Genomic DNA, 256,830 nt, shown 5'->3' on the forward strand with positions numbered 1-256,830 from the left:
CACTAAAAAAGGAGTTTATATGCGCATTGGAGTAGAGTGCAAGAAATAAGGCCCCTGGTCTTGATGGGGAGGGCCAGTTGATCTGTTCTTGGACAATCTTGATCTATGGGCACCACTACTTATGAATATTTTGGAGAGTGCTGTTCTTGATGGTCCGCCAAAATCATGGTCAAACTCTATTATAGTACCTAGATTCAAACGGGGCGATGGAGAAGACCCCCGCTGCTATCGCCTGATTTCTTTAATTGATACAACAAGTAAACTTATGGGAAGAATTCTATTGAATCGGTTGGAAACCTGGGTGGTAGAAGAGGGTAGTTTCTCTGACATGCAATATGGATTTAGACATTGCCTTAGCACCATGGAGCAGTGTCTTAATCTTCACATGGTCATTAGTAAATATTTGATGGCAAAGAGTGATAGTCTCCACCTAGCGTTCATGGATTCAACCTTAGCTTTTGATTGGGTGGATAGAGGGAAACTGTGGCATGGAATGCTAGAAATGGCCATAGACATGGCACTGGTTTTTTTTCTAGCGCAGTTGCACGAAGATGTGACAGAATGCATAAGGCATGGGGTGAGCTGAGAAATAACTGTTCCAATTAAAATGAAGCGTAGGGTGAGGCAAGGGTGCATATTGGCACCATTTGTATTCTGCCTATATAGATAGGATCTCGACAAATGCCTTAATCGTGGTGAGACAGATACACTGAGGGTGGGCTCTAGGATGCTCCCTGCCCTACTCGAAGCGGATGACTGTGTCCTAATGTCAAGAATTGGCAGGAGATTACAAAATTGCTAAAGAGTTGTGTCCTATTTATGAGTGATTTGGACCTAAAGAAAAACACTACTAACTTGCACGTTATGGTAGTAGGGAATACTGTACCAACTTGAGGCCACACCATATTAAAAGTGATAAACGTCTCTAAGTTCAATGTTTAACCTATTTAGGCAAACCATTTGACCATAAAGGCACATGGACACACTCAATCAAGGTCAGCAAGTTATGTTTTTGCCAAACCATTGAGTCCCTTTTTAGATCTGCAGGGAACATGGGCACTAAACCATTGGATGCTATCATTAATATTTATACTGCTCGCTGTTCTGCTGTCATATATGGAGCTGGGGCCTGGAGATACTGTGATGTTCACAGTCTACAGGTTGATGAAAATGTATTTTTGAGAAGACTTTTGTCTGTGCCTATCAGCCTTCCCATATTTCTCTGCCATACAGAGTTAGGTATACTGACTTCGGAAGATCATATTAAGGTAGAGCCTCACAAGATATGGCGCTCAATCTGGCCTAAACACGAAACCCTTCTCAATCAAGATCTAATCAGTGACCGTCTATGTCTTGATAATGCACTCAGTATCGGGCTGAGAAATGTAAAAGAGCAAGTTGTCATGCTAGGAGGTGCTGACTGCTATTATAATCCGCAGTATATTGCTGCTACCTCCAAACACAATTGAAACAAGACTTCCTAGCTGCAGGCAAAAGGCAAAGAGAACATTCAGTGATGGGAAAGAAGAGGGTGCCTGGTCACACTGGTAACCACAGATTCAATAGAACCCTATCTTTTGTTCCCATTCCGGCACTCACAAAGATTTTATCTGATCCGGTTCAGGTTTAACATAGCCCATCGTCTAGTTTCATATCCTAGCAATATGTATCGTGATTTTGTACTTGAACCATGCCTTTGTGATTCGCGTTCAAGTCTGAATATGCTACACTTTCTCTTTATTTGTCAATTAAATGCTGCACCTAGGATTTTCTTTTTTTATCTTGTTGTTGAGTTCCTTGAATATTAGTAGACCTAGGCCAGCCCTGTTTTATCCACAGCTTTTACAGACAGAACATATCTACATGATGATTTATAAATGTATCTCTGCAGCTTGGAGACTGAGGAGCGTAGTGGGGAAATGAGTATCCCACTGTAACTTGCGACAAGGAATCTTAGCAAACCTGTCATATCAAAATGTTACTTTTGTACAAGGCACTTTATGATTTTAGTTAAAGAAATCGGGTGCTTGACTGGGCATATGATGATTATGAATACTCTGATTATATTAGCTGTTTTTATATGTACCGAGCAGTGATTTTAACTGGAGAGACGGATCGATTTGATCAAGTCTGTGATAAGTCTGAGTACTCTGGTCATGTTCTTTGTCCACATTTGCACATGACACTTTGCGGTTGCAAATACTGAAATGAGCTGGTTGGGTTGATTAAATTGCTGAACTATGGACCTCATTAAAATGGCGGTGGAACTGCCACCACCAGGCCGTCGGTGGTGGTCCCAGAGAGACCGACCTCCACGGATCCGAAGGGCTCCTTTCATCGGAGGGACTTGTATCCCTACAACAGTGGTGGTGCCTGCTCAGGCACACCCGTAGAGATTACACTGTCCCGTTCCGCCGGCCATTTCATGATGGTTACCCGGCCATGAAAAAGCAGGCAGAAAGGGACTTTGGGGGCCCCTAGTGGTCCCCATTTCCCCCCTTGCTCTTGGCCTTGGTTCTGGGGGCCCCCCTACATATCCCTGCGCCATGTGGCAGTCACTGCATGGTGCCTGCCACATAGTGCAGGGATATGCAAAATGTGTATTTCTTTTACCGTGGCATGTGCTTGCAGCCCACAGCACACACTGCAATACTAAGCATTCGCGCATTGTAATCCCTATGGCGAGACCGCTGACATCTTGTCGGACGGTCCCATCCCGATAGGATGGCAGTCGGACGATGGACCGATCGCCATCATGATCAGACCCTATGTGAGTGTCCTATGTGTACACATGCATTATAAATCCCTAAAGAGGATCTTATGACAGAATCACTGTATGGAATTTTTATTTTCACAGAAAATAACTGATGTGATATAATGTAATGCTGATTTTAGATGCAAGATCTTTTTATGGTTTTAACCAAATAAAGATTGGATCCAATAAAGATTGGATAACTTCTGCAGTCCCAGGGTGGTGATGAGCCAGACGTGGGTGGCCAAGCAAGTTTCATGCTGCCCCGGCCGCAGCCTACTGAGTTGTTCCCCGACGCCCCTCGCCTCAGCTTCCGTGCTGCTGCAGTTGCCCATGGTGAGTAGACACGCCACCTTACCCATCCCGGCTGCTGGTGACAGCAGCTCATCCCTATGCTGCTCGGTGTTGCTGCTGGACCAGATGGACATTAGTGTGGACTTGCAAGTGAGAGCCCCCCAGCCCAGGACTCATTCAACAGTTTAGACTGGGAAGAAAGGTAAGTTTCGCTTTCTCAACAGTCGGACGCTGGCAGGTACAGCAGTGTCCCCACCCAGCACTCGCCCGCCTGTAGGCTCCTCTCAAAACTTCCCATACTCACGCCTTCTCTCTCTGTATTCTCAGCCTTCTTTTCTCCAATATCGATACGTGCTCCCTTCGCGTTTCCTTTTTGGCACTTTCCTCACAATCAATACATATCATATTTTTCATCTTATTCTGCCTCTTAGCTTTTACCCTTTTATTGCTTTAACAAATGCATGGACCACAACTTTCCCTTACGTGACTGATGAGCTCCAAACCGGTTCACTTACTTGTGTCTACATTTCTTTTTTCCTACCACCCCCAGTTCTTTAATTCTCTTTTCCCTTTCTTTGATATTACTCTGTCTTCACTTTTTAGGTCGAGCCCTGCAAGACCTGTTGTAATCTCTTCTGTGTGCTTTTGGCACACCCACCAATTGCCATTGGTTGGTGTCTGTGGCATTTAAAAATGCTAGCCTGTTCAATTCAATTCAATTCAATAGTTCTTTATTCGATGGTTAAAAATCATCATAAAAGATTACACAATTATACATTTAAAACAATATTAAATCAATTTATAGAACATTGAATGATACTATATATGTACAAATAATCATTGGTCACATACAATCCTCAGAAGTGGGTTGCCTAAAACGAACACATTGCCAATTCTACCGTCTTCCTGATTGGAGCTACCCTCTAGAGACTCTAAGTCTAAATGCAAATTTTAAGAAACTTATCACTGCACATAAAGTCAATGGATCACTAGCCCTTTGTAGAAAAGTCAAGGCCTCCTTGGCCCGAGTAAATCTTTCCTTTTTCAAAATGCCTATCAGAAATCTACGTCTAGGGAGGCTATACATAGGACATAAAAGTACAAAATGAAGGGTGTCCTGCGGAGACCTATTGTCGCAGCCGCAGGGACCCTTCTGCTCAATAGACCTGTTAAAACCAGCTGGTTCAGCTAATAAATAAGATAAAAAATTGAGCCTAAAACGTGCCATTAAAAACCTCTCTTGGGCATTATAAAGGACACACAGGTACGGTTCCAACCCACTAGTCGTTGTAAGCATGCTATGGGCACTCACCGAGGGTTTGGTCCCTTCTAGTGTGCTCCTATCCGCTGCTCTAAGTTCCAGGAAACTTCTCTTTAATTTTAACTTATCCTGTACTGTAATCGATGAAGGGTTAAGAAACATCTCTAGATAACCCATATTTTCCAAAGTGTTCTTAATATAGCTGATCCATGGGATTTTCAAATATTTGTCTCTTCCCCAGCAATCTTGCATGATCATCCTACTCAGTGCTGCTTCAGGATTCGTCCATAATTTAAGCCAGGCCAAAATTGGTCTGAACTTGATCAAATCCTCTATTTAGGGTCTTCCAAGTTCTTTATGGGCAATAACAGCTGGCGTGCAATTGGGAACGTTCAATATTGAACGAAATATTTTGTTTTCTTCCCTTTGTATGCCATCCAAGTTTATAAAACCCCATACTTCTGAACCATACATAGTTTTTGGGCAACACATTGAACCATACTTTTCTCCCATAACCGGAGATTGCACCAAAAGATGCCACCAGTTTTCCACGTCTTTCTTGTGCAAGGGATGTGAATTTTAAGGATTCATCAAATAGCACCCTAGAATGTTTGCACCCTTTCAAGAGTATGGGTACCAATCCTTTAAGTGAAACCGGTCAATGGCCTGTGGACTGCTGTCATTACATATGATTTTTTTAGATTGACAGACAGGTCAATTGTCTCCATGAATTTAACAAACCCATCGATAAGGATCTGCAGACTATTGGGGGTCCGTGCCAACAGGACCGCGTCATCTGCATACAGCAGCACTGGGATGTTACGAGTCCCGACCCTTGGGCAATCTACTTTTAAATTATTGAGGTATTGTTCAAGATTATTGATGTACAGCGAAAACAAAAAAGGGGCTAAGATGCATCCCTGCCTCACTCCACTTGTGCATCCAAAAGATTCTGTCAGACCCCCATCTTTGTTGTACCGTACCCTAGCTGAGGTTTCGCTATGTAATTCCCTCAATATGTGGATTAACCCAGGGTCAATTCCAAGCTGACTCATCATGGCCCATAACTTATTCCTGTTGACATGGTCAAATGCAGCGGCCAAGTCCATGAACCCCAGGTACATAGCTTCGTTGCTGGTCTTGGTATATTTTGCTACCAGCATGTATAGGTTCAGGCATTGATCGCTGGTTGACCTGCCAGTCCGGAATCCGTACTGGACATCTGAGATTATATTATTGTCCTCAGCCCACTCGGTCAATCGGGTCAAGATTACCCTACCCAAAATTTTGGCAGTAACGTCTATCAGAGAGATAGGCCGATAACATTGAGGGTCATCCTTGCTCCCTTTCTTGAAAATAGGGACTATAATGGCCGTTGACCATGATCGTGGCAAAACGGTCATTATAGCAGCGTTAAGCACTCTAGTTACAATAGGGGCCCAAAGATCCACTTGACTCAAAAATAAATCTGGGGGGATCCCATCTGGGCCAGGGGCTTTGTTCTTGGTGAGTCCCTCGATACCCAATCTAATCTCTTCCAAAGAGAATACCACTTGATTACTCGTGATGTTCGTCCCCTTCTCCTTTAATGAAGTATCTTTCCCATGGTTGTATAGCCCCTCAAAATGGGCAATCCATTGTTCGGGGAGGATATTTGAGGCAATCTCCGGAGCATTATTATCTTGAAAACTAGGGGAGTTTATTAATCTCCAAAATTCGGTGATGTCCCTGTTTTCAGATGCCTCCCTCAGGGCCGCCCAAGCTTCCACCTGGAGCGTGACTTTCCGTCTTTTTAGCTCCTTCCTATAAGCTAGCCTGCAGGTTTTAACTACAGCCTGGTTCCTCGGATTGCCGCTCAAGGCCATTTTTAGGTTCTTCAATGCTCGTGTGCAACCCCTGTCAAACCATTTTGGTGAATCTGGATAAGGTTTCTTAGGGGCCTTGGCCAACAATAATTAGTTCACCAGACACGTTATTTGGTCGAACGCTTTTATAAGGCAAGCCCCAGCCACCAGCGGATCTAAACACTCGTCAATGAGAGACTTGCCTTTTTCCATCAGGGTTTTATAAAATCTGGGCCCATCTATTTTTGCCCACTTAAGCCTTCTACCCTGTGCCGTCACAGATTCCATGATAGTGCCATCCACTGGCTTAGTTTTTTGCTTTCCTTGGAGCAAGAGCTCCATTACCAAAGGATTGTGATCACTAAAAGGGCTCCACTCGATGTCTACCTTAGTAATGCGACTTTTTAAGCCTCTCGAAGCGAGTATGTAATCTATATAGGACGAGCACCCTCTCCCCTTAAAAGTAGGGGGGAGAGTGCCGTCCGGTCCCAGGGTGATCCTGTCGACTGTATGCTCAAGGTCAAAGGAGTGAATCAACTTACCCCATTCCATGCCACTTGAAGAGTGGCTAAAATGGGGACCCTTTTCTATGGGGCATTTGGACCAGTTAGCACTAAAGGGGAACAGGCCAGAACATAAATGGCAATTCAGGTCTCCCATAACTAATAACAGAGGGGCCAAAGCACTCTGTGCAATGGCAAGTTCATGTTTCAACCTGGCATCCAACTCCTTCAGAGTAGAAAGATCACTTTCCGAGGCAGTGGCATTGTACACGTTGAACAAAACAAGGCCCAACCCTTTGTTTCTAAACCTAAGGGCCTGTATGTTCCATGTGAACCAATCCACCTTGGACCATTTGCCTTCAATATTTAGGTCAATATATGTTAGCAGGCCTCCCTTGGCCCTGCCAGATGGGGTTTTCTGGGCGGGTACAAAAAAGCATTTGTAACCGGTTATATGGTAATGAGTATTATCCGTGGCCCAGGTTTCCTGCAGACAGATGATATGGAAAGGCGTCATAAACTGCTGCCATTCCTTGTTGTTAAATTTTCCTGCAATACCTGCAATATTCCACGAGATAATTCTCAAGCCCTCTTTTTCGATGGTAACGGGCCCTACCACTACCAATTCTTGACTAATAATAAGTCGCCCCCCGTTTTCCTTTCCAAGGGGTTGTATCTGTGTGTCACTAGCCTGTTTTCTTCGCTTGGTCGCTATAGTGACTGACTCAGGGGGTATTTGTGCGCAACCCACACCAGGAGTATCTAATGCTCCTTGGGTTTTAGCTAAAGTCCTGGACCTCTCCCCCCCAAGTACTGGTTGCCCTTCTTCCGTGGGTAAGCCATATCCCGAGGAAACTTCATCTATCAGGCCTATATGATCCATGTCAGCCTGTACTAAAGAAGAATGAGAATTGTATAGTCAATCAATCTCCTCTAGTGACCTTAATGGGGCAAACCTGTTTACCCAGGACGGGTGTCCTTCATCCCATACCCCCGTAGCTTGGTGGGAAAAATTCCGACCTCTGTTTAAGCCAAGGTGTCGTCCCTCCGCGTGTCTCCACACATGATGCTGTCCCTCATTTAGTACCTGTTGCTTTGAATAAAAGAAACTAAGTGGCAGGGGCCTTATACTTGTCATACTTCCCGGGGGTCCCAGACTTAGGATATGCTCGACCACCCTGCTGTCCCTAAAATTAGCGATGATGCAGTTTCCCTCAATATTTTTCGGGCTCCTCCCTATCCAGTTCACTCGTCTGACCAAAAGGATTTCCCCAACCTGGTTGTTGGCAAGAGGTTTGTTCTGATTAAGCCAGAAGATGAGTTTATTTTTTAACTCCTCATGGGATTCTTTCTGTGCTTCTTTAAGTTCTGGAACCCCTGCAAACACAACAACCAACGGGCAAGCCTCGGGGGGAAGGTTTATCGTGGGGAGTTGCTTATGTATAGGGAAGGGCCTCTTTACGTGGGTATCTACATCATTTAAGGGACCGGCCAAGGGCTGAGACTGTGCATCTACGTTCTGTTTTCCTGGTCCTTTATCCGAGCACCGTTTACTCTCACTAGCAGTGTCTTTACTAGCCACTTGTCCGTGAGAGATTGGAGGCTCATGAATTTGTGCTAAAATTGTATGTGTGTTCCTACTCTCATTGGCATTAGTCACCTTTTTAGTAACTGGGTGGGTCACTCGGGGGCTAGTGTGAATACTTGGGGCACCTACCAGGGGGTCTTTAGACACTCTATTTTTTATCTCACTTAATATTTTGTCTAGTCTACTTGTGACCGGCTTTAATTGATTAATAATCAATAATTCGACCTGGGCCTGGAGATCAGACATGATCTTGTTTAACCAGATTGGAGCATCTGTCTGGGGACTTGTCTGGGTGGCACGCTCGATCCCGCAGGAGTTTCTGTTAATTGGGTTAGTAGGCGGGGCTACACTATTAGTGATCTTACGCTTTTTAGGGGCGCATTTCTTTTTTATGCGTGTGGTAGTGCGTTTAGTGTGACCTACCTCCTTCTTATTACTGGTGAACATAGGTTGGGCACACGGGATGTCCCTCTCACTAGTATCTAGAGTGCTGGGGGGTGAGATGAATAAGATCTCCTGCTCCTGGTCACGTGTTCTTTCGACAAGGTCAGGGTCAGGGTCAGGGGTTAAAGAGAGACGCCTCTCGGTTCGCTCGATTTCACTAGATACAGCCCCTAGCGCTCTTTTTAACATACGGTCAATAGCCGTGGGCTGCATTATGACTGGAAAAACCGATCTATTGGCTTCTTTCTGTGCCTGGGGAGCGTTGACAATACAACGCTTAGGTCTTAATAATCGTGTCTGAGATTTACCGGCCATACTTCCCCCAACTACAGGTCAGTCTCTTATACGAGTATTGTAGATAGTTTTAATCACCCGCCTTTTGCAACACAAACTCAATGCCTCACTTAAAATTAACAAGCCCAACTTCCACACCCCGGGCGCTGAAAGAATCACAGTAATAGAGGTTATATCATAACCAGCGATGTTCACAATGTCTCAATTGGCGTTACTCACAATAAGATGTCCAGGGCGAATAGTCAATAGGGTGGCCCAGCCCAGCCTCCTGCAGCCCCTGACGGCCACAGACGGCCCGCCCTCTGCCCGGGCTCTGCCCGGCGCCGCCCGCGCGCATCCCGCGACGCGGAGGGAGCCTCTGTATTTGTAGCGCCTCCGGGCGCGCTGCTGTCCGGAAGGAAGGCGGGTAGAGCGCAGAGGATGACGGGAGCTGTAGTTCCCCCCCACTGCGGCCAACGAGGAAGTGGCGGCGAGGGGAACAACAGCGTCAGCGTCCCGCAAACGTCCTGGTGGTCCAGTGGTCTGCCCCCGATATATGCGCCTGGTAAGTCCGCCGCCTGACAGGATAAGTGCCCCCCGCTCCACCGAGGGAGCCTCTGTATTTGTAGCGCCTCCGGGCGCGCTGCTGTCCGGAAGGAAGGCGGGTAGAGCGCAGAGGATGACGGGAGCTGTAGATCCCCCCCACTGTGGCCAACGAGGAAGTGGCGGCGAGGGGAACAACAGCGTCAGCGTCCCGCAAACGTCCTGGTGGTCCAGTGGTCTGCCCCCGATATATGCGCCTGGTAATTCCGCCGCCTGACAGGATAAGTGCCCCCCGCTCCACCGAGGGAGCCTCTGTATTTGTAGCACCTCCGGGCGCGCTGCTGTCCGGAAGGAAGGCGGGTAGAGCGCAGAGGATGACGGGAGCTGTAGTTCCCCCCCACTGCGGCCAACGAGGAAGTGGCGGCGAGGGGAACAACAGCGTCAGCGTCCCGCAAACGTCCTGGTGGTCCAGTGGTCTGCCCCCGATTTATGCGCCTGGTAAGTCCGCCGCCTGACAGGATAAGTGCCCCCCGCTCCACCGAGGGAGCCTCTGTATTTGTAGCGCCTCCGGGCGCGCTGCTGTCCGGAAGGAAGGCGGGTAGAGCGCAGAGGATGACGGGAGCTGTAGTTCCCCCCCACTGCGGCCAACGAGGAAGTGGCGGCGAGGGGAACAACAGCGTCAGCGTCCCGCAAACGTCCTGGTGGTCCAGTGGTCTGCCCCCGATATATGCGCCTGGTAAGTCCGCCGCCTGACAGGATAAGTGCTAGCCTGTTATTTGTGTTTGTTGTGTTGGTCCCTCCTTACTGTGTGTGTTCCCACCTCATGGAGATTTCACTAATGGTTTGTTTTGGTTATCCAGCGCTCCTTCACAGCACACAATGTCCCCCACCTTCCTGTCTGTTTGTATGTTTTAAAAAATGTAAATATATAAAATACAAATGTATAGAGCTGGTAGTTTCACGCATGTCCTTGTTGCAGCCGCACCACACTAGCCCAGCTCACGCTTTTGCTCTGACTTGTGCTCTCTCTGTCTCAAATTGCTTGCGTGAAGGAGGAGGCTCACATAGCGCCAAAACATGCGCCTATGGGCGCTCGCTGTCCGAAGAGCTGGAGGTAGGAAGTTGGTGCAGGCTCAGAGTGCAGTCTCAGCCATTCTTCTCGACTGCTATAAACTGCCTTTTCCAAGGATCTCCGTTTCTCTTCGCCAAGCTCTTCTGTCCGTTCGGTGCCTCCTTGTTAGGTTGAGCCTGAGCCAGCCCGCAAGTGCTGCTCTGCGATACTTCTTGTAAGCGCTCTAAACTACTCCGTGTGGGTCTGACTCCAACCACGCATAGGATTGGCTTTTGTATGTGTCTTTCTAAAATGAAAGCACGCAAATGGGTAAAGGCGGGTGCATGACCCACCTCTTTTTGTAATGTTGACTCCCACAGCGTTTTGCTCTTGGGAGCGAGCAGCGGTGCGCAGGGCGGCAGCTGCATTCCGGTGCCCACCCCCACCACTCCTCTTGAGCTGCTTGTTTTTATTTGCAGCCTGCACTCCATGTTTGCACCCCCTCCCACTCTTCCTTGTTTGTTATTATTTGTAGCGCGGTCTGCTTTCACTTTGGGGACCGCGCTTGCTTATTTAATTAATTTGCAGCACAATTTTCTTTCACTTTTGCGGCCATAACCGTTCTGGTTTTCTTTCTACTTTCATACCCGTCTTAGCTTTTTTTTGTTTTTTGTGTTTCGGGCAGACTTTTATAGACCTAACTTGCCAGCACGTATTGTAGCTCTTTACATGAGCACCGGTAATGTTGAGCCAATGCTGAAACTAGCACCTAGTTCTCCTGTTTCCCAAGTCAGCAGCTCTCACCAACACGGTACACCCGATCCCTTTCCATGTTTCGATGGCTTGCCATACCTTAAACATTACGAACGGGCCCTGGTACTGGGGGACCGGTTCCCAGAAATAAATGCAGATTAGGCAACTCATTGAGCACCCCCGATTCCCCCTCTCCGTCTCCTATTTCCAATGCTCAGAGGAGCGGAAGAGAAGGGACAGAGGGAAGGGGAGACAGCAACCCACAGGCTGCACTGCACCTAGCCTCACCATTAAAAACAAGCATTGGGAAAGCCAATAAGCCTCGCTTATACGAGAGCTATTGGGTTTGTCAATGTTTTTCTCCAAGTTGCCCAGTGGCCGCAATGCTGTGCAACACTGCAACATGGTGAAAACATGTTGACAAAGCCTATAGATTTTATGTTGGCAAGACCTATTGGCTTTGCCAATGCTTGTTTTTACATCTTGTGATGTCGCTGGAACATGCTCCTTTGCCTGGGCACTACACTGCTGGCTGTGTTCTTTTGCCATCCCCACAAATTCGGTTTATCTCCCACGCATGTTAGGACTATTGTAAATTAACTCAGAAACGTGAGGTCTGAGAATATCTGATGATTTACATCACGTTGCAGGAACAATGGGCTGGTTTTCAATATCCTTTGTTATACTTAGGCAGAAAGGTAGGCAAACTAATTTTGCTTTGTCTCACCTATTTAATTTTCAGGTTTCTTTGCAGGAGTTCGGTATCTTCTTTTAGTGCCGCCTCTTTGCTTGATCTCTTTTTTTCCCAAACTGCTGTGATACCTCCTATTCGCCTCTTCGTCTCTTTTTCCTTCACTCCTAAGGGAACACCGCACATGCTTTATCCGTCCCTGAAACACGAACACTAACGAGACAGGAGCGCCCTCAAGTGCCTTTCATCCCTTGACCAAATAGTTGTATTTTCTTCCCATTCAAACAAATGTATGACACCAAGTCCCTTCCCTCACCTTTCTTATCCTTCTTTCACCCTTTCACCACCCTCCTATAGTTTCCTTCTCGTTTCTCGTTTTACAATTAATGAGTCAATTAGCTTGCGCATTAGGGAGTACAATTTGTGCAACGTTTATTAATCATACAGAAAGCCATGGTATTTCCATAGCTTGCCAAAAGGTTGTATCTTGTAACACCCTCACGTGCATTATTCCAAGTTCCGATCAAATCAGCCTTAACGAGAGATTACATCGTAAAGTGTCATTAAAATATGTAGCGTTCTTACCTTGAAACAGCTCAAACCAAATATGTTCATTCCTATAACCTGTCTCTACTAAGCTTTACAAAACAGGTGGAGTAAAAGAAAACGCATTTCACATGTATACCATAATTGTTTTGCGTAGACGGGCATTTTCTAATTTTTTGACAAAATTCAAGCGAATAGTTATGTGGAAGGCCGGTAAACAAATGAACTAGCCTAAACATGTCTTGATCTTTACAAACGGCGTCCCCCCCCCCCCCCCCCCCCCAAAAAAAAAAAACCTCTGTAATGTGAGTGTTTTGCTCACCAGGCCTCTCTAATCTTCACGTAAAAACTATTGCATTCTGAGCAGTGAGTGTAGTCAGTGCAGTAACTAGTTAAGTGAACTATGTACATAACAGATGTCATAGAGAGACTTGTAGAGCTACTAAAAAATACCAGCTTACTAAAGACCATAATCTGTGCACATCTTTCAAACTTCTTCATTCAGAACGCTGCTAAGCACTGCATCACATTTCACGATAATCAAACCTCGGTGGTTATCATGCACCACATGGAAACACATCCCACATACGATCAAAACAAACAGAACAGCCTTCTACCCACACATAGTGTAGCGTGCTATCCATGTAGGCAGGCACTTCAGTGCCCCACATAGGGGAAGCAAGTGCTATATAAATATTACAATACAATATTTAGCTCCCTTGCCCACTAGCCCCTCCCAGTATAAAACACATTTATTTGTAAACAGCAGTCTCTATACCAAGATACCTGCATTTTACCACTATCTTCACTGTTTAACGAAATGTCAAGATCGAAAGCAAATCAAGAGTTCTTTACGTTTCAGAAATTGGAGTGCTTGCAAACCCAGAAAAGCGAGTACTCCGGAATTACTGAGTGCTCCATCTTTAGAAAAACAAGCTACTGCATCAGATCAAAAGCATCAAATGTTTAAATAAAGGTAGGTCGAGATAAATGGTAACATATTGCATTATGATTGGATTTAAATAGCAAAAGGCTTTGAAACACTTTAGGGCAAATCAATGGCAACTCTGGCGACTTTCCATACCACATAATGCTACTCCACTCAGTACCACTCTACTCAATGCTGCTCCACTCCAAACCACACCACTCCACCCCACTCACACTCCTCAATGCCACTCCACTCATTTCACGCAACTCCACTCAACAACACTTCTTTTTAACTCAGCTCCACTCTACAACACTCCACTCTAATCAAAGCCACTCCACTCAATGCCACTCCACGCCACTCCACTCTACTCTATTGCACTCAGTGCCACTCCATTCAATGCCACTCAACTAAACTTCATGCCACTCCACTCAATACCACTCCACTCTATTCAAAGTTACTCCACTACACGCAGTGCCACTCCACTTCACTCAATATCACTCCACTACATTCAGTGCCACTCCACTCAGTGTCACTGAACTCAACTCAATGCCTCTCTGTTCAATGCTGCTCAACTCATTGCCACTTTATTCAATGCCACTCCACTCAATGCCAGTTCATTCAATGCCACTTCACTCAATGCCATTTCACTCAATGCCACTTTACTCATTGCCACTCTGCTCAGTTCCACTCCACTCAGTGCCACTCCAATCCGTACTACTACACTCTGCCACTCTACTCCACTCAATGATACTCCACTCAAATCCACTCCACTCACTGCCACTCCTCTCCACTCAATGCCAATCCACTCTCTGCCACTTCTCTCAATACCACTCCAGCCCTCTCCAACAAAGCCTGTAGATCTTACAAAGGTGAGACCTTTCGGCTTTGCCAATGCTTGTGTTACTTGCTGCAGCATTTTCCCTTAAATGCCAATGCTTTTCCCTTCTTTCCTCGCAGGTGTACCCGAAGTGTCTGCTGTGTGTGTTTGACATTCGTGTCAAACTCTGTTGTGTGTGCTCTATACTTGGTTGGAGAATGATTTTTAAAACCTGTTGGGGGTATTCGTGCATTGGCGTCTCCTGTATGTTTGTGTCAGACGATGAAGGTCAGTCTGGCACCCTCCCTGTCTCCAGTTTCGGGTACAGTAGTAAATCATAAAGTGTGACGCTTCCTTCTCCCTATTGGATATGCAGATTTAAGAATGCTGCTCCTATACACCAAAGGAAGCATTTACTTTATGTATGTCTGTGGCCCATCTTGGATGTCCCCCTTTCAGTGTTTACCGGGGAAATGTAGCGTTGGAGAGAGCTTTGGGAAAACCAGATTAGTCTGGCTTGAGAGAGTAAGGAAGGCACACAAATCCAGGTGCATTTCAGCAAATTTTATGGTTTTCTTCCACCCTTAGTGCACAGAAAGCCACGGATGTGGTGCACACACCTTGAAAACAATGTGGACTCAGTTGTGCTGCAGGGATATATTTCCTGGCTTCATCACCATAGCTCCTGCTGTGCAAGTAGCCTGAGACATAGGGGAAGTATTGTGGGAGCTGAGTCAACACCGAGGAAGAGCTGTACCTTTAAAAACAGAGGTGGGACCCTGGGAAAACTACGGTATGCTGAAATTGTGTGGGAGTAATTTCTGTGTCGGTAGCTCCTGCACGAAACAGGCAGTGGTTCAACAGGCAGGCCATGGGCCGTGGTACAAAGAAGAAAAATTGACCTCCTGTTAAATACATGGGTAGTAAAACATAACCATAACTTGGGATCATTGGCCCGGTACCCCTGCTGCACTACCGGTAACTAACCCCCTAGAGTCTGCTCAGTCTTGCATGACAACTTTACTTAATTTTGTTAGCAGGTTTCGGTGCACAAACCTACATCAGTTCTCCCCCTCTTGCCACTCTACAACCTGCTCTCTTGATTAGGCACAGTGGCGAGGTTTGTGCTTGCAGTCTACCTGAGTAAAGGCAGGCCTCTGTTTATGTAAGTCTGCCAATCCCATGTGTATACACTGCCTCCCTTGCACTGCATCTCAAACACACTAATGCATAAACCATAAGTTATCTGACCACTCCCACATCACAGTGTGTGAAAGCACAGTCCTGCTACACAACAGAGCATGCCAGAGTGCTGCTATTCCAGTACACAGGGGCGATTACGATGCGGTCGAAAAAGGCTCTGAACATCGGTCGGAGCCTTTCCGACTGCATCATAATATGCCAGTCGGATTCCTTTCTGACCGCCTCATTACGATGGAGGCGGTCGGAAAGGAATCCGAAGGGTCATTCCGACTGGGTTCCCGTGGGCTCGGAGAGCCCGTCCACCAGTCGGAATGTGGCCAGTTATCCTAAGGGCGACTCTTTCTGCCCTTGAGATTACGAAGTCGGGTTTTGACAGCCTTTTCGTGCCGGCCTTTCAGACACAGAAAGGCCATCGGAACTCAACATTGGGGACCCCCAGCAGGACCCATTAGGGTGCACGGTCTCCGGTTGGAGGCCGAGGTGATCCCTGCACCCCGTTGCAGGCACCTTGAGGTGCTTGACATGGGGTGCAGGGATCTACTACACCTCCTATTTTACAATGGGAGCATGCATTCCAGCCGGTTTATGGCCGGAACGCATGCTCCCATTGTAAAGTATAGGAATGCGACCGAACAGTGTTCGGTCGCCTCCTAATTAGTCGTCCGGGACCTTTGACCGCGGTGTCGTCCGATCCCATGTCCGAGACGATGTTGGGCGGAGTAAACTCCGCCCGACATCGTAATCAGTCCCACAGATGGATCGTTGAGGAGTAAGCTCGAAATGCCTTCTGGTTAATTAAATGTGAGAGACAGGTGTTTAGTGATGTTTAATTCGCGTGACATGCTTTTTGTCGCAGTTGGTGAGTGGGTATTATTTGGATGACAGCAGGAGATTTACACTCCAGATTTGCACAGAGGTTTATTTACTTTAATTGTGTGATGAATATCCACGCAAGCAGATCCAACTGCAATTATTCACAAAATTCCACAACAGGGATTTTTCTACATGCGCTTTTAAAATACCCACTTTTATTATTTTAACTGTGCTTTTAAAACACCCGCTTTCTTTTTCTTGCAAGTCATTTCCAAATACCTGCTGCTAATTCCTTGCGAGATGCTCGCTGTCTTTTGGGACTGCTATCCTGCCTCCATTCCTCGTCGGCCCACCACAGCAGCTGTTGCTGCTTGAGTGGAGGGAGGTCTGGTTAGGTTTGCACCCACTTCCACTGTGCGATTCCCGGACGCCATCTTGGGAGTCTAGTCTCCCTCCTGAGCCCTTTGTCTCCGTTCATGAAAACAGAGGATGGCGCCAACGCGCATCTGACACGCACCGCTGGCGTGGCAAAGGCAAGCCGTCTGCACCTGTACGTGCCTGGGCTGCACACAGCGCCCAACCCCCTGGCTGTTGCCTTGTGACTCAGTGGAGATCATCAGGTCCTCTCGGCAGGCTCTATTGGCACTAAGACCCTATGGTAAAGGTCCCCCTGAATTCAGCCCTAATATTCCCTCACGGACCCCACCCCACTTTTCTCCCCCTAACCAAACCAGGTGCCTTAGACCCAACTCTGTAATTAACTCAAAAACTCTTTTTCTAATTATAAAAAAAACTGGTGGTACCTGCCTGCCCCAACACTGTAGTAATAAATCAAAATTTTTGTGATGCTCTGGCCAGCTTCTTTCAGGAAAAGGTTGCCAACATCTTCAACAAACTTACTGCAGGAAGGACAGCCATTCAACCGGATGAACAATCTCCAAATCCCACATCAGGTCAAGACAGTTTTCCAGCTTTAAGGCCCCTTCGGAAGAACAACTTACAAAGTTCATTCCATCAATTAAATCTGGCGCCCCGCAAGACCCCTGTCCTCCAAAAATAATGCACTTTATTCCGGCACAAGTGGCACAAAACTTGGTGCAAATCTTTAACAATATTTCACTGGGGGAATCTTCCCTGCCCACTGGAAACTTGCCTCTGTTCTGCCCTTGCTAAAAAAGGACAATCTGAACACTCTGGATCTAAATAACCATCGCCCCAAAACAATACTCCCCTTCGCAGCCAAGGTAGCGGAGAAAGTAGTAAATGAACAACTCTCAGAGTACATAGAGGAAAACTCTCTCCTGGACGATACACAGCATGGATTCGGGAAAAACCATAGCACAGAATCTGCCTTCGTGGTAGCCACTGAAGATATCCCAGAAACGCTGGATAAGGGGGAGATGGCGGCTCTTATCCTGCTGGATCTCTCAGAGGCATTTGATACAGTCAATCATAAGATTCTGGTTGACCATATGCAGAGTTTGGGGATCTAGGATACAGAACTAGATCTCCTTCAATCCTTCTTGGCCAAAAGACAACAAAGTGTGGCATTGGGTAACTTCACATTTAGGCCTTTTTCCCGGCTTTTTGGAGTCCCCCAGGGCTCGGCATTGAGCTCAACACTATTCAATCTTTTAGTCACGCTGCTGGTGACTCTTATAAAAAATTCTGGCTTCTCCCTGGCATCGTATGCTGACAACACCCAAATTGTGTTGTCACTAGCAAAATCCGAAATCAATTCTGGCTCTGCCTTTAGGACCAGCATGAGCAATGTGAGCAAGTGGATGGCCAACAATTGTCTTAAACTGAATGCCGCAAAGACTGAGGTCATCATTTTGGGCAATAACTCCTCATTTTGGATGCTAGCATGGTGACTGCCTGAGTTGGGCCTACTTCCTGAACCCAAAAATAAAGCAAAAAATCTTGGCCTTCTGTTAGATAATGAACTGAAGCTCAAAGACCAAGTGAACAAAATTACATCCCCCTCATATTGCTCTCTGAGGCTTGTAAAAAAGATTGAAAAATTCCTACCTCCTGAGCTTTTGAAAACTGTGATCATTGCACTGGTACTTTCAAGGATCGACTACTGCAACAGCCTCTATCTCAACCTTACATCAAGGTCTCTGAAGAGGCTTCAGACTCTGCAGAAAGCAGCTGCACGTTTCCTCTTCAAAATTCCAAAATATGAATCTGCTAGAGGAGCCATCAGGAACCTCCACTGGCTACCCATCAGACAATGTTGCAGGTTCAAGGCCCTTTGTCTGGCCTATAAATCACTGCACCATCTGGGACCAGTCCGTTTCATGGAGAAACTCAAATGGTATGTCCTAAGGAGGACTCTTCGCTCAGGTTCTGCAATGAATCTGATTGTCCCCCCCCCCCCCATTCAGGAGGACCACCTGGGGTGGGAAGAGCTTTTTCAGAACCACAGCTGTGCTCTGGAATAGCCTACCACTGACACTAAAAGCTGCTCCCTCCTGTCTCGTCTTCAGGAAGGCCTTGAAGACCTGGCTCTTTTCACAGGACTAGCAGGCACACGACCATCTGCAAGAGATCTTCTTCTAAAGGCTCTGCATCTATACCCGCCCTCTATAGCACCAAGACGCCCTCTGGCATGAGTTTGCGCTTTACAAATCATATTCATTCATTCACAGGGATGCGACAGACAGACTTGTGAAGCGAAAATACCCATGTCCAGAAGTTGCCTTTGCCACCCAAATGGGCTTAGGTGTTTATAGTTAAAGGACTGCCCCCACCATGAACTGCTTATCACCTCACAAATGCTATCACTTATGTGCTATGACACCTTTAGTGACATCACTGATGATATCTCAAATGACACTTAACTATACCATTACTTTAACCTTTGGTGTTTTTTTTCTGTGAATATATATATTTGTGTAGTTCATTCTATCTCAATCCATGGCTGTAAATTTGGCACATAGCACTTTATAGAACTCGGTTGTTGGTACCCTCCATTTCAGTATTGGAAAATAACAATGGTTGGTGCATTGTTCCTTGTAACATGTTGAGGCTTATGCGAGGCAGAATGGTGAAGCATTGATTTGTTGAATCTATGATTATCTTCAGATTTCCCTGGTATAAGATAAATGTATATACCTTCCTTTTGCTGGCTCTGATAAAAACGCACTTTAATAAGCCTCAGGAAGCTCCTGTGGAATTTTCCTCCCTACTACTTTATGGGTTAGAAAACTGTATTACACCACAGGTTCATGAATTCCAACTTATGGCTTGTATATTGGGTATGGTCACTTATCGATATATAAGCAAAGTGCAACAATCTTTGATTGAGGCGTGTTTGTTTAGATTAACCCCAGGCATTACAAATGGGAATTGCCCCTATCGCGAACAAGTTCAACGAGTTATTATGGAAACGTAAGAGCAGCTTTTATGTAGAAGAATGTGTGTATTTGTTAGATTTGTGGGTCTCTAGGTGGCATAGATAGGTACATGTGACAAATAGGGACCCTTGCGTCTAGTCAGGGTAACAGGCTACACTCCTAAAATAACCCCTGCTCACCCTCTTGGTAGCTTGGCACGAGCAGGCAGGCTTATCTCAGAGGCAGTGTGTATAGCATTTGTGAACACATACAGTAATACAGTGACAACACTACAAATGGACACCACACAGGTTGTATTATAAAAATACGTATTTTTATATAGACTTAACACAAGACCAGACGACAAAAATCCACAATACTGTAATCAAAAATAGTCTCTTAAATGTTATAAAATAGCTCAGTTCTCTCAAGTTGTAAATGCGACACTTTACTCTGAATGTACCTTAGATGCGTTGCGTAAAGAAACAAAAGGGTTGCAGGAAAGGTAATGCGTCGGTTCCTTACACGCAGGGGAGTGGATGCGTCGGTTCCTTACTGCTGTGCAGGGGAGTTGCTGCTCGCTTCCTTACTGTGTGGGGAGTTGATGCGTCGGTTTCTTATGGCTCTCCGGTGCGATGCGACACGCTGGCACCTCGATGCGATACTCTTTTCCGGTGCGATGCGACAAAATGGCGTCTTGGTTGCGATGCAACAACGTTGGTGTGATGCGACATGCCCGACGGCCGTGCGGCGACTCGATGATCTTTGGAGCCGCGACAGGCCCTGCGACACGCTTCTCCGGTGATGCAACGATGACCTCTGTGGCAGCGTCCCGCTTCTCCGGCGATGGGCCGCGCTTCGGCGATGCGATGATGACAGCGGCAGCGGCGGCTCGCTTCCTCGGCGATGCGATGATAGCGGCTGCGGCGACGACACGCTTCTCGTTGCGTCACGCTTCCAGCTCCCAGCGACACGCAGTCTCTTAAAAGGCCCAGCACAACAGCAGGCACTTCAGTTCCCAGCAAGGGAATTCAGGGGGGAGCTGGTTGGTGAAGTCTTGTATCCCTGAGACTTCAGGCAGGAGGCAAGCTCTAGTTCAAGCCCTTGGAGATTCTTCTTCAAGTTGATAGAAAGCACACTCAGTCCTTTTCTGCTCTCTTTGGCAATGAAGCAACCACTGCAGGCCAATCCCCAAAACACACAGCACAGGGGTAGTCTCCTCCTTCAGCTTCCTGGTTCTTCTCCTCAGCCAAGGTTCGTCTTGATTCCCAAAAGTGATCTAAAGTTCTTGGGTCTTGGTCCTAATATTTATACTCCTTTTCCCTTTGTTTTCTAAAGGCAGAGAGGCCTTTGCCTAGTCCAAACCAGTTCTGGTCAGTCCTGGAGCACTTTGTTGACATGTCTCCTTCTTTCCTTTCATAGTGCAGGGCAGGGACATCAGACACACCACAGGAGGTGGAGCCAGCATTGTGGAGGGAAGGCCCAGCCCTATTCAGGTCCCAGGTGCAGCTCCTCCCTCCCACCTGGATACAGATCTCTCTATTCACCACTGGGCCACCTCACCCTGTCTCCTGGAATTCCCCAGCCCTGTCACTCAAGCTCCAGATAAGGAATACACAACCTAGCAGAGGCAGGTTTGCAGGGTTAGACAAGAAAATGCCTACTCTCTAAAAGTGGCATTTTCAAACACAGAATGTAAAAACCAACTTCACTAAAAGATGTATTTTATCACTCTTGAGTTCAGGCATACTAAACTCGAATTTCTACCATGTTCCCTGAGTCAGTTAGGATGATAAAATGTAATACCCAAACTTCCCATTCTGGCCTATGGAGAACAGGTAGCCTTGCAAAAGTGAAAAACGAAAAATGGCTGTAATTCACTATTAGGACATGCCACTCACACCAGGGCATGTCCTACCTTTTATCTACAATGCACCTTGCCCTTGGGCCTACCATAGGGGTGACTAATATGTATAAAAGGGAAGGTTTAGGGACTGGCAAGTGGGTGCACCTGCCCAGTCAGCATGGCAGTACCAGACTGCACACAGGCTCTGCAATGGCAGACCTGAGACACACTTTACAAGCTACTCCGGTGGGTGGCACAACCAGTGCTGCAAGCCCACCAGCAGCATTGGTTACAGCACCCACAGTGCACTGTACTAGGGTCTGACAAGTAAACCAATCAAGCCAACCATGGAGTCACTAATCCATATATCAATTTACTATAGGGAGCACTTGCACTGTGGCACTGAACAGCAGTGGCACAGTGCCCAAAGCATCTATAACCAGTAAAAACAGATGAGGCAGCAGCGAAAAATGGACGGGAGACCCACGCCATTGGTGCCAGGTCTAACACGTGTCCCCTCCAGCTGAAATGTGGGGAGAACTACTCTACCTCCTGGGAGTTCTCATCACTAAGGCGGAAAAATCTGGACAGACCATCAGAATTGGCGTGTTCTGTACCAGGGCGGTGTTCCACCGTGAAATCCATCCCCTGTAGGGAAATGGACCACCTCAACAGCTTTGGATTCTCACCCCTCATCTGCATCAACCATCTGAGGGGCCTGTGGTCTGTCTGAACCCGGAAGTGAGTCCCAAACAAGTATGGTCTCAACTTCTTCAGTGCCCAGACCACATCAAATGCCTCATGCTCAATTGCACTCCACCTCTGTTCCAGTGGAAGTAACCTCCTACTGATGAAGGCTACAGGTTGATCTAGGCCCTCTTCATTAATCTGTGATACACACCATGCTCTGAAGCATCTGATTGCACAATAAACTCTTTTGTGAAGTTGGGTGCCAGGAGCACGGGCGCCATGCACATGGCAGTCTTCAGGGCATCAAAAGCTCTCTGACAGGTGTCACTCCAAATCACTCTCTTCGGCTGCTTCCTGGAAGTCAGCTCCGTCAAGGGTGCAACAATGCTGCCATACCCCTTGACAAACCTCCTGTAATACCCAGTGAGTCCTAAAACGGCTCTCACCTCTGTCTGGGTCTTGGAGGGTTCCCAAGCCAGGATGGTTTCAATCTTGGGCTGTAGGGGCGCCACCTGGCTGCTCCCAACCTGGTGTCCCACGTACACCTTGGAACCCTGCCCGATCTGGCACTTACTCACCTTGATCATGAGGCCTGCTCTCTGCAGCGCCATCAACACTTCCCAGAGGTGGCGCAGATGTTCTTCCCAACTGGCGCTGAACACTGCGATGTCATCCAGGTAGGCGGCACTGAACTCTTCCAGCCCAACCAACACCTGGTTGACCAACCTCTGAAAGGTGGCAGGGGCATTCTTCATCCCAAAGGGCCCAACCCGGAAAAGATAGTGCCCATCTGGTGTGGAGAATGCTGACCTCTCTCTTGCCCCATCAGTCAAGGCGATCTGCCAGTACCCAGATGTTAGGTCAAACGTGCTGAGTTACCGGGCAGCCCCTAACCGATCAATTAGCTCATCAGCTCTGGGGATGGGGTGCGTGTCAGTCCTGGTGACTGAATTGAGCCCTCGGTAGTCCACACAGAACCGCAGTTCTGGCACGACACCCGGTGCGGCAGCCTTTGGTACCAAGACCACTGGGCTAGCCCAAGGACTGTTAGAGGACTCAGTCACCCCCAACGCAAGCATCTTGGAGACCTCCTCCTTGATGCAAGCTCTCACCCTGTCAGTCACTCTGTAAGTTTTGTGCTTGACAGGGGGACTGTCCCCGGTGTCTACATCATGGTCGCACCAATCAGTGACACTGGGAATTAGGGAGAACAGGTCAGAAAACTGTCCCAGCAACTGGTGACATTCATTCTGTTGCTCGGGGGTCAGGTTGGCAGAGAGGTTTACTCCATCCACTGACCCATCTTGCTCTGTTGCAGACTGGAGGTCAGGAACAGGCTCAGTCTCCTCCTCCATTCCAGCATCTGTTGCTAGGAGCATGCCCACTTTGGACCTTTCTAAGTGGGGCTTCAGGCGGTTGACATGCAGGACCCTCAAGGGGTTCCTGGGAGACCGCAAGTCCACCAAGTAGGTAACCGGACTCTTGCGCTCCACCACCTCAAATGGTCCGGTCCACTTATCCTGGAGTGCATAGGGCTCCATGGGGCCATGACCCACACTCTCTGACCAGGCTGAAGCTCTACCAGAGTGGCATTCTGGTCGTACCACCGCTTCATCTCCTCCTGGCTGGCTTCCAGATTTGCCTCAGCGAGTTTTCTGAAACGCCTAGTTTGGTTCCTGAAGGCCAGCATGTAGCTTCATACATCCTGGGGAGGTTTCCTGGGAGATTGCTCCCAGCCTTCCTTGACCAAACTCGAAGGTCCTCTCACTGGGTGTCCATAGAGAAGCTCAAAGGGACTGAACCCTAGAGATTTCTGTGGCACCTCACGGTATGCAAAGAGAAGGCATGGTGAGAGGACGTCCCATTTACGCCTCATAGGTTCCTCAAGACCCATTATCATGCCTTTTAGGGTTCGGTTGAACCTTTCAACCAACCCATTTCCTTCGGGTGGTAAGGAGTGGTGAATTTGTAGGTTACACCACACTCCTGCCACAGGGACTTCATATACTTAGAAATGAAGTTGGTACCTCGGTCAGACACCACCTCTCTAGGGAATCCTACTTGTGAGAAAATTCCCATCAGTGCCTGTCCCACCACGGGGGCCGTCACTATCCTCAGAGGTATGGCTTCCGGGTACCGGGTGGCATGGTCCACCAAGACCAGGATGAACCTGTTGCCCATGGCTGTCTTGGGGTCCAGTGGCCCCACAATGTCAATACCCACCCGCTCAAAGGGGGTGCTGACCACAGGGAATGGCTGGAGAGGAGCCTTTTGCTTCCTCCTGCTCTTTCCACTTGCCTGGCAAGTCTGACAGGTCCTGCAATGAGTGCCTGAACTCTTGTGCATTTGGGGCCAATAAAAATGGATGACAAGCCTTTCAAAGGTCTTGTCCTGCCCCAAATGTCCTGCTAAAGGCACATCATGAGCCAGCCCCGGATGGAAGGCTCTGAAGCGCTGGGGTACCACCAGCACACGAGCTGACCCAGGCTCAGCAACCTTAGACTCACTATACAGGAGACCATTCTCCCAGTAGATCCAATGTGATCCAGACTGATCACCTGCTGCCTGGTTTGCAGCCTGCTGCCGCAAACCCACAAGAGAAGGGCACTTGTTCTGCTCCTCACAGAACTCCTCCCTGGAGGGGCCTCCTTCCTGCTGCCAATGGGTCAGCTCAGGTAGGTCTCCCAGCTCAGCAATCTCTTCCCGGGTAGGCTCCAGGGCATCCCCCTCAGGGTCCGCCTCCTCCTGGGCCGTGGGAACCTCAGGGGCCGGTTTCTCGCACCACCACCTCTTCTCTTAAAGGCAGGCACCTGGGCCATTTTCTCAGGCTCAAGGTCCTCTTGAATACCCTTACCGGCTGCCATAGACCGAGTGGTCACGCATGCCCACTCAGGCAAACCCAACATCTCTAAATGAGCTTTCCGCTCCACCTTAGCCCAAGGGGAGCTCTCCAGATCGTCACCTAACAGACATTCAACAGGCATGGCTGGCCTCACAGCTACTTGAAGAGTCCCTGAGACCCCCCCCCCAACTCAAAGGGAACCTGTGCCACCTTGCAGTGGCTCTCTGTGTTGTCAGCGGCAACAACGGGGTAGAATGCATTTGGGACTACCTGCTCTTCAGACACCAGCCGACAACTGACAGCTGTCACACTGGCTCTGGTGTCTCTAAGAGCTTTCACCCTCTTGCCATTTATGGTCACCCACTGCCTGTATTTCTTAGTGTTATCAGGCAGCTGGGTCCTGGGGACCACTTCACAGTCTCCTAAAGAGACAAGGGACATCTCTGCGGGACCCCACCCACCTTGGGCACCCATCTCTTCCCCAGGGCTACACTAGCCAACTGCTGGGGTGATGCACCAATGGGTGCTGTCTTCCTATACAAGGGACATCTAGCATCATAAGAAAAGTGGCCTACCTGACCACACTTAAAACAGGTCTTGAGCCCCTTGTGAACAGGTTTATCTGTCTGGGCCACTGCCTTCTTCTCGGGGGGAGGCTGGGAACCTTTCCCTTGGTCCCCTTGGGGATTACTTTGGGACCCTTTCTGGAACTCCCTCTGTTTACCCTTGCCCCCCCACTCTTCTGCTGGGGACCCTGCCCACCTTTGGCGAAGTCTCCCATATGACCCTTCTGGACCCGTGTGCTCACCCAGTGGGCCGCCTCCTCAGCAAGCTTCCTAGGGTTAGTCAGCTTGCTATCAATAAGATGCTGGCTTAGCTCTGGAAAACAGTTATTAGATAAGTGCTCCCATGCTAACAAATCATAGAGCGCTTCAAACGTATCCACTTTGCTACCCTTCACCCAACCATCCAATGCTCTGCAAAAGAAAGACACATATTCCACCCAAGTGGTAGACTCCAGTTTTCTGCAATTTCTAAACATTTGCCTGTATAACTCTGGGGTCAAACCAAATCTGGACATTAGGACTCCCTTCATGTGGGTATAGGACATCTGCTCCTCTGTAGGCAAATCCAACAAAGTGTCCCTCCCATCACTAACAAAGCGGTCCCACAACCCCGCTCCCCAATCCTTCTCAGGGACCTGGTGGGCCAACATTGCAGCTTCATAAGCCCAAAACCATTGACCAATATCCTCATTCTTGTGGAAATCTTTCACTACATCTTTGGGGATGTAAGCTCTTGCTTCTACCTGCACTGGTGGTATGCTGCCACCAGAGGGAGGAACCTCTAAACATTTGGCCTTGAGTTCCAATTCCCTCAATCCTCTCTCATGCTCAAAATGCATCCTCTTTTCCTCTAAGGCTAACTTCTTCAGTTGTAATTCCATCTCAAACTCTATTTTCTTGCTCTCTAGGGGCCTCATGTAGGTAAATAAATTTTACCGGTTCATAAATACCGAGCCGTACCGAATCGGTAAATTAGAACCGGTAAGTTATATGTAGGTAAAAATTCGGTAACAGTTACCGATTCGGTAACATTCGGTAAATACGAATCGGAAGTCACCGAATCGGTAAATACCGAGGTGGTATCCACCGAATCGGTAAATACCGAGGTGGTATTTAGCGAATCGGAAAATACCGAGGACACTACCACCTTCCCTTAACTAAGTAGCCAATATCACAATCATGTCATTATAGAAGGTCTCTCAGGCTTGAATAGGGGACCCCATACCTCAAAGATCAGCTTAGTGAAATCACATCACAGGAGCATCAGGAGTCTCCTCGCAGGAAGGCTCGTCTTCCGTCTGAATAAGAAACATGACGTCTGAGATATGAAAAGCACCAACTGTCAGGTATGTGCAGCTGCGCGTGTGCCATGGCTAAATCGTGGGTCGAACAACCTAGAGTGGAAAACATGCATTGTGTAAAATTCCAGACTGTGTGTCACAGCATGTACAGACCAAGGTCGCTGCGCAGAGCTTGGGATGGGAACAACAGAATGCACTCGTCTGAAGGAAGTCTCGAGTCAGCAGTTTATTCAAGAAAGAACATGTAAACGCAGTGTCGTGTGCAAAGACACAAATATGGCTACATAACATTCAACGTGGTAATGCCAACTGAACAATGCATGTACGTATTCAGGGAGAACTCACTACACGCCCCCTTGAGCGAAGCAATATGTAATAGGCAAGAAAAGAGAGAACGCAGAGTTCAGTTTCGTCAGAGCAGAACAGGGCGTAACCAATGCAGCGCCAAAGTCCTACAGTCCAATTAATTGCAGCATACAATTCCAAAAACACAATGCAAGTATAGTAAAAAACTCAAGCAGACCATCAGGAAGAGAAAAACGAGAACTAAAAGAAATAAATGTTGCGCCAGGGTGCTGTCCAGTAGCACAGGCGCAATGGACGACAATCCAGTTAATCCATGAATGTATAGGCAGCATATGTGGCCACGGCTTACAACAAGCAATCGTTTTCAGGGCCACTAAAAGTCTCAGCCATCCAATTGAGTAAAGAAAAGGAACATACGTGTTCTCCAACCAACGGAGCCTCTAGCACAATCAGAGGGCACCCGGAATGTTCCTCCAAATAGCTCATGGACAAGAAGTCGTAGGCTGCCGCTGAGATGTCCCAATTACCCAGGATACCATGCGCCGCTCCACACGCCATGATCCGGACACCAGAACAGGACAACTCGTGAGACACTAAGGGCCTCATCAGTCGATCGAAATCCGGCACCGGAGACACCATGTTGGTCAAGCACAAATCCAGAGGCCATTCAAAGGGACAATCCAGGCAGTGCAATACAGGTTGTACGCAGGTGAAGTAGGAATACCTGAAGGATAATCCATAAGCCAGGCTCAAAGTCGCCAATGGCAAAGTACCATAGAAGTCAAGCATCCTATCACGAAGAAGATGCAGACGGGACAGGTGCTCGTGTGGCACAGAAGGAGCAGCCATTCCGTAGTATGAAAAGTAAAAGCAGCACACCTGCCACCAGCGCCAGAAGCAGCGGAACACCTCCAAAGATGCTCGAGAACAGTGAATGAACAAATGCCGGAATTACACCACAAATTGTTTGGAAAGAGGTCACGAGACCCGAGCCCCACATGTTAGAAAAAATTGAGCCAGGCCGGTCGTGGACGAGGCATTGATAATACTTTGGATCAAAGAGCCGAAATGCAGGGGGAGGTCAGTATTCAGAGGCGCCTGTTCCTCAGTGCGCGTAGTAGCAACGTGAAGGACAAATATTTTAACGAGAGAAAGTCAAAGGCACCTCTTTGTGGGACAATGGCGCTCTATTCTGCTCAACTTGTTGGACTCTGCTTTCAAGGTTGGAATCGAAGGCCAGATGGAAACATCCCGCCGCCCATGCGGGGGTGGAAAAAGAACAGTATTGCAGCAGACAACTTCATGCGAGACAGTTATGTACGGGATTACCACTCACATCCCGCAGCAAACTTCATTAATCATTATTAAATGAATACCGTTTGCAAGCACAGTGAAAGAAGGTGTAATCACAGGCACTGGGATACCTCGTAGGACGCACGCCAAAATCGGGGCTTGTACATTGCATGCGCCGTGTACTTGCATGTGCCTATTGTCTCATGTATGAATCCTAGAAGTGAGAGTGCTAGAGCTAATATCTATAACGGCTTAGGCCTTCTCCATGTTTGCTTGGTCAATAGCTCTCAGTCTGGAAGCCGCATCACTGTGCGGCAACTTGCAGACCTCGTTGTAAATAGCATACGCGCACCTTTTGGTTCTGCCACCCACGGGACCATTCACAATATCATTCCATTCGGTATGCACATTGATGGAGTGGGTGGACTTCCTGATCCTGTAGATGTGCTCTGTGTCAGCTGGTGGACAGAGTGGGATGTGTGTCCCATCAATGCAGCCAATATAATGGGGGAAGTAATTCCTGAAGGAACGGGACAGGCAACTCTGGGATACACCACCCACCGCAGCTGTCACCACCTGAGAAATGCCGGATGCCAGCAGATGTGGGCTGCAGAGCACCTGCACATGTGGGGGTATGGCGTGCGCCCTTCTCATTGGCTGGTCCAGGAGTGGGTGCGGGTCCCTGATTGAGTCCATGATGGTTTCGGGGTGTAGCCTGTACCTCTCATGTATCTCTGCATCAGTCAGCTGGAATTGTGTGATGCGCTGTCTGTGGATGCGTTCCTTCCGTCGCCAAACCCTCAGTCCTGCTGCCTCTAGACGTAGGCACATTGCAATGACGTACATAGCTGCCAGGGTGTCCACGCTGTTGCATTTTGGGATTGCTTAGCTGCACTGTTGTTGGTTACCACCTGCTTTCAATCCGTGTTAATTACCGACTCTTATTTACCGATTTTCTTGGATTTCTTAATTACCGAGTGCTCCTACATGTCATTTTAACTTTTTACCACTTCATATTTACCACTTCATATTTACCGATTCGTTAATTATGTATTCGGTATATATGAATCGGTATTTACCGCCTCATATTTACCGAAAAGTGGTTTTTGGTCTCCTACATCTCACTTGTCTGAATACCGGTCGGTAACGGAATATTTACCGAAATTGGGCCGTTACCGACCGGTATTTCGCTACCTACATGAGGCCCTATGTCTTTCTGCCCATTCATTTTGAGCCTAGCCAGCTCCAACTTATGCATCCTCTCCTTTGCTCTGTCCTCCAGCTCTCCTGGGGACATTCCTTTGGAAGAAACACTGCTGTCCGCCCCTGAAGGTGCTTTCCCTCCATCTAGGCCCACTGGCATCTCAAGCTGCTCATTTAAATCCTCTGCCTCCACTGTTGGCTCTTCAGGATGCTCAGGGGCATTCCTAGATTCCATCCAGGCCCTCAGCGCCTTTAGGAATTCCTCCCTCCTGGTGAGGCCTTTCACATAGATTTTAAATTTCTTGCACAAAGCTTTGAGATTAGGCACAGTGTAAGCATCAATTCTCTCTTCTTCCAACACAATGTCTACCGATACTATGGATGCTGGCTTGCTCATGGTAGCAAAAAGACTGGCAGTTCTCAGGAATCAAAAATAGAAAAGAAATTCCAAGGAAAAATTCTCTCAAAGTATGTGGTTGCGTTATGGTCTGCACTCACTATTAATGTACACCAATCACTGTATATGAATCACAAATGCAAGTCCAAATCCTCACCACTGACCACCAATGTTAGATTTGGGGGTCTCTGGGTGGCATAGGTAGGTACCTGTGACAAATAGGGACCCTTGCGTCTAGTCAGGGTAAGGGGCTACACTCCTAAAATAACCCCTGCTCACCCCCTTGGTAGCTTGGCACGAGCAGGCAGGCTTATCTCAGAGGCAGTGTGTAAAGCATTTGTGAACACATACAGTAATACAGTGACAACACTACAAATGGACACCACACAGGTTGTATTATAAAAATAAGTATTTTTATATAGACTTAACACAAGACCAGATGACCAAAATCCACAATACTGTAATCAAAAATAGTCTCTTAAATGTTATAAAATAGCTCAGTTCTCTCAAGTTGTAAATGCGACACTTTACTCTGAATGTACCTTAGATGCGTAGTGCAAAGAAACAAATGGGTTGCAGAGAAGGTGATGCGTCGGTTCCTTACACGCAGGGGAGTGGATGCGTCGGTTCCTTACTGCTGCGCCGGGGAGTTGATGCTCGCTTCCTTACTGTGTGGGAAGTTGATGCGTCGGTTTCTTAATGCTCTCCGGTGCGATGCGACACGCTGGCACCTCGATGTGATACTCTTCACCGGTGCGATGCGACAAAATGGCGTCTTGGTTGCGATGCGACAACGTTGGTGTGATGCGACACGCCCGATGGCCGTGCGGCGACTCGATGATCTTTGCAGCCGCGACTGGCCCTGCGATCCACTTCTCCGGTGATGCGATGATGACCTCTGTGGCAGCGTCCCACTTCTCCGGCGATGCGCCGTGCTTCGGCGATGCGATGATGACAGCGGCAGCGGCGGCTCGCTTCATCGGCGATGCGATGATAGCGGCTGCGGCGACACCACTCCTCTCTGCATTACCCAGATTGCAGACATAAACCCTGCGGCTGCGTTTGTCAATGACGAGCCTCTCTTGTTCGTATCTGGGGCACACTGTGCCCCCTCAACCCCCGTGAGAGGGTGGATCACGCTTCTTGCCAGGCACTGTGACTGGCTGCAGGAACACCTCAACAGCCGCAGGTGGCCCCTGTCACCTGCCACTCACCATAGGCCATGAAGTAGGCCGATGCGGTGCTCCCGGGGGGGGGCCTCCAGGGTGTAGGGCAGTGAAGGGGGTGCACTACGTCGACCATTAAGGCTTCCGGTGACAATCACTCGGCCCATAGAAAGTTGTTAATCGTCTCCCGCATTCAATGGCCTTCCAAGCAAGTTAATGGTAAGGCGGAGGGCATGCTCTCATGAAGGGGGCGGGTGGGGGCTTCTACAGAGAGCAGCACGTACGGAGAAAGAGAGGCCGACTGAGGTCAAGGAGGGGATAGAAAGATGGGAAATATCGGAAGACCAGACTGTGTTAAATAGTTGTTGCTCAGGAGAAAGTCGGAAAGAACAGCCGAGGCATACGATCGGGGGTGGAAGGGGTGGGGGCTGTGCCAGTCAATCTTGAATTCATCACCCAGTATTCAAAATTGCTGACTGTGTCTTATATTGCCGCTACCTCATATGACGCAGTTCATTTGAAATTTTTAAAACAGGGAACGATGAGCTTGCACTGTGTAACATTGCCGCTGAAATGGCCTACATCCTGATCATCAATGACATTGTTATTTTGTTAGCTTGCAAACACAATGCTCGTTCAGCTCCGTGCTCGGAGAGCAGACTGTTTTTGCAATGGAAAAGTGCTTGCCAACACCTGGTGCGCCATTCTTTATCTCATTTTTAGGTCTCGCATAGGCAGCGCATGCGCTGCCTCTACAAGGGATCAAGTAATCTCAATGTGTTGGGGGAAACTCCGCCATTGCCGGTAGTTTCTCCTGCTGCTTGCCATTTGATTAACGTTGGCATAGCTTCTGTTAGCTGTGTTTTTACTGGTTCTTGATTTCATACTGACTTCCATTTAGTCCGGAAGCAGCTGCGCCTAACTACTGTTTTCGTCCGCGAGGAACTTTCTTTAACATGCTTATTTTCATACTTTTTCAGCGCGGCGCTCGTCACGAGCGCCGCAATGCTAATTGTTTATTTGTTTGCTCCACCCCCTACAGCCGGCCTGATCGTCTCTTTTGCTGGCTACGTGCTCACTCTGCACGCTCACTGTCTGTAGTTGCTCCGGTGCTCTGTGCGTGTTCACACGACTCCAGCTGCTCACAGCCCACCTTGCAGCAGTTCCCCAGCACCAACATGCTTCACGCCTTTCTCCTCCCATGTTGTGCCCTTTGGTATGCGTGGAGAAGCGGCTGGCATAAATACAACTTGCGGTGGCCTCGATCAAATTCTGGCTGGACCTCCTCCACCTCTTTCTCCCCCTGCCACTCTCTACTTTGCCAATAACTGATGTGTTTAAAATTGCACCAGCATTGGTAAAGGCAAAAGTAGGATCCAGCCATCTTTAAAAATGAATGTATAGAAAGTTTTATTTTCTATACTTCCAAAATGGCTGCTGCATTGCGCCTACATGATGTCAACCACTTTTGCAATGCAACACGTCTCACATTTGCGAGAGTTTTACCTATTGGCATTGTAAATGATAATGTCTTTTATTTATCTCTTTTGAAAATCAACACATAACTAAAAGGCATTGCCATTTACAATGTCAATGGCTCAAACTCTCGCAAATACGAGACCTATTGCATTGCAAATGCTTGTTGTTTAATTGAAGTCCAACTCTTCTGTTATTTGCACTACATGTTCTACAAAAATAGGCAAACTATCTCTGCTCTGTTTTACTTTGTACAGAAAAAAAGGCCCTGGTATGTTAAGGCAGCTAAATTCAGGGTGAAATGCAATCACCACACAATCAGTCTCTACTACCGGATGAAGCAATGGCCCGGGCCAATATGGTCGTTCCTGCTGGCACGCACATATACCATCACATAGCAGTTGTATAGATAGAAAGTTTGGGCCCCAAGTAGTTTACAATAAATCATCCAGCGCTTGGGAACTCAGGCACATACGAGCGCGCTCAGGAGAAGGTGAACTCAGGATGACACACACTAGCACCTATCCAGCATGGCAGCCATAGCGCGGTGATAAATTTATAATAATTACTATGACTCAAAAAATTAATTGGATTTTGTTCTGTGGATGGCTGAATGTGTTGAACTGCTAGCAGGTGGCTCTGCCCGAGTTAAAAAGTCAATACAACTGCAGTGGTTTAAGCAATAGTACAGGCCCCACTTATTCAGCATGAAAGTAATGAAAGTGCAGTATGTTGTTGGTGCATTTGGGCCACACTGTTCCAAATATTGTACCAATTGATGGTTCAGAAGCATAGGGCACTGTCATTTACATATAAGACATTTCCACAGCAATCACCCCTACATTTGCACAGACAATCGTGCAGTAACTTCTATGCCATTATCACATGAAATCTCTTTATTGATGTCAACTTCACTTTCACAATTGTTTTATTAACGTTTTATGTTTCACAAATTGGCATGAAAAAGCACCATTTGTCCACTCTCTTTTCAACTCCCCCCTCCCCCCCCCCACGCAAAAAAAAAAACCTCTTTTGACAGCCGGGCTCGCTCGCAAAAGGGGACTCATTGCAAACTTTTACGCCAACCACTTTCAAATGTCAGCAGCTGCCACTGATCATGCACTTTAGTAACAAATTGTGTAATGTACGGTACAAACTTCAACGGCAGCTGCATATTTAATTGGCAGCAATGATCAGCCAGGTAATTAAACAGAACAACTTTTGTCTGGGGGCTGTGATAGAAAATGTTTGTCTGAGATATATATTTGATGATGTTTCAGGATAGGAGAGAGGGAATCTTTTGCTTTCCTCGGGGTATGTAGTCTAGATTCAAATGAAAAAAACTCTGGATGCAAACATAAATGCAAATCCAATCGAATAAGAAAAATTGATCTTGTGGAAAATAATAGTAGAAATTTTGGACTAGAACACTCCCCGAGAGTCTGCATAAAAAGAGGGTACTGTACCATTTATTCATTTTTTTCTCTTCTTCTCATATCATTTTTCCATTTATACCATGTATTCCTTTCTCTTCTTTCCTCTCTCTAAATTTTCTCTTCTCTCTCCTGATATAAAGTTCATATATAAGGTGATACTAAGAAAAAGCATGAATAATTTTTTTGTTGCATATACCCATGTGGATGGTGTTTCTATATGTAACTGGCTTGTGTCCCATTTTTGATAACGTTTTTGGGTGGTGGAGTCTTTCCCTTTAAAAGGTACACTCTATACAATGTCTCTGTGGCCCTGTCGAAGGCTACGGCTAAAACGCATAGGACATTTCACCTTGGTACTATGTAATGCTTAAAATAATATGAATGAAATTCCTTGAAGAATTACCTCTTTGGTGGTGCCGTGTCCTTTGTGCTTGACGAGATGGATGCTGTGTGAGGACGCTCCGACCGCTGCAGAAAAGAACAGTTTCATCTCGGTAAAGGTTGGTCAAAATGGAGGGGGTTGATCAGTGTTCTGTTGTTAGCCCATGATGAAGAGGCGTATTTGCCTCGAAACGCGTTGGCAGAGGCAGATTGTGAATTTTGGGAATTGAAAAGCAAGCTGCAGCGAGGCTTCAAAACATGATGGTGAAAGCACCGTGGTGTGGTCTCGCTCTGCTTTTGGGCAATTTGTTTTACATGGAATGTCACGGCTGCTTATGCCGTGGAGAGGAGCTCCACTTCGATAATTTGGAAGGCTGTGGGATGGAACAATTCCGAACCCGTACAGCACGGTGCTTTACTGCTAAAGAGCTCGTTTTTCTAAATTCCCTTTCCTACCAACGGTATCATAATGGACTGCAAATATGGCAAAATTACACTGAACCTACCAGAGGATATTAATTTTAATCGCACCTCCAAGGGACTACATCTCCCAGCACTCTGCTGAGCAAACAAACTGTGGCACGCTGAGGGATTTGTACTACATAAAGGTTGGTCAAAATGGAGGGGGTTGATCAGTGTTCTGTTGTTAGCCCACGATGAAGAGGCGTATTGGCCTCGAAACATGTCGGCAGAGGCAGATTGTGAAGTTTGGGAATCGAAAAGCGAGCTGCAGCGAGGCTTTAAAACCTGATGGTGAAAGCACCATGGTGTGCCCTCTCGCTGCTTTTGGGCAATTTGTTTTACATATATGTAGATATATATATATATATATATAGTTCCTGCCGCGCTTGTAAACACCACCAGTTATACTACTGCGTTTTCTGCAAAAAGTTATCCAATAAAAGGGCACTTTACCTGCCGAACTGAATACGCAGTCTACATGTTGCAATGCACATGTGGACTGAGATACATTGGTAGCACTAAGCTACCTGTGCATATGCGCATTCTACAGCACTTACGGGCCATAGTTAACTCCGATCCCTCATATCAGGTGGTGGTGGTGGTGTTCCTTTAAATTCACTGCTATACACGTAACGCGGTCATGTGAGCAAGGGCCGAGAGGCTCGAAACGCGTCATGAACTGTGCACATATCGTTGATTAAATAAAGAAGGTTATTTCAACATTGGCGATTGAAGTTGTCCGTTCCTGTTGTTGTGCGCCACTGCACATTTGGAGAGTTCTTTTGAATATATATATATATATATATATATATCCATCAAACCAAGTTTGCCCATGAAGGAGAGCCACCACAGGAAGATAAATTTTCGTTTTTATTCACAGAGGAACAGCATGTCACAAGGAAGTCTTCTGTATTTCAAATGCCTGCCTGACGCGTTTCATGCTACCTTGCATTTCTTCAGAGGCAGTTCTGGCAAAAAAGAGGCGTGATGCAGAGGCACTACTTGTACTGTTGATTCAGACCACCTGTCCTAGTGGGCGGCGACTCGCACTGAGCCTGCTGGTCTATGTAGTGCAAAATTAAAACTTCAGTGAGTTGCAACAGCGCTTTAAATATTCTGCTAGTAAAACCCCAGTGGGTGTAAAGAGTCCCAAGTTCAATATGCTGTTCTGTTTCTCACCATGAAACGACCTCCTGCCCTTCGCGCTGATCGTCGGTTGACTCCAGCAGGGCCACTTTGCAGCAGCAGGGCTTCTCCCACGACCGGGACCAGCCGTTAAACATCCATCAAACCAAGTTTGCCCATGAAGGAGAGCCACCACAGGAAGATAAATTTTCGTTTTTATTCACAGAGGAACAGCATGTCACAAGGAAGTCTTCTGTATTTCAAATGCCTGCCTGACGCGTTTCATGCTACCTTGCATTTCTTCAGAGGCAGTTCTGGCAAAAAAGAGGCGTGATGCAGAGGCACTACTTGTACTGTTGATTCAGACCACCTGTCCTAGTGGGCGGCGACTCGCACTGAGCCTGCTGGTCTATGTAGTGCAAAATTAAAACTTCAGTGAGTTGCAACAGCGCTTTAAATATTCTGCTAGTAAAACCCCAGTGGGTGTAAAGAGTCCCAAGTTCAATATGCTGTTCTGTTTCTCACCATGAAACGACCTCCTGCCCTTCGCGCTGATCGTCGGTTGACTCCAGCAGGGCCACTTTGCAGCAGCAGGGCTTCTCCCACGACCGGGACCAGCCGTTAAACATCCATCAAACCAAGTTTGCCCATGAAGGAGAGCCACCACAGGAAGATAAATTTTCGTTTTTATTCACAGAGGAACAGCATGTCACAAGGAAGTCTTCTGTATTTCAAATGCCTGCCTGACGCGTTTCATGCTACCTTGCATTTCTTCAGAGGCAGTTCTGGCAAAAAAGAGGCGTGATGCAGAGGCACTACTTGTACTGTTGATTCAGACCACCTGTCCTAGTGGGCGGCGACTCGCACTGAGCCTGCTGGTCTATGTAGTGCAAAATTAAAACTTCAGTGAGTTGCAACAGCGCTTTAAATATTCTGCTAGTAAAACCCCAGTGGGTGTAAAGAGTCCCAAGTTCAATATGCTGTTCTGTTTCTCACCATGAAACGACCTCCTGCCCTTCGCGCTGATCGTCGGTTGACTCCAGCAGGGCCACTTTGCAGCAGCAGGGCTTCTCCCACGACCGGGACCAGCCGTTAAACATCCATCAAACCAAGTTTGCCCATGAAGGAGAGCCACCACAGGAAGATAAATTTTCGTTTTTATTCACAGAGGAACAGCATGTCACAAGGAAGTCTTCTGTATTTCAAATGCCTGCCTGACGCGTTTCATGCTACCTTGCATTTCTTCAGAGGCAGTTCTGGCAAAAAAGAGGCGTGATGCAGAGGCACTACTTGTACTGTTGATTCAGACCACCTGTCCTAGTGGGCGGCGACTCGCACTGAGCCTGCTGGTCTATGTAGTGCAAAATTAAAACTTCAGTGAGTTGCAACAGCGCTTTAAATATTCTGCTAGTAAAACCCCAGTGGGTGTAAAGAGTCCCAAGTTCAATATGCTGTTCTGTTTCTCACCATGAAACGACCTCCTGCCCTTCGCGCTGATCGTCGGTTGACTCCAGCAGGGCCACTTTGCAGCAGCAGGGCTTCTCCCACGACCGGGACCAGCCGTTAAACATCCATCAAACCAAGTTTGCCCATGAAGGAGAGCCACCACAGGAAGATAAATTTTCGTTTTTATTCACAGAGGAACAGCATGTCACAAGGAAGTCTTCTGTATTTCAAATGCCTGCCTGACGCGTTTCATGCTACCTTGCATTTCTTCAGAGGCAGTTCTGGCAAAAAAGAGGCGTGATGCAGAGGCACTACTTGTACTGTTGATTCAGACCACCTGTCCTAGTGGGCGGCGACTCGCACTGAGCCTGCTGGTCTATGTAGTGCAAAATTAAAACTTCAGTGAGTTGCAACAGCACCCCACGAGTCACTCACTGGAGTAACACTGCTCAGCACCACAAAGGCCAGCAGGCAGCTCGGGCTGCCAAGCCCACTGAGGCGAATGCGAAGAAATACAGGTGCTAGCAATTGACCTTGGACTGCCTATAAGAACTCAGCCCGTGAACAAGTGCTCAGGAAGCACGAAACGCGTCGGGCATTTTGCTTAAGGAGAACACTGCTCTGTCTATTTCAGCTGCTGCTTTCTTCATTATTAAAGCGCTTATTTGGAACCTCTGGCTGAGCGGCTTCATTCAAATGGGCAACCTTGTTTGTGGATTTGTGGCGGCTGGTCCGGTCGCGAACGAAGCCCCGCCGCGCATGCGGATCTTTGCTGACGCTTACAACGACAGCAGTACAAGGGCAGGAGGAGCGTGGAAGTAAGCGTCATAAGCGGCTTTAAGTTCAGAACTTTTGTTTTTCCACCCACTTGGGATTTATTTTCTTTCACTGTGCACCCCACGAGTCACTCACTGGAGTAACACTGCTCAGCACCACAAAGACCAGCAGGCAGCTCGGGCTGCCAAGCCCACTGAGGCGAATGCGAAGAAATACAGGTGCTAGCAATTGACCTTGGACTGCCTATAAGAACTCAGCCCGTGAACAAGTGCTCAGGAAGCACGAAACGCGTCGGGCATTTTGCTTAAGGAGAACACTGCTCTGTCTATTTCAGCTGCTGCTTTCTTCATTATTAAAGCGCTTATTTGGAACCTCTGGCTGAGCGGCTTCATTCAAATGGGCAACCTTGTTTGTGGATATATATATATATATATATATATATATATATATATATATATATATATATATATTTTTTTTTTTCCAACCAAACTCCTCACCAATCCACCATTCGGCAAGAGTCTCCACTGCACCAGAGAGTCCACAGGTATTTCAATCCAAAAAGTGCTTTATTTAGTACACCATAAGTGCGAGCATGGACGGTCAACACGTTTCGGTGACTGCCTTCAACTGGACCATAGAGTCCTGCCGTCTAAAACATCTGTTTAAAGTGACATAGTGCAAACGGTCCTTTGTTTGTTTCAATTAAAAACAGACTAGTCTGTTAACCCCCGTTCTTGTTGCAGACTTTGGCTATCAGTGTTTGCCAGTTTTCCTCGCAACACTAATGGTAAAGTACCATGGCAGTTAAAAAAGGTTCTCACAATCTAATTCATGATTATTAAAAGGTGACAGTTTTCTTACAAAAGGAAAGAGAATTGTATAAATAATTTAAATACAAAAACAGATCTTCCATTCCTATTTCTGGCTTTAAGAGATTAAAAGGTTTAAAAGGATTAAAAAGGGAGGGAAAGAGAGGAAGAGAAGAAGAGAGATGTGTGTGTAGTAGTGTAGACAAAGGCGTAGGAGAGGGTTATGTACCCTTGAGAGTAAAAGGAACATAGAGGAGTAAACTATACGTTTCTAAAATAGCAAAAAGAATTTGATGATCATTATATGTCTGTAAAGTACATAAAAAATAACATTTTATAAAAAATTCTATTAAAATCTTGTTCACTACGGTGCTATATGAGACAGATCGGATCAATATAATTATTCTAAAATTATAAAAAAGTGTTTAATCGTCCATATCACCCAAAGTTTGTATGTAGCGGGTCAATTAAAAGAAAGTGCTCAGTGCATTGTGCAAATATGATCTCATATATCTTTTCTTTTTTAAAACCTTCTGTAGTAGGATTTCATTTCACTCAATCACTACTAAATTATGGGTCCATGGAGATCTGTAAAAGTACTTCAATTAATTTGATCCAAACCATGTCTCATTGTTCACATACTATGTTACATTATATCCTCCTTTCTTTTACCATATTTTCATCTCTCTTCTTTTGTTTTTCATGTTTTACCACTCCATATTTAATTTCCTACCTTTGCTACCCTTCAATTCTTATCTCACCAGACTAATAGAATGTTCTTTTGTACTATGAGAGTCCACCACATGATTCATTGTTTTTTATTTCTCAATTTATTCTTTCTTTTGTTCCTATATGTTCTTTCATTATTATAGATGTACGTGTAACTCAGCATCCCGATTGTGCCCAAATGGATTCTCTGTCCCAAGTGCTAGAATGAGTCTTGATTCTGCTCTTCTTAGGTCCAGGGTTCTATCCCCTCCTCTTTCATATTGCTTCACCATTCTTGCACCAAAATATATTAGTTCTTGGTTATCTCCTGAATGTTTTTATCAGAAAATGTTTTGCCATTGGGTAAGAAAGATCTCTATTCTTTATCGCTCTCAGGTGCTGGAGTATTCGTAGTTTTAATTTGTTGATGGTACTCCCAACGTAAAGTTTCATACAAGGACATTCTAGAATGTATATCACATACTTAGATTCGCATGTGATATGGTCTGTGATCCATTCCATCTTTCCATTTTGTAATCGATATGATTGTGTATTCCGGCCATGTTCACAGGCTTTACATTTGGAACAGTTCCAAAATCCGGGTGTAGTTAGCCATGATATTTTCTCTGCTTTTCGTATTTCAAGGTGACTGTGTGTTAGGAGATCACCTAATGAATCTGTTTTCCTGTATGTGATTTTAGGTGTTGCTGGTAGTTTCCTCCTTAATGATTAATCGAGCATTAGAATACTCCAGTGTTTTTTTAAGATGGTTCTTAGATTTTTAATTTCAACATTGAAATCCATGATTATGCGAGTTATGTCATCTTCTTCAAGTTTCTCATGATCTTCCATTAATTCAAGTCTTGGTTTTTGAATTACCTTAGTTTTAGCACTTTCAATTACTTTGGATGGGTAGCCCCTTGCCAAAAATCGTGTTCTTATTTCATCTAGGTTCCGCTCGATGTCTATAGTTTCAGAGCAGTTCCTTTTTACGCGGAGCATCTCTCCATAAGGAATACTCCACTTCAAATGTTGTGGATGTCCGCTGTTCGCAAGGAGGATGCTATTGTATGTATATATATATGAAAAGCCCAGATCCCGAAGGGTACAAAGAAATTAAATATTCATGAAGGTAGGAAAGCAGAAGCTGAAATATTGTGGTGGAATTATATTTATACATATATGTATATATATGTATATATATATATATATATATATATCTCAAGAGCACTCCACCCACCGCTTGCAGATCCTCCACAACGACTGGAGTACGACCATCAGATAAGTGCTAGCAAAATTCTTTATTATTCCATTTAACAGTTGTCTACCATTACTCGTTTCAGCCCCGGAGGTCCTTGATCACATGATGCGCACCACAGCTTCAATTTGCCTTTTCTACCATTTTTTTTAAAGTGACAGGTGCGATAACTTAGCGGTCATAGACCTAAGCAATATACTTCATGTCATTGGCACAACTTCCATACACTATAAGTTGTTTCAGTCATAGAGAAATGTGTGTTGTACGTGCCTATTTGCTAGTGGTCCTGTGGCTTTAGCTAGAAACCTGTACATGCAAATATCAGTATCTCTTGGTGCTAATGGTATACCATCTGAACCAAACAATGTTATATTGTAGGCTCCATTCTGACTATGTAATTCAAATCATTATCAGTAATGTTTTTTTCCATTTTGAATGTGCGGAATGTGTCACATTGATTTTGCAACTGGTGTTTTTAAATCTGAAAAGGAAGCGAATCTTATGCAGGTCTGCTGACAGTCTTATTTAAAAATATCATTTATCTAGGACTCAGATATAGCCTGTTCCCTGAATTTGGCAAAATCTAATTTCCCAAATACTTTTTTCATTAACATTTTCTTTCCAATATGTGTAACCTTGTTCTACAAATGAATCAATAGACCGTGGTGAATATATCACTCTTTGGTGGGTAATCCAAAGCTTTTTACGTTTTTCCGTGTCTTGGAAATATAAAGTAGATCGATGTGAACTGCCGTTACTGATAAAATGAAAAAATATTTTCTAAACGTTTTTAGGACTTTTAGCGCGAAGGGTCCCACAATACTTCCACTGTGTAAAATTGTACACTTGCATAGGGCACTTGGATCGCTGAATGTAGAGATATCCTTAATAATTGAAACAGAACAGCTCCTGACGATTTTCCTGTATAGAGAAACGGATCTCCATTGTCCTGTGAAGCATATGAACTCAAGTTAGTCATCAGTTGCTTAATAGCATTCATGAGCCATGAACTAGCAAAAGGACCTGAAGTGACAATGTCTTCCAGTGAGGTTCTCAAAACATAAGGAATCTGAATCATTTTTGCGGGGCTCAACAACTGATAAGGCACTCTTTGCCATGGAACACCATCAAACAAAGAGTATGCAGTGATGTTGATAGCATGGTAGTCTCTTTTAGGTCTGTGAGAAGAAGAAGTTGTCACATCCTGAACCACAGGAGATGGTGATAAAGTATCAGGAAGGTAGTACCCATGCATCCATCAGTAGGATGATGGCATTGTAAGCCACAAAAGAAACAACGACTTTGCAGTAAAGTTTCAAAAGTAGGAAAATGGCAGGGTGATATAGCTGTCATAGCCCCATCAATAGGAAATAATTCATCTGTTGTGTAGGCTATTTGTAGAAGAGGACTTTTCTTGTGTTTTTTTGAGAAATGGACTCAAGAGAGTTGGACAGTTGAGAGTTGGAAAACTGCTCATGTTTCAGGCTCATTTGCAGATAGCACAATTTCTTGAATAGGTATCATTTTAATTGATGTAGATTCTTTCAGTTGAGGACATAAGATTGCAGTTAATGAAGTGGCAATCTTAAAGTTTGCAGTGGGTTCATTTATTGAAGTTGATGCTTGCATCATGTGTGAATCAGCACTTGAAGATGTGTGTAAAGCTGGAGAGAAACCAGTCCCCTAATGGAATCAATGATATTAACTCAGATGTAGTCTTCCTTAAGAAATTCCAGACTAAGTAGATGATGTACTACACTAAACTGGAGGCACTTTGGTATCTGTGATGAACCTCAGAATCGTTCACTTCGTGCTTTTTAATGTGATCGATCAATACCTGTTTTTCTTCGCACCAGGAAGTGGTGGTCAAAATAAAGTGTGTGTGCCTTTTGCTTCAAGAACTGGAACATGTAGGAGGCGTGGCCAAGCGTCGGCAAAGATGGACGCTAGTTAGAGCAGCTCCGCTCATCTCTAGTGCCCACCGACAATTAATCCGTCCAACAAATCCGAATCTGCCAGAGGGGATCGCGGCCCAGGACTACGGCCAGCCAGAGGGGTGAGCGGTAACGATTCCACCGCTCCAGAGGACACAGAAACACCGCACCCCATGCTGGGGCCTAGCATCCACTGTAGAGCCATGGACTTGTGTAGTGAGACTAGCGGCGCAGAAGTAGTGCAATGCTGTAAATTCAAACACCGGGGGACACCGAAGATTTTTCCCAGCCCATTGGCAATCCAGCCGGCAGACCAAAAGATGCGGGTCCTGTGTTGACAAACAAGGCAGGAAACCAGCACCGGCACGCCACACTGAGACCCCCCCACGAACACGGCACAGTGACGCAACTGCAGGTGGAGAAGAGGGAACCGCGTCTGGCCCGAAATGTGCGTCAACCGAGGAACCAGCTGACAGGCTCCCGGTCACCCCGATGCATGATCCATATGGGACACGAATGGCAGAGGCGTTGCACGCTTCTACTTGCAGCCCTACGACAAGGTGGGGAGGTTCGATTATAAAGGGCATTAATGTGGTGCAACGCTCACTAAGGGCCGCTTCAGTGAACCAGTTCAGAGTGGGCCTTATCACTCCATTCCCAATTCCCGGCCTGCTATTGTAATGGTGACTTGCACTTCGGTGGAAGTGCGAAATGGGTGGAATTTGAGTGAGGACAGCGAGGCAAAGCTGAGCGACGGGGCAGTAGTGGGAGAGTGATCGAGAACCGCCCCAAAAAAGAAAAAGAAAATCAAGCACTAACTTCTAGGCCCAAAATAACCAATCATAACACCTCTGCAACCCACACAGCTCAGGACCACACGGAGCCACGGTGGGGACCTAGCTAGCAGCAAGTGGAGGAAAGGACATAGAACCCACCCTGACTAGAGCTAGCTCCACTAAGTGCGGACATATAAGCAGAAGTGGTTGAATATTATCGAGGGGAGACTATAATCCCATTCAACAGCAGACATAAAACTTGGGGAGTGTGCCCCCCCCCCCAGTGAAAAGATCTCCCACCCCTGTGACCTGGCAAAAAGTCTGTCAGATAAATCCTTAGGTATGTGCTCGTCTGAGGAGGGCCAGCAACATACTAAGGTCTCGCAACAACAGAAGTCCCCACCATCCCCTGGGCGATCCCCGAAAGTCCGCTTGGGGCACGCATTGATTGCGCTCCTCAGGCGGGCAGCGAGCAGTAGCCCGGGGGTACAGGGCATCATGCGAGCAGACAGGGACTTCCTCTGTTGCTCCTCTTTACTGGATTCGTATCCAACTATGTCCGGTAAAAAAGGCGCCAAAAACACTCATCAAACAAAACTTTGCTGCAACAAGGCACAGAGGACCCCTCGCTGAAAGACATCATGGAAGCCATTTCCGGAGTGCGCACATCACTCGAGAACAGAATGGACTCAATAACGATTGAAGTCATGCTGATCCGGGCGGATCTCCAAAAAATTAAGGACCTGGTCAAGACAATAGAAGTCACTACAACTAATCTAAGCCAAGACTCCAGAACAATGCAACAACAGACTAAACAACTGCAGGAGGTGAGCAAAACACTGGAAAGGAAGCTGGACAAATATGAAGGCAGATCACGCTGAAATAAGATCAGAATAATTGGAGTACCAGAACGGGCGGAGGGTCTCACCCCAGACCTTTTCATTGAGGAACTAATCACTAAGTATCTCCAGCCCAAAAATCTATCCAACTTCTTCTCGGTGGAGTGGGCACATCGAGTCCCAGGAGGAAGGCCAAGACCGGGAGCCCCACACGACCACTGCTGGCGAGACTCTTTAATTTTAGAGATCGAGATATAGTTTTGCAAACTGCCCGCATAGCTCCACTGATCAAATTCGAGAACAGTGTTGTAACATTCTTCCCCTACTATATATTCAATGTGTAAAGAATGAGATGCTCGTTCCAAGGGGCCATAGCCATACTCAGAGAAAAGGGTCTGAAATACTCAAGGTTGTTTCCCGCCAAACTCCGAGTGGAAGCAGAGGGCAAGATATGGTTCTTCAACACCCCTGAGACGACGCAAGAATGGATAGATGGGTGGAGACCGTCAATAGAAATGGCACCAAATCGCAATGGGAGACATCGCACAGGACCAGACGGGCCACAGAGGCCACCTGCCAATGACAACGACCCAGATGGGTAATGGCCCTAAGTGGACAGCAGTGGACCACGGACTGTATACTCACGGTCAAAGAACTTGAATTGATGCAATGAATAGCGCTTCCTCCAGAACATTCTAATTATGAGCTAAGTGACTCTCAGTTTTGACCATTTATTATTGTCTAAGCATGTTATTTTCTATGGTGCAGAAGCTGCAGGCATGGGCGTAGAGTGGGCACCCCCCACCACTTCTAACTTAGTTCTCAATGGGGAGACAGGTGCTCTGCATAGTTGGGTATAGGGGCACTTTTAAGCTCAGATTGCAGGGAAGCAGGGAGGGGGCAAGGGTAGTTTGTTTTGTTTTATGAGAAGTTTAGAGGACAGTAAATCAGAACATAAATGGATGCTTCACATTCTCACACCACCTTACAGGAGCTGGCTTACGCATCCCTCTCAGAAGGATCTTCATAAACGAAGGGAGACGCGTATTATCTCTACCCAACTGAATAGATTGCTGAAGACCACAGACCTAGAAGGGAATAGTCATGGTTAACGAAAAGGGAATCAAATTGCAGTCCTGGAACATAAATGGTTTGGGTGACAAGCTTAAAAGGGGGCTAGTGCCTCAGTATATAAAAAGACACGCCCCTGACATAGTCCTTCTACAAGAGACACACTTAATAGGAAACACTTGTGGAGCCTTAACTAGATGGGATATAAATTAGTGGCTCACTCAGTGTTCACCACTGGATCCAGGGATGTTGGAATAATGATAAGGAAGAATTTCCTGATGACTGTAGCTGAGGTCTGGACCGACAATCATGGCTCGTAATAGAAGGAGACTTTAACTCCATAGTTTCAGGACAAATAGACCGCTGTCCCCCGAGAGAGGTACCTTCCACTCTAATGCAGATTCACAGCTTCCTGGGAGCTATCGGGCTGGCTGATGCATGGCGTACATTGAACTCCGCTGAGAGGCAGTTTACTTTTCACTCTGGAGCCCACAACTCACTATCCAGAATTGACTACATCATTGTGCCGGCAGGACAGATGGGACAGATTAAAGGGGTGTGCCACTTGGCAAGGGGTATTTCGGACCATTCCCCAATATGGGCCCTAATAGGGGTAGGCGAATCGAAAGTAGGTGGAATTCCTCTAATAAATCCCTGGCATTTGAAAAACCCCTCAATTAAGACTAAAATGACTCTAGAAATTGAACAGTACTTTCAGGAAAATGAAGACTCGTATACTCCGCCTTGACGCTCTGGGAGGCATTTAAAACGGTAGCTAGGGGACAGGCAGTTTCCCTGATGGCCAGGACCCGAAAGGAGAAAAACGCACCACTCACCAGGCTTGAAACTAATATCCGTGAACTCAAAGAAGGGGCGGAGGAGGAACGATCAGGGGAGGACAAGCATTTACTGAAAATGAAGAGGAAAGAATATAAAGATCTAGCCATGGAGGCTTTGCAGTCCCAATACAGAGCTACGCACTGCAAAATCTATGAGGCCGGAGATAAAGCAGGGAAATTATTAGCTTGGTTGCACTGTAGAGAGCAAACTAACAGGCTGGTTAGTGAATTAATTGACGACTCTAATAGGCAGATCAGAGACCCCCAGGAGATAGGGGACGAGTTTGCGAGCCACTTTCAACAAATTTATAAGTCCCATGTAAGATCCACAGAGGAAGAGTCACAGTCCCTTTTATCGGATATGCCAATACCAACCCTCTCACCAGACGATCTTGAGGCACTAGACAGTGATCTCACCACCAAGGAAGTTGAAAAAGCCATAGGAGACCTACAAGCCGGAAAGGTGATGGGCCCAAATGGCTTGCCCATTGAGCTATTCAAACTTGCCCCTAGCAAAATAGCACCCCACCTCACCAAGATTGTTCTGGAAAGCCATGAGCAGGGATTGCTCCCGCAGACCAGAGACTAGCTACCATTGTGGTCATCCACAAGAGAGGCAAACCCAAAAATAAATGTTCCTCCTATAGACCAATATTGATACTCAATGCCAATGCCATATATAGGTAAATTACATTTACCGATTCTTAAATACCGAATTTTACCGATTCGGTATTTATGAATCGGTAAATGTAATGTAGGTAAATAAATACCGATTCGGTGTCTGTCGGTATTTTAGAATCGGTATTTACCGATTCGGTAATGGCAACTGGCTTCCCATTGATTCCTATGGGCCTGGAGGCCCATAGGAATGAATGGGAAGCTAGTTGCCATTACCGAATCGGTAAATACCGAATCGGTAATGGGGAAGGTATCATCATGGGTGGCAGGGTGTCACATTGACACCCTGTTGCACCCCCGATTCGTCCATGTGTGCACATGTGGCGCACATACATGCCCTAAGGGCATGTATGTCTGCCACATTGCACACTTCAAATAGCAAAAAAATGCCTTTTTACAGGTATTCGTCATTTACCACCAACTTTTAGTTGGTGGTAAATAACGATTCCCCACACCAACGACACACTCCCCCTACATCTCATTTCAGGATTCGGTATTTACCGAATCGGTAAAATTACCAAATCGGTAATTTTACCGATTCGGTAAATTACCGAATCCTGAAATGATCCCCCTACATAGCAAAAGCCTAAATACCGGTCGGTAACGGGATATTTACCGAAAATCGGCCGTTACCGACCGGTATTAGGCTTCCTACATATGGCCCTTAATCTCTACATAGAGTACTGAGCAGAACAAATACCTTACAAGAAGACGCGGTGGTGGTGTATTTAGACGCCACCATGGCTTTTGAAACTATTGAGTGGCCATATATGTATGCTGTACTAAAAAAAAATGGGATTTGGCCCGAAATGTTTAAGCTGGATCCATCTTCTATATGGCAAGCCACTTGCGCAAGTGGCGGTGAGCAACCGAAAATCATCAACATTTACCCTTGAGAGGGGAACTAGGCAGGAATGACCACTGTCCCCACTGCTCTTTGCTCTGATGCTCGAGCCACTGGCATGGTGGATACAAAAAGATCCCATCATGAAGGGCCTACGATTGGCGGAGGGCTGGGAAGATCGCATGTCATTGTATTCTGATGACATACTGTTATACCCAGCCTCGCCAATGGCCTCGATACACAGAGCACTACACATATTTACCAATTTTGGGAAATATTCCGGGTATACCATAAACTGGAGTACATCAGTCATATGTATGCTGAGATGTATATTCCCCTCCCTACCCCACAATTATCTGATAGAAGAGGCGCAGGAAGGCTTCAAGTACCTGGGTATATATGTCACCAAAGACTCGGCACTATATTATGAATGTAACCTATTCCCCCCATGCAGCGACTAAGAAGCGACGTCAAACACTCTGAAACTCTTCCACTGTCCCTACTGGGCCGAGCCGCCTTATTCAAAATGATGTCTCTGCTGCGTTTCCTGTATATTTTGCCAAATTCGCCACATTAGATTAGCACCAATTATTTCAGAGCCATTGAAGGGGCACAGAGAGAACTCCTGTGGGATGGGAACCCCCCCCCCCCCGTATAGCGACATAAAAGTTGATAAAGGGATGGTACAACGGTGGCATAGGACTACCAGATGTGCGATGGTACTATTGGGCAGCACATCTAGCAGCCATAAATCAAGGCTTATATAGACCTTTTGATGACCCTGGATAGAACATGGATCGATGGCTCCTCCCTGAAGGTGATTATAGTAGAGTACTATATTCAAACTCAGCAAAATTGTGCTTGACGGGCCCCACTGATTATGCTGTTTGAATATGGCATACTGCAAACAAAAGTCTGGGGGGGACAGGGAAAATCACACGGATAACCCCACTGTGGGACTCTGACAGACTTGGCAATTTGAGAAACACCAGGGGCTTTGCCAAATGGAATATGATTGGAATCTCAAGGAAGGGAGACCTATGGAAAAAGGAAGATGTGGTCCCCTTTGCGCAGCTACAGAAAGAATTCGAACTGGTGGACACAGAATACTTCAGATACTTACAAATTAGACATAGCCTGCAAGCAGTCATTCCAAAAAGGGAATCTATTTCAGAATCCACCCTGCTGGATGATAGAATTCTTGATGGACACATGCCCAGAAAGCCATTTCACTGACCTACCAGAAGTTAATCAATAATATGACTGATCCCCTCCTGCGGCTGCGTGGGCATTGGGAAACGGATGTTGGAAGAATGGAAGACGAGGAATGGCAGGAAGCCTTAGCATCCCCCCGAGAAGTGGCGTTCTCTTCCAGACTAAAGCTTGTGCAACTCAAAGTTCAGCATAGGGTATATCTATGTGCCCAACTCTTGTAAAAATGGGATATAGAGAAGATTCTAACTGTGGCAGAAAATGTGGCAGGGAGGGCAAATTCATACATATTATTTGGGAATGTGTATACATTCAGCGATACTGGTCTGCGGTGACCCGATGTATGGGAGAAGTCCTTGGAACCCAGGTAGAACACAAGGTAGGATTATGTCTCCTAAATGTGTGGGAACTCACAGACCAAGGTAGTAAAGAAAGGACCTGGGTAACATTGGGGATGATAGTAGACAAGCGCAACATTGCTAAGCTATGGGGCACACAGGAGGCACCAATACTTATTGCATGGAAGAAAGATCTAGACTGGTGTATGTGGATGGAACAAACAGTATATGAATCAAGGGGTTGTCCCAGGAAATGGTCACAAATATGGGGTAAATGGAATGAGTACCGAGGAAACATCTGTGAGCCACGACAGGTGACCCATCCCCCGGCCCCAGTTATAGAATAAGTGAGACACTGCAAAATTGCGAGCTCAAAGTGGGAATGCTAGAATTGGGTGGGAAGCAAGATATACCTCTGATTAATGTAATGGTCTGTATGAAGATGTATTATTCTGTTTGTATAATATTAGTTTTTTCTTTAATAAAGAAATATAAAAAAAAAAGAACTGGAACATGTAGTCTGTATGGAGATGCACTCCTGAACTAGATCTCCCATTACTGGAAACTACCCGTCAACAGCTTTAGCTTCAGTGACGGAGTCTTGTCTAGTGGAGAGGATCTTTCTAACTTCTTGAATATTCTGTGACAAATCCAATCCTGAAACAGGGTCAGGTGATTTCATTTTTGAATCCGCCATTCTCCCAGGGGGCAGATATCCGGTACATACATCAGAACACCAAACAGAATATGCTAAGGTGTTAAGCCACCTAATAATCTAGGCAACTTATTTAGTGCTCCCTGGAACCTATACAGGTTGTTGTACCACAAATATTTATAGCCCAATACCAGTCGAGCCTTAGTTTAGCAGACCATTGGCTCGCTCCACCACACCATTTGATTCCAAAAGGAAAAGGTGTGAATATAGCAATCATACTCCCAGAACAGACATAGCATCCACGAACACCTTAGTGATTAATTTTCCTCCTATTTGTACTCGGCACTGCAAGCCTTTAGAACCACTTGAGCAGTGATAGTCTTTTGTTGCCACATCTAAAAAAAATCTAGAGTATGAGTTGACCACAACAAATGTGTACTTTTATTGATCGACTATTAGCAAAACGCCAATATGATCGCAGAAAACTTCACCAACAGTGTTATCGAATACCATGAGTGAAATAGGCACTGGTCTTACAGTGGTTGATTGCTTCATCTTTTGAGAAACATTACATTGCTGTACTTACTTCTTCCCTTACTTTGATAAATATTGTCAACAGTATAATTGCTGTAGGATTGATATAGTAGTACTGATGCCGGTATTGGCCAAAGCTAATCCTTTATGAGTTCCCCTAATTAGATCTAATTTGGCTCATTCGTTAGGTATATGGCTGTCCCACACCCCAAATATAAAAACTATACAGAGATTATGTTTGGTGATGCAATAAGAATATTTGGTAAGAAACCACAGGAGGCTTTTCTTCTTTCAGCGTTGCCCTATTGCCACCATAATTTCTGCAAGTCTGAGATTAAGTCACAGCAGCTACGTTAAAGGTTTTCACCGCTGTTGTGTATCAACATCAGCCACACATTATGCTTTAGCTTGAATTCCTTCACTTCTATGCACCATGAAGTGTTTTACATGAACCAAATGACGCTTGTCCTGTAAAACAGCTACGTTTACTGGCCTAATAGACTGTGACTATTATGCTACAGGGCCTTCGACACAGCTAGATCCACCAACAATCCAGGAAGTCACTAAGGCACTCAGCCTAACAAACAGAAAAATAAGGCAGCAAATCCTTATGGCTTACCAGACGATCTCTTCCTGCCAAAACCGGACTTATGGCTCCCCATTTTAACTAATATTCTAAGCTGCGTCGCAGTTACAGGTCCGACCAGAATCCTGGTCAATCGTAATAATTGTCCCTATTTTCAAAAAAGGAGGTAGGTTCAACTCTAAATGCAATCACCCTATATCTGTGATTGATATTACATGTAAGCTGATGGGCAGGGTTCTTCTAGACCGCTTTGACACATAGATAGCCAAAAACTGTCAATTTTCAGACATTCAATATGGTTTTAGAAGAGGTTTGGGTAATGTGGAGCAGTGCCTAAACCTCCACCTGGTAATAAGTAAATATACCCTGGCAAAAAACAGTCATTTATATTTGGGCTTCACCAATATGATATCGGCCTTTGACTGTGTGGTGAGAGGGATACTTTGGCAAAAGATGTTAGGAATGGGTATTGATGCCCCCCCCCCCGGTTCACTTTTAAGCACAGATGCACCGCAATGTGACGGGCAGAGTGAGATATGGGGCGGGTGGAGAACTGTCATCTCTGCTAAAAATGAAGAGTGGCGTCCTAAAGGGGTGTGTGCTAGCCCCTTTCCTCTTCATTCTGTACATAAATGATCTGGAGAGTTTTCTGAATGAAGGGTTGATCGATGTGCCAAGGGTGGGGGAGAGAAATCTTCCTGTGCTATTATATGCGGATGACTGTGTATGAATTGCAAGAACAGGTGTGGGGCTGCAATCCCTTGTCACCAGATTTAGGGACAGATGTACGACCATTTAATTTTGCAACTTGCAGAATTCAATGTACAACAGTGTCTCAGACACTGCGATTCCCAATGGGGTCGCAAATTGCATGCCTCATGTATATTAATGAGGCTGTCGCAATTTGAGACCCCATTGGGAATGGCTGGCAATTCCAGGGATGGTGGCCTGCTGGGGTCAGCAGACCACCATGTCTGGGACTGCTTTGTCAATAAAGCATTTTTTTCCTTTTTTAAATGCAGCCGTTTTCCTTAGAAGAAAACGGGATGCAATTAAAAAAGAAAAATGAAGCCTTCCAGTATTATTTTTTAAGGGCAAGCAGTGGTCCCTGGGACTACTGCCTGCTCTTAAAAAATATTTTCACACCCATTCACAAAGGGGAAGGGGTCCCCTGGGGAACCCTTACTGTTTGCAAATGGTTTACCACCTACTTGAAGTAGGTGGTAAACTACGAATGTGTTGTACGATGCAAATGCGGTCATAAAACAATGGTACATACCATTTGGACTCGCTATTAAGAAGGGACGCCCTCGGCACGCCCCTTCCTAATAGCGAGTCGCAAATGCTATTTTGCGAGTCTATGACTCACAAAATCTCGTTGGTACATACCACAACCGTTTTTCGTGGTCACAAAGGGGTTGAATATCCTTTTGCGACTGCAAAAAACGGTCGTACGTCTGCCCCCTAATGAATTCATGAGTAAGCTGGGTCTTAAGACTAAAACTGCCCATTCACCTGTCATGTTGGTGGGAAAAGTACATTATAAAAAAATACCTTTTTCTATTCACAATGAAAAATTATCTCAAATCTCAAATTTCTCCTACCTAGGCATTCCTTTCGACCAAAAAGGCTCATGGGCCCATCTTGTAGATGTCAGGAGAAGGAGCTTTCAAAAAACGCTCTAAGCCCTATCCAGGTTCAGTAGGAAGTTTGGGTCTAAACCAATTAAGACCCTTTTTAACATTTATAACGCCCGGTGTTGTGCTGTGACTCTGTAGGGGGCTGTGGTTTGGGGTTTCTGTAACCTATCAGTGTTACAAACTATTGAAAAGTCTTCCTCAGAAAATTAATGTCTGCACCCCCCCGGCTGCCCTCCATTATCTGTTATACGGAATTGGGGCAAATCCCTCTGGCAGATCGAATACAAATTGCCCTAATCATGTTATGGCGCGCGATCTGGGCAGATTAAGAACCGGCCCTTAATTGAGCAATAATTCAGGATTGCTTAAAGTGTGACCATGTACATAAAATACAATGGCTTGGCTATGTTAAGATCCAATTGGCCCTCGTGGGAGGCAGGACTGTTTTACTAACCCTCATCTTATGAAACGCCAATTAAAGAGAGAATTTTCAAATATGTTAATGGAGCGCAGAGAATTTGTGGAGGCTGCTCAAAAGTATGTAGCCGATTATTTACCTCTGGTCACCAATGAAGGAATTGAGCCATATCTTTTGTACCCTTTTAGCCATTCTACATTTTTTTATCTTTTGAGGTTTAGACTTGGCATCGCTCACTTTCTGGTATCGTATCCCAGTAAAGCATATCATGATGCCCATCTGGATCCCTGTGACTGTAATTCATGTCAGAACATGCTGCATTTTCTTTTTTTTTGTCAGCTATATGACAAACCATGCAGGGAATTCATTTTACCACTTTTGAGGGGGTTGAATGTTAGAAAATGAAGACAGGCTCTATTCCACCTTCGGCTACTTCATACAGAATATACTTGTGAAATGATATATAGATTTATCTCTGCTGTAATCCGTCTAAGGAGGCTAGTTGAGAAATTATTGTTTTCTTTTCTGGTGCTTTCAAAAGGCACCATGCACTTTAAGAATTGTCTGTCTCTAAGACTGTATGTTGTGTCTGAAATTCTTTAGGCGTTGGGTATAGGCACTATGCACTTTTTTTAAAAAAAAGTTTACTTTTAGGGTTCTGTGTCACACTTGAAAATTTTCACAAAAATGTACATATTTAAATATAACTGAATAAGCATCGTTTTATTGTGTTTGAATAATGACAATGAATTTTGAATGATTTAATCTAGACGGCCTTGGCGTGTCCTCATGAATTCTAAGCATGCTAGTTGCTTTTTTCCAAAACTCATGATTCAAAAGTACACGTTGTGTCTTGTTTTTATTTGTGACTTTTATTGTTTGTCAAAAACCGGATAACGTTTTATTGATGATGTTGATGAGCTACCTTTCCTCAAAGCTATTTTGTTTTTAACAATATAACTTTTAATTTCTGAATCCATTCAGGGGACAATGTAGTAAATTCACATTATAACCCTGTACATAGATTGTTGAAACAATGTGGGAACTGATGGACCAGCTTTCTAAAAGGCAAGTAGGAGAGCATTAATTTCAGCTATTTGTGCAGTGGAATCGCCTAAAACGTTAGTGTGTTTATGCAGCACCTTTAAGTCGCCATCCTCAAATATTTCTGCAGCTGCAGAATATTTCTGCTTAGTGCCAATAACACACTGTGCTGAGCTGTCCATATGGAACACGCTATGGTTCACGTGTATGGGTAAGATTTTTTGAGTTTGTAGGATTGTGGAATTGTTTATATAGTCAAGTATATAATGTCACTAATTCATTATATTGTTTATTCTGTAGGAAGTCCTACGGATTGTACTCAAACTTTACATCAGTTGCATTTTGTGCCTTGGCCCACTGTACCCAGTAAAGGTGTATATAGAGCATGCTAATTGGGTATACTTTGGGTAGCTGCCTCAATTGTAGATGTAGATTAAACCACTACAATTTGTTTTCTCTGTGCCAGAGGATGCTGCTTCAAGATGACTGTCTGAACTGCTGTGAGAATTTTTTAGTAGAAGTGAATCATTCCTCTGCAATAGAATGTTAGTGTGATGTGTAAGCATCTGTCCCTCATAGCAAATTACGTATATGTAGCCTGTAGTTCTAGGAACCATAAATAAGAAGTTTGTCTTGTTGTCCCTTGTTTGTAAGTATTTCTTCTCTCTCATGTTTGATTGCAGTCCATTTATGTTAGCAATGTGCATGTTTGTCAAATTATTCTCAGAAAATATTGTTAGTAATTATTTCAAATAAGGCCCTGACATGTTCAACATAATGTAGCAAGTAAGCTCTTCCACAGTGCAGAAATCCCATTTGTGCCTGCACATTTCTCAGTGTGTTTGAAAGTTGTAAAGTAGTCTGGTGCCACTGCTTTACTTACAAGTAGTTCACATCCAAGGAAGATCACATTAAGATATGCAATTTTAGATTTACAAGAATTTCTTTTGTATCCCACCTGTGCTGATAGCCACTACTTTTCTGTCCACCCTAAATGACCTGTTAAGTTATCATCTGTGATGAAATGTCATTAATGTATGAGAACACTTAAACATCCTCTTGTAAGCTGTCCCGAATTTTACTGCAAAAATCCCAGGGTCATTCTTATACCCCTGAAGCAATCTCCCATGGGCATACTGAAATCTGCCAAACACAAAAATCAGTTAGAAACTGTGATGCAGGTGATATATTTTGACTACAAAACCATTTGAGATATCAAACGTTGTTTTTTTTTTTGTTATACCTAAATTCGTTTTCAGTCCAGTGGTGTAGTACGTGTGAGTGCATTGTTATGCGATGATCTAACACTATTCTGCATGAACTGTCTGACTTCAATATCCAACAAGCATTGGCATAGCCAATAGGTCTCGCCTTTGGGACCTTATAAGTGTTTAGCCATGCAACAGTTAATGTTGTTGCAGTAAGAATATTGTGCTGTATAACTAAATACTTATAAGGTCCCAAAGGCAAGACCTATTGGTTATTCCAATGCTTGTTTCTTTTTCTGGTCTCCTCTTTATTCCCATATGTCACCCGATGTCCCCTTCGCTCTGGTAGCAGCAGATAGACGACCACAGCAGCTTATTCTTTGTGAGCCAAGCAAGCTTCATGCCTGCCTCTGGCCAGATGGCTGGCTCTGACCCGTCCCTGGTCTCTTGGGAATAGCGAACTAAAGTAGAGTCAGGCTCAGCATCACAGGTCCTGCCCTTTCCTTCCCTTTTAAATGACAAAACCTGTTAAACACAGAACAGCTTTGTCCATGAAATCTAAAAAAGTGTTTTTTCTTTGCAAACAATGTACAAATCTGCATCTCATTGAAGACCTGTAATCTCTGTCAACGTTTATTGGGTGTCCAAATCCTCTTTGTTTTGCTAATCTTCACTACAGTCATTGTTATTGCCTAGTCTCCTAATCCTAGGTGCTTTGTACAGGAATTTTAGATTCTTTTAAAGTTTTCATGTTGTATGGATTATTTTAAGTTGCACCACCGCACATTTATTGAATGTCAGTGTATTTGGATCCTTGCCAGACGAGAGGATGTAGGGGAGAGAGTGTGAGGGATGACAGACAGGAGGAGAGAAAGCGACAGACGAGAGGGTGAAAGGAAGAGAGAAGGAGGGGCGACTTACAGGAGGAGAGAAAGTGACAGACGAGAGGATGTAGGGGAGAGAGATTGAGAAGCGACAGACAGGAGGAGAGGAGATAGGAGTGACAGACAAGAGGAGAGAAAGCGACAGACGAAAGGGTAAAGGGAAGAGTGAGAGATGGAGGGGTTTCGAGAGGAGAGGCGAGAACGAGTGAGGTAGGGAGGCTGACAGGCAGGAGGCAGAGGACGGAAAGTGAGCAAGGAGAGGGTGGCTGCGCCGCAGGCTGGGAGGACGTACCCAGGTGAGGAGCCCGCGGGGTGGGCTCTGTGGGACTGGGGGAGCCCGGGGAGGAGGAGGGAATCCCCCGCATATGCTTCTCTATTTCCAGACACAATCGCGGGTAATTTGCGAATACTGGCACATGCCGTGTGGAAGGAAGTACCACAGGCGCTCGGGGGTGGGGCGTGTGGGCGAAGAGGGGGGAAGAGTGAGAGTGAAAGGGATAAAGTAGGAGAGAACAAAGCGGGCAGACGTAAGAAACAGGTATATATTTAAATTTTTTAAAAAATCCCAGTAAATTTTATGCACTTAACTAAAAATAAATGTTATTGGTTCAATAAAAAAAGACTCACTTAGAGACTGTGGGAGAAAGGTAGGAAATAAGAGACAAATGAAGGGCAAAGAAAAGGGGGAAGAAAGCGACCTAAAAGGAGGAAAATAAATGTAAAAATACGAAGACAACTGTGACAGAGAAGTTAGAAGAAGATTGGGGCACGAGGGGTCAATAGGGAGTGGGTAGTAGAAAGCTGGAAAGGGCGAGGTATGGTACAGAGACGGAGGTAAAAAAGAACAGAAAGAGGCCACTAAAAGAGACGCCGCCGAGGATCGGAAAGAGACGAAAAAGGGAGATAAAGATAAAGGGGCCACACCAGCAAGTTCAAACACACAACAGCTGATGTTTAAATAAAAATAGACAAGGGGCGAAAAGAAGATGAAAGGGAGAGACTCAGAATGTGAAACAAAAAAAGCAGACCTCAAAAAGAGAGCGGAGGGACAGAGAAAGAAAAGATAGAGATGAAGGGAGAAGAAGGGACGAGGAGAGACAACGGTGGCGGAGAGTGGGAGGCAGACACACAGAGGGAGGCGACGCGGGAGAAAGAGGGAGTGAGAAGGACAACCAGGGAGTGAGATAAAACTGTGGGAGTCTGCGATAGTGATGGAGAAACGAAGACCTCCCCAAAGAAAACAAGCACCAAAAAGACCCGCGGCCGCGAGACGCGCTCTGTGGTGGGGGAGGGGAGGAGCATTGAGGCGCAAAAGTGAAAGCAGGCTGGCTGGCGAGTGGTGTGCGATGTGCGCGCACCATGACGAGAGAGGAAAGCCATATGGCGCCTCTGCTCGTCATTGTGCTCGTAACCGCACGCCCGTCGCCAGTGCACGCGCCAGTGGGCTGAAGCGCTTCCCCAAACGGATTGCATGGCGGCACGATGCACGTGATTGTGCGCGTGCTCGCCATGCAATCCACTTTTGGGAGCACTTTTGGGAGCCCCTTACTAGAGTCTCGCATAGCGATTGCTACGCAATAGCTAGGCGAGACCTAAAAAGGGGAATGTCCATGATTGAATGACAAGGCACTATCATACCCTGATACTGTCTTTTTTTTAAGATGGCCATTGTATAACACTTGGCTTCTGGCTTTAATGAATATTGAGTCCTAACCTGTGGCTAATTCCATAGAGGAATCATATGTGGTTCAGCTTCTTTGTACTATACAAGGCTTTGCATAGTTTAAAGCCCATTCACATACATAATTTCCCCTGAGTACTAAGGAAGAAAATACTTCAAGTATTACCTCCTCTCCACAAGGTGGGTCCCTTATAAATGATGGAGGCCAGTCATACTCCCGAGTATGATGTTGTAGGTGTCCAACAAATATGACCAAACTAAGGCTTTTATTTTTTGCAATATGCCGACATCAGTTTGTATCTCTGGCATCTGGATGCAAAGTATCACAAGCCAACCTGGGCCAGGTTGCTTCTGTATTCTGTCAGGGGTCCCTTCTATAATTCTGCTCCAAATGCAGTAACTACCCGCCAAACAAAATTTGGTGTTCCTGAAATGCTATTGAGATTTCTAGTTTTTGATAAGGTCACTATTCAGCATGAAAAGGAGTATATTTGGATGCGTGAAAGTGCCTAATATTTGGATATACAGAAACAAACTCCACCCATGAGTTAAATGTTTCAAAGGGGTATGCAGCATATGGATTAATGATTGGGCTTATTCAACCCTGCCCCAGGGAATCCTTTTCTTATGAGGTATTGTGTCAATGGTGCCCTAAAGTTTACCCTTATCACAACAGGTTGTGACGCCATTGTATGACACATTCAAAATGAGATTCCAAAATGTAATTGAATGGGGAATACCTTTTACTAGTCAAGTGCTTGACAAACCCTTCAGCACACAGGAAGCTTCTATCTAATCTAAGGAATTAAACAAGTATTAAAACAGACATCTCTCCAGTCTCTCCAATCAGTAATCATTGGGACAATCTTATGTGTGTCATCCAGGAGTACAAAAAGCTTTACTCTAAACTGGGCACAATGATACATTTTTTGTGCTTTTGGAAAACATGGTCTAGTTATTTAGGAACCCTAGACCCTCTGGCCAAGACATAGGCTCAAGGCCATCTTACCAAATTTAGACACCAAATCGGGTGGACTGTAACCCATGGACCACCTGCGCATTACATAAAGATGGTGTGTTCCAGGCAACAATCAGACATGTGAGACTACAGGATTATTTTTTAATGAGATCTGAAACTCATTTCACCATTGTAAGGCGATATGTTCTGCCCATCAAATCCGCGCGGATTTTTTGTTTTTTGACCGCCTAGTATGTGACCTTTTTACTGTGGATGGGCCCCACCACTGGTGACGCACCCACAGTAAACTCACGGTAAATGGACTGTGTGTGTTTACCACCAGTTTCCTCTTTTGAAGAGAAGGGCGTTGCGATGCAACACGCGTAAGGAGACACTTGGCTGGTTACACGCGAACATGTGTGCACATATGCGTGCACACGCATGAGGGCTGCGTGTGGAAGAATTCTGTCTTGCACAGCCATGTAACTGCACACAGGTAGCCTGGTGCACCTCCCCACACAAAGGGAGTGTGAGAAGTTGGCCTGATATATGATGTCACTAGTTCTAGTGTACACCTTGTATCAGTCCAAGCAACCCTTATGGTGATTGGTTGTAAAGTCAACCTTATAGACCAGCTATCCTAGTGGTAGCATGGACAAGAGCAGTCTTAGGCTAAACTCTGAATGGCATGTGAAGCCAGCTGTTATACCATATGTAATGATTATTATTATTTTTTCTAGATACTTTGAGAAGTGGGGACAAAGGATGTAAGCACAAAATACCATGTGATTATTTGCATAACTTAAATTTTAACACACATCTCTCTGTTGCTTCTAGATGTCACAATACATCAATATTTACAGTGAGGAATTGGAAACAGCTATGAGGGTATAGTAATAACCCATTTTTTCTTGCGAAGCCTACTACTAGAAGCTTTGGTTATGAGGTCCTGAAGAAAGCCAGGGATAGTCTTCCCGAAGGCTGAAACATGTCGACCAGTATACAGGAGCAGTAAACGTTTTCAACTGTTCCTTCTTGTTTATTTTCTTTCATACACTGCTTTTAGACAGGAACGCGATTGATTAGACACAAGCAAGAATTTTACACTTGTTGTTTGTCATTTGCTTATTCTATTTTAAAAAAACACAAAAAATTATTTCCCAGAAATTTTGCACTGCACTCTAATAATTTTTTCCTCTTTTCTTTGATGTACGCTTGGTAAGAGGATTCAACTCATTCATATCTCCTCTATGTTACAAGAGGTTGTTGAGAAGAGTTGTTTAATACCCCAGATGATGACACTGGGCACTTTCAGAGTGTAATGATGGGATGCTGATTATCCTTAGATCAAGTTCTTTTCCCTCACCTGCTTTTGTCTTCACCTTTTGTATCTGATATTCTACATGCTTACTTCTTAATTTAACTGTTGGAGCAATTGCTAAGTGGAAACTTTCTTGATTTTTATCAAGGGTTGCTTTGTAGACCTCGGATTTCTTTATTGTACTTGAATACCATATGTAATCCCTTGAATACCAAATGAAAGGACACCACAACAGATATATATAAGAATAGAATGTATTTATTCTAGTCAAACCCTCAGCACTCTTTATGAGATTCAAGGTAAGTACAACACAGTCTTATTTAAGCATACATTAAGTCACACAGGTAAGTAATACAGTTAGGCCCTAGGGGCCACGCAAACCATATACTAAGTAAGTGGTATAAGAACCACTGTCACGAACACAGGATAGGCCTAGGCCTAGGGAATCGCTGGGGCTACACTATACTACCAACAGTTAGGAAGTGGGAGGCCCACAGGATTCAGGTGCAGAGTGGAAACACTCATGCGTAATGCGTAAAAGTCGATAGAATTACTAGCAGTTAGAAATAAGCAGTTTTAGGACACTTCTGGTATAGCTAGAAAGTCGAGACTCGTAAACTAGACCCTAGGATAGTCAATACCCTTGTGAGCACCGAAGTACCCAAGTTACCTAGCCCACGGGCTGCGGGTGCATAGGTGTGAACTTGCGTCGGGTTTCGTCGTGGACTTCTATGGATGCCTGAAGGAAAGTTGCTGACAGGCAGTCAGTGAAGAGTGTCCGGTGGATCCCAAGGTGGGGATCAAGAAGGAAGGAACCTGCAAGCAGAAGGGACAGAGTCTAGGTCACCAGCCAGGAGCCGGGAAGGAACCAGGCGATGTCGTGAAGATGCAGGTGAAGAGGTGAAGCTTGTCGCAGCAGCCACGGGTACCAGGAGACGTCGAGGACGACCAGGACCAGGAGGTGAGCTGTCCCACGAAGGCTCTTGCTGTCGGCGGCGTCGAAGTCGAGTCAGGACCCAACAAGCCTTGGCAAGCGGAACCCACGCAGGATGAAGGACTTGCTTCTGGTGCAGACCAAGAAGGTCTGGGGTGCTTCTCTTTCACAGAGGAGCGGGTGCCAGTCTGGAGGAGCCGGACCAGCAACATGAAAGTAAAGGTTCGTCGTCGCAGAGGCTACTAGCCAACGGGCCAGCAACCGGACAACACGTCGAGCAACACAGGTGCAGAAGGGCCCCACGCAGAAAACGTGAAGTGCGGGGAGCTGGTCTTCTTTGCAGATGGTGCTCGGGAGTGGGGCTTCTCAATTCCCCAAGCACAGCCTCGAGGAAGCCTCAGAAGTTGCGCTAGTCAGTTACTAGCCACTTTTCCCAAGTCGCCGGTCCCACGTCCCTCGTCGCCTCCACGCGTCTCAGCTTCGCTGGAGATGTGGATCTGGTTCAGAGGTGTCTGGAAGTCTTGACGCTGGTCAGTCTCTGCAGTCGTCCCTCGTAGGATTCAGTCACAAAGCAAGCAGCGGTCGCTGGATGGTGCCTGGTTGCCCAGGGTGGTCACTCCTTGGCCACAAGGGAGATTTCTTCAGTCTTCTTCCTGAGGTCGAATGTCGAAGGTCCAGAGTTTCTGTTCAAGTTGCAGATTCAGGTTAATCTAATTTAGCAGGGCTCAGCTAGCTACTGATATACTGGGCTAGTGGGCTGGGCTACCTGCAAGGTCCCTCCTATGGGTGGGACCAGGAAGGGGGGTGGCTACACCCCCTTTCCTTTGTCCAGTTTCACGCCAGAGCTGGGGCTGGAGTGCCCCAGCACCGGTTTGAACTGGACTATGCATGGAGCACCTTGTGTGCCCCAGGCATGTCTCATTCCTTTCAGCCCTCCCTGCCCCAATACACTAAAGTCTGTCTGGGGAGGTGCTAGCACCTCCCCAAGCAGGAAACCTATTGTCCAGGCCTCCCTGGCTGGGAGAGCTCCCAGCTGCAGGCGGTCAGACTCGTGTCTGTGGCAGCAGCATCCATTTTGTGATGCTGAGGCTTTGGTCAGAGTTAAACAGCAAAGTAGGATTTTAACATGTCTCTCCCTCTAGAAGGGAGGAATAATATCCTCATCACCAGAAATGGTATGGGGGTATTATTCCAAAGTGTTAGACACCTTACACGACATGTTTTGATAAAGCCAAACCATAGTTACCATAACCGTTTAAGATTATAAGGTACTTTAAGAGTATATGGTAGGCTATATCATAGAACGGCTATAAGGACATGGTTCCGAAAGCTGCAGACAGGCTAGAGCACCATCTCACATGTTACCAAGCACTCTGCCTCCAGGATTGTTAAGGCCTGCCATAGGAGTGGCTGATAGGTACACATGTGTCTATATATAAGGTAGGTATAGGAATACTACACCTAAGCAAGGGGTGATTACACGACCTTGCCCCAGCTGAGTGATCAGCCAGTTGTATCATAATGGAAGGCCAGACCAGGGGTGGCATAATACATGCTGCAGCCCCTGGGAGGCCTAGGGTACACCTATGCCCTGGGTACCTAGGGTACACTGTACAGGGTCCAATAAGGTGATCCTTACCAATTAGGTATGTACCTAGGGTACATGGAGTCTATTTTAAAGAGAGAGCAGACAGCCTGAGACCCTGAATGGCAGGATCTCAGGCCAACTAAGTCGAAAAACCAGCTAAACACTAGGCAAAAAGTTGGGGGTAACCATAGTCAGATATTCACCTTCCTACAGGGAGCAATTAACATTGCTTCACTCAGGTCACAAGGAGGAAAGCGGTGGGGATGAAGGATCAGCATCAATCAATCAGCTGTCACACTGTACCAAGGATGGGCTACCCAAGTCCACTGAACAAAGGAGGGAGCCCAAACCTCTGGAGCCAAGAGAAGTGGGGGCTTCCTTTCAGGATTTGGTGGGAAAGACCCTAGCAGTGGTGTAAGTGTGGGCGGAAGTGAGGCCCCCAGGGTAGATGTAGCTAGTGACCCCTGGGTGACGCCGTTTGGAAATGTCCCTGCAGGCTTTGCATGAGGGTGATGTGACACCCCGGGGGATCGGGCACCCACTACAGAAGGCTGCACCCTGCCCGCAGGCACGGGCACGGAAGGGGAGACTGCCAGTGCTTGAGGGAGTGCGGGACACATGGGGAGCTGGCAGCGGCAGCCCAGGGTGGGTTCCCAGGGCTGCCCCCAACAATGTGCAGTATTTGGGGTGCCCAGGTGGGACTGGGCACCCCCACCGGTCCAAATATAAAGAGAAGGCAGCGCGAGGTGCAAAAACAAAGGGAGAGCCGCTCATTAGTTATTCATGCTCTCGGAGGAGCACCCCATAATGTCATGCGGAGCCTGCAATCAGAAAACACATTTCTATGGCTTGTTGTGGCCCCAGGACGGTGGGGCCACCACCAGTGAGTGCAGGAGTGTGACAGCTGACCCCAACGTATTTAAATGAGGTACTGACACTGATCCTAAGTCTGCAGGGTCCAGAAAAAGAGGACCATCCCAGGCTTTCTTGTGATTTCACGTACTCCATAGGCTGCAGCAATGGCTCTACAGCCGGGAGTGCAGTGCTCACCAGGGACAAAGTGTATGGTTGCCTTATGGTGTCCTGAAGGTGTCTAAAAGAAAGTACATATGGTACAGCGTCCTCTAGGGACTAGATCTATGGTTATGTATTGTGTGATCAAAATGTGATGCCCTCTAGGGGCTGCTTTCATAATTGCATTTTTTAATAGTAGAAAGTATATAAAAAGCACACAGACACATGTGAAGTACATTTGTAAATGTTTTACAGTGATTTGTGACCTAGATGTAAATGCACATATTAATATTGATTATTGCATTTACTCCTAAAATGATGGTGTTTTTGACATGTGGTTTGTTGATCTTGACCACTTAGGGGGTAAGATGTTATTCTTCTACCAACGATATGTATATCTGTAAATTACTGCCACAGTATTTAGTAGTGCGTGTGTAATAAATGTACTGTTACTTTTTCAAAAGAAAAAGCACAGACAGGACAATTATTTATTTAGTAATATTACGGTGTTTTAATGAATGGTGATTACTAGCCCACACCACCTCCCTTGATCAGGCCTTGGACTGCTCTGCTCTGCTACCCTTTAGAGAGTCGAGTGCTACAATGAGGTGTTTGGTTCCCAATGGAGGGTGAATGTGGACCCATTACTTGTGCAGGCCAAACAACTAATGGCCCATTTTCTTACATTGGTGTCAGCAGTGGGATACATAGTATCCTGTTCCGGTATGCATTGATAGCATTTGTTAATTCCAGTTTTGCAACACATTACCTATGCATTAATGAGCAAACATTCGAATGCAAGGCTTCTGAGAGGGTTTCAAAGGTTTGGTCATGTGAACTAAAGGTAGGGGAAAGTAAAGACCCCACACACATATATGTCCTCTGAAGACATTATGGTTTAATATTTAAACTCTGTTTATTTATTTATTTATATAGCGCAACTAATACCCGAAGGTGTCTAGGCGCTTGTAGACCAACATCCTGCAGCCAAAGGTGAAAAGTGCTAAATGAATGAGAGAAAATAGAGAAGTACTAAGGTTATTTCTTAAGAGCCAGGTCTTAAGACTCTTCCTGAAAGAGAGCAGGTCCGGGGAGTTTTTAAGTGTGAATGGTAGCTGATTCCACAGTCTGGTAGTGATGTTTAAAAAGCTTTTACCACCCCAGTTAGACTGTCTTACTTTGGGGACCTCCACCAACATAAGTGAGCAGGACCGCAGCATTCTGGTTGGTGTATACCTGTGAAAGTGGTCTATCAGATATACAGGGCTCTGGTTGTGCAATGCCCTAAAGGCAATGCACTGTGCCTTACAATTGATCAGTTTTTCCACTGGAAGCCAGTGTAGGGTATTAAAGGCCACCTTTGCAGAAGAGTATTTTGGCAGTCTGAAAAACAGACGAGCGGCCGAATTCTGTATAACCTGCAGTTTAACCAGGAGGGCTTTATTAATTCCGATCAAAAGGTCGTTACAATAGTCCGGCCTTGATAGGACTATGGCTGAAACCACTGTTTTCTGCAGGTCCAGTGGTATAAAAGGGAAAATTTTCCTCAGGCAGCTGAGGTCATTGCATTCACATGGTGGGAAAAGGAGATGGTGGTGTCAAAGATGACACCCAGGTTTTGTCTTTTTTTAATAGTGGAAGAATTTATGTCTTTTTCAATTTTGGGGGGAAAATGCCAAATTTAAGAACAAGGTTAAACAACTTTGTCAGACGGAAGGCTATTGGCTCAGTTGCAGAGAGAATGATCTTAGGAGGACAGGGGCCCAGCAGTGAACCATATTTAGCAACAGAAAGAAGTTTAATGGCCTGCTCATGCGTTATAGGTTGAAACTCAGAGATATACGTAGAGTCAGGGCTGCTGGAGTTCTTAGAAACATAGAAATCCAGAATTCCTGCGTCATGTGTTGGCACCAGCGTAAATGTATCATAGATACAGCGAACCTTACTGCAGAAGGTGGAAGCCAAGGTATCAGAGAAGGCTGGATCCGGTGTATTATCCTTTTGGACTTGCACTTGGCTGAGTTTTTGGACTGTGGCAAACAGTTCTTTAAAAATATTGTTGGCATTTTCAATCTTTTCTGAAAAGTACATCATATTTGCGCTGTGGAGCGTTCATTTGGACTGGGTTAATAACTCCCTATAACGCTGTTTTTCTCTTGGGTCACAATTAAGTCTCCAGTTGTTATGACTGGTTTGCATTTACAAATGATGTGAGGGCAGGGTGGGGCTTTCAAAGAATATTTCCATGAAATTCTTCCAGGCCGTTATGTCCCTTTGAACTCCAACACTGCACAGCCTGTAGGAGGAGGGTCCTTGTCTAGAGGTTTAGGGAAAGAAACTAGAACCCATACCAAAGATATGGGGTGTACAGGTAGGACTTGCTTCTTGGGGTGTGGGAGGTGATTAGGGGGCTACAGTAAATTTCCACACTTGTAAAGGAAAGGGTCAAGTCTCCAGAGAGGGAGCCTAAAGGTAATCATTCTCTCCACAGAGATTTACCCACCAGTAGCACAGGCCAACATCACTGGAAGGGTGGGAGGGTTTCCCAGACGTGGTGACACCCCAAGGGGTTCCAGAGGGTGGGGTGGCAACCAGAGAAAGATTCTCATGGTGAAGGGGGGGGAGGGGGTGGAGGGTGCTGCAAGAAAGGTGTAGTTCCTATGGTCCCCATACATTATCTGATGGGGAGCGTGTGATATGCAGGGCTGCCCCTTTGGGGTGGTGTCACGTTTATAGAGACTATCATAGCTGAATTCCACCGCAGTGATATCATGGACTGCCGATGAGTATTCCCACCTTGCCCCACTGAATCTCAAACTCCAGAGACCCCCGGGGGAAAGAGTAAGCGGGTTCATATCTAGAAAACAAAATGTATTGGGAATCATGAACTTAGAATATTAGAATGACATTAATATATCCATCCAAAGCATGTGTGCAAGAATTCTTGAGTATGGTTACCTGGTGACTAGAATATAATGATCTATGTTCATGATATTTCGTTTATGTCCACCATAATTGAAGAACTGTTACTTCACACTCTGCTATAGGTTTCTTCCCTCAAATGAAATAGGACCAAATGCTGGTCTTTAAGTTTTTTAGTGTAAAATGTTTTTTATTGTCATGAAGAGGACATACAAAATAGGATGCTGGTCTTTTAAATTAATTCTTAGAACAGTTATATTTTTGGTCACTAGATGGCAATGTTGATCCTTTCTGCACACAAATAGAATTCACTTAAGCCGATAACACTTTTTAAGTTCCAGTCTCTTTTAGTCATGAAAAACAAACAAAAAGAATATGGCTTCTGCAAATTGCATCAAATTCTACACGTACTTAGCAACATTTCCTGAGTTCCAGTCTCTTTAAATTACAAAAGATAAACACAAAGGGTATGGGATAGGTGGAGCAATCCTTACATAATTAGCAGAAAAACAAAACCTGTTTTCTTCCAAACAAGCAGTCAAGAATCCTTGAAGCAGAATACCAGGAAAGGCAGAGGATACGGCATCCTTCAGCAGCTGGCACAGCAACAAAAGTTGGGAAGCCCAGAACTCTGTTCCAAGTCTGTTTAAATAGTTACTGCTGACTGAACCACTAGACCACAGAGTTCAAGGTACCCACACATATCGGTCATATATGTGTAGAAGTTCAATTATACTGAATCCTTTCTTGTTTCCTGAATGTATACAGCAGTAATTGGAGAAATCAAATGCTGAGAAACATATGTTATTCAGACGTCTCTGATTGTAAGTAAGGGTGTATTTCACGTAAAGCCATATATATTACTTCTGACTCCTGACATGTGGGCGGCCCCAAAGGAGGATGGTTCACGAGATAAGAGGTTTAGTGGTAGTCCCTAGGTTCCCTAGGCGGGATAAGTGACTGACCCTGAGGAGATCTGAGTGGGGGTGGTGGACTCCCTAGATTCCAGGAAGGGGGTTAGTAGTGGTCCCAGAGGTGTCAGGGTAGGGTAGGTGACTCCCAAGGAAGAGAAAGGATGTCATCCTTGAGTGTTTTTTTTTTTTTCCCCAAAACCTTTATTCAGCATATGACATCAGTACACAGCTTAATGCCTACAACCAGAAGTGGCCGGCAGCGTGCTATAAGAAGTGAAAGGTAGTGGTGTACACAGCGATTCGCCTACAACCAAACAAGGGCCGGCCGTGTCACGATAATCACAGATTTGCAGTTTGATAGTACAAAGGATCGGCATCGCTAACAACTTACAGAACAACGTAAATAAACCCCCCCTCGCTAGCCTCACGGTGAGAGTGATCAAGAAGGTTAACACTGCTCGACGACACATTGAGCATCTAGAACGCTAAAGCCCGGTCTATCTGGAAGGGGCAGGGGGGCCAGCATTGTCCGGTAGCTGTGGGTTCAATAGCAAGTAGGTCTTCAGGGGGCCGGGAAGCCGGCGGCAGGAGGTCAGCGTACAAGGCAAGCTGATCCTGCCAAAGAATCATTGTCTTAATCCAATCTTTGAATTTCGGCGCCCTCCGTCTGCCCCACCTGCAGGCCACCCCCCATTTGGCACGAAGGAAACAGATAGAAGCAAACCTCCTGTGTACTACAGGAAGCATCTTGGTATAGCCCAGGACACCCATCAGTGGAGACGGCGCCAGCGGGGCACCCAACATTTTCCCAACTGCATCAAATACTTGCTCCCAATATTCCAGCTCCAGGCCAAGTGCAGCATGTCCGCGCCATCCTCCCGACACCTGTCACATCTGGCATCCGCCCGTATCCCAAACCGCCTCAGACGGGCAGGCGTATAATAGTATCTCTGCACATATTTAAAGTGCGTGATGCGCAGCCTGCTGCAAGCGGACACCTTCTCTTTTTGCGTGCAGCAATAGAGCCACTCCCGGTCCGAGATTTCCTGTCCCAAGTCCTGAGACCATCTAGCTCGCGCAGCGCTCTGCGATGTGCCCATTTCTGCGTATATTGAACTATAAAGGGTGGAGACCAAATGGGACGCAGTATGCGCTCCCGTCAGTACATGCATCTGGGGGAGCACCGGCGGTTCCCGCGGGTATTCCGGGGTGCAGGCACGCATCCCCTCTCGCAAACGGGCATACAAGAATGTTTCCATAGCATCAGGGGGAGGCTCCGGACATAGCTGCTGAAGGGTAGCAAATGTCCCGTTTGGATATATATTTCCCCACGTACTGATCTCCCGCCGTCGTTTAAATTTGTGGAATATGCCCTCCCGCAGGAGGGACAGCTGGGGATGAAACACCAGTGGCATTCGGGGGGAGTAGATCATTGGGGCCTGCATTTTGTGCGCAATCCATTCCCATGCCTGTAACGTGCAATCTATGGTTGTGGGGGTCACATATTCGCCTCGATGTGTGCTGCAAAAGCGCCCCCTCAAGCGGGTCGGGATCAGCCAGTCAGTGCTCCACAGCCACATGGGCCGTGTATTTCGGACCATTGAACCAATAATGCGCAAGCCTGGGCGCACATATAGTATAATTCAAAGTTAGGCAGCTCGAGTCCACCCGCCACATATGGGCTGGCCAACGATTCCCATTTTATCCGTGGCTGTTTGCCGCCCCAAACAAGGCGCAAGAGTTCCGTCTGTAGCGCAGAAAAAAATGGTCGGCTCGGGAAGTAGGGAATGTTCAGGAAGTAATAAAGGAACTTAGGTAACACTACCATCTTGACCAACCAAATCCTGTCAGCGATGGAGAGCGGCATGGCTATCCATCTTGTTATGGAGTCAGAGAGCGTGTCCATGGCGCGCCCATAATTATCTCGGATTACCTCCTCTCGAGCCAAAGCGACATTCACACCTAGGTATCGGACTGTGTCAGCACACCTCCTTTGTTTGCGTCGGCCGCATTGAGCTCTACAGCCAAAATTAATAATGAATCCGACAGACTTATAAGACTAAAGAAAAAACTAATCAGGACGGATTTACACGGCCATTTTCTAATAGAACATTTGAGAGCCGGAACCATCCCAGGAGGCCTTCAGATTCGCAATGTACCGGTTATATTCACAGACGACCCAATCTATAAAAAAGGATACAGCCTAATTAAAACCAAATGCAGTAGAGACCTAATGGTTCTTACAGTTGAGACGGCTCAAAGATTGTCCAAACAGCAATTAGAGGAAATTGCTAACTTGGAAAGCGAGATCAAATCAAATCAACTTATTACGGACGCAAAGGCTCTTTTAGAGAAAGTAGAAAAAGAAATCTTAGAGTTTAAGGATTATTCGATCAATCAAAAAAGCAATAAATTCGAAAAGGATAAAAATAATTTTTCATTAGATAAAGCCTATCCTTATTTACAGATTGATTTCTACTCAAGACCAGAATCACGAAAATTCCTGCCAGATTACCAAGGCAGGTCAAGAAATAACTTTATCACCTTTTCGGAAACATCATCCTCATCGAGTGGAAGTGACATAGATAACTCTAATAGTCGTCCGGACTTCAATAGAAGAGGCAATTTCCAACAAAACTTCCAACAGCAACCGCCTTTTTTAGGAAGAGGCCAACGGAAACCTCGAGGGAGATCCAGATATACAAACCAGCCATGGGAAATGTCAACAAGGCGCCAAAATTACAAGAACTGAAAATATCACCAATCTTTAACCTATCAGACAAAGTCCTAACAGACGCAGAGTCTAGTGTACTGGAAAAAGGTTTATCCTTCGTCCCAACTAAAGTTACCAACTTCGTTCAACTTAAGACAGAATTTATCGAGTTCTGCCGCAAAATTCGGTTAAAAACCTTCTTTTCGGAGAACCCCACAAGAGACACTATAGAGACAACAGGATTAAAGAAAAAATCAAGGTTTTGTCCTCCATCCACCAAAGTCCCTAAAGAGGTCATAACCTTTGAAAAAGTGATTCTTTCAGCAATAGCTGAAGCAGAAAAACAAAAAAAGAAATACACAAAACCTAACATTACCAAAGTTCAGAAAGAGGCTCTACTTGACCTGAAAAATGATTCATCGATAATAATAAAACAAGCCGACAAAGGCGGATCGATTGTCATATGGGCAATGGAACGTTACATAACAGAAGTCAATAGACAACTCTCAAATGAACTTTGCTACAAGAAGATATCAAAAGATCCTACAGGTGAATTACAAGGCAAACTGTTTCATATGCTTCAAAGAGGTTTTGACCAAGGATTTTTGGGCAAAAAAGAATACGAATACCTGAAAAATACACATCCTCGAACCCCAATTTTTTACTTACTACCAAAAGTACATAAAGACCAACACCACCCGCCGGGGAGACCAATAGTCTCCGGGTGTGAATCATTAACAGAACCCATCTCAAAATTCGTGGACTATTTCTTAAAACCATTCATGAGTGAGGTCAAATCTTATCTAAAGGATACCACCGATTTTTTAAACAAACTTGAGACAATGGATTTTGATGAAAACACACACTTTTTAGTGACGTTAAATGTTACATCACTTTATACGGAGATACCGCAGGATGAAGGGTTAGCTGTCATCCAAACATTTCTGGACAGCAGACCCAAACCTGAGAAAATTCCCACTCAATTCATTATGGAATTAGCAACCTTTGCCTTAAAAAACAATTATTTTTGTTTTAAAAACGATTTTTTCTACCAAGCCAAAGGCGTGGCTATGGGTTGTCCCTTTGCCCCGGAACTAGCAGTTCTCTATATGTCCAAATATGAAGACCGATTTGTCCATAATAACAACCCCTTTTCAGATTTTATTGGCAGTTGGGTCCGGTACATCGACGATGATTTTATGATTTGGACCGGAGAGGAAGAAAAGCTACAAGCGTTCTTCAATTGGCTTAACAATAGAACACCTGACATTCAATTCAGTATGAATTACTCTAAATCTAAAATGGCATTTCTGGATGTTGAGGTGTACCCAACAGATGGACGCCTAATGACTACATTATATAAGAAGGAAACGGACAGAAACAAAGCTTTGCATTATTCAAGTAATCACCCACGCAGTCTAAGAGAAAACTTGCCTTATGGGCAATTTCTGCGCATTCAACGAAATTGTTCATTTAAGGATGAATATTTTCTCCATGCAGAAAAACTAAAAGACAATTTATTAACGAGAGGATATCCGAAAAAGCTTTTGAAAAAAGCTATCAAACGAGCCTGGTGGATACCACGAGAAACTTTACTTGAAAGACGAGAGAAACCGAAAACTGAGAGAATTGTATGCGTCTCTACGTTTGGCCCAACATCCAATTGGTTTAAAAAGATCATTAATCAAAATTGGCACCTGGTAAAGAATCTGGACAAAACATTAAACAAAATTGCTTTATTTGCCTTCAAAAAGGATAAAAACATTGCCAATCAGATAGTGCGAGCAGCACTACCCAGAACAAAAGGCCCTGATATAAGAGATCTGCTGAGCCTTCCGCCAATACAGGGACACCACAAGTGCGGCACATGTGTCTGTTGCGACTCAACTATTGAAGGAAACCTATTCTCCCACAACGGTATACATTGGAAACATGCAATCGAAATTTTTAGTTTATGGCATCCGTTGTCCATGTAATAAACTGTACATTGGAAAGACCAACCAGGAGGTAAGGAATCGAATTCAGAAACACAAATCAAGAATTCGCAAAAATGTGCAAAATGCCCCATTGGTGAATCATTGGCACTTGAAGAATCACACAGAACAGGAATTTAAATGGACAGTCATCTCCAAAGTGGAACAAGATCAGCGAGGTGGCGACTTGGATGTGAAATTACTTAAAAGAGAAGCCATGCTTATTATCAAATTTAATACGTCTATCAATGGATTAAATGAACTTTCCGAGATTTACAATCTATGAACTAGCAAATCTGTCGCTTTCCCAAATTGAATTGATAAAGTTCGTTCCATTCCTAGCTTCAGTGTTTTCAGAAGAAAACACTATGAAACACATTGTGAAAACTACAATTCCCATCAGATTTGTAGTCTAGCCGCTCGTTCACTTCAGAACATGTAAACTCTCTTGCAGCTTCCACTAGCTTGCAGCGTGGTTATCCAAGCAAAGTGACTCGAGCATCCACGCTTCCTTTGAATTGAACTAAGGAAGTTCGTCCTTCTTTAAACCTTGGTGTCTTCAAAAAAAGAAACGTATTGAAACATCTTACAAAACTACAACTCCCATGAGACTTGTAGTTCAGCCGCTCGCGCACGTCAGAAACGCCTAAATGATTGCTGGGAATGGCCACTTACAGCTCGCACCAATATGGAGGCTAGCCACCTAAGCAAAGAGACTTGAGCATTCACGCTCCTTCAGGTAAGACTTCTATACCTCCTAGACGGCCTCGTAGTATATCAATTCACACGCAGGCACACATTGATCGGTTTGTACCGTTCGTCTTTCCAGATTGAATGTTCGCCGAGATTTACTCTCTACGTCAGCCAGAGTCCAATTTGGTCGCCCCTTTGGAGCACCCGTCGTTTTGTTAAGCACAGCGAAGAAAGGATATCTTCACACTTGTTGAGGTAATATCAAAATCCCTCTGCAAAAGCTCAGCATAACAAACATGCACCATGAAGGTATATACTGATAGACAGCATTGTTCGTTTTTTAGAATACGTGAACATCGAGATTTGTTTTCAACGGAAACAAGACCGGTTACTTACTAAGCGCTTGCCGCTGTATGAAACACAAATGAGGAGAGAAGACTTTCTTGGGTTCTGCTCTATTGCATACCACAGCCTTACAAGTAAGATGGGTTAGTTTTTCATAAATGGTTTGTCCTTTTGGTCATAGAAACATGAAGAGGTGACATTTTGTTGGTTCTTTATGCATTTAGGTTACGGATTGAAGTAGTAACAACTTTGAAAACTTCGGCTTGCTTTAGTACAAGGTAAGAGCTTAGCAAACGCATGCAGCCACAACACAATAGAGTGGGGTCACTTTAGTAAAACATTTCCTCTGTTTTGTTTCAGCAAAATGTTGGTCCTGATGAGAATCCCCGTACATAAAGGGATTCGAAACGCGTAGACCTTTCCGCCTTTGGCCAATCTTTTCTAAATAATACAGTGTAGTGATCTATAACTATGCCAAGTTTTGTCTACTGATGGCCTTTTTGTTTATTGATTGTGTATTATTGTTCTAACGTGTATATTGTCTAGTGAGGATGGATGATTAGTATGACTGAGACGTTTATATGGTTGAGTGTAGTCTATTTGTATTGGTGTCAAATTGCATAAAATTTAGTCAAAATGTCGATATTGTTGTGGTAATGTTGTTTATTTTGTCTGTTTTTGTAATGAACATGTTTTAATAACTGAAAATGCAGTTAATGTAAAATGCTAAATATTTTCTGGATTAAATCCAACGGAAAAAGTGGTTGTGAGTGTTACTGTTTCATTCAGTTCACCATCTAAAGTGCAGGCGAGTTAAATGCAGCATTGGCTTTTGTTCTGTTTTTTGATGAGCACACCACGACAGCAGGACGTCAAGCCCAAAAGGAACAACAGCAGGAGTGAGCGGAAGTATCTGAGACTTCGCCCAGTTGATCTGTATACCAGACAACCCTCCAAATCGCACGAACTCCCGCAAAAGCGGGTTAATGTTATGTTTCGGGTCTTAAACATATAGGGTAACATCGTCTGCGTATAGCAAAATCAAAATGGGGCGCAACAGGCATCGCAAAGCCTTCTCCTGGTGGTACTGGCGCACCCTCGATGCTAGTGGCTCCATCACCAGGGCAAACAGCAGTGGCGACAGCGGGCAGCCTTGCCTAGTGCCTCTCGTTAGCAGGAATGGCTCAGACATGTGTCCGTTAATTTGCACCCTGGCTGCTGGAGCAGTATAGATCAGCTTAATCCAAGCCGAGAAACCCACCGGGAACCCCATATTACGCAGAACAGCATGCAAGTATTCCCACTCTACAGAGTCGAAAGCCTTGGTGGCATCCAAGAATACAGCCGCCAAAGGCAGCTGCGGGGCCACCTGCTGTATGATTGAAAAGAGGGTACGAAGACTATGGGATGTGGATCTCCCGGGAATGAAGCCTGCCTGGTCCGGTAAAACCAGCTTATCCATCAGGAGGTTCAATCTATTGGCTAACATTTTTGTAAGTATTTTACTGTCCACGTTTATGAGTGACAGGGGCCGGTACGAGTCACACTTGATGGCCGGCTTATCCGGCTTCAGGATGGATATAATAAGGGCTTCTCTCATTCTGGGTGGTAATGCCTGTGTCTCTAAAGCCTCCGCGTACACCTCCTGCAGGATAGGGCCAAGCAAATCTAAATATTGTTTGTAGAAGTCGCTCGTAAGACCATCTGGCCCGGGCGCCTTCCCGGATCGTAGCTGAAGAACAGCCTCCCTCAATTCATCATTGGTAAATGGCGCGCAGAGGAATTCTCTTTGATTATCCTCTAGATACCCTAATGTTATGTCACCAAAAAAGTGTGGGAAGTCCGCCGAGTTAGTCCCCTTGGAGCGGTAGAGTTCCGCATAAAAGTCAGTGAAGGTCTGCAGTATTCGCGCACCATCTTTATGGCTAGTGCCCTCTTTATCCTCCACCTCCAGGATGTGATTAGCATATCTGGGCTGTCTGATGTCCTGCGCCAAAGCCTTCCCAGGCCTGCCTCCCTCCCCGTATCGTCTCGCCGGGGCATACTTCCCTTTAAATTTCACCTCTCTGTCAGCTGTTTCAGTGTATTCTGTCATTAGCTCCCTCATCCTGGCCCTTCCTTCCCCATCGCCCTGCCGTCAGACATCTGCCTCCAACCCCTTAAGATCTTCCTCCAATCGGCGGAGCCGACCGCGAATATCCCTCAATACCCCAAAGCTCTTGGCCATGCAGATTCCACCTATGGTCACCTTAAATGCCTTCCATAGCGTGCTCATCCGCTCGACTGATCCCTTATTCCTTTTAAAGGAGTCAACTATGGCTTCCTCCAATTCTGTCTTAAATACCTCATCAAGCAGTGCCTCTGGAGCCAGTCTCCAGCATCTGGAGCCGGCCTGTGCGTTGGGAATAGTCAGAGTGAGGCACACCGGAGAATGATCAGACAGTGTGCGGGCCAGATGATCAACAGCCCTCACCCAAGTGCAGACCCCCCTTGACCCTAGCCAATAATCCAGCCTCGACCAGGAGGCATGCATGGTCGAGTGAAAGGTCCCCTCTCTCCTCTCTGAATGCCTGTATCTCCACAAATCAATTAATCCCTCGCCCTCTAGCAGTCCTAGCAGTGCCTCCTGGCTGCGCGTGTAGTGATGGGGTAAGTGTGTAGACCGATCCTTAGTAGGATCGCAGACCGTGTTAAAATCCCCCGCCCATAAGACATGAGTGGCCCCCACCTCCAATATCTGTCCCCAAAACACGTTCAAGATGTCAGGACTGTCAGTGTTAGGGCCATAATAGCTGACAATGACCACCGAATTTGCTCCCAGAGTACCCCACAGCATGCAGTATCTGCCCTCTCCATCACCTCGCATTCCTCCATATCTAAAGGGTGTCCCCCGCCTGACCAGAATGGCCGTGCCTTGTGCGTATGTGGAGTAGGCTGAAAAAACTCGATGGGAAGCCCATCTGCTTCCAAAAGTCGGGGGGCTACGGGGATCAGTGTGTGTCTCCTGGAGTGCTGCTATGCTATATCATGTCTGTCAAGGTAAGAAAGGATCTGCCTTTTCTTCCTGGGATCCCGCAGCCCCCTCACATTCCATGACAAAAGCTTAATCGCTTCCCTGCGGGTCCCCTCCATGTTACGTCAGCAGTGTCAGAGGTGAATGCCCGCAAGGGCATCGAGCATGGTGGAACCTCCCCCTAGCCCGTGTGGTGGAAGGTAGACGCGGCTCCGGCCGTGCAGCGCAGCAAGGTCCCCGAATTGCATCAGGGCCCGGTACACAATATTCGGATCACTGACATAATATCAACTACCAAAATATAGACCTACAAAAATATCGATGCCAAAATATCGAATGCAAAAAAATCGAATTCCTATCTACAAACAGGGAAGTACAAAAATATTGTGTCTAAAATATCGTTGTAAAAAATATAGTCAGTCAAAATATCGAATTTTTTTAAATGTATTAAAAGTAATGTAAAAATAATAAAATAATAAATATAATTAACTAAAACATATTTAAAAATACTTAAATAACCTTAAAAATAATAAATAATTCATGTAAATTCAAAAAAAAAACTTACATTTTTATTTTTTAATAGATATATATAAACGTAATATTAATACAAATAATCAATATTTTTACCGTAGGATAGCAGCTGGGTAAAATGTACTATTCCCACTTCAGTGAGTGCAACAATAGGGAAAGCGTCAGATAGCGTAGGGGTAAAAATTACTATACCCACTCCAAAGAGTGCAACAGTAGGGAAAATGTTGGATAGCGTAGGGGTAAAAATTACTATTCCCACTCCAAACAGTGCAACAGTAGGGAAGCGTTGGATAGCGGGAGGGTAAAATTTACTATTCCCACTCGACTAAGTGCAACAATAGGGAAAGCATTGGATAGCGTATGGGTAAAAATTACTATTGATGAAGAAAGAGGAAGCGCACTCGTGTTCAAACAAAGTAATTCGAGTAGAACGAGGTATGGGTGCAGACGAGTAGATCCCCCTGAGTAGGGATGGAAATCATGCGAAAGCACGTTCTGGTCAGAAGCGTGTCACTCGAGTTGCACTCCAGTGGAGAAATTAATCAGGCGAGAATAATTTCTGTAATTCGTTGATTTATTCAATTTACATAAATTCAGTAGCTCCTTTGAAAAGTATAATTTTCACTGAAATTCGAACATCACAAACGAGTATATTGAGATTCATAACTCGATGTAGCCCAATGCATTTCGGGCCAGTGTGGCCCTTCGTCAGGGGCGGCACTATAGTAGGAGGATACAAGGAAGCTGCTTTAATCAATACAATAGTATCATGAATCAATCAGTCTAAAGAGCAACGTGAAAAGACAGTGTGAAAAAACATGGATCAATACTTTCAAAATGACGGAATAGATATAAATGAAACAGGCGTAAATAAAAGCAGTGTTGTGGTGGTGTTATATGAACAAAATGGTGTTAGATGAAACGATGGGTCCTGTTAAGTGAATGTTTGAACAGTAAATTTAAAGTCACAAGCAGGGTAAATGGGGTATGGTAAAAGAATGGATACATGCGAACGTAAAAAAATAAACAGAATAAAACGTGAATGTCGAGGTTTGGTAGCGTGAAGTAGAAACGTTACGAGTATGCGTGCTCAAAAATTAAGTGTCATTAAAAGAAATAACAAACGAACAGTACGTGAACTGTCGAAAATGAAATTGTGATGGAAGTTAAGTACCGGGTGAAAGGAGGGTCACGGGTGCGTTAATTAAGGAAGTGAACAAGGGAACGAACAGAATGAACAACTAACCAATTAATAAATTAATTATTAAAGAGCAGGGCGGTGTAGGGCATGGCACAAAACACTTACGTGATGTGGATGGTTCAAATCGATCGAGACTGTGCAGTCATGAAGTACCGGCGTGTCAGCGAGTCAGTCGAATGTGAAACGCGCGTAGTATTTAAAGGGTGTCATGTGATTGTCGTCGCAAATCAAAATGACTGAAGGCCTCGTAGCCAATCATAGAAGTTTATACTGGTCAATATATCGTCAAACGTGTGGGAAGCGGATAGGTTCGTCATAAGACGGTGGAAACCAATCAGAAAGAGAAAATACAAGTCTGATACAAAGTATCGGCGGGTTTACTAATGTATATAGATGGTTACGTCAACCGTGGGGGAATGTGCGAGTCCGGTGCGGGGTATAAGAAATTGTCAATATTCTCAAGACCATTGTTAACACCGCTCATGAAAATGGTACCATCCAAGATGAAGACAAAAAATATCTCATCAAAGAAGATCCGGCTATTCCATATATATACATGCTACCCAAAATTCATAAACATGCAACTAAACCCCCATTCAGACCCATCGTTTCGACAATAAACTCAATTCATGAACCTGTGGGAAGATACTTGGACAAACATTTGCAACCGTTAGTACAATCTATGTCAACTTACATCAAGGATACCACCGACTTTCTAAACATTATACAATCAATACAAAATCAAATCACCCCGGACATTACATTGGCTACCATCGATGTGAAGTCACTGTATACATCAATTCCTCACGACAAAGGACTCGAAGCTATTGAATCTTTCTTACTCCAGACAGACAAACCCAATAACCTGAATATATTTCTCATGGAACTCATTCATTTTTCACTCTACCACAGTTATTTTGAATGGTCTGGAACATATTACATGCAATGCTCGGGCACATCTATGGGCAACTGTGCCGCGCCTACGTATGCCAATCTCTACATGTACCGTTTCGAACTTGATCATATTCACAGTAAAGTTGACTGGACAAATAACCTGATCCTTTACAAAAGATACATAGATGACATTTTTATCATTTGGAAAGGACCTACCATTCTATTGGACCAACTCATCGAAACACTCAACGCAGTTGATCACCGAATCGAATTCACCCACAACATCAGCCATGATTCAGTTATTTTTTTGGATACTCTTGTTACCAACATTGGAGATCAATTAACTACACAAGTATACACCAAACCGACTGACAGGAATAACCTATTACACTATGACAGTTTCCATCAGCCTTCTCTAAAAAAACACCTACCATACTCCCAATTGTTAAGACTCAAAAGAATTGCCAGTTCAGATGAACTCTATGAATCCAGTAAAACCGCCTGTATTGACAAATTTAAAAAACGAAATTATCCTCGTACTATCCTGGAAAGTGCCATCACCAAAGCTGACATCCCTACCAGACAGGATTTGCTTCAACCCAAATCACAAGTTCACCAAGAAACCAGATCCGTGTTCATCTCAAAATTCTCTACAAGAAGTCATCAAATTAAAAAAATCGTTTTAAGGTATTGGCCGATACTCAGTAATGAACCAGACTTTCAACACATCTTTGATTCACAACCTAGATTTGCCTACCAGAGATCTCAAAATTTGAAACAACTCTTGTCTACGCCCAAAAATCTCAACACTACTGATTATAAAGGCACCATCCCCTGCTTGAACTGTGGAAACTGCAACTCTATCATTAAGGGCAACAAGATTTCACACCCTCACAAAGGTTCTCCTATCAATCTAACAGTAACAGCCACGTGCAACACTCAGAACGTCATTTACTTGCTTAAATGTCCCTGTGGGCTTGTTTATGTCGGCAAGACAGAGAGGAAAATACGAATTCGACTCAACGAACATAAGAGCAACATACGTACTCATCAGATAAAATCTCCGATTGCTAACCATTTCGATCTCTTACAACATAACATCTGTCAATTGCGCTTCTTAATTCTCGAACAAGTTCCTATCATAAAAGGACGAAATAACACACAATATCTATTACAACGCGAAGTTTTTTGGATTAACAAACTAGATTCGATTCACCCTAAAGGACTCAATGAACGCTATGATCTAGGTTGTTTCTTGTAATGTTCTTTGATTCTCACCTGCCTTTCAGCTTCCAGAATACACCTATGTATTATTCATAAGGGCATAAACCCATGAGACCAGGGACCCCATAACCTTGTATTCCCTGATGTTCCATCATTGTCATTTACTTTACTCGCTACCCATTGTATTTGATTTTACCACAAATATGTCCTGCTCACCATTATACATTATCCTTTTATATAATTTTGTCTCCTCTGTTGATTTTCGCAGAACACTTTTTGTTATCCTTATCACCGTCTTAATGCATTGTATCACCTTGCCATTAATACATTCATACATGCTTTTCGTTTTGTTCCCATGTTTACCCCGCACACACTATTGTCATGTTTACTCCAGACCACTTTTCTTTCGCTTGTTATATCAATACACCATAATCACTAATCCCGCAATCGCGACCTCACTTTCTTTTCAGTTTTCTGTTTCACGTTGTTTGTTTGTTTGCATTTTCCGCATCCTCTGTTCTGAACATACACTCTGACAATTTCTTATACCACGCACCGGACTCGCACATTCCCCCACGGTTGACGTAACCATCTATATACATTCGTATACCTGCCGATACTTTGTATCAGACTTGTATTTTCTCTTTCTGATGGTTTCCACCGTCTTATGACGAACCTATCCGCTTCCCACACGTTTGACGATATATTGACCAGTATAAACTTCTATGATTGGCTACGAGGCCTTCAGTCATTTTGATTTGCGACGACAATCACATGACACCCTTTGAATACTACGCGCGTTTCACATTCGACTGACTCGCTGACACGCCGGTACTTCATGACTGCACAGTCTCGATCGATTTGAACCATCCACATCAAGTAAGTGTTTTGCGCCATGCCCTACACCGCCCTGCTCTTTAATAATTAATTTATTAATTGGTTAGTTGTTCGTTCTGTTCGTTCCCTTGTTCACTTCGTTAATTAACGCACCCGTGACCCTCCTTTCACCCGGTACTTAACTTCCATCACAATTTCATTTTCGACAGTTCACGTACTGTTCGTTTGTTATTTCTTTTAATGACACTTAATTTTTGAGCACGCATACTCGTAACGTTTCTACTTCACGCTACCAAACCTCGACATTCACGTTTTATTCTGTTTATTTTTTTACGTTCGCATGTATCCATTCTTTTACCATACCCCATTTACCCTGCTTGTGACTTTAAATTTACTGTTCAAACATTCACTTAACAGGACCCATCCTTTCATCTAACACCATTTTGTTCATATAACACCACCACAACACTGCTTTTATTTACGCCTGTTTCATTTATATCTATTCCGTCATTTTGAAAGTATTGATCCATGTTTTTTCACATTGTTTTTTCACACTGTCTTTTCACGTTGCTCTTTAGACTGATTGATTCATGATACTATTGTATTGATTAAAGCTGCTTCCTTGTATCCTCCTATTATAGTGCCGCCCCTGACGAAGGGCCACACTGGCCCGAAATGCATTGGGCTACATCGAGTTATGAATCTCAATATACTCGTTTGTGATGTTCGAATTTCAGTGAAAATGATACTTTTCAAAGGAGCTACTGAATTTATGTAAATTGAATAAATCAACGAATTACAGAAATGATTCTCGCCTGATTAATTTCTCCACTGGAGTGCAACTCGAGTGACACGCTTCTGACCAGAACGTGCTTTCGCATAAAAATTACTATTCCCACTCCAAAGAGTGCAACAGTAGGGAAAGCGTTGGATAGCGGGAGGGTAAAATTTACTATTCCCACTCCAGTGAGTGCAACAATAGGGAAAGCGTTGGATAGCGTATGGGTAAAAACTGCTATTCCCATTCCAAAGAGTGCAACAGTAGGGAAAGCGTTGGATAGCGGCTGGGTAAAATTTACTATTCCCACTCCAGTGAGTGTAACAATAGGGAAAGCGTCAGATAGCGTAGGGGTAAAAATTACTATACCCACTCCAAAGAGTGCAACAGTAGGGAAACCGTTGGATAGCGTAGGGGTAAAATGTATTATTCCCACTACAAAGAGTGCAACAGCAGGGAAAACATTGGATAGCGGGAGGGTAAAATTTACTATTCCCACTCCAGTGAGTGCAACAATAGGGAAAGCGTTGGATAGCGTATGGGTAAAAATTACTATTCCCACTCCAAAGAGTGCAACAGTAGGGAAAGCGTTGGATAGCGGGAGAGTAACATTTACTATTACCACTCCAAAGAGTGCAACAATAGGGAAAGCGTTGGATAGCAGGAGGGTAAAATTTACTATTCCCACTCCAGTGAGTGCAACAATAGGGAAAGCGTTGGATAGCGTACGGGTAAAAATTACTATTCCCACTCCAAAGAGTGCAACAGTAGGGAAAACGTTGGATAGCGTAGGGGTCAAAATTACTATTCCCACTCCAGTGAGTACAACAATAGGGAAAGCATTGGATAGCGTATGTGTAAAAATTACTATTCCCACTCCAAAGAGTGCAACAGTAGGGAAAGCGTTGGATAGCGGGAGGGTAAAATTTACTATTCCCACTCCAGTGAGAGCAACAATAGGGAAAGCGTTGGATAGTGTAGGGGTAAAAATTACTATTCCCACTCGGCTAAGTGCAACAATAGGGAAAGCATTGGATAGCGTATGGGTAAAAATTACTATTCCCACTCCAAAGAGTGCAACAGTAGGGATAGCGTTGGATAGCGGGAGGGTAAAATTTACTATTCCCACTCCAGTGAGTGCAACAATAGGGAAAGCGTTGGATAGCGTATGGGTAAAAACTACTATTCCCATTCCAAAGAGTGCAACAGTAGGGAAAGCGTTGGATAGCGGCTGGGTAAAATTTACTATTCCCACTCCAGTGAGTGTAACAATAGGGAAAGCGTCAGATAGCGTAGGGGTAAAAATTACTATACCCACTCCAAAGAGTGCAACAGTAGGGAAAACGTTGGATAGTGTAGGGGTAAAATGTATTATTCCCACTCCAAAGAGTGCAACAGCAGGGAAAACATTGGATAGCGGGAGGGTAAAAATTACTATTCCCACTCCAAAGAGTGCAACAGTAGGGAAAGCTTTGGATAGCGGGAGGGTAAAATTTACTATTCCCACTCCAGTGAGTGCAGTAGTAGGGAAAATAATAATTTAATATTTTTAATAAAATAATTTAATTATTAATAACAGTACAAAAAGTATTAAAATTAATTACCAATCACATACATATTTAATAATTAAATAATTATAAATACCAATAAATATTGTTTATTTAATTAATTACCTATTAATAATTAACAAACAATTATTCAATACCAAAAATGATTAAATACAAATAATACAAATTAATAATTAATTAATATTAAATTAATTATCAATATACAAAATTACCATATTCCCCTATAAACCCACAACCCACTACAAATAATAAATTAAAACAATTAACATAATTATCAATTAAACAATTAATAAAAATTAATTACCAAGTAATACAAATTAATTACCAATTAATAATTAATCAACAACCAATTACCAATTAATACAAATTAATTACCAATTAATAATTAATCAACAACCAATTAATTTTCAATACCAAAAATTGATAAATATTCAAAAATACCAATTAAAAATTAATTAACAGTAAATTAATTATCAATACACAAAAATATGTTTAGCAATTCATTCATTACAATTAAATTAGTACCCACCATATTCCCCAATAAACCCACAACCCACTACAAATTATAAATTAATACAATTAGCATAATTATCAATTAAACAATTAATAAAATTAATTACCAATTAATACAAATTATTTTCCAATTAATAATTAATCAACAACCAATGAATTTTCAATACCAAAAATTAATAAATAATAATAAAAAATGCAAATTAATAATTAATTAACAGTAAATTATCAATACCAATAAATAAAAATAAATATTTACTTAATTATTATTAAATTACTTCCCACCCTATTCCCCTATAAACCCACAACCCGCTACGGAATTAAATTATGCAAAAATGTAATAACATAAAATTCATTACTTTTAAAAAATTAAACATACATTACTAAAAATATTATACACTTTTAACACATATACTAACATGCAAAACACTTTAAAAAATCGATATTAATAAAAATTCGATATTTTTTCATGCCTATATTATGACATTATATATTACTTACCTGCAATTCAATATTTTTAACGACTATATTATGTCCATTCGATATTGTGTCTATTCTATATTTTAGACTCGATATTATGTCCATTCGATATTTTTTTTCTCGATATTATGTCTAGTTACCACAATATTCATCTCCCGATTCTCCGTGAGGCTTCCTCATGGTTAACCCACCCTCCTGTCCCTCCCACAACAGCGCCCCAATCGTGCCAGGATCACAAAACCCTCCCCACTCTCTCCCCGACATTTACATGCAAAAAACTTAAAACAGTCAAAATCCAAAACGTCTGTACCTTTAGTACCCGTAGGTATAGAGGACCACCCTTAGTGGGGCGCTGGCGTGCCTCTGAAACCCTCTTGTTCCACCGGTCCGCGGAACTCCCTAGACCTCCCCTGTGGATCTGGGATGGAGGAGGCCCAGGGTAGAGGGTGCCCAATCTTAAGTGGAAAGACCCCTGCAAGCCCAACCCTAATATACCTTTAGATCCGGGCTGTGTGGATAGGGGCAATGTGAGCCCCATTCTAACGTGGTTGCTGCTAGGCTCTAATGTCATATCACAGTTCAACACCAGGCCCTGGTACTTATCTGAAGGCGGCAGCGTAGGCTCAGGAGCAGCTTCCTTGCAGAGCGGGCACGATATGCCGCCCAAGCGACCCCAGCCTCCGAACCCGCACATGAACAGTCTTACCTCAGCATGCCCAGGGGATCGCCTCACCCCCATCGCCGCTGCCGTGCGTAGACATCCCTCAGCAGATCTGGCCCCAGCCGTCCGCGGTGGTGAGCCACAATGTTCAGTTGACTCCCGTGGGAGACTGTGATCCTGGCCGACCATTATTATTGGTACGAGCAGGGGAGGATCGTCGGAGAGTCCCCAGGAACTCCTCCGCCTGCCGTGGAGTGGTGCAGATGATCGTACGGTCTCGGTGCCGTATCCGTAGTTTGGCTGGGTATAGAGTAGGCCTGGGCTAAAATTTCGTTCCGTTCGCGGAAATTGCGATAATTTGACATTTTCGCGTTCCGCGGAAAGCGCAAAAATGTCAAAATTTCCGCATTCCGCAGCTTGGCGATAATTTGTTTCTTGCTCGCGCTGTAAAATAATACATTCTCGCGCGCGCGCGATCGCCTTACCTGAATCCCTGCGTTCGCCGACAAGTTTTCTTGATCCGGTCGCGTTCTCCATGAGATGTTGTATTGTTTTTAGCCATTTGCGCTGTCTCGCGACAGTTCGCGCCCGCAGTGACGTCATGCGTCGCGCGATCAAGTCTTTCTTCTCGCGATCATGCACCGCGAGACAACTGAAAACAAGATGGCCGCGCCTGCGAGCAACCACATGGGTAAGTTGGCGAGCCGCAACCATGCAGAAAATCTCGCAAACATGCGGGAAAAAAACTTCTGCATCTTCGCGATATTTCCGCGTGTTTGCGATAATTTTTAACATTTCCGCGATAATTTGCGAAAGTGGATTTCGCAAATTCCACCCACCCCTAGTATAGAGGGCGTACTCTGGTGCCGATTACGATCCGGCAAAAACCGGGTACGAACCGTCGGACGGAGCATAATCTCCGTCCGACGCGTACCCGGTCGTCAATTTTTACAAACAAGGAATTACGATTCGCACGGGTACACCAGTACCGTACGAATCGTAAAAAAGCCCGACCGACCAAAAAAAACCTACCAATGCGATCCGGAAAAGCGCCGACCTGACGTCGGGACGCTCGCAGCCAGCCATTCACGACCCAGGAATCACGATTCGCACCGACGTCACCCCGCACGGTGAATATTTTGCGGCAGCCAAAAACTGCCGGGAAATCAGGACGACGCGAACAAGGACCACCAGTACGCGACGGACAGACGACGACGCGAACAAGGAGGACCAGTACGCGACGGACACACAGGACCACGCGACCAAGGAGGACCCGTACGCGACAGGACGACACGATCAAGGAGGACCCGTATGCGACAGGACGACGCGATCAAGGAGTACCAGTACGCGACGGACAGACATGGACCCGAACCTACGAGTCATCCCTGCCCTCATAGCAGTCCACCTCCTCTACAGGTTACGACGCAGATGCCGCAGAAGGTCACAATAACTAAGGGAGGGGGGAAAGTGGGGTGGGGTGGGGGTGGCAGGACCAGGGCAGGCCACAAAACAACCACATAAGTCACACACCACACATGGCCTGGACATACCTCACTCCCATGCCCTGGTCACCACGAGGGGGTGGGGGCGTGTCCTGATACGCCAGCGACCGCCACAACGGAAGTCCGTCACCACGCGAACCGGCAACACAACCAGACAGGTACGTCCCGTACCCACGCCTGAAGAGCGTGGGTACGAGTCGGACCACGCCCACACACATCACCCCAACAATGGCGGGACGGATCGCACCCACGTGGCAAAGGCCTGGGTACGGGCCGCACAAGCATCACATAGCGTGGGGACGGATATGTACGGACCCTACCCCCACCCCGTATGCAAGGAGCGCACCCCCCACCCCAACAGTGAAAGTATGACCCGTACCCCCACCCGCGTATGCATGGAGCGTACCCCCACCCCAACAGTGTAAGTACGACCCGTACCCTCACCCGCGTATGCATGGAGCGTACCCCCCACCCCAACAGTGTAAGTACGACCCGTACCCTCACCCGCGTATGCAAGGAGCGTACCCCCCACCCCAACAGTGTAAGTACGACCCGTACCCCCACCCGCGTATGCATGGAGCGTACCCCCCAGCCCAACAGTGTAAGTACAACCCGTACCCCCACCCGCGTATGCATGGAGCGAACCCCCCATGCCAACAGTGTAAGTACGACTCGAACCCTCACCCGCGTATGCATGGAGCGTACCCTCCATGCCAACAGTGTAAGTACGACTCGAACCCTCACCCGCGGACGTACGGACCGTACCCCCACCCCCACCAGTGTAAGTACGACTCCTACCCCCACCCACGGACTCACGGACCGTACCCCCACCCCAACAGTGTAAGTACGACCCGTACCCCCACCCGCGTATGCATGGAGCGTACCCCCCAGCCCAACAGTGTAAGTACGACCCGTACCCTCACCCGCGTATGCAAGGAGCGTACCCCCCACCCCAACAGTGTAAGTACGACCCGTACCCCCACCCGCGTATGCATGGAGCGTACCCCCCAGCCCAACAGTGTAAGTACGACCCGTACCCTCACCCGCGTATGCAAGGAGCGTACCCTCCATGCCAACAGTGTAAGTACGACTCGAACCCTCACCCGCGGACGTACGGACCGTACCCCCACCCCCACCAGTGTAAGTACGACTCCTACCCCCACCCGCGGACTCACGGACCGTACCCCCACCCCAACAGTGTAAGTACGACCCGTACCCCCACCCGCGTATGCATGGAGCGTACCCCCCAGCCCAACAGTGTAAGTACGACCCGTACCCTCACCCGCGTATGCAAGGAGCGTACCCCCCACCCCAACAGTGTAAGTACGACCCGTACCCCCACCCGCGTATGCATGGAGCGTACCCCCCACCCCAACAGTGTAAGTACGACCCGTACCCCCACCCGTGTATGCAAGGAGCGTACCCCCCAGCCCAACAGTGTAAGTACGACCCGTACCCTCACCCGCGAATGCAAGGAGCGTACCCCACACCCCAACAGTGTAAGTACGACCCGTACCCTCACCCGCGTATGCATGGAGCGTACCCCCACCACACCAGTGTAAGTAGACTCGTACCCTCACCTCGAATGCATTGAGCGTACCCCCACCGTGTATGTTCCAAGCGTACATATCCTGAAATCGGAGGTGTGTGTGCAGAGTCCACCCAGCAGTGCCCTGAGACAGGAGGGGTGGGTGTGGAGTCCTCCCAGCAGTGCCCTGAGACAGGAGGGGTGGGTGCCTATCACTAACAGCAGTGCCCTGAGACAGGAGGGGTGGGTGTGGAGTCCTCCCAGCAGTGCCCTGAGACAGGAGGGGTGTGTGCAGAGTCCTCCCAGCAGTGCCCTGAGACAGGAGGGGTGGGTGCCTATCACTAACAGCAGTGCCCTGAGCCAGGAGGGGTGGGTGTGGAGTCCTCCCAGCAGTGCCCTAAGACAGGAGGGGTGGGTGCCTATCACTAACAGCAGTGCCCTGAGCCAGGAGGGGTGGGTGTGGAGTCCTCCCAGCAGTGCCCTGAGACAGGAGGGGTGGGTGCCTATCACTCCCAGCAGTGCCCTGAGACAGGAGGGGTGGGTGTGGAGTCCTCCCAGCAGTGCCCTGAGACAGGAGGGGTGGGTGCCTATCACTAACAGCAGTGCCCTGAGACAGGAGGGGTGTGTGCAGAGTCCTCCCAGCAGTGCCCTGAGACAGGAGGGGTGGGTGCCTATCACTCCCAGCAGTGCCCTGAGACAGGAGGGGTGGGTGTGGAGTCCTCCCAGCAGTGCCCTGAGATAGGAGGGGTGGGTGTGGAGTCCTCCCAGCAGTGCCCTGAGACAGGAGGGGTGTGTGCAGAGTCCTCCCAGCAGTGCCCTGAGACAGGAGGGGTGGGTGCCTATCACTCCCAGCAGTGCCCTGAGACAGGAGGGGTGGGTGTGTAGTCCTCCCAGCAGTGCCCTGAGACAGGAGGCGTGTGTGCAGAGTCCTCCCAGCAGTGCCCTGAGACAGGAGGGGTGGGTGTGTAGTCCTCCCAGCAGTGCCCTGAGACAGGAGGGGTGTGTGCAGAGTCCTCCCAGCAGTGCCCTGAGACAGGAGGGGTGGGTGCCTATCACTAACAGCAGTGCCGTGAGCCAGGAGGGGTGTGTGCAGAGTCCTCCCAGCAGTGCCCTGAGACAGGAGGGGTGGGTGCCTATCACTAACAGCAGTGCCCTGAGCCGGGAGGGGTGTGTGCAGAGTCCTCCCAGCAGTGCCCTGAGACAGGAGGGGTGGGTGCCTATCACTAACAGCAGTGCCCTGAGCCAGGAGGGGTGTGTGCAGAGTCCTCCCAGCAGTGCCCTGAGACAGGAGGGGTGGGTGCCTATCACTAACAGCAGTGCCCTGAGCCAGGAGGGGTGTGTGCAGAGTCCTCCCAGCAGTGCCCTGAGACAGGAGGGGTGGGTGCCTATCACTCCCAGCAGTGCCCTGAGACAGGAGGGGTGGGTGTGGAGTCCTCCCAGCAGTGCCCTGAGACAGGAGGGGTGGGTGTGGAGTCCTCCCAGCAGTGCCCTGAGACAGGAGGGGTGTGTGCAGAGTCCTCCCAGCAGGGCCCTGAGACAGGAGGGGTGGGTGCCTATCACTAACAGCAGTGCCCTGAGCCAGGAGGGGTGTGTGCAGAGTCCTCCCAGCAGTGCCCTGAGACAGGAGGGGTGGGTGCCTATCACTAACAGCAGTGCCCTGAGACAGGAGGGGTGGGTGCCTATCCCTCCCAGCAGTGCCCTGAGACAGGAGGGGTGGGTGTGGAGTCCTCCCAGCAGTGCCCTGAGACAGGAGGGGTGTGTGCAGAGTCCTCCCAGCAGTGCCCTGAGACAGGAGGGGTGGGTGCCTATCACTCCCAGCAGTGCCCTGAGACAGGAGGGGTGTAACACATGTGTGTGAGGCCAGAATTATCCACATGCATACTGGATACAAGGGAACATGTCCCCATGAACTCATGTCAACAGACTCCACACACAAGTACAGTGATCACCAAGGATGCCACGATTGTTGCAGGTGGAGACATGGCCCTGCATGCATGGCCAAAGTAGAAGGGCTCCGTCACACACACAGCTCATGTAGACACAGCACTGCGCTAAACATTGGGAACACCCTGCAGGGAAGAAAGCTGGGTACACAGAGGAAGGAATACACCCTGGGACAAGTGCACCATGCAGTAACTGCTTACATGAACAAAGAAAGTTAGCCAACACCTTGTGACGGCACACAGATCCCAGGGTCCCACCAATGAGCAGTACACTACTACATATCCCACACACCCAAACCCTCACACACCACCCAAAACCATGTAGCAGCCCCACCAACACCAATACCAGCATAGCAGTAGTGTGATAATGAAAACAAAATTAAGCTTTATTCAGCATGAGCACAATGTCCGTGGATCGCAGGCAGTTCAATCTTCACAAAGCCCATAGGGCAGTCAATGATTCTCAGCTGGATGGGGGACACAGTGGGATGCGTGTCCCCTACCTTGCCTGCACAGTCAAATGGCATCGTCTTCCACACTGGTGAGGGCATCAGGGGGGGGGGAAGCAACAGGCACCGCAGGGACATCAGGGCAAAGGGGCGGCGTTGTGGGTGCAGGGATGGAGGACTCCACCACAGGGGGTGGGTCAGTGCCAAAGGCGGAGGCCAGGATGGCACTACACACCTTTGCAAGGTCCTCCAGGGAGTCCCCTGCACCCGAAGGGACCTCAGGCCCCAAGGAGGGGGGGGGGTCAGAGGGATGGGTCGCAGCGCCACCGGGGGAGGGTGGAGACAGGGGGGGAGACTCAACCACCCTGACCGGGGACCTCCTTGACCGCTTGCGTGGTGGTGTAACTGTAGGGCTCAGGGACAGAGCGGCCATGAAGGAGTCCTTGGGGGAGATGTGGCCAGGAGAGCTGAGGGGAGGGGATTTGGAGGGAGTGGACTGGGTGGAATGCGGACTCCCACTATGGCTGCGTGTCACACGTTTGCCCCCCGACCCAGTGGGTGTGCCTACCTCACCCTGTGTGTGCGTGTCAGGAGGAGTGCGGTGGACCTTCCCTGCTGGTGTGGTGCCCGTGTCCGTTGATGTGGGTGCATGCCGACGTCTGGGTGTACGTGGGACAGGCATGGGAGTGGGAAGTGTGGATGGGGCAGGGGTAGGTGGGGGGAGGTCGCGCTGCAGGAGACCCACTGCTGCAGTCAGTGTGGAGTCTATGGACCTCAGCAAGTTGCGTTGGTCAGCCTGCGATGAATGAATGCCCTCCAAGAAAGCCTCGATGTTGGTGAGGGTTTTGCCGTGGGCATGGAGGACATTAAGGATCGCAGCCTGACCAACCTGCAGTTGCCGCTGGATGTCCACAGACTCTGCATTGGCGGCAGCAGTGGAGACAGGGGCAGGGGGTGCGGTGCCTGGCAGGAAGGAGACATGCTGTGACCGGGCACGCTGGGAAGGGACACGAGCAAGTGGGAGGCGGCTGGTGGGAACTGAGGGGGCGGTGCGAGGTGTTGTTCCGCTGTCAGCTGCTGGTGCAGCCACCGCCCACTCGGAGACATCCTCCTCGGACCTGTCAGCTTCGTATTCTGACGTGCCAGTCGACAGGTCCTCGGCCGCACTATCCTCCACCTCTGTCCCACTCGATGTGCCAGCCCCGATGTCACGGCTGGCACTGGTGCTCGGTCCCTCCGCCTTGCCTGTGTCCATGTCTCCCTCTGTGTCCCCCGACGATGCTGTGGGCAGGGTGGAGAGACAGAAATTAATCAGACAGCTGTACACATCAGTCACATGAGTCCAATCGACATAGGTAACACTGCATAGCCTGAAAAGGAAGATCCCTAACATCTACTAAACAAGGTACCGATGTAGGGCATGAAACACACAGTTGGTTGAGCCACCATGCCACTGAAATACCATGGAGAGCATGAGACAATAGCTAAACACAGGAAACGGAGTCTGACATAGCACCCAGGCCCTGGGGACAATCCAGCACTGCATCTGCACCACACAGCGTTGGCGAAAATACCGATGACCAGGGACCATATCCATGAACTTGAGACACATGCTGCATAGGTAATGCTGAAAACATGCCCAACATGACTCGGTCACTGCACATTGCGTGTGTGTCCAGACACATCACACACTGCCCAGACCCAGCAAGTAGAAATCAGGATTTGACACATAGGCATTGCCCGCCCCAACAAGACCCTACACGAGGCAAATTGTTGAGACACAGGTGGCACCAACATCTCATAGTGTGGGTGATACACACAGGGGCAGGCAAAAAGCAAGATTGGACGCCAAACAGCCAAGGTGCGCCTGTACAAATAATGAGGTACCAGTGCCCATCCTCAGATGAGTATAACAAGACACACAGGCACTGGCAACTGTGAGTATGAAGAAGGACAATCAGGTCAGGCTGCACAGTGGACACCTGTACAAATTAGCACGTCTATATACATGGTGACAGGGGACAATGGCACAGAGCACAACCTACGCTGTAGACACTGAGATTGTCCATGTTTATGATGACACATACACCACTGAGGAAAAGGTGCTCCAGGGGACAGTAGTGGGCACGCAACTACATGCTACTGAATGGTAATGACTGCAACACACGTCACCATCCCTGCACTATGTGTATCGCACACTCATGCACATCATGTCACAGGCCACTACATAGGACATGCGCGCTGTAAGGCATGACACATGAGAGACCAACTCCCATGTCTGGAGTCAGCATCAGTGCCAACTGACATGGAACCCACATGCAGTGAACTTGACAGTGCACAGGCAAGGTCCCACAACCTGTTACACACCACCCCCACACATGATGCTACAGTCATTGTTCTCGTGGACAAAGCGCCAGCCTACATTACCTTGTGAAGGAGTGACTACACACAGACCAGGGAACACATTGCAAGGAGGGGAAGGGTGGCAGGGGCGCAGCGCTATACTGGGGCAAACAGGATCTGCACAGCACCTTTAAACCCTGCCAGTGAATTCATGCTACTGTGCCCTTACAAATGCCGGTGACACACAACAAACACACATGTACCTACCCCCTTCCGGCTGCTGCATCGCCTGTAAGCGCCTCTCCAGGTCTGGAAAGACCACCGGCAGCACACGCCTGTGGAGGTGGCTCAGACGGCGGCGGCCGCGGTTCTTGTGGCTCTCAGGTGAGTCCCCCAGCAGGAGCCGTGCAATCCTCCGCGTCCAGCACCGGATATCCTGCCAGCGTTTCCTCACCTGGGGCAGGCTCCGCCTCCGACCATCCACACCCCTCACGGCACTGACGGCGGTCAGCCAGATCTGCTCCTTGGCAGTGGCGCCTACCTGTGAGGAGGAACAAGTGACACCACATCAATACACCAGCCACATGTCACAGAGAGACATATGGGTACAAATTAGCTGGTTACAACAAGGCATGTCATGCAGCCAACGCATCGCACCTTTGTCATAGGGACATCATCCCCTGGTGAGGGAAAAAGCAGTACGTGCCACAGTGGGTACACAGGTGGAATGATGGCAATGTCACAATCAATGATCAAGGCTCACACTGTGCATCACACCCACCCCTCCTGTCTCAGTGCACTGCTGTGAGTGATAGGCCCCCACCCCTCCTGTCTCAGGGCACTGCTGTTAGTGATAGGCCCCCACCCCTCCTGTCTCAGGGCACTGCTGGGAGTGATAGGCCCCCACCCCTCCCGTCTCAGGGCACTGCTGGGAGGACTCTGCACACACCCCTCCTGTCTCAGGGCACTGCTGTGAGTGATAGGCCCCCACCCCTCCTGTCTCAGGGCACTGCTGGGAGTGATAGGCCCCCACCCCTCCTGTCTCAGGGCACTGCTGTTAGTGATAGGCCCCCACCCCTCCTGTCTCAGGGCACTGCTGTGAGTGATAGGCCCCCACCCCTCCTGTCTCAGGGCACTGCTGGGAGGACTCTGCACACACCCCTCCTGTCTCAGGGCACTGCTGTGAGTGATAGGCCCCCACCCCTCCTGTCTCAGGGCACTGCTGGGAGGACTCTGCACACACCCCTCCTGTCTCAGGGCACTGCTGTGAGTGATAGGCCCCCACCCCTCCTGTCTCAGGGCACTGCTGGGAGTGATAGGCCCCCACCCCTCCTGTCTCAGGGCACTGCTGTTAGTGATAGGCCCCCACCCCTCCTGTCTCAGGGCACTGCTGTGAGTGATAGGCCCCCACCCCTCCTGTCTCAGGGCACTGCTGGGAGGACTCTGCACACACCCCTCCTGTCTCAGGGCACTGCTGTGAGTGATAGGCCCCCACCCCTCCTGTCTCAGGGCACTGCTGGGAGGACTCTGCACACACCCCTCCTGTCTCAGGGCACTGCTGTGAGTGATAGGCCCCCACCCCTCCTGTCTCAGGGCACTGCTGGGAGACATCAGGCACCCCCCCCCCTGGTACCCCCCCGACAGTACATGGCATGTGTGTTACACCTGGACACAATGGCAGAAGTCACAGTCACAACATAGGGACAGTCTGTGGCAGTGGCCTATGCACTCACCTGATACCCTGGTCGCCCATACAGCATGGAGTACTGTGGGAGGATCACATCCAGCAGAGCCATGTTCTCCTCCAGGGTGAATGGCTGTGATGAATACAGGCCCCAGCTAGGCCCGCAGAACACAAGGGTTCGCTCTCCTGTAATGGAATCTATAAGGAAGTTGGCACGGAAACTGCAAAGTACAAAGACAGCATTTATTAACCCTTAAGGGTGGTCCTACAATCCACACAACACTCTTCAGTATTGCAAAGAGTAGCACAAAGAACCTTCGTACATGGTCCCCTTTTATACACAACAGAGGGGCTCATAAGTGGGTGGATACAACATGAGGCCGAAGAACATTACCATTTATGGTCATTTTCGATACTGAATCAATATGTGGGCGGAGCTAACGCACTCCTTGAGCCCGCGAAAACATGGTCAAGCAAGGCTAACTGATAACAGATGTGGTCAAGTCTGGGCATGTGCCAGATGGACAAAGGAGCTATTTATAGACTGTTACTAGGCAGATTGCAAGAGCAACTAACACAGAGGTTGGACTCTTCTCGTGGGGAACACGAGGAAGCATGACAATACAAAATGGAGTCCAAGCTTCGGTCAACATAACAGAGAAAACATGCTCTATAAGAGGGGAATTAATGTCTTTAGTAAATGCTTAATCACATCGTTGTTTCAATTTACAACAGACGACCCTTTCAGCATTTACTGAAGACATCCGGTTTGTTAGGATAATCGTCATATATGTCAATCGTCATCATTTCTTCAACTTCTTTAGCTAAACGTTTTTGGTGGGCAACATCGGCAATAGCTTTCTTATCAGGGATACAAAATGATACACATAATGAGCAGAGTAAAGGACCACACTGAATGCAGATACAGCATGAAAACAGAACCGCTACAATAATGCAGAGACCAGTTAGAACCTTCCATCCCCAGGCAGTAATTAACGCCCAAAACCACCCAGAAAAGGACCAAGTGCCGTTTTCTGTATGGATCTCAGCTGCAATTTTATGCAGTTTATTGATGGCATTATAAACTGATGGCGTATGATCAGGAATAAACACACAACAGCTACTTCCAATAATTTTACATGCTCCTCCTCTGTCAGCTAGCATAACGTCTAATACCATACGATTCTGCAATGCAACAATTCTAGTAATCTGCAATTCCTCCGTAAGATTCCCAAGAGCAGCAGCAGTCTGATTTGTCACAGCTTCTACCACTCTTGTTAATCTTCGGATCTTCCTACTGTTCAGGGCAGCTCCAACAAAGAAAAACAGTCCTAAGTTAAAATCAATATACTGTTGCAGACTGGTATCAGTCTGATCTACATCATCAATTGATAAAGTACGTTTATACCTATTTACAGTCACATTATTCAATAATTTCAGATCCTTATGATAAGATGCGGGTGCTAGGAATACAGGAGGTAATAGAAATGATACATAGCATACCCCAGACCACCCAGCCGGCAGACGGTAATAACCTTTATTTCCACACACAAAATACGTATTATGGGAGGCCAAGAAGGTACTATTGTTCAACCCATCAATATTCAAAACAGTAATGCAATCACTAACACCAACAGGAATAAAACCCACACTCTGGACACACAGGTCCGCTTGAGCTTGTGCTACTTGGATCACAAATTTGTCTTTTCCCACAGTGTCTCTGGTGTTCGTGAAGATGTAGGGAATGGATTCATTGTCTGGTCGGTACTCTTCCCACTCCCAAATTGTCCCATTCGCTTGTGGATACCCATTTTTGTCTTGATGGCATTCTTTATTAAGTCTAAAAAGCAATCGTCCCACTGTCGGTTTCCGAGTGGCAAAAAGCAAAGTATACCATGCTCTACAAGAGCCGTTATGGGAGAAAGGAAGTGGTATAAATGGCGTTCCTCCTTTCTTCTGATGAGCTGGCATCATCCCACATATCCAACAGTTCGTAGCATTCGTAGCAACGTGGGTATGATGCAGCATCTGGATGAAAGTGTTATTCAAGTAAGATTGTCGATGCTTCAACTCTTGATACGGTAATGTATAAAAGTAGTGCTCCTCAGGCACCGGAGTTGTCAACACAAGAATCTTCCGAGCGGGAGTTACATCCTCCACGAACCATGTGGTTATCCCAACAATGGCTACTGTCAACATGAACCCTAATGCACAAAGGATTTTCTTTTTCTCCATGTCAAGGTAAAAATGAAACCCAATATCTTCCTGAAACTAAAAGTCTGTCAGAACTCTTCCCCTTGGGCAGCGGTTGATTTCTTCACCAGCGGGCCAAGACGGGTGTCGCTACACTAATGCAGGGCTGATCCCCCCCCCTTGCCTCATCGGCTCTCCGTTTCACTAACCCAAGGGCCGTTCTGACAGTATGTCCCGGTACTGGGAAACTCACTTCCTTGGTCGAAGATGATATCGCCTTCCTCCAGGAGTCGCGTGGTCCGGAAAGAGCTCCTCAGTGGCGTTTGGCTCCGCAGCACGGCCTGTCTCTGCAGCCAAGATTTCTCGTTGATCGGTCAGCACGGCAGGTTCCACCAATCCAGGCGGCACCTTCCTACAGTGCAGAGAGTGGATCCAATTCTTTCGGTTGGAGACTCGCACAGCCGTCCTCGTTGCGAGGAGGACCTGCTCAGGGCCCACCCATCTCGGTTCCAAGCTGTTCGTCCTGTCGAAAACTTTCACCATCACGTGGTCCCCAGGCCGGAGACCATGTCCTTCACCGGTAGACCGATCAGGGAGCGCCTCTCGGACCTGTTGATGGATAGAAACCAAGTTATCCGTTAACTGTGCCAGATAATCGCTCATCATTACACAAGGTACATCATACACAGCCTTAGGTCTTGGTGGACCCCAAATATTCATTGGGCGTCCGAAAACGATTTCATAAGGTGTAAGGCCAGTTCGAGAGTGTGGTACCGATCTAATTGACAATAACGCCAGTGGCAGAGCGTCTGGCCAAGTCAAAGACGTTGAAGCTTGAATTTTAGCGATCTTAAGCTTCAGTGTACCATTATACTTCTCAACTAGGCCTGCAGACTGAGGGTGAAACACGGCGTGGAACTTCTGAGTGATGCCTAGGCCCTTCAAGACATACTTTATAACATCCGCTACAAAGTGAGGGCCATTATCACTCCACAGAAGTCTACAGACGCCATATCGAGGGAAGAACTCTTTCAGCAGCAGCTTCGCAGTAGTCATTGCAGTATTGTCTTTCGTAGGGTACGCTTCAACCCATTTGCTGAAAGCGCAGACCACTACTAGAACATACTTCAGATTATTACAGCGCTCCAATTGGATATAATCCATCTGCAGAACCTCAAAAGGTGCAGTGGGTGTCACAAACCCTCCTGCTGGAGTTCGAGTACCCTTTCCTGGGTTATACCTCAGGCAGATCATACAGGTCTGCACTACCCTCTTTGCTGTGCTAGCAATCTCTGGATGCTCCCAGACTTGGGTAAGCAATTTCACAATTGCGGAAGCTCCAACATGTGCTAGCCCATGTGCCATCTGAACCATCGGCTGTACAAAAGCCGTGGGTAATTTCCATCTATCCATCTGCTTATTTCTCCAGCAACCCTCATCATCCAATTCTCCCTCACTAGCCCATTGTTCCCGCTCTTTGTCAGAAGCGGTCCTTTGCATTTCTCGCACTTCCTCCTTCGCATCATGCCATCTCTCCACCTGTGACTTCACTACATACATGGCAGTAGTACCGGGCTGCATCGCAGTCTCCCGTGCTACTCGATCCGCTAACGCATTCCCTTCTCCAACTTTATCAACCACTTTCCTATGGGCGCTACACTTAACGATGGCAATTTTCTTTGGGTATGTCAATGCAGTTAAAAGGTTATGAACTAACTCTCCATGCATTATCTGTACTCCATGTGACGTTAAAAACCCTCTCTCCTTCCAGAGTAGGCCGAAATCATGCGCTACTCCGAAAGCATAGCGGCTATCTGTATACACATTCACACATAATCCTGCACTGAGCTCACATGCTCGTGTTAATGCTATCAGTTCCGCTGCTTGAGCTGATTTCTGTGGTATGCGTGCTGTCTCCACTATCGTTTGTAATGTGGTAATTGCATATGCTGCTGAAGTCGTACCATCTGGTAGCTTCAGACAGGATCCATCCACCCACAATTCTCCATCTACATCTGAAAAGGGCGTATCCTGGAGATCAATACGACCCTTTGTTTGTTCCTCAGTCACGAGAATACAGTCATGCGCTTTCCGCGCCTCAGGCTGGGTTTCGGGGTATGGCAACAATGTTGCCGGGTTTAACGTTACGCACCTTTTCAACGTAATATGAGGAGCCAAAAGTGTCAACTCATATCCCGTTAAACGGGCACTGGTCAAATGCTGCGTCTTTGTTTGATTGAGCAGGGCATCGACAGCATGGGGGACTAATACCAACAGCTTATGAGATAACACAATTCCCTCGCTTTGGCGTATTGACACAGCTGTCGCCGCAACCGAGCGAAAACACCCTGGTAATGCTCGTGCGACAGGATCAAGTACAGCCGAAAAATATGCACAAGGGCGCTGCTTATCGCCGTGCATCTGCACTAAAACTGACAATGCACATCCATCTTTCTCATGCACATACAACGAAAAGGGTTTTGCATAATCAGGGGTCCCTAACACTGGTGCTGAACAAAGGGCCTGTCGTAGTTGCTGAAAAGCAGTATCACACTCATCTGACCAAGGGATTGGGGTAGGCGTGTCCTTTGTCAAAAGGGCTAACAATGGCTTAGCTATGTTTGAAAACCCCAATATCCACTGTCTACAAAAAGAAACAAGGCCCAAAAATGCACGCACATCCTTCTGTGTGGACGGTCTCGGTGTATCCAAAATTACTTGGATACGATCCGGTGTGAGTGCACGTCCCTCCTTAGACAAAAGGTGACCCAAATAAGTCACCTTTGGTCTACAGAATTGCAATTTCTTCCTAGATACCTTATGATTGTGGGACGCTAAAAAGGAAAGTAAGGATAACGTACTTTTTTCACACAACTCCAGGGTGTCAGCCGCCAGCAAGATGTCATCAACATATTGAATGAAGGCGACTCCCTCGAGCAGAACAAAGGAATCCAATTGTCGTTTCAAAGCCTGACTATAAATGCTAGGGCTTTCTGTATAGCCCTGAGGAATCCTACAGAAACGATAAGATCTATTATTTAATGTAAACCCAAAAAGATATCGGCTATCAGGGTGAATGGGAATGGAAAAGAAGGCATTTTTCAAATCAATCACTGAGAACATGGTCGCCGTAGGCGGGACCAAGGTAAGCAACGTCGTGATATCGGAAACCACTGGGTACTGAGGTATCACGATCTTGTTCACTTCTCTCAAATCAATTATAAACCGATAAACTCTGGCATCCGTATCCTTTTTCAGTATGGGAAGGATCGGACTGTTACAAATGTTGTAGGGGACTTCCTCCACTACCCCTACCGCTATCAAATCCTGCACTATCTGTGTGAGAGCCTCCTCCCCCTCCTGGGAAATACGGTACTGTGGGAGGCGTGGTAACACCGCCCCCTCCTGGACGCTAATGTGGACCGGTGGAATCACCATTTGTCCTACATCAGTATCCGAAGTCGCCCACAAAGCACGAGGGAGGGTAGATAACAGCGCATCCTCTGACATCGTACACATCCGTTCAGATCGGGGGTAATTGTCATTCAATATTACCCGCACACCAGCAGGGGAGCAGCGGATCGTAGCCCTAAAATGCTTTAACATATCAAGACCCATAATGTTGTCCGGTGTGTACGGGGCAAGCAGAAACGGGCAAGGTGCAGAAAAAGAATCAACCTTAAACATGAGGGGCTGTGAAAGAGGGCTTCGGGAGAGTGTACCGTCAAACCCTACCGATGTGACCATTAAGCCGGATGGGGGAGCCCCCGGAACCAATTGCTTAGATAGCGCACTACGTGTCGCTCCAGTATCCACTAGGAACTGATCAGTAGAGCCCAAAACCTCAGCCGATACATAAGGGCCCTTCTGATCGACTGGCACCTCAACTGATTCTAACCCCCATCCAACGCATTCCTATGCATGCTGAGAGTCATGGTACCCCGACCGGTCAATCCCTGACGCTTGATACTGATGCTGGCGATCGAAAACATTTGATCTATCTCGGTGCTGCCCAGCAGAGTCAAAACGAGCCTGTTCGTTAGAATTCCCTCGGAAGTTGGAGAAACCCCCTCTACCTCGCGGGCCACCGGGGGTATGCCCCTGACGCGATGCATGCAACACCGGGCAGTCCCTAGCCCAATGACCCGATTGCTTACAATACGCACATTGATTCCTATTCAAATCAGACCGGCCCGAGGGAGGACCATAAGATCCTCCCCTACCTCTATTACTACCCCGTCGAGGCGGGCCATAGACTTGTGCCAGCATCACCTTTGTTTTCAAATCTTTCGATTTCTTTTCCTCCTGGCCCTTCGCTTCTTGCTCCTGACGCTCATAATACTGGGCGATAGTCAGGAGGGCCGTCGGTGTAGCCGAGGACCAAGAACTTTCACTCGCTTTTAAACGGGCCGCAACTGCAGGCAGCAGATTAGCCACATATTTATCCGCGAAAAGGTGGCGTCCCGTATCGTCGGTAAGCGACTGTCCACTGAAATCGTGGAACGTCTCCTCAAAGCGCGTAAAGAAGTCCGCAACTGACTCGTCAACTTTCTGTTTACATGCAGCTAACATATTCCAGTCAATCTTTTTGGGGGGGATAATTGTCTTCAACTTAGCCACAATAGCAGCAGGGAGATCTAAAATATTCTGGGGCGGTTTCTGCGCAGGCTTCCTCTCCCTATCCTCATCTTCCAGTTCAGACCATCGAGCCTTAAAAGTGGCAACATCATCTACCTTTCGCACAGATCGCCACATATCTGGTGGTAGAATAAGCCCAAAGAACAAATCTATATCTGCTAAAGTCATGACGCAAGAATTCAAGGCCCCCTCGACTTCTTCATAGAAGGCCGCTGGATTCTTGCGGGGATCGGGCAGCGCATTCTTCAATGCCATAACATCAGCCCTATGCCATGGAGTGTAAACCCAATTATACACAAAATATCCCTTAGCATCGGCGGAGGTAATGTCCGAGCTAGTCCCCGCTCCTTTAGGAGGAACATACAAAGGCGCCGCCTCGCGCATTGGTTTAGCATGCACTAGATCGCTCTTATCTGATTGAGAGGTGGATGAGTGGCCTTCTGCGGTACACGAATCCGACTGCGTCTCCTCCCCTGCTCGTTGGCGCGCTTTTTCTCTATGGGCCAGCACCGCGTCCCGCAAGGCGAATAGCCGCCGAGCCGTATCAGGAGCCTTAAAGGGAGAAAAAACACCATCATGCAACGCTTTAGCATCCGTTGTCACTTCTTCAGGCTCAAAGACACTAGAATATTTCCGAAAAGCAGCAATCACTTCCTCAGCGAAATGGTTCAAAAAATACAATCTCTCTCTATCCTGCCACGACCCCCAAGTATGGAACAATTCATCCACGGACACCTTACCCTTAAGTGCACGGAAGGAAATTTGCCGAAGCTCAGCCATATGCTCAGCCGATAACATGGACCGCGTATCTACCTTACCCGTACCCGGGACAGAATCTTGCGGCCTCGGAGCAGATGCGCCGACATAAGGGGGCGGAGAGCGATCTAGTAAATAAAAATCATCATCAAGATTATTAAGGACAGGATAAAGTGGCTGCCGAACAGCATATTGACCCGAGACTTGCAGCCTACGCTCTTTCTCTTGCCTCTCCGTTTGTTCTTTGTCCTCCCGACGCCTCGCTTCCTGTGCTCGCACATGATCATTCTTCCGTTGTTCCTTATCAAACAGCGCTTTCTCACGTTTCTCTCGCTCACGCACCTCCTTCACCCACAACCGCACACACTCAAACATATCCTGACGAGCACGCCGCTTACACATACACTGTTCCACATACTCAATCTTACGTATATCAAACGATCCATACAAAGGCCATCGCAACTCAGGATCTTTTTTTGTATATTTCCTCCATACTGTGCTGTACATTATGGAAGAAAGACCATGCTTCACGTACATATCCCTATTAGGAGTCCCCTCTGGGGGAGCTGGAGCAGATTCCTCGAGGTTCAACCGGTTCCCAAAACAGCAACACCACTTACGGAGTGCGCTGAAAGCAGGCATGCTCAGAAATAATGCAAAATATGCAATATTATAGAAAAATGGCACTTAATCGTTGCGCCGTTCAAAGTTACACAGCTCCGGAGAAATCTCTCCACATTACCTGCCTATATGTGTTGCAACGCATATATATTCACAAAGACAAATACAAAATATGACTAGTCATCACAAATCAAACTCAAATAGCCAGATCAGGCTTCAAAAACTCGGAGCAAGTACCGTACACCGGTTCTTACCAATCAAGAGTCCAGATTCCAACTGCCAAGCTCCACAATCGCCCAAACGGCTTTCACGGCAAGACCGACAGAAGAGGTCTCAGTCGAGGACCGGCGCCACCCAGATGGTCAGCTCGGAAGGGAAGGAAGAAAATCCTTGGGATGCCAGGGCTAAGGCGCCGCTGGCAGTGATCACATCCCCGGCCCAATTCCTCACCTTCGTCGCGACCAGTCCTTCGAGCATCCGAGTCGCCGATGAGCCCCACGTGACGGGCGCCAATTGATGAATACAGGCCCCAGCTAGGCCCGCAGAACACAAGGGTTCGCTCTCCTGTAATGGAATCTATAAGGAAGTTGGCACGGAAACTGCAAAGTACAAAGACAGCATTTATTAACCCTTAAGGGTGGTCCTACAATCCACACAACACTCTTCAGTATTGCATAGAGTAGCACAAAGAACCTTCGTACATGGTCCCCTTTTATACACAACAGAGGGGCTCATAAGTGGGTGGATACAACATGAGGCCGAAGAACATTACCATTTATGGTCATTTTCGATACTGAATCAATATGTGGGAGGAGCTAACGCACTCCTTGAGCCCGCGAAAACATGGTCAAGCAAGGCTAACTGATAACAGATGTGGTCAAGTCTGGGCATGTGCCAGATGGACAAAGGAGCTATTTATAGACTGTTACTAGGCAGATTGCAAGAGCAACTAACACAGAGGTTGGACTCTTCTCGTGGGGAACACGAGGAAGCATGACAATACAAAATGGAGTCCAAGCTTCGGTCAACATAACAGAGAAAACATGCTCTATAAGAGGGGAATTAATGTCTTTAGTAAATGCTTAATCACATCGTTGTTTCAATTTACAACAGCTGTGTCCTCTCCACAGCCCTTGACATGGTTCCAGGGAATCAGTAGCAGCAGCTGGGTCGACGAATGCAAAGATGTGCAGGCAAGTACTCCCTCATGGGACCTGGCTGCCTTATATGTGCCCTTCTGCCCAGTCTCATGCACAGGAGTACAGAGTGATTGGTCACTCACATTTGCATCCTATGTTTCCACCAATCCCTTCAAACCTAGCAGTCTGTGGGTTCTCTATCGGTTTCATTCTCCTGCATGATGTCAGCCCCACAAACACATTGCAACAAAGTAGAATAATTCCAACTGACTTCTGCTGTGCACCTTCCAGAACAATTTCGAAATTTGAACTTGGTCTCCATGACAACCAGCATGCATGTAGGCCTTAATACTTGTCCCCTATGTAATTTGGAGCATCACACACAGGTACGGTGCGTTTCGGGGCCCTAGGGCACCCCAAATGCATGGCAACGGCCCGTACATGCATGCCTACGTTCACTATCACTATGGGTCTGCACGCGTATGCGTACTCGTAGTGGTACAGGCCGTACACTCGCATGTACGCTCACTATCACTACGAGTACGCATACGCGTGCAGACCCATAGTGATAGTGAGCGTAGATGCGTGTGTACGGTCCGTACCACTACGGGTACGCATACGCGTGCAGACCCATAGTGATAGTGAGCGTAGATGCGTGTGTACGGTCCGTACCACTACGGGTACGCATACGCGTGTAGACCCATAGTGATAGTGAGCGTAGATGCGTGTATACGGTCCGTACCACTACGGGTACGCATACGCGTGCAGACCCATAGTGATAGTGAGCGTAGATGCGTGTGTACGGTCCGTACCACTACGGGTACGCATACGCGTGCAGACCCATAGTGATAGTGAGCGTAGATGCGTGTGTACGGTCCGTACCACTACGGGTACGCATACGCGTGCAGACCCATAGTGATAGTGAGCGTAGATGCGTGTGTACGGTCCGTACCACTACGGGTACGCATACGCGTGCAGACCCATAGTGATAGGGCCGTACACACGCATCTACGCTCACTATCACTATGGGTCTGCACGCGTATGCGTACTCGTAGTGGTACGGACCGTACACACGCATCTACGCTCACTATCACTATGGGTCTGCACGCGTATGCGTACCCGTAGTGGTACGGACCGTACAAATGCCTGTACGCTCGCCATCACGATGGGTACACATACGGCAGCACTCCCACAGTGATTTGGGAACATACACAGGCCCTCTTAGCAGCAGTACGGCGGTTTTTACACATCACAGTGGTGATAGGCGACACACAGGTAGGAATAGGGCGGACATACTTGTCCATGGATGGACATACTTGTCCATGGATGGACATACTTGTCCATGGATGGACATACTTGTCCATGGATGGACATACTTGTCCAGGAATGGACATCAAGGCATCGTCTGTGCATTACTACATGTGTGGGGCACAGGTGTGACAGGCTGTGATGTGGAACATGCCTCCTGAGTGGAGAAGGCACCAGATGTATGATGAGATGTGCATAGGTGTACCGTGTGACGGTGCAATGTGTGCCAGGCATGCCCTTGACTCCTTTGACATGTGTGCATGTCGTACTGCGCACTTGGGGTGAGCGTCACTGGCATGGCACGGACACCAACACACGGAAGTGTCCCATGATGCCCGGTACAGGGGTCATGACACATGACTTGTCACTACCCACAGTGCACAATGTGACTATGTCATTTATGTGTCCGGGATTTTCATCAGGTTGATGTTGTAGCACCCTCAAAAGCTGCAGCCGTTGCAGCAACCAACATGTGTCTGTGTGTAGATTGTCATTGCACACTGTTCCGCACACCATGCCACATGTGGTATCGGATGTGAGGTGCACATGTATGCATGGGACACGGAGTAGCGTGACAAGGCCATGTCAGCATCCTCACAAGGAATGTGTGGTGAGTCATGACATGTGCACCTTCATGGCAAGGTGTGTGGGCAGGCCTAGTTATAATGTCATGTGACCTGTGGCTCCGGTGTTCCGCAACCAGTCTCTGCAATCGGCATCCCACTTCTGGTGATGTGTGGGTGTATGTCACTCCTGTCTTGCGTCGGGCTGTTCACTTGCACTGGGACACAGCTATTCCCATGGCGTGGCATGGGGAGGTTCTCAATCTCCGTGTGTAGCTGGGTCTTGGAAGGAGTGTCACCTTGCATCCATACGTGTCCTGGGCATGTAGCACATACCTGACTCCCTATGTAGCATGTGTGTATTGCCAGATTTACATGTGCTCAGTAGACATGAGTTGTTGTCGTAGTGCACTCACTCTTCCTTGTCACTTCCAAATTACTGCAGAGCGCCGCCTCTTGCCCGAAGAATTCCAGACTTGGCTGCCATGCAGGAGAATGACAGGATCCGGCTCTACCGCTTCACCCAACCGTTGATCCTGGAGCTGACGGCGAGACTGGCACCACACCTGCAACCGCAGCACAGGTATCCTACGGCACTGACACCCCAGCTGAAGGTAATGGCTGCCCTACATTTTCTTGCCACGGGTACCTTCCAAAATACCATAGCTCATGTTGGTGGCATGTCCCAGAGCATGTTCAGCGGTGTGCTGCATGATTTCTTGGAGGCCATGTTGATTCACCTGGATGACTTCATCAAGTTCCCAACCCCTGAACAGATGACTGAGGTCAAGCGTGGATTCTATGCCCTGGGAGGGATGCCCCATGTCATTGGGTCCATAGATGGGACACATGTAGGTTTGGTACCACCACACGCACGGGAGGTGGCGTACCGCAATCGGAAGCACTACCACTCCATCAATGCCCTTGTGGTGTGTCTGTCCAATATGGTGATTTCACATGTCTGTGCTCGTTTCCCAGGATCAGCACACGATGCCTACATCATGAGGCGTAGCGGGATGCCTGATATGATGATGCAGCTGCGCAACGAACGGGCATGTGTTGTTGGTGGGTACAGTCTGTCTGTCCTGTATTCTGTATAGCCGACCAGCACGACCGCTTCACCAGTTCTAACGATGTCCATGTGCTTCCCATGTAGGGGACGCTGGCTATCCCAACATGCCTTGGCTGCTGACACCTCTCCGCAACCCCATCACGCCGGCCCAGCTCCGCTATAACACCGCCCATGGCCGGACAAGGCGAGGGATAGAGAGGACGTTTGGCATGCTGAAGAGCCGATTCCGGTGCCTCCACAAGACCGGCGGTGCACTCCCTTATGCCCCGGCGAAGGTCTGCAAGATCTTCATGGTCTGCTGCATGCTGCACAACATGGCAGTTGAAAGAGCTGTGCCACTCATCCTGAATCAACATGACGAGGACCATCCACCCGTGGAGGACGAAGGGCTTGGCAATGGGGCTAGTGATGTGGAGGATGTGGAGCCGCAAGAGGACATCCGGACTCGGCTCATACGCGACTTCTTTGCTTAGTGGTGAGTACCAGTGTCTGAGTGTGCACGCATTGGTCCCCGTGTGGCATGCGTTGTGATGTGTGTCTCCACCTGCATGTATGGCACGTGGGTCAGAGGTGTGTGTGGGTGTGTCACTGGAGTGATGGTGGCAGTGATGGTAGTATTTCCCCAGTCATAATTGTGACCTAGCATGTTGTCATCCATACATGTGTCGAGTAAATGCACATGCAAGTGGCTGTGCTTTTTGTGGCTGACTTCTTGTGTGTCTCTCTTCCCCAGGTACCTGCGCATGCCGTTTGCTGGTTGCATTGTTGTGGCACTGCTATTCCTCATGGACATGACATCGTGGGCTGACTCAGCGTTACAGGCACGGACACGTTTGGAAGTCTCCATGGGGTAAGGGATGCATCTGGGGTGTATTGGGTGTGGCAGTTGTTCACGATGTGTGCACACTGCCCCTGTCGGGGTTTGGTTCCTCTGCAGCCATGTCGCATCCCCATGGGACACGACATGCAGCTGTGTACATCTGAATAGATGGTCTGCCTGGTTGACAGTCATCAGTGATGGGATAGTGGATTGTGATGATGGCATCAATGTGTGTGACACTGCCCTCGGACACATACGGTTAGCATTGGCTTGACATGGTGTGGGACTTCCACATCAGCGGATCTATGGTGTATGGCAGGCTCTCCGTGTGCAGCTGTGGGTATTTAGCTGTTAGCCGACGCTTGTGTGCCAGTACCATGGCTATCACGCATTTGTGCTGCAGAAGGGGGGTGCCAGTGTTGGACCCACATGTCACTCCACATGATGTGTTCATGTGTACTTCGAGTTGCCTCTGCAAACCCGAATACATGACTAATAAAGGTGTCCCTATGCCTCCAAGGTGCCTCTTCTCAGTCAATGCTGGTGTGTTGGCACGGTGCATCCTGCATGTCTGGCATGGTATTCCCTGATTGTGGCTATGTGTCAATGTGTCGATTCGCAAGATGCAAGCTGTGTGTGTGGGCTGTGACTGTGTATTGGGCATGATGTCCATGACTGCGTGGGTATTGTGACATGTGCCATCCCCATGCATCCAACGTTGTCCAGGCCCCCATTCTCTGCATCCACCGGACTCAAGCTTGCAGGACATGGTTCTGCCACCTGTCTACACATACCTGGGTGCCACCCAGGACACTGGACTGGATCCCTGACCTCTGCGCATGACTGTTGGTGTACTCAATGTGTGTGTCAGCACGGTTGTTCGGCCACCCCCTCAGCTGGTTGTGCCCATCACTGGTGTGTATGGTGCTCTATGTCTGTCTTGCCTAATAAACTGTGACCCATGTGTCCTGTGCCAGACTCAGGCCCCAGGGTGTGGATGGTTGAAGAGAAAAGATGACTCAGGCATGTTTAGACTTTACAAGACACATGTTAGGTAATAATGCTACCAGCAGGCATATACTCTTCATAGTGTGATTTATTATTGGGGGGGGGGGGGGGGTGGGACAAAGTGAGGGGCTTTCCGGGATTAGGGAATCCAAAGTTCAGTAGGGGAGTTGGTGTCCTTGCCATTGGAAATCTTCAGAGTCCATGCCACAGTCTTTGTCAACATTGGTCAGCCAGTGACCAGCAGGGCCATGTGGCAGAGAATGTCTCTTGATGCTGTGATGCTGTTGCTCCAGTGGGCCAGGTGCCAGGCAAGGTGTCCTGGGAGATGGTGATGTAGCAGCCACCCTCACGGTCCTTTCCGTGGACGACCCGGCCTCCTGCGGGGAAGCTCACCAGCAGGCCGTGACGACATCTGGGATGCTCCGTCGGATGTTTCCTCCTCCTCCTCCTGATCCCTCCCTGTGGGTGGTGATGTTCTCCGCCTTCTGGCACAGGGAGGGTCGGCCATGGTGTCGGCCATCCGACGGAGTGTAGCGTGAATCCCCTGGAATGCCGTCACTTGCTCAGCCTGTCTGTCCTCCATCCTCCGTTGGTGTACCAGTAGACAGGCAATTAGCTCCGCATGTTGCTGGGCCTGCTGGGCCTTGATCCCCTCGAGGACGGACACAACCTGGGCCATGCCCGTGGTGTCCTGCCGGTATGAGTCCAGGATGTTACGGACATGGGAAAATACCGGATCCCCAGCCAACTGGTCAGGCTCGCACCTCCGCCGTCCTCCACTCCCACCACCCCTGCCCACTTGCGCCTGGCCTGCACTTGTGGGCACATGGGGTCTCCGGGACCCCTGAGGGGTGGCATTGGCGTTGTCGCCTGCCTCCTCCTGGGTGCCCGGGACACCGTGTCCCTCCTGGCGAGCCTGGCTGCATTGTGGTGTTGGGGCAGGGATCCTGGGTGTCTCCTGGGATGTGGCAGGAGTGGGGGTGGTGGTTGGCACAGTTGTACCTGACGCAGGTGCTGCAGGTGGTTGGACACCATAGGGGCCAGGTCGGTCGGGGTCGTCCGCAGAGTGGTGAGAGTGGTCGCTGCCGGTGGGATCGGGCTCCTGCAGATCCGGGTCCTGTGAGTGTTCCCCCCCAGTGTTGGGGGGTGCACCACGACGTTGACCTGTGTGTGAGAGAGACAATGTTAATTTTGGTCCATGCAACATCCATGTTTCATCCATTTCAAAGTTGGCACATTTCCTCTTGGAATTAGGATCTGTCTTGCATTCCACTCACAGTGCACTTGTGCATGGGTGTGTCCCTTGGCCACCACTTTGGCCCCTTTAACTATGTGTGGCACAGTCTTACTTGCTGCGTCAAGTGGGACTGCAGTCAGCAGTGGAGTGGGCAGGTGTGGCGAGCCATGCATTTGTGCCTTCCGTGTAGCACTGTACATGCGCACATGGAGTGGATCCACACACTTATATGATCCAGGTAGCTTTCCTTGTGCTCGTGTACAGGTTGTGACATGGCCCTGTGTTTTGCCATGGTGAAGAGGGGGGGTTCTGGCACTGGCCACCCTTGTCTACATGCACGCAGTCTACCTGCTGACGAGCAGACATTCACACACGCAACACGGCTGATTAGCTCTCCCTGTGTCTCGCTCCCTCTGTGTCCCCCTCTCCCTCCCTCCGTGTGTCAGCCTCCTCCCTCTGTTCGTCTCCCTCCCTCTCTGTCCCCCTCTCCCTCCCTCTGTCCCCCTCTCCCTCCCTCTCTGTCCCCCTCTCCCTCCCTCCGTGTGTCACCCTCTGTCACCTCGGCCCAGCTTCCTGGGCACACACTGTTAGCAGATCTTTGAGTGGCCCTTGGCTTGTTGATGTGAGTTTGTTTCTGATCTCCAGGCACCCATTGGGTGTGATGTGTGTCTGTGCGCTGCTGCTGTGGTGGTGTGTGCTGCCACTCTTTCACAATGTTGGCTGTTCATTAGCTGCTGTCATGTGCAAAACAGTGCCTTCACCCCCATGTGTTGATGCAAGGCGTCCGCCATTTGCTGGCAAGTCATTCCTGTGTTGGGACACACTGTTTGTCTGGCTGTGACCTAGGCCATATGGGTAGAGTGAATTGTTGTCTGCTTCTGAGTTGCACTATGTGCTTTTTTGGGCCCAGCCTCCCGCCATCCGGGTTACCGTGTCATGTGTTGTTGTCTTCTGTGGCCTGTGACTTGACATTGTCCAGCTGGGTGCATGGGGCATGGTGGCAGCAGTGGCATGTGCGTGCTCATGGAGTGTGGTTGAGTCATGCGATGGCTTGTGGTGGTTGCGTGCCTGTTAGTGATGTTGGTTGTGGATGCCGTTCCCCCCATGTGAGGTGCGTTGTTTGTGTACTCACCCGGGTCTCGGAGTCCTTCTAATCCTTCTACTGCCTCCACCGGCAGTATGGCCATCACCCTCTCCTCCCAGGGATGGTAGTGTACGGGTCTGCGGGAGGGCCCTCCTCCGGTGGCGTTGGCCTGGTCGTGTTCATCCTGCCTCTTGGCTCGGACCCTCCTCCGCAGATCGTACCACCTGTTCTGGCATTCCTGCCTGGTCCGTCTGGTGTCCGCAACAGCATTCACAGCATCGACGATGGTCTGCCACATGGCTGTTTTTGCTGCCTGGCTGGTGTTTCTGACCAATGTTCCAAAGATCTGTGGCTCGACTCTGAGGATTTGATCAACAAGAACCTCCAACTCTCGGTTACTGAACTTTGGATTCTTGGTAGTGGGCATGATGAGGGGTGTGGATGGTGGGGGGGGTGTGGATGGTGGGGGTGGTGTGTGGATGGTTGTGGGTGTGTGGGTGTGGTTGTGCAGGTGCGTGTGTGTGTGAATATGATGAGGGTGTGTTTGTGAAGGTGGTTGTGTGAAGGTGTGCAAGTGTAAGGTGTAGTAAAGGTTGAGGTCTGGTGCTGTGGGTTGTCTGTGGGGTCTGGCAGCAGTGGGTCTGTTGCAAAGGCTCATGGTTTGTGTGTGTGGGCCCTTTTTATTGGTCCATTGGTGGGTGTGGCTGTGTTTGAATTGTGGGTGGGTTGGTTATAAGGAGTGGTGGTGTATTGGGCCTCTGTTTGTTTTTGGCAGTTGCAGGTCAGTGAAGGTGTTGTTTTGGTGTTTTTTGGCCATGTTTAGTGGCTTTGTGCCATTCGAATGGTGTATTGTTGTGTTGTTTTGTTTTGTCCTGGTTGTGTCCGTGCGTTTTGAGCGTGTGTACGGTGTGTACATGGGCCATTTGGTTGTACGGTGCTGTCCTTGTGTGTGGCTTGGTACGACTCGTACATGCGGTTGTGATGTTGGGGCCTGGGGTGCGCTCCGTAGTTAGGAGGTTGTGTTGGGGGTAGGACTCGAACGTACTGGGATGTACATACACGGTGGTTCGACACGTACAGGGGTGGGGGTAGGACTCGAACGTACTGGGTACACGGTGGTACGACACGTACTGGGGTGGGGGTACGACTGGAACGTACTGGGGTGTAGGTTCACGGTGGTACGACACGTACTGGGGTGGGGGTACGACTGCAACGTACTGGGGTGTAGGTACACGGGGGGTATGACACGTACTGGGGTGGGGGTGGGGCTCGAACGTACTGGGGTGTAGGTACACGGGGGGTATGACACGTACTGGGGTGGGGGTGGGGCTCGAACGTACTGGGGTGTAGGTTCACGGTGGTACGACACGTACTGGGGTGGGGGTACGACTGGAACGTACTGGGGTGTAGATACACGGGGGGTATGACACGTACTGGGGTGGGGGTGGGGCTCGAACGTACTGGGGTGTAGGTACACGGGGGTATGACACGTACTGGGGTGGGGGTGGGGCTCGAACGTACTGGGGTGTAGGTACACGGGGGTATGACACGTACTGGGGTGGGGGTGGGGCTCGAACGTACTGGGATGTACATACACGGTGGTTCGACACGTACAGGGGTGGGGGTAGGACTCGAACGTACTGGGTACACGGTGGTACGACACGTACTGGGGTGGGGGTACGACTGGAACGTACTGGGGTGTAGGTACACGGGGGGTATGACACGTACTGGGGTGGGGCTCGAACGTACTGGGGTGTAGGTTCACGGTGGTACGACACGTACTGGGGTGGGGGTACGACTGGAACGTACTGGGGTGTACATGGACGGTGGTTTGACACGTACTGGGGTGGGGGTACGACTGGAACGTGCTGGGGTGTAGGTTCACGGTGGTATGACACGTACTGGGGTGGGGGTGGGGCTCGAACGTACTGGGGTGTAGGTTCACGGTGGTACGACACGTACTGGGGTGGGGGTACGACTGGAACGTACTGGGGTGTAGGTTCACGGTGGTACGACACGTACTGGGGTGGGGGTACGACTGGAACGTACTGGGGTGTAGGTACACGGGGGGTATGACACGTACTGGGGTGGGGGTGGGGCTCGAACGTACTGGGGTGTAGGTACACGGGGGTATGACACGTACTGGGGTGGGGGTGGGGCTCGAACGTACTGGGATGTACATACACGGTGGTTCGACACGTACAGGGGTGGGGGTAGGACTCGAACGTACTGGGTACACGGTGGTATGACACGTACTGGGGTGGGGGTACGACTGGAACGTACTGGGGTGTAGGTACACGGGGGGTATGACACGTACTGGGGTGGGGGTGGGGCTCGAACGTACTGGGGTGTAGGTACACGGGGGGTACGACACGTACTGGGGTGGGGGTACGACTGGAACGTACTGGGGTGTAGGTACACGGGGGGTATGACACGTACTGGGGTGGGGGTGGGGCTCGAACGTACTGGGGTGTAGGTACACGGGGGGTATGACACGTACTGGGGTGGGGGTGGGGCTCGAACGTACTGGGGTGTAGGTTCACGGTGGTACGACACGTACTGGGGTGGGGGTACGACTGGAACGTACTGGGGTGTAGGTTCACGGTGGTACGACACGTACTGGGGTGGGGGTACGACTGGAACGTACTGGGGTGTACATGGACAGTGGTTTGACACGTACTGGGGTGGGGGTACGACTGGAACGTACTGGGGTGTAGGTACACGGGGGTATGACACGTACTGGGGTGGGGGTGGAGCTCGAACGTACTGGGGTGTACATAGACGGTGGTACGACACGTACTGGGGTGGGGGTACGACTTGAACGTACTGGGGTGTACCTAGACGGGTGGGGGTATACATACACGGGGGGTACGTGTCGGACGTACGGGGGCTGGGGGGAGTGTTGGGCGCGTATGCGGGCACATGTCTCCATGGTTGCTATAGGAGTTCGGTGCGGACGGTGTTTTTTCCATACGGTTGTACGCTCGGACGCACGGGATGGATCGTGATTCCTCGGTCGGACTTGGCTTTTCACGTTTGTAAGGTAAATCGTCCGAGGACGTGTCGGACACATTTTCCGACCCGAGGACGTGTGGGGAATGATTCCCAGTGCGGTTCGTATGGACTTTTTACCATGCGAATCGTGATTGCCAGTTCGTACGGCACTTGTACGATTCGTACGGTAAAAAGACCCGATACGAGTCGCACGGGGACATTTTTTACCGGATCGTGATCGGCACCTCTATGTTTTCTTTGCACAGCTTCTGCTTCACCTGGACGTATTTGCGCCTCGCTTCTCTTACCGCCAGGGTGAAATCCGGATAGATGGAGAGCGAATTTCCTTCATATTGCAGTTCCGGGACGTCACAAGCTCGTCGTAAAGCCGCATCGCGGTCACGATAAGTAAGCAGTCTTGCCACTATGGGTCCCGAGGGCCCAACGACCTATGTGCCCGCTCCACTATTAGATGCGCCGAGAAGGAGGTCGCTCCCAGAGTAGAGGTTAGCAGCCGTTCCACGTAATCTTCCATACGCCCTGTGGCCGTAGTCTCCGAAATACCTATCAGGTGGATGTTATTTCTTCGGCTGCGCGCTTCTAAGTCCTCGTTTTTGGCCGCAATCACCTTTAGCAGCTTATCTATTTGCGTCATTTGTGTGGCCATAGTGGTGGAGGTGTCCTCAGTAGCAGAGATCCGCCTCTCTGCTTCCTTAATCTGCTCCTCGTGTTTGTCTACGTTCAGCACTAAGAAGTCGAGCCGGGTATTCATGGTGTCCATTTTTCCAGAGAGGGCGTTTAAGCTCTGCTGCATCACTATGAGCATGTTCTTTAATTCGTCACTGGGGTTAGTCTCGGGTGGCTTTGTCTGCACCGGGCCAGGCTCCCCCGCATCCTCAGCAGCAGAGCGCGTGGCCGTCTTCTTTTGTTCGAAGGGCAGTTTAGATTGCTGCGCATCAGTTTTCCCCATGATGCTGCCCCAGTAAGCACCTGGTTAGCAAGGTGGCCCACGATAGCCACACAGAAAAATATCACCTCCGGTGCACTAGCTGCCTGATAGTAGCACTATCCGCTCCCCCCAGCCTCCTTGTCAGCTGCTGCGTCATATGGCTAGGCTTCCCTCTGCGGCGCTGGTGCTTAGGCCCCGTTTAGCATGGTGTGAGCGCCTCTCCGCAACAGTCTTTGTCGCGCCGCAGTCAGGCGCTCAATCACCACTTGCTTTCCTCCTGTAATATTCAGCAAATGTCTCAGCGGGCCTCAGATGATGTATCGCTCTCCGCTACCCCCTCGCCGATGCAGCAGCAGCCAGGCACTCGTCCTGCCATCGGCCCTCCGATGCTCCGCTCTACAGTTCTCAAATTTCGCAGCAATTCGTCGGCGCCCAGGGCAGCCCGCCCGGCGCCGTACCCGCAAGCTCTCACCTCACAGGCTCAGCAGCACCGCAACGTCCAGGGCCCCCAGGGCACTTCTTCAGAGGGGGACGAAGGGCTCCAGGCTCCGAGGCGGGCCGATCCGCCGCCTCTGTGCTCAACAGGGGGGTCGTCAGGACGCCAATCGTCCACAAGGTTCGTCAGCACACGGGCAGTCCCGGCAAGGCAGCTCCGTCTCACTCCCCCTCTAGGCGCCCCGGCAGGGGCGGGCCGCGACGCGGCCAACAGAGTTCCAGGCCCTGCCCCACGTGGGCGCCCCGGCGCTAGAGTAGCCACAGCAGCCGCAAGGAGCCTCCAGCAGCAGGGGACGCTCCTTCCCCCGGTCTCAGTTATGCTCAATATCTTCGCCGGTAATTACCCAATCGGCTCAAAACTTGTGTCGAGTGTTCTGCCCGGTGTCAGCCACAGTTGCGCAAGTATATCACCGGTGGGCGAGGGGTCCTTGGGCGGATAATTGATGCTTGTTCAGGTCAGGCAGCCGGAGCCTCACATCAGCGCGGCCATCTTGGTCTGGCGCCACCTAGCACCCCCCCTTGAAAGTTGTTGTTTTTGATCCTGAGGTGATGGCTGGGGCGGTGACTGGCTGAGTGACCAATCAGGTAGGTTCTTTGGGGTCAGACTCCAAGAAAAAGGGGTCAGGAAGTCAAATCTGTTGGGGATAGCGCTCTCAGCTGTCAAAGAGGGACAGGTTGCAGAGGCTCTGCTTTAGCGGACTCCTACTTGGTGCACCGTAGAGTGCATCCCTGGGGCCCCTTGAAGTGGTTGAGCTTGTGGGTGTGGCCCTCAGCATGGTGCAGAAGGCAAGTCCGCTTACAGTGGCACAACCAAGAAGCCAGGTGGGACCTACATTAAGTGAATGGACCTTATGCTTGAGACTGGGTGGTGTAGTTACTTTTGTCCAAGGCTGTCACTCTGGGATGCCAGTAGGGCAAGCAGTGGAGGACTTCGCCTGGCAGACTTCTGAAGTGTGCAAGGTAGATGCGCTAAGTAGCAGGTGTCCTTAGAGGGAAGGTGCCAGCGTGTGCCTACAGGGTCACATGCCAAGTTCCAAGGAAGGGATGCTTAGGGTCCAAGGGGGTCTCCAGCTGAGTTGTTCGGAGGCTGAGGAGTTGCCTCGAGACAGTGGGCTTAGGTGACATGGCACAAGGCCCATTTGGCTTTCTTAAGTAACCCTGAGGGATGGAGCTAATTCCTGGAGAAGGTAGGGCTTGAGGCTTCCAGAAGAGTGGCATTAAAAGTTCCTAAGGTAGGGTGCAGAGGCTCTGTTCTCATAGTGAAGAACAAAGTCAGAGTTCTAGGTTCCCAAGGTGGTTTCCGGATGAAACTACTGAGGCTGTGTTCTGCAGGGTTGCCTGATGTAACCTCAGGCCTCCAGACACTGATGGTGTGGTGGTAAGTCATAGGCTGGATTTTGGTGTCCTAGCCTGGTCCCAGGCCAAGGGCCCAAGGGTGCTTCTCCATTAGGGGGGGTACCAAGTGTTGTGATTGGACTGTTCTTTCTTTAGGGAAGACAGTCATCCAGAAAGGGAAGTGGCAGCTGTAGGACACGGCATTAGTGATGTGGGTGAGAGTCAAAGGAGTCTGCATCTCCAGGATATAGATACCCGGAGGAGAGACGGTCCTGAGTTGAGTAATCTTCATTTGCGCCCAGGACGAGTGCGGCTTTCCCCAGGACTAGGGAAGCTGGTCCCCTTACACCCCCTGAGGATTAGTTAGGGGCGAGAACTGGACTTCTAAACCAAGGAGGAGGGAAGACCCCAGATAAATTAAAAGGAGAAAGGCTGGTGCAGGGAGCCAGTGAAAGCAGACCCCTGCAAAGTTTGCCACCTTGGAGGCCAGGAGGCCTGAGAAAAGTGTTCCAGGTGGCAAGGGCTTGCCACCAGTAGCAAAATGAGCCAAAGATGGAGAACAACAGTCCACTGGGGCATGAGATATGGCTGAGCAAGGGATTTCACCTTTGACCCCCCCTAGCGAGGCTCGGAGCGCATGGGGCTCCACTACTAGAGAGTTAACTGCCCCCGGGGTAGGCCAAGGCCCGAAGGTCACCGCAAGGAACTACTGCTGTTATCCTAATGTTGGGAAAGGGTGTGTGTGGTGCCCTCCTCCCCAGAGCTAAGAGGGCCCGAAGAGCCCAATCCCCCGGGACAGATTTCCTCAATAGGGGCCCAGGAGCCTCAACTCTGGGCTCCCATTGCCAAAAAGAAGGCAGGAGTGCCATTGTGATCCTTCAAAATAGTGGGAGTTGCCCGGGCACCTGGCAAGTGCTGGCGGGTGCCGCCCAGCAGTGGTGAGCCATCCCACTCATCACACTGTGCCCATGTCCGGAGGAGAGGGCGCCCACCACAGGAGGCTGAACCATGAGAGACTGTCAGCCCATGCGGCCGGACACAGGTGTGTGAACTGCACCAGGAGCCAGCTGCGGCACCACGGGGTGGGCTCCCAGGGCTTCCCACAACACAGTACAGCATTTGAGGAGCCCCGTGGCCCAAATACAAAGAGAAGGCTGTGCGGCAAGAAAAGGAGAGGCAGTGGCTCTTACCAGCGCAGTGGGAGAGCTGCTTATTAGTTATTCACGCTCCCGGAGGAGCGACCCATAAGGCCCGACAGGACCTTCAATCGGCAAACACATTTCTGTGGCTTGTGATGGCCCCAGATGGCGAGGCCACCACCAATAAGGAAAAGAGAGTGTGGGGGTGCTGAAGGAGTGGTACAGCGTCCCCCAAAGAGACCCCAACGTATTTAAACGATGTACTGACCTTAAGTCTTCAGGGTCCAGGAAAAAAGGACCATGGACCAAGGCAAGGCTGCCTCCTTGATCCTTTAGGACTTGTCGGCAGCATTTAATACTGTATCCCATGACCTTCTATTAAACATTCTACATGAAAAGGGGCTTCATTCGTTTGCCCTTTGTCAGGAAGCCCCGGTCACAGGAGGAGAGATAGAAGAGAAGGAGTATAACACCATTCCCTTCATGTATCTCTCCCCTCCTATATTTTCAGTCCCCCTTCACCAATTGGCTTGACTGCTATCAGCAAAACCACAAGGAAGAACAAGCATTGAAAATGCAATAGGCCTTGCCTTTTATTAAGTTAAAGTCATTTGCTTTGCTATATAATACCATTAGGCAAGCAAATGGCTTTAACTTAATAAAAGGCAAGGCCTATTGCATTTTCAATGCTTGTTTGCTTCTTGGGGTGGGGCTCCCTCCACAGCGAAATTAAAACTCTAGGAACCTCCGAGAAATCGAACCCTTGAGCAAGCGAGCAACTTTCGAAACTTTGCTGAAACAGTGAAAAGCAAATTAGTGGGAGGGAGCCCGAAATGTACCGCATCGTTGAATCCCAGTGCAACGCCGACCTGTCACGGCTAGCAGTTTTCGGTTCCGCGGCCAGATAACTGCGACATTTCACGATCCCGCATGCGACCTGTGCTGCCTGCCGCTCAGAATGAGGGTCTGTGGTCGGCGGCTTTTTTTGCCAAGCAAGGGGTGTTTCGTTTTTAAAGACCGCCTGGTTGTGTGGGTAGGTAAGGGAACATTTTCTGTGTATGTAAGGGCATTTGGAGGCTTCTTGATTGCTTAGATTCGTGGATGCTGCCCATGATCGCAAATCGACTTGAAATGTATAGAAGTTAGTAAGGTGGCCACGAAAAATAGAGTATTAAAATGACCATCTGGGACATGAAAACAGTAGTGCTGTCAACTGCTTCTGTAATTTGCGTAGCACCTAAGGGGCTTGTTATTTACATGATGAAACTTGATGAGCCCCGCAGTATCGAGGGAGAGGAATTCGTCCGGGAAGGACACAGCGGAGGGGGGGCATGGGGGCGCTGCAAGGTCTGAGGCAAAGGAGCGCCGAGATGCTTTGGGGAGGCGTAAGGATGGGCAGCAAAAGGTCGGGTTACGGGGTAAGGCGGGGAAGCAGGCCTCCAGGGGGAGGGTTGCTGGCAGCAGCAGGCCACGCATGAAAGCTTTTCTTGACTTTATGGGGCCATGTGTTTGAAACACATGGCCCCTTAAAGATAAGAAAACCTTTTACCACAGACGTAAAGGAACCGAGCCAGTCCAACTGGGACGGCTCTAAAAGAGAAAAGTGTACATCACTAGATGCTCTTTTCCAATGGCTGGCCACCGCTTAGCATAAACGGTGACGCCAGCCAATGGAAAAGAGGGGCGGGGCTTAAAGCCCACTACAGAAATCTCCTCTAAATCATTAAATCTCCCCAGCGAGACTGCGCATGTCTGCGCAGTCTTACGCCAGGCGAGACCTAAAAACGAGCAAGCGGTCCCTTTAAAAAAGGAGTAAGCGAGGACCAGCGGACGGACATCACACGCTATACGCCTCAGGAGAACAGGGAAGAGAACGTGTTACAGAGACTTCCGGGAACGCCGAGGGAGGTCGGTGAAAGCAAGAGCATTGGCGGAGAAGATTCTAGGACTGAGGGAGAAACAGCATAATTGGTGAAGAAGACACCGGATCCAGGAGAGAATCGCTATTCCCCGGCATGCAGAGATCCTGAACCGGACGGTGGAGAGAAGACCACAACGACGAGAGATCAAACAACTCAGAAGAACGCAGAGACTCCCTGCCACTGCCCCGGAGAAACGTGGCTTTCCCAGGTGTGTGAGTGCCTGCGGGGTTATTGGAAAGGGGAGGGAGATTAAAAGAGGGACGTGAGGGGGATGGGGATGAGAAACGGGGTCTAAAGGGAGGAACAGCCTGTAACAACATAACACGAAAAAAAAGAGGAATGTGAGAAAACTAACCGCTATTGGTTGCTTCTTTCTTTTGGTTACTCCATATCCCTACTCCCCTCACATTATACTATAGATTATTTTGTCCCCCATACCCTTCCCTGTATAAACCGTAATATGCAAAAACACTTACCTGAGCTGTTCTTTTGTCCGATGGACAACATCGGCCAGGACTCCACCTCCAAGGGTCTGAAGCAGAAGACCCTGCAGAAGAGGAAACGGAAGAAAACAAGAAAGAAGGATGCATTGATAACTCTTAGTGCCAATAAAACCGACAACATAAAAACAATATTACTTGTATTGTGTCCCCTTTGTTACCACAGTCTACACCCTCCAATGGCTTAGCTCCTTTTTACGTAATAGAACACAGAGAGTCCACATGGGCCCTTTTCCAATAACTCAGAAAGCACTATGGCATCCCGCAGTTAGCGTCTCTGAGCCCCACTCTCTGTAATGCCTAAGTCTCTTCTCTGACGTGGATAGGCAGGAAATTGGGCTTTAACATCTGCTCCTATGCTGATGATACTCAGCTTTTAATCGCTTTCAAAGGAAGGAACGAGGACACTAGAGACAATCTAATTAACTGTCTGTCAGAAACAGAAGCTTGGATGACAGAACACCGCCTGAAACTGAATGCTGAGACATCTGAAATCTTACTCTTTGGAGGAGCTTACTTAATCTGGGACAATACCTGTTGGCCTCGGACACTTGGAGATGCCCCGGAACCAGAACAGGTCACAAAAAAACCTGGGCATCCAAATAGACAACGGACTTACCATGCAGGACCAAGTTAAATCACTGTGCAGTGAAAGCTTTGTCATGGTAAAGTTTTTACGAAGGCTTATTCTATGGATCCCTTCGAACTGTTGTGAGACCATCACTAAGGCACAAGTCTCCAGTAGGTTGAATTACGGGAACGCGCTCTATGTGGGCATGTCAGACTACCTGTTCTCCCGACTACAGGTGATTCAGATGCCGATGCCAAACTTGTCTGTAAAAAAGCAAGTATGGTTCGGCATCCGAGTGCTGGAAGGAGCTTAATTGGCTGCCTGTGCGCCAGAGAGCCAAGTTTAAACTCATTTGCTATGCACATAGAGCATTACACAAGCTTGGACCTGGAATTTTACAGGACGAAATTGAATTTTACACTCCCACACGACAACTGAGGTCTTGCAACTCCGCTCTGGCCAACACTAATCGTATTAAGAAAACCAGAGTAGGAGGTCAATCCTTCTGTACAATTTGGCGGCCATTCACTGGAACAAACTCCCCCTAGACCTTAGCCACATGGATGATTATATGTCATTCAGAAAGAACCTGAAAACAATACTGTTCTCTAGGTTGTCAACAGTGATACCTGCAGCTTGCTCATTGGGTCCCTACTCTAGTCTGCCGGGCCATTTGTTCACTATCATAACAGGACAATGCTTTCCAGTGCAGTGATCTCCCTCGGGATGATTGATGCGCTTAATAAAAACAAATACAAAATCCCAGGCTTGATTGTGGACTGTAAGCACTCCTTAGGGTGGGGCATGTGATCTACGGCTGAGAGTGTAATGTCCTCAAGGGACAAGTTTATGGTTTCAGTTATTGGGGCCTGAAGGTGTCTAAAAGAAAGCACATGCGGTACAGCCCCTCTAGGGGCTTGGTGTATGATTACATATTGTGTGATAAAAATGGGATGCCCTCTAAGATTTCTTTTAACCCCTTCGGTGCTCATGACGGAACGGTTCCGTCATGAGCCACGGTTGAGCTGTGCTCATGACGGAACCGTTCCGTCATGACCACGCCCGCGCAAGATTCCGTCAGCACAGCGGCGGAATCTGCGCAGCATGGAAGGGGTTAATAATTGCATTTTTTATGCTTGAAACTATATAAAAAGCACACAGACAAGTGACATTTATTTGTAAGTGCTTTACAATGATTACTGATCAATGTGCATATGCTTTAGTAACATTAATGTGTGCATTCACACATTGTTATTAATGATTATTACAAGAAGGTACATGTGGTACAACACCCTCCAGGGACTAAGTCTATGGTTACATATTGTGTGAACAAAATGTGATGCCCTCTAGGGGCTCATTTTATAGTTATGTTTTTAATTATTGAAAGTATATAAAAACACCCAGACACATGTGAAGTTAATTTGTAAGTGCTTTACAGTGATTGCTGATCAAGGTGCATATGCTTTAGTAACATTAATAAGTGCATTCACACATGGTTTTTATTGATTATTGCATTTACTCCAAAAATGATGGTGTTTTTGACATGTGGTTTATTGATCGTGACTCCTTTTAGGGAATCAAAGGTTCTTACGTAATGTCATCAAAGGTTTTTCTACCAGCCGTATGCATATTTGTAAATTACTGCATAGTATTGAGTAGTGTGTGTGTGTAATAAATGTATTTTTCCTTTTTTTAAATAGAAAGCAGAGACTGGACTATTTTTTATTGGGAGTTATTACTGCGTGTCACAGAATGGTGATTACTAGCCCACACCAACTCCCTTGAGTAGACCTTCAACTGCCCTGCTCTGCTACCCTGAGTCAAGTGCTACAATGGGGTGTTTGGTTCCCATTGGAGGACAAATGTAGGCTCATTAATTGTACAGGCCACACTACTAATGGCCTGTTTTCTAGGGGTGAGCGGAATTTGCGAAATTCACTTTCGCAAATTATCGCGAAAATGTTAAAAATCTCCGCAAACACGCGGAAATATCGTGAAGATGCGGAAGTTTTTTTCCTGCCCGTTCGCGGTATTTTCTGCATGGTTTCGGCTCGCCAACTTACCCATGTGGTTGCTCGCGGGCGCGGCCATCTTGTTTTCACTTGTCTCGCGGTGCATGATCGCGAGAAGAAAGACGTGATCGCGCGACGAATGACGTCACTGCGGGCGCGAACTGTCGCGAGACAGCGCAAATGGCTACCAACAATCCAACATCTCATGGAGAACGCGACTGGATCGGGAAAACTTGTCGGCGAACACGGGGATTCAGGTAAGGCGATCGCGCGCACGCGAGAATGTATTATTTTACAGCGTGAGCAAGCAAAAAATTACCGGTAAAATGCAGATTGCGGAAATTTGGACATTTTCGCGCTCTCCGCGGAACGTGAAAATGTCAAATTATCGCAATTTCCACGACCGGAACGGAATTTTAGCCCAGGCCTACTGTTTTCTCACAACCTTCACTGGACACACAAAAGCAATCCACACTATACATTTTAAAGACTATATGGAAATTACTGCACTAATCTAGTGCACATAATATGCATATAAGTTACTATAAAAACACACACAACAGTGATAATGAAAGCAATAAATAAGTGAACTATTAAAAAGAAATGCAACATTGTAATGGTGTTTGAGTAACTTATTGCATTGAATGATGGAACCAGTGGGTTAACCATCCCCTCCCCTCTAGCCCCTAGCGAAGCTGTCTTATCACCAAAAGTGCCTGTCTGAATTTCTTGAGGCGGCCCCTAGCCAGCACAACACCTCTTATATTTTGTACTTAAAGATGGTTGCTCTCTGTCTTAGTTTTGGCCTTATCAAGCAAGTTGGTAAGGCTGTGCTGACTCCATAAGCTGATGGCCTTTGCTGGGGGTATTTGCAGTCCAGCTTGTATGAGCAAATGTCCCAGGCAGAAAACTGAAGATTTTTATTTGCCTAATACATGTATATATTAGTCTTAAATACAATTGTCTGAATATTTTGAAAAGGGCATATTTCATGATGAATAATGTAAACTGCAAGAAATTGCATATTAATTCTCTTGCACCTCCCCTAAATTCTATCAGACAATACAAATCACATCAATACATATATATGAATAACTGATGGGCTATGCAAGTGTATACAAATGCAATCAATACCCTCAGGTACATGAACATACAAACATATGAAATACAATGGGGGTACATAAGCAGAAAACGCAAATATCATGTCAAAGAGGGCTACTGGGAAACATCCCGGGCAGCTATAGCAGCTGTCATAGCAGAGGAAACCAGGGTCTCTGAGGCTGACAAGGAGGCACCAAATGTATCATCACATGATTGTCTGTATCTTCTGCAGCACCCTGTAATGCAGAGGAAATGGTGGGTATGCACACACAAGGCTCTGAGCCCATGCGAGGGGCAGTGCATTGATTCCATCAGCCCTCTTGTGTGAGTCAAGGGAGCAAAACAGCAGGAGGAGAAGTCTATCCTGTTCCAAAACAAACAATGCCAGCCAAGGAAAGCCAAACCATTCCATTCAAACATAAGCAAAACTTACACTGATGAAGAAAATACCCAGCTCAAGTCCCACATCTTCATTCTCCAAACATGGGATGTAAACCATTATTAAATGTCAGGAGACTGAGCTCTGCCCAGATCCCCATGCCCTGAGGAAGGGTCACCCACATGAGAATCAGAGTCTCACTTGATGGGTAAAACATGCAGGAACCACCTGGGTGTTAATTTGGACACAAACCACCGGATGCCATTAGAGAGGTGAAAACAAATCCAGGGCTCAATGAATGGAAGCCATTTCACTCCAGTTGGAAGAATTCTCCAATTCCTCTAGTCATCAGAGCCCTTGAACTGAGTACACTCACACGATCATCTCCAACCCCTTTGTTGGTATCACTTATCAGGATCATGGGAGAGTGAGGAGCTGAGAGACGCCTGTGCCTAGATGCTCTGGAACCAACCACTTACTCTTGAGCGACAGGAATCGTGACCTTGTAGTCTTTGGAATAGGAGCTTCAGTGTTTCAGAAGATGAAGAACAAGGGGCTTGAGGCTGAGGTATGCACAGGGAACCATCAGTAGGTAGGCCTCCATCTGGCCCCATGATCTTTGAACCAGACCAGAGTCAACATCACAGCCTGACTCATCAGGGTGCACAGGAAAGACACCCACATTTATTTCTTTGGAGGAGGTAGTAACACCTGACCAAAGTCTGCCTGGAAAACTGCCTCTTTAAATTGAAGGCTTTGAGAGGGCACCAGGTAATACATCAAGACACCGAGAAGGAAACCATGGTGCAAGTGCTCATTGCAGATCTGCCGAACAACCTCAACTCACAGATTAGACAGTAATCCGAATAGGTTAAGTTCGTGGTGCCCTGAGACTAGGACATACTCGCTAAAGGAGCCAGGATCCTTGTGAAGAACCTCGAAGCTGCGACTAGACCAAAAGGCAGCAATTTAAACTGATGTCACAGACCCACAATGCAGAATTAGAGGGATCTCTGCGTGGCCTGGCAGAGTGGAACATGAATATAGGTGTCTAGGTAATCCCCTGGAACTACAGCTGGCAGGACAACCTGACGTGTCACCATCTTTAAGGTCAGATGCAGCAGGAAGAAGTTAAATCTTTTAAGGCTCAGGATGGTGCAGAAGTGGCTTAAATAGGGTACAGTAGAACGTAGTAATCCTGCCCATCAAAGGCAGCAACACAAAAGAAGCTTTATCCAGCCAGTCAGGTACGCTCTTCAAAAGAACCCACCAATGATGCAGACACCACAGAGCTGATAGTGAAAAGAAGAACTGCCATGGAACCCCCGTTAACTGTATCCAATATTCTGACTCCACAACCTCGACCTCCCAAGCATTCAAAACGGAAGAATCCAAGGAGTTGAAGAATACCTTCTGCCAACTACCTCCAAACTGGGGCAAGATTGGTAGAGCAGCTTTATAGTCATACTTTGGAGGAAAAAAGGTGTGGTTGCAGGCTGAAACTGAGACTTGTTGACAAATGGGGACCTCAGTCATGACCCTATCTTTAAAAGAGCTCTCCAGAACTCCTGGATGATCCACAGAACCTATGGGAACTAAACCCATCATTTGCTAGGACCATCAATGCGTGTAAGGGAGATGAAGCCGTACCAACTTCTGGGAGGTAGCCTCCTTACAGGAAAGCATCCAGACATGTCAGGTGGCAGCTACGTAGAAACTAGCAGGAGCAGGTGCAGCACATAGGCGGTAAAATGGAATGCCTAACAAAAACAGACTTTGTTAAAGCATGTAAAAGTGCAAAGTGCATCCATATCTACCAATGCATCTCCTCCACCAAGGTCTAAAAGTCCTTTAGGAGAGACTTTACATTATATTAAAGATAGAGTACCCTCTGCTGTTCATTATACGAATATTGCAAGTCACTAAGAAGTTTCATAACCATATAACCCTTATAAGGTAATGAAGCTCCGAATTGAATTGCAATATCCTTCTTGTGTGCTTTATCCCATATGACACAGGGTCCTCCAGCAAGGATCTGTGGCAGAGGGTGGAGGGTGCGGGTTTAAAAAAAAAAAAAAAAAAGTACTGTCGCGCCGCTTCCTTGCTGTATCCCTCCTCCGTAGTCCTTGTGCTGGTCTGAACAGGCAGCACACCCAGTGTGATTGATCTAAGTGCCATGGTTCAACGCCCAGATGCTGACTGATAGCCTAGGCATGTTCTCCATGCAGGCTTTAATACAGTCTGCGTGAAGAACGTGCAAAGTCTGAATGAATGTTTGGACGGCCGGCCAAACATTCATGCGCACTTACACAGTGTGCTCACCACTCCCCTTGCTCCTGTAGTCAGAGCAGCCCCGCCCTGCCCTGAAAAGCTGTAGCAGCAGGACAAAATACGTTATTATCACTTTTTTTGTCCTTTATTTCACTGCTAAAACAGTGGAGCGACGCTCCTCTGGCTTAGAGGAGGAGCTGCCACTGGCAGGTTGGACATGCACTAGGCTAAGGCCCGGGTAAAAGAGCGGACAACTGAGTAAGCCATTGGTATGGATGCATGTGAGCGAGCATACGCGCATGATAGGGATGCCTCCTCAGGGAGATGCTTAATAATGAATACTAGGAGTAGACAGTAGCAGTGGCGGCTGGCATGACTCGCAGGTGGCGGGCTGTGCGCGGGGGTCGCGATGTTGAACATTGTAAAACAAAACAAAAAAAAGCTTATCAACTTACCTTGCCGATGGCGCCAGGGACTGTTTCTCTGCTCCTTGCTCTTGCTCTCCTCGTGGGAGAAGAAGCCAGAAAGGAAGCTCACCTGATCAATCAAATTGCTGCAATGAAGCACTGTGATTGGTAAGCACCCAGGCTCCCCTGACCAATCACAACACTGCATTGCAGAGTTGTGATTGGCTTTGAGCGTCCTGGTTCGACGCTCAACCAGGGAATTGGGGTCTGGGCTTGTTCTCCATTCAGGCTGTAATACAGCCTGCATGGAGAACGGGGAAAGTGTGCATGACTGGTTTGGGCAGCCCGAGAGGACCGGCCAAACAGTCATTGCGCACTTAGGAGTGGGCAAACAACTCCTGGCCTGCTCCATCTGCAGAGCAGCCCCGCCCACCCGTCCGCTACAGAAACATAAAAATGATAATAATTCAAAGTTATTATCATTTTATATTTCCTTTCCTTTACACTGCTCAAAAGCAGTGGGGCGACGCTCCTCTGCCGTAGCGGAGGAGCCACCCCTGGACAGTAGTGGGTGTGGAGGAAGGTATGATTCTGGGCTGCATGCTATAGTTCATCAGTGCGCAATGAGTGAGCATCATGGTAGAGAGCGAGACCTTATCATATACAGAAGAGTATATCAGCCAACTATTACAGGACCCTTCCAACAACTTTCTTTCTTCTAACACTCCTAACATTGACTTCACGCTCAATGACAAGGTAGCCCGCCTAGAACGCCTTCATAAGAAATTAATACGCACCCAGTTGCATGGCCATCTGCTCACTAGATATCTCCAAGCCAATATCATCCCGGTTGGCCTACAAATAAGGAACGAACCAGCAATTTTTGTGGATGTACCCAAATTCAAGGAGGGCTTCAGCTTTGTTGCAAACAACTGCTCCCAGCACTGGATGGTGCTGGGAGTAGAGATGGCGGCAGAAGAAGTACAGGTCCTGATGAGGGAAATCGCGTCTTTGAAAGCAGAGATCGCTGGTGACTCCACCTTAACTAACGCCAATTTTGAGACAAACACCTAGACGAAGAAACTTGAAAAATTAGCACAAGACGTCCGCTACTACGACAAGAAACACACCTACCCGTACCTCCAGGAAGATTATTTTAAACAAGATAGTCAGGAGTGTTTCACATACCGAGGTAGAGGAGGTTTACGGGGTCGACAGAACTATACTACATTTTCTGAATCCTCATATAGTCGGAGAGCAGGCAGGCCCCAGCTCTGGTTACGGATACCAGGAGTACAGATATCCACCCCAGGATACTTTTCCTATTTTAGGACAAGGCCAATGGAGACCACCGAGAGGACGGGGCAACAACTGGCCCAGAGTCCTCCAACGTGGACAGCCATCGAACAACATGAACTGGGAATCAGGCAGAGGCAGAACCCAGAAACAAGTCCGGTTCCAACCAGAGGAACACGGGGAGATATCGACCAGACGAAAAGTGTACAGGTGGTAAGGAGACCACCTAACCCTGTTGTCAACATCTCTACTTACGATCTTAAAGAAGATGAAGTTAAGATCCTGAGTAAGGGTCTTTCGTTGGTGCCCACAGCCCATCCTAACAACTTTGCAATCAAAACCGAACTTCACAGATTTTTTCGGAACCTTTGTCTCCGATATTACTTTAGACAGTCCACCTCCCAAACTACACCATCCCATACCAGACTTAGGACTCCTTCAACTTTTGTCCCACCAGCATATGCCATGACCAACAAGATTCTGGCCTATGAGAGCGTGGTACTGAGGGATGTGGGCAAGATACTTCAGAAGAGGAAACACACGCAATACAATATCAGCAAGGTGGAGAACACGGCACTCCTGGCATTGAAACAAAATAAGGAGATAATAATCAAACCAGCGGACAAGGGTGGTGCCATTGTAGTACAAGATGTGACGAATTACAGGATGGAAATACTGAATCAACTGCAAGAGGGTGTGAGCTGCAGGAAACTAAGAACGGATCCATCAAAAGAACTGGCACTGGAGATGCTCACTCTCACCCAACACGGCCTGGAACAAGGTTTCCTCACCGACCTTGAATTCCAATACTTGAACCAGAAACAATCAAGACTCCTGACAATATATACACTACCTAAAATCCACAAGGACATGGCTAACCCACCTGGACGCCCCATTGTGTCGGGATGTGGTTCCATGGTGGAGCCATTGTGCAAATACATTGACTTTTTTCTTAAGCCTATAGCTGAGAACACACAAGCATTTCTTCGAGATACCATGCGGACAATCAACATTGTGGACCAATGACCCTTTGATCCCACCAGACAACTGCTGGTTACCTGTGATATAGTGTCACTCTACACAAGTACCCCCCAACAATCTGCCCTTGATGTCGCTGAATCGGCTCTGAACCTAAGAACTGCGCCCATGGCAGTACCGACTGAGTTCATCATCGGACTTTTACAGATTGTCATGATGAAGAACTTTTTCATCTTTCAGGACAACTATTACTTACAAACTAAAGGATTGGCTATGTGGGCCACTTTTTCTCCAGATCTAGCCATCACTTTTATGGACAATTTTGAAAGAACCTACATTATTAATGACTCTAATTCCTACGCCAACAATGTTGATATGTGGATGTGATACATCGACGATATTCTCAAGATCTGGACGGGGCCATATCTGAATTGAATTCTTTCCATACCTGGCTGAACCTAAGAACACCTGACATACAGTTCACCATACAATCGGATGTCAAACAGATAGACTTTCTTGATCTCACTATTAGCAATGAAGACAACAAGCTTTACACAACACTCTACCGCAAACCTGCGGAGCGCAACTCACTCCTCCAGTATGACAGCTACCACCCAAGAGGTCTCAGAGACAATCTGCCATTTGGACAGTTCTTGAACATCCGCAGGAACTGCTCTGAGATTTCAGACTATATGTCTGAATCAGAAGATCTTTGCAACCGCCTCATGGAAAGAGGCTATCCGGCAGATTAATTAAAGGAGCCAGAAAGCGGGCTTGGTTCAGTCCTCGTGAAACTCTACTGCAACCCAAAGAGAAAGGAAACAAGGCGATACAGAGGATGATATGCGTCATAACCTTCTCAACCAAGAGTAATGCCATCAAAAAGGTAATTAACAAACTTTTGGGCCTGATATCTGATGACATACAACAGGAGACCCTACCAATGCACTCATACAAGAAGGCTAAAAGTATCAAAGATCACATTGTACGGTCATTTCTAGACTCTCCGGATACTCTAACTTTGCAATCCCTGTGGAACCTGCCACCCATGCTTGAACATTACAGATGTGGTCAGTGTAAGGCATGCGTCACCACAATCCAGACCAAGCAATTCAACTATAAACAGCACACGCTCCACCTTAAGTCGTATACCAACTGCAACACCTGCAATGTCATTTATGGGATCCTGTGCCCCTGTGGCCTAATCTATATTGGCCAGACTCAGCAGAAAATAAAAGTCTGGATATTACAACATTTTAGTCGCATACGTTGTGAAGTGCAAGGAGCACCCCTAGTCGAGCATTTCAAAATGGTCGAACATGGTCCTGACGATCTACAGTGGTTGGTTTTGGAGAAGACGACCCTGGGACCTAGAGGAGGCAATATAGGGTTTATCATGAACATCAGAGAATGCAAGTGGCTGTCCCTTCTGGACTCTATACAAAGTGGTCTCAACGAAGTCGACAGCAGCCATGCCCAATTGGCAACCCTGACATCTGAATGAACTGTCTCAGACCACTACACACTAACACATATCTGAATATATCAATCAGCTCTGACATGCTCACTTCATATTTGTGCCAGTTTGAAGTGCCTTTCAATGTCACTTTACCCTCCTGCGTGAGAGGTACGCATCAGATATCTTCTATTTAACATCTGCACCAGTTTAAGTGCCTTTACTGACACCTTACCCTCCTGTGTGAGAGGTACGCATCCGGCATCTTCACTGCCAAACAAACGTGTTTTTGAGCCTCGCTGATCTTGACTACTTCGTTTTCACTCATTTGACACTTTTACCCTCCTGTGCGAGAGGTACGTGTTACCTAGTTTAACCTATCATTTTTTTTTTCAGTTAAATAATTTTTATTAGATATAAGGAGAACACAGGATTACAAATATAAAATAAGTCGATAACAATCGAAATATAAGCATACAAGTATATGTAAATAGTAACTGCACACTAGGTGAATTATACAGAAAAGGTTACAGCATATGTAAACACTTTCAGTAATGTGCCTAAAAAATAGTGACAATTTAAAAAAAGAAAGCATACCAAAGAAGAAATAGATCAAATTATTATACTACAGTGGTATACAAAAGGCCTGTGTAAATGTTAGAAAGAATATAATGTTTAAGAGAAAGTATTTTTTACTAGCGGAAAGAGAAAAGAGAAAGTAAGAAGAAAAGAAAAGAAAGGAATAAGGAGAAGAAAGGAAGGAAGGGATAATAAAATAGAAAGAATAGAAGAGATTATAATGATGTTGAAAGAAAGGTCGAAAAGGGTAGCCATAGTAAGTCAGATTTCATTTGTAGGTGGATGGAAGACTGAGGAATAGAGGCAATTCTATGTTCATCACATATATAATTCCACCAATGTAAAAAAGATAACTTAGAATTATCTTTCCAGCATGTTAGTAAATCTTTAAAGGCCACAGCAAGAAATAAATCAAATAGAAGAGATGCGGGAGAAACTAGAGCAAAGTCAGGCGACATAGTACCTAAAAAGACATTAAGCATATTAAATTGTATTTTGTGAGAAAAAATCAATGAACATTTTGACCATATAGCATTCCAAAAAGCATACACCTTAGGACAATAGAACAATAAGTGTAATAAAGAACCTTCAGCATTAAGACAAGAACAACAGGATGATGTGACAGAGCGATTGAACTTATGTAACATAAGGGGAGTAATGACGACTCTATTATAAATAAAATATAGGGACTGTGTGAGATTAGCAGCTTTGGAGGTCTTGAATAATTTCTGCCAAAACTTATCCCATTGCGATGTCGACAGGGTCAAAGAAAAATCCTGTTCCCACTCGAGTTCCACCTTAGATTTATTCCGTGTGCCAACAGGGGTAGATAAAGATTTATAGATAAAAGAGGCACTTAGAATAGTATCAGTAGAGACTTGATAGAATGAAGAATCAGGAAGAAAGGAAGTAGGAGTTGGTAGAGAGAGGAATTTCTGTATACAACCCTGTAAAATTGAAGCTAAAATATCATACTGCTGAATACAGGAATCAGGTAACTGAAAAGACTCTTGCAACTGATGGAAAGAAAGAATCACATTATTGACAAACATTTGGGTGCCGATTCCGATCCTGGAAAAACCGGGTTCGAACCGTCGGTCGGAGCGTTTTCTCCGTCCGACTCGTACCCGGGAAAAAAACATTACAAACATGCAAGTACGATTCGCACGGAAACACCATTTCCGTACGAATCGTAAAAAACACCGACCGACGACAATATACATACAAATGTGATCCGGGAAAGCGCCGACGTGACGTCGGGATGCATTCAGGCTGCGTTTCACGAACCAGGAAGTACGATTCGAACCGACAGCAGTCCGGACGGCAATATTTTTACGGCACCCAAAAAGTGCCGGAAAAGCGAAGTACGCCGCGATGCGAGCGGAATTGGGGGCCCAGTACGTGCCGTACCCCCCCCAGCCCCCCCCAGCTGGGGGTCCGCGCTGTATATACGGGGGTGGGGGTACGCACCGTACATTCGGGGGTGGGGTGGGGGTCCGCGCCGTACATGCGGGGGTGGGGGTACGCACCGTACATTCAGGGGGTGGGGTGGGGGTCTGCACCGTACATACGGGGGTGGGGGTACGCACCGTACATTTGGGGGGTGGGGTGGGGGTCCGCACTGTACATACGGGGGTGGGGGTACGCACCGTACATTCGGGGGGTGGGGTGGGGGTCCGCACCGTACATACGGGGGTGGGGGTACGCACCGTACATTCGGGGGGTGGGGTGGGGGTCCGCACCGGACATACACGGAGGGGGGCTGGGGGTACGGCGCGTCCATCCGCGGGGGGGGCTGGGGGTACGGCGCGTCCATCCGCGGGGAGGGCTGGGGGGGACGGCGCGTACATACGGGGGGCTGGGGGGGGACGGCGCGTATGCTGGCACATGTCTCCATGGTTGCTATTGAGGTTCGCTCCGTGCGGTGCTTTTTCCATACGGTTGTACAATCGGACGGACGGGAGTGATCATACTTGCGCGCTCGGACTTCATTTTTCCGATTCGTACGTAAAATCGTCCGGGGACGTGTCGGACACTTTTTCCGACCCGAGGACGTGTAGGGGAATTTTCCCAATGCGATTCGTATGTATTTTTTCCCATGCGAATCGTACTTGCCAGTTTGTACGGTACTTGTACGATTCGGACGGAAAAAAATCCGGATACGATTCGTACGGAGAAAATTTTTCCAGGATCGGAATCGGCCCCTTGGTGTACATAAAAAAGACCCTTTTCTTTCCATTGTTTGTAGTAGAATGATTTGTGACGGAACTTAATGTACTTATTGAACCAAAGCGATAACGCTAGAAGAGATTGATAATTATCCAAATTCTTAAAGAAAAGTGTATGTAGCAAAGCATGAGAATGTTTCAAAATAGGATATTTGGAAATAAAAGTACAATTAGTCATGTGGACAACATCTCGTATTGAAAAATCATTTAACAGTGAGCATTCAACAGTAACCCATGAAGGCTTAGATAAATCCTGATAATCTTTAGACAAAGCATAAAATTGACGAATCAGAAAAGCATTGTGATATAAATTAAAATCAGGGAATCGAACTCTCCCCTCATTTTTGGGACGAATCAGTTTAGACAAGGCAATACGTGCATGTTTGTTATTCTATAGAAATTTAGTGCGTAACGAATTAATCTGAGAGAAATAATATTTAGGAATTTTAAATGGTAACATAGATAGTATAAACAAAATCTGGGGAACAATCATCATTTTAATTGTATCAAGTCTGCCCCACCACGAAAGGAACAAAGGAGACCAGAGGTTTAACAAAGAAGTAATTTTAGGTTTTAAGGCAGAAAAGTTATGGGATAATGTGTCACGAATGTTGGGGGAGAACCATATGCCAAGATATTTAATTTTTTGGGGACACCACGTGAAGTTAGATGCTTCAAACATATACCTATAACATGAAGGGTTTAAAGGTAAAATCTCAGTTTTAGAAAAGTTTAATTTATAGCCTGAAACCTTAGCGAATGATGAGATTTCCTGCAAAAAGGGGGGTAAGGAAGATACAGGATTGGACATATAAATAAGAACATCATCAGCATACACAGACAAGTTAATTTGGTGGGTCTTGAGACTAAAGCCAGTAATGAGAGGATTGCTTCCAATATGTTCCAGAAATGGTTCTAAGCATAACAGGAAAAGCAATGGCGAAAGGGGGCAACCCTGACACGTACCTCTTTGAAGGGAGAAATAGGGGGAAAAAAGACCATTAACAAAAATACATGCTTTTGGATTAGTATATAGCAATCTAACATATGATATAAACTTCGGACCAAAGCCAAACCACTGTAATGTATGTATCAAGAACTCCCAGTTAACACGGTCAAAGGCTTTTTCTGCATCCAAAGATAGAGCAGCTAGTGGGGAAGGATATTTTTTACTAAGAGCAAGAATATTGGAAAACATTCTGGCATTGTCAGAAGCCAGACGACCTTTAACAAAACCAACTTGGTCTGGGTTAATGAGAATAAGGATAATTTTCTCTAAGCGGGAAGCCAATATTTTTGCAAAAATTTTACAATCATAATTAATTAACGAAATAGGACGAAAATTATTGCAATATGAGGGGTCTTTATCTGGTTTGGGGATTACAATAATAAGGGCTTCCAAAAAAGAACCACAGGCTTGGGAATTGGATATAAAAGAATTAAAAAGTTCTAATAATTTGGGAGCAAAAATTGAGGAGAAAGCAGAAAATAATTCAATTGAAACTCCATCGGGGCCAGGAGCCTTTGCTTTTTTCAAAGATTTAAGAGCATCAGTTAATTCTTGTAGGGAAATGTCTTCTTCAAGAGGTTTAAAAATATCCTGGGAAGTTTTGGGCTTGGGGATATCTCGGAAAAAAGAAGTAAAATCATCTTCAGAGGGCTTGGTAGTTTCTGTATATAGGAGATTGTAGTATGATTGAAAAGTGGAAATAATGTCAGAGTCAGATGAAAGGAGAGTATTGCTTGATTCTGAATGAATGGGGCCAATCACTTTACGTTCTGATTTAATTTTTAGATAATTTGCTAGCATTTTCCCAGCTTTGTTTTGGCCTCCATGATATTTCGATTTAGTCTTAAGGAGGATGTTGCAGGCATCCTGAGTGACTATTTTATTTAGGGTGGACTTAGCTTTAATTAATTCTTGTAAAGAAGAGGGAGATTTCGAAGTGTAATAATTATGTTCTAACGTTTTTAAAAGGGTCAGGGTTTCTTTATATTTAGTATGTAATAACTTTTTCTTTTTTGAGGAATAGGCAATAGTGAAGGCTCTAAAAGATGCTTTAAAAGTATCCCAATTGTTGTGTAAGGAGGAGTCTCTAGGGTTATGAAAAGTGAAGAATTCCTTAATGAAAGAGGATGCTTCTTGAATAAAGGTACGGTCTGATAAAAGGAGATTATTGAAACGCCATCTGCCTTGTTTACATGTGGTGAGAGATAGGTCAATAAGGGTGGAGACAGGAGCGTGGTCAGATATAAAGATAGACCCAATGTCAGAGGATTGGAGACAAGGTAGCAGTGATTTGGAGACTAGGATATAATCAATACAGGATCTGGTATGGTGAACAGGTGAAAAGAAGGTAAATTCAGAGGTATCTGGGTTACACGTTTTCCATGTATCAAATAATGGACGGGAGGAGATGGCTGATTGAAATGATTTGTGGGATTTGTCAGGTTTAAACTTACATTTGGATTGCCTATCAGTAAATGGATCTAATCTATTATTAAAATCACCACCAAGCACGATATTAGAATTGGAGATTGACAATAGTTTCAGCTTTATAGATTGCCAAAATTCAGAATCTGGATTAACAGGACCATAAATATTGAAAAAAGTTATTTGTCTTTTATTTATGATAGTCTCTGCCAATACCCAACGACCATTCGGGTCACAATCTGATGATACAATCTGTGCATTAATAGATTTATGGAACAATATAGCGACACCACCATGACGATCAGTAGCAGGAGAAAAAACAATTTGATTAACCCAATGGCGTTTAAGTTTAAGGGATTCTTTGTCATTACAATGGGTTTCCTGTAAAAAAGCAATCTGGGTGTTAAGTTTAGCCAGGTGAAACAGTACCTTTTGACGCTTGACGGGGTGACCAAGACCACGAACATTCCACGAAGTCACATTAACCATAACTCAGGATGTAGGTGAACATGAGGGAATAGGAGTACGGAACTGCAGAATTGACAAGAAACAAGAAGGAAAGAAATTGTTCAATATGTAAAAAGAAAGACCCAATATTAACAATAAAATAAGTACAGAAACACAGAATTATCAATGAGGAAGAACAAGAAAAAAAGAAGAAGAGAGAAACAAAAGGAAAAGAAAAGAGAAGCAAAAGAGGAAAGTAGAGACATGTAAACAGATCAAGGAATAACATCCGGATCTGTAAGAGAGCGAAGAAAAGTCTAAAAAAATGAGGAGCATAGTGACGCCAGAGGACACGGACCACACTAATAAATAAAGAGGAATAACGAGAAAGTGAGCCTCATTAAAATTAATATAGTAAACCAACAGCAAGATATGAAATAAACCAATTAACTGAATACCAATAAACAATCCAGAAAAGGAAGAAAAAAGAAAAAAAGAAGTCAAGGGTTAGTATCCATTCCACGTGACGGGAGACCATGAAGATAGAGTTTAAGTTTTTCCGGATCATCAAAGGAACGAGATCGACCCTCATGTGTAATTTTGCAAAGACATGGATGCAGGATTCCATACTGAATGTTGAGACGTCTCATCTGTGGACGCAAAGCAAGAAATTCTTTGCGGCGAGCATTGGTTGCGTTGGAAATATCTTGCGATATGAAGAGAGTATGATCTGACCAAATAAGACGCCTTTTAAGTCTGACAGCCTTCAAAATATGCATCAGTTCAGTAAATTCAAGAAAGAGCATAATAATTCCACGTGGTTTATTAGCGGCAGGATTTAAACGACCTAAGCGGTGTGCTCTTTGAATGTTAAGAGGACCTGTTAAAGTTGGAAGATCAAGGAGCTCTGGAAGAAATTTCTGAAGAAAGGACACCATGTCAGATCCTTCAATATTTTCCGGAAGGCCATAAAGGCGTAAGTTATTTCTTCGATTACGGTTTTCAAGGTCCTCAGTGTGGAGCTTAAGTTTATGAATTTCCTGTTCAAGGAGCGGAATTTTTGTAGAAGCATCCTGTAAATCACTAACAGGCTTCTCCAGATCAAAAACTTTACTTTCCATAGCGATCCATCTTTCCTCAATCTGTTTCAGCTTTTCATTAGTAGTTGACATGAAGGGTTGAAGACCACGAACTTCATCCAGAATAGAGTCCAAAACAGGATTTTGAGAAGAGTGGATAGGAGAAGGCGGGTCGTTGTTATGCCGCTTAGGTTTTGTACCAGAAGTGGAAGATTTGGTAAAATGTGGGTCAGTAGACATTGTGCTCAGCAGAATTATGGAGCCACAAGGTGCCAGAAAAAGTTCAAAAATATTCAAAACGTAGAAGCAGGTCTTCCAATAGGTGGACAGGAAAAGAAAATGGCACCGGTAAGGAAAAATACCATATGAATATAATTCAGTGCGGAAAAAAGGGCGCCTTGACATAAAATGGCGGCAACATACTTTTGTGAAAAAGAAAAAAAGAATTACCGCACTAGAAAGCTGGGCAGTTTCAAAAGAGAGGGCAGAGCCCTAAGCTACAATGTAGCGCATATCAATGCTATCAGGTCTGCTTGCACACAAGACAAAACCGTCGGAATGATATTACTCACACATTCAGCCATTGAAGTATGAAGGCTGTTATAGCCGCTGTCATCATGAAGGCATTGGAGAAGTAAAAAAAGAGGCGGCATCAATAAAGCCCATGCTATGCCATATGGTAAACTACAAAACATAAGGAGCGATAAAAGTGAGTAAAAAACCTTGCAACGGTGAAACGGTGAACAGCAGTTACATTCCAGTGAAGAGAGAGACAAGCGCGAGCTCAACGGCCCAAAATGGCGGCCACTCGCATCTCCGTGAGGCGAGATAACCGCTGATTAAAAGATGAGAAAATACTGCGTGAAAGTCAATTTAAAAGCAGTATTCAGGCTCACCGCATGTTCACCGGCAAGGAATCAGCACTCGCCGTCAACAACGGAGGCAGACAAGCTCGAAAATGATGTCGGAGTCCCGCGACGCAGCAGAGCTCACATCGAGTCCGCCATTTCCTGCGGCGCGCAAGCCACACCCCTAACCTATCATTTTTGACATGTTTTCAGCCTGGGAATGTTATGGCGATTGACACTTTTTACCCTCCTGTGTGAGAGGTATTTGTCAATCAGGGAACGCTGACACCGTTGCACTGGCTTTTGCACACAGACATGCAGTGTATATACCACACCAATGTCACTATTTGCCTAATGAATGTTTTGTCGGACACTTTACCCCCCATATGTGAGAGGTCAGTGCCCCAGAGTGCCATTTTATTAATAGACTTTTTTGCCGTCCGAATAGTTTGTAGCATGTTATTAACATAGAGTCTCTTGTTTATGCCACTGATCGGCCTTGTCCATTTGGTTGGCATTTTCCAGCCACTGACATTTTTCCAGCATGAATCCAGGTTGAGTCTTTCCTCCCTTTTCCGCTCGGAGACTCACGTTCCCTTAGTTACCGGCGTTTGACACCGCAAGACTACATGCACGCACGGCGCTACCTTGCGTATAAAGGAGCTGCCTCGCCTCACCTCCGGTTCCCTTCTCTTGGACGAAGCGTTATATAGAGGACTCTGGTAAGTGGCGTCAGCGCGACTGCTTGCTCTGCGGACTACTTAGGCCCCCCTTCTTTGACATTGAGCCGGGCCTCACAACATTTTCGTTTTACTTTCCAGGCCGCAAATCCCAACCGGACAACCTTTGGTTTCGCCTTAAGCTAATGCTGAGTCAGGCAACCCATTGTGTTGTCAGTCCTGTTGGTGTGTTTACATACTTAAAGGAGTTTTTTTTAATTTCTTTATTAATCTGTTGGGTCCTGTCATTTGTTGTTCTTCCAGGGGGGCCTATTCTATTTATGTTTTGAAGGGACATGAAAGTGACTAGACATTTTTGAGTAAGTTGTATCACTGACTGCTCCCCAGACCTACCCGCCCACGCATTACTTGAACGCAGTTTCGAGTATGGCTCTGCTGACAGTCTGTATTTTTTGCTTCAGGTGCTGTGTTCTCTCTCTCCGTTCTCAGATGTTTTGGAGCCTACACGCCCATTATCCCATGATCCCCCCGCCGTGAGCATCATTCACGGTAAACCTAGTCTCTCACTCGAGTCTTTTCACTCCTAATTCCCGTTTTGTCTATGACAACTACGTCCCTCCGTTTTTAATCCTAGGTGCCCCCCACCTCCTCATCTCCTCCCTGTCCTGAGTAAGACCCCTGTAAGGTTTTCAGATACCTACAACATTGTGGTGTCGAAACGTCGACATCTTCAGAACTTGCCAGCTTACGCATCAGCGAGTTCGTGACTGAGACTGTTTTAAGCATGGCTTTGCAATCTCATAACATATTTTTTTTTTGTAGCTTCAAGTAAAGCTGCTTATTGATCTTTGATGAGGATCACGAGATCTGCACTTTACTCTTGTCCTATACCTGTCCACTTGCACAACAATCACTTGAACCTTCTTTCACACCCTCCCATCTCCACTTGGGGAACTCATTCATTCACATGTTTCTTTGATTCCATTTTGTGTTCATTGTGATTAAATAACAGTGAACTACATTTATTACCTTTGTCTGATATGGTTTTTGATTGCGTAAAATGTTGTGCTCATTTTAAATAATTGTGTACTGGGATCACTCCCATATTGTACCACTATATACCCAGGTCCCAAGGACAGTAATTGGGTCTACCCTTACGGTAATAACCACATCGAGTTTTCTGCACGCTCAGGTGGGCGGTCAGCAGTTTTGGCTTCGACAGCTATCAAATATGTCTCCCAGTCCTCGCCACCCATGTTGCTTTCATTGTTGATGTGCAGTATAGAAATATATTGAGTGTTGTCTTCACTGGCCTTGTACTTTGGTTTTTATTCTGATTCTCTTGAAGTCCATGTTGAAATGTCCCAGCATGTTCACTACTCCTAGAAAATGATACTACCCCCAGGCTCAAGAAAACCTCCGCAACTGTCTCACAGCGACTTTCAGTTAGATGAGCAGTAACCACCTGAGGTGTAACTTGGAAAAAGTGAAATTTTACCATTAGGTCAACAATGTTTTTTCGCCTAAACTCTGGTGGCCAGAAAATACTACTCCCCCTCCAAACACCGTAAACGTGGTCAGAAATCTTGCAATAAAATTTGACATTACCCTATCGTTTAAACAGCAATCCCTGACAGTTGCCGGGACCTGTTTTCACATCATAAAAAGCCTCAAGAAATTCTTTGATCTAATTCCCATCTCGGCAAAGCAAACTGTTTCCGTTGCCCTTATCACATCCAGGCTAGATTATTGTAATAGTCTATATGCAGGAACTAATAGAGCAGTACTGCATAAGCTCCAGATGGTCCAGCATGCGGCTGCACGGCTGGTACTGAAATGGCCCAGGCGATCGCCCGCAACAGCGGCACTAGATATCCTACACTGGTTACCAATTCACAAACGCATTCTTTGTAAGGTCCTCATTATCACTTTTAGGGCCTTCCACTCTCTGGGCCCCCAATACCTTCGAACTGGTTTTAAGCGCTATGTTCCCTCCCGAAGCTTGAGATCAGCAAATGCCAATCTGCTAAAAATACCTGCCTTCAGATTGGTGTCAAAGGGTGGAAAACCGCTCACGGTCTTAGGTTCAAAGGCTTGAAATAAACTGCCCCCAAAACTCTGCCAAATCACATCAGAGTCCCTGTTTAGGAAGGCACTAAAAACCTGGATCTTCAGTGCTCCAGACACTCTATGCAAAAGGCTGATCTGATCATCCATCCCTACCGTCTTGCAGTAAACAACCTCTTCTTTCCATTGAGGTTTCTCAGCGCCAAGATGCTCCTCGTAGTGATAGCCGCGCTATATAAATATATCATTATATTACATTACTCAAACGTATATGTGAGCAACTTGCGGAATGATAAATTGTATGTAAACGACTGGCAGTTAATAAAATACTACTCTCTGAATAGCGAAAGGCTCCCCCAAAAAGGATAAAAAACTAAGTGTTATTGTATATTTTTTTTAGCAAGAAGACGATGTCTGGTTCCAAGAAGTTTCAAACTTATCTGAATGGGCATGGTGAACAGTACACCAGATTTGTAAGTGGTTTTAATTGAAATCTTTTGGTAAACACATTTGAAAGTGGTTTGTGCGTCGATGTGCAAGAGTAGAAACAAGCAGGAGTGTAGCTGTTGAATTGTATATCGCTTGCTCTTGCTTACATTCTAACAATTATACTACAGACAGTTTTGTAAAGTCATTTTGTAAATATGTGTTTTTCTAGAAGAAAAGTCAAAATAAATATAAATCGTATCATGGATTGGTTTAACTTAGATTGCGTTATATCTATAATGCCCTGCAAAGTATCCCTTAACCCAAACAAATCCCTTATATTCCACTAGAAAACTTTGCTTGCCTTGCAAGTTCCTATTTGATGAAATGACCTTTTTCCTCAAAAAATGTACATACCTATGTCCAATTATTTATCAATCAATAAGTGTTTCCACCAGAAGTCTTAAAAACATACACAAACCATAGAAAAAAACAATGGCATTGTCAAAGTAAATGTGTTTTCATCTTTGAAAGGCGTTAGCCGCACTTTTAGCTTTGCCAATGGTTTTGCAGATGAAGAACAACGTATGCAAAAAAAAAAAATCGGCACACAGCATGATGAAGTATAGGCACACATAGGTCATGTCTCGCTAGCCATTCTGGGCCTTATTTATGAGGTTTAGCCATAGGGCAGTGGCGCAGGCCTTCCTGCAGTGCTGCTCTACCGTAGTAGAAAAGGGGAGGAAGGACTTGTATCTGTCAAATACCTGTCCTTTTCCCCTGCGCCAGTGCAGAATGGGCTGCGTGTGCCAACACAGGCACCTTTGCACCAAGGGAAACCTTCCTGCACAAAAACAATCACAAGATAAAGGGAAAACGAGGAGAAATAAAGATATTTCTCCTCATTTTGCCTCCTTTACACCTCCATTGGGGAGGCATACGTTTTTGGTGCTGCCTCAGTTACGATTTCTCGTAAATATGGAACAGGCTCCTGTGCCACAGAACATTACAAAAAGTTACGTTCCGGCAGAGCAAGGGGCTTCATAATTGAGTCCTTCTATCTTTTGGCGTCAGTATGATGGTGTATGCATGCACACACGTTACCCCACGTGTGCACACATTATGATGTGGCGACCACTTTGATGTTAGTTCTTTTTTCTAAGTTATGATTTCTAGATGGTGGAAGACGTACACGTAAGCTAATTGAGAGAAAGGGTGAGAAGGATGAGCCTGGTAGCAAACTGATTGTGCTAGTCCCTCCTGAAAGGGTATAATAAAACAGAGGATTTCTTTTTCAAAAGAAACATGGAGGGATGGGGAAGATGTGGAGGAACAGGGCATTTGGATGAACAAATCAAAGAGAACTCCATTCTGCACTCTATCTGGCAACTTCTAGTTGCACTTTTCATGATGGAGCTGCCATTTGTCTAGAGATAAAAACCACTACGATTACAATTATTGATTGCTCACCTTCCTTTGTGTGTTTGTTACATCAGCTATTCCTGAATACACATTTTTTGAATGACTCATCAGGCTATGCTGTGATTAGGTTGAAGCCTACCTGACAGCAGAGTTGTCTGGTTTGCAACAACTTGGGGACTTTCAGAAAGCTTCCCTGAGAATGCATTCCGCCCATTGCTTACCATTGGCTTTCTGGTTTCTAACTCACATTTTCTGGCTTTCTATTTGCTGACTTTATTTGTTTTAGGTAGTCCAGGTTCAGTTTGTCCCTCCCATGGAGCAAAGCCTTTTTACACTACCTCTCCTTGCATTCTTCCATGAGTGCTCCTTCCATTAAACAGGCCTGTAAATGTTGTTCTTATCCTGTCATATTTGCTGTGCATTCAAAGATTGAGGACAAATAGGCTGGTCTTCCAAGGGAGCTGGGTAGAGGAAATGTTTTTTTTGTAGCACACAACAACATTTAAATGAACTAAGCAAGTATTTCAGAATATATAAGAATTAGCAAGCACAAATGAAGCACATTTCTTGTTAGTTCTGAAGTGTGTTGGAAACAAATATGTTAATATGATCAAAGCAAATCAATACACTGGGCGATGCCAATTCCACACATTATCATTTGTGTGCCGTATATTTTTATGTGTAAAACTGTTTGTCTGTGCAAATGTAATGGTCCATTTCAATTGAAAATGTGTTGTCTGTAATTTCAGTGTGCTACCACACCATGCATACTACACTCCACCCCAGTCAAGTTTCAAGTTTTTTTATTTAGCAGAGTTACTTAAAACCATTGCTACAAAATATCTCATTACGTGTCATCGGTTATTAATAATATTAAAAACCAATTAAAAGACATTATAACCAAATGGTGTTTACAGTACATTAAAGGAATAAGCAGTTATTTAGCAGCGTCCAACTTTTCCTTGTCAGCTGTATTGCTGTTCTGACTAGGCATTTTCTTCTCCACTTGTCTTAAGAATTTTACAAAGCGGCAGTTAAGCTGTGTGTCCTCGGGTGCAAAACATGCCAGCACAGCCTGTCTCCGTGTGCGAATACCTCTCTGGTTAAAAAGTGGTTTAAAAGCGGTCTCCTTTCCTTTGTTAGTTCCTTGCATATGTAGAGAAGCAGCATATCTTCTTGCGGTGTACCACATAAACGACAATTGGCATCAGATTGTTTTTTCAGCCAATATGGAAAGTGCTTTGTGCATGGCAATAAGCCTAATCTGTATTTTAAAAATTGAATTTTTGTATGTTTGGTAAAACCCTAAGCTAGATACTTTTGTGCAACCAGGGAGGAATAGGAGCTCAAGATCATCCAGCCATACAACCTCTTTGTTAGGGCTGCCTTATTTTCAATCCAAGATTGAATCTTTACTACATTCTACTCTGTACCACTCCACACCACTACATTCTACTCTGCACTACTCCACTTTGCACCAAACTACTGCACTCTGTGCCACTGCACTCTACTCCACTCTGTATCACTTCACTCTGCGCCACTGCACTCTACTCTGCATCATTCTACTCTATGCCAATGCACTCTACCCCACTCTACACCCCTACAGGTTAGGCCACTCCACTCTACTCTGTGTAACTCCACTCTAAGCCACTCCACTCTGCAACACTGCACTCTACGCCACTGCACTGTATGCCAGAACACACTATGCTAATCCACTCTATGCCACTCTAATCTACTTTGCACCACTGCACTCTATGCCATTGCACTCTACACCACTTTACACCATTACTCTACGCCACTCTACTATACACCACTGCACTCTACATTGCACCACTTTACTCTACACCACTTCACTCTAACCTGGACCACTCCACTCTACACCACTTAACTCTACTCTGAAACAATCTACTCTACACAACTGCACTATATTCCACTCTGTGTCACTCCACTCTATACCACTGCACAGGTTTTTTCATTCCAATGACTGGTGACTCCAGAGGTTAAGTTGTGCACCATGGTTTTCCAACTCTGGTTTTAACACTTGACCAAAGAGTCATGCAATTCTGGGGAAATCTACTGTATTTAGAAATGTGTGCAATGCATATATTTTGCAATACAGTTTATAAACAAATCCCAACTACCCAAACATTATCAGGCGTCCTTCTATATTGTAATACTTGTTCTATAATGATGACGGGCACAGGCTGCATACTTTCTTCTGCTGAATTGTTTACTTAGGATGCTATACCCGAAATGATGTCCAAGCACAAGCTGTATGCTGCAGTGAGTAACATTTATCATATCTGATACACGCTTCCACGGATTCTAACACGATCCTTTGCATTCACCGGCGCCAGGTGGCACTGCTTGTCTTCAGGGATGAAGTTAGTTTCTCGATAAGCAATGGAGTATCTCAATAAAAGTGCCACCAGGGTGGACATTCCTCCCGTCCCATCCCGCCACCCCCGCGTTTTTCCCCACCTCACCTCTGCTTCCACTAGCACAGGCTGTAGAGCCGTCCCGGTGTTTTCGTTTTTTTTCTTGAAATGTTTCAACATTTTCTCGCCGTTTTGAAGGCGTTTAGATTTGTTCTTCGTGTGGCACAATGGCAGACAAATATGTATGAAAGACGATCATTCGTACTAATTCCGGCGTCCAAACAGGTCGCATGACACTTCATTATGTGAACTGTACGCCCAAATCAGGGCCACTGAAATGATGTCAGTCTGCGTCCTTTGCATTTTCAGTATAATTATGGATCTGCCACATAATCCATTATCTGCACATTTGCAAAGGCTGGCTGATCATTGTTAGAGATGGGATTTCTGGTTGGCTAGGGCTTGCGCCAAAGTCAGGCAGAAACCACCACTCTAGTCAGGGCTGGGGAGTTACACGCCAAAGATAACCCCTGCTCACCCCCTAGGTAGCTTGGCACGAGCAGTCAGGCTTATCCCGGAGGCAATGTGTAAAGCGTTTGCGCGCGCACCCAACACCCAAGGCCCACCACAAAGGAAACTCCACACAAGGTATTATATAAAAATAGCCTTTGTATTATACCAAAACACATTAGATAAAAACACACACTTTACAATGTGCCAACAGGCATGGGCAGAATTTACAAGGGATTATATGTACAGGGGACAGGGCCACATGGACCACTGTCAGGAATTAGCACTTTTAGAACTTAGCACTTAGAACATAGGATATAAAATTACTGTGGCACAAAATAACACATGTAGCACACAACCAGTAACTACTGGTAACAGGTAAGTACCACCTACGCAACCCTAACCACCTTAGGAGAATATTACGCAGGGCACCATGAACACATCAGCATAACCTATACTAGGAAAAACCCTCTCCTACGCATAGGTACAGCTAGACATAAACGCAGCGTAAAGGCATTGCGCAGGCGCAAAAGTACACAGGTAACAATGATCAGGTACCCTAGGTGAGGGCACAACACAGCAAACTGTCCCCAGGCCAACCTGGCCTTTCAGGGGCTCAAACGCCCTTCGTCCACAAAGTCAGGGCTGGACTGCGCAGGCTGTGCAGGCCAATGTGCACAGGGGCACAACCTAAACGTGGCAGCTGCCCACTAAGTGCTGGGCAGCTGGGGAAGGGAACCTGGCACCGGCGTGCCTCTTGAGCCCTCCCTGGGCCCGTTAACAAACAAATATGGCCTGTTGGAGCCTCTCTGGCTCGTGAACAAACAAATATGGCCTGGTGGTGTCTCTCTGGCTCGTTAACAAATGTGGGGGCAACATTGGAGCGGCCCGCTGCCTTCCGGGGCCGATCTTAACAGGAGGAAGAATGCCCCCGTACGTTGGAGCGCGCAGGGCGCTCTGACCAAGGAAATGCCCCCGCTCGTTGGAGCGTGCAGGGCGCTCTGACCAAGAAAATGCCCCCGCTCGTCGGAGCCTCTTAGACTCTAGGGCATAGACAGGTCTGGGACCGGCACCTAATACCCGCACGGAGTCCCCCAGCCCTTCACCACTTACCAGGCTGCTCTCTGGGGACTCCTGCGGTCGACGGGCTCTTCTCCCTGGCGGCAACCGCGCGGGGCTCCCTCGGCTCCCGGAAGCCCTGGTCACTTCCTCGTCGTTCCGTGGCAACGCAGGGATTCTCCGGCTCGTTGTCCGCCGTCATGACTTTTACTTCCTGCTTTCAGTACAGGAGCACGGGGTAGGCTTCCGTCCGCTTCCTGTGTTTGCAGTCCAGCCCACGTCTTCACCGAGGCTGCCTGGCTTCCGGTTTCGCGGGGAAATGCCGGGTGGGCACCGGCTCTTTTGGAAAGGCAATAAATCGAGGTGGGCACTCGATATGGGCGGCAATGTCCCTGGCAGGGTGGGCACCTGCCAGGGGACTTCAGGATCGGCAAAGATGGGGCAAACGCCGGGTGGGTACCGGCTTTCAGAAATAACGCGCTCCAAGCGCTAAGGGACAAAGTGAAAGCGCTCTCAGCGCTAAAGGCCAGTCCAGCGCTTCCAGGCGCTTAGAGATGCAAATGAAGCGCTCCCAGCGCTTAGGGGAGAATAACGAAAGTCCAGCAAAGTCCTCCTCTGTATGCAGCAAGGCAGGGGGGCAAGGCTGGGCCCAGAGCCAGCTCACTGGGCCTCCAGGCAGGGAGGTAGTCCAAGTGGCGGTCCTCTGGCCCAGCAACAGCAGCTGCCCCCTCAGGCAGGATCCTGGAAGAGAACAACTTTCATGGGGTCACAGCCCCTTCTTATACACAGAACACCTTTGTCTCAAGGTGCAGGGAAGGAGCGAACCAGTTACAACTGGTTCCTGAGCACTTTGTTTTGCTCAGCCCCTCTCCCTATTCAGAGAACAGGCCAGGGTCATCAGTCGCACCACAGGGGGCGGAGCCAGCATTGTGTGGGGAAAACCCAGCCCTATCCAGGACCCAGGTGTACTCTTCCCACCCATCTAGCTGCTGATCTCCCTATTCACCACTGGGTGACTCCTCCTGACTTTGGGGATTCCCTAGCCCGTCACATGACCTCAGCCAGCCAATCGCCAGACAAGGCACACATTACACACTGCACACAGAAGTGCCCACTTCTAGAAGTGGCACTTCCATCCTAGGTACATGCACGCCGCACACATCATCGTGCAGCATTTCATCACACGAGTCCGCACATACCAGACTCGACCCTGCACACCCCACGCATCAGGAACTACCAGGGACACATACATTCCCCATGCATTCCTATGGGAGGGCAGGCCTACCTCACTACACGCACGCACTTTACCCTGGGACACAGCGGTAAAGTGCGCAGAAACCAAAAATCACTACCACCAGGTCACCCGTAAAAGCAAAAAGTTTAGGGGTGAACCTGCCAGAAGGGCCAAGTCCAACAATCATCTTTCAGTTGTTTATACCTGTTGTAGCATATTGAGACTATATACACTATAATCCCGGCCCCCTTATATACCTCTGTAAACAAATTGCTGTCCAGAGATTTTCATTTTTGATTTGTCTTTTTGGATCATTAGAGAAGTAATTTAGCTTGGGTAGACATTGCTGATCCAGGCCTAATTTTCTGGACATTTTGGAAAAAGATGATGTGTTGCAGTGATGATGTAATATTTCAAGCACCATGAGACCTATATACTTCATTTGGGTGTCAAAACTGAGATTTTGGGGTCTAGTAGTTATATAGGTAAAGAAAATAACTCCTCAGAGCAACCCTTCCACCATTTTCCAAAATAGCGGCAATAATAGAGGAAGAAGAGACATATATAGGAATGAAAGAACTAAACTTGCATTTTAATCCTTTTATGTATACACCAAACAATGTTTATGATCTGAAAATAACAAAAAAATAACGTTTATCACGCCTGTTTTAGAAACATTTTCATAGATGAATTATTTGTTTTGGCAATCTTTTGTGGTACATTTGCAGAATGTCGATCATTTGAGAAGAGCATATCAACAGGGACATCTTTTTGTATCACAGGTTTTGCAAGTACATGTACAGTTCTGTGGGAAGAGGCTTTAGAAATTTCATAGGTTTTAGCAATATCTTTCCAACTAAATTCACACAGATCTTTCTCTAAATATGCATAATCCAAAATATTTACACATCTTCTGATCAAGTAAAACGCTCTTTTAATGTGTCCAAGCACAGAATATGATGTCGGTGGACGGTCACTTAGCTGGACTGATCTCTTGAACTCACTGTACCGAAGATTGTCAAATGTGTGACAGTTAAAACTCGTTTCCCACACAAGCACAAGGTATTTTTCTGCATCTTTAAAGCCACATTCTACTTCTCTTCAACAAATCCTTTTAGAAACTTCACAGGTTCAACAGTGAAAGCAGCAAGCTTTGTTCCAATTTTGCTCAGAGTGTCTTCACCCGTAATAATATGTGCCTTGTTAGAACACTGGGCATCTCTGGGTCAAGTTTCTTCTACAGAATATAAAGTGGGATTTAGTGTCTTTTCTTGCTTGTTCCATAACTCTGACAATCCTTGACTTATGAACATTGCAACAAATCTAAGTAGTGCAAATATAACATCTGTATCATTTGACAGTACAATGACTCAATTGGAACCATTTAGAACAGCCAACTCAACATATGGCACAACGCAAAGGTCAACTTCCTCAAATTTGCTGATAGGGTCGTGAACAATATGGCCCATAGCTTTTGAATATATCCCTGCAGGCTACAACTCCTCATTGATAATCCTTCCACTTGCAATAATTGGATTTCAGTGTTCACTGAAGCATCAGCAATGTTTTTGGCGAGTTAACATCTCCAAGTAAATCTTGTTCGATGTTGATGGCCAGAATTGATCAGGTTACACAGGTTTAGGTGTCGAATTATTTCAAGATAACTGTTAAAGACAATGTGCCGTTCTTGCAAGGTGCACACTGATTATGATATCTGTAGAACAGTCTGAAGGACCTTTCTGAAGTTTTGTATGGATGACCATTCACAATTGTGACATATAGACCACAACAGAAGCAGCTTTTAATGAGGACACCTCTTCAAATTGAAATTCTTCAGGTGAAAGATTTTTTAGCTCTTTTATGAGTTTGTGCTTCACTGGTTTGGTTGCAGCATCTCCATCAAATAATGCATTTGTTGGAAGAAGATAATGTGACAGAATGTCATTGATAAATTTACCCCTTCCTTTTGCTACATCCATTCTTCTATGTGCTTGCGAAAGTTGTTTTTTTAACCTGTTTTGTAGTGGCTGGTTAGATGAAACTCTTAAAATGGCAATCTGAAAGAAACACGTTAGTTACGGATTCCTTACCTTAGAATTACCCCCAGGCGTCAGACTGGATCCGGAAAGTTTTTTAGTCAGCAGTACCTCTGCGCGTTGGAAGGTTGGCGTCGTGGTACCTGGGATGACATCGCGGTAGCTACTTACACGCCACCCTCGTGCACTGACGTCCGTTCTTTCTTTTTCCGCGCCAGCCAGCGCAGTTCCGGAGAGAGCGGTACCACCAGTCCTTTTTTGACTGAACCTTTTGAGCAACTTTTGTCAACGTCTTTTTTGAGTCTATGACTCCTGGTGTACGAGGTATGTCCGGATTCAAGGCATACGGATCCTGTACCTGACTGATGTCGGTTACGGATCCGCACCGCGTGTGCCTCTTTTGCTTGGAACACGACCACGACCCCAAATCGTGCTCCGACTGACGGTCCATGGCTCCGAAGGCTTTACGGGAGCGGTCCTGAAAGCTGCTTGAGCACCGGATCTGGCGCCGAGAGGGGTCTTTGTGCCCCTGTTCATTCCTGGGCTCCCTTTTAAGCCAGATTGGCAACCTGAGGATAAGGAGGAGGACTGGGAGTAGTCAGGTGACCCTTTAACTGATCAGCTAGGATCTGTACAGGACTGGAGAGAGGAACTGGGGGATGCCAGTGGTATTGACATCTCCCCTGACCTTGGCATGTTGTCTCCTCCTACCGTGGCTACGGAGGAGGGAGCGTCTACGCAGTGGTGTTGCGTAGGGCGGCCGAGGTTCTCAACCTTGAGCTTCCTACGGTGGAAGTCAGGACTAACCTCCTGATAGAGGTCCTTCAGCCGGCTGCAAGCTCTTCAGAGCCCCTGCTGCCGTTTAATGAGGCACTTACCGACGTCCTTTTGGGCACATGGTCCAGGCCCAACACGGGGGCTTCCGTGGACAGGATGATTATCCGACGCCACCGCCCGGCTCCGGGCGACCCCACTTTCCTCTCCCAACACCCCACCCCGGAGAGCTTGGTGGTCCAAGCCTTCACTTCCTAGAGCTCATTCCCTGCCGCTCCATTGGAAAGGGAATCCAAGAAGCTGGATCATCTTGGGAAGAAGATTTTCTCTTCCGCCAGCTTGGGACTGCGATCCATAAAGACTGCGTGTCTCTTGGTCCATTATTCCCACTCTGTGTGGGATACGGTTGCGCAGTGGGGACAGTGCTCTCCCAGGCTGTCGCCGCCGGGAGAGATGCAGCTAAGTTTACCATCCGTTGTGGACTGGAAACCGCCGACTCTCTAGGCAGGACAATTTCCACATCTGTAGCCCTTCTTCGCTACGCTTGGATGAGATCGACTGGCTTTTCGGAGATGTCCAGAACACCCTCATGGACATGCTCTTCGATAGCTGTTGCCTTTTTGGCGACAAAGCGGACAAAGCTTTAGAGCATTTCAAAGAATCACGGGCTACGGCCAAGTCCTTGGGCCACTCCAGTCGCCTAGCGCAGTCTGCTTTTTGCCCCTTTCGTGGCTACGGAAGGGGTGCCCCACTACGTCATGCCCAGAGCCACAGGCCGCAGCAAGTTTCCCAAACTTCGCGCGGCCGGAGACGTGGGAACCACCGTCGTGGTTCAGGGGGCCAGCGGGCGGGCCAGTCCACCAACCCCCCCTCTGCAGCAGCCTCCAAACCCTCCTAGTCCGACCTTTCAGACCCATCAAATGGCAGTGGGTGGCAGAATTCACCATCACCTCCCCCACTGGCCCCCCATCACGTCGGACAGGTGGGTTTTGCAAATAGTCTGAAGGGGCTACTCCCTCCCCTTCAAGGCTACCCCTCCAACCATGCCACCTCAATACCACTCCAACAGGAAGTTTTGGCTCTCTTGGCCAAGGGAGCCATCAAGCGCGTTCCTGCTTCAGAAGCAGCTTGTGGTTGTTATTCCCACTACTTTCTGGTGCCCAAGAAGGATAAGGGCCTGCATCCTTTCTTGGATCGCAGGAACGTCAACCACTTCCTCCGGAAGGAGAAGTTCAAGATGTTGACGCCCGCTCAGGTCTTGTCTGCCCTTGACCCTGGAGACTGGATGGTAGTGTTGGACTTGCAGGACGCTTATTTTCACATCCCCGTACTGCCAGCCCACCGACGTTACGTGCGGTTCACGGTAGGCCACGAGCATTTTCAGTTTACCATGCTCCCCTTTGGCCTTACCAGCGCCCCTCGGGTGTTCACGAAAGTAATGGCAGTGGTCGCAGCTCATCTGTGCAGATCAGGTGTTCCAGTCTTCCCCTATCTCAACGACTGGCTGTTGAAGGCAGGCTCGCCCCAGGCAGTTGTCTTCTACCTCCAGATTACGGCCAACCTCCTGCATTCTCTGGGGTTCTCCATCAATGTGCTGAAGTTGCACCTGATTCCCTCTCAGAAGCTCCTCTTCATCGGAGCAGTTCTGGACACAACGCGATTTTGAGTTTATCCTCCCCAACAGTGAGTCTGGGATATTCGGGCTATGATTCAGATCTTTCAGTCTCTATCCCGGGTTTCGGTCCGGATGACCCTGAGGGTACTGGGCCTCATGGCCTCTTGCATTCTGCTGGTTGATCATGCCAGGTGGCATATGCGGGTTCTGCAGTGGGACCTGAAGTTACAGTGGGCGCAGCATCAGGGGAATCTGTCTGATTGCGTTGAGATCTCGGAGGGCACTGCTCAACAGTTGCATTGGTGGCTCACGAACCAGGATTGGGTCAGCAGCAGATCCCTCTCCCTTCCCCAACCAGAGCACACACTTGTGATGGACGCATCCCTTCTGGGATAGGGCGGCCACATGGGAGAGGCGGAGATCAGAGGCCTCTGGTCTCCGGCGGAGTCCGGGCTCCACATCAACCTTCTGGAGCTTCGGGCGATTCGTCTTGCACTCAAGGCATTCCTTCCCTCTATCCGGGGAAGAGTAGTGCAGGTGTTCATGGACAACGCCACTTCTATGTAGTACTGCAACAAACAGGGCGGGTGGGGTCGTGGACCCTATGTCAGGAGGCCCTCTGGCTCTGGATTAGGCTGGAATATCAGGGCATATCCCTGGTGGTTCAACACCTGGCAGGTTCCCTGAACGCCAGGGCGGACGAACTGAGCCGCAGGTGCATGATGGATCACAAATGGCGTCTTCACTCGGAGGTGGTGCAAGGCCTCTTTCGACAGTGGGGAGAGCCTTAGTTAGATCTATTCGACACCAAAGAGAACACGCACTGTAATCAATTCTGCGCGTTGGACTTTCCAAGGCCGCACTCGCTAGGCGACGCTTTTCGTCACGAGTAAAGTTGCGGCCTGTTGTACGCCTTTCCGCCTATACCACTTCTGCCCAGAGTGCTGAAGAAGATCAGGCGCGACCGGGCTCAAGTCATCCTTGTGGCTCCCGATTGGGTACGGAGAGTCTGGTATCCCGAGCTGCTCTAAATAGCCATCGATCCTCCGACCCATCCGTCTGTTCAGGAGGATCTTCTGTCGCAGCAACAGGAGACGGTCCTCCACCCGAACCTGTCCAGCCTCCACCTCCTTGCGTAGAGTGAGTGGCGGCAGTTAACGTCTTTTGATCTGCCTCCTGAACTTTGCAATGTAATCTTGGCAGCCAGGCGTCCCTCCACTAAGACGGTATACGCCTGCCGATGGAACAAGTTTGTGGCATGGTGCACAGCAAAGGCTGAGGATCCCCTTTCTGCCTCTCTTTCTGAGGTTCTCTTGTTCCTTCTTTCTTTAGCCCAGCCGGGCTCTGCTCTGGGAACTATCAAGGGCTATCTTTCGGCCATCTCTGCCTTCCTTCGGCTTCCAGATCAGCCTTCTCTTTTCAAGTCCCCAGTGGGTAATCATTTATTGAAAGGCATAACTCATCTCTTTCCTCCTATTCCCTTCGTTATGCCTCAATGGGACTTGAATCTAGTCTTAACCTATTTAATTTGCGCTCCTTTTGAGCCGATTCACAACTGTCCTTTGAGGCTTCTGAAGTGTAAAACTGCTTTCCTGGTAGCCATCACATCTGCCAGGAGAGTGAGTGAGCTCCAGGCTCTTTCCTCCAAGCCTCCTTTCTTGTCTGTCCATCCGTACAAGGTAGTTCTCACGACTCGTCCATCCTTCCTTCCTAAGGTTGTCACTGCCTTTCACATCAGGCAAACCATCACTTTGCCCACCTTCATTTCGTCTCCGCATCCTTCGAAAGAGGAGGAGAGGCTCCACCATCTGGCATCCAAAACGTGCGCTTTCGTTCTATCTGGATCACACAAAACAGTTCCGGGTGGATGACCAACTCTTTGTTGGGTACGTGGGCGCCAAGAAAGGTCGGGCCATAGACACAAGCGAACCATTTATCGATTGGTCGTTTTGTGTATTAAAGCATGCTATTCTCTGGCTAAAAAGGAGCCTCCAGTGGGGCTACGTGCCCATTCCAGCAGGGTGACGGCAGGCACTACTGCCTTAGGGCGAGGAGTTCCTCTACATGACATCTGTCAGGCAGCTACATGGACATTACTGTACACGTTTACGAAACACTACTGTCTGGACAGCCAAGTCCGGAGAGACTGCTTCTTTGGCTGTTCTGTTCCCCAGGACTTTCTGGTGTGATCTTGGTTCGCAGACCCACCACCGGGGTTGGTATTGCTGGGGTATCTATTCTAAGGTAAAGAATCTATAAATAACGTGTTTCTTTCAGATGAACAAGTTACTTACCTTCGGTAACGATATATCTGTGAGAAACATTAGTTAGTTATAGATTCCTTACCGCCCCACCCATCCTCTCCATTCTGCGTACTGATTTCTAGGGTTAAGAATATCCTTTCAGGGCCCTAGTTTTGTGCACCAGTGGTCAGTGTCTTGCATGGCTCTGTATTTCTGGTGCGGAAAGTCATGTACAGAACCGACGTCAGCGCGGGAGGACAGCGTTTAAGTTGCTACCGCGACATCATCCCGGCGCCCACGATGCCAATGACAGACGCAGAGCCACCTTCCGATGCGCAGAGGTACTGCTGTCGAAAAAACTTTCCGGACCCAGTCTGACGACTGGGGGTAATTCTAAGGTAAGGGATTTATAGCTAACTAATGTTTCTTACAGATATATCGTTACCAAACATAAGTAACTTGTTCATTAAAGCTTGGAAGTTAAGCTTTAGTGATTATGTCAAACAGCTTTTTCTCTTTGAATTCAAACCTCTCCTGCTTCAGTTCTGCTTACAGTTATGGTACTAGTTTGAGAACACCTAGTAGACGTGTCTTTATATTGTTATCCATATATTGTTTTTTCACGAAGTTGTGTAGCCGCAAAGGCTCAGTCATTTCAAAGGAGTTTCATTGCTGCTGCATGAAATGAAGAAGCCTGTCAACATGCTTATTAAAATGTTCCCCTCTCTTTCCCACAAGTTTGTGGTTAGGAAGTTTTACGATGGTCCATTATTTTTTAATTTGTCCTCTCTCTGAAAACAAGAAAAAGTAGAAAAGACTTCATGGTAAACTAGATACCACTGAGCAACATATACACTTTTATGTGTCTGACAGACAATACCATTGGAGCTTTTCTGCTGTCCCGCTGAGCAGATATGAATGTTCCCATTGGACTGGCAGTGTCCTGTTGGCGGAGTACTGACGGGGGGGGGGGGGGGGGGCGACAATGGTGGTGGGGAAATAGGTAAGTAGGAATTTTCTTTTATGTTAAACACATATATGTTGTGCATGTGTACATATGTGTACATAGGTTATGTGTAGGGAGCATATTTTGTACATTCTGCATTGCACCCCACCAACATACACACACCAGGTATTGTATACCCGCACACACCGTAAACACCTACCTTTGATTCTGTCAAAAAGGGGTGCCAGTCAGTCGTGGTCAAGGTGCAGTAGGACATAGAGGACCTGGACAATGGGAAAGAGGACAACCTTGCAGCCTGTACCCCATAAACACGTGAGTTTTCACTCCTTTTCCTCCCATTCCGCCGACGCGAAGTAGGATGGATTCACGCCGAAATTCCTTCCGAAACAGGTCACATCCAAATCTGGATGGTGGGAATCCTGGCTGGAGTCCCGCTGTTGCCTGCTGCAGCCCATGCCACCACAGGGTGAAGGAAGTAGCCCAGGAGGGGCCACCCGGGTTGTCTACAACCTCCTGCTCGCCTTCTACCAAATGAAGAGTCAGTTAGACAGTAGAGAATACAAACAGTTGTTTATTAGCAATACTCTGCAGAGGTGTCCAATATGACCTGCACCCTAAGATGTCTGCCCAGGGACTGCCCCCCACAACAATCTGCAATGCATAACCATTTCTTCCAAGAACCTCCAACCACACCCACAGTGGGAAGTTACCGGCTTAGGCCGAACATGAACAAAGGAGGCACAGAAGGATGGGCTACCACCTGCTAGATTGGTACACATTATCACAGTCTGAAGTTTGCCCTGCTGGGTCTCAGCGTCTCCTAACGTGGGAGCAGAGCTACACACACAGATAGGTATGCGAAGGCAGAATGGTCTATTCATTAGTAAGTCAGAAGGCAACCTTGAACAGAAAAGAAAATAACAACTAAATACAGTGTTCGGCTGAGGCAAGCAAGACGAATGACGGGGCCTAGTTCAGATGCAGCCTAATAGGGATTACGAAATACAAAACGGAGTCGCACTCGCTAACTGAAGCTCGTACATTGCAGGGATAACTCAGTGGGTTGCATAACATGGATACGAATGGTGTCTTATTTAGCCGCACACTGCTAACCTAATATAACACTGAACAGGTGTATATAGAATGGGGTTTTCAAACCTAACAGACCCTCCTTTTAGCAGTGGAAGCTAAATGCTTTATTGACACTATTTGGTAGGGTCTTTGCAATTGTAAGCACATGTACATCAAAATATCTTTAGTATTCAAAAATACCTTCATCTATCAGCATCATATCCTGTATGTCCTGCATCATCATAGTGGAGACTTTATTATTTCATCCTGGCAATTTAGGGGTAAGTGTAAGCTTGCTCACGCAATAGGTTCAGCATGCTGGAAGACAGTTGACACATATGTAGCATGTGAAGATGACACATTTGATAATTACTAGAAAAAGAAGTATTTTCCAACCCCAGTAGGATATCAAACCCCAGAACCACCATGTCAAGGACCATGAACCATTGTCCTGATGAATATCAGAAGCAAGCCTATGTAATTTCTGGATAGCTGAATATACATTAGGGGCGTGGTCTGGGATGTATACGCAGCAGCTGCTGCCGATTATGTGACAAACTTCACCCCTATCGGCAAGGATGATGTCTAAAACCATCCGATTTTGAAGAGCAACAAGCCTGGTAGCCTGGAGCTCAGCTGTGATGTTAGTGAGTATGCCTGCTGTGGTGTTGATAACCCCTTCCACAACCCTGGTAAGACGACGAATGCTCACACTATTATACATAGGTCCCCAGAAACGCACAATACCCGTCATGGCATCGGTGAATTGATGTAGGGTAGTATCAGTTTGATTGATATCTGCTCTATCAATAACCCTCCTTACCCGGGACAAGGATACACTTCTCCACTGCAACCTATGTTTTTTTTAAGGGAGGCAAGATGGCGGTCACTTTGGCGGCTGTGTGAGTGGCTTGTGAAGTGCACCAACGCACTCCCCTGATGAAGGACTTTCCGTGACTCTCCTCACCTGTACGGAAAACCGCTCCATCTAGTCTGAATTAAGGTTATGCTGTGGCGGCATCTTTGTCGGTCTTCGTGCGGAGGAGCTGTCGGAACCAGCGCGCGGTCGGGAGGCAGCCTAGGGCGTCTCGCCCTTCTAACTCTGCTTCGGCTGCGGTTCCGGTGGCGGAAGGTCGGCAAAGCAACCGAGCAGAGGAGAACAAGCTCAATGGCCCCAAACGGGAGCGGGAAGGGCGCTAAGACCCGGGGCACTACCGCAGCAACCAATATGCCGGCAAGTTCAACTCCCCCCTCCTGTACGCGGGACGGACAGGCTGTGTTCAGAACAGATTGCGGACCGGGGGAGCCGGCGGTGACGGAGCGGGCGGAGACTGCTTCCTCCATTCCTGCAGGCAGCGATGCGCAGAAAGGAGATATGGGGCAGAAACAACGAATGGTGCCAGCTATTTCTAAAAAATTAGCCGGGAAATGTAAACTTGAGGTAAACAAGCTCGGGGACCAGGAGAAAACAAAATCGGGGGGCAACAAAGCATCTGCTACTGTGGAAGATCAATTACATAACCCTCTTGAGAGTGAAACAATGTTGCACAATATCAATATGTCAGGCAGCTTGACTAAAAAAAGCAGGAATGAGGCTGGGGAAAATTGCGATGCCTTTTTAGGAGCTAAGGGGAAGACTAGAGTGTCGGAAATACTGAGTAGGGATATTCATCAGCCAGAGGGGGAGAATCGAGATGAGGAGATAATTAATGACTTGGAGTCTGGAGATTCAGGAGGGAAATTCTATTCAATGTCCGATCCCTCTAACTCCTCCAAGAGTGAAAGTATTGCAGGGGATTGGGCTGACGACAATAGCTCCCAGCGTGATGAGGAGGAAGTACGTTTTGATGCTTCTATTAATCAGGGTACTGCCCGGAAAATTCGAAACCCTGATACCCCGTGTGTGAAAGATAAACCAGCCCATACTGCAGCGTGGGATTGTTCATTCTCTCCTCAGACGGTGACCAATAGCAATACGGCTAATAGTTCTATGGCCCCGGCGGTGAATATAGTTAAAGCAGCTCAAAGCGAAATTACCCATAGCACAATTTATCAACTAATAATGGCACACAGAGAAGAAACTAAGGTGGAAAGTATGCGGACCCAGGCCGCGGTCCGCAAGCTGCAGAATTCGGTGAGACGTGTAGCAAAGACATGTTCCGAAATTGCAACCAGGATTGGGGAAGCGGAGGAGAGGATTTCTGCCATAGAAGATCAAATAGTGCAGCAGAAGGATTCGATAGTATCCCTCCAAAACCTAAGAGATGACACAAACTGGAAGCTAACTGATTTAGAGAATCGCTCCAGAAGAAATAACTTGCGTGTTTTGGGCATTCCAGAGGGACGGGAAGGGAAGGATGTTAGGCAATTTGTTATTGAGGTATTTTCTGAAGCATTTCCTGATCTTAAACAGTGGAACCTGGAGACAGAGATCTTAAGAGCACATAGATTTCCTTTTTTTTTTTAAGGGGTGGAGCGGGAGGGCCTAATGAAAAACATAGGGCAATACTCATTTGTTTGAATAATTATTTGTTGAGGGAGGCACTGTACGATCTGGCCAGGCCAGACAGGAAGAGGACTGGTAAGGGTTGTGTCTTTTTTGTCCGTCCAGATTTCTGTGAGGCTACTGTTCAAGAGAGATGGAAGCTACGCCAATTGATTCCATCTTTTCAGGCCAAAGGGGCCCAGGCCTTTCTGCTGAATCCTTCAAAGCTGAAAATAGTTTATAAGGAGAAGACTCTTGAAGGCAATGTGATTATATGTTAATGTGATATAGGATTTCTCTTAGTATGATATATATATGTCTCAAAGTCCTTGGTTTGGTTTTGGGAGGGCCACGGGGGAGAGGGGGGGGGTTCCGGGGGTCTAGGGGGGTGCGCTTTTAATCTACTATCCATCATTGAGAACTCAGTCCTTACACCTCATTTGGGTGGGAGAGGGGTGGGGGGGACAGGGGTTGGGGGAGGATCAGGGGAAGGGAGGGGGGAAGGCACAGAGGGGAGGTGGGAGCGGATGTTAATTAGAATGTTTATGGTACTTATGATTTTGATGTTGATCTTAATGCACTTGAGCTTCTGTTTGAAGGCAATGGATGGCAGTCTAAGTGCTCGATAGATTTTGCTGATTTAACCCTATAAAGTATATAGCTCGATTGTCTATTTGTTCGTGGAACATATGTGGGTTAAATGACAAAAGGAAAAGGGGGGTGATGGCTCAGATGCTGCGGATGCAGCAATATGATTTGTTATGTGTACAAGAAACACATATAGCGTGGAATAATCGTAGATGGCTCAACGATCTTGGCATGGAAATCTTAGGATGCACCAAACAAAGTTCTAATACTAGAGGGGTAGCAATTTTTATGAGGGACGGGTTAGGAGTTTGTAAGCGGGTAAAAGAGGATGCCCTGGGGCGTTGGATAATTGTCGAACTGGTAGTTAATGGCTTTTTATGTACAATCTGTTCAATATATGGATCCAATTTGGATGACCCAGAGATGCTATTTCATTTAAGTATTGAACTGGCAGCTTAGCCATCGCCCCTGATCTTTTGTGGGGATTTTAATCTCCACTTGGAGGGGGTTTTGATATTATGGGAAGTAACCCATACATGGGTAAGAAGACTAAAGTGTTTAGAGCAATTAAGGGCATTGTCAATGAGTTTGGTCTTGTAGACGTATGGTTTGCCCAGAAGAGAAATGTCCCCGGCAGTACTTTTTATTCTGCCCCTCATAAGAAACATGTTCGATTAGATTTCTTTTTCATTTCGGCAAATATGGTGGCAAATGCGAAAATAGAGATCATGCCGAGGATAATTTCAGACCATAATCCGTTGGTACTTGAACTCGATATTAGAACAAAAACGCAACCAAGGGTCTGGACCTTTGAGCGCAATCTCTTGTTTGACCCCGAATATTGTAAACTTATGTGTGAGTGGATCCCTGAGTTTTTTAAGATTAATCGTGGTACAGCCTCGGATCCCATAGTATGGGACACATTTAAAACAGGTGTGCGGGGGGTAACACTGAGTTATTCGATAGGGGGCGTGGCTTGGCAGCCGACGGGCATGGACGCGTGAGCAACGAGCTCCGCATCCAGCCCAGCCGAAATCCTGCACACCTTGAAGCCCCGGTGTTCCGGGAACCCCGGAGGGCATCCTCGCCGGTTGCAGACCCCGAGAGCGGTGTGGCGAAGCGGAGCGAGGTGGTGGGGGCTGGCACCGCAGCCGGACTCGCGGCGGGCGCGAGCCGACACCAGCCATCTCGTGCGGCCTGTGTGGAGAGAGGTAGCCGCGGCCCATAGTGACTCGGGGGACGGCCGGAGGTGAGGCTCGCCCGGCGGGGAAAACCGGAAGTGGCGGTTCCACCGCAGAAGAAGGCGGAACGTTGCGGAGCCCGGCCGGGGTGGAGCGGCTCGGTGCTTGGGGCCCTCCGCGGGCTGGTCCTGCTGCTGTGGACTCCAGGAGGAGGGGCGGCGGCTCGGAGAGCGGAGTGAGGCCTGCGGTGCGGTGGGCGGCGGCCCCGAGGACACGGAGAGAGCGGGAGCTCCGGGAACGCTGACTGGAGGCCAGAAGGTGGGGGGCCGGCCCCGCGGGAGCCACAGAGGAGGCGGACCCGGCTGGGCCCTAGCTGGTTAGCCCGACCCTCTGTGGGGCTTGGAGCCGTCGGGCAGCTGCGGCCCGGTACGGACGGCTAGAGGGCGGCGCCTGCTTTGGTGAAGCGGTGAGAGACCGACTCGGTGGACTGTGGTGGGGCTGCCTGCCGTCGCAGTGTACAGCTGGGCAGACGGCCTTCGCGGCGAGGTGTGGGGGCTCCTTGCCAGGGAGCCTCATGGAGTGAGGGAGCCAGGGAGCACAGGCGTCATCGTGGATTGGTGGCAGGGGTGTGTTGAGCCCTACTGGCGGTGAGGGGAGCCTCGGCGCCCCATAGTGGCCACTGCTTCGGGAGGCTGCCCTGGAGGACGACTGCCTTGCGACCCCCTGGTGTACCTCCTTGCTTGGGAGCATGGGCAAACCGAGGCCCCGGCTGGGGGCGAACCCGACGGACCCTGTGGGTGACACTGCCAGAAGCCGGGATGGAGGGGCACGCACGGAATCTGCGGCGGGCCTCCAACAACGCCAGTTGGAGCAAATTCTGCAGGCCATTGCGGACACGAGAACCGCGTTACAGACCGACATTGCGCAGGTGTCTACAGATCTGGGACGGCTTCGGGCAGACCACAGGAAGTTGGCGGATAGGGTCAAGCAAATGGAGGACACATTGGACCTGGTGGCCCCGGCGCAGAAAGCCTCGGAGGCTCAGACGGCGGACCTCCTGCGGAGGCTGCAGATCCTGGAGAAGAGGGCCGAGGAGGCAGAAGGGCGTAATCGCCGCAACAACATTCGCGTGGTGGGTCTGCCCGAGAAGGTTGAAGGGGGAGACATGTTGTCCTATTTGGAGGCCTGGTTGAAGGAGGTAGTGGCGCCAGGGGAGCTCACGCAGTTCTACACCTTGGAGCGGGCGCATAGGGTTCCGGCCTGCGCCCCGGATCCGGGTCGGCCCCCCCGGCCAGTGGTGGCCCGCCTGTTGCACTACAGGGACCGCGATATTATTCTCCAGAAGGCCAGAACCATGGGCCCCTACCAAGTGGATAATGTTCCAGTCTCTATTTATCCCGACTACCCCATGGAAGTCCAGCGCAGGCGCTCCTCCTTTCAGGCGGTGAAGAAGGCACTGCGGGACGAGGGTTTGCAGTATTCCTTGCTGTTCCCGGCCCGCCTCCGAGTTGTGCTGGACGGTAAGACATCCTTCTTCAATGACCCCGCGGCGGCCTGGAGTTGGTTGGAATCATTCCGGACTGGAGCTGCGGCGCATGCCGACGGAGGTGAGCCATCGGGGACCCCGGCGAGGGCCCGTCACAGCAGGCGCGCCAGGACACGGACGGCAGGGGTCGGATCACCAGGGGCGTCCCAAACAGTGCTGGAGCGGCGGGCGGCACTGCGGGCGGTCTCCGAGATATCAGGGGCCGCGGCTTCCAGGCCCAGTGAAGATTCGGGATCCCAGAAGGGATCTGAGACTTCCCTCTCCGATGGCGCTGGACGGGATGCGGAGCTGCTGCCTGACGTCACTCCAGGGACGGCGGATGAGATGCTGGACGCTTGAGGTTTTGGGGTCTCACCTGTGCACCATAAGGGGGGCATGTGCAGGGCGGGTGATGTTTGGGGTGGTTGGTCTAGCCTAGCATTATGATGCCGGGGGAGCGGTCCGTGCTGGGCGGCGGGTTGTGGACGGGGACTGTTGAGGGGATCCGGAGGCGGGAGCGAGGGGTCTGAGGGGTGAGGAACACCGAGGTAGGACTTACAGAGACTGGGCATGGATGCATGGAAGGAGACTGTCGACAAGCCCGTCTGGCGCAGAGCCACCACCTCACCCTCACAGACGTTGTGAGACCCTGGTGGCTACCAGAGTGTTTTGATTTTTCGTGGGGTGGTGTTTGGATGGGTAACTACGGTTTAGCACCTGTTCTGGGGAAGGGAGGGAGTTCGGGGAGTTGGGTTGTTACAGGGTTTCAGGGGGATGTCAGTGTGCCTCGGAGGGCCAGGAAAGGATGGTGGATCAGGCCACGGGATGGGGACCCCACCTGAATTGAGATTTTTGACCTGAAATGTGAGGGGGCTCACCTCTATGGTGAAGAGACATAAAGTCCATGCCTACTTGGTGCGCAGAGGAGTCCAGGTAGCCTTCCTCCAAGAGTCCCACTTAGATCGAGAGGAGGGGAAGGCATTGCATCGGCGCTGGCGGGGCCAATTGTTCTATACTACCTTTTCGAAGTTTGCCCGGGGGGCCCTGATTTGGGTGAGGGCGGGAGTTCCTTTCCAGCCATTGACGACGCTAGTGGACCCGGAGGGTAGGTTTGTCGCAGTACAGGGGCGCCTGGACGGGAGGGACATGGCATTATGCAGTGTGTATGCACCTAATGTAGACCTGGCCGCCTTTTTCTCCAGATTGTCGGGGCAACTGGCGTCATATTTGACGGGAACGGTGGTGATGGGAGGGGACTTTAATTCGGTGACTGATGTGGATCTGGATAGGTCCCACCCGCCCCTTGCACAGTCAGTAGTCCGCCGGGCGGCCAACAGTAGACGGACTTGGCAGGAAACCTGGGGGTTGGTGGACACTTGGAGGACACATCATCCGACAGATAGGGATTACTCCTTCTACTCAGCCCCCCACGAGTTGTATGTCCTATTGGATAGTATACTGTGCTCCCCGGATGCCCAGACTTTGATGCGGCATAGTGAATATTTGTCTCTGATCATAACCCCTGCGTGGGGGCGCTGCAATGGTCCAAGCAACGGCAGGCGATTCCTACTTGGCGTCTAAACCCCTTGCTGCTGGAGGAACAGGTTTTCCGGGCGGAGGTTAGCGGATGCGTGGAGCAGTATTTTGGGAACAATTCGGAAACGGCGTCGAGCCGGGCGATGGAATGAGACGCGTTCAAGGCGGTCGTTCGGGGTTTTGCATTTCGTCCACTGCCGGAGTGCGGAAGACATTGTTGAGAGACATTGAGGGAGTGGAGGCCCAGCTGCGTGCGGCCGAACGCGCACATCAGGCGGGGGAGGGCTCGCTGGCCACGATTGTCGAGGCGTGTGAGGGAGTGGCGGTGCGAGTGGAGAAGCTCCGCTGTTTTGACCATAAAGGTTTCCTCACCCGGGCACACGTGGAAAGAGATAAGGTGGGATCCCTCCTGGCATGGTTGGCGACCCCAACAGCCCGAGGCACACCAATACTCTCTCTGTTCGAGGCAGGGGGCACTCCGGTCTACTCTCAGGCAGGGATAAATAAGCAGTTCGCTAGTTATTATGCAGGGTTGTACGACAGCACCAAGCAGGGGGAACCTGAAGGCCTGGATGAGTTTCTATTGGCGGCTCGGCTGCCCCGGTTGGACCCGGAGCACAGGAAAGACCTAGGGGGTGCCATAACATTGGGCGAGATTCGCGCGGCGATTAAACACATGGCCCGGCGAAAGACCCCAGGGGCGGATGGCCTGGCCATCGAGTTTTATGCGGCGTACCCGGAGCTGTTGGCTCCGCGGTTGCAAGCCCTTTATAGTGAGGCGTGGCGAGTAGGGCGTTTATCCGCCTCCGCTCGGGAGGCGATCGTGGTGAAACCCGAAGGAGATGCTAGTGCCCACACGGCGTACCGTCCGCTCTCCATGCTGACGGTGGATTACAAAATCTTGAGTAAAATATTGGCGTCGCGCCTATTGCCTCATATGACCGCCCTCATTCATCAAGCGGGCTTTATTCCCCGGCGTAACACGGCCACCTCAGTTCGACGTTTGCTGCGGGTGATGGAAGTGGACCGGGACACATACCCAGAGGCCTTCACACTGTCGGTCGACATAGAGAAGGCCTTTGACAGTGTGGAGTGGCCATACTTGTATCGGGTGTTGCAGGCATTTGGCCTGGGGGATGGCTTCGTAGGCTGGACCACCTTGCTCTACAACGATGCCACGGCCCGCGTGAGGACGGGGGCGACCATATCAGCCCCCTACCGAGTGCGGCGGGAGACGAGGCAGGGCTGCTCGCTATCCCCATTGCTGTTCGCCCTGGCCATTGAGCCATTGGCGGCGCATGCCAGGCTGGGGCGCTCCTATGCTGGAGTACAATTGAGGGGGGAAGCCCACTATATATCCCTTTATGCGGATGATCTGCTGATGTTCTTGGCGGTCGCGGCTGGCGCATTACGCGGAGCAACCGCCTCATTGGAAGTCTTTGGTCGCCTGTCCGGGCTTAAGGTCAATTGGGGCAAAACATGCTTGTTCCCGCTGTTGCCGGGTGGACAAGCCCCCCAGTCGCTGGGAGTGATACGATGGGAGGGTAGCTGCCGGTGCTATTTGGGGGTTAATATCTATCACACCCAGCCTGATTTGCTGGAGGGGAATGTTGGCAGGGCCATCCAAGGCTTGCGCGGTAGCATGGGTTTCTGGAGTACGCTTCCACTTTCGTGCGCTGGGATGGTAGCGTTGCTGAAGATGGTGGTGTTACCACACCTCCTATACTTTTTTCGCACCCTGCCCATATGGATACCTGCGTCGTTCTTCGAACGGCTTCGAGCACTGTCTACGGGCTTCGTTTGGGGCTCGGGACGGCGGCGGGTGGCTTTGACCACATTGAGGCGGCCGAGAGCGGAGGGGGGCCTAGCAGTCCCGGACTTTGAATGGTACTATCTGGCGGCACAGCTCCAATGGCTCACGCAGGCGGTGGCTAGGGAGTATAGAGGCCCGGAGGGCCCACAGGGTAGGGTGATTCCGCGCCATGTGCTCGCATTCATAATCCTTCAGCAGCGGCTGGACCTTACCCAGCTTACTCTAGAGGAACGCACCCTCAGGTTGTGCTGGAACCGGTGCCAGAGGAGGGCCGCCATAACTCACCCCTATGCCCCGGAGATCCCCCTGGGAATGTGCACGGCGCTCCCGCATGGGGGCGATTGGTCGGGGCTAGCCGCTTGGGAGGAGCTGGGCGTACAAGTAGTGGGTGATTTATTCAGAGAAGGGGTGCTGCTGCCCTTCCAAGACTTGCAGGACTCTTGTGGGCTCCCACGGGGGGATTATTTACGTCATGCAGCACTAGTAGCGAGCATCCAGAGGCATTGGAATATGGGGCTCTCGGAGCCACCGATCGCCGCGGGCTGCCAATATGTAGTAATGGCGGCGGGGACGACCAAGGCCATTACATGCCTCTACCGCAGACTGTCGACGGAATGCCTACGGCCTCTTGATGCCTTGAGGGATAAGTGGGAAGCGGACCTCGAGAAGTCGATCCCCGAGACGACATGGTCCACGCTGGTGCGGCGGGCCTGGAAGGGAAAGCGTAATGCCCGGTTTCAGCTGGTTCAGTTTTTTACGCTACACAGGGCTTATCTGACGCCGGTTAAGATATTGCAATATTTCGGGGGCGCCCATTCTCAGTGCCCGCGGTGTGGGGGAGATGGGGCTGATTTTCGCCATATGTTTTGGTCCTGCGCGCAGTTGGGTGACTACTGGGAAGCTGTTATGGAGTGCCTGAATCAGGTGACAGACCGCTCTATTGCCCCGGAAATGGGGGCCTGCTTGTTGCTCTGGTTTCCCCATACACGCCGAATGAAGGTTACCAGCAAGTTCTACGACTTAGGGTTGATCATGGCTAAGAGGGAACTGACTATGCACTGGAAATCACAGGCGGGGCCTAGCTTTTTGAGGTGGAGGACGGCGTTTGTGAGATGGGCAGGCGCAGAGGGTACACTCCGGTTGCAATTAGCCCTTCGGAGGCATGACGAAAAGGCACTGGCGACGGCCCGAGCATGGGAGGCGTTGGTGGTGGAACTTCAGGGGCGGATGTCTGATGCAGGGGGCGAGGGGAGCACTTCTGACCGACAAGAGGAAGTGGCGAGCGGGGAGTAGGAGGGGAGCAGTGGTGAGAGCTGGATGCATAAAGTGTGGGTTGACATGGGGGACAAGCCCGAGTTGCCTAGGGAAGGTTGAGCACCCGTACATGATTCATTGTAAGGTGGGGGCACATCAGGAGGGGGAGAGGCAGAGGGGGGCACACTGACGTGGGTGGTGGGAGGGAGAGGGAGGGGGGGCTCCACGTGGGAAGGGTGAATGATCTTTTGCATACTTGGTAGCAATGCTACATGTAACCGTCTCCGTTAGAAGGGGGGGGCAGTGGAGAGCTGTGTGTAGTTGTTGTTACGAAAACAATAAAAAATGTTTAAAAAAAAACACTGAGTTATTCGATAACTAAACAACGTAAATCACTTATGGCAATTAAGGAGGGGATGAAACAGCTTAGGCTCTTAGAAATTCGCTTTATGGAAGAACTGATTCACCAACAAAATGTTGACGAAACTTTAAAGGCTATCTCTATTTTGAAAATGAAAGTTCACCAACATTTTACAACAAAGACTGCAGCGAAACTGGCCATACACAGAGCTCAGGCTTATGAAGCAGGAGAAGATGCGGGTAGAATACTAGCTAAGAAGCTTCAGCAAAGGGAAATTCAGAATCGAATATGTATGATTCAGGACCATTATGGCAAGATACAGGATACACCAGATGAAGTTTTGAAGGTCTTTTGTAATTTTTATATAACCCTTTATACAGAGGGTGTAACAACCAATGTAGGAGGGCAAATAAAGGAATTTGGTAATGACGTTGCAACTAATAAGATATCAAACGATCAAAATGTGCTATTGGCAGCAGATGTAACTTTGGAGGAGGTGGAAGCTGCAATATTATCACTAGCTAAGGGCAAAGCAGTGGGTCCCGACGGCATTCCATTGGAATTTTATAGAACTTTTCGTCAGGTACTTATACCAGAACTCATGATTCTATTCTGTGATGCCCAACGTGGTATTGCACCAGAATCATGGCGAGAAACCATGATTATTGTTTTTTTTTTAAAAGGGCAAGCCCGCACTCTCTCCATCATACAGGCCGATCATGCTGATAAATTCAGACAGTAAGATCTTTTCTAAAATGTTAGCTCAGCGATTAGCGGCGGTTATTACTCCTCTTGTCTCCATTGTCCAGCACGGGTTTCTCCCAGGGCGGGATATTGCTGACCATGTCAGAAGGATTATTTCCCTTCTGGACTGGGCTCAGGCAACAGATTCAGCGCTAGGTGTGATCCTGTTGGATGCCGAAAAGGCGTTCGACAGGGTCTCGTGGCAATATATGTGGGAGGTTTTGCGCTGGAAGGGCATCAGTGCGTGGTTTATTCAGGCAATCAAGACGTTATATATAAATCCAGTGGCCTCTATACGAATTTCAGGGTTAAAATCTGCAGTATTTAACATAGAAAGGGGCACAAGGCAGGGGTGCCCGTGCTCCTCCCTATTATTTGCTTTATATATTGATCTATTTCTGGAAAAATTAAACTGTCATAAAGACATTAAAGCCATTAAAGCTGGTGAGGTAGAGTATAGAGCACTTGCTTATGCCGATGACATTATTGTAGTTTCTAGTGATATCGCAACTGCTCTTCCGGCAATAAAAGAACTAGCGGCACAGTTTGGTCAATTTTCGGGCTACAAACTTAACATTGAAAAACCGCAGGTACTCTATTCCGGTAAGGACCCTCCGACCAATGTAGTAATAACATCAGAGGCAACATATCTGGGAATAATAATCACTCCAACCGTGGATAGAATTCCTGCTTTGAATATGCTCCCAGTTATCGGGAAGGTCAATGCAACTCTGCAACGCCTGGATCATTTGCACCTCTCTATTCATGGTAGATGCAATGTTCTAAAAATGTTGGTTCTCCCCAAGTTTTTGTATTTATTTAGAACAATCCCTATAGAATTCCCTAATTCAAGTTTTATTCAATTGGAGAGGATGTGCTCAAGATTTCTGTGGGGATATCGAAGAACCAGAAGAGCTTATAAGAAAATAATTCTTCCAAGAAATCGGGGGGGTTGGGTATCCCAAATTTTGTAATGTATTACTGGGCTGCCATGATGCAGATCTTGGGGCCGTTAGTAGTGGGGAGTAAAACCTCGATCCCTCTCTGCCATGGACCATCTATCTTTGAACTCGGATTAGGTAGAGATGCAAATTGCTGCTTATTAACTATGATAGAACCAAGTTATTATTAAAAAAACAGGTTCAAGATCCTTAAGGCCACCTATAAAGTTTGGCAACAATTTAAGCGGCTATATCATATCCCTAAAATAAATTTATATACTCCTTTTAAAGCCTCCGGGTTACTTCCGGTTATTTTTCAGGATCATGTAGCTTTTCAATGGGGTCTAAAAGGAATTTGCTGTCTAGGAGATTTGTTCGATCAGGGGAGTTTAGTAACATTCTTAGACCTTAGAGAAAAGTTTGGGCTAGACAAACAGGATTTATTTAAATATTTACAAATTCGGAGCTATATAGATAAATTTGGTGCAAATATTGGCCAACATAGTATTATAATAGAGAAAATGAAGAGCAGAATATCGATAGGGCAGTACTACCAACAGTTAGTTGAAGTCCTCCCTGATGATTTGAAGGAATGCCGAAAGAAATGGGAACTAAAATTTGGGGTGGATGAACTCAATATAAATAAATCACTCTAGCTCGCTAATAGCGTTTTAATGACAGGAAGAATGCGTAGTCAGCATTATATGGCCCTGTTTGATCTTGATTATTCCCCTAGGAAGATATCCCGGTGGGGGGTTACACCTGGGGTTAAGTGTAATCGATGTGGGTTGTTTGCTGCTGGTTCACTTCATATGTTTTTCTCCTGCCCGAGATTGGGGAGATTCCTTCTTGAGTTGGAGGAATTTTTAAATGTTATATTTGGAACCCCCATGCAGATCACGTCCGATTTAGTTATTATTAGGATAGGTTCGGAATCAATTGCTAATGTAAGAAATGATTAATTGAGTGCACTTTTGTTTATCATGATGGCAGAGGTTCGTGCATGTATTACTTATGAGTGGATAAGTTCCGATCCCCCCACTTTTTTGAATTGGAGAGCAAGATTGTTAGCTATGTATAATTTTGAACTTTCAATCTATAGAACTAAAGGGCGAAGGAAGCGAAGGTTGGGCTATAAAATCTGGCTACCCATTCAGGAATGGATTTCGTAAAAACAGGAACTCTAGAGGTCTGATTTATTTGTTTGTACCATTACTATATTGAATATTGTATGTGTTCCTTTTGTGCCTGGGGGAAAAATGGGGATGTAAAAATTCAATAAAAAAAATAAATAAAAAAAGCAAACTATGGTTTTTGTGATAGTTGGACGGTCCAATGTAAACAGGAGGTAAAAGGAAAGAGATATAACATCGGCCAGACCATCCCCTGGGGAGCCATGTATAAGCCTGCTCCCCACAAACAAAATATACATTTGGGGGTGTGAGCAAAGGTGGTCTATTAGTAGTGTTTAATCAATATGTGTAGTTGCAACTGCTCTGTCCCACTGGAATTTTCCCGGAACCTTCGACACAGAAACTAGCCGCTGTATCAATCACAAGTACGGGCATGGCTTTATCTTCTGTGACATTGCGCTCATTCAAACATTTAAAGTATTCGGTAACATTGAATCCCTGAGAATCCAACATTTCATTTTGTAGCCAGGTGGCATTCTTATTATCTTCGTAAACATTCATACAAGCTTCTGGATGTAAGGTACCCTCCTTTCCATCTGTCCCAGGTGTATACCCCTGGTGTACTACTATATACTTTAACACTGCTTCATAATCAGGCTTTGTCATATTCATAGCATCAGCATGATTATGAATATGCACCATGGAAAGCAACTGGAACCATGCCTCACAGCTACTTAAGTATGACAGGGGTAAAGACGCCAGTAAATCATTCTTGTGCACAACTGAGGGTAGTAACCCACACACCCAGCAGTTTGTGGCATTAGTGGTATTGTGTACCTGATGAAGCATTTGCAGAAAGGCATTCTCAACATATGTATGTCTAAGACTTTCTTCATGCGGGGGGAAGGTAACAAACAGGTGCTCAGGAGGTGCCGGGGTATTCCCTATCAAAGTATGTACAGGATGCTGTTCTTCTAAATACCCTACTACCCCTAACAGTATTATCATTACTATGAGAAGAAATACTACTACTACTGTCTTACTCCAAGTAGACCAGCTAGACCACTCAGAACTACCCTGTCCTGGTGGGGGTGCCGCTAGGGGTTGTTGATCCCCCATGGCAGCACGGCCAAATGGGTACATGTGAAGAGCTTTATGGACTGGAGCCACAAGAATACAGCGGACCAGAGGGGCACAAGTCACCCAGCGTCTGTCTAGAGCCTCGCTGGTAGGCTCCTATTCATCAACAACGGTGCTATGAAGCACTCCCTTGAGGGGACCGCGTGATCGCAGCCCTTGCTGGACACAAATCCTTCTTCTTTCAGGATAGGGCCCCCGCCCTCCTGGGCAAGTACCCTCAATGATCCTGTCCAGTGTCTAGGGCAGTGCACCAGTGTAGCTCACCCTAATCCGATGCAGGCACCGTAGACATATAGACATAGCACTTACACCCTAATCTCAAGTCCTTCCCTAATTCTTGGACTGTCCCTCTGGTGCACTGTCTTCCTGTCGGGGCGCAAGTTGTACCTGGCAACCCCAGACACTTCTTCGTCAACAAAAAGGGGGAGTAATTCAGGCTCAGAAGGGCATTGAGTCTCAGGTGCATGTGGATCAGATGGGAAGATGCCGGGGCTGCCCTTATCTCCAGAGGGACCGCCTCAAGCAAGGCCGCTTCACTCTCTGCTTCCGTCTGCGTCCACCTCAACCAGGCGTCGGAGAAGTGGATAAAGCGGGGCACCCTCTCCCCCTCTTGGTCAGCAATGCCGTCGAGCACCCACTTGTCGAGGGAAGTGGGAGAGGGACCTTCTTGCAGTGAGTACCATGCACCCAGTTCTTCCGGCCGTCGACTTTCACTGCTGTTCTAGTAGCGAGGAGGACCAACAGCAATCCCTTCCAACGAGGCTCCAGGCAGCTCTTCCGCTGGAGGTTCTTGAGCAGCACGTAATCTCCGGGCTGTAGCTGATGCCCGGGCCCCTCTGGTACCGGTTGCAGTGTCTCCTAAATCTGTCGATGAATAGGACAAAGATCTTTAGTTAATTCATACAAGTAATCCACAAGCAAATGGAACTCTATCTCGGAGAAGTGCTTGGGCCTTGGAATGTCCCAGATATTGGCCGGACGTCCAAAAACCACTTCATACGGTGACAACCCTGTTCTAGAGTGCGCGGTTGCCCTAGTAGATAAGAAAGCCAAAGGTAACATATCTGGCCATCGCAATCTTGTGCTTTCTTGTATCTTAGCTAACTTCAATTTGAGAGTTCCATTATATTGCTTAACCAGGCCTGCTGACTGAGGGTGGTTCGCTGCATGAAACTTCTGATTAATATGCAGGCCTTTGCACACCAATTCAATGACTTTTGAATTGAAGTGACTTCCGTTGTCACTCCAGATCAAACGCGGCAATCCGAAGCACGGGAAGAACTCTTTTAAGAGTGCCTTCACTGTCGTCATAGCCATATTCTCCTTAGTGGGGTAAGCCTCGATCCATTTACTGAATGCACAAATCACTACCAGTACATAATTCAGATTGTTAACTCGTTCCATTTCGATGAAATCCATCTTGAGAACCTCTAAAGGGAAGGAGGGCGGTGCAAAGTTACCTGAGGGTGTAGGAGTAACTTTCCCAGGATTATGTGTCATGGAAATTATACAGTGTTTCACTAGATGAGTGGCTACTTTGGAAATATTGTCATTCTGCCACACTGGGTCCAGCACCTTGCATATTACCTTGGCGCTAATGTGGGCTGGGCCATGGGCCATGGTAACCACAGGGAGTACATAGGCATTAGGTAGCATCTATCACTGTTTCTTGGACTTATCAGTCCAACACCCATCCTCATCCAGATGCCCTGTACTCTCCTGCCATATTGCCAATTTGTCTAGGGTCGCCTCACTTTGTATCTCTTTAACGTTTTCTAATGTGTTCTCAAACATTCCATTGTCTGGGACCCACCTGGCAGGACCTGCCACAAATATCTTTTTCATCTTTGATCTGGCTATCTCTTTAGCTGTTTGATCTGCAAACACATTTCCTCTCCCTACATCATCGGTTATTGCTTTGTGGGCACTACATTTTATTATTGCTAACCTATCGGGAAGTGTTAGGGCTGACAAAAGTCTATGTATCAGTGGGCCGTTCTGTATTCGTAATCCATGTGAGGTCAAGAACCCTCTCTCCACCCAGAGGCGCCCAAAATTTTGGGCGAACCCAAAGGCGTACTGGCTGTCAGTATAAATATTAACAGCCAGTCCCTCACTCGACTCACAAGCCCAAAGAAAGGCAACCAACTCTGCAGCTTGGGTTGATTGGTACGGGACACGGGATGTCTCAACTACAGTGCGCAGTGTTGTAATTGCATATGCTGTAGTGGTGGTGCCATCTGGTAATTTGAAACAAGAGCCATCGACATATATTTCCCCTTGGGGGTCAGGTCAGATAGGGGAACATCAGTCAGGTCTACCCGTCCTTTCGTCTCCTCCTTTGTTCTATACACACAATCGTGTGCATCCGCGTCATTACTCGTCAAAGGGAGGGGTAGTAACGTGGCTGGGTTCAGAGTGGCACATTTTTTGATGGTAATGTGCGGAGCAAACAATGTTAGTTCATATCCAGTCAGATGCGCACTAGTAAGGTGATGTGTCTTTGTCTTATTCAACAGCATATCCACAGCATGAGGTACCATTACTGTGAGATCAGTATCAAGAACGAGAACTGCCGATAGCCTGATAGAAACTGCCACTGCCGCAGCAGCTCTTAGGCAGCTTGGGAGAGCTCTGGCGACGTTATCCAAAATGGCAGAAAAATAAGCGCAGGGTCTTTGCTTACCACCAAAACCCTGTGTTAAAAGAGATCGCGCAACCGTCTGCCTCATGTACGTAAAGCACAAAAGGCTTCTGGTAATCAGAAGTACCAAGCACAGGAGCAGAGCAAAGCGCCACCTTTATGTTCGCAAAAGCTTGCTGGCATGCAGGTGTCCAAGGCAGGGGTTCATGCACTTCTTTGGTAGTCAGGTAAAGGAGGGGTTTTGTAAGTATTGAATACATGGGAATCTAGTGTCGACAATATGAGGTAATACAAATAAATGCACGTACTTCATGCAGGGTCTTAGGAACAGGCATATTAGTGATAGCAGCTATGCGTTCAGGTGTTAGTCTATGACCCTCCTTCGACAGTAGGTGACCTAAGAAGGTGACCTCCTGTTGACAATACTGAAATTTGGAAAGGGACACATTATGACCGTGGTGCACCAAATGCAACAGTAATTTAACAGTGGCATCCTGACAGCTATGCTCAGTATCGGAGGCCACAAGGAGGTTGTCAACGTATTGCAATAGTGCATTACCAGGAGGAAGTCATAAAGAATCCAATTGAGTTTTTAAAGCCTGACTATAGATACTGGAACATTCTGTATAGCCTTGAGGAGCACGACAGAATCTAAAGCTCCTGCCGGCTAGGGCAAATCCAAACAGATATCTGCTATCTGTGTGGATCGGAATACTAAAGAAAGCATTCTTTAAATCGTTCACGGAAAAGAATTTGGCTGATGAGGGAATCATTGTCAATATCGTGGTAATGTTGGGGACTACAGGATATTGAGGCACTATAATTTTGTTAACCTCTCTGAGGTCAATTACAAAGTGATAAACATCAGGATGAGCATCAGAAGAGCCCATGGGCGTCTTCTTGAGAATCAGAAGGATATGGCTATTACACACATTCGTCACTGTCTTCTCAACCACACCAGACTTTACCAGATCCTTTAATATTCGTAATAAAGCCTTTTCACCTGCTTGTGAAATCTTATACTGGGGAACACGTGGCAATACAGCATTGTCTTTGATCTTAATAGAGACCGGCGGGATCTGGAGCAACCCCACGTCCGTATCTCCTGCTGCCCACAAGCTGCGGGGTACCTGTTTGAATTCATCGGAGAGGGGCGCATCTTTAGCAAAGCATTGTTTTGCACAAGCCACTCATGGCCCAATGGTCATGTAAACACCATCTGAGGAACAAAAGATGGTGGCGTGTAATCTCTTTAAGAAATCCAATCACATTAAATTCTCTCCACAATTTGTCATTAATAGAAATAGCAAATCTACCGTAAAGGGACCAATAGTCAGAGCAAGAGGCTTGGAAATGGGGCTAGCAACCGGCATGCCTGAGAAACCTACCAAAACATTGTTTTGGCCAGACAGAGCTGCCCCTGGGACCAGTGAACGGGAAACAGAGCTATTCCTAGCCCCTGTATCAACTAAACGTTTCTTGGCAGTACCTTGCAAATCTATAGTGACATAGGGTCAGCACTGATCTAAAGGCACTGAAACTGGTCCATCACCCTGCCCCTGGCTGCCCTAGCTGTGGGACATCCCCGTCACTTCGTCCATGTCATAGTCGTCATGATAATACTGCCTTCTCCAGGCTTCATTGAAATAGTTCTTGTTCTGATGAGCATACGATGTATTTTCAGACTGCACCTCCCCTCGGCCTCCTCCTCCTCTACCACGTCCTCTAAAACCCCTGCCTCTCGAAGTCCTCAACTTTCTGCATCAACTTCGGACACTCCTTTTTATAGTATGCACACTGCTTATACCCTACAGGCACACCCAGAGTACTGTTCCTGTCAGACCGGGACCCCCTTTAGGCCAAACCCGAACCTCTACCTCTTCCTTTTCACCTTGTCACTTGCTGCATCAACACCCTCGTCTTCAACTCCTTTGACTTTTTCTCCACCTTCTCTTTGTCCTCATTCTCTCCATGCTCATAGTACTGTGCCATACTCAAAATTACTGATGGGATGAGGTGGTCCAAGTACTTTCCGAAGCCTGCAACCTAGTTGCAATCGCGGAAAGTAAATTAGTAACAAACCTATTAATGAACAAACGAACACCGCCCTCCTGTGACAGATCTTGGCCACTAAAATCCCAAAACACCCCTTCAAACCTAGTAAAGAAATCAGACCCACTTTCATCCTTCTTCTGATGACATGCAGTCAACTTGTCCCAGTCCACTCGTCTCGGTGGGATAAGGGAATGCATGTAAGTAATAATACGTCCCGGCAAAGCTAATAGCTCTGCCTTCGGCTTCTCGCCGGGCTTACGCTCCTTATCCCATGCCCTGATCTCGTCCCATGTTCTACCCAATTCCAGTACATGATCGTGCGTATGCACCTGCCTCCATATATCTACCGGTACCAACAGGCCGAAAAACAACTCTATATCAGCTAATGTCATCACTGTGGAGGAGGCCGCCTCCGTCAATTCTTTATAATACGCAGTTGATTTTTCTGAGGGTCCAGCAACTGACCCTTTAGGGATATTACCTCACTCCTTTTCCAAGGAGTGTAAATCCACTGTTCCTGAAAACGGGCTGCCACTCATGGGCGAGTAACGACATCATTCGCATCTCGCAACTCCGGTATTTCGGGGTGGTAAATGGGATGAACTTCCCTCATGGGGAACTGTGACACTTTCGTCTGGACCTTCTTAAGTAATCTACCCCAATAACCCACCAATGTCGTCACATTACTGAAGACCTCATTGGGGGCCATACCTGTAGCATATATCCTATCCCGAATGTCATAGATTATCTAAGGTGCAATACCCTTGAAACATTGTTCCCACAAAGGCTGCCGGGCGGTATGTCACTGTTAGCGGCAAATTTTAAAATAACTGAATAGAATTGTGCTCTCTTTTAACTAATTGCTGCTTGCGTTATTTGTACCATTTTAATGACTCAAACAATTTGAAGTTTATTTTCTGAGCTCACTCACCCAGTAATTGCAGGCTGCACCTGGTTTCCCCGCCCCGGTCCATCACGGCTGTGTGCCGATTGTGTGGAGGGCGGGGAAGGTAGCACCAGTGACCACGGTGAGGCATTTCCGGTCCTGGAGGGGGTGGAGGCACGTTCTCGCGCTTCCCCGTACATAGGGCCGATGTGTCAGCGTTTGCGCAGCGGACGCGCCGCTTGCGCGCCGAAGACGCACCTAAGGCAAGCCCGTCTGCACCTGACCAGGACCAGGGGCCATGACCCCTGTCCCCCACTACCCCGCAGAGACAGTTACAAGAACTTTCAAACATTACTCAAGGGAGTCCTTGTTAGCGATATCACGAAACCTGAGCTTTAACAAAACACTATGCATGAAAGCCTGTCCAGGAAACACTGAGGGGCCGTTTTCCTGTCATAGCTGTAAATGGCATAGTTTAGCTTCTTCAGGCTGCTCCTACACAGAGACAGACGATCAGCACATTCTCAGATGCTTATACTTTAATGCCAGGTCAATACCCAGACATACTTTCAATATTTGGCATATCCTAAACGAGAGAAACCCCGACCTGGTTTGTGTAACTGAGACATGGTTGGGGGACAACAATCTCCCTTATATTGCCAATGCTCTACCCCCTAAATATAAAATACTGAAACAAGATAGGCAGGGACGGAGAGGAGGTGGGCTGGCCATCCTATTTAAAGACCACCTCGCCTGTCTCCATTCTGAAGTGGTGCCAGTGGGAGAGCATGAAGCACTAACGTTTCAGGTATCTAGTAAAAACCACACGCTGCTTGGGGGAGCAGTAATCTACAATCCTCCAGGCCATCAAACCAAGCTGAGTGCCAAACTTTTTACCCAACTCTTTCCTTTATGCCTGAAATATAAACATTACCTAGTCATTGGAGATTTTAATGGACATTTTGAGGAAACACATAGCACCGAAGCAAGGCACCTCGAAAGAGATATGCAGATTCTCCAGCTCAAGCAATGGTTCAAAGGCCCCACACATAGTGCTGGGCATACTCTAAACCTACTATTTACCAACATAGAGTCAACAAGGATCCAGGAGATCACCCCTGTATCCTGGACAGACATCTCACTCTTATTTTTTACTCTTAACTTGCCAGCGAATGCAACCAAACCCCTCAAAACTGCACGAGTGGCAAACAGAGCCTGGAAACTGGTCACTCAGGACCGGTTCCAGGCTCATTTTTCCCCAGATAACCTAACCACCCAAGATACTCCTCCAGTTAATGCAGAAGCAATACAACTTGAAGCTGAAATTACCAACACCCTAGATACCTTTGCTCCCAAACTTACATCTAAACCGATAAACAAGCCTCTATGGTACTCAGATCAGATCAGAAAAGCTTTATTCGGTAAGAAATTTGCAAACCATAAAAGCATAAACAATTTTACATTTAAACATTAGTACTGTACATTTACGATGATTGAAAAACATAGGTTAAAAAGAAGGCTTTGTTTAAAAATGTCCAGTATTACCAACAAAGTAAAAATATGTGCAAAATCGCAATCTTAAATGGATAGGTAATCAGTTGGTTGTCATTTTTCTTTACGTGATCAAAGTTTATATATTTTATATCACTAAAGAACGGAAAAAAGAGCCCCCACCAGCAAAATTAGGATGCGTTGGGGGATATTCCCAAATCAACGTAGGGTACCTAGTTTTTAATAAAATCTGTCTTAGCGTCATTTAAATTATGTATTAGTATTTATGGTATAGTTGAGTAGGAATATGCCTAGTTCGATTTTTTGTCACATAAGGAAAAAGAAAACCATAAAAGCTTACTAATTCATTAATACATATCTCACAATTTTTGGTTTCCATATTTCCGGGGGCGTTATGGAAGAACAATATACAGTACGTTATTTGATTATAAGCTCTTTAATCCATATACTATTTATCATACGAAGCATTGATATTCATATTCTAATTTTCAATACGTGTGGGTAACATTAAGAAGACGCTCTATCGTTATTAACAGTGGGATCCAAGTCTAGGTGGTTCCGGCGTTTAATAAGTTTCTTTAAAAAAAAAGGCGACATTTATGATTATACATTCATTATCAAGAAGTTGGAGGGCCATAAAGGTAGGACGACATTGTTGAATGCCCCATATTTTTAAAATTGGCACTATCCACTTTCTTCTCAGATCATTATAAAATCTACAAAACAAAGTGACATGCATTGTTGATTGTGAGGATAGATTGTCGCATGGCCAGGCGGATACATTTTTGGTTTGGGAAAAAGGGGGTGGTGATGGACAGAGTTTCTGAATGATGCAGAATACTCTTACCAAGTCAAGAGATCATGGTTTTAATCCATCACCGTTTTTTAGCTCACTGCACCATCCCAGCTCAGAACCTGGCTACATGCAAATTAGTCTGTACCTGTCCCAGTGCATGATGGGAACAGGGCAAACCAAACTACCAAGCCAATTCTTATACTGGGAAGGAAACAAGCTTCCGGGGACCGGTTTCTGGCATCACAGCCTTCGTCGGCCCGGCTTGCCTGAATCCTGATGGTGCAATGAGCAAGGGACTCACGTCTGAGCATACCCTCCCACACTGAGTGTGGATAAAAACGATTTGGGAAACAGGGGGTGGTGATGGACAGAGTTTCTGAATGATGCAGAATACTCTTACCAAGTCAAGAGATCATGGTTTTAATCCATCACCGTTTTTTAGCTCACTGCACCATCCCAGCTCAGAACCTGGCTACATGCAAATTAGTCTGTACCTGTCCCAGTGCATGATGGGAACAGGGCAAACCAAACTACCAAGCCAATTCTTATACTGGGAAGGAAACAAGCTTCCGGGGACCGGTTTCTGGCATCACAGCCTTCGTCGGCCCGGCTTGCCTGAATCCTGATGGTGCAATGAGCAAGGGACTCACGTCTGAGCATACCCTCCCACACTGAGTGTGGATAAAAACGATACATTTTTGGACCAATCATTAACCGTTGGAAAGGTAACCAACCTGTGAAAAATGTTCAACCTAAATCAAGTAAGAACAAATCTGTCATAACCCTATATGGTGTTTTGTAGGTACGGTTGCATACTAAAAGAGGAAGTTAACATAAGATTAGAGAGGACAGTGGGTTTTGTCGCCTCGTTCACAAATCTCAACTTCTCCATATGATGCAGACACAATTTTTTTATTCTTTACCTGGAACACCGGAAATTAAAACTGGGTTGTAAAAATATTCAGGTTTTCCTATGTCTGTCATGAAGTCCCTTACGTATCTAATCCATTCTATATCTAGAGAGTGAACCAGCTTCAGAGCATCCTGCAACACCAACTGATTTAATTTATTACTCTGTGACTTCCAAATACGGTCCCACAGGATTACTGGCTGGATTTATGATATCCGTTACATAGGGAACTCCTAACTGGTAAACACCCAAAATATCGATTCCAAAATATCGACTGCCCAGAATATCGAAGTTAAAATATAGAGTGGACAGAATATCAACTCATCAAAATATAGCTAGGTCAGAATATCGAAATTGGGGTACAAAATATCGATTAACAAAATATAGACCTTAAAAATATCGAATACCATAATATCGAATTTATAGATTACCACAATATCGAATTTTTTTTTGTGTTATGTATGGTAGTATATGTGTTAAAATGATGTATTATTTTTGTAATGTATGTTTAATTTATTTCAACAAAATGAATGTTATGTAATTTAATTATTGCGTAATTTAATTCCATAGCGGGTTGTGGGTTTATAGGGGAATAGGGTGGGAAGTAATTTAATTATGGTTAATTAAATGTTAATTATATTTATATGTTTTGATAATTAATTGACAATTAATTATTAATTGGTAATTTATTTTGATTAATTGGTAATTAATTTATATTAATTGATTAATTGATAATTATGTTAATTGTATTTGTTATTAATAGGAGCGGGTTGTGGGTTTGTAGGGGAATTGGGTGGGAAGTAAATTAATTGTAATAAAGTAAATAATTAATTTTTTATTTATGTGTATTGATAATTAATTGATAATTAATTAATAATTGGTAATTAATTTGTATTAATGGGTAAATAATTTGTATGAATTGCTAAATAATTTTTATTATTTGCAAAATTATTTTTATTAATTGATTAATTGATAATAATGTTAATTGTACTTTTTATTATTGGGAGTGGGTTGTGGGTTTATAGGGGAATTGGGTGGGAAGTAAATTAATTGTAATAAAGTAAATATAATTTTATTTATTTATGTGTATTGATAATTGATAATTAATTTGTAATTGGTAATTAATTATTATTAATTGGTAATACATTTTTATCAATTGATAATTAATATTTTTAAATGGTAATTAATTGTTATTAATTGGTAATTATTTTTAATTACATTTTTATCGGTATTGATAATTAATGTCATCTTATTTTTAATTTAAATTATTACTTTCCCTACTTTTGCACTCTCAGGAGTGGGAATAGTATTTTTTACCCTCTGCTATCCAACTCTTTCCCTACTGGTGCACTCATTGGAGTGGGAATAGTAATTTTTACCCTCCTGCTATCTAACGCTATCCCTACTGTTGCACTCTTTGGAGTGGGAATAGCAATTTTTACCCTCCCGCTATCCAACGCTTTCCCTACTGTTGCACTCACTGGAGTGGGAATAGTAATTTTTACCCCTGCGCTATCCAACGTTTTCCCTAGTGTTGCACTCTCTGGAGTGGGAATAGTAATTGTTACCCTCCCGCTATCCAACGCTTTCCCTACTGTTGCACTCTCTGGAGTGGGAATAGTAATTTTTACCTCTACGCTATCCAACACTTTCCCTACTGTTGCACTCTCTGGAGTGGGAATAGTAATTTTTACCCCTACGCTATCCAACCCTTTCCCTGCTGTTGCACTCTCTGCAGTGGGAATAGTAATTGTTACCCTCCCGCTATCCCGCTATCTAACACTTTCCCTACTGTTGCACTCTCTGGAGTGGGAATAGTAATTGTTACCCTCCCACTATCCAACGCTTTCCCTACTGTTGCACTCACTGGAGTGGGAATAGTAATTTTTACCCCTGCGCTATCCAACGCTTTCCCTAGTGTTGCACTCTCTGGAGTGGGAATAGTAATTGTTACCCTCCCGCTATCCAACGCTTTCCCTACTGTTGCACTCTCTGGAGTGGGAATAGTAATTTTTACCTCTACGCTATCCAACGCTTTCCCTACTGTTGCACTGTTTGGAGTGGGAATAGTAATTTTTACCCCTACGCTATCCAACGTTTTCCCTACTGTTGCACTCACTGGAGTGGGAATAGTAATTTGTACCCCTACGCTATCCAACGCTTTCCCTACTGTTGCACTCACTGGAGTGGGAATAGTAATTTTTACGCTCTCAGTATCCAACAAAATCTCAACTTTTTTAAATTACTTATATTATGTTTACATTTTAAGCTTTTTTATATTATATTATGTATGTTTTATTTAATTGTTTTTAATATTTAATTAATTTTATATTATTTGTAATACATTTAAAAAATTCGATATTTTGGCTAACTATATTTTGACAGTCTATATTTTGGAATCGATATTTTAGTACTTCCCTGTTTGTAGATAGGGAGTCGATATTCTGTCCCTCGATATTTTGGTGTCGATTTTTTGTATAGTCGATATTTTGTCCCTCGATATTTAGTCACTGAACCCTCCTAACTCAGCGTGGCAGACATAGGTAGAAGTGGAACCTGGCACAGCTAATAAATATCTAAGAAATGCATTTTCCACTTTCTGTATCACAGATACATTGCGATGGCCCCAAATCCCTGCCCCATACAATGCTACACTAGTACACTTAGCATTATAGATCTTTATTAGTTCTGTTGGCGGTCTTTTACCTAATTTTTGCGAAAAGTTGACAAGGCTGAAGTAGATCTCATAAAAAGGAGTTTTCTGGTTGTTCTGCTTGGGTTTTCGGATCAGATAGAACCCGCTCATCAGAGCCTCACTAACCCAGACAGAACGTTACCCCCTCCCTAGGGCCTATTTACAATAGTGCAACCACATATATCTACCACCTAAGGACAGGGAATTCCTACTATACATACCAAGACCTCTTATAATCGGCGGCCTCGCGATCCCATACGGATCCAGACCTCTCTGCCCATACGACAGTATCACAAGTGGCGGCCTCGCGATCCCATACGAATCCAGACCTCTCTGCCCATACGACAGTATCACAAGTGGCGGCCTCGCGATCCCATACGAATCCAGACCTCTCTGCCCATACGACAGTATCACAAGTGGCGGCCTCGCGATCCCATACGAATCCAGACCTCTCTACCTAGACGGCAGTCTCAGCACAATCGGCGGCCTCGCGATCCCATACGAATCCAGACCTCTCTGCCCATACGACAGTATCACAAGTGGCGGCCTCGCGATCCCATACGAATCCAGACCTCTCTACCCAGACGGCAGTCTCAGCACAATCGGCGGCCTCGCGATCCCCTACGAATCCAGACCTCTCTGCCCATACGACAGTATCACAAGTGGCGGCCTCGCGATCCTATACGAATCCAGACCTCTCTACCCAGACGGCAGTCTCAGCACAATCGGCGGCCTCGCGATCCCCTACGAATCCAGACCTCTCTGCCCATACGACAGTATCACAAGTGGCGGCCTCGCGATCCTATACGAATCCAGACCTCTCTACCCAGGCGGCAGTCTCAGCACAATCGGCGGCCTCGCGATCCCCTACGAATCCAGACCTCTCTACCTAGACGGCAGTCTCATACGACAGTTCATCCTATGATCACCATAACATACAAAAAGGGAATCAGTCTCACTATTCATCAGATCACACAAGGATTGCCAGTTCGAGCATAGCCTGTTCTCAGGTTCGAGGGGCTCCTCTTTCCCTTATTCAGTTACCACTTACCTGATCAGGGTTAACATCTGTTCATGTAGCCGCAGCTGACTAGAAGAATAGGCTACCCTCTCATACAAGAACACGCAGCACATGTTGGTTCACTACAAACTGGGTACTTTATTACTCATTACATACACAATCACATAACATTACGATATAACACATAACCTGCAAAGAAAAGTGAAAGATTAAGTTGTACACTCTAATAAGAAAGGGTCGACATCACCTTAGTAGTATGTAGCCTGCACTCAGTGGTCATCTAGGTTCCCTTCTCGTCTGTGCCTCGGCTCGCCTGGAAGTCACACCTCCGCAGTCACGGATACATGTCTGCACCACTATGCGCTGTTCTCTTCACCCTTCTCCGAGTCACTGGGACCTCTTCCTTCTCGGCTACTCTCTCCTCTCTGGCTATTCTGCTAGGAGAGTATCTGTCTCTCGGTTCTTTTCCGCCTTCAAGATGGCGTCTGTCTTCCCTGGAATAAGTAGTAGCTTTACTGCTAACGGCTAGATGCCGCCTACGGACTGAACATGTAACTGCCTCAGACTTTCACTAATATAGAGGTGCGTTTCCTCATGGAAAATTCCGGCCTGTAACCTGCCGCCCACCAAATTCTTGTACCTCCCCGTACCAAGGACACGTTCCCAGCCGGCCGGCCTGATGTAGTGTCTTCGGCATGAAGAAAAATACAATCCTTCGATAAGGGCCGGCCTGAACCAGTTCTCTCCAAGCGAATAACACCTCATAACTAAAACATTACATTTGACCTAGAAGCATCCCAAGCTGCCGGAGCAGAAAGAAAGATGGAGTCTCTCCCGTTTGAGGCCTACCAGGCCTGAATTCAGCACAGCTCCATGAAATACCCTCATTACAGGACAGGTTATCCCTAATACTAACGAATCTATCCCCTAGGCTATGTGTGCAAGCCCTGATCTATGGGGAAGAGCACAGAATCATGTCGAAGTGCCTAGTAAATAGGCTCCATTCACTACTCTAACCCTTAGACTTGAATGATAAGAGACTGAAGTCACATTCCATCATTGTTCCTCACAAGAAGGCCGGGAAAATCGAGCAGAACATTTCACCCTTGACTTCAGTCTATTATACATTCATTAAACAGAACTAATATCTGTGGAAGAATAATATGAAACAAGACTAACTGATCTATGTCTAGTACCAGGTGTGCAGAATTGAAGTAGTGAAGGAATACACTGAATAAAGCAACAGATAGAAATCAAAATGCCGATAGTAATCAGAATACCTCCTAATATCTGACGTAACATATGCAAATCAGGTAACCAATTAAAGAGCCAGTCAAACCAGCCCTGGTCAATGTATTTTCTAACTTCTTCTGTCAAGTCATGTAGTTTTATCAATGTGAGCTTGAATGGATTTTGTATGATCCGACAAGTTAAAACAACAAAGACCCTCAAAATCAGAACAATCGTGTCCATGTTTAAGCAAAAGACAATCAATGGCCGCTCGATTTTGCAAGATAGCCCTACGTTCACCCTGGGCGTCTAATAGCATGTCAGACAGGACTGTAGAAGTATGATTGATGGATTTTACCATCCAGCAGGCCATTTTCCCAATAGATTTGGCATTATAAACTGCCAAAGCAGGGACACCAACAATTGAAATAGCCAGGCTAAGGTATTCAGACTTGGAATATAAATGCAAAGATGAGTCACAATCCTCCTGTAACCTCACTGTATCTCGAATCACACGAGAGTTGGCATTCGGATGTGATGAAAACATTAGCAAGCTCAGTCTAGTAATGGCACAAGGGCCTCCAGAAATATTTGCGGGAATATATGGCCAGGAAGTATTACCACATGAGAAAAGCCATCCGGCAGGTAGTAACATCGTGCGATAATGACTGGGGGTAACTACCAAACTCTTGCAAGTCATGTTATTCTGAACAGAAGTACATGTTTTCGGTGTCCTTTGAAGGCACAAAGTTCGTTCATGAGCGGTGAATGAAGTGGCACCTTTCAATCTTAAACGCATACATTCAGAAATCGCACTAGGATCACAAGTAAGGAAAAAACACAAATCACCCTGTGTGATATTATAGGTAACTATTTGGGACTGGATGGGGGGTATCGGGTCTGACAGTACAGTACACAAGGGGCAATACTCATGGGCAGCAAAATCGCCCAGAAGAACATTGGGGCGAGCATTTGATATATTAAAAATATGAGTCAAAGTCTCCAATGAAGCAGGGACAGCAACTAAACAAGTCGCTAGAATGTCCGTCACCGATCTCATCGGTGTCAAGCAGAAATGAGGGGCTTTAGTCACTTGTTTGGCTAATGTAATCCAAAAGTTCGACGACGAATCCCACGCAGCGAAGGAACGCGACACTCGGGTTCTCAACTCAGCCCGGGTTGATGGGATCCCTCCTCTCTCGTCGTACCAGCCCAAAAGGAGTCCAACGCCGACACATCCTGCAGCAACAGTCCAAAGAATGATCTGAAAGAGAATCAAATACAAGCATTATTCATTCTCGTGAGTAACATTTGTCAGCCGGGACTGCTTCCCAGCTATCTTTCCCTGGTCTCATAACTAAAATGGTGTTGTCTTGACCGGTTGCAATGACTTCTGCTTGCTCAGGGGGATTCTTAGGCGACTGCACCCAAACTCTGGCCCCAGGATTATCTGTGGAGCCAAAACCTTTCTGGCCTCGTACAGTTAGCAACGTTGGGGCAGTGCCTTTTGTGATCTCACCACTGAAAACAGGCATTGTTAGCAATTGAGCCACTCGGTCAGTTTGATGTATCAGTAAGTCAACCTCACTGCTATTCAGCAGGAGCACCTTAATCTCTCCCTGATAATCACTATCAATGATTCCTCCAAGCACCTGAATGCTTTTTACAGCCAGCCCCGATCTAGGGGCGATTAATCCGAAATTTCCAGTTGGTATATGAACACCAACACCAGTTTCAATGATGACTCGATCCTCACTTTTTATAACGGTGTCATCCATGGCGTGCAAGTCTAAACCTGCCGACCCTGGGGTCGCTCTACATGGAGCCAAAGCTCCGGGAGTAATTTCCCAGTACATCACAGTCTCTCTGATTTCATTGGGCTTAGCATCAACATTCGGAGGAAACAAACGCATAAGTGGGGATTCAGCATTTAGAAAAGGACGGTTATTCAAAATCAATAGCGCTTGAGGCAAAAAGTCTCGCCAATTCTTATACTTGTCATCTGTTAATTTACGTAATTGATTTTTCAGCAGGCCATTCAACCTCTCCACAAGACCCGAGGCCTGTGGACAATATGGTATATGAAACACCCATTCAATATTGTTTTCCACACAGAATTCCTGTACCAATCTTCCACGAAAATGGGATGCATTATCAGATTGAATTTGGAATGGCACACCATAATACATCATAATCAATTCCACTGTTTTAATAGTATTCAATTGGGTGCCTTGCTTACAGGGAAGGGCCACCAACAGGCCACTGTATGTATCAACAATAGTGCAAACATATTGACAATTCCTACTCATAGGAAGTGGACCAATGTAACCAATCTGCCAAATTTGAGCGGGTAATTTCCCGCGATGTAAATGACCTTTAACAATTTGGGGCACTTTGCGCTGCCTGATATGCTGACAAATGGGACAATGTAGAATAACATTTTTAATTAAATCTAGGGGAATATAAATTCCTCGATCAGCAGCCCACCTGCTAGTGGCTTTCTCTCCAAAGTGTCCTGCTTTCTGGTGGGCCCATTTCGCCAATGCCGCAATATCAGAATCTTGCCTGTCCACCACTGCCTCAGCAATTTTAGATTTCTCATCTGCAATGTTATGAAAGAATTTGTCAAGAGAGTCTATCGGGGTATGAGCATCCACATGGAAGATTGTAACAGTACTCTGTGGGAGCATTTCCCAAATCTCCTGCCATAATTCTTTTCCCCACAGTTCTTTTGAATGGATTTTCCAACTATGGGAATGCCAAGTCGGTAACCAAACTGCCAGTCCATTGGCAGTAGACCAAGAATCGGTGAAAATATGACATGTGCCAGGTAACTCTTGTTTCAGAACTTGATAAACAGCATAGAGTTCAGCAAATTGACTGCTCTTACCCTCACCAGTTGTACTCAGCAATTTTTGTGTGATCGGATTATAGGACACCGCCTTCCAATGCCGTTTCGTCCCTATGAACCTTGCTGAACCATCCGTAAACCAGACATGGTTTCTGTCCTCTGCGGACAAATCATCAAAAGGTCTACCCCACTGAACAGGAGACTCCTGTACTAAAGGTACGGAACATTCACTCTCAGTCTCAGTCGATGGCGCCCGTGCCACCTGCTCATGCAAAGATGCAACTCCTTTTTGTCCCACACGTGCCCTGTCTTGTATATACCATTTCCATTTAATCACACTCGCCTCTTGAGCGTGTCCAATTTGGTGAGTTTTCGGCGAACTCATAACCCACTGCATGATAGGAATTTCAGGTCGCAAAACTATATCATGTCCCAAAGTCAATTGCTCAGTATCCACCAGAGCCCAATAACATGCAAGTAACTGTTTCTCAAAAGGTGTATAACGCTCACCAGCATCAGGTAACTTTTTGGTCCAGAAACCTAACGGTACTCTACTCTTGCCTTGTTTCTGCCACAAACTCCAATTCGCATAAAGGCCTTGTACAGACACATTTAAATCCACATCACCATCACATACAGGCCATAAATCCAGAGCATGCTGAATTGCTTCTTTTGCCAGACTGAACGCATCTTGCTGTGGTTTATCCCATTCAAATGCATTCTTTTTACGAGTGACATGGTACAAAGGGGCCAATATTTGACTCAAATGAGGAATATGCTGGCGCCAAAAACCAAACAAGCCAATGAAGCTTTGGGCTTCTTTCCTATTCCTCGGAACTGCAAAATCAAGAATTTTCTGTTTAACCTGAGGGATCACTTCTCGGTGCCCCTCATGCCAATTAATGCCCAAAAATTTCACAGCCTGGGACGGACCTTGTAATTTATCCGGGTTGATTTCCCAACCTTTCTCACGCAAGCACTCAATGACTCTATCCAATTGGGTCTGAACTTCCTCTTGTGTTTCGCCTTGGATCAAAATATCATCAATATAGTGACATATCTGAATTTGCGGATGAACCGGTACCTCAGCCAAATGCTCTGCCACCAGCCGGTGACAGATCGTAGGACTATGCACATAGCCCTGGGGAAGACTTCTAAACGTCATCTGACGCCCGTTCCACGTAAAACTGAATTGTTCCTGACACTCAGGGGCAATCGGAATCGAAAAGAAAGCATTAGCAATATCAATGGACGCATACCATGTACCTGGATGTTTTTGTATTCTTTCAATTAGGGTAATAACATCCGGTACTGCAACAGTCAAAGAGGGTGTGTGTCTATTCAATTCTCGATAATCAACAGTCATGCGCCAAGAATTATCACTCTTACGTACAGGCCAAACAGGATTATTCCAAGCAGAAGTAACTGGTGTTATAACTCCTGCATCCACCAACTCCTGAATAGTAGTACTAATCTCTTCATGACCACCTGGAATACGATACTGCTTCTGACGAACCACTTTTGTCGCCTGGGGAACTTTTATGGGGGGCATTCTTAAACGACCAACCCGTACAGGCCTGGACGATATATAATGTTTAGTTCCAAATTGGTAACATCCATCATCTAAGTGCAAAGTCATTCCTTTCAAAATATCAATTCCAATTATGAATTCTAAGAGTGGTACCACTAATACAGAGTATTCTTTTCTAGGAATTCTACCTATTCTCATTTCAAGTAAAGTTTGAACTGCGGGAGTTTCCTTTCCACCTAATCCGGTAATTGTAAAAGGCTGACCTTTAAACTTCTTTGATTTTCCATGAATAAGAGTGGCCTCCGCTCCTGTATCTACCAATGCTCGGGCCCTTTGGACATTACGATGTCTCCAATAAATATCAATATCTACATAGGGTCTATTATCTCTGTGAGCCCATCTGTGTACTGGAGCTTGACCTATTTCCTAGTCATCTTTACTGCGTTCTGTGTACCAGGATAAATCAGGATAAAGACTCTCACGTTTCCCAGGTATCGATACCTCCTGTTCATATCCATCTCCATTACGAAATGGATTCCTGTTCTCTGCATTGTACTGCGGGTTTCGATCGGCCAATCTGTGTCGATCCTCTCTCCTTCTCAACTCAGGGGATTGATCCCTATCATCTCTACGTCTGCTGTTAACATAATCATCTCTCCCCCTCTCTCTTTCCCCCTCTCTCTCCCTGTCTCTCCCACGACGGGGGGACAAATCACGTACATAACGTCGATCATCACGACGATCAGAGCGCCCACGGCGGTCGTCATCACCGCTACCGTCAGAAAAACCACGATCACACTCAGTTGTCCGAAAACGCCGGGCACCCTCCTTTCGATCCAAGCCACGTTTGCGAAACATTTCCCACAAACGAGAAGTAGTCTCACCATCAATGTCCTCCTTCCGCACACCATCGGCCATAAGACCAAAAAACATATCACGTCTAGTAAGTTTATTGTCACCAGGAGTACGAGTGTCAGGCCGGGACTGCCGTTCAGGTTTAAACCACTCACCCAACTCACCGAGTTGGCGTACCGATTCCAGCACCACAGATAACATGTTACCAGTCTGATTAATCAATAAAGTCATCATGACCTGCTTATAAGCAACAGGGGAAGAACGAATAATACGATTCCGCACAGAAGATGTCAAGAAACCATCAAGCAACCTGTCAGCAGTATTTAGAAAAATTGCCGTTTTCATCACCTCCTCTTTGAGACGTTGCGCAGCATCGCGCAAAGTATACCACGGTTTGTCATTCACAGGCCAGTCAGACTCAGTAGGATATTTTTGATTACAACCCTCAGTCGCCAATTGAAGCAAAGAAATTTGACCACCAACATTAAAGTTACGAAAATGATCCTGTACAGTAGAATCCGAACTCAAGGAACAAAACTTCAAACAATCGCCAGCATCCAACATAATGCCAGCAGCGCCCAGTTCATAAAGGCGCACCATCCATGTGAGTAAGGTCTCACCAGCTCGCTGCCGAAATCGCTGCAAAATATCACTAATTTCTTGTTGAGTAAAATCCTTCAAAGAGTCTAAAGCAATACCATTCGGAGCACCGGGAGCCTGCTGCAACTTCCGCCGAAAAACTGGATGCACCGAGACCGCGGGACGAGCATCACAAGGAGCTCGACCAGTACACGTAGAGGAACAATCAGTGTAAGAAGCATCGACCCCGCTCGAAGGACGAGCGCAATCACGGGGTGCACCATCAGAGGCGCAAGAAGCAGACTTACAATCACGGCCGGAGCGAGAGGACTCGCGCTTGGCAGACTCCTCACCCGAGGAAGGAGAATCACTCGAGTTCCAGATATTACCATCCCATTCATCAGGATTCCAATCCAGTCCGGCTTTCGCCACGACCAGACGCACCTTTCGCGTCGAAACCCGACCACGCCGATTCTTGTATTTATAACGAGCAATTCGCACAGCCGCCCTCTCGGCAATAGTTTGGTACGTCTCAAGTTTATCAGCAAGCAACTTATTTTGACATCGCAACAAAGTATGAGCATTCTGAATCTCAACAAAGTTCGCTTCCAAATCCTTATGCAAGTTCTGTAACTTCAACAACCTCTCATGCAGAATCCTGTACGCAGACAGAACAATCCAACCTCTGCGCCCCAAAACGGGAAGCTCATCACCCTTAGATACCGGCGCCTTCTGTAAACAAGTAATCACATTAGCCGGCTCCGCCAGCTCCAAAAAAGAATTCCAATTCTCACTCAAACCAGTAGAATCAGCCCACTCACGGGCTAAGGCTTCATAAGGCGTTGAATCCCAGCCGGGAATATCAACGGGCAACTTAAAAGTAGATTTCGACTTTCTAGAAAACATCTCGGAAAAGAAAGAAAAAGAGAAAAAGAAAAAGAAGAAAGAGAAAAGAAAACTACACACAATTATATACAAATAATATACAAACGAAACCACGCACGCGCCGAAAGCAAACACGATACAACCACAACGCACACAGGTTTCGTAAACGGTTCGTGACGCCAAATGTTCTGCTTGGGTTTTCGGATCAGATAGAACCCGCTCATCAGAGCCTCACTAACCCAGACAGAACGTTACCCCCTCCCTAGGGCCTATTTACAATAGTGCAACCACATATATCTACCACCTAAGGACAGGGAATTCCTACTATACATACCAAGACCTCTTATAATCGGCGGCCTCGCGATCCCATACGGATCCAGACCTCTCTGCCCATACGACAGTATCACAAGTGGCGGCCTCGCGATCCCATACGAATCCAGACCTCTCTGCCCATACGACAGTATCACAAGTGGCGGCCTCGCGATCCCATACGAATCCAGACCTCTCTGCCCATACGACAGTATCACAAGTGGCGGCCTCGCGATCCCATACGAATCCAGACCTCTCTACCTAGACGGCAGTCTCAGCACAATCGGCGGCCTCGCGATCCCATACGAATCCAGACCTCTCTGCTCATACGACAGTATCACAAGTGGCGGCCTCGCGATCCCATACGAATCCAGACCTCTCTACCCAGACGGCAGTCTCAGCACAATCGGCGGCCTCGCGATCCCATACGAATCCAGACCTCTCTGCCCATACGACAGTATCACAAGTGGCGGCCTCGCGATCCCATACGAATCCAGACCTCTCTACCCAGACGGCAGTCTCAGCACAATCGGCGGCCTCGCGATCCCCTACGAATCCAGACCTCTCTGCCCATACGACAGTATCACAAGTGGCGGCCTCGCGATCCTATACGAATCCAGACCTCTCTACCCAGACGGCAGTCTCAGCACAATCGGCGGCCTCGCGATCCCCTACGAATCCAGACCTCTCTGCCCATACGACAGTATCACAAGTGGCGGCCTCGCGATCCTATACGAATCCAGACCTCTCTACCCAGGCGGCAGTCTCAGCACAATCGGCGGCCTCGCGATCCCCTACGAATCCAGACCTCTCTACCTAGACGGCAGTCTCATACGACAGTTCATCCTATGATCACCATAACATACAAAAAGGGAATCAGTCTCACTATTCATCAGATCACACAAGGATTGCCAGTTCGAGCATAGCCTGTTCTCAGGTTCGAGGGGCTCCTCTTTCCCTTATTCAGTTACCACTTACCTGATCAGGGTTAACATCTGTTCATGTAGCCGCAGCTGACTAGAAGAATAGGCTACCCTCTCATACAAGAACACGCAGCACATGTTGGTTCACTACAAACTGGGTACTTTATTACTCATTACATACACAATCACATAACATTACGATATAACACATAACCTGCAAAGAAAAGTGAAAGATTAAGTTGTACACTCTAATAAGAAAGGGTCGACATCACCTTAGTAGTATGTAGCCTGCACTCAGTGGTCATCTAGGTTCCCTTCTCGTCTGTGCCTCGGCTCGCCTGGAAGTCACACCTCCGCAGTCACGGATACATGTCTGCACCACTATGCGCTGTTCTCTTCACCCTTCTCCGAGTCACTGGGACCTCTTCCTTCTCGGCTACTCTCTCCTCTCTGGCTATTCTGCTAGGAGAGTATCTGTCTCTCGGTTCTTTTCCGCCTTCAAGATGGCGTCTGTCTTCCCTGGAATAAGTAGTAGCTTTACTGCTAACGGCTAGATGCCGCCTACGGACTGAACATGTAACTGCCTCAGACTTTCACTAATATAGAGGTGCGTTTCCTCATGGAAAATTCCGGCCTGTAACCTGCCGCCCACCAAATTCTTGTACCTCCCCGTACCAAGGACACGTTCCCAGCCGGCCGGCCTGATGTAGTGTCTTCGGCATGAAGAAAAATACAATCCTTCGATAAGGGCCGGCCTGAACCGGTTCTCTCCAAGCGAATAACACCTCATAACTAAAACATTACATTTGACCTAGAAGCATCCCAAGCTGCCGGAGCAGAAAGAAAGATGGAGTCTCTCCCGTTTGAGGCCTACCAGGCCTGAATTCAGCACAGCTCCATGAAATACCCTCACTACAGGACAGGTTATCCCTAATACTAACAAATCTATCCCCTAGGCTATGTGTGCAAGCCCTGATCTATGGGGAAGAGCACAGAATCATGTCGAAGTGCCTAGTAAATAGGCTCCATTCACTACTCTAACCCTTAGACTTGAATGATAAGAGACTGAAGTCACATTCCATCATTGTTCCTCACAAGAAGGCCGGGAAAATCGAGCAGAACACTGGTGTTAATTGCTTGGCCCCATGTACCCTTATCATCTATTAATATCCATAAATATGGGTAGGTAGAGGTGTTTGCCAGTTTACTTTAGAAATAGGTCCTTTCTTTTGTTGCCGCCTTTTCCACAGTTCATCACATATGTTTTTATGACATTTATCTTTAGGTCAATATCTCGCATGAAAGTGTTATAAGAATCTAATGCCCTCTGCAAAGCCATAGAGGTCCTTGCCATAATTACGGCATCGTCCGCATAGAGCAGTGCCGGTATGCGTCTATTTCCCGGGTTCAGGTGCAGTTCCTTCCAATAAGGCCTTTTCAAGGCCATTTGTGTATAACGTAAACAGAAACGGGGCCAGGACGCACCCCTGTCTTACCCCTCTGCTCACCTGAAATGACGAGGTAGATTCGCCTTTAGGCCCAAACCGTACGCGTGCTGTAGCGTTACTATAGAGGGCTTTAAAAAAATCAATTAGGGATGCCTCTAACTCCATTTCTTTTAGTATGCTCCATAGTTTCTTATGGGAAACACAATCGAAGGCCGCGGAGAGGTCTACAAATGCCAAATGCAGTTTCCCCCTCCGCGCCTTCGTGTATTTACCCATTAGAATGGCCAGGTTAAGGCCCTGGTCTATTGTACTCAAGCCTTCCCTAAAACCGAACTGTAGATCCGAGAGTATGTTCTTTTCTTTCGCCCAAGTTTGTAACCGAGACAGGAGTATCCTTCCTGCTACCTTACCCAATGAATCTAATAGAGAGATAGGTCTGTAGCAGGAAGGGTCCTGTCTGTCACCTTTTTTTATAGATGGGGACCATAATAGACTCGGTCCAGCTTTTAATTAGACCCATCGAGGAGGCTGCATTAAGGACACACGTTAATAATGGAGCCCATAGGTCAGTATTATACTTGTAGATGTCGACAGGGACCCCATCGGGTCCAGGGGCTTTGCGACCTTTACTTTCATTTAGTGCTAATATCACTTCCTTTAAAGAGAAAAGCACCTCAATTGGATAGGTCACACTATCTTCGGGGAGAGGGGATATTAAATCATTCCTAGTTATGGTCGCCTCAGGATATCCAAAGATTTTAGTAAAGTGGCTCACCCATTGATGTTCATCGATCGTTACTTCCAGTGATGGTGTATCTTCGGAGGAGAGAAGAGGAGATCTAACTACTTTCCAGAACGCCCTGCTGTCTTTTTGGGTACTGGCCCTCTGCAAATCTTCCCACAGGGAGTTTTTTAGTGCCCTTTCTCTTAGTTTTATGGCCTGATTATATGATTTCCTGGCTTGTTGGATAACAAATTTATCTGTTTCAGTGTTATGAATAGCTTTTTTGAGTGCACGGTGGGCTTTTGTGCAGTTGGTATCAAACCACCTGATTTTCTTATGATCCCCCCTTTTTATCTCTGCTTTCAGACAATTTTTTATTGTTGCCGTAATATTTAGGAAACTTTCTAGAACCAGCTCATAAGAAGTGTTTACATTTAAACATTTCATAATTGGGTCCAGGGCCTTACCCACCACTAAGTGTGTTATTGTATCGGGGTCTATCATTTCCCATTTCAATGAGCAACCATTTATTCTGTCAATATTCAAATTAGTGCAAATATGATTTGAATTTTTGGTCCTATTCTTGTTTTGTTGTTTAAAATTGTTACTTGAAATTGTTACTGTTTGTGGGAAGTGGTCACTTATAGCTATCCTATGCTTTTTAAATTCCATTACACTGCTACAGAAAAGGTTTGAAACTAGGATAAAGTCTATGATAGAACTCAGGCCTCTCCCGTTAAACGTTTGTGAGAAAGGGATGGGAGGTGTTACCATTTCATTTGCAAAGGCCAGATCCAACATAAAAATATTCTCATTCAGGGCATTACCATAAGTATTGTGTGGAAAATGAGTTAAATTACGTATTTCTTCATCTCTCAGATCACACGTCGGATTGTTGTTATGAGGGCATAAGTTGACATTAAAATCTCCGCCCCATACGATCTGTGTGTTTCCAGAACTATGAGTCTGGATATTGTGCAAGACATGTCTTAGTTGGTTCATTTTATCTTCCTCTTTATCCTTAACAATATTATTATAGAAGTTCACAACCATTAAGGAATATTTACTATCCTTTGATAATGTTAGGATTTGATAGTTAGGATCAGATATTTCGACCTTGATTTTTTTTATTGACAACAAGTTTGAGACGTAAATACATAAGCCTCCCTTTGGTCTCCCGTGATTAGATGGACTGGCAGAAGTATGATATGTTTTGAATCCATCAATCTATATTTCCTTTTGGGTCCAAGTCTCTTGGAGACAGAGAATATCAGTTTTTCTAATAAAATCTAAGAAAAGGTCATTGTGAAGTTTGGAAGTGCTATGTTCCAAAAAGTGAGATTTACCTGCCCTCGTTGTTCCGAGGTAATAGAGGTAACTGGGGCTCTAATTCAATTATCTCTGGCTCATATAAAATAACATTTGGATCCTCTGCACTATTAAATGTTAGACTAGGCTCTTCAGATTGAGCTATTTTATTTAGCCTCTACCCATACAGGCTATTACCTTGAATTCCTTGTGGAACCTCTGAGTCGAATGACACCTTTTGGTGTAGTCAGTCTAGTTCCTCAAGTGATGAGAATGCACTAAAACGATTATTTACTGGGACAGTATATATTATATATTAAGCTGGACATGCTCTGGGGCTGGTCTAACTATCTGATAAGATGGACGATAGAAATAACCCAAGGGGAGGATATTAATCCCAACTTCGATCTTATTGCTGGCCGCATTCCCTAGAATCCTTTCAACTAGCCAAGGCGAGCGGAAAGTGAGTACCACATAGTCGCCTGCAAAGGTTTTCCTGGCTTTTCCAACCCAGCCCACCCTGCGTACCATCTTAAATTCTTCAAACAGAGTCCGAGTGGCTCCCACTTTATTCCCTAGCCGGTACAGTGACTTGTTTCTAAGTGATTCACACGTCTCCTGGTCATGCGGCCCTAGCTGTGGTACATTTGCCAGGATGACTGTGAAGGGGGTACAAGCTGGTTGTAGATCCAGGTGGGAAGGAGTCAGCGAGAATGTATCGGATGATGGCAAGGTTTGTGAGCTATTTTTATCTGAAATTATGTTATTAGTGTTTTTTGGTGAGACCTTTATTGTAGCAATAGGTAGACTAGAGTGGTCGCTATTTTGGTTACCTAGAGAACCTCCAGGCCTATCCATTTGCTGCTGGTATCTTCCAGTATCCCTATTGTCACTCACTTTACTGTTATTGTATTGAAGACTTAAAAGTGGAGTGGCCTCATCAACCTTATTATCAAAAAGTTTTGCCAGCTGTGACTGTACCTGGTGTAATCTGTCACCAATATTCTCAATTGCTCCTCTTACGTATAAGTCTGAATTTTTTATAATTGTGATAAGACTTTCTAATCCATCCCCCTTGTTAGTCTGCTCTAAATTGTTCTCTATTGTATCAGATGTTAATGGCGTGTGATGAATTGCTGGGCCAAGATGCTTGTCATGAATGATTTTCTCCACCGTACTTTGCCTATTTGCTGTTCATTTTCCTATGTCTCCCTTTCCGTTTCCAAGCTTGCCTGTCGGTTTCCTAGCTAACTTTTTTTTCCTTTTCGTTTGGGGAGAAGTGGCTTCATTCGAAATACTGTGTATGATAACATCGCCTAAAGTCTGTTGAATACAGCCGTTCACAGGTGTACCGATTGAATGGTCCACATTATTTACAGAGTATTGGATAAGATTGGTTTGCTGAGCAGTCTCTCCGACTATCAGTAACCCGGCCGCTAGAGATTGTTCGACTGAAGTAATTTGTTTTTCTATTGCCCCCATCGCCCCTGTCAGGTACGTTAAAAGCGACTGTTTTTAGGCTTTTTAAGGTCCTACCCCTCCAATGGGTCACTTGTCAAAGCTTTTCTTTTGCCCATGCTAGGTAGTACTTATTGCTTGCTCGGGCTCGCTTAGGACGCCCTGCTTACTTATCCCCACGCGCACTATTTGCAGTATTAAGGGTATTTGCTCCCACGCCCCAACACAGATAGTCCCTGCACCAGGCGTTACCTCGATCAGTCCTGGCGTTCGTCTTGAGAGTAGTAGAGGAGGGGCGCCAATCTGTAACACATCCACGAGGGAGGGCCCAGCCCAGCCTCACACAGGCACAGACGGGCAAGGACGGGCCCGCCATTGGCCCGGGCGCCGACCCTCGCGCGTCCTGTGCTGCGGTGTGCGTGTGCTGCTCTTGAGCTCCCCCGGCGCTGCTGGATGTCATCACGAGCTGGCGCCAGGTGCGAGCAAGGGCTGCTGGGTATTGTGGTCTCTCCCAGGGCGCCCATCTGCTCTCGGCGTTTCACTCTCGCCCCTTATCCTGCCGGTAGAGCCCTTACTGCCCTTGCTGGCCGTTCCCCTCACGGCGGTCAATGGACAGGTATTCAGGCTATTGCTGGAAATTGACTAGCGCGTCCCGCGCTGCGGTGTGCGTGTGCTGCTCTTGAGCTCCCCCGGCGCTGCTGGATGTCGTCACGAGCTGGCGCCAGGTGCGAGCAAGGGCTGCTGGGTATTGTGGTCTCTCCCAGGGCGCCCGTCTGCTCTCGGCGTTTCACTCTCGCCCTTTATCCTGCCGGTAGAGCCCTTACTGCCCTTGCTAGCCATTCCCCTCACGGCGGTCAATGGACAGGTATTCACGCTATTGCTGGAAATTGACTTTGGCGTCCCGCGCTGCGGTGTGCGTGTGCTGCACTTGAGCTCCCCCGGCGCTGCTGGATGTCGTCACGAGCTGGCGCCAGGTGCGATCAAGGGCTGCTGGGTATTGTGGTCTCTCCCAGGGCGCCCGTCTGCTCTCGGCGTTTCACTCTCGCCCCTTTCCTGCCGGTAGAGCCCTTACTGCCCTTGCTGGCCGATCCCCTCACGGCGGTCAGTGGACAGGTATTCAGGCTATTGCTGGAAATTGACTAGCGCGTCCCGCGCTGCGGTGTGCGTGTTCTGCTCTTGAGCTCCCCCGGCGCTGCTGGATGCCGTCACGAGCTGGCTCCAGGTGCGAGCAAGGGCTGCTGGGTATTGTGGTCTCTCCCAGGGCGCCCGTCTGCTCTCGGCGTTTCACTCTCGCCCCTTATCCTGCCGCTAGAGCCCTTACTGCCCTTGCTGGCCGTTCCCCTCACGGCGGTCAATGGACAGGTATTCAGGCTATTGCTGGAAATTGACTAGCGCGAAGTGGTACTCACAGGACCTCAAGATACTGAAAAGCAAGTGTAAATCATTAGAACACTCCTGGAGGCTGTCTAAACAGGAAATAGACAGAACAAGCTATAGGACTGAGTTAAGGATTTACAATAATGCCAACAAGAAAGCAAAGAAGACTTATTTTGCAACCCGGATAAAAGAAAATTGTAACTCTGCTAAAGAACTATTTAGAGTAGTGAAGGAGCTCTGCAAACCAGCTAGTCTGTCTCAAACCCTGCCTCCTTCTGAGGAAAATTGTGAAAAGATAAGCGGGTTTTTCGCCGATAAGATCAGCTCAATTTATTCCTCATTTAACAATGACTCTTCTTTGGTCATGACCAACTGGGAACACCTAACTCCACATCTAGAGGTTGCAACACAGATGGGCAACTTCACCCCTCTTACAGAACTAGAGGTCAAGAGAGCCATGTTGGAAGTAAAATCAGGATCCCCCCTCAATCCATGCCCCCACTTTATATTTTCCCAGATCACTCTAATAATATGCCCTTTTGTCACTCACCTTCTTGACAGATCACTGGATACAGCAGTATTTCCAGAAGTATGGAAACAGGCCGTAGTGACTCCCCTGCTGAAGAAAGCTGGAACAAATGTTTATAATCCAGAAAACTATCGGCCCATCTCCCAGCTCCCATACCTTTCTACGGTCTTAGAAAAGCTGGTAAACAGACAACTGGCCAACTACTTGGAGGTTAACGAACTTCTAGACTGTTCTCAAACTGGCTTTAGAGCCACTAACAGTACAGAGGCCACTCTCCTAGCCATCCTTGACGACATAAGATCATTGACTGATCAAGGAAAGGCTGTTGCCCTGATCTTATTGGACCTGTCGGCGGCGTTTGGCACGGTCTCACACAACGTCTTGTTGAAAATTCTCCATGAAAAGGGTATTCATGCTAAAGCTCTCCAGTGGCTTAACTCTTTTCTGAGGAACAGAACTCAGATGGTACAAATGGGCCAGTTCTCCTCGAAACCAAAAAACATCAGCTGTGGTGTTCCCCAAGGAGCCTCCCTGAGCCCAACACTTTTTAATGCCTATGTGTCATCTCTGGCACTGATAAGTAGGAAATGGGGCTTCAGTATCTGCTCCTATGCAGACGATACACAGCTGATGATAACCATAGAAGATAGGCATGAGGACACCAGGGTTAAGTTAAACAACTGATGGCAATATGGATGACCGAACACTGCCTCAAGTTAAACGCAGGGAAATCGGAAATACTGCTTTTCGGTGGAGCTAATCTAATTTAGGATACCACATGGGGGCCACAATCCTTGGGAGATGCCCCAGGGCCAAAACAATGACAAAAAATCTGGGTATAACCATTGACAAAACCCTGTCCATGCAGGATCATGTGGGGGTTCTGTGTGGAAGAGGTTTTGCAATCTTAAAACTCCTAAGAAGGCTTTTTCCATGGATCTCCCTAGAATGTAGAAGGATGGTTACACAGGCATTGCTCATTAGCAGATTGGACTACGGTAATGCACTGTACGTAGGCATGGCAAACTACCTTTTCTCATGATTACAAGTGTTGCAAAATGCGGCTGCTAAGCTTGTGTGTAATAAAGGCAGATTTAGTTCAGCGTCTGCGTGCATGAAACAGCTCCACTGGCTACCTATGCGCCAAAGAGCAAGATTCAAACTTCTGAGTCATGCGCATAAAGCACTACATAATGTTGGACCTAGAATTCTCCAGAATAAAATCGAATTCTACATCCCTACAAGGTGCTTGAGATCACGACACCAAGCATTAGCTAGGCCCAAGCGTATAAAGAAAATCAGAACAGGCGGCCGATCATTTTCATACCTGCGGCTAAACACTGGAATGAATTACCTCAGGACCTGCGTCTTACTGAGAACTATGTAACATTCAGGAAAAGCTAAAAACTCAGCTTTTTCCGATGACATAACTGTGAGCTGCTGTAAGCCCCCAACATAACCTACCACATGTTCCGCTAGACAGCGGCGTGATATCCGCCAGGATGAATGTTGCGCTTAACAAATACACAAAATAAATAAAGTAGCCGACATATGCTTAAGAGCATGTTGCTGTATAAACAGCTCATAATCTTTCATCACACTCCACACATCTTCCACACTATATATCGGATTCTGGGCCCATTGTGCAGCCTGGTCAGCCACCATCTTCTTTTCCACATTACCCACAGCAGAGCGCACCAACACTTTCTCCATACGGTCATGTGCCACTGCACAATCCGCTGCATGCACTCCATGCACAGGCGTCTCAGCATCTTGCAATGCCTGAGGCAACGCACTCAAGGGAGAAAGAGCAGATGAAGAAACGGGCACCATCGCGAACAAAGACTGTGTTGTAGGAGTATGAGAAGGCGTAGCCACAGATACGGTGCCAGGAGACAGAATAGGAGAGCCGACGGCACCAGCCCCTGTAAATTGCGAAGGTGGGGAAGAGACAGGTGGGGCTGGGGCTGATGCAGCAGAGCTGGAGACAGAAAGACTAGGAATAGTAGAACCAGAGACTGAAGACTGAGACGTTGGGATCAAGGGGTACATCCGTTCAGGGCCATAAGGAGGCGGAGATCGAGAATCTAGTAACTCCTTAACAAAATCCTCACCTTCCTCTCTAGCAACATAACATTTACCACTCTGTAATCGAAACATCCTATCTGCTCACTCTATGCCTTTCTCGATCCTTTTCTCTGTCATAGGCCATTGCCTTCTGCTTTATCGTTTGCGTCTGTCCCCTCCGAGCTTGCTTCCCTGCTCTCATCCGTCATTGCTTTTCTTCCTTCTGCTATACCCTCAGAGAATCAAACATCGACTGCCTGCTCTTTTTGGCGAAAAATTTGTCCTGCATTTATTTAAACTTTTGTTCATCAAATGTGCCAGTAAGCAACCACAGTAGGGCAGCATTGGCCTATTTATTCCACAACGTGCTAAACATAATAGGGCCAATGCCATGTTTGACGTATACATTAAAATTTGGGGTACCCTCTGAAGGCACAGGCTGCCTCTCTTCCAATCGAACCTCAGTGGAAGAACACCGACATCCAAAACACCCTAACTTCCTTAAACAAGGCATCTTAATATAAGACACATGTACTGTCCCCAATGGACAAATACAACATCAAACAACAAACAGTCCAAAAACAGCACTCCACAGTCCGCAGACTGCAACAAGACAAATCAGTCCAAAGACTGTTTCAAGACAAGAAGACAGGCTTCAGCCCCAGACCTTTTCAAGAATAGACCGAATTTCCAGTTGGCCTGGCAGATTCCTCACAAACAGTCCCAGACCTTTTCAAGAATGGGCCAAATTTCCAGTTCGCCTAGTAGACAGCTCACAAACACTCTGTATCTTTCAAAGGGTCCGCAAACCCACTAAGATCAAGACTGTTCCGGACACAGCCAGTAGGCTTGTGTCGTTCAACTATGGCGCCACATTTTCCAAGAATCCAAACCACTCACCTGGTGCACTCAGGTCGAGCAAGGTTATTCTCCACTGCTAAATCTTCAGACCAAACGGTCAAAGTCAAGTCAAAACGAGCTTCATTCGATTTTAGGCATATAAAATCATAAAAGCAGTCAACGCAAACATCTCATCTCAGTTCTGAAAATACTGTAATCTACATAAAATATATAGAAGTTCATAGAAATAGTTCAGTCTGCTACAGTTTTTCCTATTATGTAAACAATTATTGCACATGACCTTCGTGCCGAAATAATGCATCACAGTATTAAAACTTCTCATGTGTGTCCCCTCAACTTCTAGGCGTTTATAGTTTTCCTTGCTCTCAATACGCTTTTCAGGAAACCCACGATAGTTGCGATGCAATAGTAGCTATCCAGCGTCTGTAAATAGAATAGAGTTGGACGACATTGTCTCCAGCCCCCCTGTTTTAATAAGAGTTTAATCCATCTACGTCTTTCGTTTACATAGAATTTACAGAACAGGATTACATTAATGGTTGTTTGTGAAGAGATGTTGTCACAAGGACACAGGCCTAGATCCCTTGACCAATTGTTCATATCAGGGTAACTGATTAAACGATAAAAAGACCCAAATCTGAAACATGTTAACTGGATGTTATACGTTATAACAATTATTTGGTGCTGCACCACCGTGGGTTTATTCATTTACAACGTCAACACGCAACTGTCCAGCTACCTCGAGGACAACAACATCCTAGACCTGTCCCAGTCCGGATTCAGAAGAAACCACAGCACCGAGACGGCCCTCATCGCTGCCACAGTCGACATCAGGCTCCAACTAGACAACGGCGAAACATCAGCCCTCATCCTCCTGGACCGGTCAGCCGCCTTCGACACGGTCTGCCACCGCACACTAAAGACACGCCTCCAAGAAGCTGGAATCCAAGAGAAGGCCCTGGACTGGACCACGTCCTTCCTCTCCGGCAGAACCCAGAGTGTCCGCCTCCCACCCTTCCGATACGAAGCCACCGACATCTGCGGCGAACCCCAAGGATCATCCCTCAGCCCGACGCTGTTCAACGTCTACATGACCCCCCTCGCACACGTCACCCGCCAGCACGACCTCAACATCATCTCCTACGCTGACGACACCCAGCTCATCCTCTCCCTCCCCAAGGACCCGCACACCGCCAAAGCCAACCTCCACGAGGGAATGAAGGCCGAATGAAAGCCGAATGGATGAGGAGCAGCCGACTAAAACTGAACTCGGACAAGATGGAGGTCCTCATCCTCTGACCCACCCCCTCAGCCTGGGACGACTCCTGGTGGCCGACCACGCTGGGATCAGCACCAACACCCACCAACCACGCACGCAACCTAGGAATCATCCTCGACTCCTCCCTCTCCATGTCGAAGCAGGTCAACACCGTCTCCTCCTCCTGCTACAACACCCTTTGCATGCTACGCAGGATCTACAAGTGGATCCCTACCGAAACAAGAAGAACGGTGACACAGGCCCTCGTCAGCAGCCGGCTGGACTATGGCAACGCACTATATGCAGGAATCCCGGCCAAACACCACCGACGACTGCAACGCATCCAAAACACCTCCGCCCGACTGATCCTCAACGTCCCTCGCCGCAGCCACATCACCCCCCACCTGAGATACCTACACTGGCTCCCCGTCAACAAGAGGATCACCTTCAAGCTCCTCACCCACGCACACAAAGCACTCCACAACACCGGACCAGCCTACCTCAACAGCAGACTCCGTTTCTACACCCCCACCCGCCAGCTCCGCTCCGCCAGCCTCGCCCTCGCCGCTGTCCCCTGCATCCAACGAACGACCTCCAGCGGCAGATCCTTCCCCTTCCTCGCCGCCAAAACCTGGAACACCCTCCCTACCTACCTTCGACAGACCCAAGACCTGCTCACCTTCAGAAGACTCCTCAAGACCTGGCTCTTCGAGCAGTAGCAGCACGCCCTCCGTCAGCGCCTTGAGACCCTCACGGGTAGGTAGTGCGCTCTACAAGTACAATGATTGATTGATTGATTTCCAGAGCTAACCTGTTATCTTCCAAGACAGCCATTCAAACTTTTTTGAACTCTTTTCCGGTGTATTGAATTAATCGTTTCTGGTCGGAGAAAATACTCTGGCTGCCCTATATCTTGCATAAAGTTTTTCACGTATCTTAACTAGATCTTGTTTGCATGATCTAATCTCATTGCATCGGTTAGGATTTCCTTATTTAGCCCTGTGCTCGTGGAGGTCCAAATTCTATGCCAAAGCAGCGCAGGTTGTGCCTTAATTAGATCTGACACCTAGCTCGCTATGGCAGTTATAAACTGAGGCACTTACAGGAACTGCCAATATGAATCTTAAAAAGGCGTTTTCAACATGCTGAATTGGTGTACAATCGTGGGGTCCCCATATACCTGCCCCAAAAGTTGCTATGCTCACGCATTTGGCCTTGTAAATTTTCAAGAGAATTTCGGGTGGCCTTTTACCCAGTTTTTTTGAGAAGTTTATCAGTGCCACTGTGGACTTCATAAACAGGAGGCTCCTGTTCTTGATCGCTTGTGTCCAGGACCCAGTGTGGTTAAATAAAACACCCAGGTATGTAAATATTTTAAGAGTCTACCCTGCTACCCACAGCTTGAAAACTTCTACACTTTTGTTTCCCTCTCCCGCAGGTCATTATAAAACTTTTCTTTGCATTCATTTTCAGACCCAGGGTGTCCATAAAACTAGTATAAAAAGTAAGAGCCCTCTATAAACCAATCTGGGTGCGTGCCATGAGTACAGCATCATCAGCGTAGAGGAGGGAGACTATTGGGCGCTTATTTACATATGGCGGGTCCCTCGCGTTTGACACCAACTCCTGTTCCAACGCATTAGTGTAAAGAGTGAACAGGAATGGTGCCAAAACACACCCTTGCCTCACTCCCCTCTCCACTTTAAATGGTGCTGTACATTCACCGTTTAGCCCATAACGGACTTTGGCTGTCGCCCCAGAGTATAACTGTCTTAAGAACTGGATTAAAATTGGGTCGACCTTAAGATCGCTAAGGATGTCCCACAATTTACTGTGTATAACACAGTCGAAAGCGGCTGTAAGGTCGACAAAAGCCAAGTAAAATTTCTCTGATTTAGCCTGCGTGTGCTTTCCAATTAAAATGCTGAGATTAAGAGCCTGCTCGTTGACACCTAAACCTGATCTAAAACCGTTCTGTACATCACTTAAAATGTTGTTTTCCTCTGCCCATTTTTGCAACCTGTCTAAAACAATCCTTCCAGCCACCTTCATAAGGGAATCTAGTAAAGATATTGGGCGGTAGCAGGCAGGATTTTCCCGATCTCCCTTTTTAAAAATTGGAACAATTATGGGTTCGGACCATGCATCTATAAATCCTTTTGCACAACATGCTTTTAAAGCCCGCGTTAATATTGGGGACCATAGCTGCGTAATTGACTTAAAGAGGTCGATTGGGACCCCATCAGGGCCTGGGGCCTTACCACTCTTGCTAGAATTAACGCCCTTGTTACATCTTCCAGAGTGATTTTAAAATCAATAGGCCAAAACTCTTGAAGGCCCTGATGGTCCCTCCCAAGCTCTTGCCTCCAATCTGTTTCCCTCTCTGTCATTCTGTAGGGAGTAAATATTTGAAAAGAAGTCCACCCAGGTTTTTTCTTCTATTGCTACTTCAATAGAAGGCTCATCGGGTTTGTTAACAGAAAAGAGGGGTGCGTTCACAGCCTGCCAAAATAGGGAGCTATCTTTACTCCCTGAGACATTTTTAAGATTCTCCCAAGCCTCCTCTTTCAAGTAATTTTTTCTAGTTTTCCTGGCCTCATTGAAATGGTCAAATCCAAGATTTCGCCTTCTCAGGACCCCCGGCCGTTAACCACTAGACGAGGAGTCGCCCGATTAGGCGGCCGGGGCAGCCAAGAGAACCGGGTGTAGGGATCCCTGTTCCGCCTGACCGACTGAACGCAACCCCGACCCTGCAACCCGATTACGGGTGAGTAGGGTCACCTTGTGGGGTCCCTGTTCGGGCGCCAACCGAAGGATGTGGCCCAGGAAGGGCCACCCATGTTGTCTATAACCTCCTGCTCGCCTCCAAATGAAGAGTCGGTCAGACAGTAGAGAATACAAACAGTTGTTTATTAGCAATACTCTGCAGAGGAGTCCAATCTGACCTGCGCCCTAAGGTGTCTGCAGAGGGACTGGCCCCCAGCAATCTGCAACGCATAACCATTCCTCCCAAGAACCTCCAACCACGTCCACAGTGGAAAGTTACCGGCTTAGGCCGAACATGAACGAAGGAGGCACAGAAGGATGGGATACCACTTACTAGATGGGTTCACAGTCTCAAGGTTGCAGTGCTGGGTCTCAGCGTCTTCTAACGTGGGAGCAGAGCTACACACACAGATAGGTATGTGAAGGCAGAATGGTCTATTCATAAGTAAGTCAGAAGGCAACCTTGAGCAGAAAAGAAAATAACAACTAAATACAGTGTTCGGCTGAGGCAAGCAAGACGAATAACGGGGCCTAGTTCAGACGCAGCCTAATAGGGATTACGAAATACAAAATGGAGTCACACTCGTTAACTGAAGCTTGGACATTAAAGGGATAACTCAGTGGGTTGCATAACGTGGATATGAATGGTGTCTAATTTAGCCGCACACTGCTAACCTAGTAAAACACTGAACAGGTGTATAAAGAGAATGGGGTTTTCAAACCTAACAAGGGGCAGGGAGTGAAGTCCTGGCGGAGTCGTCAGACCGTGACTGTCTTTTCTCCCATTAGCAGCGAATATCTAAATAAGGTAGGTGAACCACCAGGTTGGCGGGTGGGAAGACAACCAAAATGACCACTCCATCGAGGTCCCGTCAACATCTAAACCAGGTCTGAATGTAGAAATCTTCACCACGACTTTGTCCAGTGGCTCCCCAAGGGCGATGCCTCTTCTTTGGACACTGCATGCAGCCTTGTCAGCTGAACTTTACCTTCTCAGACAATTTTTGTTGAAATTTCTTCTAAGTCCAAGGGTAAGCGGTAACTGTCATCAATCCACGTCCTGCGGCATCGTGGTCGACCATACTTTTTGACTTTTGACTTTGACCCATATGGTCTTGTGTAACTAGATGTCCATGGTTGGTGCTTTCATCTTTCAGGCACTAGCTTTTACCTTAAATTTTAAATATTCATAAGTCTGGTTCTACTGAGTGGTTTCTTGTCATTTGGTGTCAAATAATTTAATAAAATGTACTCCATTTCTAAACTGGTGTGGGGTTTTTCTTGTGTTGTGTTTTCACTTTGTTACTGTTTGTATGCTGCATAAATACTTTACACATTGCCTCGAAGTTAAGCGTGACTGCTTTTGCCGAGCTACCAGAGGATAACGCACAGGTAATTTAGTGACCTTTTCGATTCACCTTGATTCACCTTGGCTAGGATAGTAGCTGTTGCTTGAGCAGGGTTAACACCCTACTCAACCAACAACCCAATTTCTCACATCTGATCACCCAAAATCTCGCAGGATCTTTAAAGGCTACGGCGGACAAACTTAGCCGACGTCGCCTAGCGGATCACGAATGGCATTCACAGTCAGAAGTGGCTCAGGGCACCTTCCAGCAAAGGGGAAATCCCAGGGCAGATCCATTCGCCACGGAACAAAATGCCAACAGAGTTTTTGTACACTGGTGTTGCCAAGACACATTCCACCTACAACAGGGGTTGTTACTCCTGTAAGTCTAATGCTCAGAGTGCTTAAAAAGATCAAGAGAGATCAGACCCCTATCCTCCTACTGGCCTCAGACTGGGCAAGGAGAGTGTCATCCTTGGGAACTTCTGGCCCTGCACACATGTCCTCTGATCCTGCAGCCTCCTTGGGAGAATCTTCTGTTGCAGCAACAGGGCCAGGTGCTACACCCGAACCTACACAATCCACACATTCATGCATGGAGACTGAGCAGTAACAGTTGATGGCTTTATATCTTCCTCTGAAGTGATTAGTATCAACTTGGCAACTAGGCATCCACACATCCAGCCCCTGAAAGCTCAGTTATAAGATGTTTTATTGTTCTGCCTTTCATTAGCCCAGCAAAGCCTTACAGTGGCAATGTTTAAAGGTTACATTTCTGCCGTTTCAGCCTTCCTATGGGTGCCTGTTCAGCCTTTCCTCTTCGTCACCTGTTGTGATGCAAGTTTTGAAGGAGCTAGTCCAGATGTTCCCACCGACCATATTTGTGATGCAGCACTGTGTTCTTAACTTGATTCTCACGTACTTAATGTGCACCCATGCACAGTCATCCTCTTCACCTGCTCACTGTCAAAACAGCATTCCTCATCACCATAACATAGGCCAGGCCTTGTTCGTGGCCCCCGTATACATCCTTCTTCCCGTACAAGCTCCTTCTCCAGACAGAAGTGGCTTTTCTGCTGAAAGTAGTAATGCCCTTCCACATAGGTCACGCCATTTACCTGTCAACTGTTTATACTCCTCCTCACCCCTCTAAGGAGGAGGAGCGGCTCTACAGTCTTAATCCCAAGAGGACAATGAGCTTTTATATCGATTGGACTAGAGACCATTACTTTAACAATCAACTCTTCGTGGGCTTCTCTGGAGAGGAGAAAGGGAAAGCATTCAAAAAACACACTAACTCCTGGTGGCTTTTTCTCTGTATAAAGATCAGCTATGAGCTAGCCAAGAAGCAACCTCCAGAAGGCTTGTGTGCTCATTCCACCAGAGTAAAGGCTGCTGCTACTTTTCTGGCGTGCGGTGTGCCACTCGTGGACATTTGCCATGCTGCTACCTGGGTGTTCTTTTACAATTTTACCAAACACTACTGCCTGGATAGCCAGGTTTGGCGTGACAGGCAATTTGCACAATCTGTCCTGCAGGATTTCCTAGTCTGAGCCGTTCCACAGACACACCACCAGAGAAGGTGTACTGCTTTGGTAATAGTTCATAAGGTGCGGACTCCGCACCTAGAAGTCTTTATCAGAAGAACAAGTTTCTTAGTTTTAGTAACGCCTTTTCTAGTAGAGACTCTATCTAACTGTAGATTCATCACCGACATCCCTCCTCCCCACTCTATGGAATGGTCTCCTGTAGTTTGTTATAAGATCCCAATATCTAGAATCTGCATGCTACATATTCTGAATTTTATGGCTCTGTCTGCAGGCATGGACAGAGTGCAGAAAGAAACTGACATCAGCATGTGCAGGTACCGGTCTTATTATGGCCTAACATCATATCAGGAACCGACAAACCAAACGCATAGCCGCACAATGCCACTTGTCAATGCGCAAAGGAGTTGCTTCGTAGAGACAACTCCAGTGCAGGGGAATCTACATTGCGAACCTTACATTCCAGGCATTACAGCTTCTTGTAGAAAGGACCTTCCATCATCAACCTAGTAGAACTGAGTGCGGTCACCTTTGCTTTCAGATTTTTCCTTCTGCATCATGGTGAATAATGTATCCATATCTTGATGGAAAACACCACTGTCAGGTTTTATGTGAATAAGTATGGTGGGGAAGGATCCCAACTCCTTCACGGAACAACATTAACTTTAAACACCTTGGCCATAGTCAAGAAAACTGTGCATGAAGTAGTGGGCCAGATCTTGAAGGTCTAGAGAGTCACAGAAATTGATCAATTTACTACAGAGACCAATGGTAAATGCAATGTTTCTTGCTTTCTGGAGTTACAGCCAAAAGGATTCTTACGAGATGTCTTAATATTGCAGTAGATATTTCAGCTACTCTACACTTTCTTCCAGTTCTTCTTTTGCAGAATGTACTCCAGGAAATGTATTTGTTCAGAGAACAAGCTATTTTGATTGCTCCAGCCTTCGGCCAGGTGTCCTTTGTATTCCGACCTGCATCAAATCAGCTCCATTCCTCCCTGTCCTTTTGCAACGATGTATACTCCCTTGTCCAAGACCGAGGGGCATCCGTGCCACCCAACCATCCCTTCCTACTTTGATTCGTCATGCCTTCAACTTGAAGGGCTAGCCTCCTTGTCATCTCATGTACCACTGGGTGTGTGATGGTAGGTTTGGTGACCGCTAGACACAATACATTGTGGCGGTGTATTCACGTATTCGGTCACATTTAGCAGCTCAATATTGCAGCAAATCTGTGGCTCCTCCTCAGATTGAATAGGTTTGAATCCATCAATATGTGCTCTTCCCAGTTGAGAAGATTCTAAACACTGCCATGATGAAAGGTTATTCTTGCATACTCCTGTGGGTATTTATGCCTTGAATTAGGGACTGTTTTTTCCCAACAGTTATTTTTTATTTTTTTTATATCAACAACAGAGCAAATGAGGAAGAATATCTTTATCAATTGCAATAAGACCATTACATTTTCACAACCTTACATGACTTTCCTCATCCTTCCTCCCCTTCCTAATTAGCATTGAAAGCATTAATGTTCATATATTGCAGATGTAACATAATCAATCAATCAGGGAATTGTAAGCGCGCTACTCACCCTTGAGGGTCTCAAGGTGCTGGGGAGGGGTGGGGGGGTCCGCGGATCTGTTTAGCCGAAGAACATACATACATACATTCAATTTCACTAGAATGTCATCATGTGCTTCTATATAACCTTTCCACATTCACAATAAAAATTCACATATTACTATACCAATCTTAACAATCTCAAGCAATGACCTTGGACATGCTAATGTCGGTTTTCTCCAGCCAAGTAGACCAACAAAGGCTGTCATATGCTTTCAAGCATATCCCGAACAAGCGTTTAGGTCCCAAGTCAAACAGTCCATTGCTAACTATGTCCATAATTTACCCAACCATTCCTGAATAGTAGCTATCTCTTTAGTTTTCGGCTTTTGAGCTATTAGGGCAAGATGTATCAAAGGGTTTTACCCATTTTGTGTCTATGGTAAAATGTGTTCGTACATATGGCCCTTAGTTGTTTAACTGCTCAAAGCATGTTTGTAGCCAGTCTTCGGTTTCCCCAGTCAGTCCTATAATTTCAATGACTTTAGGCCCAGTAATTATATCTCTGGGTCAGGGTTCAGTGGGTATCCCAATAGGTTTCTAACATGACTCAAGATTTCCTTTCACAAGGAACATGAGCACGATCTAAGCAAGTCATGTCGGTCCGGGCCACATTCCCTCCAGCATTTCCCTCTGTATTACCATACATATGCTTCGGTTCCATGAGGCCAATGTGCCCCAACATCATATGGTTATACACTGATTCCCTGTTCTTAACATATTTACATAGAAAGGGGATATCGGGCCATAGCTTCTGCCATAAAGAAAGGGAAATGTCCATACCCAAAAGACGTTGCCATCTTTTCATTTAAGCCCATTGAATATCGGGACCAGTATCTACACGCGTTGGATAGAAATTGGTGAATTAGGTAGTATAAGTTGCCTAACTGGTGCAGCGTAAGTGATGAAAAGTTCTTCCCAGGTGGTAAGAGCTCCAAGGGCTGATGCTTTGGCCTCTGGCACTAAAACCCAATGTTGCAGCTGAAAGAATCGCATGTGCTCTGATTCACAAACCTAAAATAGATTTTTACGTTTTTGGAATGCTTTATTTTCAATTCAATAGAATATAATCATTCTGCATCCTGCAACTCCACCACCCCTCCCCTGTGACCACTTGGCAACCCACTCCTCGCTACTACCCGGCAAGAAGTTCGGATTAAGAAGGCGTGGAGGAGAGGGGAAAAAGGTAAGCCTCTGACTTCTAGCAACTGAGTCCCACTCCTCCATTGTAGGGAGCAAAATCCATGAATAATGACAGACTGAGGACCTAGAAGACTAGGGGAGCCACGGTATATTCCAATACGGCCCTGGTCCATTTTGGATGATTCCATATGTATCCAGTGTCTTTCAGGTTTCTATAGGGTCCATATGATAAGAATTTGGAGCCGGGACACTTGATAATAGTGTTTAACATCTAGTAAAACTAACCCTCCTAATGTCCTCCCTGCTTTTAATACTTTCCCTGCTCTTACGTCGTTTCCCTGCCCATATAAAAGCATTGATTGCTGTTTTGAGAGCCTTCATATCTTTTTCAAGGACCGTCACCAGAAGTGGCTGGAAAATATATAATAGCATATAAATATATAGAATATAAATATCCCTATCCACTCTAAAACAAGACATCACGATCCTGGATCATGCAGGAGCTGGAATACTATCAATATAGAGTAATTTCTAGAGTCGCTGACCAACACTATTCCCACTGGCCAGCCATCTATTGATTAAAGCGAGAGACCTTTCGGACTGGCTGACGACAGCCAGCAATAAACATGCCCCCCTCAAGAAATTACGCCACACTTGTCGCCACGAAGCCCAAAGATGGTTTTCCCCTGAGTTAAAAAAAATTGAAACTTGACTTACACCAAGCAGAGAAGAAGTGGAGAAAATATTCACCTGACGACAAAAGTACTTACCTAGAAGTACGTGGTACTTATAAAAAGGTTATAATGGCTACCAAGGCCAAATACTTCTCGTCCAAAATCATCAACTCCACAAACCGCTCCAAAGACATTTTCTCAATCATTAACAAACTATCCAACCCGGATAGAGTAACAGTGAAACCCATCCCATCTCAATCCCTATGTGATTCCTTAAATAATTTTTTCATTGAAAAAATTTATATCATTAAATAGTATCCCCAGCTGTCCGAGTCCGGCATGTTCAACGAAACCTAAGAACCTACAAAGGCTGGAACAATTCCCATTAATAAGCCAAGAAACATTCACAGAACTATTAGCTAAAGTCAAATCTGGATCTCCAAGGGACTGCTGTCCCCCTTGGATCTTAAAGGAAGCATTTACTGCCTGCCCAAGTCCAGCCGTGACCCTCTTAAATGAGTCATTGCTCCAGGGTCAGGCACCGGAGTCTTTTAAAGAGGCCATAATCATCCCCCTGCTAAAAAAGCCAGGAGCAGACCCAAAAATCTTAACTAACTACCGACCGATCTCACAGCTGCCATACCTAGCTAAATTGCTCGAAGCCCATGTAGCTAAAAACCTATCCGCCTTTCTGGAGCAATCGGAATACCTGGATGCACACCAAGCACGGTTCCGCCCTGCCCACTCCACAGAATCAGTGATTCTATCAGTATTGGATACTCTGAGAGAAAAGGCGGACAAAGGCCTCCCTCAAGCCTTGGTGCTATTGGATCTCTCCGCGGCCTTTGACATGGTCGACCATAACATCCTGATCGACCGTGTCAGAAATGCGGGCATTGAGGAATCAGCCCTTGAATGGACTAGATCATTCCTTATAAACCAATCTCAGTCAGTCCAGTTTGGCGGTTTCACGACCCCCATGATCAAAACTACCTGTGGAGTCCCTCAGGGATCCTCACTTTCACCTCACTTATTTAACCTTTACCTTCTCCCCCTGATCCACGCATTAAAAGAAAGGAATATTCAAACGTTTAACTATGCGGATGATTTCCAATTAGTATTCCCCATCAATAACTCCCTGACCTCCACTCACGAATGCCAGTCAATAATGCTGTTCATCTTTGACTGGATGAACAGTAACCAACTGAAATTGAACCCGGATAAAACAGAATTGATCCTTACGGGAGGTTCACTTAACCCCTGGAGCTCCCAGTTCTGGCCCAAAGAACTGGGACAACCCCCGACCCATCCAATCACGCCAAAACCCTGGGAGTCGTGGTCAATAGTGACCTCACCATGAAATCCTAGATGGGATCTGTCATTTCCACCTGCTTCTTTCAACTAAGGAAAATAAAGAAAATCAGCAGGCTCCTTATTCAGGAAGCAAAACTAGAGGCAGTCCTCGCCATGGTGATCTCACATATTGACTATGCCAACTCCCTATACTACGGCATTCCGGCATACCTCACCCACCGTCTCCAACTGATACAGAACCAGGCGGCCAGATTGAATCTGCAGGAAACCAATCGCCAACATGTCTCTCCCCTTTTGAAAAAACTACACTGGCTCCCCATATCACAGAGATGCGCCTTCAAGATGGGATGTATCCTCTTTAAATCCCTGAATAGCAGAAACCCCAAATTAATTAACAGTATGATCAATAGATTTAATCCAACCCGCAATCTGAGATCCGCCCACCTACACCTGTTGACAATAACTTCCTTCAGACATAAACGATTCAGAGGATCCAGGTTCTCCATATTGGGCCCAAGATACTGGAATTCCATGCCCCTAGAGAGCAGATCTTGCACAGACCTCATGACCTTCCGCAAACGACAAAAAACATGGCTCTTCGGACAGGCATTTGAGTTATCACGAGAATCAATTTCCATCTTTCACCTGCCTAAGCAGCACCAAGAAACCAACCTGGTGTGCGTGCGCTATACAAATTAGTTATAACATAACATAACATATATAATCATCAAGGTATTGTGTTCATTTGTAGGTCTCGCCTGGCGTTAGCAGCGCGCATGCGCTGCCCTCACCATGCGAGGGCCTTTTGCAATCGATTCAGCCAAAGCTAAACATGCACGCGTACGGAGGGACAAAGATGGCTGCTCTCGCCATTCAGCCAAAGCTAAACATGCACGCGTACATACGGACAGTGGACAACCCGATGCCATCTTTGTTCCTGTGCATACGAGGGGTCCAGTGAATGCCAGGAGCCAATGACAAGCGGCCGCGAGAAAATTAACGTGCACTGCATCATAGTCTTTCCTTCCACTGTATGTGTCTGCTAGCGCGGACATCCTAAACACGGACAGTAGTCATGTTTGCACGCGCACTGTGTGAAAACCACAGCACTGTGTAACTCAACACCAGGCATCAAATGACTGCCTTGAGCGAACTAATGGATTTACAAGAAAGGGAAAACAAAAGTCCTGCCTTCTTCCCCTCCTCAACTCTCCCGCTTGTACCTCTAATACATACCATATGTTCCGCACAGTCACCGGCTCTGCTTGTAGTCCATTCACCCCTGCCTGTTGCAGCCAAGGAGACACTTTGGGTGAAAGTCTGGCGAGAGATGTGGAAGGGTATCTGCAGGAGGCCACTGCAGAGATCTAAGTATTACATGTAACAGCAGGGCACCACACCCACCGCATTGCAGAATCCAACTGGGGAGGAAACCATCACACACATGCACACGGGCCATCTACAGCCGAGATAGCACACTGCCATTACAACTCGCACAGAGCCACGCCAGCGCAATAAATTAGTAGGGGGATGCCCTTCGACCATGGCAGAACCAGACCCAGGAGCACTGCCACGTATATCAGTACTAGACACAAAGGTGCCGATTCGGTTCCTGGAGAAACCGGGTACGAACCGTCAGTCGGAGTGTTTTCTCCGTCCGACTCGTACCCGGGAAAAAAACATTACAAACATGCAAGTACGATTCGCACGGAAACACCATTTCCGTACGAACCGTAAAAAACACCGACCGACGAAAATATCCATACAAATGTGATCCGGGAAAGCGCCGACGTGATGTCGGGACGCATTCAGGAAGCGTTTCACGAACCAGGAAGTACGATTCGAACCGACAGCAGTCCGGACGGAAATATTTTTACGGCACCCAAAAAGTGGTGGAAAAGCTAAGTACGCCGCAGTGCCAGCGGAATAGGGGGCCCGGTATGCGCCGTACCCCCCCACTGCCCCTGTATGTACGTGCCGAACACCCCCCAGCCCCTGTATGTACGCGCCGAACCCTCAGCCCCCCCCGTGTAAGTACGGACCGTACCCCCACCCGTGTATGTACGGAGCGGACCTCCAGCCCCCCGTGTAAGTACGGACCGTACCCCCACCCGTGTATGTACGGAGCGGACCCCCAGCGCGTAGGTCCGCTCCGTACATACACGGGTGGGGGTACGGTCCGTACTTACATGAGGGGGGCTGGGGGTTTGGTCCGTACATACACGGGTGGGGGTATGGTCCGTACATACACGGGTGGGGGTACGGTCCATACATACACGGGGGGCTGGGGGTACGGTCCGTACATATACGGGTGGGGGTACGGTCCATACTTAGACGGGGGGCTGGGGGTACGGTCCGTACATACACGGGTGGGGGTACGGTCCGTACATACACGGGTGGGGGTACGGTCCATACATACACGGGGGCTGGGGGTACGGTCCGTACATACACGGGTGGGGGTACGGTCCGTACTTACACGGGGGCTGGGGGTACGGTCCGTACATACACGGGTGGGGGTACGGTCCGTACATACACGGGTGGGGGTACGGTCCGTACATACACGGGTGGGGGTACGGTCCGTACATACACGGGGGGGGCTGGGGGTTTGGTCCGTACATACACGGGTGGGGGTACGGTCCGTACATACACGGGGGGGCTGGGGGTACGGTCTGTACATACACGGGTGTGGGTACGGTCCGTACTTAGACGGGGGGCTGGGGGTACGGTCCGTACATACACGGGTGGGGGTGCGGTCCATACATACACGGGTGGGGGTACGGTCCGTACATACACGGGTGGGGGTACGGTCTGTACATACACGGGTGGGTGTACGGTCCGTACATACACGGGGGCTGGGAGTACGGTCCGTACATACACGGGTGGGGGTACGGTCCGTACTTACACGGGGGCTGGGGGTACGGTCCGTACATACATGGGTGGGGGTACGGTCCGTACATACACAGGGGGTTGGGGGTACGGTCCGTACTTACACGGGGGGCTGGGGGTTCGGCGCGTACATACGGAGGCTGGGGGGGTGGTCGGCGCGTACATACGGGGGCAGGGGGGTTTCGGCGCGTATGCGGGCACATGTCTCCATGGTTGCTATGGGAGTTCAGTCCGTATGGTGTTTTTTCCATGCAGTTGTAACATCGGACGCCCGGTACAGATCGTACTTGCGCGCTCGGACTTGAATTTTCGAATTTGTACGTAAAATCGTCCGGGGACGTGTCGGAAACGTTTTCCGTCCCGAGGATGTGTGGGGGAATTTTCCCAATACGATTCGTATGGACTTTTTCCCATACGAATCGTACTTGTCAGTTTGTACGGTACTTGTACGATTCGTACGGAAAAAAATCCGGATACGATTCGTACGGGGAAATTTTTTCCAGGATCGGAATCGGCCCCAAAATGTAGAGGGCACGACCAGCTGTTTATGGACACAGCACATTGGGTGTGGCCAGATGTACGGTGCCGTCATGGCCACACACCCAAACCGGGGGTTGCCATACGGCCACGCAGGTGCTGACTTCTCTAGACCGCGCGCACGCAGTCTGCCAGTGTAGGTGGGTGCCCCTCCCCCACTCCCCATCCAGATGCATTTCTTGATTTTGAGGACATATTGGTTATGTTATTAACGTGTGGTTTCTTGCGTGTGGTATGCATTTTATTTATTTTACATTCTTTTGTTACAATATTTTTTTTAATGTAAACAATGCGTGAAAGCGGCAGGTTTGCAGATTACCGACGGAGCGCGTGCATGAAATCAAAACATTCCTAAAAGTGGTTATTAAAGTAGTTCATGAATATATTGATGCAACAGATGTTTGGAAACATTTCTTGGTTACTTAGTTTGTATGCCTCGCCACTTTGACAATTGTACAGTGGAAGACACTCGCTGTGTATCTTACAAAAAGTGAAAGGTGAAGGGCACCTTCCGGTCATACTCGGGAAGTACAGTGCCTGGAAAGCAGCGTGTGTCCAGGAATGCCTGGCTGCTGTGTGGATACAGTGACACACATTGCCTGGCGACGCAACAGGCTTGCAGCACACCAGTGCGCTCTGCTCTCCCAGAAACAAAGGCAATGTGCCTTAAACTCCATCTCTCCTCTTCTAGGTGCTTCCCCGGCTTTTTTTCTCGGCCCACTGGTGATATATTGTTAATAGAGAGACACTGGGCCATGGACGCTTAGGGCTAACATCAGATTTCCAAAGAGGGTCAATTTACAGTTCAGGTAAACAGAAAGTCCGTTCCATGTCTTGCTGGGCATCATCAGGGCATGTATTCACGGTACCTCAAACTCTTATTGCTAAATCCAGAGTGATCGCATTTCTTGCAGGTGGCAGTGGCGCGTCAAGCAGCCTGCACCATTCTCATAAGGTCTAAAATAAAAACGTCCTTCTTTCCTGCACGAATCAAACACCGCACGTGAGTCCAAATAAGCAATAAGTTCAAGGCTCATTAAAATAAAGTTATGAGTTGGGCAAATCAGGAACAAGCATTAAAAATGCAATAAGTCTGGCCTTTAATTAAGTTAAAGCCATTTGCTTTGCTATACAATACCATTAGCAAAGCAAATGGCTTTACCTTAATAAAAGACGAGACCAATTGCATTTTCAATGGTTGTTACAACTGCTACCCTCCCCAACCAGGATATAAAAACATTTTGCCATCTTTGTAAGTCTCTAGAGAGGGAGATGATCAGTCTAACATAGTTTGGGCTATAGAGATTTCCAAGCTTAGATGCGATAGTAATCTCTAAATACTTCATTTTGTCTTTGGCCCGTTAAAACTGCGAGACAGTAGAAAGGCAGGTCTTCAAATCCTGCTTTAGATCCACGCTTAGCAGCTCATCTAGGTTATCCTAATATCTCGAGACTTCACTGTACTCCTGGATAACACCCAGAGCCAATTTAAAATATATCCTCGGCTCAGTTTCTGTCAAAAGGATGTCATCTGCAAATAGATGAACTGTGTTCTGTTCTGCTCCAAATGGCATTCCCGTAATATGTGGGTGCTGATAATCCTAACAGCTAAGGGCTTGATCACCAGCGCAAAGGGGAGAAAAAGGACACCTCTGACATGTCCCTTTATGTACAGGAACCCTTCTTTATTGTACTCCATTAACTATTATTTTAGCAGCTGGGGTTTTATAGCTGGCCTCTACCCATGTTAGCATACGCGGGCAGAGGCTTATCACATTAAGCACTTGGTGAAGAAATGTCACATTGACCACACTGAATGCGTTTTCTGCATCCAATGATAATATTGCTAGGGAATGTTTTCGACAATTAGATTTCTCTACAAGTTGAAAAACGCACCTAATATCATCAACTGCCTGTCTGTAAGGTATAAAACCTAATCCATCTGGTTGTATCAAGTTTTGGAGGTGAGGTTAGTCTATTCGTAAAGATTTTAGTCACAATCTTTGAGTCTGAATTCAGCAGCGATGTATATGAATCGTTGTGCCTTACAGACTTATGAATAAGTGTGACCTTTGCTTCAGTCATTGAGTGAGTGACTATATGCACCTGGAAAAAGGAACTGAAATCCTCTGCCGGCCACGGTGTTAATTCAAGCCGAAAATGATCGTAAAATACGTTGGTCAGACCATCTGGCCCGAGGTTTCATTTGAGTGTAAGTCCTTGATTGCCTCCTAGACCTCCTCAGTAGAAATCAAGGCCTCCAGGAAAAACAGTCAGCGGTTGACAACTTCGGGAGTCTTAACAGACTCCAAAAATGCATTTAATTCCTCTTGGTCCACTTTTTCCTCAGAGGAGAGCTTAGCATCATATTCACTGACTGCTTCTCTCTTCGTACCAAGTAGGGCGAAACTATTCTTGGGTTGCTTGTGTTCCGGTTCAGAGAGGAACTGACATGGCAATTCAGGCTGGACTGTACCTAAAAGAACAGGATCAAGACTGATTTGCATATGGCTGGGTCTTATCTGAACAGGCGGGAGAGCCTTCTCCTACATCGCAGCCAATACCTGGAACGAGCTCCCCATGAACATCAGATGCTCCCCAACCCTGCACATGCTCAGGAAGGACCCCAAGACCTGGCTCTTCACTGATCCAGAGCTACCCCCCCCCCCGCCCCCTAGCGCCTTGAGACCCTAGCGGGTGAGTAGTGCACTTTATAAACCCCTGATTGATTGATTGATTGAGCCCTGCCACCAGGGCTTTAAGTGGGATAAAAAAAACTGGGGGGTCTCTCAAAGGGGTGTGGCAAATGTAATTAAAAGCTCGGCTTAAAAACACAAAAAAAGCTAAAAATCTGTGCTTAGTATAGTGTGCCACCCGACTTGTATTTTTCTGTTTCTGTCATTGCATCCAGATAAATGATACAAGTAGCATCATACCTACAACAAGTCAGGACTATTGTCTTTGTCAATGGTTGTTAGTTGCATACGATAAATAAGCAGCAATTTTGGCTTGTATATAATATTGAAAAAGCTTTTACTCAAAGCCCTGGTGACACCACGACAATGCTGCAGCTCCTGAGTTTCCAAAAGAGAAGGGAAATCCAGAGAGAAAATGTCTCCCTTTAAAGGATTTCCCTTCCCCTACAACGCTCACCTGGCATGACATCTTGCCGTTACTTCATCAGTGAGAAGTGAGCAGTGTGAGTGAGCACATGCACATCGATGTGCCTGCTGTCACTGCAGTCCGGAGAAAAACTGACCGCCTGTGCCAGGGCAGAAAACAGAGCCTGATAGAGACCCATTTCAAGGCACCCTTTAAAAAAAAGCTGGTGCTCTGCACCGATGAGACCCGGCCCACTTAAAGCCCTGCTTGCCACTATCTTCTCCTAAGTCCCTTCCCGTGCTTCCTAGCAGCCCTACTGTGCCCGAGAGAGACCACATCTCTGAGAACGAGGCAAGGTCACTGGCTCTGGATGCGGACATCCGGCGATAAGTGGTGTGGAGATGGCAGTGGGCCCTGGCAATAAGCTGCCGGGGGGTGACCTAGAAGGCCGCAGACCGGGTTAATCAAAGGTGCTGGGATACCCCTATCCTCCCCCACAAGGCTGAGTGGGAATGCGGGACAGGAGCTTCTGGACGTGCAGGGAGGGCGGTCTGCCCCGGTTATTGCTGATGAGGTACAGTGGGCACCCATGCAAAGCCGGTACTTGCACACTGACTGCTGTGCTTGGGCCCCGGATCGGGAGCCATTACACAGGTCACGGCGGCCCCCCACCTGTTGATGGCGCCCAGATGGATTGGCACAATTAAACATGCATTGGCCCATTAAGGTAGGCACGGCCGCTGTCTGCAATTTGCTATATGGAGTGAAACCAGGAAGAGGTATGTAGCTGCGCCTGTCTCGTTGGGGGCCTGGAGTCGGCTGGACCCTGCCTGGGACACTGGCACTGCTACGCTGTGTTCTCCAGTGGGAGAGTTAAACTGGAAGGCCCCGGGAGTAGACCGCTGCCAATCATTGACAGTGGCGTGGCAGTCGTAGACCTTTATGCCTGGCTGTATTGCTGGGTTGGGAAGCCGATGAGGGGCCCCACGCCTGAATACATAATTTTTCCTCCAACCCTTTCTCACTTCTGTGTGGGGTCCCACAGGGTTCCATGCTCAGTCCAACCCTTTCAAATGTATATGTCTCCCCACTAGCAGACCTTGTAAAAAAAAATTGGATTCTCCCTAACGTTATATGCAGATGACACGCAGATTGTTGTCTCAGTGGCAAATAATGATCACAACTCTGGCTTTAGGCTCAGTAGCTGTATGCAGGCCATCAAACAATTGATGGATAAGAACTATATGAAGCTAAACTCCGCAAAGATGGAAGTACTTCTGTTCAGAGGCCACACCTCTTCTTGGACCTCATCATGCTGGCTGCAGGATCTGATCATTAACCACCACAGGGGCAGCCCAAACCACCTGAACCAGGGGTATTCAATAATTATTCCAAACAAAAGGTTCAGAGTGTACAAATTCAAAAACAAATATCCCAAAGCAATAAAGACATGAATTTATGTAAGCAAAAAAAGAAAAAGAAAAAAGAAAAAGAAGAAAAAGAAGAGAGACCCTAATAGAAAAACATACAAAATGTATTCAATAAAACAGCTCAGTGTATTAAGCTGGTACATTTAACATAAGAACATATACATGACCAGACAAGTGGCAGACAAGAAGATGAGTACATAACAAGGGAGTTTACAAAATTTTCATAAAACTCCAATAGACAAAAGGTATGTCCTCCAATATTTGCGGCCACAATAGCGTCGACGGCGTTTCGACCTTTGGTGTTTATCCATGGTCATATTCAGGACGTAAAATATACTGAGCATCCTAAATGGGTAATTTCTATCTTAAACAGATTAGATACCGCTGTCAGTTCACTTCAGCAACCACAGTTTCAGAAGCCACTTGAAATATTTGGCAAATTCAAAGGGTCACTTCAACAACCACAGTTTGAAGAGCCAGTCAGAAATGATTACAAATTCAAGGGGTCACGGAGCGAGCAAATCGTCCTCAACTTTTCCCCGTACTTAATCCAGGCGGGACTTAAACACCACACGGCAAATCACAGGACAAGTAGCTGCAGGATCTGGGCCCTCTACCATTCCCAGTAAAGAAGACTCGCAATCTGGGGGTCTTGATAGATGATTCGCTATCTTTTCCAAATCACATTAGCTCAGTGACCTCATCCACCTTTTATACCTTGAAGACCATTAAGAAGATACTACCTTTCACCCCATGTCATCTCCCAAAAACTCTTGTGACATCCCTGATCATGGCGACATTAGACTACTTTAATGGTTTATTTTTCTCTGTCAACCAAGCGGTAATAAATAATAAATAGATTACAAACCGTTCAGAATGCAGGTGCTAGGCTTCTGTATAAGATCCTCAAAGGATATAAGACAATTTGATTGGCTACCGATCAGACCAATGACTTGTAAAATACTTTGAATTACCTACAAAGCGCTACATGGTCTAGGCCCTTGTTTTTTTCAACAGTGTTTTGTACAATATACCCCTGGCGGGACTTTACACTCGGCCACAGTCAAACTAGCGGTGCCTTCCAGGTTTAAGTGGGCAAACTGGGGAGGAAAGAGCATTGTATTGGGAGTCACAAAAGCCTGGAACACCCTTCCCCTGTATATCAAGGAATCCCCTAACATATTTCCTTTCAGGAATTTGTTAAAGACCTGGCTATAAAAATTCCTGTAGATTCTTCTGTTGAGGGCCACATCCTACACCAATAATTATTTAGGACAGCACCAAGACGCCTTTGTGTATTAGAGCGCTATAGAAACTAAATATAACATAACAATACCTGCTGTGTGCACATCTAAGGACTGCTGCCCATTAATACATCGCCTGCTACACACTGCCAAAGGGACCTGCCATGTTGTGTGCTGTCAGGGCTGCTCGTGCTGCCATGCCCATGGATGCTACATGGAGAAGATAAGAGGGCCCTCTTCATCTTGAATGCCTCGACATGTGCTGTGCTGGTACCGGGGCAGCGTGCGGACTTTCTCTGTGATTGCCCATCCCACCACCTGCGCCCCATGATCCCACCGTAGCACAGCACTTCTGTACATTTGGGGCTGCTCATGCTGCTGTGTGTCTCCCCTTCTTCGGTACTGGCAAACATGCCCCTGTCAGTGGCGCGGCATTGCGTCCAGCGGTGCTGTTGTGATTGGGAACGGTGGAGCATCAGCGCATGAGCACGTCCTCAAAGCCCTACACTGAACAGACCCAGCTATTAAGCGGCACTGGCACCGCTGAGGACTCTGCAAATACAATATCTTTAAATGACAAACTGGACGCAGGTCTTGCAGCAGTGGACAAAATTGTTACTACCCTAAAAGACAACGCAAGTTAGATAGAATCAGTAACGTCAGATCTGACGCTGCTCCATGCAGACCATAGCAAACTGGCAGACAGGGTGCACACTACTAAGATGACCCTCGCGGACGTGCAGCCTAAAACCCGCAAACTTGACTCTTTGATGTGCCTGATGGCGGAGTGGGTGTAGGTCCTGGAGCGCTGCATGGAGGACAAGGATGAACGCTCCCGCCGCAACATTGTCCATGCAGTGGGACTGCCGGAGGGTACTTATGGGTCAGTTGCTATGTCGTATGTGAAGCAATGGTTGTAACAGCTGCTACCCCAGAAGACTTTTTCGCAGTTCTACTCGGTAGAGCATGCTCATTGTGTCCCAGCATGTCGGCCGCCACTAGGCTCCAACACTAGACCGTTGCTGTTATGCCTACTACACTTCAGGGACAAGGATGCTGTCTTACGTGAAGCATGGAAGCTGCATGAGGTCATGGTGGACAACGCAAAGATAATGTTTTTTCCAGACTATACACTACTGGTACAGGTGCAGCACAGCACCTTCCTTGCAGTTAAGCTCCGGCTTCGAGACCTTGACATCAGATATGCCCTCCTCTTACTGGCACGCTTGCAAGTGGTGGTGGCACAGGGAAAAATGCACTTCTTCAACTCCCCAGAGGATGCTTGGGACCGGTTGGAGGTAGCAAGGCACTCAACAGCAGAGTCCATTCATCGGCCTGTACCTCTACCCCGTGGCGGTGCAGCTCCGAGGCACTACAACACACATCCCTGATCACGGCGCTCGCCTTAGGTGACAAACGCACCTGACTTTGAACGAGTCATTCGAGAAAGGCATCAGGCCTTACAGAATGCTGCAGCGTTGAGTGAGATTGGTGCAGTTCGAAACCGTACAGAGAATCAGATAATCACGCTCTGTTTATGGCACATGTCTGTTATTGCATTCCCTGCTGCAATGGATAGCCCAATTGTTTCTATCTTTCTTTCACAGGGAAGGTGGAGTAAGGGAGGGCATTGCTTCCCTCCTTTTTCTCTTTAGTTGCATGGCTGCGGTGTGGGGGGCTACCGGGCCTGATCCGGGGACTCCCCACCGCACTTATACCTGTGTTGGTGAACAGCCAACACTGGGAGAGTTACTTAATTGTATGGGGTGTTTCCTCTCTGTCTGCTTAGCTATACCCATCAGTGTGGTACTTTGAAATTTGGGACCGCGTGGGAGACAGGGCCCTACCCCTGTCTATTCCGGTATCAGCGAACCGCGAATGGACAATGCGGTATGTACAAGCGCTTTGTATAACGTTTTATCGATAAATGCACTTCATATACGATATTACATATTGACTTCGTGGGTTCCATCTTGGAGCGGTGGCCAACTTATGGTTGCCCTCACATAGGCTACACATTATGAGCAAATACGGGCCTTTAGAACACATGTGCCTTCCTTTGACTTCTCTGTGACCTGGGCAGCTTGGCTCCGCTGCCCCAGGTCAGTCCGGTCCCACGAGCTCCCCGTCCTACGGCCACCTGTGATTAGCATCAGGGTTTGACACACCATAAAGCCTTTTCATCCCACACAAGCCTCCGGCTAATCTCTTTCACACCTGACTCTTCCTGCTTTATGGCTTGTTTTCCAAACAGGAGATGCCCGTGTTTATTGGGGCCTGTTGATATCTAATGTGGGATCTGAGCCTCGCTGGGTAAATAATTGTGGGCTGGCTAAACTGGAATGTGGGATGGTCATCATGACTCTGCCTTTTCGTTTGTAATGAATACATGTAAATGACCATATCGTAAAACAAGGAATGTGTGCCTGAAGCATGATATTTTGTATTTAAGGAGAAGCCCGTTTCTGTAATTTTTAGCAGTCTCCTGAGAACATACATTGTGTTGTACTTCTCGGATACCTGTAATTGGTCTGCAGCCAATAAATCGATCTTTGACTTCACCCAGAAGACTCTGTGTTTCTGTAGGTCTGAAACAGGAAGAACCCGAAGTCTTAGGGTGTATTCCCCTGCACCGCTGGGCTTTAAATTCCCAGTACTTCAGTTGGCGCCCAACTCGGGGCGATTTCAGCGGTACCGGTCCAAGCCAGAGGTTCGTGAGGAGCTTCGTGTGGAAATTCTGGAGGAAGGCCGCCACTTCGTCGACCCCTGCATGTCGACGTGGTCCGAAAGTCTTTTCTGCGAGGTTCTCCGCGTCCCGACGGCTACGGAGGACTGCTGCCCTGATTAATCGCCCTGTTTTGGACCCTTGACGATTTGGTAGAGCGAAACAATTGAGAGAGTCTTCTGGTGACGCCATCGATCATCGATATTCAGTTAAGTATAAGTGGAGCATCTCCCAGTTTGTTGGTATCCTTCGGGATTTTTGGTATCCTTCGGGATCATTTTGATTTGGAGCTTGCAAGTGCCAAAGCCAGAGGACTCGTGTATTCACGAGACTATCGTATTCGATAATCCTTTGAAGTTTGAAACTAGACTAGTGAGCGAAGATGCCTGGTTCTAGTGTATTTGGAAAATTGTTTTGTTTGGGTTGTAGAAGGGATTCCCAGTTAGAGGATTCATGTCCGGTTCCTCCAATTGGAACTCCAACTTATGAGCTTTATGTAAAACATGGCGTGGGCCCCATTGCATATAATGAAGTATGGATCCGATACACCAGGAAGGACGGTGTTTTAAAATGGCCCCAAAATGGTAGTTTCGATACCGATATTTTAGATAATTTGGAAGTTAAGTTGTTTAAAAAGAAAGCCCGGCCGGCGATGTTTGATTCTTTCCGCCTATGGCGAAAGGAAGCCAAACAGAAGGAAATTAAGCTAGCGAAAAGGAATAAGAGAGAATGAGGTATGTCAATGATGCAAGCAGCTGTGCAATTTAAAGATAATGAGCAGGAACAAATGAATGAGCAGTTACATAGACAGCGCAAACTAGGGATCGATAAATGTTACCCTGTTTTGTCACCCCTTGTGCAAGATGAAACAAAAGAGAAAGAGAAAGATTCCCTAATGTCCCATTTGCTAAGTTCACCACCCCCGTATGCGCAAAATGCCACAGCGCCTCCACAGCTCGTAAATGTGCAGCCTCCAGTTAATGTGCCGCAAGCCTTCCCACAGCCGCCAACTCCTCCTCAGTTGGCTCCTATCCCTACAGTGCAGCCCTCTCAAGGGCCGCCAGTTTTGTTACCTGTTGCCCCTGCGCTTCCTGCGACTTTGCCTAGTACGTCAGCTGCCTCCCCTGGCGCTTCTTCTTACACTACCCAGGTACCTGTATCTGAATCCGCTTTTCTTCCCTCTGTCTATCCCCCCGTTTTCGCCTCGACTTCTCCTTCAGCACGACAACGTCTAGCTAATGTAGTTACTAGTTTAATGTCGCCTCTCTTTGGGTCATCTAGTGTGACCTCTGGGTTACAACAAAAGCAATTGCGCAGTCAGCTGCCTGGTCCTGAAGAGAAGGAGGTGTTAGATCATCTGGCGCGTAGGTGGATTGGTTTCCCTTCACTCTATAATGTGGAATCAGTTGTTAACGTTTTCCACCAATGGGATGCCCCAAAACAGAGGTATGTCTTTGACAAAATGTGTGAATTCCTCTGTGAGGAATTGGAGGATCATGGTTCAAACCCAAACCCACAGGAGTTGTGTCGAGTGCGATTTGATTTTGAAACAGGTACAATTGTGGGTCCCGATGTAGATAAAGCAGTTGCGACTTTACTGTCCTTCAGGAATGGCGATTGTCAGCAATCATTGTTCGAACAGGAAATCCCTGTGGGGAAGAAGGTAAAAGCGCGCCAATATCCGATGCGTGAGGTTCCCCCAGTTTGGAGACCTGCTGATCCAAATGCTGCTCCACCTGTCTTAGCACATTTTCAGCGTGTTTGGGTACATGTCCCATGGAAGCGTTCTGAGGTGTTAGCGCTTAAGCAGACATTGCCTGACCCCCGTAAAAACCCTACAGGATATTATAAGGAGTTATCACAAACTGCAGAATCGTGTGTCATGAATCTAGCTGACATAGATATGTTGTTTGGGAATGTTGTTCCACAGCCTTTATGGGGATCCATCCGTAATACGGATCATGCTGCAGAACTAGGGGGCACATGGGCTAATATCATTGCTGCAGACGCTGGCCAAGTTGGTGGCGCGAAGCCTGACCCTTTGGTAGCAGACCTCCCTGGTAGAATTATTACATACATGAAAACTTTAATGCCCGCGATGCGCGTGAATTGGGATAAACTATCCGCATGTAAGCAGAAGAAAGATGAGACAGTATCCGATTTCTTTACAAGGTTTGAAGAAACGTTTATCGACCACAGTGGTCAAGACATGAGTACTGAAGGTGGCCAACGGTTATTCGTTGATAAATTTGTGCAGAATCTACTCCCCGAGTTGTGTAAGAAATTAAAAGATTCAGAAAGTTCTTGGGATGTTTCCTCTTCAGCGCAAATACTGGCTACTGCACAGTATTATGAAAATAGAGATAAAGACGAGAAGGATAGAACAGATAAGAAAACGAAAGAATTGAAAACGAAGGTCCTTTTACAGCAGGCTTACCCGCCACGTGGAGGACAGAATAATTATAGGCAAACCCAAGGTATCTATCAGCAGCCCCAACAATTTCAGAATAACCGGCAAATGAATGGGTATTATCAACCACGTATCCCTGTAGGTCCCAATCAATGTTCATATTGCAGAGAGGAAGGTCATTTCAAGTATAGTTGCTCTAAATTAATGCAGCGTACTAATAATGCGTATGGCGCAAGAGGTAGAGGTGGTCAGCAAGCTCCTAGAGGTAGAGGGCGTGGAAATGTTCCCCAGAACGCGCGTCCTCTTCCGCCTCAAAATACCATAAATAGCTTTGATCAGCAAGCCAATGCAACTAGTAATACAGCTCAGTACTATAATAATGATTATTATGCAGAAGACGACAATGTGGAAGGTAGTGATTACTAGGACAGCCATAGACAGAGAGAGGGAGTTGTTTCAGTACCAGTGGATCAGAGTGGACCGTATGTTAAGGTGACTACAGCGGGTGTAACAGAGCCCTTTCTGCTGGATACTGGTGCTGCAAAGAGTTCAATTATGCATTCAAAACTCCCTGGCGCGCCTTTGTCTGGCGAAATGAATGTTTCAGTAGGTTTTTCTGGCGCCCCAGTTAGGAACCCGATTTCTAGTCCTATGCCACTTTCTGTTGGACCTTGCGAGTTAAAAGCACCCCTCATCCTAACGACAGGTTGTGGTGAAAATTTGTTAGGGTTGGATTTGTTAAAAAGATTGCATGCAACGCTATATTGTTCTCCCTCAGGAGTACAACTTACATTAGGTAAGGAAGTGATTTCCCCTATGTATTTGTCTAAGAATGCAATGCCACCTGAATTGTCATCCCTTCCGGATGTCCTTTCGGCTACTGGTCCCAATGATGTGGGTCTTTTGGAAATACCGCCATATGTGGTCACTTTAAAAGCCAATGTTAGATTGCCACACATTCCCCAGTACAGGATCTCCAATGAAGGTCAGAAAGCGTTGTTAGCAATTGTCAGTGATTTGATTAAAAAGGGTGTAATTGAAGAAACAAGAGGCAACGTTTGCAATAGTCCTGTTTTACCTGTCTTAAAACGTACGGACCCTTCACAGCCACCTGTTTACAGATTTGTGATTGATCTTAGAGAGGTTAATAAGATTGTTGTGCCACAGTTTCCAGTTGTCCCGGATATAACTGCCTTGTTAACTATGATTCCAGCCTCCGCTGCATGGTTCTCAGTGATCGATTTAAAGAATGCTTTCTTCAGCATCCCAATTGCAGAGGAGAGCAGGGACATTTTTGGCTTCAGTTTAGGAGGTCGAAGCTTCCGCTTTAAACGCGCTCCACAGGGCTACTGTGAAAGTCCATCAATATACAGTCAGGCTTTAAAAGCGCAGCTTGATGCACTTGTTTTACCTAGTGGCGCTATCCTCATTCAGTACGTTGACGATTTACTAATCGCCGCGGATACTGAAAAGATTTGCAAAGAAGCCACATTGTCATTGTTGCGTCATTTGTCTGCCTTCCATCACAAAGTGTCTCTCTCAAAACTGCAATATTGTCGACAAGAAGTGACCTACTTAGGTCATCTCTTATCGAAGGAGGGAAGGAAACTGACCCCAGAAAGAATTCAAGCCATTGCACAATTGAGCGTGCCAAGAACACAGAGAGAAGTGCGTGCTTTCTTGGGCATTACTTCATACTGTAGGCACTGGATACCAAATTTTTCTTTGCTGGCAAAACCTTTGTTAGCATTAACATGTAAAGACACACCAAATCCTATCCCATGGTCTGAAGAGTGTCAGAAAAGTTTTTGGGAATTGCGTGATGCATTATGTTCAGCTCCTGTGTTGGGTACCCCTGACTACAGCAAGTCTTTTACATTGTATGTTCACGAAAAGGACGGTTGCGCATTATCAGTATTAACACAGCCTTTTGGCGACAGACCGCGTCCATGCGCATATTTTTCGTCAACCTTGGACCCGGTAGCTAGGGCATTGCCAAGTTGTCTGAGAGCTACAGCTGCAGCAGCTATGTCTATTCGACAGTCTGCTGGACTAGTGATGGATAATACATTGATTTTAATGGTTCCACATGCTGTGGACACATTGTTAAACAGGACCAAGACACAGCACTTAACTAGTGCACGATTGTCAGGATATGAATTGACACTGTTAGCAAATCATATACACATAAAGAGATGCAACACGTTGAATCCAGCTACATTATTGCCGATTCCAGCAGACCTAGATGAGATTGAGCAACATGATTGTCTGTTCAGAACAGAAGAAGAGACAAACGGGAGAGTAGATCTCAAAGATACTCCCCTGACTGAGTGTGATGGTACCTTATGGGTGGATGGTTCGTGCTTCAAGCTTCCGAATGGTGATACGACTGCTGCATATGCTATCACGACTTTGCACACGATTGTTGAAACTGCACGTGTGCCACATAATTCGGCTCAAGCAGCAGAATTAATTGCCCTTACAAGAGCATGCGTGTTGTCTGAAGGAATGAAAGTGAACATATATACTGACCGTCAGTACGCCTTTGGCGTGGCGCATAGTTTTGGGCGATTGTGGAAAGAACGTGGGTTTCTGACTTCGCATGGAGCTAAAATTCAGAATGGCAAGTTGGTGAATGATCTCCTTGAGTCACTGACCCTACCGTTACAAGTTGCGATTATGAAATGCAGTGCGCACAAGAAAATCACTGATGATGTTGGTCGTGGTAATGCATTTGCTGATGAAATCTCGAAAGAAACAGCAAAAGATGTGAAGACTCGAATGTATGTTGCAGGCCCTGCAAGATGGGTTGGTGATGTTGGAATGTGTGAAGACACGATAGAGAGTGTGAAGTCCCTTCAAGCTGAAGCCACAGGGAAAGAGTTGAGCAAGTGGAGAGAAAGTACGGGTAAATTGGATGAGAATGGTTGTTGGGTTGATTTGTCAGAACATCGGCGATGGTTGCTACCTGATGCATATGTGCTTCCAGTGGTTACTATGGCACATGGAGTGGCACATATCAGTATGAAAGGAATCTGTAAGTTGTTGGCTCCAGTATGGCAGAATGCTGGAATTCCCAAGTGTGCAGAGAATGTGGTCAATAATTGTATGGTATGTTTGAAGTATAACCCTGGTAGAGGAACCCCAACTCCAGCTGGTCATTTTGCGCCTCCATCATATCCATTTGAGGTTTTGCAGCTAGATTTTATCCACATGGAAAGGTGCAACAACTTGAAATATGTACTGGTTGTTGTTTGCGCTTTCTCAAAATGGATAGAAGCATATCCCCTAAAGGACAACACTGCTTTATCCACAGCCAAAGCCCTTGTGAAAGAATTTTTCCCTAGGTTTGGAATGCCAAGAATGGTGTGGAGTGATAATGGGAGTGAGTTTGTGGGTCGAGTGATGAAGAATGTGTGTGAGGTGTTAGGGATAAAGCAAAAATTTCACGCTGCAAATCACCCCCAATCAGCTGGATTAGTAGAGTGCTACAATGGCACTCTGAAGCTAAAGCTGGCCAAAATCCAGGCGAGCTCCGGTCTTAAATGGCCTGACGCTCTGCCTCTAGCACTCCTATCCACCAAAATGACTGTGCATTCACGAGTGGGACTTAGTCCATACGAAGTGGTTTTCGGCCGCCCGGCCAATATATGGGGTGTGCCAAGACCGACGAAATTCAGCGAAATCGAACATCCAGTACTGCTTGACTATTTGTACGAATTGACGGCTAAATTGCGTGTTTTACACCAACAGGTGCATGATACTCTGCCCCAGGCCTCTGAAGCTCCGGGACACCCTATCGACCCTGGCACGTGGGTCCTCGTGAAGAATTTCCAGCGGAAGAGCAATGATGAGCCCCGTTGGATCGGCCCTCACCTCGTACTTCTGTCGACAAGATCAGCGGTTCGAGTAAAAGGGAAAAAGAATTGGATTCACGGCGCCCACTGTAAACGGATCCCTTTGCCTCTACCATATGACCAGTGGGTCCAGGAGGGTATCGCTGATTCTGAAACAGACACTGTACCTCGTTTTGTACCATTTAGTGATGCACGCGTAAGAGGCACAACTTCAGAACAAGAGAGTGATGATATTTTGCAAGAAGCTGTGCCACCGTCAGTTCGATTGGACACCACAGAGCCTGAACTCTTGTTTCAAGACCAGACAGTAGCTGGTAGAAACCGCTACAACCTGAGACCAAGGCCTATGGACAAATAAAGATTCCCTTCCTTTACTATTTTTTTGATATTGTAGCTCTCCCATCTGAAGGACTTTTTGATTTTTATTTTTCGAACCACCATCCGGGTTCAGCCGCAGGGTCGCAGTGCCAAGACTTTGGGGTACAGGCCGAAGACGTTAGGTCAACGGTTCTTGTTGGTCTAGGGCGTTCCCTGGACTGACAGGCGTACTCCTTAGCAGAAGATACTCACCCGCCGCGAGCGGCACAATTAGAGGATAGAGTTTTTCAAGATGGAGAGACCCGCTGAGGAAATGAACTTTAGAACGAGAATATGTAAAATAATGAAGAGCAAACGTTTTGTATTATTATGTCTGTTTGTATTATCTAGTATGATGGTGTTTACTGTAGGTTATGTATTCTTCTCCTCTCAAGTGCCATTTGCACCCACTGAACAGCCTATACCTCCTCCTACTGTCTCCTCACACTCTTTCCACCCTCTGCCTGAACACGAACAAGCTAGACGATCAGAGTTTGAAAACAACTCGTTTATTCAGCTCCTGCACCAGCACCAACTAGTCATGAATACAACCAATTGCTGGGTGTGTGGTTTAATGCCACATACCATTAATAAGGGTATTCCTTATCTAGTGCTGCCGTTTAGTTACAATGGATCGTCATGGGCATTCCGGACCATGTTCCTTTTTGCATTAGATGCCTACTCCCCGCGACAACCGCGTTCCATCAGACCTAGCACAAATAGTAAAGCCTTAATGAAAGGAGTCGCCGATATGAGCAGAGATATCGACGCATACTCATCTATTCCCAAGGATGAATTGCGAGCTTATGTAGGGTGGAACGCGACGGGGTATAGCATTAGTCTGGGTGAGAGGCAGCGAAAAATCTCATCCCCAATTTGGGTCGTGCCCCACATAGGTCGGTTCTGTTTACAAGGTAATGGTCAGAATCCAAGAGCTCAACTGGGGAAAAGTGACTGTACTGAAACGTACACTTTTCCATCACAGTTTTCCCCTGCGTTTTTGGCTGCCAAGGGTACATATTTTGTCTGCAGTGACCGAGCATATACATGGTTGCCCCCTGATTTCTCGGGCACATGTTATATTGCAAACTTGCTACCGCCGACATTTACTGCTGCCTCTGATTATCACAAGACCAGAGTTGTAAGAAGCGTGATTAGTAAGGAGGATACTGCCGGTCAGGAAGCGGGAAACTTCTTTTTGGGTTTCCTGCCGTTTTGGGGACCGATGGTCAATAGTAGGAACCTGAGACAACTGATGCGTGTGGTTGAATCCACTGTTAATGTAACGGCTGGTGCCCTTGGTAATCTGACAGCTGAGCTCCAAGCGGATCGCCTCATGACTTTGCAGAACCGTATGGTTCTAGACGTCATACTTGCAGACCGTGGTGGGGTATGTAAGGTCATCCAATCTAGTTGTTGCATTTTCATACCAGATAACGCTCCAACAGTTTATCAAGCCATCTCCAAACTGCATAGAATATCTGAGTCTATACACGTGGATAAAGAAGATTGGTCACTGGTGGGGTGGTTCTGGGAACTGATATCTGCCTGGGGTTGGAAGATTCTGATGGTCATTGGAATGATCTTAGCCATCCTTTTCCTGTTCTGTCTGTGCATACAGTGTGCTCCTGCGATATGTGGCCTCTGTGCTACATTATGTGTAAGGAAACCTGTATCGAGGGACGAGCTAAGTAATAGGATGATGCTACAGCAACATCTCCATGACTTCATGAATATTGACCTAGACTCGGATTGATGTGAGTATAGTTATTGCCTATGTAAGGGCAAAAGGAGGGTCTGTGGTACTTTGAAATTTGGGACCGCGTGGGAGACAGGGCCCTACCCCTGTCTATTCCGGTATCAGCGAACCGCGAATGGACAATGCGGTATGTACAAGCGCTTTGTATAACGTTTTATCGATAAATGCACTTCATATACGATATTACATATTGACTTCGTGGGTTCCATCTTGGAGCGGTGGCCATCTTATGGTTGCCCTCACATAGGCTACACATTATGAGCAAATACGGGCCTTTAGAACACATGTGCCTTCCTTTGACTTCTCTGTGACCTGGGCAGCTTGGCTCCGCTGCCCCAGGTCAGTCCGGTCCCACGAGCTCCCCGTCCTACGGCCACCTGTGATTAGCATCAGGGTTTGACACACCATAAAGCCTTTTCATCCCACACAAGCCTCCGGCTAATCTCTTTCACACCTGACTCTTCCTGCTTTATGGCTTGTTTTCCAAACAGGAGATGCCCGTGTTTATTGGGGCCTGTTGATATCTAATGTGGGATCTGAGCCTCGCTGGGTAAATAATTGTGGGCTGGCTAAACTGGAATGTGGGATGGTCATCATGACTCTGCCTTTTCGTTTGTAATGAATACATGTAAATGACCATATCGTAAAACAAGGAATGTGTGCCTGAAGCATGATATTTTGTATTTAAGGAGAAGCCCGTTTCTGTAATTTTTAGCAGTCTCCTGAGAACATACATTGTGTTGTACTTCTCGGATACCTGTAATTGGTCTGCAGCCAATAAATCGATCTTTGACTTCACCCAGAAGACTCTGTGTTTCTGTAGGTCTGAAACAGGAAGAACCCGAAGTCTTAGGGTGTGTTCCCCTGCACCGCTGGGCTTTAAATTCCCAGTACTTCATCAGTTGTACGACTGGTTAACGCCTGCTAAGTTTAGTTATAACATGATTTGGGTGGAAACATGTTGCAACTCTGCCCTTTGGTATTTCCATTCTAATGTTTTTGTGTTTCATGTTCTTTGTTATGACCCACGATTCTTACTGGCTCGGAAATATGCCATCAGATCCCCCTATACACAATCCATCCTCACTGGCCCCGTGCAAGGCCCACATTGTGGACATCTTGCTTTATCACTCATGGCCCGCTTTAATATACTTACATGGAATTTGAGGGGCATGCACACGCCTTCACGCCACTACTCAATCTACTTCTAGCTGAAACGCCACTCCACACATATTGCATTTTTGTGGGATATCCAGCTCATACATGCAGCAAGCACCAAGATGCAGTGGCGCTGGCGTGGGCAGGTGTTCACTACCAATTATTCCACTTATGCCTGGGGGTACTTATATGGGTCAAATCAGGGACTCCGTTTGTAGTTGATGACACAATCATAGACCCAGAAGGATGTTACGTTATAGTATCAGGCCAACTAGATGGCCGCTCCAGTCTCCTGGGCTCCAAATATGCCCTGAACTCGGAACAGACTGCCTTCTTTCATGTGCTAACACGCTGGAGTGCCACTCTGTGGCTCCTAGGGGGGGCTTCAACAGTGTTCTGGACACTGCCCTTGATCATACCTTCCCCTGTTGACTCGCACAGCTACATCCTCCAACACACAAATTCTCATGGGTTGGCTCCTACAATGGCGACTGGTCGAGGTGTGGTGCCTCCAGAATCCAAATACAAAGGTGTATTCCTTTCACTAAACACTGCGCAACTTACATGTCTGCATTGACAGTCTGATTGGGGCACCATCGCTGGTTCCCTCCATCGTACGGGTAGAATACTTGGGCCATGTAACAAAATATCTTGATTCTTTTTAAAGGGGCCGATTAAAGTATATAAAGACCAAAGGGTTATCAGTACTTGGGAAATACCACATTATAAACCTTTATATAAATGTTTCAAGATAGGAGGACCAGGCCAATAACCCTGTCACTTAAGGAATCATTATTCTTAGGGGAGAGATAAATAAATATTTAAGATAATCTGATTTTGAGGTAGCCCTAGAAACAAAAATGTTAATATAATGCTTGCTCAATATAGGGGTCCTTGTGGACACATTTAATGCTCCACATGATCCATGTCAAAATAGCAACGGGGCTGACAATAATCTTGTGCTATGGTGGGTACTAATACATGACTTTTTGTGACTAGACATTTCGTATTGACATTAACCCATTGCCTACAACCATTAAAATAATAACATGAGGATTATTGGAAAATGGGTAGTTGGTGCTTACTGTGACCTCACGATTGTAAATATTTAGTAACTGTTCCATCAATGTTGTTTGTAGCCTTGAATATGGCCATTAATTAGAGAGGGAGAGAATGTTTATATTTTTGTCTTATATTATGGGTCTTTTAATATACAGGTGTATCATTACCTGCTGCATGGAAGAATTGTACAGGTCATAGGAACGATATCCATTATAGATGGGTTGCGGATGTATCTAATAATACGAATCTACCAGTGAGAACAGGAGGGACAATACTTCATATCAAACTAATACATGAAGAAACACTTGTTTTAATAAGGTCAGTTGTGGGTGTTGACCATATGAACACTTGGTGGCCCTATGTGAATATGCGCTAGACTTGAACCCCAATAAGACCAGGATGTTTCATTTGGTGGTGGCTCTGTACCTTTCAATGCCAAATCTTGGCATCAGTTATTTAACCTTTTTAGACGAATAGGATGACACTAGCCCCTTATGACAATTGAGTGTCAAGACTGGATAAATTGATAAAATATAAGTTCATGTTGATCAGTCTTTTTAAAATGAGATTTTTAATGCTGTTCTTTCAGTTTTAATCATTAAAATTATATATAATAGTATATGTATGTGTTTTGTAATTGGTATGTCTGTATCTATTTGTTCACAGCCTTGAAAAAGTCAGGATGGACGAAACACGTGTCGGCTGTTATGTCTATGTAATGTCATTTGGAAAATACAAGAAAGAAAAATAAATAATGAAAACCGAGTTACATCCTGGATCTGTTTGTGGACTTTTGAATTTATATTCACTCTGACTCTGTGAATACATGTGTAATGGATACCTATGTCTGCCTCGACCGTTTTGTGATTAATGGTGTGACCTTAGTTGAATACCTTTTGGTTTTCTCGACGGGTCAATTGTTCCTCCTAAAAGCAGAGGGGGTATCTGGTTTGAGAGCACTATAGGGTCCTTTTTCAAAGAAATTGTTAAGATGTGGATGTGCATGTAATTTCTAGCCTACTGCTGCTTAGGTGCATGTGAGTAAAGAATACTTGGGCCATACGCACTCTGATCACAACCCCTGACTTACAACTGCAGTGGGAGGCTGAATCTCCACCGATTCCTACCTGGTGAATCCAGCTTGCATTGCTTGTTGAATGGGACGCCTTCAAGGTGACGTTACAGGGACACTGTTTGGGAGTACGAGTCAACATGAGGCACACAAGAGTCCCGGGCTGCTAGTGATCCTGGTGCCTCAGGGGAGCTGATAGAGTGGGCGACCAGGTCACACTGTTAGAAAGACTTTGCTGCCTTAATTATGCCGCACATTCAACCTGTAAGCATTGCCACGTCTGACAGAGCTGGACAACTCTTGGCCTGGCTTATCCGGCAGGATCAGCCTCAGTGGCCCATAATGGCACTATGCACCAAAACAGGCTCCATCCTATATATGCAACATGCTATTCATTAGGATCTTGCGTAACATCATACACAGATGTACCAGACCACTATGGACGTAGGTCAGGAGGCCAATGACCCTTTTTTTGCTAACCTGACACTTTCCCGCATTACCACAGACCAGGGAGCAGAGTTGGACATGCCTCGTGCACTGTAGGAAATTAAGGAGGCAATTACGGCTTTGGCGGTGGCAAGTCCCCCGCTCCCAATGGCCTGCCGGCAGAACTGTATAAAGCTTATGCAACTCAACTGTATCCACACTTGTTAAAAATGTATGAAGAAGCCCTCTCATTTTGCAGTCTCTCTGCCTCTCAGAGAGACAACAGTCATCTCCTTACCCAAACCCAACAAAGACCCACTACTCATCTGCTCCTATTGACCGCTCGCACTGCTCAACACCGATTACAAGGTTCTGGCGAAAATCCTTGCTTTGGTCTTTGGTTCATCCAGACCAAAATGGGTTAGTTCCCTCTTGCAGTACTGCCCTGAATTTGTGCCACTTCTTTAGAGTGATACCTATGCCCGACGGGCATGCCCTCATGCAGGTTGCCAGGTCTTAGACCATGAGAAGGCCTTTGGAATGGGGGTATCTCTTCACTGTATTGGCCTGCTATGGCATAGGTCCCCGTTTATCCATCTAGTGAAACTGTTGTATACTGACCCCCTAATTAGGGTTAAGACAGAGCCTATTACATTGGATGCCATTACTATATACAGGGGGACAAGACCGGGATGCCTAGGTCATCAATACTGTTTTCTATGGCGATTGAACCCCTGCCACTGGCAATGCACTACTGGGGGACACAGTGGGGCATCCCTCTATGAGATGGGGTACACGCAATATCGTTATACGCTGATGATATGCTGCTGCACATACGGGACACCCACAACATTCATGACACGGTTGCTTTGACCCTGACCCAGGTCGCAACCATTTCTGGATTGCCACTTTGTGAGTCAGTTGGGCAAAATCTTATTTATTTCCCTTTTGTTCTGGTGTGCCCGATCCATGCTTTTTTTCTTGGTGGGTCACAGCTGGACTGGCAGTCAGGGCCGTAGCAGGCACTGGGCATTTCCCAGGTGGGCCGTGGTTTTGGACCCCTGGGGGGACCGCTTTTGTTACCGGGGCTGGCAATATCGGCCCCCTGTAACAAAATCGGCCGAAACTGGCCCAAGAAAACAGCTCTGCCACATTTCCCCTTCTCACCCATGGGGGGGGCTGGCCAATCAGTTTGCCAGGGCTGGCTTTGGTTCCCAGTCCAGCCCTGCTGGCAGTAGCATACATTCAGATACTTGGGGTTGAGGGTTTACCATTTTCTCGCAGATATGTTTGAGTGTAATGTAATTCGGGCAGTAACATCATTGAATGCCCAGGTGGCCTTCTGGAGCACGCTGCCACTGGTGGTAACAGGCAGGGTGGCGGTGCTGAAGATGGTAGTTTTGCCCCAACTTTTGTATTTCTTAACAAATCTTCCCATACACATCCCAAGGTGTTCTTTCATGCATTAAAACAAAAGGTTTGCAAATTCATTAGCACAATTTGCAATGTAGGGTGACCTTAGTGAAGCTTTGCTCATCCACGGACAGGGGGGAATTGGCTGCCCCTGCATTTTGAGCAATATTTCCTTGCTGCCCAAGTCCAATGGATAACCAAGTGGTTAGTAGGTTTTTAAAAAAAAAAAAATTTTTTAACAAACTTTATTGATGACTTCAACAGTTTGAAATGTAATAGCCATTCCACAGAGACAGTCTTTTGTCGTTATATTAAAACATTATACATATGACTTATACTGGCTACATGTGACATTTCCTGAGCTAGAAAAGCGAGTGGTTAGTAGGTTTATATCTGTAGGACACAGCCACTATCTACCGCGGTTGGGGCCTGCCTGCTCTAATGCATCTATTTCACCCTTGCACACTAATGCGAGTGTCTGACTCACTTTTGCTGAGGGTTGCTTTTCGCTGCTATTGCAAATGCCTCTGTGTAACTAAACATACACTCCCCTATGCCCCGGGGCTGGATCTGCTGGGTATGCTAGGCTTGGGGGCCCACATCTGCAGCTGAGTTGGAGGTGTGGCATGCAGCAGGTATACACACACTGGGGGACCTATACAAGAATGGTACTTAGGTAACGTTTGTGGTGCTAATGGAGGAGGATTGCCTACCTCCAGGACAATTCTTGCTGCACAGTGCATTCCTTGCCATGCTTGGTCACAACTGGGGCGAATTTGACCCCCGAAATGCCAAGGCATCTCACGATTCAATACCTACAAGCGATGGGTGGGGACAGACACCTTATTTGCTGGTTCCATGAGTCACTCCACTCCCACACTGCTCCCAGCTCCTCCATTTGCACCACCATTGGGAGGCAGACTTAGCGCTCCTGCATTGAGAAGGAATGGGCCGCTTTATTGGAGAGCCCACAAAACATGCCACGCAACTCCCGATTCAAGCTTATTTGGCCATAGGGCTTATATCACACCTGCCAACATCAACAGGTTTTATCGCAGGGAGGATGCTGCTTGGCCACGCTGTTCTCCCGTAGATGTTGATCTACTGCACATGTTTTGGTCCTGCGCCCACTTACATACATACATACTGGGCCACCATCACCTCCAAACGGTCTGCCTGCATTGAGCGCTCTGACCTGCATAAATGGGAAGTATGTCTCTTGAGACTGTTTAGCAGGAGGAAGAGACACATAGTTACCTCCTGCTTCCTAGATCTAGGCTTCATAGTGGCTAAATGTCTCATCACCCATAGATGAAAGGCATCGGAGCCCCCACGGGTCGTAGCTTGGGAGCATTCAATGCTCAACTGGGCACAAGCTTAAAGTGTGGGCCTACATAGGGAAGACACAGTTGGGCTGCGCAATTACCCTATTGCTACTTATTGGGACACCACTTTACCTGATTTTCAGTCTAATCACTCTTCCGAGGTGGGCAGTACCCCTAGCACAGTGGAAGAGACATAGGTTGAGCAGTTGGCATTAGTAGGCTGTTGTCGCTTATTGTATTTATAATGGCACCCCTCACACACACTCCCCCCTCTTTTCTTGCAGGATACCATGGCGGTGTCTATGTAACATACTGTCTGTATGAGATGGTGAAAGGAGAGTATGGTAATGAGCTGTTTAGTTGTGGGGACTGATCCTATGGTTTGTTTGGGTTTTATGATTTCAAGTTATTAAAATTCATGGCTATGTTTCTAATGTCAAGCACAACTCAAATGGCACTCCGCCCATTCTTGTTTTTTATCGCAGGGGTTGCCATACTAGAGCCCCTTCACTTGTATAAGTACATATAGATTGGTTGCCTACCCTTTACTTGAACTCGGCTTCGAGTTTCTTGACCCATATGGGCTTCTTAGTGCACCTCATCACTATGGCTCGACTGTATTTTCTTGGTACTACTAAATTATTGTACTGTGATTTTACTACATGGCATATTTACCGTTCTTGCTCTGCTACTATATTGTATGAAAATGCAAAATTACAATACACAGATTCAAACAAACAAACAAAAACACTTAACATAAGGTAAAATAACATAACACAACAAAACATAACAAATATAATGCTCTTCTGTGATGATGTGATGCTCTCCACAACCCTTAAAGCCCAGCCCGGTTTGTACTGTACCACCAATGATCCATAACCATTTATTTGGTTCATTTATGTAAAATATCCACTCCCCAAATCCGGAATGTTCCTGTTCATATTACCTTTCATTGTATATATTTTTGTATATTTGTAGGGAAAGTGGTCCCATCAGAACGAAAATATCCCTATGAAAATTGAAATTCAAAGTGATTAATGTGTTGCCAGAGCGCTGCTTATTGCATGGCACCTTCGCAGCTGCAGCGCCTATCTCCCATCCTGCCATTTAAACAAATGCTGGCCTCACAAAAGCACTTCTCCTTTTCTGTAACAATGATTTGTGTATGTGTAAACAGATAAGGCTCCTTTAAAGGCAATTTTTAAAGAGTGACATGAAAAGTACTCATTGTTCATGTTCTGTTTTTTGTGTCTATTGTTGTTTGGGGTTAATATGTTTTTGACTAATATATCTATAAATGTAATAAAACAGATGGTGCTGCATTTCTCAGCCTCTACTTTCACTGTTGCAGATTCTTTTTTAAGACAATCAGTGGTGTTTTGTGCTTAGTTAGCAATGCTGTCCAACCCAATAAAAACAACTGAGACTTTACTGCACCCAGTGAGTCATCTAAAGCATAAAAAGGCACTGTCTGTCATAGGTAAGAGACTGAACATTCCACTCTCCCACATACAAGCCAATCAATTAAGGCAATAAATGAAACCACTCTAAATGGTCCACACTTCAGGTAACGCCTCTCTTAAATTGTGAAAAGCTTGTATTGCTCTTCCCCCACCCACCAGCTGCTCTCATATCTGTAGCGGTTCTACTCCACTGTAGAGCATGAACCTTCTCGTTTTATCCCCGTTTCCTCCGTTTGTTGCCAACATTTCCTCCTTTTTCCACTTTGACTGTTACCGGACCTGTTCTTCTTGGGGAGCGTCTGTCCTGAACAAGCTCATGTTGAACATGTTTCCAGTCGCTCATTTTACCTCTTTTTTTAGGTCTCGCCTGAGCCAGTGCATGCGCTGCGAGACATTTAGAAAGCGGGTTTTCAAAGTGCTACCACAGGCATTTTGGTGGTCTCAAGCTTGCGTGCACACAAGCGTACACGCGCGCAGCCGTCATCTGTCTTTCCTCCTGTCACGGGTCATTAAGTGGATCACGATGCACTTTCACTTTCACGGCACGCGCGCATACAACTCCCGGTTCTCTTTTGCCGTCACACGCGCCTCGCTGCAATGCCCCTCCCCCACCACAGAGCGCGTCTCGCAGCTTGTTAGAGTATCTTTTTAAGTAATGGATGCCTTAAGCACTTTAGACTTTTCTCTCAAAAGCCATCTCAGTTTAAACATAGTAAATAACTTGGCCTTAAACTCCAAGAGTCCGCTTTAAATATTGACATATGGCCGCGCTGGCATATTGCAGCTTTATTACAGATTACGGTCCTGTTACACAGCTAGCAAGACTCAGAACTCGAGGGAAAAGCTCCAAATTAATCTTTAAATGCTTTAACCAAATATCTGCACCTGTCTAAATACAATCTTTATCTGTGCTTAGGAGCTGATAAACATGTATTCACAACGCGCTGGGCTTATCTCTAACCAGGGCAGATTGGAAGCCGCCCAACACAAACACAAGATCATCCGAGCGGGACAAGCCATCCATCTGCACCAGTAATTCCGATTTCATGCGCCGACTTCCTTCGTGTTCACCCCTGTCAAGATTCAGACACAAATGCATTGTACAGGAAGGCAAGATGTAGCGCTCAGAAGTCTCTGTCACTATGAGACAGCACTAGATGTAGTAAAGTCAAAATGGGATGAATCTGAAAAGTGGGGCCCTGCATATTCAACTTAAATATAATGTGCTGCAAAGGGCTTGAAAAAAAGACATTGATTATGCTGAATACATATAACTTTGTCACAAGGTCAGCGGGGTAGACGTCGGACAAGGGGGAGACTGGTGGGAAGCCCGTGAAATCAAAGCACCTATGCTTTCTTCTCGCCAGGAGGACTCGTGGCAGACATCACAAACAGACTTATCGTATTCCGATGCAAGTCCCTTTAACTGGGACGCAATACAGGAAGGCCCCGCCCCCTCTGATGACGTCGTCGACTGGCATCCAATCAGGAGTCCCGGGTATCGGAATCCGGTGTGTAAGGACACCGGATTGAGGCTCGAGTGGACGGAGAGCGAAGGATCGAAGTACCGAGACCCTGAAGAGCAACCCAGACGCCCGGAGAAGACATCCAGCCCGGATGGAGAGAACGAGTGCAGAGACAGGAAGGCGAAGCCAGGAGGCCACCGGGAACACGCATCGCCGAGCTACGCCCCGGAGGAGCGTGGCTGACCCAGGTACGGGAAAGATTCTCTGGCTGGGTCGGGAGGCGGGAGAAGCCTGAAGGCTGACAACGTTGCCGCTCACCACCTCCTCGTTGTATATAGTAGTACCCCTCCTCTCACTGCCACCCGTTTATTCCCGTATCAACTCACTTGTGCACTAGAGTGTTTCCCTCACTCCCTACCTTCGTGAGCTTGGACAATCGGGACGTAGTATTGACCCAAATCTTTCTGTTTCTTTTCTTTGGGGACTCCGGAGCGTCTCTCTCTACCTCTGCCTGACGTTTAAGGGAGGACTGGGAACCCATCCTAGACTAACAACTTCCCGCCCAAAACGAAGAGGAAGACTCGTCGTCGTGTACCTGTTTTGTGTTTTCTTTGGTCTCTCTGTTCCTGACTCTTTGAGTTTGCTGCTCCAAACTGGCATCTCACAGAAGACGCGACTATCTTAAAATAAAACCTTCCTTGTCCCGACGTAGCCTGTTGCGTATTCCTTCTGACCCGGCTACAAACTTATAAGGGTCTGATTAACACTGATTGAAGCATTGGTAAAAGGGTGTGGTAATATTACTGCTGGAATTACCAACACAGCAGTATGCAGGAGTAACCAGGTGTGGTATCAAGACACCATTGTGCAGCAAATAAAGTTAAATTAAGAGATTGTCTGTGATTTAAGCATACATTTACATGGATAAGAAAACATTTCGCATTAAGAGAAGCAGTCATTCTTTTCACCCTGTCCGAATTACATTTAAATGTGAAGATTCTGTTTTTTCCTGATGACAAAAGGCATTCCCCAGTCCACGAGATGAGACCAGCAAGGAACAATTCTCACCTTCTTGTACTGGCCTGGTTACGTGTAAGGTGTGAATGAATGAATGAATGACTGATTTGGGACTTGAAGCGCACGGCTACTCCATAGAGTGTCCCAGCTCTGAACTTTCAGTCATCAGCGATGTGCAGTAGATCACCTAGCCCTGCTGGAAGAACCACGGCTTCAAGCTTTTCTTAAGGCAGTAGCCGCTATAGAGAGAAGCTCCAATGAAGTTTATTCCAAGCCACTGGTCCAAGGAAGGAGAAGGTCCTTATGTGTTAAGTGTTGCAAACTCATAACCAAACAAGCATTGGCATAGCCGATAGGTCTCGCCTTTGGGACCTTATAACTGTTTAGTCATGAAACAGTTAATGTTGTTGCACCGAGGATATTGTGCTGCATAACTAAATACTTATAAGGTCCCAAAAGCGAGACCTATTGGCTATGCCAATGATTGTTTCTGATTTCCCCATGGTCTTGCTCCATCTCCTATCCCTTACATCCCTTTTGGCCTGAAGAGGATCTGGTATAGTAGGGAAGTGGACCATGCATTTGTCGCGGTGCCTCTCCTGCTTTTCTTCCCCCCTCTCACTTTATTACTGTCTCGATGGTGTTCTAGTCCGCTCCATCTCCAAGGTCGCTATTTGAGCCTTAGCAGTGTTACCTTCTTGGGGAGCATGTCCACTGTCCCTCTCCCATATTTATTACTATTTTAAACACTATGTTATACATTTAATATATGTGCTTAGTTAATACTGACTAATTAATTTTCATTGTATGCATATTTAACTAGTCATTAGTGGGGTAAGGTGAACTTACCAATTATGACCAGAGCTCATATATAAGTACAGGCACGCCATAACAATTTATTATATTTACACATAATTGAGCTGTGGGTAAGCATCTGGTTTCAGGGGGAAGCCATTTTCCTCAAAATGAGGGTTTAATTTGTACAACTTAATTCCTTTGTTTTTCTCTTCCGCTAGCAGTTTTTTAATAATAATCTTCACTGTACTTTTTTAGGCTTGCTCCTCTGACTCCTACTGCACTCGCTTTCCATTGCCATTTTTTCTCAGAAATGCCAGCACAATCACCCCAATCGCTTGCCAGTAAGCTCATTGCTACGCTTGATTTGAACGCAGTCGAAAAAAGTGTGCAAGAATACTATAGGAACAGTGCCTCTAAGCAGTGCTCAAGAAGAAGAATCAACCTGCAAAGTAAACACATATTCCAGAGCTCGATACAGTAATCCTCCTGAGGCCATGTTAGTGATGTTCACTGTACAATAGAATGCATCTCTTTTCTTCCTTCTCTGCTGGTTTTGTAATGTCGCCTGCACCTGAACATTGCTTTGGCTATTCTCATGGTCTTGCTAATCTGTTTTTCAATTTTGAAATGCAAAAGATCCCCAACGATAATGGAAGTGTGTACTGTTTTATTATTGGAGAAGTATGCGTGCATATGTTGTGATACTGCCTTATTGTACCAATAGTCCTGGAGTGCCAAAGGGTGAGTTATATTCCCTCAACTGCAGTTGTGGTGTAGTGTACACAACTAGTGCCTAACCAGAGAAAACACCGCAGATACCCAGGGTCAGGCCCAAAAGGTCTACTGTCTAAACTGCTGCAACCTTTTTTTCACATCTCATGTGGGAGGACTAACATTGAGTGATAGGACCCTCATATTTTGGAGGTAGTCGGGCACTGCCTACTGCTCTACGGAATGCCTATTCTATGCACTCAGGATTTCCCTGCTGCAATACCCCACCTAATAACGGTCACGGTCATGAGGAAATGGGCTGATGCACTGGCACAGGGCCGAAATGAGGTGAGGGCGAGCATGAGGGTGAGGCGGACAACGCTTCCCAGTAACACCAGGACTGGTGCTGCCGATGGAACTATGACGATGCCCCCCGGGCTGAAATCATAAATGTTGTACTTACTGCGGAGCATGAGCAACATGGCTGATGCCAGGTGGATCTGTTTAGGCAGCTATAAAGGAGTTTGGCTCTGGTTCATCCCCTCTGCCGCTCACCTACCCAGCAGGACATTGGACATAGTTTTTCCTCGTTCTCCCTGTTATGTTTTCCTTCCCTCCTCCGCATCCTCCCTCTGTGATCCTGTAACTGGCTCCCCTTTCCATCCCTGCGTTGAGCTGTGTAGTCAGCTACCTTTATGGGTTTTTTTGGATTGATTTTGTTTATCCCGCCATTTTGTGACATTGCTGTTGGGTCCTTCATCTAGCGGTTTCGGTTTTTGTCCCATTTAATTACCTTCCCCCTTGCCGGTCTGCCTGACACTATCTACATCCCTCACCCCCTTTCTACCTTCCCCCTTCTACCCTCATTTCCCCATTAGACGTGTGTATTTGCTATGTGCTAATAATTCTTGTTATTGAGTAATAACTGTTTTTCTCCTATGTTCACACTTGCTCCTGTAACTGATGTCATTTTGTAACATGTAACTCACTGATCCTAATGTAAAGTGCTCTGATTCCTCTGGGTCTAGCCAGCGCTATATAAAAGTCTGCAAATAAATAAAATAAATAAATAAACGTACTCCCGGAGACCATAATCTCCAGAACTTTCCCATAGATCCCTGAAGAGGGGCTTCTCAATGAACAGTAATATCACCTTCTTCTACAAGCAATGTGCTCTTATGAGGAAGGGTAGAACTGTGATGATTCACCAGGTTGGCAGACAATTTCTTTGTAAATGTGTGCCATTTACTGGATGCTGAGAAGGTCAGTTGATCTTGACACCCTTCATGAGTATTTAAAAATACTCATGAAAGGTGTCAAATGTCTCCTTAAGAGAATCCCAGTTAGGAGTAAAAAATCACAAGTTTAAAAAACAACTCTGTTAGAAATGGGATTTCTGGTTGGCTAGGGCTTGCGCCAAAGCCAGGCAGAAACCACCACTCTAGTCAGGGCAAGGAAGGTACACGCCAAAGATAACCCCTGCTCACCCCCTTGGTAGCTTGGCACGAGCAGTCAGGCTTATCTCTGAGGCGATGTGTAAAGCGTTTGCGCGCGCACCCAGCAACAACACCCAAGGCCCACCACAAAGGAAACTCCACACAAGGTATTCTATAAAAATAGCCTTTGTATTATACACAACACATTAGATAAAAACACACACTCTACAATGTGCCAACAGGCACGGGCAGAATTTACAAGGGATTATATATACAGGGGACAGGGCCACATGGACCACTGTCAGGAATTAGCACTCTTAGAACATAGGAAATAAAATTACTGTTGCACAAAATTACACCTAGCACACAACCAGTCACTACTGGTATCAGGTAAGTACCACCTACGCAACCCTAACCACCTTAGGAAAATATTGCGCAGGGAATCAGGACCTCACTGGCACTACCTGTACTAGGGAGAAAACAACCACCTAAGTATCACAATACCTGTAGGGGTAAAACGCACATTACACATGATGCATCACATTCAGAGGTGTAAAACAAGGGAAACACATGATGCATAAAATACATTCAGCGGTGTAAAGCAAAGCACATGACGCATAAACACATTCAGAGGTGCAGGGAAGGAAACAATAACGTGAAAACTCACATTAGCCACTATCTGTGGCAGTCCCTAGGCCACCTGGCCTTGTTGGGGCTCTGGACGCCCTGTCCAGCAGAGTCAGGGCGCGCCTGCGCAGGCTGCGCAAACCAGCGCGCACAAAGCACAACCTACACGTAGCAGTTGCCCACTAAGTGCTGGGCAACTGGAGAAATGCTGGGGCCAACGTTGGAGCCTCCCAGGGCTCTGAAACAACTGAAATGCCCCCTGAGCCTCGTGGGCTCTGCACAGCAGGAACTGCCCCCTAGAGCCCTCTAGGCTCGAGAAATAATGGGGGCAAGGTGGGAGTGGCCCGCTGCCATCTGGGGCCACTCAATCGCACAAGAAATGCCCCCGTTCGTTGGAGCGTCTAGCGCTCTAATTGCTCATGCCCCCTGAGCCTTGCAGGCTCTAAACCAATGTTGGGGCCAATGGTGGAGCGGCCCGCTGCCTTCCGGGGCCGCTCTTCTCCACGACACAACTGCCCTCGACCGTTGCAGTCTCTCTGACCCCTAAGACAAAGTGCCCCTGTTCGTTGGAGCCTTCATGGCTCTCTAGACAAATATGTGTCCCGCTCACGGGGGTGGATACAATGCGGCCGTTGGAGCGCACCAGCGCTCTGTGACTGTCCCGGCTGCTCCGGCCCCCTCCCGGCAAGAGCCCCACTGAAGCGCACTCGCTCCGAGCACTACACTGTCGTCCCCACTTACCGGGACTCCGGCGGCGCACCTGGACCTGTCGCGGGGCTCTCCTCTTCTTCGGTAGGCGGGGTGAGCTCCCGCCGAACCCACGGCTCCGCTTCTCTTCCTGCTTCGTGGGCCGGAGCGCGGGGTAGGCTCCCGACGGCTTCCGGCTTGAGGCGAGGCCCCGCCCACGTCTCGATGGAGGTCGCCTGACTTCCTGTGTGCCCAAGGGCCGCGGCGGTGACTTTCTTTGTCTCCAAAAACGGCACAGATGCAGGGTGGGCACCTGCTAACGAGTGGCAATGTCCCTGGCAGGGTGGGCACCTGCCAGGAGGCTTTAAGATCCACGAAGCTGGGGCAAATGCCGGGTGGGCACCGGCTTTCAAGAATAAAGCACTCCTAGCGCTATGACGCCAGTGAAAGCGCTCCCAGGCGCTTCGGGGCCCACATAAAGCGCTCCTAGCGCTATAAGGCAACTGAAAGCGCTCCCAGGCGCTTCGGGGAGCAGGAAAGCGCTTGCAGGCGCTTAGGGGAACACATCCAGCGCTCCCAGCGCTATGAGGGAAAGAAAAGCACTTCCTGGTGTTTTTAGGGGGGCAATAAAGCGCTCCCAGCGCTTTAAGCAGGATCCAAGCAAAGTTCTTCCCTGCATGCAGCAGGGCAGGGGTGGGGGGCAAGGCTGGACCCAGAGCCAGCTCACTGGGCCTCCAGGCAGGGAGGTAGTCCAAGTGGCGGTCCTCTGGTCCAGCAGCAGCAGCAGCCCCCCTCAGGTAAGATCCTGGCAGAGAACAGTTTCTGTGGGGACACAGCCCCATTTTTATACAGGCAATCCCTTTGTTCTGGGTTCAGGGTGAGGGGGAAAACCAGTCGCAGCTGGTTGGGGAGCCCCCTTGATGTGCTCAGCCCCTCACTCTATTCACTGGCAGGGCTAGGGTCGTCAGTCGCACCACAGGGGGCGGGGCCAGCATTGTGTGTGGAAAACCCTGTCCTATTCAGGACCCAGGTGTACTCCTCCCACCCATCTAGCTGCTGATCTCCCCATTCACCACTGGGTGACTCATCCTGACTCTGGGGAATCCCTAGCCCGTCACATGACATGACCAGCCAATCACGCGACAGACACACTGCACACAGAAGTGCCCACCTCTAGAAGTGGCACTTCCACACTAGGTACATGCACGCCGCACACATCATCGCGCAGCATTCACTCCCACGAGTCCGCACATACCAAACTTGGGCCTGCACACCCCACGCATCAGGAACTACTAGGGACACATACACTCCCCATGCATTCCTATGGGAGGGCAGGCCTATCTCACCACATGCACTCAGAGCACGCACGCACTTTACCCTGGGACACAGGGAAAGTGCGCAGAAACCAAAAAAATTACCACACCAAGTCACCAATAAAAAGCCAAAAAGTCCAGGGGTGAACCTGCCAGAAGGGCCAAGTCCAACACAACCCCCTTCCAGCCAAAACGCAGGGCAGACCAATCACCACCGTGATGGACTTCCCTGCTTGGGGCGATAGAACACGGACGCGGGCCCGCAACTGCAGGGACACCCTCCGGTTCTACGCCACGGTGAACCCATGGAATTCTTTCTAACACCACTGTCTGGACCAACTGGGCTACCCCACTGGTACTCCCAAGCTGTCCGCGGCCAAGACCAGGCCCTAGGCCACCCAGGTGCCACTGGTCTTTGCCTAACCACAGAGTGGGGGGTAGTAACCCCTGGCACATAGCGGCCATTCTCCACTCTTCCTCTCTGAAAGACAGGACTAGACTGCCACTGGTTCTCCAGCCTAGGGTCTACACCCTCAGGCGGACCAGGAGTCTCAGGGAAGGCTCTCCTCCCCCTACCTCTTCTCCTAGGGTTCCTCCTCCTCTGGCGAGGGGTACACCTAGAATGCCATTCCAACCCAGGGTTTAACCCCTCAGGTTGTACCGGGGGCAGAGCTGGCCTCTCCCACCCTCTGCACCCCCTTCCAGAACCCTGCTCCCTACCAACTGGGGCGGTACCTCTGGAAGAAGAACTGGTCGGGACGCTGGTTACAGACATCCCACCCTTCAGGTCAGGCTGATCTTGAACCTGGCCTCCCAACCTCCGACCTAGAACTTTTGGTGGAATAATTGCCTGGCACTCCAGGACTTCTGGGGATTTCCACTCCACCCCCCTGAGGCTATCAAAGGACACATATGTCGAGCGACTGTCTGTCTGGCGCTGATCTCCCGTCCCCTGTCCACCTGACAGTGCGCGGAGATCCCCCAGAACAGAAGTGGTGCCACCCTGGTCACTACACGGGATCCTAGCCCAACTGGGTAGTCCCTGACCCACAGGCTCTTCCACTGGGGCACTCATCCCCCAATCACTCACGCTGGACTCCTGTACCCTCCCTACCGGAGCGGTACTGCCAGACTCCAGAACCACAGGAGCCCTGGTTACAGGTGCTCTAGGTCCTCTACTCACCAGGAGATCTTCCTCAAATGGGCTAACAGGACAGCCTAGGTCCCCAACTTGGTGTTCCCTCATGGAACCATCCAAGTCCTGAGGCAGGGTTTTGTACGTCCGGGGACCCTCGGTCACCCTCTCACTCCTGCTCCACTGAGCCAGGCAGTGAGCCCCTACACCCTCCTCGCTATCCTGGGACCTAGCTGGGCTACACTGAGCCTCTTCCACCACGCTGGGCTGGAAGATACCTGACCCACTACTTTTGGAGTCACTCCCTAATGACTCTTGAGAACCTCTAGCCCTTTCCCAGCGCTCTGCTTCATCTCCATGTTCAAATGGCGCAGACACTCCACACCCTAACAGGTGTTGGCGCAACCCCGGCGCACAACAATTGAGCAGGTGTTCTCTGAGAATCAGATCACACAGTTTATCATAATCAGCTTCTGCGGGAACTCTTATCCAATCAAACAGGGCATCCTCACATTCATCCACAAACTCCTCCCAAGACTGGTGAGACAGTTTCCTACTGCCCCTGAACTTCAACCTTAACTCCTCCTCCTGGGGAACAGGTACCAGACTGGGGGGACTGGGATTTCCTACACTGGAATCTATCTGGCTGCTACCACTGGACTCAACCCTCCCTGGGGAGTCCAGAAAATTAAAACTGCGCGCAGGGGATAGTCTACCCTCCAGAGCTACTTTGCCTCTAGTGGAGGCCCTCTCAGCCTCCTCTACCCTCTCCTGCGCCAAGACCCACTCAGTCTCTCGCTGTTGCTTCCTGGCCTCCAGCTGCGCCATAGCCTGAGCATGCTCTAACCTGAGCTTCTCTAACGCCAGCTGGTGCTCCCTTTCTTTCCTCCTATCTTCCCACTCCTCTGGGGACAGGGAAAGGGATGAGGCGCTGCCTCCTACGCTGGACCCAGCAAGGGACGCCCTACCTATGGGGTCCTCACTCTCTACTGGCGTCCAGGTATTGTCATCCTCTACCTCCTCTTCTGAATCTTCAGGGCTCCCCACAGACCCACCACCCTCCAGGTGTGAGGCCTGGGCCCTTTCCGTACTGCGCTCAAGATCCCTTTGCCTCTTAACCCACTGGATCATGTGGCCCCTAAGTTCACACATAGTGTCTGACTCTCTCACCCCTATGCCTCTCTCTCTACAGAACCTTTCCAACTCCTGCATACTGTAATAAATTAGATCACTGAGATCAAAAGCAGGCTCCATTCTGGCAGACGTTCTAGAGAAAAGATCACACAGGGAACCTAGGGGTCTGCGTTTCACACAGGAGCACACAATTCACAAAAAGATTCAGCAAGCTCTCTAACCCAGAGAACTCACACTCACTTGCCTAGGGCCACACACCATTCATCCACACACACAACCCTCCCCTCGGACTGGTAAGGCAGTTTCTACCACCCCTGATTCCTCAACCTGACCACCACGTGACACAGGTACCAACTCTGGGCGCAGGGCGGGGGACAAATGTACAGGACACTATTACGCTGCCACCACTGGATCCCACCCTCTGGTGAATCCAGAAACACAATGCACTAAGGGGGATGATCTACCCTCCCGAGCTAGGGACACCTAACTCACAGTGCACAAAACCACATTTCCAAAGAAATGACAATTAAAAACAAACTTAGAACAATAATCCCTATACCATGTGATTTATCTAAATGCAGAGTTTTGTAGTGCGGCCAGTTGCCGCTGCGGTACAGCGCAAACGCAAGTCCAAATCCCACCGCTGATCACCAATGTTAGAAATGGGATTTCTGGTTGGCTAGGGCTTGCGCCAAAGCCAGGCAGAAACCACCACTCTAGTCAGGGCAAGGAAGGTACACGCCAAAGATAACCCCTGCTCACCCCCTTGGTAGCTTGGCACGAGCAGTCAGGCTTATCTCTGAGGCGATGTGTAAAGCGTTTGTGCGCGCACCCAGCAACAACACCCAAGGCCCACCACAAAGGAAACTCCACACAAGGTATTCTATAAAAATAGCCTTTGTATTATACACAACACATTAGATAAAAACACACACTCTACAATGTGCCAACAGGCACGGGCAGAATTTACAAGGGATTATATATACAGGGGACAGGGCCACATGGACCACTGTCAGGAATTAGCGCTCTTAGAACATAGGAAATAAAATTACTGTTGCACAAAATTACACCTAGCACACAACCAGTCACTACTGGTATCAGGTAAGTACCACCTACGCAACCCTAACCACCTTAGGAAAATATTGCGCAGGGAATCAGGACCTCACTGGCACTACCTGTACTAGGGAGAAAACAACCACCTAAGTATCACAATACCTGTAGGGGTAAAACGCACATTACACATGATGCATCACATTCAGAGGTGTAAAACAAGGGAAACACATGATGCATAAAATACATTCAGCGGTGTAAAGCAAAGCACATGACGCATAAACACATTCAGAGGTGCAGGGAAGGAAACAATAACGTGAAAACTCACATTAGCCACTATCTGTGGCAGTCCCTAGGCCACCTGGCCTTGTTGGGGCTCTGGACGCCCTGTCCAGCAGAGTCAGGGCGCGCCTGCGCAGGCTGCGCAAACCAGCGCGCACAAAGCACAACCTACACGTAGCAGTTGCCCACTAAGTGCTGGGCAACTGGAGAAATGCTGGGGCCAACGTTGGAGCCTCCCAGGGCTCTGAAACAACTGAAATGCCCCCTGAGCCTCGTGGGCTCTGCACAGCAGGAACTGCCCCCTAGAGCCCTCTAGGCTCGAGAAATAATGGGGGCAAGGTGGGAGTGGCCCGCTGCCATCTGGGGCCACTCAATCGCACAAGAAATGCCCCCGTTCGTTGGAGCGTCTAGCGCTCTAATTGCTCATGCCCCCTGAGCCTTGCAGGCTCTAAACCAATGTTGGGGCCAATGGTGGAGCGGCCCGCTGCCTTCCGGGCCCGCTCTTCTCCACGACACAACTGCCCTCGACCGTTGCAGTCTCTCTGACCCCTAAGACAAAGTGCCCCCGTTCGTTGGAGCCTTCATGGCTCTCTAGACAAATATGTGTCCCGCTCACGGGGGTGGATACAATGCGGCCGTTGGAGCGCACCAGCGCTCTGTGACTGTCCCGGCTGCTCCGGCCCCCTCCCGGCAAGAGCCCCACTGGAGCGCACTCGCTCCGAGCACTACACGGTCGTCCCCACTTACCGGGACTCCGGCGGCGCTCCTGGACCTGTCGCGGGGCTCTCCTCTTCTTCGGTAGGCGGGGTGAGCTCCCGCCGAACCCACGGCTCCGCTTCTCTTCCTGCTTCGTGGGCCGGAGCGCGGGGTAGGCTCCCGACGGCTTCCGGCTTGAGGCGAGGCCCCGCCCACGTCTCGATGGAGGTCGCCTGACTTCCTGTGTGCCCAAGGGCCGCGGCGGTGACTTTCTTTGTCTCCAAAAACGGCACAGATGCAGGGTGGGCACCTGCTAACGAGTGGCAATGTCCCTGGCAGGGTGGGCACCTGCCAGGAGGCTTTAAGATCCACGAAGCTGGGGCAAATGCCGGGTGGGCACCGGCTTTCAAGAATAAAGCGCTCCTAGCGCTAAGACGCCAGTGAAAGCGCTCCCAGGCGCTTCGGGGCCCACATAAAGCGCTCCTAGCGCTATAAGGCAACTGAAAGCGCTCCCAGGCGCTTCTTGGAGCAGGAAAGCGCTTGCAGGCGCTTAGGGGAACACATCCAGCGCTCCCAGCGCTATGAGGGAAAGAAAAGCACTTCCTGGTGTTTTTAGGGGGGCAATAAAGCGCTCCCAGCGCTTTAAGCAGGATCCAAGCAAAGTTCTTCCCTGCATGCAGCAGGGCAGGGGTGGGGGGCAAGGCTGGACCCAGAGCCAGCTCACTGGGCCTCCAGGCAGGGAGGTAGTCCAAGTGGCGGTCCTCTGGTCCAGCAGCAGCAGCAGCCCCCCTCAGGTAAGATCCTGGCAGAGAACAGTTTCTGTGGGGACACAGCCCCATTTTTATACAGGCAAACCCTTTGTTCTGGGTTCAGGGTGAGGGGGAAAACCAGTCGCAGCTGGTTGGGGAGCACCCTTGATGTGCTCAGCCCCTCACTCTATTCACTGGCAGGGCTAGGGTCGTCAGTCGCACCACAGGGGGCGGGGCCAGCATTGTGTGTGGAAAACCCTGTCCTATTCAGGACCCAGGTGTACTCCTCCCACCCATCTAGCTGCTGATCTCCCCATTCACCACTGGGTGACTCATCCTGACTCTGGGGAATCCCTAGCCCGTCACATGACATGACCAGCCAATCACGCGACAGACACACTGCACACAGAAGTGCCCACCTCTAGAAGTGGCACTTCCACACTAGGTACATGCACGCCGCACACATCATCGCGCAGCATTCACTCCCACGAGTCCGCACA

The 256,830-nt window shown here is 47.2% G+C and overlaps 1 long non-coding RNA gene across 2 annotated transcripts; it reads left to right on the plus strand.

The window, feature by feature from the left end:
- The first annotated feature begins 119,930 nt into the window (after window positions 1-119,930).
- On the plus strand, window positions 119,931-243,101 carry LOC146798229 (uncharacterized). 2 transcript variants are annotated; one of them, XR_014968645.1, is made up of 4 exons: window positions 119,931-120,316; window positions 141,842-141,914; window positions 237,686-237,848; window positions 238,197-243,095. It is a non-coding gene; the product is annotated as an uncharacterized LOC146798229 (long non-coding RNA). The 2 variants fall into 2 exon arrangements; XR_014968644.1 differs by lacking the exon at window positions 237,686-237,848 and having other exon boundaries at window positions 238,197-243,101.
- The last annotated feature ends 13,729 nt before the right edge of the window (window positions 243,102-256,830 follow it).

The sequence above is a fragment of the Triturus cristatus genome, chromosome 9, assembly GCF_964204655.1.
Source record: "Triturus cristatus chromosome 9, aTriCri1.1, whole genome shotgun sequence".
NCBI classification, from domain to species: Eukaryota; Metazoa; Chordata; class Amphibia; order Caudata; family Salamandridae; genus Triturus; species Triturus cristatus.